Consider the following 270,499-nt stretch of genomic DNA (forward strand, 5'->3'; position numbering starts at 1 on the left):
CAAACACTCATGGTTATTTCATACCCATGTGCTCACAGTGTGGATATCTGACAAGGTGATGATCCAATACATGAGTGGGAGGTATTTTGATTTTTCTTTCTGGGATCATGTTTATTTTCTTGGCACGCTTCAAGAATTTCTGCTGTAGGGGTGTAGAGGATGAGCAGGCTGTCCCCAGGGGTGCGAGACTGGGTGCGAGTGGCCTCTGAGTGGAGATTGACTCTGCCCTTCATCGCTGCTGGGCTTTTGCCTGCCTGTCTGGGATGCTCTGGGGCTCTTGGCCTTGGGGGACCAGAGACACCATTTTGATTTCCTCAAGTTTGCTTGGCCTTGAAACAAAAAGTTAAAGGGATAGCAAGAGCTTGAGCAGGGAAATGTGCTTGGCCATATTAGAAGGAAGATTTTCAGTCTCCAGCTGGCTGTGGGATCAGGGACTGCATTAGTATTGACCTCAGGTATGGCGAGCAGCAGAAATTTCCTAACTCAGCACAAGGCCATGCTCAACTCTAAATTTCGCCTAACACTGTGCATTGATAGCACCTGCCTTGCAGGAGTGTTTAGGGGCTTGATTAATCAATGTCTGCAAAAATGCATTCATACCCAGAGATGAACGATCCTCCATCAGTATGAAGCGCTATTGTGGTTGTTAATTGTGCATCATGCACAAACATGGCATCTGTAATCATCTCGTGCAAAACAAATGTTCTGCTGAGCAGGATCCCAGCTTCTCAGCTCTGGTCTCGGGGAGGGAGCGAGAGGGCCTGCCTCTGAGCTGGGCTGGGGAAAATAAAGCTCCCCTGGCCCCTCAGCCTGGGCAGCAGGCTTTATACATGGGGAAAAGAAGCAGCAAGTGAGCACCGGTGGTTCCCTGGGGACGGGTTATTGCAGCAGCGTGGCAGGAGCACTGTGCAGGGCAGGAGAAGGGCTGGTGTGCACCAGCCCCATTGCAGAGCAGTCCTGACTGGCTCATTGCTGCTTTTCCCGGTTCTCTGCAGGTGCGAGGTCCTTACGCTGCAGCTCTGCCCCAGCACAGCAACTTGGCCCCGTGTTGGGCGTAAGTCAGAAAGAACAGGAGCCAGTTGTAAAGACTTGTGCCACTTGTGGGAATGAATTCTCCAGGAAAAATGCAGGCTCTTCCCCTCTGTGGGGTCCCAAACTGCTTCGGCTTTGATACGCTTTTTCTGCAAGTGAGCAGAGCCAAAGTGAAAATCAGCACCGTCTTCCCGCAAGGGGTTCTTTCTCTTTAGGCTTCGCTTGGTGTTATAATGATCCAATCAATCTCAGGAGGTTCCAAATACTTATTAATTAATGCAATGATTGGGTGATTTGGCCATCATTGCAGCTGTCTTTCACAGGGAGAAAGAAAAGCGTATTTCTTTCTTATTTTTTCTAATGCCTGGCTTTCTGATGGCATGCCGCTCCTCCACCGCAGAACACAATGTAAAAGCAGGGTGACTCACAGTCAAGGATTTGTATTCAATATCAGTTCAGATTACATTAGCTTTGCTTAATGCCTTAGCAATAAAGTGCCTCTTCATTGTATAGCCGCAATTTATTTCAGCTCCTGGGTTGGTACGGAACAAACATCAGTCATGCTGCAACACGTGTGCCCTGTGATGGGAGCAAGCGGTGGATGTTTGCTGGTCTCTGAGGCGGTGGAGGATGCAGCCTGTGCTGCCTCGCCTCCCGCTCCTGGCAGGAGCTCTGTGCCGGCTGCTGCCGCTGCCCAGCACGCTCTGATGGCAGACGGGCTCTTTAACAAGGGCAGTTTTTAAAGCCATCACTTGGAAGACAAGGACAGAGATGTCTGCGGAGGGGACTGGCCAGGCAGAGTCACACTGGCGATACACTGCTGGCAAGACCCCTCGTTACCCAATTGTACAGCCATAAAAGCTGTGCAGGGCTGCAGGCTGGCCTGCTATTTCAAACAGGAGGCCAGCTGAAAGCAGTGGCCCATTCCCCGGTTGAGGTGTGTCACTCCAGCTCAGCCCTGGTGCTGAGCACTTCGCTCCGGGAGCAGTTTCTTTAATCCCCTTGTAACAAGCTGCAGGTCCTGGAGCAGCATTTCAGCCCCTCGCTTCCCCGGGGCTGTGCTCCCCGCCGCGCACAGGCTGTGACTGCTGCCTTGCAGCAGTGAACAAGGGCTTTTGCTGGCGTTTGAAGCCATCTGAGTCCCCAGAACACTGCTGTCCCTCCAGCCAGTCTTGGCTGCGTGGGCTGTGCAGGAGAGCAGCAGGTCCCCGAGCCGATGGCGTTCAGGTCACTTCAATGCTGCAAATGCTGTTTTCTCCCCTCTGGCCAGCCTCTCCTCGGCTCGGGGTGCCTTTCCCACTGTGCTTCTCCCCTGTGTGCAAATACATTTGCAGAATAAAAGACATGCAGAAAAAAGCAGCAGAGACTGATGAAAGCACAGTTAATCCTGTGTTTCTGCACTGGCTGCAGATGCTTGGCAAAGGTTTCTCGTGCTGGGGCTTTGGCAGCTCAGCACCGCCGGCAGAGCCGAGAGCAAGGGCGAGGGGACAGCCAGGATTTCTTTTTTTAGTGGGGTTGCAAAGGTCCAGGAAAATGGAGCATTTTCCTTTGATGTCCTTGTGGGGCCCAACCATGATTCACATGGGCAAGTGAGTAAGAGTCTTCTCTTTATTTACTTTATGACTTCTTGATGCCACTGTGGAACACCTCTGAGGAGGAGGAGCGGGTTTACAAAGACCCTCCCGGAGCACTTCCACAAGGACCTGGCTCTGGTGAGAGGAGGGCTGAGCAAGGCATCAATGATTTATGAACCTCCCCCGTGCAGGGCAGAGGTCCCCAACCTGCCTCACGCAGCGGCACTGGTCTTGTCGAAGAAGGAAACTGGCCTCTGTCTCGCTCAAAGAAACTGCCAGAGATCTTCCTTATTGCTGAAGAAACACCTCCCCGTGCATCCTCCTGTGTTGTGGTAGGTGTTGCGTGGTCTCATCTTGTTTGTTTGTCACCCAGCCAGGAAGCAGGAGTGATGCCACTTGCACAATGCAAGTAGCAAGCCATGAGTAATCCCAGCCGAGGTCTCTGTGGGCGTCCCCTGACCTGGAAATCATCCACGGCCGCTGTCTGGTGAATACCCGCAAATGTCAAAGCCACCCACCTGAACGGGGAGCCCAGTGCTGAGCAGTTCACTGGGTGGTGACACAAAATCCCACACAATATGAGAACGGAGAGCATGACTCCAGGTCTGGGCTGGGACAGATGGCCCCAGGATGGGGTCGTTAAGGCTAGCACTAGGTGAGTGACACAGTCTCTATTAATTAGCCCATGCAGTGCTAACAATGTGGTGCTTGTGATAACAGTGTCCCTGGGGGCTGGGTCCCTGGGACGGACTGCTGGTGTCAGCAGGCAGGGAACAGAACTGTCCTGCTCGCACACTGCGCTGAGCTGGTCATGACGCTGCAGTTGACTGGAGACATCATTAGGGGTGACATAATTACTGAGAACACCTCAGGCTTGCAACCCCGTGATTGCAAGCAAGGCTGGATCAGTGCCAGCACTGGGTGCTGCTGCAGCAGCTGCCACATGCCCGGCCCGCGATGGGGGTGGTCCTCACTGGTCTGTTCTGGTTGCCACGCCAGAGCCCTGGGGGATACACTCTCACCCCCCATGCATCTCTGCCTTCCCTCCGAGAGTCTCTTGGCCACCCCTCGTCTGCCGGCGTGTGCCGGTGTGGCGGCCGTGCCGACAGCTATGGGGAGGGCCGCAAGGAGTGAGCAGGGCAGGGATTTCCCCTGGTGCTTCCCAGGCTGCCTTTGCTGACGGGGGGTGGGAGCGGGAATCCCTGAGCAGGAGCAGTGCCCTGATCTCCCTGCAAATGCAGCATTACTCCCGCTAAGAAGCTTAAGCCGTGGGACCCGATGCTAAACCCATTAGTGCTGGCAGCAGCTCCTGGGAGCCGAGCGGCTTGCTGCCTGAGGTGCAGGTGCCGAGGGCGCGTCTGTGGGATTAAGAAATGACTTGAGTTCTTGGACACGGTTGCCTTCCTGCAAGGTTTGGGTGCTGCTGGAAAGCAGCTCAAGAGCCGCATTTGCTGGCACCGCTGGCGAGCTGGTGTCCCGCGGGAGCAGGGGGATCTGGGTTACTTGGTAAATTAACTGCCATCCAAGAAAAAATACATTTTAATATAATCCGAGGTGATGTTGCAATCTAGAGACAGAAAATATAGGCCATGCTCACAAACTGGGAGGCTGCGTCCCAGAAAACATCAAATGTGAAAATAATTTAGAGGCTGTAGGAAAAAATCAACTCAACAGGCACTCTTAGGGCTGCACTTTGTGATACACTACTAATGCATGTGCTGTGCTGCTGGAGCAAACAGCCCCAGTGCCGCCATGGTGTGTGGCTGGGGGTGGGTTTGCCGTGGTCCTGCCATGCTTGCAGGACCAAGGGGAATATTCCAGGCAGGTCTGGGAGCTGCGGTTAATTAAGGAGGGGTTTGGGCAAATGGGAGGGGGTAGATAAAAAGAGGTAGGAAAATTCTTTGAGGTCTGGAAAAATGAGAGGCAAGGGGGGAGTATGGTCTGTGTGGTTTGGCAAAAGGAGGATCCAGAGGTGCCTTGAATCCACTGTGCAAAAACCTTCCCCGGGATAAAGCGGGCTCTGAAAGGGCCCTTTAATCTAACAGGGAAAGCGTAACAAGAACTAATGACTGGAAGCTGGAGCCAGACACATTTAAATTAGAACAAAGGACACATTTCTAATAGTGAGGGTAATTAACCACTGGAACAAATTATCAAGGGGAAGTGGTGCTTTCTCCATCTCTTGAAGTTTTCAGATTAAGACGGGATGTTTTTTCCGAGAAGCTTTACTCGAACACAAAAGACTGGGCTCTGTCCAGCAGTGACTGGAGGAATTTATTTGCCTGTGCTCAAAGGTCAGCCCAGACCCTGCAGAATCCCTCTGCCCTTAAAATCAGTGTAACCATGTTTTGATGAGACTGGTGGAAGCTTTAAGGCAAAACAAGGTTCAAGTCACCGCTGTGGGCTGGGGGAGAGGAGGCATTTCCCAGCACTGTCCCCATCCCCAGCAAAGCTGGGACTGCTGGTCCTGCCAGTGTCCCTGCTTTTACACTTGCCACCCATGGGGCATTTTCTTTGCCTTTTGTAAAATGGTGCCCTGTACAAAATTTGAAGTTAGAGAGCAGTCTGGATGCAGCCCCAGGGTGTCTGCTCTGTGTAATGGGGCTGCAGCTATCTGGTGCGAAACCACCTTGAAAGTGGAGCCCTGTCCAAGCTGGGGCTCTCCTTGCAGGACTCTATATATATGCGCATAGATATATAGATATATATATATATACATATATGCAACCTGATAAGTGGCTGCTCCTCGGCTACCCTGGCAGTCCTCCAGCAGTGCCAGCGGCTGGGGGTTGCAGGCAGGGGCTGGCAGGGTGCAGGAGCCCGGGGGGTCGCAGGATGCTTCCGGCAGGGGCTGTTGCAGCACAGTTGCAGAGGCCATGCCCAATGCAAAGTTGTCCCTGCATGTGTTTGGTGTCAAACAGCTTAGCCCTTCCTGTGAGCTGGGCCTGATCTGGGCAGGAAAATCAATCAGAGCCACTCCATAGAGCTATGGTCCTGTAATTACTCTGTGATTAGATAAAAACGTAATTCCTTCAACACCTCCGCACTACTGCTTTATTGCAGGAGAGCCCACACAAGGAATTAATGTTTAAATAATGGCTTTCCTCCCCAGGAGCAGACTCCAAAATAGGCAGGAATATATTAATGTTCTGTCCTGCGTACAGGAACGAGCAGCTCCTTGCGGTGGGGCTGGGGTGGGATGCCGGGGCCCGTGGGGCCTGCAGTGCAGCATTCACCCGGAGTTTCCCTGTGATCTGTTTCTCCGTGTCTTCTCTCCTTCTGGATGTGGCCGAGGGGGGTGCAGCCCTTCAAACCACTGCCCAGGCACCTCTGCATGGGGCTGTCAGCCAGTGCAAGGTGGCTTCCTTGGCATGATGCCAGCTCATGCAGGCTTGGAAACTACCCGGTAATTTTTGCAATTCAGATTTAAGTTTTATGACTAGAGGAGTGCAGAGAATTTCAGCCACTAGCTGCACTGATTTTCTAAGTTGTCCATCTTTTTATATCAGCAGATGCCAGCTGAGCGTACCTTGTGAAGAATAGTCTCTCCCTGCAAAGGGCTATGGCGTTTTTAACCTCTTTATTAAACCGAGCACAATTCTGTGCAATAGCAGAGATGAAGAAAAGCCCCCGATAAGCGGGACTAGCCATTTCCCCGAGTTTCCAATCTCCTTGGTTACAGTAACTCCACACAACATGCAATACAAATGCGGTTTCAGAGACCAGGCTGTTAGCAGCAGCTCCCCAACTAGAGAGTTTGAATCCCAGATTGAGAGATTCCCCATCTCACTGTCTCTTGCTGCCTCATACCACCATGCAGGAACCCTGGGGACTGGTGACAGTGCTGGAAGGATGCTCTGCAGAGGAGGGTATCATGCAGGTGCTCATGCTTGTTTTAGAGAGGTGGCTGAGCACCGCAGTCGGAGCAGAGCCGATGGACTCTGTGCAATCCCAATTACTGCCAGCTGCCATTGCAGGTGCTGTGTGGGGTCGGTTTTTGGTCAACCTCGGCCATGTCAGGGAAGAGGATCGCTTTGGTCAAAAGCAGCTCTCTTTGCACGTCGCTGCAGTGTCTGCTCTTCTATGGCCACAGCAGGAAAGCTGCAATGGGCTATGGGTTCAGCTCTTCACATGGGAGTGGGAGCCTCATTTTCCCCAGTGCGGGGCAGGAGCTGCACGTCTGGTAGAAGCACCGTGTCCATGTGGTGCCACTGGACACACTCCCACAGAGCCCCTGCACCCAAATGTGAGGATTTGGTTTGAATGGATCTTGTCCATCCTTGCTGCTCCTGAAGCCAGACTAGGCTTTGCCCAGAGACCACTGGCCTCCAGTGCCTCTTCGGCTGCATCCCTGTGCCATGCACAGGCTGTAGGCAGCACTCACCGAGAAGTGAGATTTAGGTATCTGTTAAGATTTCACAGAATTTGTGTGTTTAATGTCTCTTAAAAGTGATTTTGTTTATTTTTACCATTGGAAGTAGCGACAGCAAACCCCAGCTAGAGCCAAGGCCAGGAGGTAGTGTGGGAGAGGGATCCAATGAGCGTTTGAAGCCAGAGATGTCAGGAAGGGCAGTGACTGGTGCAGGACGTCTCTCAGCTGCCTCCCCAGAAAGGAGGGGAGTTTTCCCCCAGCAAAACCTGCTCTGATTTCCAGGATCCATGCACAGACCCCTTATCCCTGGGCTGGGGCAGTGAGAGGAGCTGCAGCCTCCGCCTTGGTGCACACCAAGAGGGATTTCAGTGCAGAAGCCCAAAGCTGGCAGCTCCTTTCCCGCAGCTTTACTGCTGGACGGGGATTTAGGCTAAGCCCAGCAGCAGCAGGAGCCAAAAGTTGTCCTGTAACAAGTTTTCCAAGGCCTCGAGAGCAGCAGGAGGACCTGGACCTGCAAAGTCAAAGTGGTCACCCCTGCCCAGCTGCTGCTAATGCTCCTAATCTGCCTGAAATCCCCAGGGATTTGCTCGCTGGGCCGAGAGGAACAGCCTGTGTCGTGCCCTGTGTGGGTGGGGGTACCACCACCCCTGCAAGCAGTGGGTGGGGGAGCCCCGGGGGAGAGCTGCTGGGTCCCCCCAGCAATTGCTCATCCTTATAGCGCCGTGGCACAGCAGAGCTATCACGCTGCACTGAGGGCAGGAGGCCACGGCCGCCGGGGGATTGCTCTGCATGTTTCTCTGTTAATCTCTATAAAAGTGAAAGCCAGAACTTCTCCCCGCCCTTCTATGCACTCTCTTGCGAGGGTAATTTAGCAGTATTAGCACCGGTTATGAAATCGGCTCTGGGATGCAGAAGCACAGCCTGAGCGGCTCCTGCGGCACCTGCATGGGGATCTCTCCAGAGCCGGGATCTCTCAGCTGTCCCCCCCGGGACTGTCCCCATGACTGTGCCCATCCCACAGCCCCGCCCTGGCAGGGACAAACCCTGCTCTGGGAGGCTCAGCACAGCCCAAGGAGCAGGACGGGGCATTTTCCAGATAGGAGCATTAGAGGACGCAGCAAAGTCCTGTGCAGGGTGTCCAGAGCTTCTGCAATCAGATGGTTGAAAGAAGAAGAGGAGGTTTCTGGCAGGAAACCCCCCGGTGGCATCACTGCAGGGCCGGGCAGAAGCGATTCCTCCAGCATTAATGGCCTCGTCCTTGACGTGGAGCCAGGTGCTATTAATAGGCAGCAGCGTGCACCGTGGATGCACCAGCCTGGGCCGAAGCAGAGCTCGCTGGCTCCATCCTCCCGCCCCACTCCCAGAGAACATCCCCTCCGTGCCCCACATTTCCCCTTGTTCTGCTTGCAACACTAATTATAATCACCTCATAATTCCTGAGCAACCTCCCCACTGTGCTGTATTATTCATCGGGAAGCAGACAGGCTCACGCAGCCCAGACAAGGTGCTCCAAGGTATTAAGACAAAGGATTAATTGGCTGTTGGGAGCTGCCGAACAGAGGATGCGCTGCCTGTTATACCTGGCGTGGGACTACGTGGACCAGCACAGGGCTCAATTTGCCTCACCTTCCTGTGAAGCACAGGAGGGTGCTGCTCCCAGCTCTGGTGCACGGGGAGGTGTAGGTGTCATGCTGCTATCGAGGAGACACAGCTCCAGGACTGGGCTGTGCTGATTGTCCTGGTTTCAGCCGGGATAGAGTTAATTGTCTTCCTAGTAGCTGGTACAGTGCTATGTTTTGAGTTCAGTATGTGAAGAATGTTGATAACGCTGATGTTTTCCGTTGTTGCTAAGTAGTGTTTAGTCTAAAGTCAAGGATTTTTCAGCTTCTCATGCCCAGCCAGCGAGAAAGCTGGAGGGGCACAAGAAGTTGGCACAGGACACAGCCAGGGCAGCTGACCCAAACTGGCCAACGGGGTATTCCATACCATGGGACGCCACATCTAGTGTATAAACTGGGGGGACTGGGGGCGGGAGATCGCTGCTCGGGGACTAGCTGGGTGTCAATCGGCGGCGGGTGGTGAGCAATTGCACTGCGCATCATTTGTACATTCCAATCCTTTTATTATTGCTGTTGTCATTTTATTAGTGTTATCATTATCATTATTAGTTTCTTCTTTTCTGTTCTATTAAACCGTTCTTATCTCAGCCCACGAGTTTTACTTCTTTTCCCGATTTTGTCCCCCATCCCACTGGGGTGGGGGGGAGTGAGTGAGCGGCTGCGTGGTGCTTAGTTGCTGGCTGGGGTTAAACCATGACACTGATGCTCTATAAGCAAATGTTTTCTTGGGTTCTGCATTCCCCCAAGGCTGTGCAGGGCTGGGCACAGCCTCGCTGCAGCATCCTCAATGCCCAAACTGGCAGCTCCTTGCCCCTTTCCACGTTTCCCTGGGGCAGCCACGGCAGCACCTTCCAGCTAGGAAATGAGTGCAGGTCCCGAGGCTTCCTAGCTCCTTACTAAAAACAGCCCCTATGAGAACGCAGCACCCTGGGCTGGTGTAAAATGTAAACCGAAAGGTGCTCAGAAGCCGCCTTCACCCTCCAAGCTGGCGCTGGGTGCAGGGTCCGTCCCAGGACTGCCTGGGGAGCTGCAGGGGGACAGTGGCAGGTGACCATTAGCCCCCTTCGTTCACCAGGTTTGTCACATAGCTGCCATCTCCTATGATCTGAGTGGCTTAAGTACAAGTATTTTCCGTGTTGACCCTCTATCCATAATGTGCCCACGGTGCCTCGTGCAGCTGGTGCTGGCTCGGTGGTGTCACGCAGGGCATGGCAGCCTCGTGTGCATGCAAGGGATTACTGTCATGCTGACACACGCACAGCCAACCTGTGACAGCCATTAGTAATGCGATCCACTAACTGGTCAAAGCTTTCTGTAGCTATGGTAATGAACTAACATAATTCACAATTATAATGTCAAATTTAAACCTAGGGCTTGTGCAAAAAGATAAAAATATCTCTTTGCTCATGGGATCTCAGTATTATTTGCTTAGCTATATTGGAAGCTAAATGCGCTCACTAACATCAAGCGATAGCTCTGAGATTAAACACTTTTCTTCCATTTATGTACGTTTCACCCTTTTATAGTTTTATTAAAATGCTGGCTGCACTTTCAATTAAGTGAATCCCTTTTGCAATTGTAAGCACATTTCATATGAATAAATAATTTAATTTGCGGGGTGTTTTGGGCTCAAAAGCACAACTGGCGACATCAATGCAAAGACGCTTGAAGGGTGCAGAGCTGGCAGCCCCCCGCGCGCCTCCCTTGCAGCAGGGGGGGAGCCTGGCATTGCAGCCACTGGGGCTGCCGGCCGCTGGCTCACAGCGCTTGGGGATAGCGGCCACCGGCTCGCTGCCCGGCTGCTCGATCAGCGAGCAGGAACCGCAGAGCGAAGCCCTTGAGGTCTTTTCCGGATGCACACCTTGACATACCTTAGTTGGGAGGGAGGCTCGTCGGCACAGCCCGCAGCTTCCCTTCCTGTGCACCTTCAACCCCCTGCTTTGTCATCGGCCATCTATCATGGTAATAATACTTGACACCTTTCATCTGAGGATCCCAAAGCCCTCTGCAAATATTAATTAATTATCAAAGCAGCACAGCTTGCACTCTGTGAAACTCACAGTCATCATTTCACTGAATTTCACATGAAAAAAATCTGTCTGTTTTCTGCCATTTCTTAACCTCCAAATGTTGCTTTCTTGGCACTTTCCGTAAAGCACATGTTCACGTTTTCAGCACGGAGCCCTGTTTCCCTGGATCCCTGCCCGCGCTCCCCGTGCTCAGATAAGCTGCCGCGGTCCCAATGCCAGTGGGCAGCTGTGAGCCCCAGCCCCTGCTCAGGCACCCCGACCTGCCCCAGCAGCCATGGGAGCAAACCTCGTTCTCCCTTGCCAGCACCCCTCCTCGGTGGCAGGACCCCGGGATCACCGGAGAGGCTGTCAGTCTATCCTGCACCCTGCTTTTTTGTACAGCTCTGTGCATGCGAGTTCCAGTGAAATCCCACTTTTGCTGGGAAACTTTGGCAAAGCAGAATGGTTTTATCCTGTAGGATGGCAGCTGACAAAGGTTGTGCTGTTGGAAAGTACAATGGACAGGTATGAAACTCCGTTACCTTTGTCTTAAAAAAAACAAGACTTTGAGCTATTTCTAAGACATCAGCAAAAAATGGCAGAAGTGTGATTGCCTCCTCTCACAGCCCCAGGATTACAGCCATCTCCGAGGGGCCTGTTTCCCAAGGTACAGTCATTGTGCCTTGGCCCCTCCAACAAGCAGATAAGAACATTAATATTAATTTTGAAAAGCATTTTCAGCATCAACAGTTTGCCCCAGTTTTGGATTTTGCAGTTGTTCCTGTAAGTGATGGCTGGGTGGGTTGAATTTGTATTGCCAATGCTGAAGCTCTGCAATAGGAATGCAAATGAACCTCAGACTAGTGACTTTCTTCTGCTGTTGTTTTTTTTTTTTTTCCCTTTAAACCCCCCCCCTCTACCCCAGGTCCCTTAATGCCTGGGGGTTACTATTGTAGAAACTTTTCTCCCCAGCTGTTTTGCAATGTGCTGCACGAACACAAGGACCTTTTACTGTAATTAAGCTCTCGCTGTTCTTTCAGGAATTGAATTCAAAGAAATTCATCACTTTTAACGCAGATGAGCAGCTTGACAGCAAGTCATAGAGAAGCAATGCTTTTCCCCAAGAGCCATGGCCAATGTGTTGAGGTTAGCATCCCCCGGGGCTGCCCCGGTGGGTCCCCAGGCCCCGTGCTGCCCTCGTGCCTGCACCCCACCGCCGCGCCAGTCCCAGACACCCCGGGTTGGATTATGGCGGGCAGCAAGAGGTGCCTCCCCCCAGCAAGGTGCTCTGCATCCCTCGCATCCTCCCGGCCCGCGGTCCCAGCGGTGTCCCTGCTCCCTCTCCATCACCCAGGCGAGCGGAGGAGGGACTGTCTCCTGCTCTCAGTCCTCACATGATATAAATTATTTAGCACAATAGAAACTATTAGAAATGATCGCCAGCTGTGCAGTGAAACGTAATGGTATTGTGTTCGTTTTGCAGCAATTTTGTTTAACAAGCAAGGTGGACATCAGTGAGGGTGTGGTAAAAATCATCTCTCTAGATACACATGGGAAAGTCCTGCACGGGACTACACTCAAAAAAAAGAAAACAAAAATTAATTATAACAATTCTAACAGTTCAAGCAAAAGTCCCTTTACCAAGAACTGAAAAGTAGAATGAGGATAATTATACTGTGTTTTCCTAATGCACCAGTCATTTGATGACACATCAAACTCCTTTATAATACATATATATATATATATAAAATACATAACATATATAATATATATAATGCACATTCTGGACCTTTTGAGTGAGAGACCAGGAGCCATGCAGAGACACACGAGTGTCCAGAGCGGAGACAGCCCTGCTCCTGCTTGCTGCCTACCGGAGCCTCTCGGGCAGAGCCCATGGAGGGGGGTTGCTGAAATACACCTTTTGCTCTTAATTTGTACTCTGCAGTCCTACCACAGCCTCTGCTAATTTGCTATTCAGATTTCAGCTTTAAACACAGGAGGTCCTGCGGAGGCTGCGCAGCAGATGGAGGGGCTGTGGGCAGGAGCGCCAGCCTAAGCCGAGCCCAGCACAGCCTCAGCCCAAAGACACTGACTCTTTCTCCAGGTCATTGTCCCAGCTTTAGGGAATTGCCCTCCGGATTGCTGCCCACTCAGCATGCATGAGGCAATGGCACGTGTGTGTATGGTGTAGTTAGATATTCACTAGATTAGCCAGAGCGCTCTCGGCTCTGCCGGGATTGCCGGGAGCTCGCTGGCGCACGGCATGCAACTGTCACCGGCGCGGCAGGAGGGTGCGGGCTGGCTCGTGCTGATGTAGGAAACCTAGCGGGACTTCAATAAGGATAAAATTCAGCCTGATGAAACAAATCCCCAGGTCTGACAGATGGCCTTGAATCTGCAGTTGCTCAGCCCTGAGCGCGGGAGAAAGGGGAGCAGTGGGGAGTCAGGCAGGGAGCGTGAATCCTGACACCGTCAAGGAGCCCGAGGTGATGCCTCCCGGCAGGGATTACCACTGAGGATTGCGGCGGGCAGCCGGGCAGCCTTCCTTCCCGCCAGCCCCCACACTGGGATGGGCACTGAGCAGTGGGAGGAGACGCTGGGCAGGAGTAGGGCATTGCCAGTCCCGATCCTGGCAGGGACCTGGGGCTTGGGATCACCTTTAGTGGTGCTGCACAGCACAGGGGCACCGTCCCTGCTCTCCATCCGCACAGGGAGGAGGGAGGTTGGCCAAGGTTGCACAGCTTTGGTTAGTCCAGGCAATTTTCCTTTTCCACCCAGCTCTCCCATGCCGACAGAGACTTGTCTCACCTCTTTACAGAGCAAATTCCCCAGCCCAAGCCTGTTTGAAGGTCACCAGCAAATCGCTGTAATGGAGGTGGGCTTGGCTGCTGTCAGAGCTGCCGGGGCACAAGACCAGCCACAATGGCAAACATTGAGGAGAGCAAGAGGAAGCCTCCACGCCTGTTGAACCGCCTGCAGGAAGAATAATTTCAATTATATCTCCCTTTTGGAAGGGACACATTTAAGTGGCAGAGAGGCTCCATGCATGGCAGCAATCGGGTATTAACTCCCTGCATCCAATAGGCGTGAAATTGAATCCTGTCACATGCAGGGCGGGAGCCGAATGCTGCTTGGCCCTGCCTGCGTGGGCAGAGGGGAGGCTCCGCGCTCCCCTCCCAGCTGCTGGAGCCACCAGCCCGCAGGAGAAGCCCCGGCTGCTCTGCCAGGTCCCTTCCCCAGGAGGGACGCGGTGACTGCTGTGTGCTTGCCATCCCACTGAGCAGAGTTACAAACCACAGCGGAGTGTTTCCAGATGCAGGCACCAGGAAAAACAGCTTATTTGTTTGAAAAGAGGCTTACATACCCAGTTAATAAACTTGGAAGTATAATAAATGGAGTTCCCTGACTTCCCTGAGAGCATTGGAGGGGAGGACAGAGCATCTCCCCGACACCCAGCTCCTGCAAAGGCACCGTGGTTCAGGGGGGATGATGGGGAGCCTGGGGGACCACCAGCCCCGGTACCCCCCGCAGCAGGGACCATGCATTGCCTGGCCTGGTGACATGTACCAGGCAGCACATGAGCCTGCCCGGCTCACCCGCTCCAGCGTTCGATTCTCCATCAGTTACGGATGTGACATGCCAAAGAAAGCATCTGCCAGCATGAGAACAGCCGGGTCCAGGCTCCACGAATGCTGCAGACAGCAGCAGGATGGCTTTGGACACTCAATCCTGAATGATGAGCATCTTGCAAACGAAGGAGCTTTTTACAGAGATCGTTTCTCTGATGAAGCCTCTCCGAAAGCACTTTCATTGGAAGAAAAGAGCATGCTTTAATTATGCTAATTACAAACTTGGCAGCCTTGGTTGCTTGGTGCTTCTCTGTCTGATGTGGAGACATTTCCCCTTCCTAGTGTCTGCCTTCCTTGGAGAGGGATGGAGGCAGTCAGCTACCATGGGCACACGGGTGCAGGGGTGCTGGGGGGGTTTATCCTCACAGCACCAGCCTAATCCAGGCTCTGAGGCACACTGGGGTGAAGGACACCCACTGTCTGCAGGGCTCTGGGCTGGCAGCACCCTCCCTTCTCCAAGGGTGAGATGGACATCCCCATGGGGACGCACTCTGCAAGGCACAGAGCGCGGCAGCCCCAAGCTGGGCTGGCAACATTTGCATCTCGGCAGCAGAACTCACCTCACAGGCACAGCGCCCTTCCCAAAGCCGCACTTTCCTTCCCGCGGGTGCCATCCCTCACAGCAGCAAACAACAAATCTCTTGTGCTGAAAGCGGGTAAATGCGGCTAAAATACAGGGGCGAAGAGAATAACTCTTGTCCTCCTACTCCAGGCTATAAACTGCCGCGGTCCTAAACTTGACTGACCTGGCCATCGGTTACTTGTCTCCTGTGCATTCGGGAGTGGGCAGGGAACAGGCATTTTCACACCCCACGCTGTACATGCGCAGTATTTATTGCCGGCCAGTGCTGATGGATGGCTCATTCTCGCCGCCCATGAGCATTGCTCTCCTCCTGCTCTGGCTGCTTCAAGGGCAAACGATTCTCTGGACTCAGCCTGAAAAGCTCCAGTCCAAGCATCATTTTTCCCTGGTTTGTTGTTAAAGGATGTGCAAAGCCATTTCAAGTGACAGAGCAATTTCCTTTGTGTCCTGCAAAGCAAAAGGAAAAAAAAGAAGTCAGTGTATTACACAACACTTACCTGCAGCCCCCACACCCTCGCAGGCACTGGCACGTCCCCCCAGCACTGTGTGCTGCAGAGAAGGAGCAGAGAGGTGACCGAGCTGCGATGCTGCGGGAGGAAGCCATGCTGTGATGCTCTTCCTGCTCATTCGTCTGCCTTCACCCCCGATCCATGTCCTGCTCGCTATCTTACAGCCCTGTACCCCACATTTCCCGTCCCTCCCATGGCACGAACCCACTCTGCCTCCCCTCCTGCCTGTGCTGCGGGAGCTCCCTGCCCAGGGCCACGGGATCCTGGCATTCCCACCCCACCAGTGCTGCTGCCGCACTGAAGTTTAATCAGATTATATAGGCTTGCCCAGACCGTTTGGGCTATTAACTCAAGAGTCCCACCAACGGCACACGCATATAGAAATTCTTTGCAGTGAGCAGCTCCGTGGGTGCTCTCCTCCACCCTGCGCGCCAGCCCCGTGTGCTATGTCCCCCCGCTGCAGCCCCTGCTCAGGCCACCCCCCGCACCCACCGTGGCCTCAGCTGGGAGTCCCCAGCTTTTGCCCCGACCCGTGAACATCCGGCACTGCCAGGGGGGCTGCAGGCAGCCCCCGGCTCACAGCCCCGGAGTAGGCGGGCGGTGATTTGTTCGCAGTTGCATTGCATCTTTTTTCCCAGCTGTTTTATTTCTCTGGAGGCTCCGAGAGCATCACCCGACTCCGGAGCCACTGGCCCCAGTTTCATTTATGAACCAATTGCCGTCGGGGCCAGCAGTCAGGATCAGATTCAATATGCCATCAGCGCTGGATGTAATTGCACATAAGAGCTTGTTAGAGCTGTAGCAGCGTCCAGTGATCCCAGGGGTTTCCTCCTTGTCCCGTGTCTGAAGCCAGGTCTCGCTGACAGCCCCCAGGACAGCCAGCACTAATCCTGCTGCCATCGGCTTCTCACACCGAGGCAGGAGACAGGCAGAACCTCCTGCCCAAGCAGACAATTTCCTTTCACAGCCCTTCCCCCAGTGCCTCCCCCGAGGCACTCCACCGAGCAGGGTGGTTTGTGGGAGGGCGAGGACAGGTTCAGCATCACTCAGGCTGAGAAGTTCATGGGGAAAAAGTTCCCATTCCTGCCCAGCTCTGCCAGTGCCGCTTTGTAAGATTTTTCCCTGAACTGTTTGTTCAAAATGTTATTAAAAAATTCCAGACAAGTTGGAAGAGCAGACCATGAAGATCTCTCTTCCAAACGACACAATCTGTGATTTTTTCTTTTTTTCATCTGAAAGCACAGAAGGGAGGACAGGATTTTTGTAAACTATTTTTTTCTTTGAGTTGTATACTTTATGCAGAGAGAAATGGGGACAAGATGCCTTTCACTTAATTTGTGAAATTGCAGGGACTGCAATGATGGCACAGCGCACTGCAGTTTGCCAGTTTGAAGGGGAAAAAAAAGATTTAAAAAGCCCCAAGCCCTAGACATGCTTTCTTACTGTAGTTGCACTGAGCTCTATGAACTGAATGTGCTCACAGAAAACACAGCTAACAACCAGCCCTGCAGGGACCCTGCAAACGAAAGCTGGCCCCTCACTTCCCAAAACGAAGTGCACATCTGGATAAACATCTGAAATAAGCCATCTTCATTGCACATGCAATGATACCTGCCTGCGACGGGGCAGGGAAGGTTTAGGTGAAGGACAGTCCCCACGGCTGGGCCACAGTGGGGCTTGGTGTGGGTAGTTTTTCTCGCTGTTGAGCTCTGAATCTGGCCCCAGGAGATGCCAGTCCCTGTCCAAAGGAGCATGAAACCCATCTGGGGAGCAAGACTCGCTGCTAAGGGCAAAGCATGGGATGTCCTGGCCCCACGGCGATGCACAGACTGGGGCCACCTGCCCAGCCCAGTCCTCAAGCACCACGTTATCTCCCCAGCACCAGCACCGGCACCGCGCTGCTGCGGGCACGGCCAGGGCACCCAACGGCAGCTTTGCCAGCCAGGAAGGGGCAGGATCCGACCACCCACCAAACTCATGTACCCAGCTGCGGTGAATGGCCAGGTGTGTGCTGGGTCGGTGGAGCTGAGACATGTAAGAACTACAAAATGCATTGCTTTTTTTTTCCAGAAATAGCAGAATCATTACCAAGACCAATTTTAAACTAATTAGAGGGTAATTTCTTCATTTGCTGTCTTCTGGCATGAGTCGCACATTGCAAAAGAGAGACCTGGAAGCACAGGGAATGTCACCTTGTGCAGAACTGCCTCCTGCCTGCCAGGCTGCCGGCAGCGCGGTGCTGGCTGGGAGCGAGGAATTGCTGGGAACTGCTGACAGCCTACGGGCAGCCGAGCAAACTGCTGATGTGAACCCACAACCGGAGGTTTTGCATTTGTCTGTGCCAAGGAAAATGCCTCTTGCTGCAAGGCTTTGGTTTAAATTAGAAATCAATGTGAAGAATCCAAAAGGCAAAACAAAATGCTGAAAACTGCCCAATTTGCCTTTTCAAGCCGACATTGCACTGCGGCTGCCCCAGAGGGTCCAACGAGGTTGTGCAAATTGGTGCAAATTTCCCAGTCGAGCAAATTACTAAGAAATCACTGATGGAAAGGAGAGATTTGTTCATGTACCTGTATAATTTTGCCACAAACCTCTGAAAATGAGGAAGCTTGGATTTCTTCTAGGAAAGAGAGTTGAGGCTGAAAAAAAGAGCTTTTTGTGAGTGCAGAGAGATGGGGAGGCTGAAGGGTCTTGGGTGAGAAGCCCCCAGTCATGGGGGCTGGCGGGGGACTGCTCAGCTCTGCACCGCGCCGCTTCCACAGACCTGCTCTCGCTGTGGGGAAAGAAAAGACAAGAAGAGGCTGCCGTCAAAGAAGCAAATATTTTATTGTGTAAAAACCAAGCGGACATCCGAATACAGCCTCCCATTGCCACACACACCGCAGCACTGCCTTGCATGTCAGTGAGATGTGCCCAGACGTCCCAAACAGGCAGAAGCTGTAAAAGCACGTATGGATCTGTCTTCAGTTATCTATGGAATTATAAAAGCTTCCGAGCTCCGCGGTTGCTGGGTGTCACACGGAGACCCAAAAGCACCCTTCAGCTGTTCAGCTGATTTTTGAGCAGTGCTACATGGGATGAGACATCTGGGCTGCACCTTCTGGTTTAAAAAGAAGGGGGTTTGGTGTTCCTCCAGCTCTTTACAGTATGGCCTCCCCCTGGCCAGCGTGGCATGTTATCAGGCATCTATGGCAGCCACTGGCTTTTAATTACAGCACCAACTCCTGAGTCAAATGACTGCAGGAGAATAAGAAAGTCCCTCGTCCCCATGGCTGGCCCTGAGCAAAGCTGCGGTGATGCGAAACAGGGCAGGAGCATGAAGAAACCATGGTATGTTTAAAAACAAAAAAAGGTCTCATCATCTGTAAAACCATCCCATGATTTTTGGGGAGCCACTTTCAGTCTCTGTTTAAATTACGTGTTTCCTATCAGGTGCTCTTCCAAAGAAGCGGGGAAGCAGATTGCCCGGTCGCGGCTCCTCACTCGGTGCAGCGCTGAGGCCAGTTGCTGCAGTTTATTGAAACAAAGTCTGCAGAAAGTGGGACGTTTCATTATGCAAATTGTGCTTCCTGGAAAGAAATGTTTTATTAACACGCGCTCCCTTCTTGTGTTGGCTTAGTCAATTTGGTCACAGCTTGACATCCAATAAGTTAGTCTAAAGGCAATGGTTTTACAAAATGTTTTTCTAATCTATTTTAAACACTTAATTACAGTTGTGGCGCATTCATTAGGGACTTTGCTTTCAAACCTGGATTGTAGTAATAAATCCTAATTCTTGAAGTGTCAGTTGCAATACAGAAATTGGATCCAAGTGGTTGTCAGAGGCAGTTGCTAATTGGGGGAAGCACGCCTGATCCAGGCGGGACCCCCCCTCCTCTGGAGGGGATGACCTCCAGTGTCCAGCCAAAGCGATTTGCAAATTAACTGAACAAGCATGGGCACCAGGAGGAATGCTCAGTGGGGCTCAGGAGGATGTGTCTGCCGGGTGGCCTGGTAGGAGCTGGGGGACACTATTTTTGGGAAACCAGGAGGCCAGGGAACCCCTGCAGACTCAGAGCTGGTGTTGTAGCCAGCTCTGGGGCTGTCCCCAGCACCGGCAGTGTCCCCATTGCCCCCCCCCCGCAGCTCTTAAGAGGGCAAGGAGAGGGCAAGGGGGGGGGGCCGGTGCCTGGTGCCACACACACCCCGGGGCACCCTGTCCCCACGCACTCCACGGCATCGGTGCAGGGACCGCATGGGCTGGAGGGCCAGCGGCCCGGGGCCAGCACCGCAAACCTGCCACCACTGCTCTGAGCTGGTGCCGGTCAGTGGCTCAGCATGGGGACCTTAGTCTTTTCCCAGATACTTCCTCATGATGCTGTTGACATCGTCTTCCTTCCCTTCTGCCTCTGCCCGGTGGCTTGTCCCACTGCTCTGGGTCCTGGCTTTGCCGCTGCATCCCTCCCCGTCCCCTCTCTGGGGCTGCGGCCGGCGCTTGATGCTGTCAGCGCTCCGGGAGGAGAGGAGGGAGCCAGAGGACGAGGAGGAGTCAGAGAGGTCCCCAGGGTCCTCCCGGGGGACTGGGCTGCGCTTGGCCATGCCCTTCGTCTCAGAGGATGCCGAGCTGCCCACTATGGCCTCATCCTCGAAGCGGACAGTGAGGGGCCGGTGGCCATCCTTTCTGTCCCTCCCGGGCTTGGCCAGGCTGCTGGTGGAGCGAGATTTGCGAATGGCTGGGAGGAAGTCGTCGAAGTCAACGTTGGTTCTCCTCTCATAGTTGAGGGTGGGTATTCGCCAGCTGAAGGGGTCGCTCCCCTTCCCCTCGCCCAGCCCGTCGCTGGATGGTGAGCTCAGGAGCCCCCCAGAGCCCCTTCCCACCTCCACATCTTCCACCGACGGCTCCAGGTACCTTCTCCAGGAGCTCGGCCGCAGCACGCCCAGCACCTCCATCCCTGCAGCTGAAGAGCTCGGCCAGCGGCTGGAGCCATCGAGGGTTTGCAGGAGGGAATCGTAGGAGCCAAACTTTGATGCTCTTTTCAGCACTGGAGAGCGTGCCGGCTCAGCCGGCTCCGAGGCCATGCTTCGCAGGCTGGAGGAGCGCATGAGGCTGGCGCCTGCTGCTTCACCTTCCCCTGGCTGATTCCCCTCCAGCTTCCCCAGGGAATCCTCCGCCGCCGGGAAAGCCCTGCAACGCCGCAGGGCTGCGGCACCGGTGGTGCGGTAAATAGGGAGGGGAGAGGTGTCACCCAGCACCGGGTGCCCTTGCTCCCGCTCCGCTACCCGCTGCCGCCGCAGCTCCTCCACGTACTCGGAGAGGGCAGCCGATGAGCTGGGCACCGGCCCTGCTGCCAGAGAGACCCCCCTCCTCCTCGGCACCGTTGGAGACAGCGGGCTGGGGAACCTCCGGTCCGGGGCGGGAGAGCCCCCCCGCCGCGGCACCGACGGGGACGTCTCTCCTATCCTATCCGCAGGCTTTTTTGGGCTCTCCAGCTCCTCTTCATCTGCCGGAAGTTTTCCGTATTCCCGTCTTCTAGCACCGAGCAAGGGACTTGCCATCCTCCCCAGATCCGCAGCATCGACAGACCTGGCAGCGCTCTGGGAAGAAGCCGGCCGGCTCGGTGCTGGTTCCTTCGTGTCTCTGCTCACCCTAAACAAGAGATATTGGTGTTAGTTTAAGCTGCGGGATTTCCAGTGACTGTAATGTCAGTCGGCAATGACAAGGCTGAGCAGCGAAAAGCTGGTATTGGCATGGTAGTCTCAGAATAAACTCCCGCTGCTGCATTGAACAGTTGGGCAATGCCCAAAGATTTTGTCTTAAATAACTCTAGGTCAGCCAACCCGGCTAAATCCACAGTGTAGGGTGTGTGGCGTGACCGACTTTAGCTCTGCCAAACCAACACATACCTCCAAATGTCCTTTCTTCTTGACAGATTATAGCAGTAAGTAGGATTTATTTTATTTCTGTCAAAGCCAAAGATTATTCACTAAAATTTTATGAAACCAGCTCGCAGAGCACCCCAAAAGCATCTTAACGTTATTGCCCAGGCTGCTGCTGGGGGGGGGGAAATGATTGTGAACTGCAAGAGCCAAATAACACCTGGCTGGGGGCTGCTCGTTGAAGAGTGACTGACAGAAGTGATGTGTGGGAATGGGACCTCACCCTGCAAACAAGGAACTGATGCAGAAACCGTGTGGGCTCCACCTCTGCTCACTGAAGAGGAGCCACACCGGTCACTCTCACAGCAGAACACCATCCCCAGAAAACACAGCCCTCACCCAGCAGGCTGATGGACAGTCTGCAGGGTTGGTTTAGCCAGAACATGGTGCCAGATTTGGAACGGCGTCGGCTCAGAGAGGCAGCATATTGCTCTTGCTACCAGGATTGCAGCTTGTGCTGAGTGCATATGTGGAGCAGCAGAAAGGATAATAATAATAATAATAATAATAATAATAATAATAATAATAATAATAATAATAATAATAATAATATGGCATGCCCCTCTATGTTGAGAGCAGAGCAGCACACAGCAGGTCTGTTGCTGAGACCAGCACATGGTGCCAGCCTGCCACGAGACGATGCCCAGGAGGAGCCTTGCCGGCCAGCTGGTTTTCCTGATTTAACTCCTGCTCTTCACCACAGGGCTGCAAGAGCTGCTCTGGGACTGCTGTGGTGACACCATACCCACCCCTGCAGCAGCCACTCGCTGAGCAGGACAAGGACATGGTGGCAGCATGGCAGGAGCAGGGAATGGTCCTGCCTTCCCCCAAACCCTGCCTGTCCCTCCCCAAAGCATTCGATGGCACTGAGCACCCGCTCTGCTAGGACACGAGCTTGGGAGCATCTCCTTGGGCACCGCGGGATGCTGATGCTGTGCACGTTCAGCTGCCAAAGCCCCTCTCAAGCGGATGGACCCTGGCACATGCAGGCTGCATAAAGGGCTTCTCTGCACCAAGCCTGGCCGCTTCCTTGTGCAGCTGATGCACGGAGATGGGGAGGGGCTGCAATCACCAGTGGGCTCAGTGTCACTGGTGACACTAAGCCCCCGATGTGACACTTTACCCCCCACCCCCCAAGCACCTCCATTGGTTTGAAGGCCTGAAAAACTGGATTTTCTGCCTGTCCCACTGTAGGGAAAAGCAAAGGGCCTCTTTGCCAGGACATGGCTGAAACAAAGCAGGCGCTCAGCAGAGCTGTGCCGTGTCTCTCCTCAGTACATCACTTTAGATCAATGATAGCCAGTTACTATCTATAGGCTGCTCGTGCGCAGCCGCTTGCCGGTGAGATGGGGAGCGTAGGCGCCTGCGAGCAATGCGTTTTGACAAAGGCTGCACCCAGTGCTGGCAGCTGCCAGCATCACCAGCGGATTATCCCCACTCGCAGATACCCCCGGCATTGCTCAGGCAAGGGGGACCTGGAATTGGCCTTAATGTGAAGGCTGCCAGGATGTGAATTTGTCTGAGAAAGAAAGGAGGAGGGAAAAAGAGAGCGAAGGGTAAAGCGGCAGATCCTAAATATAAATACGTCTCTGGGAGGCCAGCAGGCTTCGAGGTGTGGGAGCAGTGGTCAAGTTTTACATCACCGGTAATGAAGCATCCTGCCCCGGGAATGCTGGGGTTGCCATGGGAACAGGGTGAGAGCACATAATCCAGCCACCGCGTGGGACCCGTTCGGACCAGGCTCTGCTGACCCATGAAATAATTTACATGCCGAGATGGGCTGAAGACAAACTCCACGGCTGGCAAATGCAAGCGATTGTGGAAGTAATGGGGTAATGGAGCAGCTGTAGGTCCCCAGTGCCTGCCGGCACAGCCCAGGGCACAGGGGTGCCTGCCAGGCCCCGGCACTCGCTGCCATGCCACGTGCCCGCAGCTCATAAAACAAGCCCAAACCATTTGATTATTCGACGCAAAATGAATTAACCAGAGATTTAGTCTCCCTGAAACGCAGCAACCTCCAGGGCTACCCCGTGCTGCTGCACCTGATGTTGCTGAAGCGTCACAGCTGATTAATAGTTTGAGACATTTCGATAATGTTGGTTTTTAAGATCCTAAATTGCATCTTACCTAAATAGCTGGTGTAATCCTTCCATGAGAATTTGTACAGAAATTGCTCCAATCACTCTCTACGTTTCCAAATAATATTGTAAACTGACTGCTGCATGACCAGCTTTCATAAATTAAACAGCCAGCTTCAATATTTTTCTTTGGTTTTTAAGACTGAGATAAAAGTGAGCTGGAGAGGTAGGAAACACTAATGGACTGTGAACACGGACGGTTTACACACTGCTATTTATTGTCCTGTTCAGCATGACGGACAGTTACTATTTTTATGAAAATCTTTAGAGCCTGAAATGGAGTGAAAGCTGCAAACACGGGATTGTTCCTCTAGCTCCCATGGCTAGTACAAGTCCGGCTGCTGAGGCCCCGCAGCCCCCGGGGTCCAAGCAGGGACCTCTGTGTAATGGATCATCTCCTGCCCATGCTCTCCATGCCCTGGTTTTCAGCAGAAGATTTGAACCCAAGACCACTCCATCCATCCTTGTCCCTCCCAACAGTTCCTATTAGTTGCATTCATTAAGCAAAACCCAACCGCACACGCCAGGGAAAGGGCTGGTTCCCCAAGGGAAGCCACATCTCTCTGGACACGGCTCATCGGCCCGTGGTTGGTGAGTGCCGTGCCGGCAGGTCGGTGCCAGGGTCGTGGTGAGTTAACTCTGAGTAGCATCAGCTGCCTGGCAAGCACATGCGGGGCTTGATTGGGTTTTAAATGAAAATGCAAAAGCTCCTTGGGGATTACACTAGCAGCAAAAAGGCACCGCGCAGTGGGGAAACACTGCAGGGATTTCTCTGCTTTTGATGCTTTTCCTCTTGCTTTCCAGCATCTAAAATGCTCAGGTCCTCCCAGCAACACCCGTTACTGCTTCCCCTCCTAGAAAGCCAAAACATGCTTTGTCCACCTCTGGAGACCCTCCCACGGCGGCTCTGAGCTGTCGCCCACCCCGGCACCAGCCACCGCCATGGCGTGCCCCGGTGCACGCGAGGGCAGCAGCCCCTGCTCCCGTGCCACAGGTGCACTGAAATCACACCTCTATTTCAATTAATTACTTTCTGCAAAAGGAGCCTGAGGACCACAAGGTAATTTCTCCCATGCAACAGGTTTCTGACGGACCAAGCCCAGAGACTGGAGCTGGTGCTGCCGCATCCTGCCAGGCTGCCGTGGCTGGGGAGCCTGGGCTGCCATCCCCTGTCACCAGTCAAGCTGTGCCACTGCGGCTGCACCCCACACCGCTGCACCGGCACCCCGTCCTCATCATTTGTTCCTTTAACTGTACCTTGATGGCTACCAAAAAAACCCCACGCCAAAATCATGGCTAATCTTCTCTTGGCCATACTCAAGCCTCCTCACAAGGCAGGGCACAAGCACAAGATGGTTCCATCCCATCCTGCAACAACCTCTGCTCGTCCATAAATAGCAGGCCAAGGGCTGATATGCCGGCAATAACTCCGAGGACTTGGAATAACCCTCGAGAGCCCTGGGCAGCCCCGGTGGTGGGTGATGCTGCAGGGGACAGGACCGCGAGCATGCAACAGCCGCCGAGCAAAACTGCGCTCCTTGCCTCAGCGTCAGAGAAGATGATTTTCCCCAGCCAAAGGCAAAAGCAGGGCCTGACGCAGAACTCGGAAGGCATCTGTAGGCCAATACGGAGTTCTGCAATATGCCATTCACACCAAAGCAAATGACATACAACAATAATTAGTGAAGATTACATAGCAATTAACATGATTACAATTATGCTAGTTGAAATAATTTATACAATAAAATCCACACATGCATTGCAACACATGACCAGGGATGAAAGTGTGGCTCCGATGCTTTTCCTGGTAGCTCATAAATAAAGCCAAGACAACTCCATTTCAGGGAGAGAAAAGATACTGGCCTAATTTCTGTCAGAAGAGGATTTTCTTGTCACGCCGTCATCTACAGAAGAGCTCCCAGTTTCCCATATAATGATTTGCTTTTGACATGATAATGTTTAAAAATAAATGTGTCAGATCCCCACCAGACTTGGGACCTGGGCTCCTGATTTTGTGAACCGAAGCAGAAGGGGAAAGGATGCCAGGGTGATGCTGGGGCTGCGGATGCCGCAGTGCCATGGGATGCAGGGACCGAGAGGCAGGGTCCTCTGCTGCAGGTCCGTTCCCTGCCTGCACCTCAGGATCAGCCCCTCCATCGCAATGCAGCCCCAATCTGCCTGGCAAGGGACAGAATAAATATGTAAAGTTTTGAAATGGCTTCCTAAGAAAAAACCTGATAGTTTATTCCAGATCTGCAATGTGCTGTATTTATTGAGGCTTAGCCCTGATGGCCAACATTTTGTACCAGCATTTAAATAGCAAAGAATTAAAGGAAACGTTAATCAAATCTCTCATTCCTGTACACTACTGACGGTAACAGCCTTCTATGCTTTCCTCTGGCTTTTGGCAGCTGTTTGTTCAGCAAATATCCCATATGTAGTGCTGAGAAGCGAATGCTAGGAAGATTCATTTTTCATTACTGGGTGCTTGTGTAAGACAAAGGAATCTTAATAAGGAAGAGCTCATTTCGCTGATCTCATTTTTATTACCTTACCAGTCTCATCGTCTGTTTGTTTGCATTTCGTATAGCCTCCTCTCTAATATTTCCATCTTAGATTAGCTGAAGCCAAACACAGCTACGACACCAAGATTTGCAATTTGCCTCTTCATGACCCCCAAGACGGAGGCAGATTGTCACACTGTTTCCAGGTCTAGGTACAAATTGCCTCTCACAATGGCCACGGTCAGTCCAGCCTACATACCTGCCCTTTTATTATAAATCCAGTGAATTTCAGCTCAGAAATAGGATATTAGCCATAACTCCTGATTTGCTACCATTCATTTATCATCCGAGTTGGGTCATGTGGACCAAAGACTCCTAAGCAGTACTTAGGAATTACTTTACTGATGGGTGCTGGGGTGGGACGCGGGGTCCCAGCGAGCTCAGCCAGGCTCCCAGCCATCACATCCCTGCAGGTCCCAGCCCTGCCCCAGCTGCTCTTAAACTCTGCCTTGTATCAGCAATGGACCACTTCAAACTTCTCCGACATACCCGAGGTGTCTGCTGCCAGGGGACTTGCTCTTCAGAAAATTAATTCTGGCAATAGTTATTTTACCGTACAAAGCAGGTGAATGCAGTGGGGACAGATCTCGCCAGAATCAGAGCAGGGAGCTTAATACTAATGTCTGCAATGAAATGGCAGTCTGCAAACCCTATCAAACTCTATCGGCTCAGAGCATCTCTCTATGGACCTGCATATGAACAGGGAGCCGGTGGGTGCCGCAGCAAGCTGTGCCAAGCATCGGCCTGGCCCCCGCCCTGGTTCTGGAAGGAATGGGGGGGAAAGCTGGGAAAAGAGCGATGCATGTCCCGATACACCATCCCCGGGAAAGCAGTGCGGCGGGGAGGCCCCAAGTCAGGGGCTGCAGGCAGGGGTCCCACCAGGGCTGCAGGCAAGGCTACTGCCAGCCCTGCCCACCCTGAATTCGACTGGTCAGTCCTTCCACTCCTGTGCACTGCCGCCTGCCACCACGACCCATGGCAATCGACATTACAGATCATGCGTTATGCAAAAAAGCGTGCTTTTGTTTGTTACAAAGCTATCGTTCTGCAGATCTCTGCATGCAAAATAGAGAAACCACCTTCCCTACGTGGGAATGATGCTGTCTGGAGCCACTTCGGCCCTGCGCTGCTCCCGGCGCCAGGACCCAAAGCTCCCACCTCTGCTCCATCCCTGCTCTCCAAAGCCTCGGAGGAGACCCGACGCCCTTCCCTGTCCCCACAACCTCCCTTCTGAGATGCAGCCACCAGATCCTGATTTACAGAGCTTTTCAAAACTCAACCCATGCAATTGCTTCACACATGAAACACAAAGAACTGGTTTGTCTGTGACCCTGCGGTGCCAGGGATGGCTGGAAAACAGGGGGTTTGTCTCTGGGCTGGAGGGTCTCCTGGTGAGGCGGCTCCAATTCCGGCTGGGCGCCTGGGCACCCTCCGAGCCCCGGGCAGCCCTGCTGCTGAGCACCTTAGGGCAGCTCCACGAGAGTCGAGCTGAGGCAGTTTGGCCATGCGAGTGCTTGGGCCACTCTCCAACTCCCTCACAGCCCATTAGCATTACCGTCAAAAATTAACATATTTTATATTAGAACTGTATAAATGCATACTGTTTCCTCAGCAGCAAAAGGCGAGCATATGGCATACAAATCCGCAAATAGGCTGCATTGCCTCTTTAAATTATCTCTAGAGAATACATCAAGGGATATTATACTGCTTGAAGCATGTTTTTGATGTAGTGACTTTCATCTAGCGTTTCACTGATCCTGGCGTGGCAACGACTACTTTCCTTGATTTGACGTTTTGACCTTAACTACCACGAGTCCCCCCGAACTCCTTTCTGCACGTCCTGAAAGGAGCAGAGCTGAAGTGCCCACTGTGCCCGGGCCAGCTTCTGCAGCACCCTCCGATGAACCGCAGGGGCTTCCCTGTCCCCAAGCAGCTGCAGGCATTGCAGTGGTGCCACTGTGGTGCTCCTCGCTGTGCCGTGGGATTGGTCACCCGTAAGGGGTGACTTTATTTTTCCCATGGGAAAGTAAAAGCCAAAGAGAGCACGTGGGAGCCTGTGAGGATATGCAGCAGTTTGGGATGCTCAGCTCTACTGAGGGAGTTATGGGGTCCACCCTCCATGTTGTGTTCCCCCATTTGAGGGGCCACGAGCAGCCACAGCCCCTGGCAGCCAGCAGGCAGCGGCCAGGAGAGCAGGCAGCACCTGCCTCCAGGCTGCACTGTCTGCCCATGCAGACCCTTGTGATGGGAGAGCAGCTGCCGGGGCTGACAGCTCTGCCTGCTGTCCTTGCCACCCTGACGGGGCAGGGTGCCCGCTGCCACTTTTCTGTGCCTGAATGCTAGGAAACCAGCACTGCCTGCAGCCTACTCCTGCCTCTTGCACTTTTTTTTTTAAATAGAAATACAGGCGGGTTTTAAATACCTTTGTGATGGCTTGCTCCTGCAAGATATTTTTCTACCCTCTGTGCATCTGCAAGTTGCTGGAGCTGGCACCAAGCACCTGCTGTTTCCCTGGAGGAAAGCTGTGGCAGCTCCCCGTGCCAGGGAAGCAGCCGCACGGCTGTCACTGCCAGAGGCAGCCATGCCAGGGACGGGCTGGGGGCCCCTTACCTCGGGCCCTGGGTGCTGCGGCTGCCGACGGACTGCGCCGAGAGGCTCCCGGCCACGCTGGCACCCGCCGGGGAGGACCAGCCCGTGGACGAACCCGGCCAGGACTTGATGCTCTCTGCGGGCTCCAGACTGAGCGTGGAGCCGATGCTGGAGCAGGCGTCCCTGTAGGGAGAGGAGAGACCCCGTTAGCTCTGCAAGCGCAGGCAGGAGGGCTGGCGGCACTGGGAAGGGGTCCTGGAGCACATGTGAGGGTGAGGCTGGGCACAGACCAGGGGCTCCTTCACAGCTCCAGCAACGGCAGCTCCAGCTGGTGGGCTCTGCTCTGGCTGTTTCATGGCACCGGCACAGATTGGATAAAACAAACCTTTCCAGGCAACCTGGTCCTTGTGCCATTGCTGCTGCCATTAACTATTTCCCTCATGCTTTTGTAAGTGCCCTGTAGCCGGTGGGCAGGAAAACAGTGCCCCAGGACTGGAGCTGCAGTGACAGAGCCAGTGTGATCCCAGGTACCCCACTGTGCCCTACGCACCCCTGGGCTCCCCCAGGGCCAGAGCTACCCCTGCCACCTGCCGGGAGCCCCCAGACCAGCTGCAGTGGATGAAGTCCTCTAGGATCTCAGTTCTTCTTCAAAGCCACAGATCGGCTTCATATTCTCAAAGTGTAGCCTGGAGGAGTGAGAGCATCCCACTGATTTAACAGCCAGAGCTCAAACGGAAAGCGAGCGGCTCGATGGGCATGGGGGCACACAAAGCCAGCGCATCCGAAAGCCCATCTGCGCCCTGCCCTCGGCAGGCTGCGGGCAGCTGCTGGTCGATAAGCCATCACACAACCAGGCGCAGGTTCCTGCCCTTTGGCCGGCAGCTCCCCAGGGCTCACTCACGTCTCTCTCCTGGAGCAGAGTGACTCCTGCGCTGTCTGCACGCTGCAAGGGACAAAAAGAGAGAGTCAGCTGCGGCGCTGCCGATGGCTCGCGCAGCCTCCTCAAAGCCACCGCGCAAGAAAAAACCTTCCCAGCTAACATAACCCCTCCAATGGCCGGAGCAGAGGTGCAGCCGTGGCAGCAGTGGGGCTGTTCCCAGCACACTGCATGGCTGAAGTCCTCCTCACCTGCTCCCTGCACCAGTCAGGCCCTGGGCTGCAAAAGGGACCAGAGTACACACACCCCCATCACAGAGGTGGGTGCTGCTGCAGCGTCTGTTGCATTTACACTCGCAGAATACCTCTGGGGTGCCTGCGCTGGCAAAGGGCAGGGAGCAAAATACACCGCTTTTCCTGCACACAGCAGCTGTGGACGTCCCTGCAGGGATGCACTTCTCACCTCCCGCTAATGCGTCAATTGTATTGGAAATCACTTTTGTTTTACGAAGGAGTGAATTTCTGAGCTCATGGTTTCTATCTCACCCTGCCCTGGTTTAATCACTACTTAAAGAAAACCTCTTCTCACGGCATGGTGACAAGCACATCTCTGCTTTTTTTTTTTTTAAATGCATTTATCTATTTTGTCTCCATTTGTCACAATGCCCCTTTAGCAGTGTAGCAGAGGGGAAAATTGGAGGGCTGTAGAAATAACACCTGAAAAATTCACTGGAATTTTTTTCCCATTTTTTTCTAGTAAAATCCTCTACCCAATCCACACAGCTTTACTGGTCCCTCCAGCCCCCATGGCTGATCAAAGTGCAGGATTTTTAATCAATAAACCCAGCGCTGGGGCACCCGCTGACGCACAGCAGCACACCATGCTGCGAGGGACAGAAGCTTGCTCTGTGACTGGGGCTATTTCCACCCTTTTTGCTTACTTTAAGCTAGGCCACATAGTACGATTTTAAGGGTGACACTTTTTCATGAAACCTTCCATTAACGTGGAAGTTTCTTGTTCACAAACATGTGCTGCTGCAGCGAAAACATGCGAGGATGCAGACATGCAGCTACAGCCACCCTGGCATCATCCTTGCACAGTGCAGCATCTTTCCCCACTACAAAGCACCTGAGGCTGCCCCTCTGCAGCCCCCACAGCCCCCCGCAGCCCCCGGCGCTCCTCGCCTCACCTCTCGGCATCGCTCTCGTCGCTGGACCGCAGCTCCTCCAGGGCCACCTGCAGATCGGCGATGCGCCGGATGGAGGTCCCCAGGTCAGCCTGCAAGACCTGCCGCACCGCCGCCAGCTCCGCCAGCTGCTGCTCCTGTGTGGATGGCACCGGGTAAGCGCCTGCACCCCAACATGGCACCCCGAACTGCGGAGCAGGTGAGCGAGGCGTCTGCTAAAGCTGCCCCCACCCCAGTGCTCCCTGTGCCCTGCCAGGGCTTGCTACCTGCTGCTGCACCCTGCTGCACGTGCAATGGATTGTAAAATGCTAACTTCATCTTACACGGGAAAAGAAGGAAATGAAGCTGAACCCCTCTGGGACCGACCGATACCTCCCACAGTGGAAAAAGTCTCAGAGGAGATGAGCCAAAAATCCCAAGTACAGGGCAGCATGTAAGGAGCCACCAGCGATTACCATGCGGAAACTGAACTTAACTCCGGGGATGGGAGGGTGACCTTGGTTTTAGGCACATGGCTGCACCGGGGCATCATCAGGTTGTATAAACAGCCTTCCCAGAGATAATTAGTAGAGAGTAATATCTTCCTGAGCCAGCTGGACCAGCGTGGGGGAAGCATATATGTGGCTTAGCCTAACATAGAGAATAAAACCTGGACAAGTAATAAAACAAACTTTGAAGAGAGAAATGGGCTTGAGCTGGCTTCAACCCACACCTCCCTTCCTGACAGCTGGGGATGCCCAGCACCATGGCGGTGAGGATATGAAGACCGGGGACGGGCATCGCGCCTGTGTAGTGACTCGGGTGTATGTCACGGTTGCTGTATTGTGCCTGTGCTGTGATTTCAGTAGACTGCTGTATCGCTCTGCTAAATCAAAACCTTACGCCAATATACCAAATGAGTAAATCTGATATTAAACATTAACCACCCCCTGCCCTGTGTGGAACATGTAAAAGCACCTGGTGTGAGCGCACCATGTCCCTGCCAGGGACAGAGCAGGGCACACAGACCATGGGGATGCTCCTGGGCCTTTCGGGGCTGCTCCTCCACTCACGCCTACCATGCACCTGCTTGGAAGCAAAGCCCTTTTCAGAACCGCTGGAGCTGATGAGAAAAACCAGAAACTCAATTCATAATTTAAACTACAGGGACAAAAAGCTGGATGAGCGGCACAACCCGGATGGCTCCATGGACCCAGCATCACCCACAGACAGGCGGCCTCGCAGTGCACCGAGGATGCCGACCCGGCACTGCCCGCCCGCCGCGGTTGAGCACCACCATGCTCATCGGATTCCAAGTCCTTTCAGCTAGGAAGGAAATCATTGTGCTGTTTTCTAAACCGTCACACGGCAGAGAGAGGAGGAGAGTGAGCGTGAGCTGCAAATTCACCGTGATTGAGGCTGCCAGCTGTAAAATTGCCATCTCGGTGGTGACAAGGTGAGAGATGATTTGCAGCGCGGGCTGCGACAGGCCGCAGCGCAGGAGCCGGCAGACTGTCAGAGTAAATAATGAAAGCCCTGGGATCACCGGGTGCGCGGGCCCAAGGGGAAGAGCATTTCAGTTCATAAAAACATGCAAAGAAATATCCCAGTTCGGGCTGCACAGCATCACAGTTGCTTCTGGAAATGCGCTGGTATTGGTGAAAACCTGAATGCTGCCAAGAAGCTTTCTGAAACTCAGCGCTTAAGAGCCCTTTGCCTTCCTCCCAGCTCGGGCAAATGCAGAGGGTGGAAAGGACCTGTTTTGTTGTGGAGTGCTCCGAGTCTCATGGGGATGGCCTACTGCCCAGGCAACGGAGATGCTCCCCACACCGGGGCAGGCCCCACAAAGTGGCCGGGGCCTTAGGAAGGGGCACACAGTGAAACGCTGACCTCCGAGAGGAGAAAAGCCCAAGGGGAGCAAACCCCAAGCTTTGGCTGGCTACGTGCCTGTATTCAGCTATATACAACTGCAAGACCAGGCAGTAAAACAACTGCTAGATAAAGAGCTCAACCCTTCAAACAGCCTGATAAGAGTCTCTACTGAACCAGTTCCTCGGCTCCAGGATACGGCGCAAATTAAATATAGTTCAGCGGCTGCATTTAACTCCTTTCCTCCGTTCTGCTATTATTAACCTGACAGTGACTGGCAGGGAGGCAGCCAGGCACACAGTGATGTGCACCCCTCCTGGCACCCCGGCCCCCCTTCCTCCGGCCACTGACAAATGAACTCTCCCAGGTGCAGCTGTGAGAGCAGCAAACAGCATGTCCCAGTGCCCGGTGGGTTCCCCCCAGCTGGTGGGGTCCCCCCGCCTCGCTGCCTTCTGCATGACAGCTGCGGGTGTGCTGAAAGCAATGGGACCACCGCGGGGCTGGGCTGATGCTGCTGAGCTGGGGCTCCAGCCTGGCTCCCCCACAGGGATGCCCCAGTCCCTGGGCACCCACGGTCTGTGGCACCCACACTGTGTGGCAGGGAGGAGCTGGCGGCCTCTGGAGGGGGCTGCGCAGGGCACCGGGGTGATTTTGCGGACTGCACGGCCATGGGCTTTACGCACTGTGGGTGACCTTGGGGTCCCCTGCCCACATGCCACCCAAGCGGCAATTTGAACGTAAGCCTGAAAATACCTGTTTCTTAATGAGAGTTGACACTGCTCAAGCACAATGATGTTGTTAAAACAGGCTCCTTCTAGCAGAGGTACTATCACCACCACCATCGCCCCAGGTACCCAGGCTGATTGAAAGCAGAGGAAAGCGGCAGTCACATTCAGAGAATAATCTGTGGCTGCTCCATGCTCGCTCTCTGCCAACTGACTTGCACGAGCCTATGTGGAAAGTGAATTTTAGCTCTCGGGGCTCAGGTGTTGCTGTAAAGTGAATTCTAGCAATATAAATCTGCAGCAAGATGTGGGGAAGAGAAACGGTACCGCTCGATTTCTGTGCCCTGCCTTTCAGCTTGGGCTCAGCCCATCCACAGCTCCCAAGGATGCTGCAGCCAGCGAGGAAGAGGAGGAGGAGGAGGCCGGCAGAGCTGTGGCCGGGCCAGGGGCAGAGCAAGGGAAAAAGCTCCGAGTAAATGTGCTGCTCAGCATTTTGGGCTCAAATCAGTGCAAAATAGAAAGGCTTGTGCTTACAGAGCCACAGAGCAGCTACATCGATCAGCCCTGTGCTCACAATGACAGTGCTGCAGTGGGGAGGAGGCTGCGAACCCCATATCCCACCCATCCCAGCGCTCGATCCCGGATCTTGTGCACGGAGCCACTTTATGTTTTACTCTGTATCATGCAATCGTCTCAAGGAAGGAAATAATTCTGTCAATATAATTAAATTTCAAATGCAAAAAAACTATTTTCATAATGCGAACTGACAAGAATGGTCCCAGCATCAGGCCACTGCTATCCCAGGGAGCTATCAGACACCTTTGACACACGTTGTTTCAATCTAAATGTAAATGCAAGAAGCATTTCCCTTTTAATACAGTAACTGCTCTGAGCTTTATATCCTCACTGAGGATGAACTGCCGAGTGTTGCTGGCTTTTTGTTCCCTCTGAGCAGAAAAGGGGGGAAAAAAGGGGGAGAATGTATTTACTGAGAAAAGTCATGACCTGCCTGCTCATGTGGCTCTGCTGAAGCAGGGGCACTGCCTGGGAGAGAAACACCGCACAGAGCAGAGCGGGCGGTGGTGCACCCACAGCCGTGCCCTCTCCCTGTCCCTCTGGACCCCAGGGATGAGCCTGTCCTCCCCCACCCTGGGCAGCAGCCAGGAGCCAAGGAAAAAACCTGGCCGCAGAGGCACCAGGTGACGGCCTCATTGCACCCCACCAGCACCGCCAGTCTCGGCAGAGCTCCACCTCGCCCATGGATGAGGGGACCTGCTCTCCCCCTTCCCGGCTTCCCTGCACGTTGGGACTTGGTGGCCACGGTCGGAGCCAGCCGGCCACTGCCCTTCATCACGCGTGAGACCACACACGATGCTGAACAAGAGGCTGCTGGGGACCAGAGCGATACGGCACACTGCGGCTGGACCTGGGGGGATGAAAGGTGACTTGTATGTCATTTTTGCCTGTGTTATTCATCGTTGATGGCCCCTTATCAGAGCCCCTACGCTCCGGCTGGTGCTGCTGCTGATGGGGAACCCGGATTGCTGGGGGAGCTGCAATCAGAGGAGCCACGCTGACAAATGGGGCTTATAAGGCAACGGCTGCCAGAGGAGTCAGTCCTTTCTACCTAATCAGGGAGGGGGTGAAGGCTGGAGCAGCTGCCCTCACACTGCACAATGCCTGGGGAGTAAGGCACCAATTTTCCAACTGTTTATGAGATTTCTTCTGCTACTTTTTACCCTCCACAGGGATCTAATATGCATTGCATGTCAAACTGATGCACGGGTGGATTTCATCCCCAACCACACACGTACACCTTCGCCAGGCTTCTCTTGCCAGCCCATGGCACACCAGGAGCAGTGCCGGGGCTGCCCTGTGGGAGCCCAGTGCCTCCCCAAAAGGTGTCCTGCAGATGGGGGTGCTGCTTGCTCAGAGCAGGAACCCCACAGCCACCAGGCCAGGGGCCAGCACCAGAGCTGCTGGCCAGGCAGGGTCTGGGTGCAGGACTGCCCTGCCAAAGGGGTCCCCATCAGCCCTTGGAAGCACACTCCCTCCTTCTCCCACAGAGAAGCAAGGATCATTGCCTTCTCCCTTGCAAAGCAGTAAATACCAGACTTGCAAGAAGCCCCAGTGCTCCTGAAAGGGGCTACAGCTACTGCCACAAACCAGAGATGATGAAGCAGAACTAACGGTCCTTTGCTTCACATGTATGTTGATTTTTCATTGAAAAGCTCCACTAATTTCTCTCCTGCCTTGCAGCGGTTTGAAGCAGTCCTACCCTGTCCATCTGCCTGGCCAGCAAGGAACCTGCCCATGCAGCCGGCCATGGCATGGGGAGCCTGGGGAGAGATGGGGACGTGGCACCAGCTGTGAGCCCAGGGAAAGGTGCTCCAGCTTCCCAAACTGGGGCCGAGAGCACTTCTGCCATTAAACTCCAGTCCCCATTGGCACCGGCAGATCAGGCTCCTTCCACCAAACCAGTCAGTCACACACAGTAGAAACCAACTCAGAACCCCCAGCTGATGTATATTTTATAATCAATAAATAAAATATATGTTCTGCCTGGTTTTGCATACATTTCCAAATTAGATTCTCCCATTCACAGCATATCGGCAGACAGATCGTCCCAGAGCACAGCACTCCCAAAACCCGACGGCACCGGTCCGCTGGCAGGTCAAAAGCATTTATTTTAGAAGGCTGAGGTTAATTTCTGCTGACAGGGAGCCTGAATTAAAGGCTCTCTCAAGACAAGGGGGACGGGCGCTCGCTTGGCGACAGTCAGCATAAAGCAAATCCATGCTGAGATGCTGGTGCTCACAGCCCGGACTCCTGCCCTCGCCCGGGGGAGCTCACAGGAGGATGCTGCTGCACATCCATGCTGGAAAGACCCTGACAACATGAGTTAAACTGCAAAAAAATCAATTCCTACTGCAAGTGTCACAGCCGAGTGCTCAGCAGCAGGTCTGGCCTGCCAGCTGCTTTTCCCTGCATTTCATACGGCCCCTCAGCACCAGTCCTGCCCAAATCCCCTGCAGCCCCCAGACCACCCGCCCCTCTCATGGCACCACCCACTCTCACTGCAAGGACAGGTTGGAAATGAAGAGATTTGCTGCAAAGGGGAAATATCGCTGCAACTTCGTGGGTACCCAGACAAGAGAAAGCCAAGGGAGGGGTGGTGAGGACACAGCCCCCGGCACCCTGCTGCCAGCATGGCATGGCAGCAAGGCTGTCACCCAGCCGGCAGCCAGCACCACGAAGGAAGAGGTCAAGACAAGCGTGGGCTCTGCACAAGGCAAGGACAGCCAGCAAGGACAGGAGGAGACGTGGGCTGGCAGCTCCCTGGGGGCTCCCCACTCCTGGGCGGGGGGCTGCCCCACTCTGTCCCTGCACAGCCGGCAGGCAAGATCGCGCTGCCCACCGTCTCCCCGAGCATCGCTGGGGCTGCCTCCTGCAGTTCGCCAGCAGTCTTTTCCAACGGCCAGAAAAAGATGCTCCAGCCCTGGGCAGCCTGCCGTGCGAGGGGCACCAGCAGGCATCTGGAGATGATTCAGCCCCTGGCCAGAACCCACCTGGAAACAGGGGCAGAGGGGACATCTCCGCTGGCAGCTCCCTACCTCCTGCCCCTTCACCCCCCCATCTCTCTACATCCTGGCTTCGTTTTCATTGCTTCTCTGGAAAAGGATTTCTAAAACCTCTTTTTCTTAAGAGTTTCTTTTTCACCTAATTTTGTCTCGGAAGCATTTGAAGATAAGTTAAAAAGAGCTGAGCAAAAACAGTAGTGAAATAATTTATGGGACTCTAAAGGATGCCAAGGCAGACACCGCAGAGTATCCAGCACCACGTCCTCGTCACTGTCTTTTATTTTTGTTTGTGGTTCTGCTGTCACAACATAACCTTTGCAAGCTCCCATCCACTCGAAGTGAAGTGTAATCTAATTAGTCCAATTTGGATTGCTTCTATTTGAATAATTTAGCGTACACCTGCAGTATTCATCAATCATTATTATTTTTAATTAAGTAATTAACTCGCAGGTTTTCAGAAAGTTTGGAGTGACAAAATTTCCACGGTTGAAGTCTGGAGTGAGACGGAGCAAGCAGTTCTTTCTGTACTCGCAAACACTGGTGTTAACGATAATTGGTGTTAGCAGCCACAAGCGCTGATGATTTCCTGAAGAATTTACTTCTTTAACGGCAAACCAGAAATCACACACCTGCTGTACAACAGACCTAATTAGTGTGTACACGGTCGAGTTTTCACTCGCAGCTCCTCCATCACCCAACCTCACCTCTAAGGACTGGCTCCCTTTGATGATAATTGTCATTACACTTCGTCAAAGTCATCAGCTTTTAAAGAAAAGAGCAGTTTGGAAAGACCCGGGAGCAGGCGGTGCTGGGGCCGAGGGCTGCGGAGACATCAGAGGGTTTGGCTGGGACCCTGCTGGGAGCTGTAGGTTTGCCTGGGTGGGAGTGTGGCATTCCCGGCTGGAGGCATAAACAGCTCCCACTTCGCTTCTCAAGTTCACTGAAAGAGCCAAAAAATCTTTAAAGCTTGCAAATGAAAAAAAAAAAAAAAAAAACCACCAAAAAACAGAGATCAGGCTGTAATGTGCTACAGCATGCTGGATTGCGTGGCGATAACAGGGCTGCTGCATTACAAGGGAGATCTGCCATCATAAGAACCAGAAAAAAAGATTGTTTACACTGTGACTCTCACCTTTTTTTAAAAAAAAAATTGTGAAGAATATCTTCACACCTGTACTTCAGTTTTCAGTAAAAATAGTTAATTATTATGCTGATGAATTTCGCAGCTTCATTAAAGAAACCTGATTTTAAGATAGGGCCCGCAAGATCCCCCCGCGGCGTGCCCCAGCAGTGGGGGCTCGGGGGGGGGGGGGGGTTTAGTGGAGCTGTCTGTCAGTACAGGGTCGCTGGAGGAGATGCAGCGAGTCCGGCCGGCTCCCTGGCACCCGTCTCTGCCAGCCGGGGCTTCATCCCAGCAGGATCAGCCCCTGCTTTTCCCTGGGCACCCCAGGAAGGTGCCCCGGTGCAGCCCACCGGGTGGGAGGCACCCGGCTCTCCGGGGCAGGACGGACCCCGGGGGCTCCTGCCTGCAGCTGAGCTCCCACTACAGAGCTCTCATTCCAGCCTCCGGCAGCCACTTGATTTCTCCCGTGAAATCCAAGCTGTACAGGCAGTTCAGTCATCGGCAGCACAGCCGTAGGTACCCCCTTACAGAAACATGAGCCTTTTTAAGCTTTTTAGTTATTACTTGGCACCTACTGAAAGAATTACTGTCTAAAATGCAAATTAGTCCATCCTGGCTTGTTAGTAGCTCGCATCTTCTGCCTCTGCTGCAGCAAACCCACAGGTAAGGAGGGAGATGCTCTGCCAGAAGCTCTGTGAAAACAACCCCATAAAGGCAAGGCATGGGACAGGGTCCTCATGCAACATCCCTGCCCCTGTCCCTGCCCCTGCCCAGGGCTTTTAGTGATGGCTGTGGACACCCAAAGCAGTTGAGATGAAGCCTCTTGCAAACACACCCTTGTCTCCCTCATGCTCACGATGGACCATCTACCCATCTCCAGCATCATCTCCAGAGCACCGAAGCCAGGAGCCGTGCCCAGCACCCAGCACCATCCTGCCCTAACAGCAGCCTCAGGAGGGAAATCCCAGCCAGTGGCTGGTCCCAGCCACAGTGACGGCAGCTCATCGCCCCACACAGCCCTGCCCCGCGCCTGGTCCCAGCCCCTGCTCCATCCTTCCCTGCACCGCAGCAGGCAGCTGCACCAGGGGACTCTCATATCGGGACAAGAATGAACGCGCCTGCATACACGATGAGTGAAGAGACCAGAGCTTGTTTTTAAGCTCTCCAGGACTGACTCTAAGTTGGAAATTTATCTCTCGCTTCTCTCTATGACTCAGTTTCTGCTGTGGCCCAAGGAGACCAGGCGGCTGGGTCTAGCCTGTCAAGCTCAGGGTGTCAGCATAGCAGCTGAGAAACGAGGAGCTGTTGCAGGCTGGGATCCAGATTTTATTGGAAGAGGAGCTACAGTTCCATGGAGGAAATCCAGTACATGCAACCAGAGCAAAGACAGTGACAACCAGGGCCAAGTACTACCCCCGGCGTTAGAAAACATGCCTCCCTCGGTGCGATGGCACCAGGCTTGGAAAGTGTTCAAAACCCATTCTTCTTACAAAATTCATAAGGCAGAGCCATCTGCCTGGCAGCCAGCTCTCCAGCTCCCATCCGTGCTTCTTGCTGGATCTTCCCTGCTGCCTGTGAATGGCATGAGTCTGCCTCCCAACTGCCCAAAGCTGGGTCAAAAATGAGGGAGGGATGAAAATAGCTGTCCTGAGCCTGGCTGAAGGTGCGGGGACGGTGGGACAGGATTTTCAAGTGCCTCCACCACTGATAAATACGAGCTGTGAGAATAAAATACCTTATATACAGGCACCAGCTCTTAGGACCCTTAGGAATCAAGACGGGATTTCTAACCCAATCTGTACAACGAATTTGTCCCTTCAATGCATCGCTTAAACCCTGACAGCGCGCTGCAAGTCCACAACCTCGCAACTGTTTATTTAAATAAATATAAAAAAAAATTGTTAGGTGCAGACCATGACTTAAGTAATGTTAAGTGAATAATTCATGCAGTATTTATAATTGATGGGGGATTTAACAGGAGCAGAGCCGTAAGTGGCTTTCTATTAACTATTGATGCTCTCCACCAGCCTCTCGACAAGCACGGCTGGGCTCTGTGATCACAGCTCTCCCGCGATGTTTTATTTAAGTGCTGTTAAGAGTACACATAATCTGGGGGAATGCCTCTGCTCCCAAGGAACACCGCAGCAGTCCCTGGCTTCCAACGTGGCCATGCCACGGTGGGCTCACGGAGCCCTGGTTCCTGCGGAGCCATCACCCCAACCAGTCGCCTCATGGCGGCGGGGAGAAACCCAGGGCTGATGTGATGTGTCTGGAGGAGCTCACGCACTGCAGGGCTTGCCTGGCTCCTTCCTCCTGCCCCCGCTGCAGCAGATGCCAGATAACCCCAAATGTCTGGGTGTCCAGATAAACCCAGACCCCTCAGTATTGGCTTGTGAGTTTGTCTGTTTATTGGGTTTTGTGACTTATTCCAGGGAGGTGCCTCTAAAATCCCTGTCAGACTTTTTGCAGACTTCATTTGTGAGAACAGAAGCGTGATAAGAAGGCCAAGTATCTTGCTATACACATCATTCACATCCCCATATGAAACATTCAAAAAGCTTCTAAAAATATATGCATAAATACAAAAATACAGTTAAAAGAACCCACCCGTATCCTAACAGACAGCGCATCTGTGTTCCAAAACATCGCGTTTCTAACAAAGCTGCAATAAACACACAGTTATCATAGCAACTGAAGCCGTGTCTCGCTTGGCGCCCGCAGGGAAAGCAGCAGGATCTGGCCCCGCAGTGGGTTGCTGCAAGCCCAGCGGGCAGCCCTGCTGCCTGGGATGCTGCCCAGCATGCCCGGGGCTGTGGGCACACAGGGCGCACCCAGCAGAGCCTCTCATTTTAAAATCTCATGACTCTGAAGAGCATCGATGGCTGCACAACTCCAACCTAGAGGGGAGACTCGTTTCGTGCCCCGGGGGAGGGTGTCCCAGCAGCCAGAGCCATGTGTGAGCACGTAGGATTCAGGCTGGCAGAGCAAGGATAAAGCCTGTGCGTGGCACAGGCTGGGGTTGTGGAATAATTCACACTAAAGCACCATTCCCTTCAGAAAGGTTGGCAGCCTCAGGGCAAAATAAATGCTGAAATCTCCTTGATTGTTAAATAAAAGATTATTGATAAAATAACTGCTTCTAATGTGGCTCCACTGCCAGCAGAAATGCAATATCTTTCAATTATTGCTTGGAAGCAAGGCTTTCCTTTTGTTTACTGGAAAAAACCAACATGAAAAGAGATGCTCATAAAAGACTAAAATGAAGGTGAATCCGTTTTCGCTGTACTCCAAATCTGGTTGGGGTTTTGCACACGCAGAGCAGGTTAGCTGCTTGTTGGCACTGTCTGATGACGCCACGCCACACGGGGGTTATTTGGCAAAGCCAGGAGCACCATGAGGAGCTGGCGCTTGGGCTGAGCCCCGGCACACCGAGCCATGCGACCGGCTTTCAGCACATGGCGGGCTGGCAGGAGGACAGGGCATTTCCCCTGTGCCGGGGGAACGCGCAGCACCGCGACACGAGGAAAACCAGCACAAGGTGGTGCAGGAATGACCTGAGCAACTTCTCAGCATTTCTTAGAGCTGAGCAGGCAAAGCAATCTCCTTCCTGGAACAATCTTCCCTGGACAAAAGAGGGACTGCCCAGGCTGCCAGCCCAGCCATGGAGGAACAAAATGCGAGGTGCCTCGATAACAGCTTCGGGTCAATGGTTTGGGGCTGCAGAGGGATGCAAAAGTAATTCGCTACCTCTCCGACGCTCCCCAGCTCCGCTCGCCAAAGCTGAGCCCAACACCCCAACATTAGCAAGACCCGGGGCAGCTGTGGGGAAGCAGCCCAGGAAACACGGCTTACCTGCGTGGGGGCCAGCTAACAGCAAATTGGCCAGCTCCATCTCCAAACACAGAGCACACAAAGCACCACACAGAAAATTACTTTTCTGGGACCCTCATGCCAATCGGCAGGTTACGGAGGGGTAATCTGCAGCAGCAGCAGCAGCAGCAACCCTCCCCTCCCCATGGCCCTGGGGCCATGCAAGCTGCGGGGGCAGCACCCCCTTACCAGCTCCACACGCCGACGGCTGGACTCCAGCTCCCTCTGCACCAGCTCGTCCATGTCAGCCTTCATCTCCTCCATCCTCCTCTGGTAGTACCTGGTGCTCTCCTTCTCCCGCGCCTCCGACTCGGCCGCCTTCTCCAGCTCCTCGCCCATCTTTATGATGCTGTCTCGCAAGCGCAGAACCAGCACCTGGGGAGGAGGGTGTGAGGTGAAGCAAAGGAGATGGAGGCGAGGAGTTACGAAGCTCTCCACGAGCATCAAGCGATGTGGACAGCACTCCCTCCCCGACTCACGCCACAGAGCCAGTCACTATTATTCTAATTATCAAGCATCACCCTGAAACCTTGCAAGTGGCGGCAGCTGCCTGCAGTGGGTGCAGACCCCAGTGTCCCCAGCCCATCCCTGCACCCACCTTTGCACCCACCACAACAGGTAGCACCATCCACCAGGACCACATCGCATCCCCCGGGGCTCCCACAGAGCCGGCTGCTGCTTTGGGGGCACAAGAGCATTCTCCTTCGCCCCCAGGCTGGGTTCATTCAGGCAGCGCGACTCGTGGAAAAGCGACAGTAAAAACATATCGCGGGGTGCCAGTAGATGTGCCGATTAACGGCAACAGTGAAATATTGCCATCGAGCCTGACGTCCTGACTTCTGGATGATGCCAGAGCAGAGGGATGCCTGTCAGAAAGGTGCTGTGATGGATGTGCTGAGCAGTCAGCACACACCGTGCTCTGTGTCCAGAGACAGGGACTATATATTCCTCCAGGTGTTTATAGCACTGGGCCCACTGTTGGCTTTCATCAACCACCACAGTGAAGCAGGTATAGACAATGGCATTGGCATGAACTATATGGACTGCCCACAAGCACAGGAGAGCTGGCCAAAGACCCCCCCTGTCCCTCCCCACCCCTTCCCGGTGCTTCTTCCCCCAAAGCTGAGGGGGTGGCATCACTGCGCCCGCCTTTTCCAAGCAAGCTACATCTCCCCGGGACTCCGCATCCCCTCTGCGAGTGGTGAAAAGGTGGTACCTCAAAGCGCTTCATCTGCACAGCCTGGAAGTCCAGCTGGCTCTCCAGGTCACGGATGCAGGCTTCCTGCCGGCTGACGATGGAGCGCTCGGCTGGGCACTGCTCCAGGTGCGCCGCTCTTGCCTGCGCTGCATGCAGCTGGGAAAGGGTGGGCTGTGTTAGCACTTCTCTGGCCCCTGACCCATGCAAGCACCTCCCGGTCCCTTTCGCAGATCCCCCACCAGTCCCTCGCCTTGGTGTGACGTGCACCGAGGACCTCTCATGGCCCCTGAGGTGACAGGGCACTATGGAAAAGCATTGCCTTCGGTTTCCTGAAGGATTCCCTGCTGTTAATACCACACAATAAATGCATGACACGAACATGTATGTTTGAATGAAAAATGTGCTGGCAAGATGATAAGTGTCTGGGTCTCTTTTGCTTTTCTCTTCTCGCAGACTCCTTGAGGACAGCAGGCGTGAAAATTCACAATTTACCCCTGTGTGGAAAGCTGCCTGGACCGAGCTGTTTCTTTAGCCGTTACACTGAGATCTCCAAAGCAAACTGCCCTTTTAGTGATCCCAGTACAAGTTTGGTTCAGGTTTTGTATTTGACCTAGAACTACGGGAATTTGTCTTCTTTTATCTGGCCTATCTCTAAAGCACCACCTGCTCCACCTCGGAGGGAGCGAGTCCTGCTTCTGATTCCTGGGCAGCTTAGCTATGCTCCAGTAAAGCACTTAAGTTAATGGGATTACTCATGTGTTGAAAATTAAATCCAAGCACTCCAGGAGGGCCGGTGCAGCCGCAGATGCGAGGCAGCGGAGCACCCGCCGGCACCCACCCCAGGGTCAGCCCCACGCCGGCCACGGCACCAGCAGCTCAGGAAGGGAGGAGAGAGAAGTGGGGCTCTCCATCCTGAGACCCTTGCCAGGGAAAGCTTTCTCCAGCGCAAGGCCATTGCTGGCAGAGCCCTGCAGCCTTTCCTGGCCCCATCCTGCCCGCAGGGTCAGGGCTGTGGGCATGCAGCAGGCAGACAGTGGCTTCTGCACCATGCTGCTCTCGGGCATGCATGGCGCGTCAGGAAGAGGGGACGAACCTGACTGTTTTACAAAGGAGAAATGGCTTGGTACCACCAGCGTAGACTTGGACTAATTTCAGACAAGAACATGGCATCCATGAGTGACACCAGTGATGCACCAGGCACAGACATCAGAGGACACCCGGATGGCTCTCTCGCTTCTCAGCTCTGGGTGCTGCGGGCTGGGGAGGAATTACCTTCTCCTGAAGGCTCTGCTTTTCTTTCTTCACATCTTCCACCTGTGTCTGCAGCTCCCGGATCTGAGCGATATCCGTTGCCGACTGCGGAAAGATTAAGCGCAGCAGTGGGAGCAGACCCGAGGCCTCAGAGCAGCAGGCACATGCTGTGAAGAGCATGGTGCCAAAGGCTGGCTCATGCCTGCACCTCCTACCACCAAAACAGCGAGTCACTCCTGCACTGGACTGAAGGAGCTTAATTCTCCCGACTCAATGCAACTTTCCTCATTTTTGAAACAAATATTTGTAGATCAGGAAAGAAACCATATTGTCAAGGTCATTTCTGTCCTCAGGGTCCTTTCAGATACAGACTCCCAGCTCCGTAACACGACTGCAAGGGGCACCAGACTGTGAATTGTCAGTCTCGCCAGCCTACCCCTGCTCCACTGGGAGCCTTGGGGTCCCTCAGCTCCAAGTACAATCCTTTGGGAGAGCCGGCCTTAGTCTGGATATTGCGCAGAAAGCCCCAGGGCTGTCTGTCAGCACTTTTTAAGCTCTGCATGAGAAAACAGCAAAGGAAAGAATAGAAAAGGATCCAGATGGGGATGCTATAGGATTTCCCAACTATTGAAATAAAAGCCAAGACATCTCTTGAAAGACGACTCAAAACTACGGGTGAGAGGAGCTGGAGCCGTGAGCCATCCTCTCCTCTCATCACAGCATCTGTGTCCTGGGGTCCCTGCCTTGCTGTGCACCGATGGGGACTCCCGCTTGCTCTCAGACAGGCCGCAGGTTTTCCCAAGCACCCTCCCAGGGAGGGAGATGCTGTCCAGCCTCCACTGCCCCGCCTCCTACCTGGGCGATCAGAGCCTTGTGCTTTTCCATTAGCTCGTTCAGGTCTTCCTGGTCCTCATCGATGCGTTTCAGGAGGTCGGCTCTCTCGTGCTGCAGCTGGTACAGCTGCTCGTCCACCTGCGGGAGGACCCACAGGGCCGCTGGCTCGCACATCCCATGGGGGACCCACGGCACAGCACCGCCCGGACAGCAGCGTCCTTGGGAATGCGCTGCCGCCAGCCTCCAACCCCATGCTTGCACCGGGAGAGGCAAAGGGAGCTCCTGCGTATCTGCAGAGGGGGACTACGGCATGCTGTGCCCTTCTAGTAATTTCATCCATCCATTAAACCACCTGGGGGCTGTTGTTCCCAAAGAGGCTGGGTGATTTAGTAAATACATTCAGTGATTTAGTAAATATGTTTGGTGATTTAGTAAATATGTTGATTATTGCTGATTTAGTAAAAAAGTTGATTATTGCTATCAAACACAAGGAGGTAGGACTGCACTGTTGCCCTCCCACCTCCCCTGTCCCGGCTGCGTCTCCACGAACGCACCAGGGTCTTGTTTCTGCTGAGGGTCTCCAGCTCTGTATGCAAGTTCTCCAGCTCCAGGGCCGTGGTCTGCTGGGACTTCTGGGCCTCTGCGCACTTTGCTTCGCTCTCTTCCAACTGGGAAAAATTGGGGGAGATCATCATTAAAGGAGCAGAAACCATGTGCTGATTATGCTGTTCCCCTTGCCACACAGCCATGTCTATTTACACTTCACCCCCAGAGTATTTTCCCCTGCTAATGCACATGGAAACTCAACCTTTTAAAATCTGTGCTGCTCTTCAGCCCGTCTGCTCCTGGTTTACAGTGAAAACTTTTCCCTTCCCAGCTGGTGCAGCAGGGCGTCCTTGCCAGCTCCCGGCACACCTAACTGTGGATCCTAACACCACTGACTGTCCTGTTGAGTGCTGAAGCAAGCGCCTCGAACTGCACATCCACCCTCTGCCTTGGCACTGCCGTGGTAAGGTAGAGCCGGGATCATTAATTTGCAAAATTATGTGAATTACATGTAATTTCTGATTAGAGCAATTCATGATTCAGAGTTTACAAATGGGCTTTTCATGTGGCATAAATTGCATTTGCAAATATACATGAAATATCACATTTATAAATGCTAATTTGCTCTTGGTTTTTATAGCTCAGCCATTAAGACTACAATGATCTTAAATGGGCTGCAAACATCTGGAAGATGCAGCGTCATCCCAAAAACTCACACCGCCAGGACGGAGGAGTTTACGTAGGCTGTACCTGAACATCCAGTTCCTTCCCTTGCTCGCTTGGGTTTCTTTCTTTTCTTTATGAAAAAGAAAACTAAACCCCTCCACTTGCCGCTCAGTTCCCGTGCCCAGTCCCTGTTCTCCTGCAGAGGATGCAGAGCTCCCAGGGGCAACAGGAGCTGCTGCACACCACGGTGAGAGTTTGAGCATTTTAGGCTATTTTCTCAAGGTTTACTTGTCTTTTTTTAACTCTCTCCCTCAAAAAAGGGGGGGGATTATGAAGTACTATAACTGGAGCAATCCTCAGCTCATTTCCCTCAACCGTTTGGTGTGATTGAGACCTACTTGGAAAAGTTGAGCAGGTAATTTACTTCCTCAGTGCCTAATCTGCAGAGGAAATGGAAGGCGTTTCTCCCTTAAAGTCAATGATTCTTTTTATATACCTGGCACAGTATGATCTCTGAACGGCCGCTGCCAGCCCTGCCCAGCCACCTGCCTTCCTTGCCACCCGCCCGCCGTAAGGGAGAGCCCCGCGCTTGGGGGGGACGCAGCACACCAGCCCCCAGGGGCTGGCCACGCATGGAGGGTGACCAAACGCTGCCACTGCAGCCAGCAGCGATGGAAATCTTTTCCCCCTCCATCCCAGGGCCAGAGCACTGGCCTTTCTGGTGCACATGGAAACATCGGGGGGTTGTGATCTTCAGCCTCCACCCTCCTGCCTAAATTGCATCCCCTTCTCACTATTTTTAACTCCTTCGGTGAGAAAATCTCAGCTCCTAGGACCACTGTTTCCATCTCTGCGCCCTTCTGTCACCCCTGCCTGAACCAAGGAACAGATGGAAAGAAATAACCCCAGACATCTTTGGGTCTCCAGCTACAGTGCCCACCAGAAGCTGCTCACTGTGGGAAATATAAAGCTCTGGCACAGAGACAGTTAGCAGTTTGAATCCTGCAAAACCATTATTTAAAATGATGTGCCCGTGTCCAAACTCAGCCCGTGCTGATGGATTGTCTAGTTGGTCTATTCATACATCTGCAGAGCCACGCTCACAGCAACATGCGCTGTGTTCCCCTTTCTTCCACCAGGTGAAAAATAGCCTTTGTATTTTGCATAAAGCTCAGGCAGCCGTTACCGAAATGACCCGAGCGATAGCTGCTGGGAGGTGTTAAAGATGCCAATTGGACTCACTGCTGGTTTTATGGCCAAGGGCTTTTCCACCTGCCCAGCTTCGGGCTTCTCCAGAAGCAACCCTGTCCACAACCAGCCACTGGGACTGCCTTTCCCCTGCCACGATTACACTAAAACTCCAGATAGTTTAATCAGAGAGAAACACATCTCCAGGACCTCTCATTAAATACCAGCCTCCATTTCACTTCATGTAATGGAATTTTCCCACTTGGGAAGAATAAATTGAAACACCCCACCCCCCCCCCCAAAATGCATAATGTATGAACTTCTGAACAACATTAGATTCCTGTGCTACACCATCTGTTAAATACCTGCATAAAATGGATGCTTCAGCCTTATTAAGAAACAATGCTATACTTCTAGCCATATGGATTTTGATTAACAGAAATGTAGCATTTTAGCAAAGTTTTTATTCTTGTGGTGGTTTGTGGGCTGGTGGTAGGATGTATTGGCTTTTGAGAAAGTCGTCATGAATGCCATTAGAAATCGTTTAAATTTAAAGGACGGAATAATCATGAGGCATTTTTAATGCACGCAGAATCTCGGTGTTGGTGGCGCAGCAAAAACTCAATATTCCCAATATTAAGGCTTTCTGCTCTCCTCCAAAGTGGGCAGAGGCCACCCACTGCAGGAGCTGGGAAGGAGCAGGGGATGGACCTTATGGCACCGCAGCCACAGGCAAGAGAAAGCAACCTTCTGCACGAGCCTGCCTCGCTGCAGGGAGGGGGCTGCTTGCGGAACAAGGCGTTATTCCCCTAGCAAGATCAGGCTGGACACCACCGGGATGGCCACACTCGCCAGGCAGTGTAAGCATCCCGGCATCGCCGCTTCGTCCCTCAGATCAGCATGTGGAAGGGGTCCCTCAGCATCAGCCCACTGCAGCGAGCTCCAGTGCTGAGCGTAGTTCCCAGCCCGATTAAGAGCACTGGGGGCTGGGAAAGAGCAAGGCAGGGGCTGTGCATCATTTCCAGCCCCCAAGCAGGATTTGGGAAATACTGAGGGATTAATTGTTAAGCGTAGCATTACAGCATTAGCTCAACAATGTGTAAGAGAGAATGCACGAGTGCCAAAAGATGGCCGCTCCTGCTGCCTGCCCCGGCTATGGCCATCCTGGCCCTGGCTGTCCAGGTCAGTGGCACAGGCACAGGCAGGGACACCAGTAAGGGCATGGGCACGAGCAGGAGCACAGGTGCTCCATCGGCCACATCAGGCCGAGCTCACCTTCCCCTTCTCTGTCGGCACAGGTGGGAACAGCTGCTGCTCACAGATGTTATTTATGCAGAACTATTATCTCAATTATATATGTATGTTGTTGGAATCGCTCATGCCTCCCTATTAGTTTGTTTCCAGGGGAAACGTACAGTACAGATTAATTACTGAGCGGTTTCGGAGGACCGGCATCGTTAGCTCAGCCCCGGTGCTCGACATCGCAGGATACATGTGCACAGCCAGCCTGCGGATGGACAGCCCCGTGCCACCCCTGTCCCGTGGCAGGGCACCCCACGGACCCCGAGCTCACCCCAGGGCTGAGGCCGTCCCTGGCCACCAGCACGGTGGGCACAAGTGTGGCACCCGTCTGCAGCCGCTCGCCGGGTCGCTCAGTGCTGGCTGTGAACCGCACTTAAACTACGGCAAATCCGCTGCAATCCCTACTCCTGCCTTACAGCATCCCTATGGCAACATGTCCCGAACCCAGCGCCGCTGGAGCTCCTTATTAGAGAGATAGAAAACGCGCTGAACAGAAGGTAATTAACAGGGCTGCAGGAAAAAAAAAGGAAAAAATACTTAACCACTGTTGGCTTAATTACAGAGAAGTGCTCCTTACAAGGAGACCCTCCTCAGCACAAGAAGCACTTCTCACACTGGCCTGGGCGGCACGATGCTCGTACAGCACGGGGTCACCGCTCGGCCCACGCACAATTAAAACCAGATCTGCAAATATTTCTTGCAGCTTCCCCTCAGCCGAGGTAAAGGGTGATGGTGCTCCAAGGGGCAGGGAGATGCCCGCTCGTCCGACGGCACCTACCTGCTTGCGCAGCCGCTCCAGCTCCTGGGTGCTGGCACCGGGCTCCCCGGGGGCTGCCAGCAGCAGCTGCACGTCAGCGAGCAGGGCACGCGTCCGCCGCAGGTCCCGCCGCAGCCGCTTCTCCACGTCAAAGTCGCGGTGGCCAATCTGGGGAGGGGAGAGGGGGTGTCCTGAGCCCTGCCGCCCCGCAAAACCACTGTCAGACCTTTCTGTCCCACCCCAAGGCGTTCCCCACAAAATTTGGGAATAGGGAAATATTTTGGTAATGCTGAAGTCATGACGCAAGAAGATATGAAATATCTATGTATAAATATTACAGTTTTCCCCTTTTTATCAAATAAAAATAATTTAATAGTTAAATAAAAGGGAGAAAATAAATTATGTAAACATCAAAACTGTCAGATTACACCAAAACACCACAATTGTTCCCCACTGGAAAGCTGTTCCTCTGAAAACATTAGCCCACCCCTGGTCTCCATCAGCCACGTGCCTGCCCAGTGAGCCATCCCTGTGGCCAGAGGGACAGCCCGGCTGCACAACCTGGGGGCACAGGTGGGCACTGCGGGTCCCCAGAGCCATAGCACCCTGTCCTCGTGGCCACTGGGCACTGTCACCTGCCCCGGGACACCACCCTGGCCGAGGGGTAGGGTCAGAGAGGGGCAGACCCACAAGATGCATGTCCAGTGTCTCTGCCAAGACCTGGCACAGAAAATGCAAAAGTCATTGCGTGAATGAAAAAAAGCCAGAAAAACCCTTTTGCCCCTTTGGGGAAAAGAGTGACAAAGGCAGGAGAAAGTCAGCCCAAAGGGGAAAGGGAAAAAAATGCAAAACGCTGATGAGAAAAGCTTCATTAGGAGTTATTTACGCATCTCTAATACAAAGCATCTGGAGTCCCCGTCAGCCGCAGAGGGACGTAACCGATGCTGCCGCCTTCAGTGCGGGAGGCAACAATCTCTCGTGCACAAACCCCAGCAATGCTGGTGGAAAACAACTGCTGGGTGATTTTGGAGGCTCATCCCTGGGCAGTGTGGAGTCACCACATCACCCTGAAGCCTTTTAAAGAAGGGAAGTAGGAAACACCTTAAAAAAACCCTCTACACTCCCCCCCACCCCAAGCTAAGAGCAACCATGGTTACAGGGATAAAAGAATTAGAAAAACACCAAATAAACAGGGACATGGTTTCAGTGCTTGATTTCAGACTAATTGAAGTAAAGAGCATTTTTCATTTATTCTGTTTTCCACAGCTCTTCTTGTTTCAAATCCGTTCTCCTATTTTCTGTTCACTGGCTAAAATTAATTGTGCGGATTTGACCTTGTAACCTGGTTTAGAGCTGGCTGGCATTTGCTGGAACCAGAAATCGTTGGCATCTCCATTTCCTTAATTAGTTTTCTGGGTTGGCTTTTTTTTTCTTTTTTAATAAACTGCTCTGAAGCACACTGTCCACTGTAAATCAGACGGTATTTATAATAACCCTGCAGCGGAGCAGATTTGCTGTTATCCCTGCCGTCCCTACAGACCATATCTTGGATGCCGTTCAGCATCGTTCTCCCGTAGCTCTGGGTCTGCCCACCGCCACAGAGGATGGATTTTGTATCGTAGCTGGAAGCAGCAGGTACGGCAGCCACCGCTGCCTCCTCCCACCATTGCAGCCCAGTGCTCTTTAAGTTACAAAGCTGGGATTTCATTTAACAGCTGCTTTCAAGGCTCCGGTCATATCTCTCATACACTATAGCAATACCCAGATACACTATGCCATCTCCTCTTCCCCTCTTGGCAGGGGCCAGGGACTGCCCGGGCAGTGCCTGGGGACAGTCCCGGGAAGGAGAAGGTGCCTTTCCCTGAGAGTCCCCCCAGCTTTGCTCCATGCAGCTCCTGCTGCCTCCTCATCCATCTTAGTTCTCCTCCACCGAACAAGAGGGACATGTTGGATTGAGAGGCAGTTATAATAATACCCTGCTTTTATACAGCAAGATTTATTCTGACAGTTCCCAAAACATTTTATAAGCTGGGAGCCGGGGGGACGTTATGGATAAGCCTCGTCAGACCATTTTGTGTCTACTTGAAATATGCCCACCACTTCAGAGTTGCAAAGCTCCCAGATTCATCCTGTTTAATGAACACATGCAATCACCAAGCCTGGTGAAAGGGTGAAATCCAGCCGGCTTGTGCTAATGGCCGGAGGATGCGCTGCTTAATTACCGCAACTCCAGATAATCAGTTCCTCCTCTCCCGCACGTGCGGGGTGAGTTGCAATGCGACGGGGGCTCTGCCAGGGCGGTTGGGAGGCGTCAGCACAAACCCAGCCTGGCTGAGCTCTGGGGAGCCCTGGGGTGCAGCAGCACCGAGATGGCAACTCTGAACGCACTAGACTGATGCCATCCTTGGCCCCGGCAGCACCGTGGCCCCAGGGAAGGGCCAGGTTGTACCTCATTTGGTCACCAGAGCTCCTTCAGCAGGAGCTGGTGCATGAGACAGCCTCTGGGCCTGGCTGCTCAGCGACGCTAAGTGATGTCCAAGCCGATAAATGCTGTTCAATGAGGCTGCGTTCAGCCCCTCGCCTTCTAATTTAACAGGGAGCAGCTGTGTGTGCTTTTCCCATTACGTGCACTTCAATCACTGCCACAGACACATTGGAGAGTGAAAAAGGATTTGTTCAACAAATGTGTTTGGGATAGAATTCCTGTGCAAAGAGCAGAATCCAATAAACTGCTTTTCTGGGCAGTTGGAGCTGCTCCAACATTAGTCCTGGTTAGTTTGACTCTCATGAAAATACCAGCAAAAAGCAGATGCCTCCCCCGCTTAGATAATTCTCCTGTACAAAAGTGAACAGTTCCCCTCCATGGGTCCTTAGGGGGACTGGCTGTCTCCTATATGATGCCTGCAGTCCCGAAACCCTCCTGGCACCCAGTGCCTGCTGTGGCACATGCTGCTGCTCTGATGAGTGTTGTTTGGAAGAGGCGAGGGATGGAGGACATTGCGGCCGGCTGCACGTGCGTGAACAACCAAGCTGTTGCCCTGTCCACACACATGCATGCATTCACACTCCCTTTTTTACAGGCAGTGTTTTGAGCTGGGGCACGGCCAGCAAAGCGGTTTGGCTGGCCAGGAGGTAGCAGCAAGGAGAGTGGGGCACCATCCTCTTACCTGCTCGCACAGGGTGCCAACGAGCCCCTCCAGGTCTTGCTTCTCGTGCAGCACCATCTGCTTCTCCTCGTACTCCTGTTCCAGCTGCATCTCCAGCTGCCGGAGCTGTGTAGGGGGAGACAACCCCAGCCATGCTCAGAGCCCAGCTGCTCCCTGCCAAAGCCCCACATCCCGGCAGGGCACAGCCACTGCCGCAGCGGGGACCTGGGCAGCCGGGCAGCCCCTGGGAGAGGGTGCGTGCTGAAGCCTCCCATTACTGCAGCCGGCGCTGGGGACCAGGAATGGGTCACGTCCCCTGGAGCAACTGCTACCCCCAGGCAGCGCAACTGCTCCTGGCCAGGAGGAGCAAGGGGAAGCAGTCCAGGAGCCTGCAGGACTTTTGGGGACACGATGGGCTCTTTGAGCCACCCCACCTGCAAGGCACGCTCAGAGGTCCCCAAGGGCTGTCCCTGCAGCTCTGGAGCAGTAACACAGGGTATTCAGCCGAGCTAGAAGAGGGGCCAGCGGTAATCCCTCCAGGTTTCCTCAAGGCATCCCATGACCATGAACCAGGCAGGCAGCACGCTTCTTGCTCCAGCTCCCCACCACTGAGGAGGTGACAGTGGCCTCGCAGGGCAGAGCATGCCGTAAAGGCAGGATTTGTACTGCTCCCAGGAGCAAAGGGGGCCTGAAAGCCAGCATTGCGTGCAGGAGCCTGCATCCCTCTGCCTTTGCCTCTGCTCAAGCATCACCATCCCGCAGCACTGCAGCAACAGCAAGTGCTTTGCAGGAGGGAACCGGACCCGGGGAGGCATCGCAGAGCTCTGCTGTGCAGCTGTGAGAGGTCCAGCAAGCCCAGCTGGGAATGGTGGTGGTAGAAATGTGTTAACAAACCAAGCCAGCCCATTGCACAGCCCGCTCCTCCCCTTGCAAGCAGCTGCGTGGCCGTGCCCACAGGAGCAGATGTGCCAGGCTGCAACCCTGGCACAGTTCCCCGGGGCCCTCCCTGCCCCAGCCACCTCCTGCACCCCCAGCTGCTGCTCAGAAACAGGGTTTAAAAAGGGAATGGGAGCAGGCTGTTAAATATCAATTGCTCTCCAGAGTGTCTCTGCCATTTACTCATTTGGAAAATAATACTCAGGCCATGCAGGGTGAGGAAGAGAAAGGATGAACGACATCCTGTTGGCTGAGACCAGCGGCAAGGCACGGCATCTCCTTTAAGTGATGCTGGCAGTACCTTGCTCCCTGTACAGGGCAATTAAACAGAGAGGTGCAGAAGGGCAGGGAGGACCCTGGAAGGAGCCCTGAACAATGCATCCTCACGACCTGCCCAGAGCTTCGGCAAAAAATGGCCAGTGGAGAGGGGGAGAGAGCAGCGGTGAGCTGTTGCTGCACCATCCAGCAGAAGGGCAGCACCGCGGGAAGGCAGCACAGTGGGAAACGGCAGTGTTTGCACGGTGGCAGCCTCCCATGACACGCAGAGCCTTATGGCTTAGGGCACAACTACATGCTGACAGGAGCAGGAGGAGCAGAGATTGCCTCCTTTGCCTTCCCACTTGTCCTGCCTTCCTAAAATAGCACATGCAAAGCCCCACCGACTGCTTCATCTAGCCTCAGCAATGTTAATTCACCATCAACAGCCAGGTATGCCCCAGAGCTAATGGGAACTGGCTGCTACCACGCAGCCTCGCATCAAACACCCTGAGGATTTTGAAGAAAGTGGAATTCGTGTTTGCATGCCACTGACCTTGTGGCCTTGCTGAAACAGTATTTTCTGTTCATTATCACTAAACACGAAGCCCTGGCTGGCTGGAGCTGGTGCCTTTGGCATGGCACTGGTGTCACCGGGAGCACTGTGCCCATGTGCTGCATTGCACGTGGCTCTCGCTCACCGTCCCCGACAGCCCCTCTAGCACGCCAGGGACTCACACCTGACCCAGACCCTGATTTTGCACCCCGGGGCTGCGACCGGGGCTTATGCTGGAGTGGTGGTAGGAAAGCAGCACTAGCTCACCTGGCTGCTCCCTGGGGAGGAAGGACGCCTGGGAACGGCTCCTCCTCTGCACTGTGGACAGTGGGAGCCCTGTGGAGCACCCAGCATCATTCCCCCACCCGGCACCAACCTACCCTCCTCTGGCAGGACTGCCGCACATCCTCCAGCTCCTCGTCCTTGTCTTCCAGCTCCTTCTGGTGGATCTGCTTCATCCGCTCTATCTCCAGCTCCAGCCTCTGGTGGAGCTGAAAGACCCAAAGACAAATGCACCGGTAGTTGCACACAACCCTGGAGGGATGAGGATGGTGCTGGTGCGGGCTTGACATGCCCGCGTGGGGATGAACATCCCCAGCACACCCAGCCCGGTGGGGGCCACGCTACCTGCTCCAGGTGATCGACGGCAGCCGTTTGCCGCTCCAGCTCTTTCCGCTGCTCAGCAGCACTTGCCTCCAGGTCCCAGAGCTGCTTCTTGAGCGCGGGCATGGTGCGGGCGTCCAGGGCATTGGGGGTGCTGAGCTCCTGCACCCGGCCGGCTAGCACGGTCACCCGCTGCGCCAGGCTGGCTGCCTCCGCCTCCTTCTGCTGCTCGGCAGGGGCAGAGCAGTGGGTCAGCAGCTGAGCCCCAAACGCAGGAGAGGGGGCTTGCACTCACACCCCGCTCTTAAAACCCAGACCATTTCCAAATGCACCATCAAAATACCCTGGAGCAGCAGCAGGCAGTGGTCAGCCCCCTCCCTGTACCAGCAGCCCCATCCCCACCATGAGCCCCGAACAATCCTTTCCCCCCTCAGTTTTGCTCGCTCGCTCCTGACCTCACCTTCCTCCTGCCACAGGCTGTCCCCGACATGGGTTCCCCGCAGCCTCCGCTGCCTGGGATGACCGGCAGCAACCTTGCGGCTTCCCCCCAGCCCCAGCATGCTGTGCCCCTGCCTCTGCGGGGGGCTCGGTGGGCACCTGGTGCATCACCATCTCATGGGGGCACAGACCTGCAGTTTCTTGCAGGTGAGATAGCGGGTAGAGTTGTGAAGAAGAGCACAAGTGACTTTAATAAAAATGATGGTGGGCCTCATTAGCTAAACCATGGGATGGGTATCACTTGTAAAAAGTGATAGCATTTCTTCTGGCAGAGGGTAATGTTATTTAAATACATCAGGCACATCCTAGAACTGCGCTAAAAGAAATTGGAATCAAGTTGCTGGGTTTGTGCCTGATTGCCTCTGCTATAATTGCAAAGATAATGGCTCTGCTCTAAGAGCTGTTCCTGAAACTGGATATAATGCAGCAAAGTGGGATATTTTCCTCTTACCTCTAAGCTCTGCTGAAGTTTGCCCATCTCCCATCGGATGTTGGTGTTCTCCTGAGACACTTTTTCACGGAGGCTCTTCTCAAAGGCAGACTCCCCCAGGGCCTGGGCTAACTGTAGGTCAAACCTGGAGGGGGAAACACACGTTACCTCTCTGGAGCAGGCTGCCTCCTGGCCGGGGGAGCTGCGCCAAGGCAGGCAGGGAGGCAGCCTCAGCCAGCAGCAAGCTGCTTCTCCTGGCATTGGGCTTTCCAAGTGCTTTTGAGAGGACTTAAAAAAAAAAAAGCCTATTGTCCGCAAAGTGCTGCCATCATTTTGTGAATCCCTAATTACTCCGCACAAGTACCAGCCACGGGAAGTGGACGGCATGGCGCAGCAGTGATGTGCACACAGCCAGTCGCCAAAAGCAGAGTTCAAAAAATCGCTGCTATCAGCTGCTACAGACCCAAAACACCCCAAAATGTGCCTGTGTGCGGGCAGCAGCCCTCTGCCCCCTGCCACCGGAGGCAGCTCCGTCCCTGGGGCTGGCCGGGACTCTGCTGCACCGAGGGTTTGGTTTCAGCTCAGGAAGCATTGCCACTTTGGAGCAATAAACCTGGGAGCTTCTCAGCACCTTCATATCTCTGCGTGAGACCAAACCCCAGCCCACAGTCAGCTTCTCAGCACAGGCAAGCAGGGAACACTGGCAACACAGTGTAAATTAAAAGAAATGATAAAGAAAGAGGATGGTGAATTCCCCATGTTTTCTGTGCCTGCTTGGTCTTGGTATCCTATTTTGGGGCAGAAAATCTATTTCTTTCACAGGTACCAAACAGCAGCAGTAAAACACTCGGGATCATTTCTTAGCTACAGGGCTCCTCTCCTCCAGACCAGGAGCGCGGTTTGCCAGCAGTGCTCCCGGCATGGGCACACCCACACCAAGGGCACACCGACACCTGGGACACCCCAGCACAAGGGTGCCCCGGCACCCAGCGACACGGGAGCCCCAGGCAGCCCTCCCCGCAATGCCACCAAGCATTGCATTGCGAGTGATTTCTATTATGAAAGTGTGTTACGGTCACACAGCAACGGGATGTAAAAACAACCTCCCAGCTTGGTGCGACCTCCAGCAGTCGACGTAGATGAAACTAGCAGCCCTTCCAGGAACTCCTCACCCGAAGCCACCCTAAGCATCCCTGTCCCCTGCTCTCCCACTCCAGCAGCCCCAGCCCTCCCACACGGTCCCACCAGCCTTACTTCTTCTGCCTCTTCTCCAGCTCGTGGCTGCGGCTCTGCTGGCTTTCGGCAAGCACCCGCGCGTCCTCCAGCTCGCAGGCCAGCCGCCTGCACCGCCGCCGCAGCTGCTGGGACACCTTCTTGGCTGCCTCGCATGCTGCCTGCACTTCGCCGAGCTGCGGGCAGAGGTGGCTGTGAGCGGCCGAGGGACCCTACGGCACCCGAGCTCCACAGCCGCTCCCCAACGGGGGTTCAGCCCCGTTCCGGCACCAGGGGATGGTTCACCCAGAGATCTTTCACCAAACAAGGACAGATTTAGGTGCCCTGACCCCTCACGCTCCGGGTACCCTCTTGTGTGCCTGCAGCATCCCAGTCCTCCTGCTGAGTCAGCAAAGCTGCCCCAGGGGCAGATGCCTGATCCCATTTCTCTGCAAAAAGCAGCGCCTGGACCAAATGAGCTGGATCCCCCATGGAGTCGCGTCGTGTGTGGGACAGACACACAGACAGGACTGGTGGAGCTCTCGCCAGTCATTAAGGAATGACTTTAAATAAGCAAAATCTTGCACTAATGAAGCCTGTAATTTCAAACTATCTGAAAGCAAATGGGCTGTTTTGCTTTACCCAAGCTCCTAAGACTGGGCTGCTTTTCTTATTGCTTTTTAGTGTAGCATGAATAATATTAGTTTCTTTATTTTATCCTTATGGGAAGTGACCTGACTCCCAGGCACATTTGCTTTTTCCCTTCTCACGGCAAAGCTCGAGAACTGCCAGCTCTTTACATTAGCAGCTCTTTACATTAGCAGCTCTTTGCGGGACAGATGGTGTGAACACAACGCCGTCCAGTATCCAAAAGCCAGATCAACACCAAGACCCACCACTGAGCCCCTCCCCACCCTGCAGCTTCCCACCCTGTGCTCACACTCACGCCTGACCAAGGTTGAGTTTTGCCATGTTCTGGTGCAAAAGTGACTTTTTAAACTTGAAGGAAGTTTCAGGGTATTTATTCTCAAACTAGCAGAAAACAGCTGGTTTCCGCTGGTCAGTGAGAGCATCAGCAGCAAGCGGCTGCATTTCTGAGCCTCAGCCCTGTGAAGCTTTGCCCGCTCCAGGAGCAGGGAGAGGACAACCAGGTCCAGCAGCAGCCCCGCTCCACAGCGTGACCCTGGGGAGTCCCTGTCCCCTCCCGTGCCCAGGGCCAGCAGCACTTGCCTTTTGCTCAAGCCCCGTCCTGGCGCCCAGCTCAGACTCCAGCCGCTCCTCCAGCTGCACCAGCCGCTTCCGCAGGAAGGTGATCTCCGTCTGCGCACAGTCAAAGCGCACTTGCCACTCGTCCTCTGTGAACGGAGAGAAACCCGGAGGTGCTGGGTGGGTGGGTGCTCAGGCCTAAGCAGCCCCCAGCAGCCATGTCGGGGTCGGACAGGCAAATACGCAATGGCACCGTGGCTGCTGTATGGCATGAATGCCAGCACCGAGCTCGTAGGGCGCAGCTCTGCTTTGTGCACCCAGGGCTTCCCCAGCTTGCACAGCACATGTACCCCTGCCTTAGGCAAAGCATGCACGCTCATCCCATCCCACTTGTGTTTTAGCAGCCTCCTCACCGCTCCAAAACATGCTTCAAACACACTTTGAGCTGCCGGGAATGCTGGGCAGCACCAGCAAGCGCCAGCAGTGCCCTTAGGCAGAATCCCTGCCTGCATCCCCAGCCCCAAGAGCCAGAGCTGTGTGCGACTGAGCTGTCACTGCCAGCTCTGGCTGGAAAAGCAATGCAGAATGACAAAATGCCAAAAACACACTGGGGTGGCCAGGGGCTGGGGGACCAGCACCGCGTTGGAGGGGGACCAAACCTCTGCCCATTGCAAGAGGCTTTGCTGCACCGCTGGGGCGGCCACACTGGCCCCACAGGTCGGGCTGGATGCTTAGAGTATGCATGGCCCCTGAAGGGACTCCCCTACCTCCTCCAGAGCCGCTTATCTTCATCTCACGCAGCTGAACCAGCTGCTGGGCCTCTTCCAGCTGCTTTTCCACCAACTCCAGTTTCTTCTGCACTTGGTCGTGTTTGCTCTGGGGAAACCCGGGAAAGGAAGGGAGCAGCTCTACCCGGCTCCACGGCACTTGCGTCCAGCAAGGCCGTGCCGAGAGTGCGGCGTCGCCACCGGCATGGCCCAATGGTCGCCTACCTGCAGCTCCTGCAGCTCGCGGGCACCCCGCAGCCTCTCTGCCCGCTCCCCATCCAGGACCTGGCAGGCAACGTCACCCTTGTACCGCTCGTCCGACAGCTCCGTCGTCAGGTCGATGATCTGGGGGGCGCAACGGGGAGTCTGTCTGGGCATCACCGTGCGTGCCGGCTTGGGGGGGGCCAGCCACCCCACATTGACCCAAGCATCCTGACTGCTCTCACTTGGCAGCTGCCTATGCTTAGGGGACATGGTAAGTGCCCAGCATCACCGACCAGTGTCACCAGTGGGAAACCAGGCTCCCATTGGCAGTGCCTAGCAAAGAGCAACCGCTGCTGGAGCCCGTGGCTGCACCCCTTGCATGGCTGCCTGTGGCAAGGCAGCTGCCCGCTACGGCTGCAAGCAGCACGCTGCCTGCACTGTGCTGCCTGCAGTGCGCCGCAGGCAGGGCTCATCAAATTTCTGCACCATTCTAGTTGATTAACATTAAATTTCATTTGCAACAACAAGCAGATGAATGAAGGAGAGAATTATTAATCCAGAGGATTAATTCCACTTTCTGCAAAGCAGAGGTGAACACAGTCCGTCCTGCTCAGCCAGCCAAGCAAGGGGCTGCAGAGGCAGCAGGACCAGCAGGAACATGCAGGCATCCCATGTTCCTTTCCTCCATCTGATAGCATTTTAAGGCACTTCACATTTTGTAGGCATGCTACACAAGCTCCTTAGGGCGTCCAACAAGTTTAACTCCATAAGTTAACTCCGTAAGTTTTCTTTCCCTGGGGAGCTGGCATTTTTCTAGGTCTGTCCTGAGGTGTTAGCATCACTCAGCAGTCCCAGCCTCGTGGCTGTGATTTCATTTTTAACAGAGAGCTTAAGCTAAATCATCTTTAGCTGTTTCCCATTGAGAAGGGGGTCCCTGGCCCTTGGGGCTGTTGGCACCATTAACCAGAGCTGCAGCATTACATCTAGACCACAGCTTGGCCATCCTTTGCAAGGGGTGAGCACCGTGGGCCAGCAAGCTGGGTAAACCCAGGGTATTTAGGGCAAACTTGGGAGCAACTTCTCCTCCCGGTGCTTAATGAAACCCCAGCTGCAATCACGCAGGAGCCCGTGCATCTGAGGGGGGACTCCACACAGGACCAGCAACCGGCTGGGGACACACGCGGTCCCCAACATGCCTCCATGTCCCTTCTGACACGCACAACGGGGCAGCTGAGCGGCTGCCCTGGCAGCTGCCACCCCCTGAGTGCCACACACGGTGGGGTCATGCTCAGAGTCAGGGGACAGGCAGGACACTTCTGCGCGCCGTCTCCACGGTATTAGCATTCGTCCCATTAAACTAAGTCACTTCTGGTGTCTGCAGAGGTTGGCGAGCCTGCAGTCCTGAGAGCGTAATGAGAACATGATCTGTGTGTAATTTCCCATTCTAATTATACCCTTCTGTCAGCAGAAGGGATGACATTCGCACTGCTGCTTTTCAGCCTCGTACACCACATCAGTGGCAGCACGAGGTGACATCTGTCCTTGCTGGAGGGCACATGAGGCTTTCCCTGGGGACACCCCCGGGAACGGCCCATTCTCAGGGTGTCTGGGCTGCCCTCCGGGTGCAGACCCTGGGGGAACCCGTTGCTCTGGCAGGCAGGATCCCACCCAGCAGGGACCCTGCAGCGATGCTGGCCCTGGGTGCCGCAGTAAGGCACCGCTGCCCGTCAGGGTCCCGCACAGAGAACCACCTCTGGCTGTGGTCACTCTGCCAGCAGTTTGGCAGCTGCCCCCTGCCCAACCCACTGCCAATCACCGCTCCTCCTGCGGTCATGTAACTGGTGGTCATATTAATCCCGATATGCCTTAATTTCCAACTCGACCAAGCGGGGCTGCAGCAGAGGCTTTTTTCGGGCTCTACCTTGCTCTCCAGCTTCTCTGTGGTCTGCCTGAGCTCGCTGCATGCCTGCTCGGATTTGTCCAGCTTCCTTTTCAGCACCGTCAGCTCCTCCTAGGGAAGATTGCAAAAAAAAACCACATGGAGAGCTCCAGCATCCTCAGTTTATTTATGAAAATCTCGTTTTCTGTTAAAAGTAAGTGGGAGAGACATAGCTGCCTTATTAATAAAATCTACCAGGCAACTTTGAAGGCTGCTCACTGCAAATTGCCGGGACTACACCTCCTGACATGAATTTCATCGGAGGGAATGTCAGCTTCGGTGTGCGTACAGACCACATTTTATGAGAAAGAAGCAAACCTCAAAAGCCTGGGATGAACAGCCAAATGTCTGAGTTTTGCTCATGGAGCATTCCTGGGGCCCTGGCAGGCTATCACAGAGCGGCTGCAAAGGCACATTGTTTTCTGTGATTCTTTTTCAGGCAGCCTGACTGTAACAGCAGAAAGAGCTGCTCAGTGCAGCCTTGTCCTGCTTTGATGTCCAACACTGAGCAGAAGCAGAACGTGCAGAGTTGTGATAAAAAAACAGAGGTTAACGGGTGATGGGGCCTGATGGATCCCAGGCGGGTTTGGAGAGAGAAACAGATGAGGCTTAGGCAGCTTTTATTTTGTCAGAACCAGCCCGAAAACATCTTGTTAAAACCTCACTAAGGTAAGAGGAGAAGGATGCCAGGGAAGACGGACTAAGAATTTAGCACAGGTCTCAGATGGTACACAGGCGCAAAAGGTGCCTTTCCCGGGTCAGCAAATGCCCATTAATGTCTCCCATCACCAGTGGAGACAGGTGGAAGCCAGCACAGCTCTGGTGACAGCACAGAGCAGAGTCCCCTGCATCAAGGATGCGTTTAGCTGCTTATCATCTGTTGTCCCACAGACTGACATGGAGCACCCGTCCCCGAGGGGCTCAGCCTACCAGCCCCAGCCCCAGGGAGCTCGCGGGGGCACGAGGAGGGCAGCGGGGCAGCCGCGGCCCTGGGATGGGGCTTCGGTTGTGGGGACATGGTGCATTTGCTACTGTCCCTCTAAGGAAGAAGGAGAGTTATTTCTCCTTCCACAGCTCTGCAAAACACATTATTCAGGGCAAAAAATGCAGTGCTAAGAACAGATGATGACTTTTGGATGGTCAGAAAATCATCTCTGCCCTGGCAGAAGTGACTTCCAATTTGACCGACACACCAGCCAAAGCCCCTAAAGCATCTCTCCCATCCCGTCCCATCCCATCACTTGGTGCATACTTCTTTTGCACGGAGCTGCTCCTCCACGAGGTTTACGCTGAGCAAGGGCCGCACGCGGCTCAGGAGCTGCCACCAGGGCCAGTGCCTGACTGCCTGGAAGACCACCAGGTTCTTCTGGATGCAGCGGACGGCAAGGCGCTGGATCTGCGGGGAGACACAGCTGCCAGTGTCCCTCACCCAGCCATGACCAAGCCCGCCGGGAAGGACCAGGCTGGGGCACTGGGCTGGAGAGGGATGAAGTGGCAGAGGAGCTCCGCACCACGGGGGATGGCAGCATGGCATCTCATGGCTGCCCACAGGGCAGGGAAAAGTGGGTACCCTTCAAAGAGCAGCCTGCTCTGCTCAAAAGAGCTGTAATTTGGATGCTCTGGGCCATATCTGCAGCAGCCAGAGCCCGCGCTGTGGTGGGCGCAGGGGATCCATGACCTGTGGGATGGGTACCTTCAACCTCTTGAACTTCTGACGGCTGAGGAAGCCCTTGCAAGCAGCCTGGAGCAGGAGCATCTTCTGGGCTATCAGCTTGTCACGTTGCTTCTCCAGTCTGGAGATGACCCCTGGCTTCAGGAAAACCTGACACCAAGCAAGAGAGGTTACACACCCCCAGGACAGGGTCTGAAACCTGCCCACAGCCAGCAGGATGTGTTTCAGGCTAACAACCGGCAGCCTCCCCCGAGACCTGCGGGAGACCGAAGGTCCTTGGACTGGCCGGGACCAGTGAGTGCGACCACTGCACCAGCCCGAAACACTGGGCTGGAAGGGAACTCCAGCCCTACCTGTCCAAACCCACAACATGCCTGGCTGCCCCATACTGTGAAGGCACCCAAGGCAGCCCTGGCACCAGCCTCTCTGGGGATACTCATGGGACAGGAAGAGGGACCTGCGTCCCGTCTCCGTCCTGTCCCCGAGCCCAGCAGCAGGATGGCTGCATATCCCGGAGAGCACCTTCCACCTGCCCCTCCATCTCCTGCTCCTGGGCATCGCTGAAACAGGGTGTATGGGGTTGCCCCGGTCCCACTGATTGCCCAGGGACTGGATTGCCCTTCAGGATCTGGCCCTCGCCCTGTGCTCATGCTGGCATTTGCTCTCTGTCCCTGTCTCCTCTCACTCCTCCTTTTTGACATAGGCACCAACCATCACAAGAAGCTGCAAGTCCTCAAAACTCTGCCCTTGGGCCACTGCCCATTTCCCACCTGCTGCAAGGACAGCAGGGTTACGTCTGCTGGCAACGGCATTTCTGACAGCGTACACACAAGGTACACACAGATAACAGCAAAGATGCCAGCTTACAATAGGAAAAACGAAATTAACCACATCATTTTCTTTAACTGAACTTGTCAGAAACACCTCATAAACGATATAGATTTGCTGATGCCACCAAATTTAGCCTGGTATTGATCTCTCAGAGTGTAAGGTATCTCTCGGTCATTGCCTGGCAAAGCTCTTGGGATATGAGACCAATCGCGCCTGACTATTGTGCACCATTTGCATAATACAGCTTTAATAAAAACTGAATTACACTTGTGAAGCCGGTGGCATACTTAAAGAGCTGCGTTTTAAAGATGCCAAATTGAATCAAAGAACAATTCCAAGGAAACTCACTTTCTTGAGATAATGCTATGATTGCTCCACCACCTATTTGATTGTCTCATTAATGTCTGTATTAACTTCACAAGCCAGCAAGTTTTAGAAGCTAGTACAAAATCAATGCTCAAAGCGATGGCAAAACTAACTCCTCTATAACAAGATGTGACTGGAGCTGCTATCGCGCTATTGATTAAGTACAAGGGTTTCATAGAAGAGATAATTGCAAACTGCACTGTGCAGGATAAAAGAAAGTTATTTTGCTCCACAGAACCGTTTCATGAATTCTTTCTTTATAGACTCCAAGAGCTGAAGGCAAGCACGCATGCAAAATTAATTTTTCTTCGAGATTATCATATTTAAGTTCAAATGTTGTTGCTGCGACAACTCTTGCACCTGCAGGTGCCTGGCTCAGCAGAGTGTTAACCCCAGCCCACCAAAACGATGAGCTGCTCAAGCCCCATTTACTCCCGTGAGACATCAAAGGTAATTAGGAATTTAAATGCCACAAGGGGCTGGATTCCAATAATTAGGTACATGGTTTACCCAGGTTAATGTTTTCAAATGTGAATTAGGAGCCTTCTGCTTTGATTTTTGGTGAGGCTTGGTTTCCCAGCCCACCTGGGTGCCATAGGGAGCAGCGGAGGAGAGGCTTTCTCTCCAGTTTGGGAAGCTTTGGGTAGCTGGCAGCACCTGGTACGGGGCTGGCTGTGCCCATATGCACTGAGAGCAACTGGGAAGCAGAGACCGGAGCTGTCGTACCTGGCTGCGTCCTATGGCGACGCTCTTCTTCTCCAGGTCCAGCGCCTGGAAGAGCTCCTCTATAGCCTGCGGAGAAGGAGCAGATCATGGAATTGCTCAGAAAACATTTACAGCCTGGTATGAGCCTGCTGAAATGGGGCGCAGAGGCGCCCGGTCCTTATGGGCACCCAGTAAGGGTGCACCCAGCTGTGCTCTTGTTTCTTCCCACGCCCAGCCCAAGAACAGCCTCTGAAACTGCTGCCCCAGCCCCGGAGTCCTGGTGAGAAAAGAGCTTTCTGCCCCAGAGGCTTTCGGTAGGATGGGGAGCGGAGATCTGCGGCTGCGTGCAAGATTTTCCCCCTTTTGCTGCCATCCCAGGTCTGGAAGGACCCCGATGCACGGGCAGCCGTGGAAGGAGGCTACTCAGGGGAAGGCAAGACCCCATCCCAGCACTGCCCAGCCAGGGTCCAACTGTGCTGTGCAGCCACGAGCCCTCCGTGCTCCCCTCCTGCCTGGCTCGCCAACAGCTCAGCCCGTGGAGCCAAAAGCAGGAGGGGGAAAGCACCAAGTTCCCCCACGAACCCACGGCGCAGAGCTGAGCCCCTGCGGGGAGGCAAGCAGGAGATTAGTCCCGAGCTGTAGGAGAAGCCTGAACTCAATTACTCTGAGCTTTGGACCAACATGCGAACGTAACAGCCAGCAATACCATACATTTCCCCAGGGCAGCAAACACTATCTGGATGAACGGATGATTTGAAAACCCCAGAGCTACAGAAATTGTAACAGAAATCCTCCGCTAACACTTCACTCCATACAACATCCTCTGGCAGCCTCGCACACCTCCTCCACAAAGGACAAACCCACGTGAGAAATATTTCGCCCTGGTCCCCGAGCACCTTGCTGCAGCAGAACTGCACCCCTCGCCCTCCATGCACGTACCAGGGCGAGGCGGGGATGGAGCATGCGAGTGCATGGGGGGATGGACCACCACAGTGCATGAAACTGTGCGCCGGAGGCAAGGAAGCACCAGCGCTGCGGCTGTGCCCCACTCCTGCAGCAGTGCTGGGACTGGGGCCAGGCGCAGGGCTGTGCGGGACAATCCCATCCCCTTCACAACAGCGAGGCTGGTGCAAGCACAGGGTAGGTTATTGCTGCACTGTCACCCACGCTACAGAGAAGCATCTCGTGCTCCAGCGGCCGAGTTAATGCAGCTTACTGGGAAGCAGTCTCCAGCTAACAAAACTGTGTGGCAGGGAGGATAGGATTTTTCAAATCCTCTGCTTACACGCTGCTGACGAGGCACCCTCTGCCTCCTTACAGCATTTAATAACAATATTGACCTTTTCCGACTGTCAAACTTGTCTTATTAAATCCCGAGGTCTTAACTGAATTTGCACACGCTGGCTGGCAGTTTGCACAACAGAGCACGTGTCCATGTTTAATTCATCTCTTCTCGGTTCTTCCCAGCTCTCAGTGCTTCTCGGCTCACTCATAGCCTGTTCCGGCGACAGGGGCAGTTCTCCCCAGTTTTTGCTACAAATTTATTATGAAACAAATAAAACTGGCAAATCTCCACCTTCATTCCTGAGCTCCTTTGGCTTTCAGGCTTCATGGGATGAGGTGAGGGGCCACCCTGGGATGCTGCTTTCCAGGTGTCTGAAAGCAAGTAATGCCCGGTCCCTGGGGAACCTCCATGTGCTCCCTGCTCTGTTGGGTCCCTGGGAATGCTGCCTGGCTTGTCCTCAGCCAGCTGGTTTTTGAGAGAGCTGGGGTGAAGGATGGGGCAATGCACGGATCCTGCCCTCTGCGTATGCCTCCAGTCCCACAGGTTGTGCCCTGCCCTGCAAAACGAGACCTACCAGGCACACAGCCAGAGCACCGGAGGACTGAGGCACAGCCCTCAGCAAGCAGGATTTTCAAAGCCATTTCCTCTTGAGCATTAAAAAGTAGCAATAAGAGGCTTCATTTCCAGGCTGATTTCTCCAAGTCCTCTCCATGGTGCAATAACGTTGGCAAATGCAGCCCACGCCAGGCATGTTTACTGCCTTTGCAGAAACAGTCCTCAGGGGGAGAAACTCCAGGATGAAGAGCCGAGCTTGGCTGCTTTGCCAGGTTGCTGGAGGACCTGCGTCCCTCCGTGCTCAGGCACACATGGGAAGGGTAAGGAGGAGCAGGATACAAAGCCACCCCCTGCAACCCAGCGCCGCATGAGGCTGCACTCATGCAGGACGCAGGACCGCCGCCAGATCACTCCTGATGATTGCTAGGGAGCTCCGACCGCCCAGAGCCCAGAGCTATGGGCTGACCCTGCAGACTCCCAAACCCACTTGCCATTTCTCAGCAGCACTGCGAATGCTGGGGTGCTACCCTGAGCCTTGCTGAATGTGGTTTTTCTCCTTCATTCCTAGTTCCTGAAGACAGCCTCATGTTTAAGAAACCCCCGGACCTGCACTGACAACCTTGCTACCAAAGCTTCTCAACAGCTGTCCAGATGTGTGCTCCCAGCTGTAGCGGGTCCTGCAGCAACAGAGCAAAGGAGCATCGCCCACAGCCGTCGGGAGATGCTGGAGCTTGGCAGCCCACAGACCTGCGGCTATTGACCCTACAGCAGCCAAAGGAATAATACCAGCAACACCGAATGCCTGAGTGAGGCAGGGACTGGGAAGCAGCTCCTGTCCCAGGGCAGGGGGATGCTGGTATGACCCAGTTCGTTTGGAGAGAGGGCAGCTGGGCTCACGCAGTGTACAGGCAATGCCAGTGCAGGGGCTGCCTGCAGGGAGCTCCAGGAATTGCTCCTTGTTGCAAAGAAAGCCCTGACCACATTGGGGAGGGCTGGAAGAGCTCTGGCACCACATGGGGCTCTCAGCCCCTGCTCCCCAGGCCAGCCCAGCACGCACCTTGCTCTCATCCGGCACCTCGTAGGCAGAGGTGTATTTCTTCATGACGTCCGGAGTCAGGACCTGGAAGCGCCGTCGGAACTGGGTCAGGACCAGGCGATCCGCATACCCTGGGGACAGACAGACATTGCTGGGGGCCACGCCAGCCCAGGGGCACATGGCCTGCACCGAAACACCGGGGAGGGAACCAGTCGGGAGGGGGCTGCTGCAAAGGGTGGCACGTCCTGTGCACAGCAAAAGGCATTGCAGGTGGTGGGGACCAGGGGACCTGCCCTTAGCGGAGAGAAATCCCTGCAACGAGGGCAGGGTGAAGGGAGCAGAGAAGCAGTGGAGAGGTGCTTGAGGTGGTCAGACGCCATTCCAGCACCTCGTGTCATGCAGGAGATGCCCTTGGGCCTCCTGCACGGGTCCCTCTCCCCCTGGCATGGACTGTGACCGCAGTTGGTGCAGGTCCAGCCTGATGCACAGATGATCCAAGGGGAGCACAGGGGAACCCCACTGGAGCTGCAGCCGTCGTGCTCGCGCTGTGCCACCCGGCAGCACAGCAGGCTGGGGGCAGGAGAGGCGTTGGGAACCCCTGCAAAAAGGAGCAATAAAAACTCGGGGACTTTCTGAAAGTGGGGCTGGTGAGAGGCAGATGATGAGCAAAGCATGGAAGGCTGAGCCGCCGGCAGGGCAGCACCGGCAGGTGGGACCGGCACAGCACACGGCAGTGGTGGAGGGCTGGGGCGTACCGATGCGGTGGAGGCGCAGGGCATCCAGGAGCTGAGTCCCCTCCAGCTGGGCTCGCAGGGTCGGCACGTCCAGCCGCAGGGCTGCATCGGGCAGCGCGGGGGGCCGAGGGACTGGCCCCTCCGACCCCCCTCCCGGGAGAAGGCAGTGGACGAAGTGCAGCTGGGACCGTCGGAGAAGGTTCATGAGCGCGTCCTGCCAGGCAAGCAGAGGTCAGCAGGGATGGAGCGGGGCAAAGGGGCAGCACGTGGTAGCGGTGGGAAACGCTCCCCGTGCACCCTCCGCCAGGTGTCTGGGCAGGTAAAGGAGCCATCCTCAGAGTCCTCAAAGCTCAGCTGCGTGTTAGGAACAACAGCTTCGGTCAGAGAGGTGAGCCCGAGGTGCAGGACACAGAAGCTGAGCGGGACCCTTCCTCCTAACATCCCATGTTTTTGGTTGATGGGCTACAAAAAGTTACCGGGGTTGAGGGTTGCTGGGCGGGGGTTTGCCAGGGACGGCCAGGACTGCAAACCGGGCTGGCCGAGGAGCCTACACAGACAGAGCCTCATCTCCTCGAGAGACTTTAGGCACCTAATTATGGCTGAGATCAGCAGGAGCTTGGCATGTGCCCAGCACAGAGGGCTAGTCTACTCCTCTGAGAGCTTAAGAGGATTAGGCAGTGGCACAGCAAGGTGCGTGTGTAATCTGCTTTATGATTTGTTTGCCTGGGATGCTTTCCCTGAGGGACAGCAATGCTCAGGAGGCTTGTGGCCACCCGCAGCCAGAGCAGCATCCCGGGTCAAGAGCCCTGCGGGACACAGAACCGCAATGGTGACTCCCAGCCCCACGGCGCAGGAGGTGCCTGCTGGGGGCGGGGGATGTGGGGCTCCCCGCTAAGGAGCAGTGTGTCTAAGGCAGGATCTCAGTGCGGGGTCAGGCTACACAGTGCTGCAAACACCCTGACCTGCAGCCACGAGGGTCCCGGTGCCCGCACTCACCGCCTGCAGTTTGAGCTGAGCACACACCGACCTCTTCTTCACGGCTGCGAAGCTGCTGGCGAAGGTCTTCCTCACGCAGCCGTTGCGGTGCAAGACTGCCTGAGAGCGTCCCTCCAGCCCTGCCACAGCGCGGCAGGCCAGCGGCACCCGTGAGCGCGGCAACACCAGCTCCTTCACGGCGTCTCTGTCAGAGCAAGCAATGAGATAGGGTGGTGGGGCCGCAGCAGTGCCAGCACCGGGGAACCTCTGCTTCCCAGCCCCTCCAATGGGGATGTGATGCCCAGCACCCCAAATTTGGCATTGGTGCTGCTGCAGGGCACCCAGCCCTGGAGCAGAGCAGGGTGCTGGGATGGCCCCCCCCCCTGCCCTGTTCCTCTCTGGTTCGGGCACTGAGCTGTTCACTGCTGTTAAAACTTTCCTGAATTGAAGCCCCGAACAAAATGAGCTGGGAGTGGTTAAGCAGAAGGTTAAAATCATCCCGTGTACGGAGACATCTGCAGCAGCTCAATTACATTTCAATTCCAATTTAGTTTATAAGGTTCCTCAAAGCGGTGGGGAAAACCTGTGTGGTTGCTGCATGGGGAGCTGCCCTTGGCCGGTGACATCTCGCAGCCCTGACCCACGCCGGACACCCAACCCTGCGGCACTGCGGAGCCAAGGACGTAGCAGGGTCCCCTCGGTGCCCCCCGCCCCCCCCACTACCCACACCTGCTGGAGGGGACCCCCACTGAAACGTCAATGGCACGGATCTGCTGACTCAAAGAACCCAGACAGCTTTGATGGAAGGCTGTTCACCGCGGCATTATTCACCAGCTTGCTCTGTAGCGTCTACTGCGATCACAACACGTACATCTGGCTGTCAGTCAGCCCGGGGGCTTGATGGCTGTAAGTCAAATCACTTGACATCTGCTCCCCCCACCTTAACTAAACTCTCAGGATTCCCACAAAGCTGGGTTGAAAGCTGTGGGGTTTTCTGGCTTTCTTGCAGTTTTTCCCCTGGGTAGAGCTGGACTCGGGCAATGCAATGCCAGTGTCAGCTGGTGCCTGGGACTGCCCCGCAGTCATGATCCACTCGAGATCCCATCCTCTCCTTGCCCACCCGAGGCCAGATCAGCTCCATCCCCTGGGCTGTGCATTGGGCAGGAGGTGGGGGGACAGGCAGGGACCCCTTACAGCCAGCACCAAGGCCATTGCCCGCCCTGGCTGCCTGCAGCTCCTCTGACCTCAGCGAGGCTGCGAGTGCTCTCCTCTCTGTTGGGATAGCTCACACAACCCTCTGCCTTCCCCTCCATGAAGGTCTTCTCGGAGCTGGGGCAGGTTTGCAATCTCCAGCCCCAGCTGGAGCAACTCAGCTCATGGCAGCATCATCCCCAACCCACTCCCACGGGCACAGGGATGACCGCCGGTGCCGGGGCACCTCCCTTATACTTACACCTTGGACCGCTGCAGCACCTGGATGGCGTTTTGTGCTGAGAGGTTGAGCTTGGCTTTGCTGACCCAGCCCGTGAGGTCGTAGCGCACAGGGTCAGTGCCCAGCTGGTGGGAGATCTCGAAGTGCAGCGCCTGCTCACACCTGCGTACGTAGCCATCCCCTGCAATAGCGACGGCACCCCAGAATCGCCCGAGAAGAAAAGCCCAGTGAGTTGTTTAATTTGCGACACGGTTTCTTAGATTTCCAAAGCTAAATGGCAATGCCACAGGGTGAGCAGCAAAGCTGAGCCGAACTTACCCTCCTGGTCAGGTCCCTTCGTGGCAAAGTAGGAGCACAGGCGGTCGAAGGCAGTGCTGTCCCCAGAGCCTGGGATCAGCACCTCTTCGTCCAGGATCCACAGCAAACCCTTGCGATCGGCCCCCGGGCTGCCGGGCAGCACCTGCGACTGCCAAAGGGAGATGGCCCTCCTCAGTGATGGGGAAGGGGCAGGAGGGCTGTGGGTAGCCAGCTCCAGCCACAGCCGTGCCAGCCTGCTCCCCCCGCACTCCCATCACCTCTGCCCAACTGTGTCCCCTGCCCCAGACCAGCCAGACCAGGGTCGGGAAACCCTCCTGGCCTGATCCAGCTCTGGACATCACCCTTGAGACCTCCCCAGTCACACGGTGTCCCAGAGGGCTGGGAGGGATGCCTGGGGTGCAGGGCTTTACCAAGAAGAGTGCTTGTGTTTTAAAAAGCCCTAAAGGTCCTGGTTGATGCTGTGCGCTCCCCTGCAACACCCTGGGCTGCTCTGGGCAAAACGAACTGCGAGGTCCCACTCTGCCTCTGAAATCCTTACTCCTCTGAGCAGGAGGATGCTTCAAGCATGGCCAGAGCAACCAAATCCCACCATGGCAGGGGGACAGGTTACCTGTGAGGAGCTCAGGTCGATGATGGACAGCGTGGCCAGTGGAGAGCGCTCTGGAAGATCAAAAGACACCTCAACATTTTCCTGGAAAACATTATTTAAAAGCTTGCTTCAGTCATGGTCTGGCATCTGAAAGCCAAGAGGAGATAGGTTTGCATGGAGGGGGAGGAAGGTGGTGTGGGCCCTGCTCCCGCTCGGCTTTGCAGAGATCCGGCACTGGGGAAGCGGAGCAGCCACGGGAGACACCTCCGCTGTGACGCGGAGGCACAGCCCCATCTGCCCCCGCCGGCAGGGCTGTCGGGACCACCGCACCCAACGGGCTTCTGCAGCGCTTTGCGGATGTCAGACAAGCTGCATAAATCATGGATATGATAATAACTGAAGACTTAACAAGAAAGCACCAAGAAAACAATCAATTATTTAATTTGCAGCTTGCAGGCATTGTTGCCCTTTCTCAACAGAGGGCTTCAGGCTGTAAGCCCCCGGCTGCAGGGCTCACCCACCACCCGCAGCTCCAGCACCCCCTCCTGACACCCCCCGTGCCATGCCCTGGAGCGTGGGGAGCCCCCCGGGAGCAGCAGGGTAAGCACAGCTTGCTCTTGTACATGTGTGAACTGGGGATGTTCAGCGAGAGCCGTAGCTTTAATGTCTCTCCATGGTAACATGGTGAGATTTTGCTCAGGAATTCAGGTTTGCAGCCTGAGCACGCAGGTGAAGCAGAAAGCAGCAGTGGGGCCCAAGTTTTTTCCTACCAAGGGCACGTGCCACCACCCCCCACCATGTGTGATCCAGCTCTGGCAGTAAATGGGTCACTGGGGCTCTGGCTCACAGTCGCAGTCCCATGGCTCACAGGGAAAAGTCTTGCACCAGGGCAGCCGTCCTCAGCCAGCAGCAAAGCCAAGGCAAGGCGAGCCTGCTGAGCCCCCTGCCATTTCAAGCTCGGCCAGTAACTACGTATTCATCACTAGTGAAGGGCATGTACATACATACCTGGCGCAAGTGATGTGTGAATATTAAGCCATGGGAATTCAACTATTTTCCCAGGGCTAGAGGTATTAAAGTAACTTCTGCAAGCCTAGTAAGTTCATCTCTGCTTGTAGATTTTTCAGCAGCTTATTTCTGCAACAATTTATCATTTTCCTTTCTATTCTCTATTATTCATCACCTGAGGAAAAATTCAGTGGCCCCAACAGAAGGGCACAAAGCCTCCTGAGCTGGAACAAACGTGCCCAAAGAGATGTCAAGACAGCCTGGCATCTCTGGCACAGACAGAAATACCCAAGAAGATTTGTGACTGGGGCAGCAGGGGGAAGAGAGACCTGGCTCAAGGCTACTGTTCCCTACAGACCCCTCGTTTCTGCAACACCACTCCCGTTAAAGCTGCTGAGTGTGTTATTTGGTCACACCATGGCAGGGCACAGGGACCCGCTGGGTCGAAGGCAGTCCCATCCCCAGGTGCTGGGAAGCTGCCCCCCAGGACGCTGCTCCCAGCCCTCGCTCCTCACCTCTCTGTACCTCTCCATTTCCACAACAAAGGTTTTCTCGTAGAAGAGAGCCTGCAGCCGCTCGTGCACATAGTTGTGGCAGAGCTCTTCAAAAGTCGCCGCTCGCTCGCCCCGATGGTGCCGTGGGTTGTGAAAGCCAGGAGTGTCCACCACCGTGATGGAGGCCATGGAAAGGTGCTGGGAGGAGAAAGACCTGGGGAAAGAGCCGCACACAACACCGGGTTTTACCCACAGACGCGCCTCAGCTCTCCCTTCAGAGGTGACACTGCCTCCTCCCCCCGACGTGCACATCCCTGGGTGGGCACCATCCCACGTAGCAGTGGCCAGCCCAGCGCTCCCCGTCTCCCCCTCTCCCAGTGTCTCCTGTCAGGGAGCACCCGCACCTCCTGGCACGGTTCCTTTGCTTGTCCCTTTCGCTTCACCCACCTCTTCTTTGATCTGCTCAAGCCGAGCATCTCCTCCCAGCCTGGATGGAGACACATGGCACGGACTGCTCCTGACCTGGCCTGGGAGACACTTAACAGTGGGGTGGGATGAGATGCCGCCCTTCCCGTGTTTGGCCCCTTCCTGGCACTCTAGTTATTGACAGTACTACATCTTCATCCAAATGTATGAAGTTTGATGGACCAGTTGATTTGAAAAGCGGCTAAACTGGCACATGATGCCAACACCGAGGACAACAGGAGTGTCCAAAGCCCCGGCTGCTGTGCTGCACCATGCCGTCTGCAGCGTTTCTCCAGGGGAAGCTGCTGATGTTCAGCTCCCGAGGAAATCGCTAACAGCAATCACAGCCCTTAACACGTGTGGTCTGAGAAGCAGACATCAAGGGGCTTCTTGGGAGAAAAAGAGATGTTGTTTACTTCTTCAGATGTTGCTTGCAGTCATTTCCAGCATTTCAGATAAGGACAGCAGGGGAATCTGACCCTGGGAAACCTCTAAGATTGTTTTTAGTGTGCATTTCTGAAACTGCCATTGTGCTGTGCTGCTTCGCCAGCTGCAGTGCTGCCCCTTCCCCAGCAGCCCCGCTGGCAGGGCAGCCCGCTGCTGCTTCAGCGAGATTAAAGGAGATGCATTTCTCCTTGATAGAATTCCCACCAAGCATGCCAGCACCTCAACGAAAGCACAGGGTTGAACGAAGCAACAAAAGTATATTTATGAATTGCTTGCAGAATTTCATAGCAGCACCCTCCTGCAGCCGGAGTCGAAAAGAGTCATGTTCACCATCAACTCACTGAGGAAACAGCATTTTCATGGCTGCACTGAAACATGCCTCTTCACCTGGATCATTGTTACAATGGTTTAATAGGCTTTGGCGGGCTGGTGTGGAAAATAAAGTCGGGCAAAACAAAGCTACCTTTAAAGGGAAGAAGGGACCTGGGACACATCCTGAGCTAATGCTGTTATTCAGGAGAATCAGCAACATTTTGCTCTTCTGTCAGCCCTTTGAGTACCATCAGCAATTTCCCTTTAGAGTGCAGTTGCTAGGAATTACAATAAAAATATTCTGCAGGTTAAGTAACCGCAGGTTAAAATAAACCTGCAGCAACAACCCAGAGTATTTTGGGCACTGGCTTTTATGTGGATGCTGACTTCAACAAACTCAGTCGCACATCAGAACTGAGAAAATGGAACAGTTTGGGGACCTGATCCTTACCCTGGTGCTAAATTATTCCATTTATCCAAATAGATAATTTTGGATTTACACCGCCTGAAGAAAGAGATACGTCAGGCCACAGAGGATGTCCTTCCCATCCTGGTTCTCCAGATGGAAATAAGCAGAGTGAGGACAAGGCCCCGGGGCAGAGGAAGGTGCTGCCTGCTCGGCTGCACCAGCACCCGGCAGCAGGACACAGCTGCAGCCTCCCAGGGCACCTCGGCAGCTACTCTGGTGCCAGACCCTCTCACTCCTGACTCCTCGATCCTTTCCTGTGATCAAGCTTTTACCACGAAGGGACTCCTACCATGCATCTGCAGGGCTCGCTGTGGGATTCCCTGACTGGTTTATTGTTCTGCCCATACTGGTAACCTTGATTTTAGTCCGCAAAGTCACATCTATTATTAATAGGAAGCCGGGCTGCTCCTCTCAGCGCCGCGATGCCCTGCTCTCCGCTGCTTGGTAGGTCTGCTCGTGGTGCTGCCTCCCGGCAGGCAGCTTACCAGCTGCAGCAGAAGCGGTGCCAGCTGGGCACTGCTGGTGCCAGGTCTCTGTGCCAGGCCACCCATACTGGCAGGAGGGGCAGGACACGTGCCGTCCCATGCGACACCCAGATGCGCAGAGACTGCTGCTCCGTGGGGCCCTTCGTCCCCAGTGCCGGACAGCCCGCAGAAGGTCCCGAGAGCCAGTGTGCTCACCCAGATGGAGATTTTCAGATAACTTTCTTTTTTCAGCAGGCAGCAGTTGCCTGCTCCATGCCTCTCTCTGGAGAGCCCCCAGCAAGGTTCCTCTTCAGCAGCCCCAGCAGAAGGAGCCATCGCCCACAGACACCCCCAGTGTGGTGCCCGGCAGCTCCATACCTGTTGATCAGTGAGACGACCGCGGCAAAGAGCTCTTCATAGAGACCCGACGCCATCCCCTCCACGCACTCCACACCCGTCATCTTTGGCCCTGGCACAGGCAGAGAGGAGAGCAGGCAAAGCCACATCATTTATTTCCAGCTGAGTTCAGCCCACATGGAGCCGAGCCGGTAGCAGGGATTCCCTTGCTCGCTGGGCAGGATAACCCACACGGCTCCCAGCCTCTGCCCGCCAGGGATGGCATCGCTCCGGTTACACAAACAGTGCGGATCCACCCGCCTGCCTTCAGCTCCTCTAGTGACTCCTGCCTACCATATATTTAAGAAATAAAACTATTGCCAAGTTAAATGCCAGTTCTGCTAGTTCTTGCTTTTATCAGAATAACTTGCAGGGCCCCAGCTGTAATTCTGCCACCGAGGATGAGTCGGGCATGAAAAGGCTGACCTTAAAGCCAGGCGGTATCTCACACCCTCCCCTGCCACGTGCATGCTGGATCTGCCTCTGTGAATTATATCCATATTTTAATTTGAGGTTTATAGTGGCTCAGCAGCAGTTTGTCCAGCAGGAGCACAACCCCCATCCATGTCTAGGTCTCCTTCCAGGACACGGGTGCACACAGCGCAACACCAGCATGGCTTCATTTGTGGGCACGGGGGAAGGATGCCCACCCTGCTGCCTTTCTGGTTTGGGGTTTCTTCCCCCCAGTTTATAGGGAGAGCTCTCACAGCATTTAAGCCACATCACTTATCTGCCAGGGGCATTATCTGAATTCACCTGCTCTTCATGTGTCCCTAAGGAGTGACCGGCAGGGTCAGCTGTAGAGCTGAGGGCAGCTACATGACAGAGGACAGTTAATGATTTAATTAATATGAACTTACTTAAATGGACCTCACTGCCTGAAAAGAAAAGGGCATATTGCCTCTCCCTGCAGCACGCCCTCCATCTTCTCCCCACGCAGGGTCCGGAGCAGTGCAGAGCACAGCATTTCCCTATCACCCATCAATAAAGGAAAAAGGGATGCAGCATCCCGGTACCTGCCGGGCTGTCCTCTGCGGGGGGCAGCCGGTGGCCCCGTGCCGTCACCTGCGCCAGGATCTGCTTCAGGTGGTGTTTGAAGACAGCGGTGGTGAGCTCCTCCACGTCGCAGCCCAGCACCTCTGCAGCATTGTTCGCACACTCGAACTTCATGAACTGCTTCCTGCCAACTGGGGAGGGGGACATGGGGGGCACGAAAGCCTCAGGCAGAGCCAGCTCGAGTGGAGCCAGGTGCAGGCTCGGCATCTCTGGCAAACATCCCTGCCTGCTCCCACGTGCAAACCCCACAAAATCGAAATCAAAATAAAATAAACCCCAGAAGGACTGCTGTTTGCAGCGTGGGATGGGAAGGTGCATGTGTGTGTGGGTGCTCTACCAGTCCACCCCAGTTTCCTTCCATCCCCCCAAGACTGCTGGATCAGCCCTTCCCTCACATCCCTAAGGGGCAGTTTCAGACCCCGCACTGCCCTTGCCGACCCGCTCAGACCAACCACCCTGCAGACCACAGCCTGGAAATGCCCTTTGGGCAAAGAGCTAGCTTGGGCAAAGCAGGCAGGAGCTGTGCCGGTGGGCAGGGAGGGGGCCTCTGCCCCCCCCCCAGCAGCGCTTGGAAGCTTGGCTGAGATGAGGATGCAAAACAGCTGTAAATCAACCCACATCAAAAGACGGTTTCCACCTTGAAGGCATGGCTGCCAAAAAGAGTTTTAGCATTACCTCACCGCCCATTTGCGTAACATCACTAACTGAACTGAAAAGCTTTTTCCTCCTTAGAGTCCGTCTGCCGCCTCCCGCAATCCCTTCTCCTTCAGGGATGAGTCCCGCATCTCTCTCGAGGCACTGGACCCGGTCTCAGTGGCGTGCTCGGCTCCCACTCCCACAGTGTGCAGTACATGGGGCTGTCCTCCCTACGCACATGCTTCCGCTAACAACAGCTGTAAGGATTTTCTCAGCTTTGCATGATACTTATCATATTAAAGGCTGGCTGACTCGAGAAAGTTTGACAGATTTGTCCCTTGAGCAATCATTTAGCATAAGAGGACCTTTTTGTTTCGGTCAGAAGATAGTTCAAAACTTTAAGGATCTCAAACCAATGCTTTTGAACCTATTCTCCCTGCTATAGTGCTCCTCAGGTGCTCAGAGCATCCCACCTGCCCAGCAAGACCAGGCAGAGGAGACCTGCTCCAAGGAGGTGGTTTGAGGCAATTCAGAGCAAGTCAGGAACGAGGTGGACCATGCGACCGACCCAGGCTGCTGCTGCCAGCACGGCATCAATAATGTTGTGCATTTTAAGAGCTTCAGTGGAGCAAACTAGCAGATGTGTTGATGGAAGCTGATGGAATTACGAACCAATCCCTCAAAATCCCAGATCACCTTCCCCAGCCCCAGCAATGTTTGCTGTCCCTGTCAGCCCGAGAGCAGCACTCCTCCCAGTGCTGTCAGCAAACAGAGCTGGCACAAAGTATTTACATCCAGCAAGAGCAATTCCAGCTTAATGATTAAAATCAATAGGGAGGCAATCTGCAGGATAAATCCTTTTACAAATCCAGGAAGGAAAGGTGCTGCGGAGGCAGCCGGCCAGCGCACACTCGGAAACGCGGGGGGACAAGCAGAAACAGGAGCAAATGAACAAAGTCACCCAGAGACTTCAGAGTAGCGCTTTTAGGTGGTGATGGATGAGGAGCCAGCCCAGGGGCTCATGGCTAAGATGAGCCCTTAAAATACAGCAGGCGGCTGGTGGCAGGGTAGAGGGTTTGGGATGGAGAGGGGGAGATGGTCACATCCTGGCCAGCCCCATGGGGGACCAGGGTCCCCCACTCCCGGCCGAGGTAGTGCATAAAGGCCACGTTCCCCAGGGCCGGGGGGCTGCTTCACAGCATACCCATGAGAGTCATCCCCCCCTTTCCCTTCCCCTTTGATCTTTTCCCATTATTTTTTTATTCTGACTGAAGGACTCCAACATCAAGGGCTGTGCTGGAGCAGACAGAGGAATTGCCTCAACAATCCGGGCTTTGATTTATTTTGTTTTCACTTTTTTTCATCTGAGCTGGCTGGACAGAGGCTGATCCCCGTCAGACAGAAGATCTCTGCTCGCTGCTGCATGCCGAGGAGCGGAGGGGAGGGGCTGCGGGGCCAGGGCTGCACAGACTTGCCCTGTTGGCTGGGCTCCCACGCACCGCATCCCGTGCTGCCCACTCCAGCATCCCACACCAGTCACTCCAGCATCCCATGCTGGCTGCTCCAGCAGCCCCGAGATGAGCAAGGGGCTCCGCTCAGCCCAGCTGGCCGCAGTGCAACTCTTCCCGATGGAGCAGTTGCAAGTGGGGAAACCAGTGGCCCCCACCACGCTGCTCCAGCATGGCAGACATCCTGCCACGCCAAGCAGAGGGAAGCAGCTCCGTGTTTCACACCTCCACAAAACCAAGCAATCGCTGACTGACCGGCACATGGTGTTGGAGACTGACATGATGCTGCCCAGCGTGTCGGTACCCCCAGACATGCTCCTTACCCCTTCGGTGCTCCCCATATTGCACCCTTGCTGTAAGCAGCTGGCGTGCACTGAGTCAGCAAGTCTGGGGGCACACGGCCACTTCTGCAAAGCCTGCTGTGCCTGTGGCTTGCCAGCGGATCTGCCCACCCCGCAGCTGCCGGCCCCCCGGCAGCCTGTCCTGGGAGACGCTGGGCACCATTTCACACTTCATAAAATATAAACAGCAGTAGCGGCATGCAGCCCTCCTGGGTGTAATGTGACCATTGTAAAACACACCAGCTTTAACACCTAAAAGGTAATTACTTCGGCCCATTTAATATTTAAGAGAAGCAGTAGGAAAATACAGAGTCAGCACCAGCTTCGTCTCACTTGCGCGCCCATGCATGCTGCCCGGGCAGCAGCTGGGTTTCTATTTTTTATTTCAATTCAGGAAGCATGGGGAGCAGCAGGGAAGCCCAGAGGGGCTGGACCCCATCCCCCCGTCCCCATCCCTGCTGCTGCCTGGGCTGGTACCTGTGAGCCGACAGTAGCGGTGTCCAGGATCAGAGGGGAGCTGCACCGTGGGCTTGATGCTGGGACGGGGCAGCTCAGCCTCATCGCCATCCCCCTTCCCGTGCAAGGCGTGCAGGTCGGCAGCCCTGTTCACCTGCCTTCCCAAGCTCCCCCTCCAGCTGCATGGGGCACGCTTTGTCAGCCTGCCCTTTTTCTTCCACTTATTTTGTCATTAAAACAATTGCACTATTAATGGGACAAATAAAAAAGCCCATTTGTTTCTCTTTGTTACCCTGGAAGGGGACAGGGAGAGAGAGGAGGCTCCTCCTGGCTTGAATGGTTAATTTATTTGTCCTGCACTAAATTCTCCAGTCTATTCTCTGTTGACCCATTACCTGATGTATGACATATTAAAGTCTATATATAACAAAGGGAAGAGCTGTGTAATAGCATGATTAAAGAAATCTGCCATTCTGGCTGCATTTCCCCAACTGTTTGTAATAAAGATGTCAGAGCGCGAAACAGATAGTGCCATAACTCGGTGTGCAGGGAGACAGCCCACCAGGACCAGGGGCCATGGTGGTGATCGTAAAAACCTCCACGATGGAGAGGCAATGTCAACAGATACCAGCCCCCCAACAAGCCGGCAGCAGCAGCCAGGCTCCAGCTAGGACTCTGGCTATTCCAGGCTTTTTCTGTTCCTGCTCTCCTGGCTCTGAACCCCGGACCACAGCCAGGACATGGAAGAAAACCAGCTCCTGCACTGAGTAGGGATGTGCTGGGGTGCAGACCCCCTGACACCCCACTGCCCGCAGGGCTGAATCTCCTCCCCACTCCCTGCACAGGACTTGTACTGCTCAAAACACCATTTCCAGCAAACGTCCTCATTTTGCAGACCCAGGCAGCAGACCATGAAGCTCTGCCCAATTCATGTTCCAAACTGGGGTCTCCCTGCCCCAGGGTGGGGATGCATCATTCTGCCTAAATCCTCTTGCCTAGGGAAAAGAAATCCTAAGGACATCCTCCAGTGTACAGAGGCTTGTGGTGGGATGGTCACTGCATTATGATCCAGCCCCTGGAGACCACGTCACCTTGGTTTAGGTCTTTCCCATGAAGCCATCAGGCTTCACCAGGACAAAACTGTTGCTCCTGAGGGTTGCAACTCAAGAAGCACAGAGAGGCACCATCCTATTGAAAACAAAACATGCAAAATCAGCTGCGCTTCCCTCTACGGCAAGAAAACCCAGGTGTCAAAGAGCAAAAGCTTTAACAGAGAAAGAGAAAAAAATTGGCAAGATCGAGAGGCCAGCCCTAATGCAATCCTTTCCAAGAATCATTTTGATGAACGATGCAGGAAAGCAGAAGAGTCCTTCCCGGCAGGAGTAAGCTGGCCTTTTGCTCACCCACAGCAGAGAGCTATGGCAAAGCCAGTGATTTAACTACACCCAAGGCCACAGATAGGCACCAGCCCCGGGACAGCTGCTCTGCAAAAGAAAAGCTAAGCTAAAGCAGGGGCAGAGGCTCCCCGTGCCAGGTCCTGCTCTCTCCTCTTCACCTCCGATGCCAGCAAGGCCGCTGCAGCCAGCGCCTGACGACATGCAAGTGGCACCAAAGCCACAAGCAACGATGCCTGAGTTTTCCTTGCAAACCCATGTCCTCTGCACTTGCAGGAACCCCAGGGAAAGGAGGGGCTGCAGCGGGCTCCCCCCGCACAGAGCAAACTGCAAAGGCTTACGCTCTGCAGGCAGGTATCCGAGAGCATTGCAAGGTGGAGTTGCCGGAAGAGGAATGATCAGCACACGGCTTCGTGATGTTGCTTTATGCAATTTAGTACCCAGCCCCCTCTGTGCTCCTCTCCCGAAGGCAGCCCACGCGATACCGGAGCACCGGGCTTGGGCTGCGCCGGCAGCAGTACCGCAGCTCCATCCCCCCCCACGCTGGAGCCACTGGTGCATCTTTCCCTCTGCAACAGTCACCACCCCAGGGACAGATATATTTGTCACAAAAGGGAAACTCTGGCGCAATGCTAATTACAGATACGCTGTTCCTCCTCTTTTTAGCAACAGGCAGCAATAAAAAGTTTGGGTAAATCTGGGCATTGAGCTTGGGTGGAACTAAGAACAAACTGTCATTTTCTCATCAATTAAGGAAAGGTCACTACATCTCAGAGGCTGTAAAACAGCAGCAATAATGCAGGTTTAAGGCTTTTTCTCAGCTCTGGTGAGAAAGCAGTAAGTCACCTGACTCCATTCCTGATTGACATCTACGCTCAGGAAACTGCATAATTAATGCCAGTTGGATCCTGCCAGGTCCTCTCCCTCTTACATTTTGATGGACGTCCCCGTTACTGTACTTGGCTAAATGGCTTCCAGCCCTTCTGGAAACTTTCCACTTCACAAAGCTAAAAGGGTGTTCAAGGGGGTTTCATCCCTGCTGCTCCTCCCAGCCCCATCTGCAGACCCTGGAGAGACATGGCAGAGCACTGCACACCAGCACCGGCCCGGGACCCCGGGCTCAGCCCCTCCTTCTGCTCCAGCCCTGCATGACCCAGGCCCATCTCACAAACCGCTCGATGCCTCTGTTTTTCCTGGGTTTGAAATGGGGATGTTCCTTCTCCTGCCGCCCAAGGGTGTGGTGCTGCAGCGGTGGGGCTGTGCAGGACACAGCCCGGGCCATGGCAGCCCACAGCTGCCAGCAGCTCGGGCACCAACCCCATGCTACTTGCTGGCCCCCATCCCTCTGCCATTGGAGCCGCTGCTGCGCAGAACCAGCCCAGACGACGCAGCGATGCGGGAGGGCAGCAGAGGCAGGATGCTGCCCTGGCACTGCCAACCTCACAGGGTTTGTGGGGGCTCGGAGCCTCCCCTGCCTGAGCAGCGGCTCCAGCCCCCCCTCCTGCACTTCTGCCCTTATGGGTTTCCTCCATCCAAGGGGTTCAGGCCACCGGTTTTGCAGCAGCCTCTGCTGTGCTGGTGCACGGGGAGCGGGGTTGGGGGTAGCCACGCTCGGCTCCCGGCCACGGTGCACACCCGCCTGCGGCACCCAGTCGCCTCTATTAAAGACGCGCGGTGGGAAGCCCGTAGAAAGCAGGGAGCCGCGATGCTTTATTTTTATAACAGTCAGCAAAATGGACAGCTTGAGAGCAAGCTGAATGCCGACCCCCAGCTGTGCCCGAAACCTCCTTCCCAGTTAAAGAGGCAATGAATAAATGAAAATATGTAATATTCTGCAGCCCACAAAGGGGACTGGAAGCACTTAGGTGAATGGGTACCTAGGATGCCCTGCTGGCCTCTGCCTTTCAGGCTGCTTTCTCACAAAAAGAGCCGTGCTAACATGTTTCAAAGGTAATGGGAAACGCTGACACCGGGACGGAGCAGGCTTTTGAAATTCAACCTTTTCTTCTCGGTGTTTTTCTAGCTGCAAACGTATTTTCCACTCTCAGCCAGAGAGAGGTGGTGCTATTCCCTCCTGTTTCATTCCTGGGCAAACTGAATTTGTGACAAGATGATAGCCATCAGTGGAAGGAAGAAAAAGTTGTATTTAACCTGTGTTGGGGCCCAGCAGCTGGAGCACAGCACATGCCGGGACCGCAGTGGCAGGGATGGTGGTGGCAGAGGCTGCAATGGCAGCTGCAGTGCCTGGCTGCGCTCCTGAATGCCAGTGAAAAATCAGTGATGAGGCTCCCCTTGGTGAGATTTCAAGGCGAGGATTTTGAATATACAACTTCAAAGTGCATGAAAGGGGAAGGGAAGAGATGGCTATCAGGAGACAGGTTTAACCACATTAAAAGAGTCATCGCCCCCACTGAGACTTTTGCTCCATCCAGCTTTGATCCATTTTTTATCCATATTTCCTTTCATTTCTCCCCTTTTGTTGACGCACGATGGGGGAATCAATACCAGAGCGAGTGATGCTGAGACATGCTCTGATTGTTAATCCTGTACCCAAGTCTGCTCTGAAGCCACAGCCCTGCCTGGGCTCGCTATTAACATTCCTATTTGTGCTGAAATAATTGTGACAAGATTTCTTGAATATAGCACTCGATGCACTTCTAGACTGACTTACAGGGTGCTTGGGACAGAACAGTCAGTAAGTTTGAGTAAACCAGCTCAGCTCACCCAGCAAAGCCTCTGTGGCCAGCACAGTAACTGTCCCTCCATCTGCCTTTCAGCTGGTCACTCTTAAAATGAGACACGTCTCCAAAATCTGCTCTCCTGAAAACTCTCATGGCAGAAGGACTTTCTTTTTTTTTTTTTTTTTGCCAAGAGCCTTATCACACACTTCAGCCTGAGACAGCAGGGTCATTTTTTAAAAGTTGGAAGGGCATTAGGGGAGATGGAGATGGGGAAAGAGAACACCAGAGAGAAGGAGGAAGAGAACTCACTGTAAGTGATGACAGCATTCATCCTTTTAAAATAATTAATAAATGATTAATGGCATAAATTACCATAAGATGTGTTATGACATGTTGCAGAGACTTTTATAAATGTCTATGGCTTAGTTTATAGCAGCCTTTGTGCAGCCCTCATAAATTGAAGTGTGTAAATCAATGTGGCTGTCTCTAAAACGGGTTAGAGCACATCTTAAAATAATTTATAAGGGATAAGGCAATTTCTATATGCCTGTATTAACAAAGTCTTTATAAATACAATCTTCATCCAGACTCATCCTATTATAATTCAGTTACTGTATTAGGCACTCAAGAGATGATAAAATTATTGCTACCTGAAGCTGTCCCTCCGCAGTGTCACTGGGGACAATGTGCCAACAAACAAGTTACCTACCCCTGTCCTTCCCAAAGAGCTGGCACAAGGTGACGACTTGCAGCCCCCATCCTGTCTGCACATGACCGGGGAATGGACCCTCTCCAGAAGCCCCCACGGGGCAGGATGCCAGCACGCAGCACCGCCCAGCTCAAGGCAGCTCCTCCACAGGCAACGAAGAGCTCAGAGCCACGGGCTGTGCAACAGCCTCCAGGCGAGCATCACTCCCGCACGCCTCCCCGTGTGCAACGCGCCCAAGCACCGCGCACGGCTGGGACGTGCTTCCTCACCCTCCTCTAACCCCCAGCACCAAGATGAGGTATAAGGAAAGGAGAGGCAGGACCCCCCTTTACCTTTACAGGCGCCGGCGGCTCCCAGGTGGTAGATGCCGGCTAAGACGCGCCAGATGGCTGCCTGCTCCTCTGCCGTGATGCCCAGCGTGCCCATGGCAGCCCGGAGCTGGGCAAATGCCACCGAGGCTTTCTGCTTCTCCTCAGGCTGCAGGTGGAAAGAGATGGGAAGGGAGACGTCACTGCCTCTGCCGGAGCATCCTAGGCACTGGGGACAGGGGGATACAGGGATACACAGGGGGGGAGAATGCAAAAGGCATACAAAAACCATGTGGCCAGCAAGGAAAAGGCAATAAGGGACCCTAGGAACAGTTTGGACAGCAGCGGGAGAAGCCCCCGCCAGGTTCCTCGAGAGCCTGGTGCTAGGAGCAAGCCTGGGTACATCTTCTCCTTGTACAACACTACATAATTCCCACTTGAGGAGTGTCTACAGATGCTTACTACATTAAGTGGCAGCTGGAGATAGACATTTTATGTCTTCTCACTAAATACACCCACCCACAGGTGAGCTGGGGCCAGCTGAACACCCTCCAGCCACCAGCAGGACCTCAGCTGCCCACCTCCAACCACGGCAGCCCTGTCCACAAGTCCTGCAATTTTTTTTGGCAAACGCAGCCCCGCAGCGAGATCAGGGCTTTCTCCACCTGAACTGAGGCTGTTTTGTGCAGACACGTGCAGCCCCAGGGCCAGACACTGCACGCGGGCTCCAGCGGGCAGCACCCCCATCCTGGCAAGGACCAGCCTGCCTCGACTAAAGGATTCCAGCTCCTGCAGAGGCCTACGGGGCGGCTACTAATGAAAAAACAGAGCTGAGGTCTGCGATTTCTCCAGACTCAAACAAATACCCAAAATACTTGTGACACCGGTGTCCCCGCAGGGGTTATCCATCCCCACCGGCTGTGGGGATGAAGGCTGGGATGCCGCCAATTAGATCTTCAGTCTCAGCATCCAGAGCACCATTCAGAAAGGAAAATCTGACAAATTTCCCCAAACTCCAACTGAACCCAGACACAGCACGCCACCGCTCTGGCTTTCCTTCTGGGCTGGTTCCAGAGCAGGTGAACAAAGTACTACCAACGTCCCTGTTCAGCCAGGCCAGGCTCTGGTGCAGGATTTCATCCCCTGGGGAGCTTTTGGGCCATTCATCCTTCCACATCCCCATCCCCAGCATCCTGGGTGCTCCTCGGACAGCCCCGCTGTGCCGCGCTGAACCAAACGACCAAGCCCAGCTTTCCAGGGACATGCATGCACTGCGGGGAACGTTGCTGGGAAGGAGAAGCGGTGGCGGGGACAGTGCTCATCTTGTCCCCTTTGCAGAGCTCACACTCCCTGGACTGAAGAGATGCTGCTCAGAGCCAGTGCTGCCTGGCTCCCGCTGACCCTCTGCATCCCAGAGGGAAACCCCTCCGTGCTGGGATGGGGAACCCACAGGAAACAGGGGCTGTGAAAGGAGGGTAAAACCCCATCTCTGAACCCAAATCTGCTGCTGCATGAGCACGGCAAGGACCCACGGTACCTCGCTGTGCCCTCCATGAGAGCCGCTGCTCTCTCTGGACCAGAGCAGGTCCTCCCGAATGAACAATGAATATTGAATTCATCAATGGATGATGTAACTGCAAATTGCTGCTACTCATGCCAGTGCTTTGGCTCATAAGCGATCTGCCTGGTCTTTGCAAACAGCTCACACTAATAAGGAGCTGGTGCTGGAAATCAACTGCAGTACCTTTAGCCCCTAAAAATTGCATTCTGGGCCCTCCAAAGGATGCACTTGCCCCCCAGGAGCTGCTGCCACAGGGAAAAACCATCAGGTGTTGTTGGCCACAGAGCAGCAGGTTCCGTCCCTGGGGTGGACTGGGGGTGTCCAAAACCTGAGTGCAAACACCAGGCAGCGGCAGCCCTGGTCCTGGCATCTCCCCTGCTCCCACCAGGCTGTCAGAGGGGTGCTGGAGGCTGTTTGGGCAGACCCTTCCTCACACCCCAACATTTGCTCTCTCCCTTCATGCACCCAGTATGGCAGCACCATCCCAAGTCGCGCAGCAGCCGAGGACCCCAACCTGTCCTCTAACCAGGGGTGACAAAGTAGGTGGGCTGCAGCATCCCACTGCAGGTGGCCGTGCAGCGCTGGCACTTCTCCCTACCTTCACAAACGGCTTGATCCCAAAGGAGTTGCTTTCAGCCACCTGGTGCAAGTGCAGCACCGTCCTGGAAGTAGGTACAGAAAATAAGACTCAAGCTCCCTCCTCGCCTGCCCCCAGCACCCCCCAAGCCTCCTGCCCTCTCCTCAGGGAGCACCTCCAACACCCACAGAGCCCCTTTACGGCAATGTCTGAGGGACGTTGATGGGAAAGGCTGCTGTGGCTCTGCCCCATGTAGAGGGATGGAGCCGGCAGCAGATGCGCCAGGACCCTTCGCCTGGGGTAGCCCAGGGACGCACAGCTTATGGGGAAAGCCAGAAGTGAGCAGGGAGAGAGACCTCTACCTCATTTGATCAGCCCAATTTCAGTTTTAGTGAGGGGGCAAAAAAAGCACCAGAAAATGCCCATTTCCTGGAAAATCTCTAATATATAGGTGTATAAATATCCCTGCAGCATCGCTAATGTGATCACTCTCACAATCTCTTTCTTATCAGAGAGGTCTCTTATACCCAAGAGCAAACTTGGGTATAAATCACAGGGGACCCCCTCGGCAATGGGAGTACCCATCAGCTGAGTAGCCAGGTGAGGAGCAGAGCTGACCAGTCCTGCAGGAGCCGTACACCCACCTGTGTGCCACATCCAGCCCTGCCAGCATCAGGGGGAAGATGTTGAAGCTGCTCTCTCCGTTGGGCTGCTGGGCGACACGGCTCCTCTCCAGCAGCATTGTCTGGGAAGGGAGCAGAGGCAGGCGTGAGCGGCAGCCCCCAGCGTGCAGGCAGGGACAGCCCCTCGGTGCGGGTAGGGTGGCCAGTGTGCCAGGGCATCCAGGCACACAGGGAAGAGAGGGGACAGTGGCACCCGGAGACAGGGAGATGCTACTGGGAGCTGTCAAGGAGGGGCTGGATTTCTCTTTGCAGGGCCACGGCTAGCTTCGGAGGCTGCTCCTCCAGCCCGGGGCTGTGTGCTGCAGGGCATGCAAGCAAGAGCCAAATTGTGCCCCAGGCATGCACCAAGGGGCAATGTTTCAGCACATGGGTGCAACACCCATGGTCCCTCTCTGCCTCCAGAGGTCTGGACAACCTGATGGCCCCAGCAAAGATGCTACAGTGTTCGGATCAGCCATTGCCTGGGCTTGGGACAAGCCTAGATGAGCCTCCAGCCTCATCGAGGCTGTTCTGTGCCAGCACTGACACCAGGAACAAGTGCCTGCACGGCTGGGACCCCCCCACCCCAACTGTCCCATCGTCTCATGAGCATCCCAGGATGGTACTAATGATCCAGAAAGTGAATGCTCCCGGGACCACATTCCTGCTCCCACACAAGGATGGCCACGCCGGCCATCAGCTCCCTGCTGGTGCCCGGGGCAGCCATGGGAAGCCCTGGTGTTCCCCCCAGCAGACAGTGGCTCAAGCCCTCTCCTCCATCAGACGAGCCCTGGGGGCACAGACAGCTCTGATTAAAGTGCCTTTGCATAACAGCCCTGAAGGTGATAAAAGCCCTCAGAGGCTTCTGCTCAAGGCTGACATGTAAGGTGCTGCTAATGAAATGCTAAATTATACATTTCCTCATAAACATTTCATTCCAGTGCTGTTCTGCACTCCCTGCCAGGGGAGGGGGCAATGGCCTGTGGGGGACCCTGCCACACTCCTGACAGAGTTCCTGCTCAGCTGTGATTTGGGGTACCTTTGGTCCAGGAGGAGAAGCAGAGCAGAGCATCACTCCTCTTGCCCTCAGCCTGGCCAGGAAGCGGCACAGGGGCTGTTCACCCCCATCTTGAGGACCCCCGGTTTCAGCCACAGCCCTCCCGTCTCACCCAGGCGACAGGGCCCATGGGGTACCTGGAGGTGAGCAGCGGTTATACGGCCAGTGGCACTGAAATCCAGTGACAGGACCATGGAGAAGCGCGTGGAGCTGCTGCTGTGGCTGGTGGTCACTGACCCAAAGGCTCCCAGGACTGTGAACATCGCCTGGATCTTCTCCACTGCAAAACCAGCACCAGCAGCCCCCTGAGCCACCCTGAGATGGCTGCAGCCCTGCATCGCTCTGGTGCTTGCTGGGAGAAAGCCAGACTCTACCACCGCTGCACCAGTGCAGTCTCAGGGCTGCAAACAGGCACCGGAGGAAGCTTCTCCTCCTGGCTGCACCTCTGCATGCTCCTCCCGGGGCCCTGTCCCAGTGCACAGGGACCCAGGGCACCAGCTGGGCATGGGGTTATTAGCATCCTGCTCCACAAGGGCACATGTGCGCTGGCCAGGAGGGACATGCCACCCTGCTCCAGGCCATTCATCAGCCCTTTTCAAGAGCATGGTGTGCCCGGAGCTCGCCCAGACCTCCGAAATCCAAACCTGCCCTCTAAAGCTACTGATTGCTTAACAGCGCTTCCTCTCACGTCACCAGTAACTTGATCAGATGGGAAAAGTGCTGCCCCAAGCATGCGAGTAATTCCCTTGTGGTGCTTACTCGGGTGTTTATCAAAATAGCAGATCTGTTGGGTCTGGGGCGGTAAGCGACAGTGGCACTCACAGCCCCACCACTCGCCTGCCTCTGGGCTGCAGCCCTGTGCCCCGCTGGCCTGTGCTGCACTTGCACAGCCGCACCGAGCCACCCCAATGAGGCACAAATCAGAGCGGGAACGGGTCAAATGAAGGCCACTGGAGAGAAGCAGAATCACCTTTGCATTAGCACGCACTCCCCAGCCTGCACGGACACTTTCCGTGCGCTGACTGCCCAGTGCCAAGCACCCCGCAGTCCCGCTGCCAGTACTTGGTGCATTGCTGCCGGGGCTCGCTGCCTCGCTGCTGGGGCTCTGAGCTTGCAGTGGCTGCCCGGCCCCGTACCTGAGACCGTGCCGTTCACACTGCCAGCTGTGCCCACCAGATACTCCAGGGCGCTCTGGCAGCACGTGGTCTTGCCAGCCCCGCTGCGCCCCAGGGGCACGATGGCCTGATCCTGCCGCTGCATCAGCAGGTTCCTGTAGGCTCTCTGTGCCACTGAGCAGATGTGTGGGGGCATGTTGTCTCGCTTCCCCTTGAACGCCTGTGGGCAGGAAGAGAGTGGGAGAGCACATCCCAAAACAGGCTTCTTGTATAGAAAATCCTGAAGGCATGTCACACTCAGGGTGATGGTTTCTTCCCAAGGTGCAGAACCCCCCCGAGATTCCCAGGGGAAGGGGAAACGCTGCCCAGCCCTGCAAGCCTAGCCTCACCGCACCGGCGCCACAGAGAGGTTTGGGGACCGACCCAGGGAACCCACAGTAGGACCTGTTTCGGCTTGCCTGTGAGCAAAAGCCCTGCCAAGGCAGAGCCCTGGGCCCGTTCCCTCCCCAGCCCCGCCCCAGACTGCTTGGGGGGTGCAGTCACAGCAACGCAGTGATTTTCTGCTGGAAGCCAGGAAAACTTCTGTGCTGGGAGCGGTGCCCAGCTGCAAACATCCCTGACCCCGAATGATCCCAGCCCTGAGTAACCTCAGAGCATCCCAGGCCCCGAGCGTCCCCGGCCCCGAGCATCCCCGGCCCCTATCCCCCCTGGCCCCGAGCACCCCTGGTCCCGAGCGTCCTCAGCGCATCCCCCGCCCCGAGCACCCCCCGCGTGTCCCGGCCGCGCGCTGTGACGGTCGCACGGTGCCATCTGCCGGCACGGCAGCGCCCGGCGCCCTCCGCCGCTATCCCCACGGGGGTCCGTGACCGCTTCCCATGGGAGATCCCGGCCCCCCCCCCCCCCCCCCCCCCCCCCCAGGTCTCCCCGCTCACCTTCCCCGAGGTGCTGCTGGCAGCAAAGCTGGGCCTGATGGCCACCAGGCTGGGCCCGGCGTGGGTGTAGGGCAGCCGGGCCTGGTAGCGCTGCTGCAGCGTGTTCATGGCGCTGCACTCGTTAAGGTTGACGAGCGCGGCCAGGTCCTCGGCGTAATCCAGGCTGGGGGGGTTGGTCTGCAGGAAGAGAGCCAGAGCCCCCGCTCCAGCTCTGCCATCGCGGCACGGGTCGTGCTGGACCCCACCGGCACCCCGGACTCATCCAGTCCGGGACGACGGCTGGAGCGCTGGGGTTGCCTGGGTCTAATCTGCCTGGGCACTGCCATGCACCAGGCGGTGAGGGCAGGGCTCCCAACCCCGCACCAGCCAAAACCGAGGAGGGGGCTCACCCGCTGCACGCTGTCCTCATCCACCACGGTGACGCTGCCATCCGCCTCCCGGCGCACCCTCACCCTCCCTGCCGGCAGCTCGGGCGTCCCCACATCTGGCTTCAGCTGCGTGGCTGCAACGAGAGGCCGATGAGTCCCTCCAGTGTGGTACGGCCGAGGAAGCTCAGGGCAGAGCCGGCTGCGGCATGAGAAGCTGCCAATGGGCCGTCTCCAACCGTGGCCCCGCTGAGGTATGGCCGCGGCACAGTGCTGGCACATCACCCGGCGCCCACCCTGCTCCTGACACACAGCTAGGCTGGAGACACCTCTTATCTTCAGTGCTGGAAAGTGAGGGCAGAGGAAGGCAAGTTACCGAGCGTGAATCCATCCTGCTGGATGAGCCAGACCTTCTCCGCTTCGTACCAAACATCCCTCGGAGCCTGTGGAGAGGAGAGAGGGGAATCGTGCAGGAGCCAGCGGAAAACTGAGCTGGACAAACTGCATTTGTCCCATGGACAGAACACTTCAAGCCAGAACCCCTACCCCTCCTCTGCCCCTCCTGGGCAGCCCCGGGGGGAACCTTGCCCCGGCCCCCAGCTGAGCCTACGTGAACGGGAAGAGCTGCATGAAACCAGAAAAATAGCATCAGTGGCCCAAGACACGGGGTAACAGCCTGGCAGGTCTGCGGACACGTTACCTGCTCCTTGTCCGTGCTCTCGCCTGTCTCTTTGCTCTCTCCCGGTGTCTCTTTACCCTCTCCTGGCTCTTCCTTCACCTTCCCCACCTCCTTTGCCACATCTTCTGACTTTTCTTGGATTCCTCCTGGCTCCCCCTTGAGCCCTTCTGACTTGGTTGCAGTTTTTCCAGGCTTTTTGATTTCCCTTGGCTCCTTCTTGCCACCTTCAACATCTTTCTTCATCTTCTCTGGCTCCTTCCTGGCCAGCCCCGGCTCCCTCTTGGCTCTCTCCTTGGCTGGGGGCTCCTCGTGGCTCGGGGGTGCCCCCTTCTCCTTGGTGCTCTCAGGGCCCGTCCCCTTGGGTGCGTCCCCCTCCTTTGCTGGGATTTTGCTGCAGCGCTGGGGGCCCTTGCTGGGTGCTGGGGCTGGAGCTGGGGGGCTGCCCCTTGGGTGGGGGTCCTTGGGACTCTTCTCAGGGCACGACGGCTTCGCTGCCTTGGGAGCCTCCGGGCGAGGGGTCTCCGCTGGTTTGGGGACAGCCGCTACCGGGCCAGGCACAGGGGATAGGGCTTTGCTGGGGACGGCCCCCGGTGCAGCCCTCCTGGGCTGCAACTCCTTGCGTGGGGGGGCCAGGACCCCCTCGCCCCCCTGCCCCTCCACGTGCAGCCCGTTCTGCAGCGGCTGCCCCTCGCTGACCACCTTGCCTCCGGCAGCTGGGCCGTCCCCGGCTTGGGCCTCGCCGTCCTCTCCTGTGGGCTGCCAAGCAAAGGAGAGGACCTGGGTCCGAGGGGGACAGGGTAAAAGACCTGACTCCGGCCCCAGGAGCCGCAGCCCAGTGCGGGATGCCCGTGCTGAGCACAGCCTGGCAGGACACGCAGCTCCAGCCCTGACCCACTCGCTCTGGGCATGGCTGATAGCTGCAGGTGGCTGCCCAGACCTGGCTGCACAGTTGCAGTTGGTGGCGGCATCCTCCTCCTCCTCCTCCTCCTCTTCCTCCTCCTCCCTCCTGCTTGGCCACATCCCGTCCCTCCACCCACCATGTCCTGGGTCACCACTCGGTTCTGTGCCCAGGGACGCCCCGCACACTCCCCTTCCTGCGCTCAGTGAGCTGAACCGGAGAGCCTCATGCTCTGCTTAATTACTCGCCTTCCAATTAAGCAAGTCAGGAATGGCAAGCTGCATTAATGAAGTCTCCAGCATTAATTGGTCAAGGCTGGCGGCTGGCCTGTGGCTGACAGCACGCTGCGAGCCCCAGCCTCGCCATCCAACCCCACTCTTGCAAAAAAAAGCCTCAGGCTCCCGGCTGGGGCCGGTGTCGTGGGGCCCCGCAGCCCCCCGGCCCCCAAGGAACTGCTCTGGGCTGGGGACAGCCAGCACCAAGGCAGGACACTCCAGCACTGCATGGGGTTCAGCACCACTCACCTCCTCTTTCACGCTCACCTTGGTTTCCTTCTTCAGTTTTGCCGCCTTCGCCTCCTTCTCGGTCTCCCGCACGAGCTGCTTGATGAACCCCCCGGGGATGACCGACAGGAGCAGGGGGGGGGCAGATGGGGGTGGCACCCGGTCCTCGTCCCGTATCTGTTTGCAGGAGCAGAGGCTGGGTTACGGGGCATGGCATAGGGACGGGAGCCCCGGCAAAGCCAGCCCCATGGGGACGTTAGCGGCACACGCAGCGGAGCATCAGCACCCCGCTCCGCTGGTGGGGCCGGCCACAGGCATCTTGCAGGTTGCCGGTGAGGCCACGGGCCACCCGTGAGCACCAGACTGGTTCAGGGGTGCTGTGGCGAGCAGGAGGAAAAGCGTAAAGAAAAGCCCCGCAGAGAAGCTCCGAAGTTTCCACACACTGCCAAGGGCCGGGTGCTGCCGGGAGCCCACGTGTGCTGCCGGCTCTGCCCGACACCCAGCAGCTCCAGCATGGCCACGGGAGGAACCGTCCCAGCTGGAGCGAGTCAAGAAGTGCTTCCCGGCATCACCACGGCCACATGCAGACCTGCAGGTCCCTCCATGCCAGGCCCCAAGCTGAAACCCAGCCCCACTTCCCACAGTTCCCACAGCAAAAGGTTTTCCCAGCCACACCACCGCACAGCAGCACCAGCACCAAGCCCTGCAGACTCCCATGAGTCTCGGCCCTGCAGGGAACTGCACGCCCTGAACAGCAGCAAAATCGCTCAAACTAGAACATTCAGCCTGCAAAGGTGCCCGGAGCCGGCAGGGCTGGACACAGCATGAGCAACGTGCGCGGGGAGCTGAGGGGACGCCGACCCCAGAGGCGTGCGGCAGGCTGGCTGCGGTGGCGTCCCCCCACCCGGCACCGAGCCCCCGGGCAGCCTGTGAACATCCAGCCCCGACACACCGCTGGTGCCATCCCGGACCGAGACTTTCCTTCTGCTCCCAGAGCGCCAGGCGCGAGGAGATGGCCATGCCGGCAGGGAGGTGGGACGGTGCTGTATGGAGAGCCGCGGGGCCGCACCGGGTGCACGAGGTAGAGAGAGAGGAGAGAGTTAGCCAGGGGCTCCCGCTGGCCCTGGGGCCATGCCAGAGGCTGTGCCGGGGCCGGCAGACCATGACCTTGCCGGGCATAGTCCCAGTCTGAGCTTGCAGCACCAGGTGTGGCACGGCAGCCATGGCACGGAGGGGACAGGTCGTTTGGCAGTCGTTTGGAGGGGAGGTGGTGGTACTGGGTGTCGGTGGCACCAGGGTGGTGCTGGGACCCCCCTGCCCTGGCCTGAGTGGCACAAGGTGGCCGCGGGAGCCCGCCCGTGCCCCATTTCGGGCTGCTCCCAGCTTCACCTGTCAAGATCATTCACGCACCGAGCGGGTCAGGGCTCATCTGGCCCTGCCGCTCGCGCCGGCAGCCACATCTCCTTGTACAGTAAAGGGCAGGAGCGCCGGGAGCGGCCAGGAGCCGGCTGAGGAATGTCACTTGCCTTCTCGGGCGGCAGCCCCAGGCGCCACGTGCCCTCGCTCCCGTCGGGGACCGGCACTGCCCCCACACTGTCCCCCCAGCCAGGGCTCTGAGGCCGCAAGGGAGAGCCAGCCCCGAACGGCACAGCCGGAGCCCTGAGCCCGGAGGGTCCCTGCGGCAGGGCACCCTGCACCCACCAGCTGGAGCTGGATCCTCAGTCCTGCTCTGCACAAGGGGAAACTGAGGCACAGAAGGGGACATGCCTCGCCCTGGCACACAGCATGGCATGAACAAGGGCCAGGGATTGCCATCACCACCACTCCGGCTCCCCTCACCCAGGGAGCAGGATGCAGCACCGTTTGGGTCTGGTCCCCACGCAGAAGCTGGCCGGGGACTCGCTCCTGCTGCCACCCAGGACCCGCTGCCATCCTGGTGGGCACCAAGAGCCGAGGCCACCGAGTAACCCCCAATCGCCCTCCTGCACAGGGCAGGGAGCACTGTCCCCATCCCCGTCCCCGCTCCCATCGCAGCCCTCCCAGGCACCTCTTCCCGGCACACACTGGTGGCTGGAAGCCGCTCCCAGAGCCGGGGCTGCCACTATCGCCATCCATTCCCATCTAAAAATAGCCCTTCCTGCCGAGGGGCCCATGGTTTGGCTTCCAGCACACCCAAAAAGCTCCGTTCGGACCCCGATCCCGGTCCCCCACCCCAAAGTCCCCCCCAGAGCGCCCGTACCTGGGTGGGGGGGCTGCGGACACGGGGGGGCTGACAGCCCACGCTGGCACCGGGCTCTGCCGCCGGTGCGGGACCCCCAGGGAGCCGGAGAGCGAAGGCGGCGTGCGGGCGAGCGGCGGCAGCGGGGCAGCGTGTGCTTCCCCCCACCGCCCCCCTGCCACAGCGGCAGCTGAGGTGACACATGTCACTGCTAAAAATACCCACGCCGGTGGCACCGGGGCCTCGGCTGGGGAGAGGCGATGGCATCGCGGGGCCCTCCCGTTCCCTGGCCTCTCTGCACCGCCCGGCACATGCGTGTGTCACCCATGCCCTCCCCGGCACGCGTGTTTGCGCCCTCCTGAGTGCACACGTTTGCACCCCGCAGAAGCGGGGAAACCGCTGTAGATTGACGTGAGCCAGCCCGGGGTGCTCTGCTGCTGCAGGAGGGGACGCCAAGCTGTCCCGCCGGACAGCGGGTCGGAGCTTCAGCACGGGGCTCCCCGGAGCACCCCGGCTCCCCCCCTGCCAGCCCCAGCCCTGAGATGGGGGAGGCCGAGCTGGGGAGGGACCCAAGAGCAGCGCTCAAAATAACCTCCCGTTGGTGGAAAGAAGAAGTCACCGCGGTGCTAACGCCAACGCGGTCGGCAGCCCGGCCGGGGCAGGTGGGGAGGCAGCGGGCAGCCCTGCCTGCCCGTGGCAGGGGGGCCCTGCCTGCCCCGGGGTGGGGGGGTTGCCTGGCACCGCCATCCCCAGCCTCACCTCCCTGCAGAGCTCTGCCAGGGACGGAGCACGCAGAGGGGCCATCGGGTGACCACGCGGGGCAGAGGGTGACCCTCCGGGGGGGGGGGGGGGGGGGGACGGACCGGCAGGACCTGCGTCCCACCCGCCCCAGCGCAGCCACCACCAGCATTCAACACCCAGCCGGGGGTGCAGCAAGCGGGATCAAGCCAAGGCCAGCTGCAAAGATGTAACCCACCCTCCTCTGCTCTGCATCTCTCCCGAAGAGCTCCAGGGACGTGCCCAGGGCATCAGCACCGACAGCTGGAAAAACTCTGTTAATAAAAAAGGAAATAGGATTGTTAGTCTGTAGTTGCCTGGCAGGAGACCGAGGTTTGCCCCAGGCATCTCACCAAACCCCATTTCCACGTGGGAATGGCACAAGGACATGCAGTTTTGGATGATCCTTCACGTGGTCCCCGATGGCACCACAGCCATGGGGAGCCTGGCTGTGCGCAGGGGGGGTCGCTGCCGGGGTGCCCCTCGGCACCGAGCATCAGGGTCCCTCCCGCGCCTTCAGAAAGCCACTGTTCGTCACCCGTAACACACCTCACAGTCCCTGCCAGGGCCATTTTTTGTGCTGCTCCAGCACAGCGGGATGAGGATCACCTCCAGGGCCCTCCTCGCCACAGCAGGCACCATCCCATTGGCAGGAAACAGCTGGCGCATCCCCCAGCAGCCACCCGTGGAAAAAGCACGAACAAACACCGTGGACGTGAACGGTGGCTCCTCCAGCCAGCAAAAGACCTACCTCTGTGCGGGGCAGCCAGGGGCAACGGGGCGCAGGGGTTCATCCAGCAGTGCCCCGCAGGCAGCTGCCTGCCCCGGCAGGCAGCCCGGCACAGCCTCGCCGGCTGCGCGGGAAGGGGCAGGCGAGACCGAAAGAACCAGGCGGCAGCACACACGCAAAGGACGGTTTTTATTGGGGTTCTCGTCGTATGAGAGCAGTTGTACTGACCAACACACAGAAGCAGCTTAGCTGTGCCAAAATAATCCTTTAAAAAAATAATGGCGGAATTAACTAAGTGTGGCACATCAGTCACAAATCGCTGAGGACTGTAAACTCTGAAGATAGTCTCTGTGAGAAGTACTACTGGAACGTGCAGCAGCATACACCGGCACGGGGCACACCCTCCTCCGCACAATAAATATGAAAAGAGCCAAGTACATAAAACAAAGAATGATTCTCATAGATACAATATCTAAAGTTATTTACAGATACTGGCTTTTCTCATTAAATTACACATTGAAAACAGGTTCTCTTTCAATATATTTCTTTAAATCACTAGTAGCTATTCATGTGAATCTGCTCCTTTTTTCAAGGACCAAATGTAGTCACTGAAACAGTGCTCATAAAAATACCTCTCCTAGGATGCTCTCGCTTTATTCTGTTTTTCAGACTCATTGTTATTTGCCATCTTACCTGCTTTCTGATCCCTCCCTTTCCTTAAGGAAAAGATGCCTGCTACAGCCAGGAAAGCCTCCTCCTAGCCCCACATCCAGGCAAGCCCCTATCTACACCCAGTCTGTCTCCTTTTCCCACCTGGCAGTACAGCGAGTTACGCAAACCCAGATAAATCCTGACCCTGGACGAACAACCAGGTTTCTGATCCCGTCCCCAGGTTTTCTAACGAATCCCTGTTTGGGCACGTGTCAGGTTTGCAGCACTGGGCTCAGCACTATCCCAATCACAGCACGTTTCTGGTGGGTTACGCCAAAAAACCACGATCCCACCGGCACCGGCGCAGTTTCACACCCGCCGCTGGCCTCTCCCTCCCTCTGGGTGCTCTTGGGCAGAGCGGCTCAACGCTACAGCTCACTCTTCAGCCGCAGAAACAAAACATGACCAGGCGGGCATGAGAAGGGGAAAATGGAAAACAAGGCAAGAGCTACTATGGGGGAAAAGCAGCTGTCCCCTCCCTGCTTCGGACAGCATCTCAACAAGAAGAGGTGGCTTTGGTGGCACAGCCGGCAAAAGCCAAATTTCACCCTCGAGATGTCATTCAGTTAAGCCCTGAAGAGCACGTACTTCAAGCTCCACCACAGCGGAAATTCAAAGCGCATGCTTTAATACCTTGAGTGTTCCTCAAACTGCAGAGGCCATGATTGCAACTGGAATTATTTTTAGCAAATGAGTTATCTGACAAATTTCATGCTATTTTTGTGCCTTGCTCGGGAAGGAGGTGCCTGCTTTGGTTATCTACAGATGTGCCCAGCGGTTGCAGCGCTCCAGCAAATGCTTCTGGCAGGCAGACCGAGCCCGTCGGCTCTCTAGCTCAGCGGGCCGATGCCGCAGAGGACAGCAGCACGGCTGAGCCCTGCTCCCCGCCTGGCCAAGCCTGCCCCGCGGTTGCTGGCAGCGAGGGGCCGGCTCGTGAGGTTCGCCTTCCTGACACCCCCGGGGGGACCGTCCCTGCCAGGGTCCCAGGGGTCCCCGCTCCCCTCCTCGGCCGCGGCACGGAGGTGACGAGCACGGTCCTGCGCCAAGGCCAGGCATGGGCCCTGGCCGCCCAGCTCCCCCACACTCCACAGGACACCTTTCCTGTCTTCACGGGCTCTAGCCTATTTTTAAAGACCAAGTAATCACCCTGAAACAGCAAAAATCGTTTCCAGTAAAAAGGTTTTTGCAACCATTGATGCCGGTTAGCCCATCTCTGCCCTACCCCAGAACAAGCCCGACGTAAGCCAGCGCTCTGAGCAGACCTGCATCAGCGCCCAAACTCTGCAGCCTCTCTCAGCTCTCCTGTCCACTCGCTCATTAACCTTGGAATTAAAGAGCTTTGCAAATATCTGAGCTGATGTCTGAGCTTTTTCAAATATCAAGCTGATTCCTTGCCCCAGTTTAAGGCCATTAATTCTCATTAAGCCAGCACAGACTCATGTGAATAAAAGCTTGCTCTCTGGAATGCTGAGGAATAAAGGGGAAATCTAGAAACATCCAACTGAGGGTTTTATTTGCAAGGGTTTTTCAGATGTTTCTGCATTCACGAGCCACTGCACTCCGAGATGGTCCTGACAGTGCCTGGAAGTCACTATGCTCATAACAGAAGGGTAAGCTGGACAGACTGATGGAAACTATTTCGACTTTATTATGAAAAACAGAATAAAGCTGACTGATCCTGCTTGAAAGGAACTGCCATTTCTACACATATACGGAGCAGAAATTCTGTGGAATGTCAGAAGTTGGAGAAACATGTATTTAATAAATAATATAAAATGCTTTTTTGTTAAAATAGAATTCTTGGTTTTATACCTACATAGCATAGCAACCTTTACATAAACAAAATAAAGCTGAGTCTGTGGTGATTAGTTTAACACAAAATAAAAATACAATTTAACAATAGTATTAAAACAGCCAATGTTCAATCCACACAATATGTACACCATGGAATAGAAATCAACAGAAAACAAACGTAGATTATCTTGAAATTCCTCAGACATTTGGATATACATATGTTCTCTGTATACTTTAGATATTTTCCTTTTTTTACAATATTAAAATTAATACTATGCTTTTTCAAAATACACTTTTCAGATTTCTTCTTTAATTTGTAGAATTGACTCATATTAATCCACACAACTAGTATTATTTACTTTCTACTGTACACTTCAAAATAGTCCTTCCTCCATATATATTTAGAGTGTGAGCATTTCAGAGTTAAAGTAACTGTATCATTGCCACCTGCTGTGTAGGGAACAGTGAAACCAGTGTGCGATTGCGAACGTCTGCAGTACATAGATATGTACGTGATATTAAAGAACAATCCAGTCCTAAAACTGATCAGCTGCCAGGAAAACAGCAACACACAGAGCTCCAGGTATTTCACTTTTCATGAGCTAATTTACTGTAAACCTACAAAACATTAACACACAAGTCATCACTCGCATCGGGGCCTTGACCCCTCATGGTGGCAATGCTGCCGTGCAAAATCAAGACCTCAAGCAGTTCTACTGGACATCAACAGCAGCCACTTGTACAGGATCGCAACTTGGATAAACAGGTTTGGTTTTAGCACCAAATACACAAAGTCTCCTATTATCTATGCACTGGAATGCAAACACTTGCATTTATAGTAAAACCAAAACCAACCCGATGATCCTATTTCCTTTTTTTCTCCCTTGACAGAAAAAGTGGGAGAAGAAAAACTTCTGCTGCGGAGAGTTGTTGAAATTAAGGAAAATTCAAATGCGACTAAGCTAACGTGGATCTCCTGGAGCTGTGTGCCGTCACCCTTGCACCGCAAGCGCAGCGCTGTCCCTACCTGCCAGGTTTCCCATCCTCACATCCAACTATCAATCATGAGCGTGCTCAGAGTCTGTTTTTGAAGCCTAACGGGGGGCAACATACCGGGAATGTCAATGCAAGTTGGATCAGCTCCGACATTTACACCAGCAAGGCTTATCTCCCAGGAGTGGTTTGAGAAGTAACTTGTGAGACTGCAGCCGTAGACTTTGCTAGACCAGTGACAAGACATAAAGCTCAAACGTGACTAGTACGAAGAAGCTTTTATACTTCAAAAACCAGATAGCCTACACTTAGATGAAGGATTAAAAAAAAATAAAATTAGCAAATGTTCCTTTAACAGTTTCATGAATTTGCCAAATAATTACCAAATAAATTTGAATAATAAAAACTCCCTAATTTATACCCACAATGACGGGACGCCTCAGCTGACACGGCGTCCATGGAACACTTTACAGCACCAGCCAAGCTCGTGACCAGCTCCAAACGGTTCCTCAGTTACACTCTGCTTGCAGCAGGAATAACTGGTGCTTTGCTTCTCCTGCACTTAAATTTCAATTCACAGAAGTCTGATTTTGACTAGAATTTGCTGTATCCCTATTCTTGAAGTGAGACATTAATGTACAGCAATTCCCACATATCAAGAATGTCACCCTTCCTCAGAGTAGAGGGAACAGCAAAGGGAAAGGAAAAGCAGAATAGAGCTGCAGCCCTCCTAAAAGTCAGTGACCCCGCCCCGAGCTCAGCTCCTGCAGAAATTACCATTTCTACCATCACGTCACTCACGCACTTGCTTTCCAGGATCTAGTCTTACTGCATTTGTCAGCTTGTACGTCAGAGACAAAGAATAATTAGAAAATAATCCCTGCAGCACTGAAGGCATGTGGATGTGTCAGGGGAGCGTTTAATATGGCTCTATCTGGCATGTAATTTTCTATTTTGAAATATAAGAAACAATTCCCGTATATGCTTAAATCTTCAGTACTGCTGATTTTTTTTTTTTAACGGACTTACAGATAATTTGTTTAAAAGTCTGTGTTTAATCATTCACTCAGCTCTGTTGACGCCCAAAGCTCTAATTTCTTTTATCTTTACTTCCCTGCGCATTAAAAAAAAAACCCCAACAAAAAATACCCCGGTCCTACAAATGTGGTCAAAATGCGTAAAAGGCAACGCCATGCCTTATGTTCTCTGCGTTCAACAAGATTTTCTACACATATAGCTAAAGACCCTCATGTAAAATAACACCACCAAGAATCTCTGTCCAAGAAAAAAACTTCAGAGAATCTGGTACCTAAACCAGGAACAATCAGTTCAGAGCAGTATCTGAAATTTTGCTTTGAAGGGCAGAATTCCAGCTTTCCCTCCACACCAGCAGATCCAGTCCCTTCCACACAGAACTCCACTTGTTACTGGGATTCCAACTTCCTCCACGCATATGCAAGTTTTTCGCTACGGTAATCTCTCCTTCTGTCCTAACAGCACAGTCATATGTGAGTCGCAAATATTAAGCTTTTATAAATTGTCGATAAATCAGTTGACTAAGAAAAACAAATCTTTTACTATTCTGCTCCCATCTGACATTGGCAAGCGGTGCTGACCGATGGCACAGCTCAGCTGCCGTGTACCCGGATGAGGCAATTAAGGACCGTGCTAACGAGCGTGGTTCTAGGCCTATCCCAATTCTGTTACACTTCAAAATATGCATATTTCCCTAAGTCAATACATAGCCTTCATTTCATATAAAATCTATCGTTTTGAGGCACAATTTCCCAACTGCAGATCTGTCCCTCCCTTTCTCATAGACACCAGCGTCCAGAATCTATGGTATGTTGCATCAGAAACTGCAAACTCTGCCAACAAGGATGTAGCGTAAAAAGCAACCATGGAAAACAACTAAAAGAGAAAAATGGAACTGGTCATGAACTAAGAAAGTACGAACAAGTTACATGAGAACGAAGAGCGGTTTTTATCACAATCTGAGCTTTTTTCCAAATCAAGAAGAAAAATAAGAGCATTGCATGGTATTGTAGGAAAAGCTTAACAACATCCAGTGCACAGTCAGCACCAGACATTTTCTATTCCAAACCTCGGTAAATAACCACACTACTCTTTACAGAGGATGCTGAGATGCTAAACATCACTTACCAGTAAGAATGACAGAGAAGCTGGTACTCTTTATACAGAATAATTTGAAAAATAAATGGGGAAAAAATCATTAAAAGATATCACCTGACTCACAGGGGGTATTTTCCAAAATGCATTTTTTCTTTAATGCTGCACCAGATGACAAGACAGAGTTCGTGCAGTCATGAAAGCACGTGCTATGCAGAGTTAAGCCACTCCCGCTTCTAGAAGCAAATACATCCAATTTTATTACAAGCGTGTTCAGGATAAACAAACACTTTCAAAATAATTCTGGTTTTGCCCATTTGTACTTTTCTACAAGGAAACAGGTCTAGAACTCTGTGGTTATCTGTTAGCAACACAAGCTAGACAAACTGTGCGCACCAGGTAGACAGAATAAGCTGTTGGTGCAACCTCTGCTCCCATTTACGGAGATGCAATTCCCATCGTCTTTAGGAACCATGAGAGCTGTACCACCGTACTTAGGCAGAAAATGTTTTTTAAGGTGTTTACTGAATCAGAAAAAAGCTTAAATTAAACCCTGACCTATCTCTTGCAAAACATCACAATAACCAGGGAAAGGCTGACTTCACATGCTTAAAGTTGTCTAACAGTTAAGAGATTATATCTTTACTTTAGCAAGAGTTTCCACATGACATGACTGATGTCTCAAGTAGAATTAATATGTCTGGCATTTGATCAGCTTGTTTTGTCAGTTCCATCCTCAGTATTCTCAGACTGTTTTCAATGTGGACAGTTCGAACTCTCTAGAAAAGAAAATTAAAAATCCTTTTGCAAGCCAAGCCATGTGATGTGTGCACGAACCTCCTGAGCTGAGCTACAGTGGAAGTCTGGGATATCTACGCTATGAGAACACACTTGCTTCATGTTTTTGTGTACAACAGAGAAGGATCCACAAGTCCCATAACTGAAGAGTGATCCAGAATACGTACCGAGGTACCCAGACATTTTAACCCAGTACATGCACTAGAATGCATTGGATTTGAATAATTCCTTTTTAATTTTTAAAAAGTGCAGTTGACCTGAAATGGAAAAGAACTGTCTTTATGTTCACTGTAAACTTGTCAAAAGGAATCTGCTCTTTAAAAACTGTGCTGAAATAGTCAATTTATACAACAGAGCACTAGATGAAGCTACCATAAATTCCTCTTCACCAATTATTACTCTATTGCGTCAGTTATAGTACTGCATATATGTAGAAGAAGCAAAACGGTGGTAGCTACTATTAGTGAGTACAACAAACCAAGTGAATAATTTGAGTTCAATGTTTCCATGAAGTAGCAATAACATTTAAACCACAGGACAGTAAGAATTCAGTACTTTGAAGTGCATAAGAGTCACACTGTTGATCATCAGCAGTATGGAGAAAGGTTATTATAAAGTCAGCAGTAATGGTCGGAAAGAACATGGCAACACGACAGATTAAAGGTTATCCAACATGGCAAGTCTGCAGCTCCTTCCACAGCTGAGGGGTTTGTCGGTATCACACACACAAGTGTAATCCTAGCCAGCAGTAACCATTTCAGTCTCCAGGCCTGGTACGCACCAAACAAGGGTATTGCAGAGAAAACAGTATCTTCCTTCCATCAGTAGTTCTAGGGTAACGGACCACGTTTTAGACACCGCCAGGGTGCAGGAATGCATGGGAGCAATATGCAGCCTCTACGCTTGGTCATTTCCACCACTGCCAGGAGCATGAATTCACTTGCCATTGTTCCAGTCTTCACAACCTCCACAGACAGAGTTCTGACATTATCCCATGCTGTAAACATCTAATTCTTCCTCTTCTAAGCACATCCCGCGTCCAGGATTGCACAAAGTAATTCATAAGGATTCTGTGAAACTCAGCCTGTCCACGAAGTAGCTTGCCCTAAGTGAACTTTGTTCTCTGTTTCTCCTACAGACCATTGCTATTCCTGTGGCTGAGCGGTGGTTTTGAAAGCTCTACAACTGTTGAACGAGATTTATTGAGAAACTTTGGAGCCCGACGCAGCAACCTCTGTGCCTCAGTAAAAGCTTCTGTCAGCTCTTTTTTCCACTGAACAAATTCTGGGTCACTCTGAAAGAGATACAGAAGTAGTTTGGCACTTCATAGTAAACTGCCAATAGTGTCTTCTCTCTTAGATAGCACTTTAAGCAACTAATTTTAATTTTCCGAAGGAATGAGTAACTTTGGATATTGAAAATGTGCAGCCCTTTGCTTCTCCATCACCCTGCCAAAGCCAGGCAAGGCAGCAGCAACTACGGCTGGTCAAAACGTTTTGAGGACTTGTGTACTTCCTCCCTCACAAACATATTAGCTACCATCAACTAACTGCAGCGAGACACGAGCCAACAAGGCCTTTAAAGCCCATGTAGGTTGAGAAGTTTTGAAATTTTTAGCTATTTATTAAACTGAACACATTTTGGCCCAAATACCATTGAAATCCATGACAGAAACTGGCACAGCTGCAGGTTTCCTGCTTTCAAAATTCAAGCGTGATAAAAGCTCCCTGGTTTTGCTGAGGTTCAGCTTTGCTTCTTAAAGTACCCTTAGTTAATACGTAACGGAGGACCTAAAAAACTTTTCAATTGTTTTATCGTATGCAAACCAATCTGATTAACAGTTATTGAAAAACAAGCGCCTCACCTCACACTGTAGGACAAACTGTTTTCCTCCTTTAATTCTCAGTAAGATGCATTTCTTATCTTTAATCTGTGTTTCTTCAACAGATACTATTTGTTCCATTGTCAGTAGGTTTTGCTGTAGCATTTGCAAAAAAGCAGAGACATGATTCGAAAAAAACCTGTTGCCCTTCAAATAAAGCCACTATCTAATTTTTCTGGACTACCCACATAAATTAAGTTATGAACATTAGCAGTCATTACACAAACATTTCTTTATTTCTGAGGACTGGATCATGAACTAAAGATAGATTATAAGGTAAGAGATTTAGCAAGAGGCTTGGTTGCTTCAACAGAGACAATGAAATATAAGCTGAGAAAAGCCAGTAATGACAGCATGAAATAAGAATCTACAAAAAGGTGTGTCTACAAACAAAATATTCACTATTTTCCCTCAAGAGAATTGCATATAATTTTATGTATTTTCCAAGTATTACTGCTATTAAAAGGACAATCTTACTGTTTCAAAGAGCTGAAAGGGAATATTTAAGCACTATATACTTACAAAGAAGCAAACATACACAACAGTTTGCAGAAAACCTTCCCCTATAGACTGTAAGAGGACAACAATGTTTTGAAATTCCAAAACCTTACTTAACTAAATATACAAATGATCTGCCTAGCACATCATCACAGCTGGACTAAACTAAAGTTACTATAGCATTTTCTTTGAAATAAAATGCTATAGCATTTATGACCTTACCAGTTTATGTTTTTTTGTATAAATAGTCCAGAGGTCCTAAATGAAAAACAGCACCATGAACTACCAAATTCCTTTAAAAACATAACAAAACAAAGTAAACAGGTTTCTCAAGTCAACTTTATGTTTCCTCAGTGCAGTATAGCTACCCATTAACTAAAGCGATACTTAAGATAAGTTACTCAAATCCACTGGTCATTTACTTGGACAAAACTCTACTTTCATGGGAGGTATGCCTGAGTATGAGTTCTCAGATTTGCCTCAACATCCACCTGCCTTCCATGCCCTTGGATGCTGCTGCTCTCTAGAGTAACCTCACTTACCCGCGACTCTCCTTCTCCTCGCCATTCAAGTCGGTTTGGGAAGAGATAAAAGTAACGACGTTGCCACTGAGTCAAAAATGGGTTCCCCAATTTCAGCATGTATCCATGCATAATACAATCCTTCCCAAGTGCATAATCTGGAACAAGAGGAAACATTAGTATGTAAAACAAGGTACTGCCTAAAAGCATTCTGCAAATGTGCTATGTTGAGAAAGGACACAGTCCCAAACACAATGTGACCCAATGTGGCTTCACCAGGCTTGCAACAGTGCTTCTACGTGCACAGGCACACACACAGCCAATTCTGCCTTAATTACATGAGCTGATGTGGCTGCAGTGGAGTAACCAAGAACAGAATTTGGCTCTTAAAAATGTATCTTCTTATACTGTTAAAAGAACTGTATATTGCTATCCAAAGTTCAGAGTTTGTGATGCAACATCCTCGTGCAAACAAGTGAAGTTTGCTGTAAAGGACCTTCTGTATTCTTTCTTGGCTCCTTTGTCATAAAATTAAATCCCACATACTCTTTTCTGAGCACAGACCACAAATGGTGAAAGGCTGTATATGATAATCTTTAAAAGAGAGTACAAAAGATTTTCCAAAACATTATGTCATCATACAGCATTTCAAAACATTAAGAAACGTCTTAAGAAACATGATACTGACTAAACGAATTCTAACAATTACTGGTGAATGACAGTAATGTGAGAGTCTGTTGTGTGAAACTTCAAACACATGAATTACTATCTAGCAGCAAAAGATGGAGAGAAGTGTATTTGACAGATTACCTTCCTCGTGGCCAAGCTGCTTATTTTTAGCCCTTTTTCTGGCCTCAATTTTATCTGTGTCTGCATTTACTGCATCATAAACAGTTTCTGCTACTTCTTGCTGCCAACGCTCCGATATTACCAGAGGGAAGTTCTTATATAATTCCTGGTCACTATCAAGCAACTTGCAAGAGAAAAACAACATAAAAACCCAACATTTTAATAACTTTTACTATTCTTATCTCCAATAGTTAAGTTACCCATATAACAGTATTATTTTAAAAGATGTATTGAACTCTAACCTTACCAGAACAAACAGGTGCAAACAAGAGAAGACACAGATACTAATTTAAGCAAAGATACTCATTTATATACAGAGAACAGGCCACCTGTTCGAAAACTTGTTTGGTTTGATAGCTCTAAAAATCTTAATCAACACTGTCCCATAACGTGCTCTTGACTTTATATTTAAATAATTACTTAAATATAAGCAGCGGTATTCTTAACTTCGTTGCATAATTAGTGTTAACAAAATGTCTAATTGTGTTAAGAAATTTCTCAGCACAAAACTTCCATGAATAAGTGAAAAGATATCTTTTACACAACAATGCCTTCCATGCTTCCACACTTAATTTTACATTCTTAATAATTAACCTTCAAAATTCAGCAATGCATGCTGCAGACCTTAATTTGCTTGTTATATAGATTCTTTTCTCCCCTAATCCTTAACTACAGTACTTGAACTGAATTACACTGAAGGAAACTAAAATTACTGGATCTTCAGGAAGGACCATTTGTTGCTTGACACAGCCGTAGTCTGGGTTTAGCCACAAGGCACTTTGATGCAGTACAAAAAGCGATCAATGTTTTCCCTGTGACTTTATTAAAGGTTTTCATCTGGGGATGAGTTTAAAACTCTCTACAGCCACTCCTCCGTTGCTTCAGTTTCTGTCAATCAGTAGAGAAACTAGACTTTTTTTTCAGAGAGCAAGACCAAGAGGCATCCTTTGCCGTGTTAAGGCAGCAGTAAGCCCACTAAACTGCACTATATGACAGCGGGCAGGGCTGGGTCTGCTCCTCACTGCAGCAGAGTGGCAGGGGAAGGCAGATCCTGACCCAAGGGCACGCAGGCACGCTGCTGCTCAGAGCAAACCCAGCGACTCCAGCCGCTGCTGCCGCAAGCAGCAGTTGCAGGAGCAGGACATGAAAGCCTTGCTCAATTCTCCTTCTGCAGCCAGGCCAGACATTCCCAGGAGAGACAGACTCCTCCTTTTCAGAGATCCGTAGCCGTATCACAGCATGAAAATACACATTGGATCTGAAGGCAGAAGACTTCTCTGCAATTCTGTGTAAGTGGCTTACAGGGACTCCTTACGGCATCCAAGTAAGAGGGGAAAGCCATGGCCATCCACCGGTGGCTTTCCAGTTTGTAACCTCAAAGAACACGTGTTCTTCTCGGTGTCACAGGACACTCTGCAGTGTAAATATAATCCTCAGGGGCAAGAGAGGAGAGCAAGACACTCAAAACTGGCGTCCTCAGGGGCAGAGACAGCTCCTGACACCTTAATGGAAGCTCTGACTGCAGCTGACTCAGAGGCACGAATTATTCACTCCCTTCTAAGAGACTGTGACATCCCAGTAAAAGTGCAGAGCAAAAAAGCTGTACATGATATCCCTCACTGACTCATGACTAAGAATAAATTTATCTTATAGGCAGCCTGAACAAAGATTACATGGAAGTGATCTGGCTATACGATTTACAGGCCTTTCTGAGAATATCTGATACCCTCAATAAATAAAAAGAACACTTGGTTTTTCTTTGCAAAATGTTCCTCCGAATTATGGTATTCCAGAATTGCAGGAAACTGGAATCTTGTTAGACTATCATTGATGCTGAAGATGTGGCGTTTTCTGGGATAAAGAACATCTTGGGTTCTCTGCATTTCTCTTCAAACACGTAAAATCTTTTCTGTGCCAACTTCTGTAATTACAGCAGGTGACACTGACACAAAAGTTCCTTTTTAGGCACAGTGAGTACTTAGCATGTTTTTTTGCTTATAAAGTTTAGAGCAATTAGTTTCTCTCCTGACTCACTTCTGTAATAACAAGAATAAAGTTTCCTCTACTGAAGAAGTGTATGATAAAAATAACAAACGGGACAAGACCCAAGACAAGCACTGATTCACCTACTGTCTCAAAGTACTAGGAAAGCTTCAGAAGAGGGGAGGAATATGCAGGGTACCTCACACCACCTCCATGCAAGTCAGAAATGGGCCAGCAGCTTTAACTTCTCATTTTTTCCTTTATGTTGTTTTCATTAGGTTTTGGATAATATCAGAACCTGAAAGTTTCTTTTATCACTCTTCTAACTTACAAAGTTGCTACCATTAATATACAGTTTGTCATTTTTAAGAGTTTTCCACTGCACTCTCTGACCATGAGGTAACATTATTAAAGTAAGGTTTAGTTCAATTTATCCAAGCAACCAGAAACAAATTACAATTTTCAAAACTACAAACCATTAAGTATTCTTGAAAATCTGAGGATTTCCCAGAGGTTGTCTGACCATTTGAAATATTTGCTTTATCATATAAAACTTTTGATAGAAAGGTAGATTTCAGTCAATCTAAAAAAATAAAACATAAGGACTTGGCAAGCAACAACAAACCAGCCAACCAGCCCAAGCCACATCTTTCCTAACAGCCTGGATTAAGTTTCCAAACTTGAAAGCAATTCCTTGCACATTCAGTAGCCCCTGAAGCAAAGGAATGGCACGCACACATGAAAAGTTAAGCACAGAAGTCACAGTGCATTTTCCACCTATCATTTAAAGTTGTATACCTTAATGCCTTTAGTGTCCTCTTCATCAAATGACCCGATATCAAAAGCATCTGCTGCATTTACTTCTCCCCGGGGAGGAATCAATGGTGGAGGATACTAGAAATTGAAAGCAGCACAATTAAAGACAAATTAACGGACAGTACTTAAATCCGTCCTGTAGCTATATAGAGCCTTTTTATTTTTTGGACAAATTACACATGACTCTGCAAAAGTACATGCCTTGAAATTAAACTTCAGTGCAAAGTTGTTCTCCACTCCTTTAATAAATGCTCCTCCAAAAATTTGGGGAAAAAAACCTACAGTTTAGAGCAGAAGAAACCACGCAGTCATTTGACCCTGAAAAAGCAATTAATTCAGTACTACTGATCAGGAAGACTTGTAGTAATGAATATACAGCAGTTTTCATCAACAATCCTCCACATATTTGTGCAAGTGAGTACATGTGCTGGAGGCTGGAACCCTGAAGTTTTCTGTCCATTACCTGGGTAGGCTTATTTTCCTTCTACTACTTTACCAAGTAAGCTAAGGTTACTATCTTAATCCTTTACCTTTTGTAAATAGACTTGCTGCCAATCAATGCCTTTGAAGAAAGGATGTTCTTTTACTTCTTGTGCACTGTAAAAATAAAAGTAACTGAAGTCAACAAAATGAAGGGGCTTTTCAAATGTATTTGAGAAAAATAAAGCCGTCAAAGGTCACATTTCTATCACTTGAAAACATCGGCAAAATGCTCTTTTTTTCAGAAAACAAAACAAAAAAAAGAAGTCTTCCTAAGTACACACCAGAAGAGAAGACTTTCATGTGGAAATGCTGGAAATAGTGCTGCAGGTCTGACAAGCAATCACTCTTGTTTTGCTATGGTACTCCATCATTTCAAACAACAAACAATACTCGTCTGTTGTCAGATCCCATACACTAATTCTAATATTTTATGGCAAAATAAGCAACTATTCTTGACAGGCCCAAGGCTGAAAAGCAGTCTCAGGTCATTACCATAGAGGGCTGCATGACAAAAGCCCCTCTGAGTATCTCACTGGAATTACAGCCAGTTCCAGTCTCAGGTGTGACTATCAATTAACTGTTATCGCACATTGCTGATGGTTTCTCAACAGTTATTAACTCCTCTCATAGTTTTATCTCCTAGTCTCACAGGAGGCACACACTGGCTTTTTAAATAGGTGATAACAACAATTTCAGTTAACAGCTATAAGCAAGGTAAGCTTGGCAGGAGCAAGGATTGGTTTGTATTCAATGAACAAAAACATGCCCTTTTCCTTAGAATCATGAAATGAAATAGGTACATCTGGAAATAGAGGTAACCCAAAATGAAGCACATATTCACAGCTTTCTGTGCTTGGTAGTTTTGGGATTGGGATTTTTTGTGTGTAATACGCTCACATCATTATAGATACAGTATATGCAATAAATTTTAGCTATCAGTATGTCTGAGTCAAGTACTATGACTTCATGCCAAAACAGATCAAGCAAAAACATAAAAACAACACAGGGATGAAAAGTATGAACACCACCCAATGTAAGCATGACTGCAGAGAACTCGGGGGAAGTCTTTAATGACTGAAATTGTCCAAAAATTTGTCCAAACCAAAGGAAGCTGAAATGTAATTCCACTCAACAGCACTTTTTAATGTTCTCTTTCCAAAATTATAATCACCACAACAGGAAGCAGTTTTTTACTTGAAATTAATTCATTCATTTACAGAGAAGTGGAAATTTTTAGAGGCTGTGGTCCAAGGAGAAGACTACACCTACCTTCTTCCTTGGCATCCAAGTCTCTTGCTAACATCCCGTTGTAGGAGCCCTTCCAAAAGGGACTTCAGTTCAGGAGAAAATGAATCTGGTAGCTCCACATTCTATGAAAAAAAAGAAGTACAAAAAGAGACATTTAATTATAGAAGTAGTGTGATCTGCTCTCCCCATATAGGAGAGTAGCTTTTCTTTGATAGTGTTTGTAAAGAACTCTTGCACGTATAAATACAGCTTTCTCAGAAAGCAGGCTATGTAAGTTCCAGTTTTTAGAGGAAATGGGGAGTTTACTAAACAAGAGGAATGTAACCACAACTGTCACCAGGATCCTTACCACGGTCAGCGTCATCCGGTCGATCTCATGCTTATCTTTGGTTTTGTGCTGTCTGAAAGGACTGTGACTGTAGAAATAAGAAAATGCACTAATAAATATAAAGCCATAACATATCAGGTTATTTCAGCTGTGGCAACCCCAGGAAAGAGTGTAGCATCCTGTTAGTCCCATTCTTCCACCTCATCAATCCTGTCCTGCAGAACAATAGAACAAGTAGTAAAACATTTAGCATTTACAACGAAAAATGAGACTTTACACACTAGCATGGTGTAGCTACTAGCTACCTCAAAAATATCAATGTTTGATCTCTTACAACTTGGGGGGGGGGGGGGCGGTTCTTACTACAAAGAGCCCCACCACTTTGCAAGAAAGTTTATCCTTTCTGTTTTCAGTACAATTGCACGTGGCGGACATCAAAATCAAATTCAGAGAAAAGCAAACATTCAACATTTCTTTAAAGACTACACACAGACATCCCTGAGGATTACCAAACTCAGGGAAATCTGATCTAGTTACTCCATATAAAAGTACAGAGAAGGTTAGTTTATTCTTAAATGCAGTGATCCCTCCTTAAAGACGGTGTTTCAAATGCCTTACCGATTACATCTATGTCTCCCAAAAACCAGAACAGTTCCATCTAAAAAGAACACCCTGAACAGCTATCACAACACAGATATTTAAAAACATTGAGCTATATACAGACACTAAGTATGACTTACAGAACTTACCATTCATCTATATGGGAAGAATGAAGCAAGAACTTAAAGTAAGTAGATGAAACAGAAGGTAATCACAGATACCACAGCATTAGTGACTGGGAAGATATTTGATGATATCTGGTAAATTATCAGCTTTATCCCTTTCCAGCTATAAAATTCTGGTTTGAGTTTGAATTTTTCCTTTTAGCTATAGAAGACCTTAGAATATTACAAATTTACCATGCAGTACTTAACAGCATGAAAGAAAGCAGAAACATTTTAGTATGAGATTTTTTTAAATTAGATTTAGGATATATTCCCTGTTTCTTAGTTTTCTTCAAAACCTTGAAGGAATGATATTTTTCAAAATGAAAATGTTATCAATACATTAATTAGCTATTATAAAGCATTTTGTCTTGCCACATGGCAGCATGTACTAGCTTGTTTCAACTGGGGACCTGCTTCTCAAGACTTATTTCCCTTTTATCCTCAAAAACATTTCTGATGAACGGATCTGATGAACAGACTAGGACTTCCATTTTTCCGTTTTTAACCATGACAGGTAAGAAGGGAAGAGTAAATCACTAAAATACAGCCTCACATACTTTGACAACGAGGCTCTGAGTAGATCAGGGAAGCAAATGGTTCACTGGGGACTTACGGGCAGATTTTATGGCAGACTAAATTTACTAAACACCAAGAAATGGCACCATGTGCCCAACCCTTGTTTTGGGATGTGAGTTGTTTAATTGGCTTCAGAACAGATGAGGAAGGATAGTTCACAATGAATAATGCTTTGGCTTCTGGCCGACCACCAACAGCACCCCCCACATCTCCATCAGGAAGAATCACAGCCCACAAAGACTGAGATCTCCCTGCCCTGCAAGTCCGAGTTTCTGTGGTAAATGACTGGATTTGCCCCCAGATGCTAGTTCTTTCATCACACAACTTCAATCCTCTGAAGGAGGAACCATGCCAGAGTCAGTCAGATGCCCTAATCCTCTGTGCCCAAGTGACTCAAACGGAAAAGGTCTCAAAAGAAAAGACGAGGCGTCCACAGTGGTCCTGTGTGTGAAAGACGCTCTCCTCTCTCCTCCCAGCAAACCCAAACCGCTCCATGTCTTGCTACCTACAGAATTCTTCAATGAGTGATTACAGAGACAGAGTACTGTTCCCAGCTGCACGATGCTGTCTGTACTTAGAAACACTTTTTTTGGGCAATTTAAACTCCGTTTCTTTCTTTATTTGCACACTTACATTCAGCCTATTTTGTGAACAATTAATGTTAATTGATACAGCTCTATAGTTCAATTCAGAAGCCACATGCTTACCTTCCTTTGTAGTGTCTGGGATAGAGGTAAGAGCTTATAATTAATTATGTGTGAGGACACAGGATGATCTAACTAATGATCAATCTTTACAGAGAAGCACTCTGAAAAGCTTTAAAGATTTTTTTTCTGTTTTGCCATTAACACTGAGGATGCTATTTTCAACAAACACTTGCCAATCAGTGTTTTTTGACTGTTCAGATAAATCCTGCAATCTTAGTAACTTCTACATAGCCACATAAGTTTACTGAGAAGGTGATAGTTGACAAAGCTGTAATTTTCATATACTTTTGCACACCAACATGGTAACAGGCCAGATTCAGCAAATGGAAGCATCCACACATTGTAACTTACCCAAACACTACAGAAGGGAAGACTGAGTATCATGTAAAAAGGGAACAGTGCAGCAAAGAATTTCACCACAACAGCAGGTTTTAAGCATAAAATGAAGCCCATAATTTAACAGGGCTGCTAGTGTATTTAAGCAATGAATAACATCATACTATTTAAAACACTAACAATTGCCAAGAGATGAATAAATTGCCTATCAGTAGAAATCAAAAGAGTGGATAGAGCTTCTGCCTTCCACACTGCCTGCCTCACACCTGTAGCTACTAAAGGAAGCAGGGCTTGTGTTTTGTTTGTTTTGGAAGCAAAAAAAGCCTGGTTTAGTCTTATGCGCAGACATGGTCTAAGTTGCAGAGATGGCAGTAAGATATCATTTTAGATAATATGTAATACATTACATATTAGTATTTCAAGGGACAGACAATGACGATGCCCAGGCTAAAAAAAAAGCACAGGGGACATGAAACTTCACTCACCCTCTTAGAAGCTTGAAAAGCATGCAGCCTAACGAGAACCAGTCTGCGCTGCTATCGTACGCTGTTCCCTTCTGGAGCACCTCAGGAGCCATGTATCCGTGGGTACCTCTGAGAAGCAGAAAGGGACAAAATCTTGAGTACAACCAAAACTATAATTGAAAAAAATAAGTAATAATTAAAAATCAGTGTTTTCTCAATAAGATAGTCTAATTTAAACAGAATTAATTTTAAACATGATTTTATTTTGCTTTTTCTTTGGCTATACAAACATATGCATGTTTTGTTTGTGTATATCTACAGAGGAAATACTTAGAACATAAACAACAGACCAACAGAAATGATTAGGGAAACTGAAGCAGCTACAGTGAGATTTAGCAGCAGCAGTACAGGGGTCAGTAAGTAGCCTTCTGTCTAAGAGTGGAACACAAAAGAGAGGTGGAAAGGTTGCGTATTCTGTCCACTTAGTTTACAGGAAAGACAGATATCAGGACATAGTCAGGGCTGCTGATATTTCAGGCCAGATCACTCCAGCCCTGTGCCCTGCAAGACCAAGATCTGCTCTTACCCACAACCCCACAAACAGGGCGAGCAGAGCTGGCTTCTGCTCTCTCAATGGGTTTCATGTGTCTCCTTGTGGCTAACACCCATGTGCTAGATTTAACAACAGGACACCTCCTCCAGAAGTCATCGCTGGTCACCACTACAAAGCAGTCACCATGTATTGGTTTTACCCTTGATGTAATTGGAACATATGAACTTTTTCAAGAAGCTACTGAATTGCAAATCTTTTAAGATATGACAGGATGAAGCTTTCCTTTTTGCATAAATTCTGAGACTAAATCAGGGCAAATGAGAACCTAAGAACAAAACATGCCAGCTAAGATGTGGAAACCACACACAACCCAAGAAATTCAGATCCCAGTTACGACCTGATGCCAAGAGGCAGAAAGGAACATAATTTGCCTCCAGTTCTATAAAGATCCAGAAGGAGAAAGACACAAGAAATCCTGTTTTTTAGTCAGTTTTGGAATATTTAATTATCAAATTAGGACAATTAAAACAATCTGGTACTTTAACTCAGTCAGGTTCTTGTCTTCTCTAACAGTGAATCACCTCGAAATAATGTGTCATCTTCCAGCCATGCCTACACATCAGCTGCTACAACTGTGCAGGAAAACAGAAATAGGAGACTGAAAAACCTTATTAGAGTATCCAGCTTAGCTGTGCTATAAAGCAAGCCTGTGCCCCACAAGTGTTATTTTTTTCCTTTAGGCAAAGTTAAATTATAAAGGCACATAAAGGACTTATTTGGCAATAATTGTATGTGCAGCAAAGCTCCCATACGTAATACTTACACACTAGCATGTGGCTTCTTTTTGGAAAAATCACAAGCCAGCCCAAGGTCTGATATCCTCACGTGCCCATGTTCATCCAACAGGATATTTGCAGGCTAGAAATCCATGGACACAGAAAGGTTACTGCTTGGTATTTTTCAGCTGACAGAACTAGAAATTCTCAGAACACAGTAACTCGTCCTCAAACATCAACACTCTCTGATAAAACAGACACTTTCTAGACAAAATCTACATTCTAATGGAACACTACCATCAACTCCACAGATTATGAAATACTGAAGAATAACAGAAGAGAAAAAACAGGCAAGGTTTGAAACAAAGCACATGGAAGAATAAACCTGTTTTGGCCTCAAGTCCACACTGCTTCTGGTTCTTTCACAGAAGGCTGTGTGTAGCTCTTACATCCTTTATTTGCAATCTAAACTCTGAGCTCTCTGTGCAGACTTCTTTCCTGCTTTTGTTGTCACTTGGCTCACGGACACCCATCTCAGAGCAGTCCTCAACTGCCCAATTGTCAGTGAAACATCCCCAAGCAACTGTCTTCCTATTAGTCTCCCATCACACACACTCCTCTTTCAGGGCTCTCAGAAATATAGAACAATCACAGAAATATAGCACACTCTCTAAATTAATAGCATCACTGAGATGAGTAACACTGCACAGGATTTATTCTGACCCCAAGGAAGCATGTCCCAGGCCGGTTAAGCTGGATTAGAACTATTACAGGTTAGAACTATTTTGAAAAATTATTAGAAAAATCAGCCAAAGATAAACAAATAATCTGCATTCTTCCCAAGAAAAGGTTTCAGGTAAGATAATTCATTTAACTTATCAGTACGTCTGGATTATTTGCCGCTATCTAACAACCACCTGTGTGAATGCAGTCACTGTGTTCACGATTACCTTTAGGTCTCTGTACACAACAAAGCGATTGTGCATGTGTTCTAAACCCAGGATGATTTCAGTAGCATAAAACCTCATTTCTTTTTCAGAAAACACTCCATGCTGGGAGAGGTGGTAGTGCAAATCTCCTCCTAAAGTTAGAAGAATTGAGATGCAATTAAAAGAACAGTAAAATCTTGCCTCACAGGCAGACAGCATGAAGTTGTGGGGGAACAGCACAGCATTTGTAGGTTCTTACAACCTGTGGAGCACACAGAGACCCAGACCTATACTCTGCAAGTACATATGGGGACAAAATACCTGAGAAAGTTAATAAAGAAATTTGATCCATCTGAAACTCCATTTTAAAAATATGTTTACTTCATATACATTTGCATCTAGCAACTAATCCAGCAACTGAGTCTTAATGTAAAGCATATTTCCACAGCAAGTAAAATGCAGTCACATACACAGGTTTCTGGAGAACTGGATAAATTAGCACATAGAACAGCCCATGTTGGGAGGGACCTTGAAAGGTCATTTGGGCCAAAATATTCAAATATTCATGCTGGGGACGTTTTCACACTTTCCTAAACAAAGAACAGACACGATACAAAGTCACTCTGCAAGCTAAACCACACCATCAATACATCAAACTGTGAATACTAAAACAGCAAAGCCAGTCTCTATTACTCACATGATATGAGCTCTATTTCTCAATTACATTTCTGGCTTTCCAACACAGTATATGTAGATGCGTCCAACATCTTTAGGTGCCTACTGCAGGACCACAGTCAGAGTTCAAGTCTAAGTCCCGCAAGTGCTCAGCATCCTCAGCAAATAAGGGCACGGCAGTACCTTCTCTCTCTTAACTTTGCCAACTTCTCTCTCTCTGTGTTCTCACAAGAGTTATGCTAAGGCTTCTAGGTATAATTTCTTTCCTTTGAGGAATGCTTCCCCCCATCAATTTTCTTTGCAGAGCTCTTTATAGTAGCCCTTTCATTTTTATTCTGAAAGCTGTGTCCCTGATCTCCTCATACATTTCTCCATATGACCATCATTTCCTTAAGCTTCCAGCCTAGTATCTTTGATATCTTTATTTAAATGCATTAATGTTATAAGGTAACAGAGATTTTCCAGTCTGTTCTATACATTCCCTGGTTTAGATCAGTGTACCCCTCCTTCTCGCAGGCCGATGCTTCACACTGCAGATTATTTTTCCCTCATTCTCCTCATGATCTCAGCAAGTCCTCCTGCCAATATTTCTGTAATATTATCATCATCTGCATGAGCCTTGCTTACCATTCATCAGGTCCAGAATGAAACAGAGTTTGTCAGGGGTGTGGAAGGCATAGGTCATACACACTATAAAAGGACAGTCCTAGAAAGAAAGGAGCAAAGAGTTCATCTCAGGCAATAAGCAAAGTACTACTTAGAGAAGCTAAAAATACATGTGATATTTTTCCTATGATATTGGCCAATATTTGTAATAATTTTCTAAAGCAATTTGTGTACTAATCTACATATTCTGATGTTTCACTTACAGTACAGAGATCTTAGATTTTGCTATCTCGTTTCAATACAAAAAAAAAAAGAAAGCTATGAGGAGCCAAAGGCTTAAAATATGCAGGTAGCATCACTATCTTCTAAAGATTTGCAACTACAGCAGTTAGAAATATTCTAAAAATATTTACCCCAAGTTTGCACTGGACTTACATGAAAGATACATTAAAGCTAACAAGCTTTAGGCCAGCTCAGAAAAAATAGAGCTGTTCTCATCAAGTGTAAAGGATACGAATGTTCAGCTGTCAGAACACTGACTGAGAATCTGAGCCACATCACATACAAAATCTCAAAGGAAAGAAGGTTTTATTCTCGCCTATACATTAAACGCAACTACACTGGTAACACCCTGTCCACGCCACTGAACTCGCCCTGCAGAGCTGCACAGAGGTGACAGCGAGGCGTTCTGCCACCCGCTGCTGCCCTTCAGCTCTCCAGCAGCATTTGCAACAGATGATTAAAAGGAACATAAATACACTAGGAAGGAAGTCACGACTCTGATGTGTATGCAATGCACGGGAAGCAAGAAGAGCAAGGTCTGGATTATGCAAAGTCCAGAAAACAAGTATGATGGGTGCAGGTTTAAGAACGCCACTGCAGAGCAGCCACGCGCAGGGATGGGTTACATTTCCACCTCTTGATGCGCTTTAACCTTCACTCACACACATAAAGACAAGCAGCCATAAAAAAATACAGCTGGAAGAACACCTCTTTACTGCCAAAGATCTGTTCAGTGTGCTGGTACCTCTATAACGCAGGCGCTTGAAAGACGCCATGGCGGGAAGTCGGCAGACCTCCCTCTCTTCATTAGGCCTATATTGGATGCAAGTGACTAATTAATAGGGGGCGGCCATTACCTCGTTGACCCCTTCTCCAAAGCCATATGAACCCAGGGCCATTCAGTTAGTCTACAACGAGAACGGAAGGCACGGCTGTGCTGCCAAAAGAGACGGGACTGCACCGTAACACCGACAGACGACGGCCTGACCCCAAAGCGCGGAGGCTGACAGGAAGACGAGCTAAGGCGAGCTTAACTGCTGACGAGCCAGGACACCACGCAGGAAGCACGAATGTGACCTAACGTGACTTAAACAATGTGCTAATTATTGCAGTATTGATAGTGAAAGCTCTGGGAATCTCTAACAGGAACTCGTTTCCTTCCCAATTTAGAAGCAGCAAAACACAGTGGCCTTGGGCAGAGCGGGGGTCGTGGCACCCGGCTCGGGGTGCCGCCTCGCTGGCCTGCCGAGCCGGAAAGGGAGGGAATGGTGACACCATCCTCACCGGCTGGCCGGGACAGTTCAAGTCAGTTCATCCTTCCATAAAACCATGTAAGGTTGATATATAAAGCTTTATATACCTGACTGTAATCCCCAGTGATTCCCACACCACGTGGGCTGATCCTGCTGTAACGTTCAAACCTAACTGTATTTTAGTGTTCCCTGTGCAAATACTAATTCCAAATGCAACCCTGCAGAAGATGGGCACGCATTTGAAACACCCTCCAGAAACATGCATGAAAAACGCCTAATTGCTAAGTGGTCCTAGAAATAAGGAGACTATAGGCAAGGCAGTACGGCATCTAACAAAAGATACTACCTCTTGTTTTAAACTTTGCATTGCTTGTAACTGCAGACTATTGTAGTTACCGCTTAACTTCAGAGCAAAAGCTTTAGTAGAATTAACTTAATTTTCTGAATCAATTGGATAATTCAGAAGTGTCCCCAAGCAGGCTTCCTAAAACCTTAGAGCTGTCTAATTGCCCAGAAGGATTTAGTGTTAGCATTTAAACACCACACATAGAAAAAGAAAAGAGTGTTTCTATACCAGAACATAGTATGCCGTATTTTTATGGATCTCATTTTTTAAAAGAAAAGAAATCTCCAAATGTAAATGTGATGCATAACCCGGTTTTGTGTAAGCCTTCCTACTTTAATCACTACCTTCTCACTGTTTAACAGAGAGAAGAAATTGTAGTACTGCAATATTTTTCTGACACAAAAACCACTGCAAAAGAGTATTTTTCAGCATAAAAATAAAAAAAAAAACCTATAGGTTATTTTTTTAAAATGAAACATAAAGCAATAAAGCAGACTTCCCAAGAGAGACAACAATGTGTGAATTAAGAATAGTTTGGAAACAGTTCCTTACATCCAAACAATCCTGGACTAAGTCAAAAAAATTGTAGAAGATAAATTTCTGGTAATAAATCATGGGGAAGGAAAAAAAAATTAGAGTAACTATAAAAAATTGTAGGAATGTAATATTTTAAAGACATTAGCACACTAACAATTGCTTCAGAAGGAAAACTTTGCTTCTGACTTTTTCCTGTAACCCAAGCACCTGGCTTTAGAGCATGGCTGTAGAAATGACAGCAAACAGGTAAAAAACATGTTCATAGTGTAGAGAAGCTGCATTGCATTTTTAACTAAAGAGTAGCTCTGTCCTGACAGGTCTTGCTCAGAAAGATGTGCAAGTCAATGCTTGAAACATCGAGCTATTATCTGCCATTCCAACAGATGTTCCTTTAAGTGACGATCAAGACTGGGGAACAGATGCCATTTTTTGAGCAAAATCGAGACTCCTACAAATCTCATTACACATGAAAACAAAGTACCTGTTCTTCTCAAAAAAACCCCAACTTGATTATTGATCTCAGATGTTTTATTATTCAGCCTGTCCACTTTTGCTGTACCTTATATTTATCATCCCTTGGGGGAATCTTGAATCCAGTATTTAGTCAAATTATCTCAAAAAGAGCGGAGTACAACAGCTTAACTGCCTAGTTTTTTTCAGAACAGGAGAACTAGAAGACACAGTAGAATGGAGCCACAGCCGCGCAAGACCCCTGGTCTTGCACCAGTCTGCCAGAATGACCAACTCCTACCCGCCGGGAAAAGATTTATTAAATAAGCACTTCCTTCCACAAACAGCACCTTTTGGCAGACTGTTTTTATACAGTCCATCAGCAGCGATGGTCTCGGTGATTTCAATGTTCCAGTTTTTGAATGTTAGGCAAATATGGCTATTACAGAAAATAAATATTTTTTTTTCTTGTAACGGAAAGTAAAATATTTTCCCTACTATGCTATCTTCTAAGAATTTCAAAATGCATTTCCAGCCTCCAGAATGAACATCTCTGTGGGAGAGGAAGTCAGGACGTGTATCTTGCAGAAGAGGAAACAGAAACCTCAGCAACAGTTTGTCCATGGTACACCAACAGTCAGTGACAAAGCAAATACACCAATGGAGAAGCTGAGCAATGCAAAGCCTGCGTTTTGTATTATTAGGCCAATCCAGGCAGTTCCTTGTGCTCTGTAGAGGTGACTGTCATAGTTCTGAGCTGTGCTGATTCGAAATGTTACCATGAAAAGCTATTCTCACAACGCGGCCATGATGTACTCAATTTTGGGAGCTCCCTATTCAAGAAGTAGTTGTGAATGCCAAAATTTTAGGTGGATTAACAAAAATGATTACACAAACATATGTGTAATCTGCACAGCTGTTATTATGCATTTTGCAGAAACATCTGGATTCCCAGTTAAATGACTAATGGTACTATGATGAACTTCCCAGTTCCATTTTGTTCCGGGCAGCACATAAATCCTGTCATTGGAGAAGGCATGTGCCATTCAAACCTAAAAGCTTATATTCAGGAATGAAATGAATTACCTTATTCTACCACTTTCAAACCTATTTAATTCTGCATATTCAAAATGCTCCAGCATCTCTTGCAACAGCAGGTGTATCTAACCTGAATGGATAGCATTTTGTACAAAATCTCTCTTTTCAAATTCTCTCTCAAATCTGTGAGAATCTAAAGAAGTTACACTCTAATGAGCTGATAATCCTTAATAAAAAACCCCAAATGGTTTGCCTTGCTTTTCTGTTGCTAAATGACTAGCTATGCGCTGTCATGTAAGAAAACTAGCTCCACCATTAGCAGCCTTGTGAACAATTTTCTTTTCGAATCGTTAAGACATGAAAATTCACATTCAGTAATGGAGCAAGAAATCACAAATTAAAGTTAACAGGACAACTATTACTAAGTTGCCTAGATTTCTTGTCTAGTCTCCACTACAGAACTTCACCCCACTGGCTCTCGAGACTCCTGACGCTTCTGCACATGCCACAACTTACCTTTGGTGAAAACAGTTAACTTGATTAAAAAGTCTAATTGATAAATCCCAATTGTTAATTTCCCAGATAAAAGAACAAAGAAATACTTTCCAGTCCTTTGTCTATCTTTATATTTAAGCCAAATGTGAATGCAATTCTGTGTTAAAAGCAATTCCCTAACTACTAATTTCAGTGCATGCCTGCCCTTCTCCAGAGAAAGACTGTGGCAGGGGAGGAGTTTCCAATGAAAGGCACAAGAAGAAATACCTCGTACTTCCTTTGGAGCTTTGCAATGAGAAGAAGTTCAACCTTATGATGACATTTTGATTCGTAGCTTCCCTAGTTGCTGGATTAGGATTTGCCTTACCAGGATATTTCTAACAGCAGAGGGAAATGATCTGATAGGTAGGAAGAAAAGTTCAAAAGCTAATCTTCTAGGGCCAAAATTGCAATCAGCTTTCCTGTTCCGTCAATCTGCACAAGAGAACACCTCATGCCTTTGGTGAGGCTGAAAAGTACCAAGTGTTGTCTGATTCACAATGTTTCCACTTGACAATAAAAGGCCACTGTTTAGCAATTATAATTCTGTATTTATATGTAAGCCCTAAAAAACACATCTCCATTTTTAAAGCCAAGTTTGCAGAAGACAAGAGCCACCAGAGCAAGGGCAGTTCTCTGGCAGCTGCACCTAAGGGCAATGCAGTGCAAAGTCCCAGACTACCTGCTGGGCAGAAGACAGCCCATCTTGAAGCCCTATCAGACTGATGGGTTCCCTGAACAACAGAAGACAGGAAGGATGCTGCATATGCACTTAAAGGACATAGCGATGCTAAATGCACCACAAGTGAGATTTTTTAAAAAAGAAATCACCTGGGTAATGCAGAACCAAACCCAGGATTTACCTAAACTCTGCAAGATATAGATCTTGTCTCTGAGAATACAGCACAGTATTTGCTCTCTGACGTTTTGTAAGCCAAAGCAGTAATCCTCCTGCACGGCAGATATGCTGCTATTTGCACACCTGTTGTACAAGCCTAGAACAAAATCACACACAATTCCTTCTCATGCTTTAACTGCGCTGGGAAAAGGGGATGAGTTTACACTGAGCTGCAAACTGAATGTTTAATTCATACACCACAATAGTCATAAGGAAAATTAGCCTTTTTACCAGCATCACCTGTAACCATGGTGATATGAGCCGATTTCAAGTTTTGTTTAATGAGGCCAGTGTACTCAGAAGGCTCTGGCACTTCACAGCCTGCTCTGAAGCTGTCTGAGCGCAACATACTGCAGCCACTGCCAAACTTCTCTTCCACAGGTAACAAGACACAGTCTGGAGAAAACAACGCCAGTTGGGTTGCTTTTTATGCACGTTAGTGATACTCCTACTTTTAAATAGTCTTGTTTGCTAGATGGCAGACTTACTTGGTACACCTTGATAGGTGCACAGCTAAAGTACATAAAAAAAAAAATATGGAGAAATTGGATAAGCTAGTATCAGAGTCACAGGAAAGGGAGGACAAACAGGTAACTGAAGTTTTTCTCTGAAATAGCACCTTAAATTCTACGAAAGTACTACATAACTATAGCAGAAAAGGAATCTTTTTTTACAAGACAGAATAATGTTTTGGAAAAGTTTCAAATATAAGTACCTGAAAAAGGAATATTTTAAAAATCTGAAGCGGGGCGTAGTCAGGGAGAGAACGAATTACCTAAGAAATAGGAACCTCCTCAAGCCTCTTTAGCTGAGATGCTCATTTCTGTAAGCACCCAAACTGAAAAGCCAGCTTGCTTTTCCATTCTTATTTCAGACACATTGCTAGAATCAGGGGGAAGGTTCCAGGGGGGTTTAACTTTTGCATGTCACCAATTGAATTGAAGGAATATGTATTATATGTAACAGCTTTTTTATTATAGGGGGAAAAAAAAAAAGAATAACAAATCAATGATACTTACTCCTGTACTGACAAGGGACAGCATAATTCTTTCATTTAAGGCTAATGTTTCTCCTTGCTTCATCTTGATTCTCTTCTTATCTAAACATTTCATTGCATACCTGAAAATATTAACCATTCAGAAAAAGCACCAGAAAAAATTTCCTCCTATACTCAGTATTATTCACTAGCAGTTATGCCATGCATATTTACAGTATCCTGTAAGCAAGCTCTCTGAAGACTTAAACCTGGTACTAAAAACATCATTACATGACTAAACAAGAAAACCTCCAAAATCTCACAGAATTAAACATTTTCAACAGAAGCCTCCTAACAGAGAAATGTGCTTTAACAAATAATTCTGTGTCCAAACAACCACAGTGATATAAGAATTACATATCATACATCCATTTTTCAGTATCTGCAAGCAAGGATTTGCAGTGAATTAAATAACAGAGACCCTGTTATAGTTCCATTTAATTCTAATAGTTTCAACTCTACCAGGAAAGTAATATCTTGAACACAGGCTGTTTTATATATGGGGTTTTTTTAAGTTTTCTTTCTCCTCAAAAAAGGGTCAGCTATACACAAGAAAGCTTTTTTTAATCTTCTACCATCTGTATTACACAAATTAATAAAATTTTGCTCAAAAAAAGAATGTTACCCTACCAAGCATCAAACAAGAGTAGGATATAATGTAGTCTGGATATTTTTTCAAGACGTTAGGTGAGCCTGCTATTAGACAACAGCTGAGAAGGACATGTGTGTTCCTCCATAGAACATTTCTAGACATGGGCAGCCATGGATTTTTAGGCCACTGGTTTTAAAATATGCTCAGGAAAACACCATGTTACAGCACTGCATCAATGCTAATCAACTGCCTACACTGTGACAGCTCTGTACAGAAACAGGGCCTCGTATCACCTTCGCTTTACACTCCCTAAAAAAGCCACGTCATTCCTTGCCATGCATGTGTTGTGAGTGGGGGAAGAGTGAGCATGAACATACTGGAATTTTAAGTTTCCAAAACAAGGAATATATTCACAGCACGTGCTCTTGCTGAGGAGTCTGTAAATGATGACTATAAATAACATTTCACATGCTACTCTTTATTTATGCTCTGACATCACTGATCAAAGTGAATGACTGGGGCCGTTTAAGGCTGATCGAAATCACATCTCTCATTCTTATATCGAGTTGCATGCTCAAAAAGCACTGCTATCCCTCCCCCTTTGGACTGCTTTCTGCATTGTACTTCTGGCCCCTATTTAGATGTCCTTGAAGGAGGTGATGTGAAAGAAGCCTCAGGTGTATCTTTGTGGGTTAGTGAAACACCGATGGCATTTACCTTGGAGGGGTGGCTTCCCAAGCTCCTTGCAGGCAGTAAGTGCAGCAGAGGCAGCCATCTAGAGTGGACGGGATCTGGATTAAGGATGGGTAAACAGGTTTGGATTAAGAAAGAACTAAACCAAACCTCTACCCAGAAACTGAACCTAATCTAAAGTTTTATTTCGAATTTGAAAAAGGTTGGTTTTCCCACATTTCACTTCCCTTTATTTATATCTGATAAAAACTGTCCTTTGCTTCACTTGCTAGTCTCAAGGTTTATCCACCTCCTGCCAGAGCAAAACTCAGACATGAAAATGACTGGGAATCTGAGAACTACCTCTTCAGGGTTGATGCCTACTTAGTGTGGCTCAAGCTAAATAAATTGTTTATTTTTGTACATGGACAAATTAACGAATTGTACATGGACAAAAATGTACCAAAGCAAGAATAAAGACAGTACTGTTAGTAATAGTATTAATATAAATACTTGAAGTCACTGCAAAAATACCGAGCATGTTAGCAACATTAAGATGTATTCCACTTGTTAATAGCTCAGAAGTTTATTATTATCAAGGATGCCAAGCACACACAATTGCCAGTGAAGCCAGCTGTAACCGCAGAGACTTGGCACTTCAAACATGCCATGCTTACTTAGAAGAGAAATGTTTAAGGATGGTCCCTGGACTAAAACTGTTAGGAGAAAAGCAAGATGAAAGGGGCAGGGTGGGGTGTAAATAAATAAATATTGAGAACAATTTGTTAAATCAACGCCCAGATATTCAAAACAGAACATAATCGGAGAATTATGCCTAGAAATTGAAATCTGATGATCAGGAGAAGTGCGTGAATGGTTAAGACCAGAAAAAGGAAAAAACCACACAGCGTTGACCTTGGAGTTGCCACCAAGAGCCCTGTTAAACAGAAGTTCAACACTGGAACTGTATACTTCCAAATGTAAGCAAGGATCACTGCTTTCACCAGTGAAACGTGCTCATCAGGGCAGAAACGTATGCAGTTACACAGATCTGGAATACCATATTCCGAATCCGCCCAGGCACAACCCTACAGATTGAACAGCACTAAGGTCATATTCCTATGTCATCCTTCAAACCTATGTCAGCACCAGCTACGTGATGTGCTTTGTTGCGAGAACAGCAACCTTCAGCAGATGAGAGGTAACACCTCACACAATCAACACGGTTTCCACAAGAACATTGTTCAGCACTGTCAGGCTCTGATCCAGGAAATCGTTTAAGCACAAACTTAATTTTAAACACATGTGCAGTTTCCATTAATTTTGACAAGACCATCTAAATGAAGGATGTGCTTAAGAGCTCTGCTAGACTGAAGCCCCACTGCATGGCACGTAACAGGATCAAATATCAAACTAAGCTTAAAGATGATCCAGAAATCAGAACCTCTTGGGATAAAATTTAATTACAAAGAACTACACAGTAATGTGATGCTGCTTTCCAGTGATTTTGTAAGAAATGACTGGAAGGATTTCCCTACTGGTTCAGAGTTTACAGTTACCTCTAAAATACAGTGGGTATATACTCACATTTTTCCAGTGTCTGCTTTTCTGCAACCATACACTTCACCAAATCCCCCTCTTCCTATTATTCTATGTACACTAAAATCATTCATGGTCAGCTGTAAATGTAAAAAAAACAAAACAAAACCATACTTCATTTTCAGCATTAAAAAACTTACTGTAAAAACATCTAAGTAATCTATTAATGTGTTAAGATACTTAACTACTGTAAATCTATATAGCATTTATTGTTTTGGAAAAAGGAGCCCCTTACTGTTTGTATTTCAACGTACTTGCAAGCACTACAGTCTGAAGTACAAACAAGACGAATGAGACTGTTGTTGCCAAAGACTGACAGTCTCATTCATAATGCAGTCGGCAGAGAGGAGGGCTATTTTTACAGACAAAATTGTAACAGAGCAGTGCAGAGGGACAAGAGCAGAGGCCGAGGTAAGGGGTGCTGGGGACAACGTCAGAACTGTAGTGGGAAAAAAAAAAAGAGACAGACGGTGTCTGGGGCTGTTAAAGAGCAGCAAATCTGGCAGTTCAGCTTCTTTCAGCTATTACAAAAATCAAAAAGCTATTAACTCAAGATGGACAGAAGAGACATCCAGAAAGGAATCACTAGGACTGTATGTCTAAGAAGAGCAGATCAGTAACATTCACCGTACTCTTTAATAAGGCCTTTTCAGAAGCAGCATTCAAAACTGAACATTTTCTTTCCTGTATCAGCCTTTGACAAGATAAATACACTTGTAAGTACTTACATGAATATTTAGTTCTACGTTTTTCCATTGACAAAATCTAGTAAACTTGTCACTGTAGAAAAAAAGTTTAAAAGTTGTCTGAGACTTCTGTGTAAAGTATTATAGGAAATGTCAAGACTCTGATATTTAAAATAAAGTTTGCGCTAGGGCGTGTTGTGATATTTAGTAAATGATAGCCTTCCTTTCAAACAACTGTAATCTTACCCCCGCCAAGAAAAACAATTACTAGGCAGTGCACACTTAATATTTTACATCCTTACAAGAGAAAGATATCAGATAACCTTATCCCTGTAATTGTAAGTGCTCAGTATGTCCTCACATCTCTCTTTCAGATGGTTTTTCATTTTTAAAAACAACTAACTAAGTTTGGAACTAACAAACATTTAAATTACATAAAGAGAAAGATAATTATGAGAGAACAGAGGCAGCCTGGTTTATGCTAATGAACCTCCATATACTCCAAGGAACATTTTAAATTCATTTTATCTTAAAATAGGAAAAACATCAATAATACCACAAGCTGTTGCCAAAAAAAAAAAAGTTTCTCATTAAGTGTTTATTTTCAGAGTAAGAAATGATAGTTCTATGGAGGCATTTTTACAACTATTTCAGTGTGACTGCAGAACACCACCATACCATTTTACACAGTATATTTGGCTGTCATTGGATGAGAGCCATACTTCACAGACCCTACACGTAAGAGCAGCTGCACTAAGGTTAAGAGGGCTGCTCAGCTGAACTAGCTATGAATAGGTCTATGCCTTGTATTCTTTACTAGACCTTTTCTGCTTAACTGCAAGGTGTCCAGATACAAACCAGAATGACTGCGTCTTTCAGTCACACACAAGAGATGGTTACTCATGAGAACATCCCACAAGAACATAGTTCTGCGTTTTTAAACTTTTAAGATCAAACTGCAATCTGTTACTACTGCTACACGGAGCAACAGAAAAATCCATCACCTTTACAACTCTTCCACTCATACATCCTGACATTAATCATGATATACAACAAAGCTAGTCATTTGCAGAAGCTTGCTGACAATACACTATTAATTAAACAAATCTTACTAAACATTTTCAGCCTTATTTTACAGCAATACTTAAGAGACCTGGCTTCCTGCTACATTAGGTAGAAAGTTCAGATAATATGTCATGTTCATACCTTTCCATAAATTTTTGAAATATTTTCCCTCGGAGACTATCACAAATTTCTTCTATATATGGCTAAAAAGGGTTAAGAAACACAATTAGTATTTAAGCATACAATAAACTGATTATCCAATACTACTGATTACATATAACTCACGTTGGCCCTATATAATAACAGCATTTACTGTGTTTTCCTTGAAGAATGCTCAATGAAACATTTAAGCTTCATTTAGGTTTCGGAACCTGAGCAGGTGCCCTGAAGACAAACATAAAATATTTTCATAAGCTAGAAAACCTTAAATGTTTCCCTTGGGGGGGCTATACAAAACCTGTGTAAAGCACCTGTCTATGGACAGCAAGTTTGGCAAAACAATCACAGTACAGTTCTTTTTTCAAATATATTTAAACAGAATAAATGGTCACTCCTGTGGAGCCTGTACTTCCCAGAGCTGCTGCCACGCTTCATCTTTTTGGTGCTTCTCTCCCCTCTGTCCTTAGTAAGAAAACAGCACCTTCAATTCACCAGTGACTTTTTCTAGAGAAATACTTTCTCTTGATGTGTGATGGCACGCAGCGATCTCAAATCCCAAGCCAATTAGTGGTGAGATATAACTCAAGCAATGTGGTTATCAGTTTGTCAGTTCACCTAATTGCAACATTAAAAACAGTTCACTGAGCAGTAAGAAAAATCAAGCAGGGGCAATCTTCACATTTTTGCAATATATAAAAATACATAAGATTTACATCAAAGAAATTTAAGCATACAAACACTCCCATGATTGATGAGGTTCATTATGTGCAAAACCAGACTGGTTTAATGCACCTAGCTATAAAAGTTACAATAGATCTGAATTTCTTGTCTTGTATCAACGTATATTAGAGCTGTAACAATACAATAAATATTTCACTTCTCATCTCTTTATTTTCTAAAGTAAATAACAACACAAAAGATGTACCATTGTGCAAATGAGCCAGGATACCATTTATTTTTATATTCAAATGGAGGATAGGCAAATCCTATACTTTCTTTTAATAATTCAGAATTTTAGAAGGTTTAAAAAAAGCACCACTATTTTAATGGTGCAGAAACTCCTGTTTGGACAGGTAACTTTTAATTGGATTTTGTCTTGTGGAGAGACACAAAAATATGTGAAATGGTACAAATGCTTAATTCCACACCATCAACAACTAGGAATTAATATATGTTAAAATTAAAGAAAAAGGAAACATGTTTTCGAAGATTTCACATTATTGAAACATCAAGGCAATTTCCCCACTATGCAATCTGGTTTATCCTGACAGGATGTGTATCTTCCTGATGTACAGTGATTTACTCTAAATCATTTCATGGCTTAAAATTACATAAATTTAAAAACTATTCTGTTCATATACCATGGTATAGTTTGCTTTCATAAATATGCTTTAAAACATTTTAAATAAGAATACTAATTTGTAATTGTTATTTGACTTAGAAGAGCATTCTAGTATCACTATTACAGTGGAGAATATGTACCAGTACCATTTTATTCTGTCTCCTTAAATAATATGTACAAAGTCACTTACTGTCAAATAAGTGAAGAAAACTTGAACATTCAGACTGTCTTAACCTCACCTGAAAAAGGCTGGCTGGTACTTGTTTCTTGGCTAAATGTGTTTGTACATGATCTACAGCTTGTTTTGAGAAAGGCTTTTGAAAAAAAAAAAGAAAAAGATTTCAAACAGTTGGAAATGTAAGAACTTTCATTTAAGGTCTACAGCACTGTTGTTCATTTAACCATATGAAAAATACACATACCTCAGAATGAATGCAATATGGCTTCCCCTAAAGTGTATTACTGTGAAACATCCAGAATGATACAGTAAAACAATTATTCTGAAGCGGGAAGGCAGAGAGGGGAAGATGAGGAGGAGAAAGGTGAAGATAAAAGGGCTAGATGATGCTCCTTTAACAAATTCATGAAAAATCCCACATACAGGGACAGCTCCAGAGAAGTAGACATGGACTTCTTACCACTACAGAGCCAATAATGCATGCTTAACAAAAAATTGCTTAAACCCTTCATCCAAAGAACCACACCACTAGGGTAAGACACACTGCAAATTCTTCTTTAAAATAAGAGCAAATGAAACTGTTAAATACAGATCAATGGGCCAAAACTTCACGCCTTTAACTTAACATACTGCAGCTAAAAAGTGTATTGTCTCTAGTACAGTGTGAAAGACTGCTTTACAACCAAACAAATAATAATAATTAAAAAATTCTTGTGTGATCAGTTTTAGAAAAAATCTCAATCTTTACTCTGAGCTTTCAGAGACACCAAAGTTCAACATCCAAATTATCCCACAGAGCCCCTGGCAGCTCACATTTCTTTGAGTTTTTGGGGGCAGGGTTGTTGCTGGGTTGGGGGGGCTGGTTAATGTAGGTATATGTGTGCATGTATATATGCACACAAACTGCACTCATGCTGAATTCAGCCAAACCCGCTCCCATGGACTTCAAACCACAGCACTACAAGTATTTGTAGTAACAATTCCTTCAGCAATAGTCTTAATTGTTCTCTGAATGAAATAGCAGTTATTTTGAATTATCACTGCTGTCAAGCTACTCAAGTTAAGGTAAAGAGCAGCATAGAATTTGGATGATACACACATGTGAACAGGACAGGAGCTCCTTCATTATGTACGTGTCATAAATCTGCCGACTTCGGGTCAGACGCTCATCCTCAGAATCTAGTTTCTCGTATTCTTTTATCTGCAATGCAAGAGAGAAGGATCCATTAGATGAGCACATTTCTAAAGATTTTTCACTCATTTGGTAAAAACAAGACTTTGGCTGAAGTTTTATTTTACTTTATTATTTTCTTAATTAAGACTTAAAGAAAAAACACCTGCAAGACCACAGTTACAGCTGACCTTAGATTTCCCTCCTGTCTTAGAATTTTTATGCAAGGAAACCGATTTCCTTAAAATTGCTACAAAGCTTTGTTTTCTAAAGTCTGAAAAGGACTAAGCTGAAGCAGCATGTTTTCCAGCTACCATTTGCCAGAGCATGAACCTGTGCAGGGGCAGGCAGAAGCTAACTGTGTGAGAGGACAGGACCATTGCAAAGAGAGCGAGATGAGCAAACGTGCACAGCGACGTTTCTGAAGGTTTTCTTCCCCTCTGCTCAGCTCACAGATGGAGAGCACTGACCTCGCTCCTCTAACACTCAAGAGCATTGACCTCTTCTCAGATTATTTCACTCGATGCTCTGGACTATCCACAGCACACCGACACATGCCCTTTTCCAAGCTCCCGGGGCTAGCAGAAGAGTTGTAATATTATACAGGCAGCACAAGCATCACCGAGTGCCAGCCCTCGGCTGCCAGCACAGCGCCCAAGCCTTCTGCGCCAGGGCGATTACAGCACATAAGTACAGACGTCCAAGCAAGAATGTAAAGCACATTTCAAAATGTTCACATGGTTCAGCTAAATGTTGAATTTGAACAGTTTCACAAAATATATCAAATTTCTTCAGGTGTGATATAGGAGGTCAGCGTGTTCCAGGTGAAGCAACAGCAATCCCATACCGTTTATTTATGGAACAAAACCAGAAAATCAGTTCCAGAAAAAAAAAAAAACCTCACCAAGTCCAAGGGTCCTTTGGAGTGTATTTAGAGAAAGAGTTCTTCCAGGACGGACAGAATGTAAAATACCCATACAAGATCTTTAGGGAGAAGACTCAGCTCTGACTTGCTGGACGTTTCCAGCATCAGCCTGTGAGGTCCCAGGATCTAAATAAATGTCAGTGTGCTGACTTGCTCCAGACCCCTACACTGACTCAAGAAAACCAAAGCAGAATAAGACCCACCTGCATTTCACTTGGTGCCTGCTTGAGAAGGAACAGGCCATCTCAGGGCTGTCTGTACTTTCAGCCTACAGAATAAACCCTGCACAAACGATGTACCAGAGCATCTCCTTCTGAGGCAGGAGAACACACTGGCTGGGACCCCAGGGACAAAAAGCAGGGCTCCACTGTTCCTGCCAGCCACGCTTTCACAGCAAGAGCAGCACTGGGGCTAACAGAAAGCACATTCTTGAGGACTTTTAAAAGCAAAGGTTTTAAAAACATGTGTTTTGCCTCTATTCCACAATATAATTTTTTTTTTTCTTCATTCAGAGGCTGCTCCTTTTACAGGATGAGCTGTACTTCCCAGCTCTTCAGCAGGTCTCCACATGACAAACCCAGACCAATCTATCTTTGAAGGTGGAACACCGTAATTAAACTCGGTGTTTTTCTAGCTGTAGTCCTCTTGTTTGCTGACTATGATAAGGCAACAGTTCCACCACAATTTGCCATCTGTGACTACTTCCCCCTTGGTACCAATTTATAATTAAAATGATTCAAAACATCTTTGCCAAAGAAACATTTTTTAATTAATGCAATGCCACAAAATAATTAGAAGTACAGGAGAAAGCCTGTTGCATATCATATTGCCTTACTTGAATGCAACCTCCTGCCCTTCAGTATTTGTTTTTTTAAACCACCTAACTCCACACTCAGAGCCGAGGGGTGTCTTGGAACAGCCCCCCCCCAGCCACGCTGGCACCAGGTCAGCGTCCCTCCCACCTGCCTCTACAGTGGGCTCTTTAACCAAAGTACTTTCGTTTTGTAAAGGTTTGGAGAAAAGGACAGCAGGTGACAAAAGTCCCCATTGGCGATATATTCCGGGGGGGCTCAGCCTGCTCCCCCCCCCACAGCAGGAGAACACCCTCCCGAACACGCTGCCTGACGCCTCTCATCACACAGGTGATGTGCTGAGACATCTCTACTATGATCACATTTAACATGCATGCTTGACAGACTCACAAGCTAATTTTACGTGTTTATTAAATAGAACTTTACTGTACCAAGCCAAAAAAATACAGCGATAAGCAGAGCTAAGAGTGTCACCATTTATAAACATTACCCATCTCTGCTAGCAGCAGTTTCCGCAGTATTGCTCGTGACCCAGAGATAACGGACTATGTCATCACGTATTTCAACGCTTGCCTGGCAAAATTCAGCTCACCTCAAGAAAAGTGTCTGACAAAGTATCTTTTCAAAGATTGAAATCAGAATGCATTAGTTTTCAAGCACCTAGAAGTTCTTTTTCTTTTTTTTTTCTTTTTTTTTTTTTTTTTGAAACTGATCTGGATGAATCACTCATCCAGTTAAATGCTTGATCGTGACTTAAGCTGCAGTAATATGAAATCCCTGGAGTATGGAGCCCTTCTACATCAAGCGACTTTTAATGTAGCAATGTACTCAAATTATTCTACATGTAATAAATGCAGTAAGTAAATCAAATACATAAAAAAAAGAAAAGCTTCTGAATCCGGTATGTCACAGAAGAAAACACAAAGAACCTCTCTTTAAATATCTTTAATGGGATTTTTCAAAAAGTACATGACAAAGCATTTAAATTTTTTTTAGGCAACACTTTGCTAATAACCTAAAAATACAATTTCGAATTGTTTCAGAGATAAAGAGGCAGCTAAAAATATCTTCCTAAACAATCTGTTACAGCATGCCTTTTTGATTACTTACGACAGTGATGTCTTCAGTATATAAGAAGATGGAAATGATAGAAAAAGATTCTTCTTTATTGACAGTGAGTATCTAATTTGGGTGGGGGAACTGTATATGGCTAAGGATTTATCTCCAAAGTGATAACCAGCTTAGCCTATTTTGTGCTGTTAGCCCACTAGCAAGAAAAATTTTAAATCAGCAGCTTAAGAGTAACCCAGACAAAAGGTTATCTCAGGCTGCATTTCTAATTAATACTGAGCAATACAGGCTGCATTTTAAAAGCACGTGTGCATGTTTTAACTGAAGCCAGCACCTATGATAGGATTAACTACAGTTTTATATTTAGAGTGTCACAAATATAACAAGGAATGAATGGAGCAATAAGACTCATCGAGTTTCCTGAGCGGTCCTTGCAGAAGTGCTGACAAAGGAGGGCTGTGGAAGGACACGGTGTGCTCCATCCACGCTCTTCTGAAATACTCATCCTTCTGGATGCATGCCTGCCTTGGGCACGATGTCCTTTACTTTCTTTGTTGATTACCTCATGACAATGGAGTACAGCTGATGTTATTGATCTAAAGCCACCTCTCGCATCCCTCTCCAGAGGATCCTCTTACCCAGCGGCAGCACGCGACAGGGCTTTTCTGCAACCCTGCCACAGTGACTCCCAAGAAATCCCCGAGGCTAGCACCAGCCTCCGCTGTCCTTACATCCCTCGGGCAGTGCCACAGACAGCTGTACTCTGTTGTCTCTTCTCCAGGTAAAAGGATGTTAGAGAAAGGCACGAAGCATTTGAGAGTGTGATCCAAAGACCGGTAACTTCAGTTGCACCTCCTTTTCTACAAGCCCAGGCAGCTGCTCAAAATCAGCTACAGACAACACGGCATCGTTCTCTGCCTGAGTGGGTGTACAGAGCAGGAGGTGCCCAGGACTGAAGGTGCAGTGTTTGGGCATCTCACTGAAGCACGGAGGGCACAGGGAAAGCTTCAGGGAGGGAGGCGAGGGATGCAGAGGACCAGAGATGCCGCCTTCTCCAGTGGGTGACATGGAGCCGAGCCAGAGCTGGCTGTGAGTCCCACAGCACCAGCTGCCAGCCATGCCCGGGACAAACAAGCAAGCTGCATCAGAGAACCACGCTCGGTTTTCTGCTTTTGCTTTTTGGGACACTATAAGACAAACTGGCTTATTTTAGCCCTTCTGCCTTTAAGGAAAATCTTCGCTACGGGCAATAGATATGAATCCATGTCCCACGTCAGCTATAATAATAATAAAGCACTGGTTTTGCTTTCAGGTCTTTTTGAAAGAAGGAATCCACTGTTGTAGTTCCACTGAGAGCAGGCAAATGTTACTTCTTTAACTTCATCTCTATTTTGTAGCAGAACTAAGATTTATCATCATCTTCACAAGTGAAGATCAAAAGCTTATCCCATTTCTCAAGAATATACCTGGTTTAACTTCAGGAATCAGAGGTATTTAACAAGTAGACACTGAGATGAACCTAATTCCAGCTCATTTCATATGAGTATTTCAAATGAACCATAGTCAAAGAGTGTGCCTTATGATAGAAAATATTAATAAACCTAAATCTATTTTCATCTCTATTAGTATTCTTCCCCTTTCCATCATTCTCTCAGTATTTTCCACATGAATACGGTGAATGAACATTTGGTTAAAAGTGGCTGCTCAGGTAACTTTCTGCCATTGCTTTGTTTTCAACACATTATGCCTTAAAACTAAACATACTTAACTCTTGAAGGACAAAAACTGTAACAGTAGCTTTTAAAATACTTTGTTACCTTATGTTTAATAAAAAGACACAGTTTTAGTATATGCAAATAAAACCACTGTTAGAAGTTGAGCTAAGTAGGTTTTTCCTGCAAATATTCCATTTTCTAAATCTGAAGTATTTGCTCAGTAAGAGGGCAAAAAAATCACCTATTCTACTCTCATAAAATATGCTATGAGAGCACTGTACCAAATTACCAACTTGATTAAAGAGTTACATTGCTATTTTTAAAAGTCTTTTGAACTTGTTTAAAACTATAGTATTGTCCCTTTGAGATGCAATCGTTACTATATAAAATATTGTCTCTTATGAACCAACCATTCCACTACGAAGTTGTAATGACTCAGAACAACATGCACCCTTGCACACCTTTCCTTCCCTCTTAGCATCCCCTGCCTGAGAACTAGAGGGACAGCCTTCCTCAGCCTCACTCCCCCACACAGTCCCTAAACTCCATCAATGGCTGCTTACCTCTTCATAAAACTTCAGTTGAGGGACAGCTTCATCAATCTCATTCATGCAATAGTCTTTAAAAAGCAAAAATCCTGGAAAGTAAAAAAAAAAAAAAAAAAAATCAGAAAAAAAGTATCATTACTATGATAAAAAGGGATACAAAACCACTTGGGTAACATCATGGATTGCACATACCTGTGTAAGTATCCCTAATTGCCAAGGCTTAGCAATACTCATTATCAAGTGGCTCTACAGCATTCTGAACAGAAAAGGATCATAAACCTCACTCACCTCCCATAGGTATATTAAGCATATTCCAATTTCTACCTGCTGAGAATTTTATGAGATGTTTACATAACACACCGAAATATCCCATTCCTCTTCACGGATCAGATTTTGTTTCTTTTTTCAGAGTAAAAACTAGATACTATTCACACATTTTGCTTTCTTGAAATAGATTTACCTACTTCTTGTCGATAAAAAGCAACCTCTTCTGCATTCCAATTTTAGATATACTGTTTAATGTTACCTCCAAGAAGTTTTATAGCACAGTAAATTACATCAGGATCTTTACAGTTCCTTTACAAGTAATTTAAGGCATGACCTCTGCAGCCTGCTGAGGAGTATTTTCCATTATAAGCGTTTTAACACATCGTTACAAGCTTCATCTCATGGAAGTACTGTCTTTAAATCCACCTGAGCTGGTACCTGCTACCCTTGTACTTTACATGGGTATCTGTTGTCCCAGCTGATTGTCTGGGTTACCTGCAAGCCCCTTAGAGCTGTAAATGAACCTGATTTCAGTTCCTTGCAGCAGGCAATACCTTTCCTTATTTAGAGTTACTGCATACTTACTGAAATCCCACCCAACTTTTGGAGGTAAGACCACAAAAGTGTAAACCAAAATAACAAAGCCAGCAAGAGAAGGCAGAGCAGCTAACCCGAGGGCTGGCGCTGCCTGGGTCCCACTCCATCCTGCTCCCCTGCTCGACTCCTCTCCCAACAGGGCAGCACATCAAGATATAAACCACCCCTTTTCAACTTAAAAAAAAAATATATATATACATATATATAAAAGACCTCTTTTTTTTAACTTTAACTAAAATGTAGTTGTAATTTGAACTTACAGCAAAATTATACTACCAAAAAAAGTAGCACATCACTGTGTGCTCAACTAAGAAATAATACAACCACCTACGACATCTCACGTTTTCCAGAGTATACTATCTTTAAAAAAAAGATGCAAAACCCACTTCATGTGCCGCATAGTAATTTCTTTGTAGTGTGTACAGGAGAGCATTTAACTGTCAGTTATGAACATGTCCTTTCAACTCACTATCATCTAATTTTATCAAAGACCTAAATAAGGAAAAAAACCCCACCAACTATTCAGAAGCAAAACCATTAGTCGCAGTGGACAAAGCAATGCTAATTAGGCAAACAAAAGCTTTAATTTCTATATAATGAAAACACTTATCAGCTTCTTGGTAGCCCCCCTAGCTCTATCTGGATTCCAAGCTAAAATTCCTATTGGAAGAGCTTGTTTTCCTGGGGTGCCCTGGATTTATTTGCTCACAGTCAGAATACCAGAAAAGAGATTGACCACACAACTCCTATACTTTGCTTGACTCATTTAGCTGATTAGGATGATATTTTGAAGATTACAGAAACTGGGTTTTGTTTGCTAAATAAGGACAGAAATCTAATTTCTAATTTTCTAATTTCTAATTATTCTCAACAAAAAGAATCATTCTTGAAATATTTTATAAACAAATGTGCTTTTTTGAAAACAAACAAAGAAACCAACCCCAAGTTTTCTATTCCTTAAAAGCAATCTGCAATTAGAGTGCTTTTTGTCTTTCTCTTTTTTTTAAGGGCTTGTCTTAGTTCCTATTTTACTGGAAATATTCTTAATAAGTTGTCCTCCCTTATTGCAGAGGAGACAGGAGCAAAGCACCGGAGCAGCTCCTGTGATCCCCATGCCACATACGAAGGACAGAGTTCCCAGCCAGCCATCGAACCAAGAGTCACCCTGTCACAGCAAGGGACACGAGTGCTCTCTCCAAGCAGGCACCCCAAGCAAGTCACAAACTGTCCCCACTGCTGCCAAAACCCAGCCAAAACCACCCAAAGTCGCTGACAAACTGCACCTCTGGAGAGCACACGTTCTCTTGTATTTACTGCCTGAGCAGTAAACGTGGCACAAACCCAGTTTTGAGAACAAAATCTGCCACTTATGGACCTGAACCTAATTCATTAACTCTTATTTTACACATGATTGAAAAAGCAGCACCACCGAGCAAAATAATGCTGAATTGACTGAACTTTTATTTGGACAATGAACCAAAGGAGATTACAGTCATGTAATTAAGAGACTGAAGAGTGGCACAAACAGCAATGAATGCAGTGAAAGAAAAATCCCTGGCGTGGTCCCAGCTACTGGCTCTTTACCAAAAAAATCCACAAACAACAACAAAAAAAAACCCCACCACAAAGACAACTGTGGGAGGAGTGTGAAAATATACCAACACAAATTTTCAACAATGCCATGCCAAACATTTTAGCCCTGTTTAATATTTTCCAAACTTTTTAATTTAATTATCGCAGAGAAAGAAAAGGTTCACAAGACCAGAGAACAAGGAACAATAGCAGGCTTATGCTGCCTGCGTTATACAGCCCACTTCTCACCAAGTCTCTCTTTTAAACTGCATCGCTATGCAAAAAACTAGAGACATCCAAAACAAGAAGTCAGAAACTTTTAGAGATGGTTAATATAGTCATAATAAGTTACAGCCATATGAACTAATACTGAGGAAATGCTGTTAGTCAGGTTCCAGTGAAGATGAGTAGAATTATTACAGTAGCATTTTAAAGTGTACGATAAAAAAAAAAAACAACTATTAAAAAAGACTGCAGTAAAATAAATTACAGCACGAAATGTCTCTTCTCCATGAAGTTACCAACGTTGTAATTATTCACTAGTGGGACACCCAAGATATCTGCAAGCCTGTTGTAGACAAAACCGTACGGTGGTTCTTCCAGCTCTGCAGCACCCTGAAGCGCGGCAGGGTGGTGGGGAGAGGATGGTGGGAGACGGGGCATCCCCTCAGCCCCAGCGGGTGGGCAGTGGGCACCAGAGCTGGTCCCGCTCCTCGCCCTAGGCATGGCCGTCTTTGTTACAGCAGGAGGTTACATGGAAATTCTCTCGTAGCCAGAAAAATGGTTAAGAACTCTTTTTTGTTGTAATTTTTACAAGTTGCAAGAGGGGAAAAAAATACACTTGAAAAGGTTCAGTAGCATCCAAGAAGAATATTATTCTAACACTTGGGGTCTGTTTAACACATAAATTAAAGCATCAGCTTTCATCAACTGTTCACCTTTGTCTTTTCAGAAGAAAAAAAATACATTCCCTGTTAAGAAACGCTGTTTGATACCAGTTACGTTGAAATAAAAATAGGTATTTCAACTTCCCTTTGAAGAACCTATGGACTGGGAGCATTTACGTACATATATTAAGATATACTGCATACACACATGCAGCTTATATAGTCATCAAAAAACCCAGGATTTCACATGGACCAACTTCCCTTGACAGAAAGGGTTCTAGTATTATTTTTTAAAAGATATGCTCTAACCAAACCATAAGAAGGATTATGTACCATACGCTTTCCAAGCAACAGTTCAGAACGCTAGACACATTGCACTGCTCTGCAAATAAGTACTGGGCTATTTCATCCTACAAGTTTTCCATGTGACTGTTAGTATAGATCCATACCTTACAAGCAGAACCTATGTATTTTGAATACCTTCAGGAATACATTTGTAACCACTATGGGACAGTGCCTGCACCGGTCACTGAAATACTGTCTGGTGGCTTCAGCACTGGAAAAATACTCTAGAACTGAAAGTGAATAGCCAGCTGTAGAATTCATTACTGCTTCTGCGGTGGCAATGAACAAAGCAATTGCTCGTCCTGCACGGGAGCTGGGCCAGCAGCCTCCAGTGAAGGGGTCCAGGTACTGTCGCACTCTCCCTGCGTCCAGGAGATGAACTTCCTCCTGACTATGACATTTTACAAGTGAGTGACAAGAATCAGATTCTGTCAGAGTTTTTAAGTACGTCCTAATGCTTGGCTAGCATCTGGCAACCCGGAGTGCTGCTCTTAAAATTAGCAACACAGACATCAGAGAAAAATTTGTGGGTGTCCGCACAACCTTTTTCTTCAGCAGGCTGTATCTGGGGAAGGATAAGCTGAGTGATGGAGTTCTTTTTAATTAATTGATAATCTCACGATTAATGAGGGTCTTTCTTTTCACCTGTCTCATGAAAACAGGGAGAAAGGGTGCCAACTCAGGCATTTTCTCTGTCAAAAGGACAGTAATGTCAGACAGGCAGCAAAATGCATCCCTCCTCGCCCTGCCTGGACAGAGAGCTGGTCCTCTGCGCAGGTTCGATGTCGGCTGGCTGAAGATCGGCTGTGTCCCACAGCTGCGCTGGGAAGCGGCTGGAGGAGGTGAATAGTTGCCACCATGCCAGGAAGAGGGGAGGCCTGCAGGAAAGCTTTATTTCCAGGGATGATCGATTAGAGGCTGATGGTTAGGGACAAAGAGTGAAGAAGGATCTGGGGACTGTAACAGACTCTGGCAGAGCCTGGAGGACAGAGATGTTACGGAAAAATCTTTGGGGAAGCCAAGAAACAAAAACAGATTGCCAAGTGATGAGAGTGGGTTTTAGCGACTTGTAATTACTTCACTAAAGATTTACAGTGGAGGAAAACAGAATCAGAAGCTCTACTACCCAGTCAAGAGTATTGCTCGAAAGGATCTAAAACTCCTAAGTATCAAGAAAAATTCAAAAGATTTTGTGGGTAAATTCTTCATTTAAGAAGTCCTATTCCCTGATTTTTATCTTTTTTTTTTTTTTTGAATGATTGGCCTTAAACCATTAGCTCTTTTACAGCACAACTGCAAATGTAAACATACTACCCCTCCCTCATCTTGCATTTGTAGCTTGCCTGACCATGCAATCCACGTCCCCAGGTATCAGCCCACTTGAAATCTTTCCACTGTCCTGAATTCAAACGAATCCAATTAGAGCTTAATGTTCTCCATACTGGAAGTGTTTCTGTTTCGACCTCCCATTGTATCAATGGATTCTGCACTTCCACTGCAGCATAAAGGAAATCTCCCCTTTTACTGATGTTCTTAGAGTGAAAAATTATTAGCCAGACACTGTAGCTCTCAGATAACAGCAAAACTAACTGACAGATGCAGCATTGAATAAGTGACAGTAGTCTCAAGAAGTTCAAGGAGAACTGACGAAAAGCACAATAAGCAGTTAACTACATACCGAAAAATAAGACCAAGGACAGAAAGCAGGAATTAAAAAAATGATAGCGTTAAGTAACAGATAAAAGGAACCAGCAATTATTTATGAAATAAAGATGCTGACAGCTTTTGCTTTAAAGATTTCTTCTTCTATACTATGTAATTTCTGCAACAATCAGATCACTAGTTGTTAAGGGAAAAGAAAAATATTTTTTAAAAGCTTTTTCTGGTAACACCAAAGTGACGGATGGTGTCAATACACATATGTGAGTGCAAGATAGCACCTAACTCCAAGCCTCTTCCTTCCCAGTCTCTAGACAATCATTTTTTCCCATTATCTTTTTATGGACAATTCTGTACAGCTAATTTTGCCAAATGCCATTAATTGCACTAACTCTAATTACCAAGACAAAATGTCTTTCAAGGAGGGATAAAGAAGACCCTTGAGGTTTGCAGCTCAGTCTTAACTGGATACTCACAACGAGGTATGGATGGGGAGATGCGGAGAGCAGCCGAGTACCAGGGGTCTCGGGCGAGAAAGCCTGCACCTGCTCGAGTAATCCAGCCATTCCCAGAGCTCATCCCCAACCAGACAAGGTCCGTTTCACAAGCTTGGAGGGGACAAGGAGAGGAATTAAGCTAACCCATCTCTTTTAAAACAGAACGTAATTTTTACTTCAATATTTATTTCAAATAATTACATTTTTCTAATATGATTTCAGAAATTTTGCACGAAATCCTGACTCTTAAGTCAACGGCAACCCCTCACCCCACCCCTGAATTAATAAGGCCTGCTTTTTGTTTCCTGAATTCAGCACTTCTTACGGCCAGGCTCAGGCAGAGAACAGAAACGCAGCTGGTGACCAGCCTACACACTTCTGCCAAACCTGCCCTGGCCACTGCCACCGTGTTTCAAGCTGATTATGGAGTATACTATTTTATTACTCCAAAGCAAGCCTTCCACACCACTTCTCACTTCCACACAAGGTTTCCATGCTGCCCACACCACCCTTCTCCCACCAAATGGCTGGCGGGTACCCATGGCTAGGTGCCTCTCCCCCACGAGCCTGCAGCTCTTCCCAGGCTATCCCAGCTGGCACGTTCATCCATTTAACACACTCCATCTATGAAATTCTGAATTCACATCTCTCCAGTTGCCTTGGTTTGATGCAAGCCCAGCGCTTCTTAGCAACCACCCTGGGCTCTGCAGCAAGAGCAATGCCCTTGGGCTGTACCCACCCTGGCACAAGCAAGGGTCCACCTGAAGCCCCCCCAAAACAGGATTGCACCGCGCTATTGAACCGGGCACTGCTTTGCCAAGACACAGCATATTTAAAAGCCACCTGCTTGTTAGCAGAGTCTTTTTAAAAAAAGAAATAAAACCTGCAGTGTCGAACCCTTCTCTTACAGTTTTAATAAAGAAATGTTGCCCTCTCCACTTGCAGGGATTGAAGCTGCCTTCTCATTTTACAGTTAGTTACTTGTAATCTTCCTGCCCTGCTACTAGTGTTACTAAAGCAGGATGCATTGCCCCAACAGCGGGTTCGGCAGGCGTTGAGCCACACTCGGCTGGGACGGCTCTGCCAATGCTCACCAGAGCCACGCTGCCAGCCAGCCAGAGGGGCGAGTGTTGGCCTTCTGCCTTCTCCTGCCGTCTAAAGGTCACTTCTGCATTCGCAGGGCTGTATCCTGATCTTCACGAGAATGTCAATTAACTGAGAGCACGGAATAATAATAATAAAAAAATTAATGAGTAACTTTGTAATAAAACAAACCTTGGAGAAAACTACTTATCTAATTCTAACTAGAATTTTATTAGTATCTGACTCAAATACCCTTTTAACAGGAGTAAATAAAAATCTTATTAAAACAAACAGAAGTGACTAGGTAAGACAGCAGAGCTAAAAATAGACACATTTAACCCTGATATAAGTATTCACAATGTCACTGATTGAAAGGAAGCTGCATCTATTTACAGCACGACCTGAATGTGGTCCAAAATGCTGATGTAGACTCTTTCTAGTAGGCAAAATAGCAAATTAGAAAACAAAAATATCAAGCTGTTTCCAAATCCTGACTAAACGCGCTGTGTATAAATACGGAATAATGACAAACAAATAAGTAGCGACATCTGCACCAGAATCAGTACAGGCTCGTTTCCCGTTGGCTGCGGCTAACAGCTCCGACTCCCAGGCAGACAAAGCTTCAGCACAACCTTCCCCGTATCAGGCTGCTGGGGAACGTGTGCTGGCACTCTGCTCTGCAAAGCCTGCGACACAAGGATTTTTCCTCATTTAGGGCGCTTCCAGGTCTCTGTCCTAAGTCCCTCCAAGACCTCTCCTATCTTTCTTATTTGGCTGAATTCGGACAACAGCATAAAGAAGTCAGCAGAGCATAACCAGAGGGACATCCGTACAGGGTGTTATCACAGACACCTGATCCCAAAAAAAGCCTCTTGTGCAGAACTGGCAAGGAAACCGTGGGACAGCACGCCCTAACAGCACACACCGCAGTGAAATTATTGTGTGTTTCTGTTTAAACCCAGTTGTTGGTTGTTTTAACCATATGAAACGGCTCTCACCTGGAGGCAAGGCTTTGCTACCCCTCAATGAGACGGTGCAGATCCACTGTGCGATACCCACGAGCCCTTCTCCAGCGTGGTCCATAGCCTCCATACAACAGGGAGCCAGGACCATAAACAGAGGATCACGCTTGGCTTTTCTGCTGGAAAACTACCATTCTTCCCCATGTGCCATTTCGTGTTTTATTCCATTTTATTTTATTTGTCTCAAGGAATGTAATGAGCCCACCATTGGTACGAATAACAGATCTGGGTCTTAGACATAAAAAGTTAGGGGTAGAGGTCTATTATTAAACCATACAAAAATTGTAATTTGAACCAGTGTGCAGGTGTTACAGAATATCCAGTCAAGTTCAAAATCTTGTTCTGTATGGTACACACACTCAGTTGCCATAGCACAGGATAATTAAGACCACCTAAAAGCTCCACAATTGAGACAACCACAGATTTCCTTGTTCAGGAACAAAGAGACTTGCTACTACCAGGGAAAACTCATCTGCGTAGGAATCACAGCTTTGGCTAAGTACAAAGCCACAAAAATCCTCACAGCCCAGAAGGCACCACAGATTTCACTACTTTTCTTTCCAATTATGAGCTATTTGTCCTTATCCTATTTTCCCTAATAGAGCCTAATGTACATTCACTTTTCATTAAAAATAATACATCATAACAAATTAAAACATATCTCTGTGCATAAAAATCAGGGTAAAAGAACAAATTATATTTCACAAGACAGGACTTGCATACAATGGTGAGGAGCGCAGACCAATTTCCCTAGAACAGAATCAAACTGAGCTCAAAATTAGTCTGTAAGTTGCCAGGTAGCTTGTTTAATGACGTCTATAAATCATTATATAAAAATAAACTTTGGCTAAAAGATTTCAAGTGTCTTCAAAGAAAATCTTTATTTCCAGGCATATTTTCCATTAGCTTTTCACACAGTGAAATCACTAACACTTGTTAAAACTTAGTCAGCCATCTTCCCAAATGCTAGACCTATGCATGCCTTGAACTCCTGCAACAACAGGAGCAGAAGAGCTGTACTGCTCCTCCAGCACACACGTTTCAGACACGATGGAGGAGTATTCACAGATTCTGTGTCAAACCTCAATATAGGCTTACAAGGTAAAAGATCCTAAGCAGCTAATATACTGACTTACTGAGAGCATTCAATTATTATTCTGCTTCAAGACCAGAAGAGCAGGTTGGAGCAAAATACTCGATGTGGATTACAGAGTCTGCATTTCAAACAAGAAGGCACATGGTAAACACCCTTCCACGTCCTCTGACAGCAGCCAGGAGTTCAGCACTTTCAAAGGGTAGGACCAGCAGCTGTCAAGATGTCAAGTGGTGGCACACCAATTCAAATGATAAAAGGATTTCTAAGGAAAAGAAGAACGTGCCCTATTTTTAACACGCAGCTGTAAATCATTTTAAAAAAATGTGATGTCTGTGCTTCACCCACTGCAATTGCCACTGGATCTTTGCCTCAAAAAAAGCCCCACCACATATCACCTTAATATCCTCATGAAATACACCTCTGAATATTGAATATGCAATAAATCATATTTTAAAGCCACGAAAAGAAAAGAATGGGGAAAACTTGCATCTGAACCACACTTAGCACGTATCTTTCATACTCTGGTCTCCCTTAACATGCAGAATTCCAGTCAACTAAAGTTGAGTATCAAAGGTATTCAACATAACAAAGATGAAAGAAAAAACGGGGTTGTACGTGAGAAAAAGTACCTCTAAAAGATGAAGGACTAATATCACTAAACAAAGATATGTAAAAACATTGGTTTTTAAAAGGACAACTAAACATAGAATTGAAGCATTTCATTTCAATCAGTTATTGCAAAGAACACGATTAAATTCCTTCGCTAAAGTTCATCAAGAAATACACAGCACAAGAGGTTTTGTTCTTTTTTCACTTGTAAGTAGAAGAAACTCCCACTGCTTTTGCAAGTGGTATTAGCAGCTACTAGCAAGCTATTAGCAAGCTAACAAGTATTAGCAGCTTAAAAATGTCATGATGGTTGGTTGTTATTTGTTGTATCGCCCCATGTCACAAATATTCAGTCCCTGTGAAGGGCATGACAGTTGTCATTTTCCATCATACAACTTTTTAAAATTACTTACATAATGCAGGCCAATGTCCCTTTATTATTGAAAAGCACAGTATTTCTTTTGAGATGCTCTAAGCTATGAACCGTTCACTGTTATGAATTATTTAACACACAAAGTACACTGGGAGGTTTATTTCTACTTCTTAAAAAGGGACTAGATATATGTGAGTTTCTTCTTGGGGGACAGCGAGGTGACAGGATCCTTTAATGAAGACATGGAATAATTTCACAACAGAAGGGCATTCTCAAGTCTCTGATGCCAGTATTCACCTTAGCAAGTACTGTTCAGTATCTTCACCACTGAAAAGAACCAAACTGTTCTGCAGTAGCATCTGGGAAGACTGTTGCACTGTGGTTAAAATCAAAACACAGAAACAGTAGTATTCAGTAAGTAAATACATACAGCACTTAGTTAAAGAGGAACAAAACCACTAAAACAACAGCGATTCTCCTACATGAATTTTAAAGCCTTCCTCTGGTTCATTCTGCGCACTCTAAGAAAGCTGCTGAGAGCTGGAGGTTCAGAAACAAATAGTTCTGCTTCTCTTCAGACTCCTTCCCCTTTTAAGCAACGAAATTAACAGAAGTATCTAGAAACATTAAGAAACTGGTTTGCATATTTCTGAATCTACCTATCCAACCACCGCAGACATGCACACATTTGAGAGCAGAATATTATAGAGGCACTGGCTGGACACAATGCTGTCAGTTGAAAGAGGCCAGGAAAGAGAGAAGCAACTACCCTATAAGGTTATTGCTCTGTTCCCCTACAGAGTTTGAAGATTTGGAGGTCTGATGGTGTACATTACTCACCTCCTGACAGTGCACCAAGTGACGTTCTGCAGCAAGAACCTCACAAATCTGGACCAATTCCCTGGGGGGGTTTGCAAGTTGTATTATGCATCATTCTTTTATGGGACAAACATTGGTATAGAACAATAAAAGCATCTGAAAGGCTTATAGTAAATATCCATGTCTGTTCTCTGCTCTACAAATGAATTCATGAGATAATTGATAGCCAGAGCTCTCCACCTTCTCTGCTCTGTGATTTTCTAACTGCTCTGTCTCTTAAAAGCACTGCTAAAAGTTAGAAGACTTAACAGCTTCAGTAATTTAGATTCTACTTACTCTTCTCCTGGTTTCTGAGTTTTTCTCTTGTTACTAATGAGTTATCCCACTGAGATAAATGAGTAGAACTGGCAGGACCAGAGAATCTGCTTTATTAGTAGTACAGAGCTATGCAGGTAAATCTCATTAAAGTTTTTATTATGCCACGTTACAGACATGGAAAACTAATATTTACCTATTTCACAGTGGTGTTCGGATGCTTAATTGGTCTGTGAATTGTTTCAAGACGCATTGATAAAGACTCCATGGGAGTGCAACTGTTTTGGATTGACTGAGAAATTGATGGGGGGGGAATCAAGGTTGCACACCATCACTGTTTATACCCAAGTATAAACATCAGAAATGGGCTAAGAAAGCTCAAGTGAGTACGAGCAGATAGAAGACGCTACCTTTGGTATGGAAGTCACTCTGTACTCAATAAGGATGGGTTTATAACATTTTAGGTCAAAGCTTTCCAAACTGGTCTTTGCAACCCCTCCTTGGTAGCTGGTAGTAGACCTGGCAAGCCACAAAGGCTAACAAACAGCTCACCTAGCAGTAGGACCTAACTCTAGAGCCCAGCTGTCCTCTGCCCCACGTGCAGGACCTGCACAAAGACCTTTTGGAAGCCACCGCAGCACCAGCGGCATGCTGGTAATGGCTGTCCCTCGACAGTCCCCAGGCAGAAAGCCTGAGGCTGGCTGCCCTGTCCTCCTCCTCAGCTCCCCTCACCACACCTGCACGCAGCCAGCTGCCATCTTCCCTGCACGCCAGCAAAGCTGCTGCAGACAGAGCTGGAAGGAAAGGCCGGAGACTTGCCGCTGCAGGGGACCGCTGCTGAAGCCTCAGGTGTGCAGCTGCAGGATGACTGAACAAATCACTGAGGGCCCATCTTGTCTGAAAGGAATGAGTTTACTTACGTACTTCCTTGGGAAAAACAAACGAACCTATGAAATGTACACAACAAAGTCACTGCCGGCTGTGTATGACCAGCTTGGGGTTTACTGTCTGGTATGTATGTTTGCTGAAAACTTAAACATGGAAACATCCCAGTAAAATTTCATTCAAATAATTTATAATTTGTTATCTCTCTATATATATATTATCCATTATCTATCTTGCTCATTTTCTCTCCTACAGTACTAATTCTGGAGTTCAAAATTTCCAGTCTGCCTGGAATTCCTGACAATCTAACCCAAAAACTGTATAATTACACTGCTCTGCTGAGATAAAGACTATTTTTCCCTGTGACTTAAATCTTCCAAGAACTATACTGTATATACCTGCTAATATATATCAGCATGTGTACCTTATCCATTATGTGAAGTTCCAGATGATAGGATATATATTTTTCCTATCTTAAAGCTCAGACTTAATCTGCAACTCCACTGGGAAATCACACAACCAAGTATCTTCAACCCCTCCACAAAGACAGGCATGGGAGCATATCAGGCTGCATCCCAACAAAGAAATGCTCAATTATTTATGATCAGAAAAAAACCCAAAATGAATACATGCATTTTTTTATAGTGACTTTGGATACCATTTGTCCCTGACACACAAGACAGACACCTCCTTAAAACTGCTTGCAGGTAAAACACGCTTAAAATCTACAGCAGGAAGCTTTGTTAACATCCCTCTAAATGATCTTCAATGTAATTCATGCAAGTAACACATTTATTTTACCACAAAATAGAAGTGCGTTGAAAGAAATGCAGCTTCCAGTAACAGTTAAATTATGACATAAAAAGTAGATCTTAAACCTAAGACTAATTTGATAAAAAAAATTGCATATAGCAAACCAGACTGAGTTTTATAAGAAGGCTCTGAGTGCATATTTTCTCTCTTTCTCTGTCCACACCCCAGTTTGATACAAGTGGAGCTCCACTTTGAAATGTCTTACATCAGTAGTTTCTGTTTCGGTTTACAATCACACGGTTTCCGACATCTACTTGTGGTTTGGGTTTTGTGTTGTTTTTAACTGATCATACGAACCGTGCAAGGAAAGCATGGGTTCAACAGATTCATGAAGGACTCCTGCAGACTATCCACAATCCAAGCTTTAGTCTAAACTTGAATTGAAAATAAGAAGTAACATGAGAAAGAAGAAGATCAGTCTTCTAACAGTCTTTTAAATATAATTCTTTTTTCGTATAGTTACTTCCTAATTTTGTTGGTGTCTACTTCTGCATGGTGGCTGTCTTCCCCAGGTCAGAAAAGGAACCCCAGAATAAAACCACTTGAACAAACAACCTGCCCTCTTGCTTTTACAGAAAACCTGCCCAGCAAGTAACTATTTTCCCTATCATATGGCTGCACATTATTTAACATCAACATACCAGAACAGAGTAAAATTATCGCAGTGCTACAAGTCTCATGAATGCTCTTAAGAAAGGAGTCCAAGGCTGTGACACTTTCAATCATTAAAGTCTTAGATCAGTAGCTAATGTATGCCCCTAGGTGACTTTGGCTCTAAAAATACTCTCAGTTTTCAAAGACACTTAACATGGGTTTTTGTGCAGCCCCTCCTACTCGCCACTGTCCTCCTCTGGAGCACGGGGAGGGGGATGTGCCGCTGGCATGACCCCCCCCTCCGCTCACACGTCCTTCCCTGATGGTGCAGGCAAGCCTGCAGCTCCAGAGTCGTCACGAGCGGCTAGAAAGGACTAGAAGCAAGATCTACTAATTTTGTCATCCCCTGCTCATTTAATAGCCAAAACCCCAGGTGCTTTTCTTTACTCCCAACCAAATTTTATTGCTTTCATTGTTATTTCCTCAGAGGACTATTTAATTAGTTCAGAATGCCAACAGCACATAGATCTTATGCTTAAATTAAACAATAGCTTAAATAATGCTCTAGGGAGGTACTTTTCCCAGCCCGTTATTTTTAGGTATCTCGGGGAGTGCAGTGCTACCACACTGGCAACAGAAAGAGGAAGAGCAAGAATGTTTTTCTCAACCGATTTTAACTCAAGATCCATCTAATGATTAGCATCAAAATTCTGAAATAATGAAAAATGATGGGTCCATAACGAGAGAAACAAGCAACAGAAAGCATGATTCATTGCCCTAAAAAAAACTCTTTAGCTGTTCTCACCCTAGATTTGGGGTTGGTTTTTTTTCAACAGAAAGTTGTCCCTGACAAAGCTGGAGGAAACAGCAGCCAGAACAGTCAGGAGCACGTTTCCCTCTAACTGCAGAGGGCAGGCAGAAAAGTCCCTCCCCACAGTTGTAGGTTGTCTGTGCAGAAGGAACTACAAAATAGACCAAACGCTCATTTGCTCTGGAAACTCAGCTAAAAAGCTACCAGAAAAGAAGCAAGAGAGCCCCTCGCAAGACATGCATGTGTAGGAAGAAGCACTGATACAGATGGCAAAATGCTCACCCTGGCTGGGAAGACCTCCAACTTGGAGCCTGCTGATTTAAGAGGATATAAAAGACAGTTAAATAAATCACCCCAGAAAGATTGTTCCTCACTATACAAAAGTGGATGGTAAACAGGAAAAAAAAAAATGTTTGTAACTCATTACATCAACTACAAGTTTTTTTAATTGGTTCTTTTTACAAGTGTTACATTTCAAGAAAATAAAACAGAAATTAGATCCAGTGTCAGGGGAAAAAAAATGCAAGTTACTTACTAGGCAAGGTGAAAAGCTTATATTGCATTATGACCAGCTGCTGAAACAGCTAAAATATGTTCTGTTCTCATCTTTCCCAAAGACCCAAACCCAACAGGTCTGTGTAACAGAAGAGAAACTGAGAAGGGTATAGACAAACTGCCATGTTCCACCAGCTTGCAAGCAGTCACCAGAGAACCCAAGGCCGAACCTAAGCCAGGACCTGAAGTTGCAGGATGCTTTACCGTCACATTCCAGAATTTCTAAGCCAACTTTATTCACTGCCTACCAGGTAGATGCAATTTGTCAGAAAGTCCAGTGTCAGACATAAGAGTCACTGAACTATAACTGGCAACAAGTTTGCTCCAAAGCATTTAACTTTAATAACCACGATAATCCTGTTCTAAAGTAATATTATGACCTAATTCACTCCCTTTAACACTTGGCAGTTATACTTGCTGCAGCAGACCCCAATCGGCCCAGCAGCGACGCACATTACAACTCATTTCAAAACTGCCCTCTGAAAGCAGCGTTTTTACAAGCGTGCCCACCCTGCAGCGCAAGGGAGCACAAGAAGAACTCCAGGTGCAATCCTAACACAGTTGTGAAGCAGAGTGGATTCCATGTGTAAATTATAGATATTGGGATACCAGAAAATGTCTCTTTTTCTAAAGCAAACACATAATCTGGTGTTGTAGCAAACAGGATGTGGTAAAAAGAAAACTAGCTAAAGGTGGTTACGCACTCCGCTTCGAGACATGCTGTACTTCCCCATGAAGCTTCTGCTGTGGAGGAAGCAGCTTCTGTAGGAACAGCCGGCTGCTGGGCTATTAAGCGCTGCCAGAGCATTTTTCTGGGTGGCTCTATTATCTTCACGTCCTCTGACTCATTAGGTGATTCTTAGAGAGTTCAAGATCATTCTGGAGCATCACTCCTGCAGACAGACGTGCCATCTTCAAGAGATGAGAGCAACCTGTTTGCCTTCACAAAGAAAAAGATGTAAATAGAGGACAGACACTTGTTTATGCAACTCTTATGAAGCCTCCAGGCCATTTTCATCCCCAGACAGGCCACTGCCACGCTGCTCGCTGATGGACTTTCCTGCTCTTATTCCTAAAGGGCAGAGCAAAGGTTTTGGTTTCCGAGCCCAAGCTGCCCCTGCAATTCCCTGCAGCTGCACACCTGGGGGAGGTGGCAGGGAGGGAATTTGAGCCAATCTTTTACAGTGGTATGTGGAAAGCACTGATCCTAAAAGGATTTAAGGCCTCATTAAGGATAAATACTTCCAGCTGATAAGACCAGCACCATAATTAGACATACTCATAGGAAAACATCCAACAGGAACAACTCCATATACAACATTGGAAAGACTTGTATCAGACAACTGATCAAAGCCCTGGTTTTTACATTTGAAAGAAGGATACTGAAAAACAGAAAAAAACAATGACCTGGAGTTGTAAGAAAGAACTGTGGTCTGGGGAAAAAAAAAAAAAAAACGAACAAACCTTAACAGTCCTCATCTACATCACTTGCCAAAGGAACAAATAGGTAGCTTGATCCAGTTGTATAGTTAGTATATAAGGATAAAGCACTGTATACTAGACAGCTCTTTAACTGAGAATAAAGGCACAGGAAGAGCCAGCAGCAAGGGGATGAACCAGCAGAATTACAGCTCATCATCAGAGACTCATTTGACTCGGGTTGATTTAAACTCCTGCAAGTAGGAGCTGTGTCCCATGGGGCATCCGCCCCAGACCTGCACGCACAGGTCCAGCCTTAGCTGCAGTCTCTCCACACCCCTGCCATACAAAGAGATAACAACAGGAGCAAAGAGGTGATTAGACTTTTAACTACCTCACCATATTTAGTTTCACAGCCTTTTGCATAATGCTTGCCTAAAATTGAAGGTACTTTACCACAAGCAATTATGCTGATGTCTGGAAACAGAACTAATTTAATGGCAAAGAACAAGCTAGAAAACGCAATAAAATTTAAACGAACAACCACAGTAAGGCAATACAATATTTTCCAGTGCAATGCAAAGTCTTCTGTTAAAAACAGTCATGTTTTATCTTTAATCTTTTTTTTTCTTCCATTCTAAATCCTACTTCAGAAGAAACCAGCTTCAGAAGTAACTGAAACTCCAGCAAAGTGGTCACGGAAGACCTCATTTCCGGGTAACAGAGGGCAAGTACTGCTATGACTGTACCAAGGCGAGAGGAGGATAAAACCTCGCCGCACATCTGTGAACTACGCATCTCAAGATCTGGGCAAGAAACTAATAGGTTAGTGAAACTCTGGGTCTAAAATTCCAGATCTGATGGCTACCAACATGGGGGGAAAAAAGAAAGATATAATCCTTCCAAGGTTACAGTTACCTAATTATAGTTGCTATAACTTACCAAAATAACTGCAACATTCTTCACTGTTCTTTGGAATCAACTATTAATGAAAAGTATTCAATTACATAAATACAAATATCCATTATATATAAGCTGTTCTGTTTGACTTTTTTTTTTTAAAGGGGGGTGGAGGGGAGGACTTCTTTATTTCATTGCCACCAAACAGAATCAAACAGTTAAAGTTGGCTTGTGTTTGGTTGCTTAAAATTCTACTTATTTTGCAACTACCATGCTATAGCAAAATATTAATGATTCAACACAGACATCTAAACTGAAGCACATACTGAAAGATGTCAGCACAAGAGGTACCTATGCATTTACAGTGTAGTATTTTTGGCCAGAATAAAAAGCCACAGTTTTTATGCACAAAGATACAGACTACATCTCAATTACTGTAATACAAGGGAGAGGTCCATGAGACTTCTACGAACACGTACTTTAGACTGGCGTTTCCACAACCCTCTTTGTAAAAAGCTATGAAATCCATTAATGACAATCTGTGATACTCTTACAAGTATACTATTTATTTTAATCTGGCAATACTTAAAACTCCTACTCCAGAATATTCTCATACCTACTGAGCTGCACATTTCCAGGCAACCAGGAAGGCTGGACATTTCTGCTTCAGCCAGGAAGGGAGACCAGCTAAAGCTCAACCAGCCCAAAGATGCTCCTATTGGACCACCTTCCCTGGGAAACAAGGCGCAGCGGCACTTTGTTCTTGGGCATTTGCTTCCACTGTTAATTACAGTCTCAGTGTATTTCAGACAGGAATAGAGCCATTGATCTCCTCAAGTCTTCCCAGCCCATTTTATGGTTTTGTCCCCATTTTGCAAGACAAGAGCAGCTAGCTGTACTATCTTAGCAGACGTATGCCAACCCACTCCTCAAATCTACTGGACAAATATTTCACAAGCCCCTCATGAAATCCATTCCCCTGCTTTACTACCCATCCTACTACTAAAATGTTTGTATTCATATCCAGATTTTTTTTAATTGACATGTTAAGCCTGTGGAAAACTGACTAACCTCATCAATTTCTGCAACAACTTTTCTGGTTTTGAAGACTGTTCAACCTCACTTCTCTCTTTCATAGCCTACATAACACCCTATTTCAGTACTTCCTTGTAGGTCACATTTAGCAGACCGCTACGTAAGGTCTGCTCATTCCCACTGCTCTTTCCTGGGCTCTTTCCAGCAGGTTCATGTATATTTTGTAGTCCAGTGCCAGGATAGACACAGTATTCTGCCAAAAGAGGATTACCTCACATGCCTCACTGGCTACAATCCTGATTTTGTATTTAGTCATGTGATCTAGCTGAGACAATACAACCTACAGCTCACTATAACAGCCAAGTCAATTAAAAATGTCTACCTGATCAGTGGTTCTCCACACTGTATTTGTGTAATTACTCCAGCACAGGTGTAGAGGACACTACTTGTTTTGACTGAGAAGCACTGCATTTTTTCCCCTCCTCCAGTTTATGAAGAACTTTTTTAATTCTGTCCTTATCCTTGGTGTGGTTACAGTCTTTCTCAGCACGCAAGCAGAATACAGAGGTTCTTCATCCCAGCATTCACACTGTTAACTAAAACGCTGCATAGTAACTGATCTCTGACGCTCTTGTGTAAACTCCCTGGATACATCCTTCCATGTTCATACAGAAGCACTGATTAACTGTTCCTCAAGTCAATTTTCCCAACAGTTTCACCCCCTGCACACAGCAGTTTCACCCAGGCCACATCTCCCTGTGTTGCTAGCCAAGAACATGATGTCAGACAGTCAAAACAATACATATGGTTATCTTTTCTACTACGGCTCCCTTATCAACAAGGCTTATTACCCCTGCAGAGAAAAAAAAAGTTTAACTGATGCGACACATTATATTGTTGACAAGCCCATACCAAGTAATATAATTTTCTCTTCAATGTTTCCAAATAACTTAATTATTTTCCCAGTAGTTTTCCAGAACATGAAGTTGACAGGTTGCCTTGCTTCATCTTCTTCCCTTTCGCAACATTTCATTTTATTGAAGATCTTTGTTTTACTAAGTCCTGTCCATATTCCAGTGTTCTTCAGACCATCTACAACTCTGATTTTTCATCAGTCATTACAGAGAAGGGGCAGGCAAGCCAATCTTAAAAATATTTACATGAGTAACATTTTATTGAAATATGACTTACCAATTTTCTGATGAAAGATCTTGTCAAAGGTTAATTCACCCCTTTCCTCAAGGTATTTCTGCATAACACTGCGGATACTGAAAGAAAAAAAAGAAAAAAAAAAGAAAAAAAAAAAGAAGAGTTACTTGAAACTGCTTATTTTAAACCAGACCTTTAGGATACTTTGCAGAAAAGGATCACTAAAATGAAACATCAACGTAAAAGACTCATGCAAAATGAGATACCACTGCCCATCTATTGCATCAACTCACAGCACGACAGGCAGTCTGCTGCTCTATCTAAAGACCATGGGAGTTCAAAGGACTACAGCCACTAACAGCAACTGGCCTGTAGTCAAGTCACAAACACAGAGAGATCGCTGAATTCACAAAATTCAACATTGCAAATTATTTTATGAAAATTCAGTCTTCACCTATAAATACCTTTCCAGACATCACCTTACTAGCCTGAAATTAGCCTTGCAGACTCAATACTGTGATTTTTTTTAAAGGGTTTTTTTTTTTTACAGGTTCTTAGAGCTTGAGATACACAAGAAACATCACTTTTCCCCCACTGTAAATATTAATACTACCCCGTGTAGAATATTAGCACTGTTAGTACTTATTCAGTGTAGAAGAGAGAACTTTCACACTTCAAGCTTAACATGGTTCTGTTTAATATCTTTATCAATGATCTGGACGAGGGGATCGATTGCATCCTCAGTACGTTTGCAGATGACACCAAGTTGGGCAGGAGTGTTGATCTGCTGGAGGGTAGGAAGGTTCTATGGAGGGATCTGGACAGGCTGGATTGATGGGCCCAGGGCAGCTGTACTGCAGTTCAACAAGGCCAAGTGCCGGGTCCTGCACTTGGGTCACAGCAACCCCATGCAGCGCTACGGGCTTGGGGAAGAATGGCTGGAAAGCTCCCCGGCAGAGAAAGACCTGGGGGTGCTGGCTGACAGCCAGCTGAATATGAGCCAGCAGTGTGCCCAGGTGGCCAAGAAGGCCAACGGCATCCTGGCCTGTATCAGAAATAGCGTGGCCAGCAGGAGCAGGGAGGTGATTGTTCCCCTGTACTCGGCACTGGGGAGGCCGCACCTCGAGTACTGTGTGCAGTTTTGGGCCCCTCACTACGAGAAAGACATTGGACCATGTCCAGAGAAGGGCAACCAAGTTGGTGAGGGGCCTCCAGCATAAGTCTTATGAGGAGCAGCTGAGGTAGCTGGGGCTGTTTAGTCTGGAGAAGAGGAGGCTGAGGGGAGACCTTACCACTCTCTACAACTACCTAAAGGGGGGTTGTAGTGAGGTGTGTGCTGGTCTCTTCTGTCAGGTGGCTGGAGACAGGACAAGAGGAAATGGCCTCAAATTGCAGCAAGGGAGATTTAGGTTGGATATTAGGAAAAATTTCTTCACCAAAAGAGTCATCAAGCATTGGAACAGGCTGCCCAGGGAAGTGGTTGAGGCACTATTCCTGGAGGTATTTAAAAGACGTGTGGATGTGGCACTTAGGGACACGGTTTAGTGGTGGACTTGCCAGTGTTAGGTTTATGGTTGGACTCGATGATCTTAAAGGTCTCTTCCAACCTAAACAGTTCTATGATTCTCTATCAATAGCCTACACCACACAGCATGATGTTGCTAGAATTCCCCTTCAAGAATCCATACTTATCTATTAAGGTTTGAAAATGCCACAACTGAGCATGAATTGGAAAAAAAAGCCACCAGTGAGCGCACATAGTTCCCTTTGCTGTATGCCACTACAGAAGCAAGAGCACAACAGTTTCAAGGAGAGCTCCCAGGCTTTCCCTGTGTTTGCTCAGGGCGGGGTTATCCCATTTAGATATCTGCGGGTTGAATGGAAGGGTAGCACAGGGCTGCCACCAGGAGCTGGAGCACCAAAGGCTGTGTGTTTTTCCTCAAAAACAGAGACCGCAGGCAGAAGTACACAGGCAATATCAGGTGGAGCCCTGGACTGGCCTTGCCTCCAGCGAGCTGAACCCTGGGGTCACAGCACTTCCCAGGGGACATTCTGGTCATTGCTTTGTTTCTTTACTCTTGCATCAGGTTCTAGCTTGCACCATGTGAAATAAATGTACAAGTCAATCAAAGCTACATCAGGCTGTTAACACTGCAATTGCCATATATCATTTAGAAAATGAGCCAATATAAGCTCCATTAGGCCCCTAGCTTGGCTGCAGTGCACTTAACATCTACTTTGCCTAATTTATAATGTCACAATCACTCATTTAAACCACATTAACAAAGATTTCCTTTATTTGTCAAGTAACCTCAATATTCATTTTAATATAATGCCTATAAAAATTTCATACGGGCAACAATACAAGTACATAAATTTTAAAATCAATGTAGCCCAGCACTACTGTGCCCTGGTAAAACAACTATATTGTCACAGGATTAAGTCAAGATTCCACTAGACTTTTTCCGTTTCCAATTTTTAAATTGATATTTTCATAGGTATTATTTATTTTTATAAAAATAACCACAAATACCCTGTACAAAGTACTCATGCCCTAAACAAGATGGTTAAATATCACTCACGTCTCTGCAGAAGTAAGACTGAGCACCTAATCCTTGTAAAATGTGGACTCTGAACTACTTCACATCAGGAGAAAAATGAACAAGTACTTGTGCAGTTTTGGGTCACCATCAGCAGCAGAGCCCTGCCCAAAAAAGCTGCAGACCTCACAGTCAGTCCTGCAAAGGGCTGAGACCATCCACTCTCATGTGCTTACAAGGACCCCATCACCAGAGCTTCTGAAAAACCTCACAAATATTAACAAATATCTCTTCCATCCTCTTTGAGGGAGGAAAGTATTTGCGCTCCTCCTCCTCAGATGAGGACCTGAGGCATGAAGTCTGAATGATCTGACCAGAAAAAAGTCTGTAATGAAAGCCAAGAAATTAGCTTGAAGGCCCTAAACCCCAATCTAGGAGATTATTCTATTAATAGTTTTTATGTGTGTCTCAAAGCCTCACATGGAACACAGATCTATGAACACTGTGATCCAAAGCGAGAACTCCAGAGGCTAACCACCACATCAAGTTAAACAAGAATTGGGAGGGCTAAATGTTGTTAATCAGGTTTGAGGTTATAAATTATTCAGTGAAGAACTTGCTAGTCTTTTTATTTGTTCATTAAAAACTAGGTCTACTCTCTGTGTATTTTAACAACCTAAATAAAATACTGATTTCAAACGAAGAGGAAGCAGTAAATAGAGATCATGTTCTGTACTTGGGAAAAGCAAGGTACTAAAATAAAATTTATCACATAATTGACAGAATTGCCAAGTTTGGCTGCCTGTTCTATGGGTAGATTTTTAAAAATATACATCCTAGCTTAACATGTTTAAAATGGTGACCATAAAACTTAATTCTTCTCTTAAATCCATAAAATGTTAGCACATTGATGGCGAAACACCACCGGTTGTACTGATGCCAGCACGTACTGGTGAACACGGGCAGCAAAAGCCGTGCAGCTTCCCCCGGCAGCACTCGGCCATGGAGCAGAGCGGTCGGACTGGAGGGATGGCCAGAGGCACGCGACAACCATCAGCCCAGGAAGGTTTAGGAGAGCCCTGCAGCTCCACCCGCCCATGGGCTCCTTCCCTCTGCATCCCTCTTCTCCCAACCAGACCTTCCCCCTTGTCTCCATGCTTACAGGAGGACCACTTACAAATGAACATGGTATGCATCACCAGAGACCACAAACTTCCTTCTCTGCGGCCTCCTGGTTGACCCGAGGCCACCAGTGCTGCCCATCACAGCGCCTGCCCTTGGAGCACTCATCGGCAACGTCCCGTTCCCACTGACCGCTAGACCATTAGTAACATAATAAGCCTTTTTAATAATAATGACATCAAGAAAGCTTTCCTCTGCTCTAACAAGTGCACTGCAAGAAATTACATAAACATATCTTAGTCTAGACAATGGGAGAAGATAATGAAAAATTTAACGTATGACTGAAGTGTCCAGGAAAACACTCTGATTGTGTAACGCACAAATCACTCCAGCGCTTCTCCTCCTCTCCCTTGACATCCAGTACTTCTGGTCTGATGGATAACATGTCAAAAGAACAAAATGTTTTTGCAGCTACAGAATCTGAACAAATCTGTAAAATGATCACAGGCTACAGGAGTCCACACTGCATTCCAGCTTCTAAACAACAGACTTCTACCCCTTCAAAATCATGTCTCTCTATCCATACAAATAAATAAGAACAAATTACATGGAGTGGATTATGACTACCCAGAATAATCAACTTCTAATGCTCACATGAAAGTTAAAGGTAAAAATCCTGCTGAGTTCAAAAGAAACGGAGCAGAATCCATACATCCTTCAGAAGGATGGAAAATTTTAAAATGCAGCCTAGCACATTCCACAAACAGGAAGGAGGTCTCCTTCTCTGCCTTTGTATATTGAATAATTAGTTGCCCTACACATAAGCAATCTGGGATTAAAAGATGCATTTCACAGAAAAGTAGCCATTTCTAAAAAGCTTTTCATATCCAAATATGCTTTCAGCGCAAACAATGCACTAATGCGAGAAGTGGACTTTTTGCATAAGTTCATCTCAGTTCACAGCATGATCTACCTTAATAGCAACACTCAAAATAAGCAGAAACAAAAGCTGGCTAAAAATGAAATCCAGGGAGACTTCAGAAACAAAAGCATATCCAACTGTACTATAGCAAAACCTTCTGTCCATATATTTTTTATTTCAGAGAGGAAGAAAATAGCAAACAACAAAAATTTCAGAAACTCTCAGTTTGCTGTCCACATACCAGAAGTCAACTGAAGTAACATGACAAGTGTATTTAGGGGAAATCAAAAGTCAGGCTTAAAATTTCGTGAGAAATATAGTTTGGACTCTGGATACCTCTTTGCTGGTTTAACCAGGACCAAATTTAAGCAGGTACCTGGGAGAACAGTGCAGCCCCTTGCCCCATGACCAGGGGCACAGCAGCACCGGCGCCGAGGTCAGGCAGAGAGAGCTAACGTAGCAGTGACACAGTGAAGAAGTTTTGGGAGAGTTTTTTCTTGCAAATAAAATGAGCATCTCAGTCCCTGGCAACACAAACAGTACCAGCCCATGCTGATGCTGAGGGCTGTGGGCAGCAGGGTGCTGCAGCACGGCCACGGGCGCTCAGCGGGCTCATCTCTTGCAGCCCCACAGGAGAAGCTGCCCTTAAAGAAAGAGTTGAACAAAAACACGAGGCTTGTGAAGCAGCTCAGAGCGCACTGCCTGCCCAGCAGCAGGCAGAAAGATGACTATCTATCTGCATCGTCATCAAACTATAAACTTTGTGAACAGCGCAGGTTGCTCTAACCTGGTTGGCTCTTCCAGGTCCCCAGAAAAGGGGTTTATTACAAGCATGAGCTGAAGAATCTGCTAAAAGGAGCTTTACGCTGCATCTTGAAGCTCTAGTTACTCTAGCCAGCATCCTGGTCTTTCCAACTTGATCAAAGAAATCCACTGAAAAGAAACCTGCAAGGTTAAAATACATTCTGTAACTAAAAAGCTCCACTGTCTACAAGCATGCATGTAGTCTGACAGGACGCAGACAACAGTTGCAGTGCCAAGGTCAGTACAGGCAGAAAATGTCTACTTGAAAACATGCCTTCTGAAAAACTAAGAAGAGAACACATTATGTTCTTCTTAACACAGAAAAGGACGTGTGTATGGCAAGAACACCACTCATCTGCAATCCTCCCTCTCCAGCAAGTGACCCCAGAAGCAGCAACCCAGGAGGTCCCTAAGAGAGGGAGCTCACCCCAGAGCCAGGATCTGTCCAGCCAGAACCACACACCACTGCCGACAGCAATAGCTACTCCTGCTGCTTCGCCCCCATAACAGATCAGTAATATTCTGTGACTCCAAGGATAAGCAAACCTATCAGAAGAAATTAAACTTCTGCTGGGTATATGACTGGATCTGCAACCGCACAGCCTGTAGGACAGCCACCGGAGCCCAAGGGACAGTCAGTCCATTAGGCAGCCCAAGTCAGTACAGGCAGCCGGGAGCACAACCGCAACAGATGCGGGCGTATGCAGAAACTAGAAGTTATGGAGGAGAATAAAATAAACAGCATTCATTTTGACATTTCCTAGAAGTTCTGCTATTCATTTCTAAGATGCATGGATTTTGTCCCCGCAGGTTTGTTATACTAAATTATGCAGGAGTTCTTTTGAAAGCATCTTGCACCTAGGAAATGGAAAAGGTAAAGAAAGACACAATGGTATGTATACGTATACATACTCTTACTGTTGGAACTAGATCAAGAAGCTACTTCCCACTGGCCTTCTTACTACTGTCTCTTAAAGGAGCTTTTAATTATTTATCATGAAAGCACATTATTTTTTCTTATAAATCAATAAGAGCTCAGATTTGTGGGATATTATCTATTGTACAGATGCACACATGCACACCACAGCTTGAAGAAAAAAAAAAAAACGTTTGGCCTTATTGCAAGCATTGAAGAATCATCCCTACATTAAGAATGCACAGTTACACTCACTAATATATTCACCTATAAGCTGAAACAGGAAAAGGAGAACAGAAAAACAAAACAAGAATGAAATGGCAGCTTTACAGAGACTGGCCTGAGGAGAGCAGAGTTCAGTATTTAACTCTGCCAACACTTCCTGTATCATCCTGGGCAAGTCATAAACATTATCTGCCTCAGATCCCCAGTCTGTAAAATAAAGCTGTATTCCTTTTTTTCCTCCTCTTTGTTGTCAGGGCAGGCATCATCCTTCTGCCATGTGTGTATCCTGCACCCAGCACACTAAGCTCCTGATGGCTCCTGGCACGTCCAAAAACTATTCAAATGCTAATAATTATTTCAAGAAAATGCTAGATAGTCAGCAAGTAAATTACCACTGCCTTTGCCAACCTTCTGCACTGACCCTCACTGCCTTCCTGCTCTCTGCACTTCGAGCATCCCGTTTCCACACTGGACAGTCAGCTTCCATTTATTCTTGTTGGCTTTCTCCTCTTCCTTCTTGTTATCATTCCCTATTTCCCCTTTTCAAATCCCTCTCTCAGCCTGTTCTCACCTTGCTTTCTGCACCTTATTTATCATGTCCCCTCATCCCATCCAGCTTTCATTTCTACCTTCTTCTTTGCCTTCTCAATCTGCACAAATGCACCAGCCCGCACACACAGGGAAGCCTCACAAAGCCAACAAAGACCTGAGCTTGCTGCAGTCAGTAAATAACTAAGCCCCCTTAGACCCATTTTCAAATGCAAAGGAAATCTGAAAGTCCAACATATAATAGTACCACTGCATCATTAGTAATACAGTTTCTCCTTACAAGTATTTTTATTGAGGTTTTGCAGAGTAGGAAAGAAAACCAGTCACCTAACACAAGGTGTCAGGGAGAAGGAAACACCTCAACATAAAGCATAAATCTGTGTGACTGATTACCAATGATGCTATTATTTTCTTGTAACATGTTCATCACTGGCATGAAGTACCTTTCCAGCTGAACAGAAAACTCCCCTTGAATGAGATTTGTAAACTGCAATGAGTCACTGGATCACAGCCCCCAGGTCAGCTTAATGCTCCACTTTGGGGGTGAAAGCGACGGGCAGACATTTGCTGCAACCAATAAAAAAGAATTAGTTTCCCTCCTATACAAGAGGTAAAAAATAGTGAACACATCACAAACCATTCAATCCATTTCATTTTGCTTCCTCTCAGACTTGTACCCAGTTCAAAGTTCAGCAGAAGTTAATACTTCTCCAAATGAGTTTGTTCTCAGATGCTGTAAAAGGTATTTTACACACAGCAACTTTTGTTAGAGCAATTAATGGGGCAAAGTAAATTCCCAGCATATAAAGCCAGAAAGGACCATTAGACCATCTAATCTATCTATTACTTGTAAAATTCCATATCTGAAGGGGAAACAAATCATTAGAAGACTGTGAAAAAACATTTTTGGACAACAACAAAATAACATGGGAAAAAAATGTTCCTTTTTTCTTTTAATTTTGAGCATCCTCTAATATTACTAGAATACCCAACAGCAATGCAACATCCAATTGACTTCATTATTTAATAGAGAACTAAAAGTGATCACTGGTGCTACACTAATTAGTGCACATGCTCATTCTACTCTTAGTCTCATCAGCTGACAAATAAAGTAGCAATGAGTGCAACCTAACTTTCAGCTCTCTCCATAAGCACAGCACATCCCCATGCATGCTCCCACAGCCCCAGCTGGGTGCATACCTGCACACACAGCAACAGTGCCCACAGAATGGATCCCAGTTACTCTTGCACTGGTGCCACACAGGACAAGAACAGGGCTTTGCCATTTTCTATCCCAAGTTCACCCATTTCTATCCCATTTTCTGCCTTTGCACACCCTCTAAAGTTTACACTAAGCCCACTGCCAAGTCATTTCACTGCAGCAAACTAACGCTATTATAATTGTCAAGGATGATTAATAGCATATTCCACCCAAGAACCCTGCTTGTGATGGAAGGGATTAAAGCTCAGCAACACTTTCCCACAACCCCCCTCCGGTGCATGCATCTCATCCAGAAGACGAAGCAGCTTCACTTATGCAAATTATATTAATGGAGAAAAGTTTACAACAAGGGAGCCAAAAGCAATAGCTATGTAGCTACGATTTCAAAATACGCACTATCCTCACATTCCTTGAGGATCATTTGCATTATCATTGCTGAAATCTGAAACTAATATAAAAGCTTCTAAGTACATGAATTTTTCAGGAATAATTACACTGAATTGTAATGTCAAGGACTTGCCCTTCCACCAGAATGCCGCTACTGAGAAATTACAAGAAAGAGAAATCACAGCAAAATCACATCTCCTCGCTCCTACTGCAATTAAGTAATTCATCAATCATATATTTTTTTTAAAACAAATACAAAATTACTGAAGACATGCCAATTTTTTTTAATCTTTCCATATCTATAAAATGTTTAGAACTTTCTTTAAAAGTAGTGTGCAACATTAACTAAGTTACCAAGAACTACAGCCAACATTGACTGAAACACACTACATTTGCCTGTGATTTATTTATTCATTTATAGTCTCAGGATGCAATCTTAAAGAGACTTACACGTTTATTTGCACTATCCAAATCCATCATAAAGTTGCTAAAATTGGACCAAAGATCCTGCCCCAAAGCCTTTGAACTGAAAGCGTGACAGGGTCAACAAGTACAATTCAAAGCAATGGCAGAATGGCACACAGCCATTACAGCCACAACGTTTTTTTTCTTCTTTATTAAAGTGCATTTAAAAGGTTTAGCAATGCAAGATTGATCAAAAGTGAAAACAGTTAAGAAATATTTGGCCTAAGAATCAGATCTTCTCAGAACTCTTTTAAACAACAAGTTAAAACTACAGAAAAGTTCCCGTTATTTTTTTCTCCCCCAGAGGAACAAGCCCCTTTGAATAGACAAGCATCCCTCCAGAGCCTTGCATCCCAAACACCGCAGCAGTGACTCTCCTAAAGCAAAACAAAAAAAGAAGTGTAAAATTGTCATCTTTGATCTTTTTGCTTCTCATCGTGCGTTTTAACCTGGCAGTTATTTTAAGGTCCCAGAAGTAAGTGAGATGTGAACAAAGTAACCATAATCATTAGAACAATTTGGGGAGAAGATTGACAAAACTAGGGTAAAAAAAAATAAAAATAAATAAATAAATAAATCAGAGGACTGATGCACAGAGACACAGAATCACTTAAATGTGAAAATGAACAGAATGTGATGGGGAAGACACAGGGAAGCCAGGCTGGAGACTTAAGAAAAACAGTGAATGATGAGAAGGCTCAGAAAGGAAAGTCACTCCAGAGGCACTACCTTGGCTATCCTTATAACCCACCGAGGGCGGGGAATCGAAGCCAGGGAAGCCAAAATGCTAAAGCGTAGCCAGCAAACCACAGCCACCCGAACCAAACTCCTTCCTGACTGGTTCTGCCCACGGCACAGCCAGGCTTATTTTACCAGACACTTACGGCCTCAAGAGTAAAACGCCTACCTACGTTTTGTCGTCTTTTCATTTAAAGTTCAGTTTAACCGAGACTGGTATTTCACCAAGCTTGCTTTCCCTTCTGAAATTAAGACAGAAACATAATAAACAGAATAGCAGCCAAGAAGCACCCATAGAGCTGTCAAGTGGAGGCTGCATTCTGCACTCAGCCCCTTGGCAGAGGGGTGTCTTCCTCTAAGGTTGGGAGCATTGAGTATTTTATTAGGTCCCCAGTGCTTTTTAGTTTTCTAGGAGGATGTGGAAGCTACTAGGAGCTCTTTTCTCACCTGTACCTTAAGCAGAGGTAGCAACTCCTCGTGGGTGACGAGCACCCATCCGTTCCCAGCTCTGCACAGAGCTTCTGCAACGTGCATCCCCACGGAGTCCCCCAAGGCTGCAGCAAAGCACGGGGATGTCGGAGCACAGCTGGTACTTGTCTGGTTCGGTGTATCGCAAACAGGCTGCATCAGCTGGACTGAATTTCTGTCGGCGTTTAATGAAGGCTTTGATTTGCACAGCTCTACCAGATCCTGAAAAATCTGCCCTTTCCCCAGTTCCTTTCTCAATAGGACATGACATATGCTGACGGGACAAATTCCTGGCACACTGGAAGGAGACTGGGGGGTTTCTATATGGAAGCGGTTTCTCCTGACACTCTCAGAAATTTTTATTTATTTATGCAAGGCATATTTAGATAGGTGTTTATTCAGTATTGGAATGATTTTCTTGGAGAAACCAGTAAGCATGGGGTGAAGCTCTTTCCGTGGAAAACAGCTGTATTTTCTAAAGCTAGAAAGTGCTGCTTTTACGTCAATTTAGTTCAATTAAATTATGTTCTTCGGCTTATGCACCTGGACCTGACGGCTCCTGATAGGCTTTTTTCTAATTTTATTAATTACCAAAAAAAAAAAAAAAAAAAGAAAAAAAAAGCTATTATTGACAAGAAGATTAAACCAGGCCATTCCACATGATTTCACCAGAACAGAAACGAAGAGCTGCATACGTTCATTTCCTGATGTTATAGTTGCAGCGTTTTGCTGAAAACATTTCACATGAGAAGGTCCAGGCATTGAAAAGCCATCATACCTATAAAAGGAGTAACAGCTATAAAGTTTATTACTTTTGCTGAAAAGACAAATCTGCCTGTACACATCTCCCACCAGAAACACCAAGCGTGCTCTGTGTGCCGCAGCTCAGCTGAACTCTCTCCTGTCAATGCACCCAGCCCTGGCCGCTGCTCCAGGCAGGTCCCACTAGCACCCACAGCCCGTCCGCACTGGGCACCGGCTCCCCAGCTCCGCACAGGATCGCACAGATGCATTACACCTATAATGCAACATCACATTACAGAAGCTTTCCCCAAAACAGCCCTAGAAACATCCCTCTGTTTTTAGCACAGTAACAGAAGACTGCTTGCTGATCTCTTCCCAGATCACCCTCATTTACCTTTTTTCTTAATTAAGGTAATGACGCCCAAGGGAAGGTCTATGTTTCAAAACATAAGCTTCAGCCTTATAGCATCCCCACAGGAGAACTAATTGGAACATCTCTCTGAAGGCCAGATCTCTCTTTCCTAGGCCCAGAGATGCTCCGAGTACTCTATGCTCAGGAGCTGAGGCAGTCTGGGGCCTCCACTGCTTGTCTGAAGCTCAGAATATCTAACTTCAACTCCTGCCTCTGCCAAACATCCTATGTGTCAGCAAAGGTACATAATTTATTTTCTAATTGGCTTGGCTTCTGATCTGTACAATACAGGTAACAACAGTGCCCTTCTTCCAGACTCTCATTTCTTGCCTATGAAAGCTGCAAGATCTTTGCAACAGGCCCTTCATCTTCCCATGCACTTCTGTACAGGCCTGTCCTTTATTAAGGTGTCAGACACTGCAGTTACAACAAATAACGACCTGAATTCCCAAGGGAGAGAACACCCAACTGGTGCGGAGAGCAGCATCCGCAGCAAGCGGGAGCCCTCCTATACAGGCTCCTACACTGACAGTCCATCCCTAAAGCATGCATTTTTCCTAAGAAAGTACTGTAGTACAAAGCTAACTTGAGATAAAAGGCAAGTACACTTTGTTAGCAGCCCTAGCATTCTGTATGTATACTAAACTATTTTGAGAAAGCCATCTTTTTACTACCTTCTCAACCACACACTGCTACTGACAGCAAAGTTAGGAGGCTGAATTTCTAAACAAAACTGAGTTTTTAACTGCTCTGTCATCCTTGCTCACCCTGAGCAGGACCAAGCTATTCCACAATAAACACACAAATGTTCAGTCTTTCTCATAATGCTAGTTCAGCAAAAACCACGTTTATTTCCCCTCCTCAAACAGTTACCATATGAGTATTCAAGCATGCCTTTTCACCCAAGCAACCTGATATATAAGATAAGCTTCAGTCTACATATTTCATCAATCCTGAACAGGTAAACTAACCTTTGAAACATATACATTACTATGAATTGCACTAAACTAAATAAACGATGGCTTTCTTCACCATAATCAGCAATAATAATTTAATACGTAAGTAAGGAAATAAAAAATAAGAGGGATAGTCTAGGACACAGGACAAGCATGATGGGCAAGCGCAGTGCACTCACACTGCTCTCTGGATATGCCGCTGGACGGCTTAGGGGGCAGGGGGAAAAACAGCATGCTCAAGTGCATGCTCTCAAAAGCACTTCTCGCAGGTATTTTTAGCACTGGAAAAATGGGCATATGCTCTGCTGTCTCACTTGAAATGAGAAGACATCCACCATCTCAGAAATATTAGTTGCACCTACTAGATGGCAATGCTTTAGGAAGTACAGTAACGTGGAATGCATCCGTTCAAGTCGTTTACTACCTGCTTCAAGAAAGTGCCCAGTGAACTATAACAAGCTCTGTTTAACAGGGACACTCTGACCTTGAAAAGTACAAATCCATACTGCTTGCCTCCAATACACAGGTACTTCAGGTTCACCTACAGCACTTATCCTACTTCTCAGAATACATGTCTGGTGTATGCCACATATTCAGCCATCTTTAGCTCTCCCAAGGTTTACTTCCTTTATTCTTTGCTTAAACATTCAACTCAAACTGCAAGATATGGTTTAGATGCAAAATGATAAATTAGTTTATAAAACCATTTCATTTAGAATCCTTTTTCCTACTGTAGCTTCACAAATTACATGTCAATGAAACCATTTTGAACAGTTTGAGTGTCCTGCATGCTGGTTTTCATTTCTTATTGAAATTTTTCAATTCAATTTTTACTAAGTCCTGGAAATGGTATAAAAATACCAAGAAACAACCTCGCTTCACACTAAAAAAATTTTAAATGTCAAACAAAAGCCTAAACTGTTTTGCAATTTTAGACAGCCAAGCTTAAGAAGTTCTACTAAAACAATGTACAGTCATTATTGCTACAAGCAGATGGAGCAAGCTACCACCACCTTACAGAGCTAAAGTTACCTTGACACAAATTCATCCGAATTAACCATTAGATCCTTAATCCTCCATATCATCTCCTATTTAATTTTGCCCTCATTGGCACCGTTTCTGTGCAAAACCCAGTAAACAGACAAGCCTTTGCAAAATCTGGGCCCATTTTTTTTCTGAAAACAGGAAAACAGTACTTTTTGACGATTTCTACCATTTGCATTCAGACAGCAAGGAAGAAGCATAATACAGCACAAGGCTTCCTGAAGCCACTACATTCTCTAAACAACCTGCATATACAGTAGGGGTTTTGGTATTAACATCACCGATGAGACCCTGTTAGACCCTGCTCTGCTGTGCCGCGGACCAACACCACAAAAAGGCGTTCCAGGTCCCACGCTTGCTATCAGAGACAAACGAATGCAAACGGATAGAGGGAGACAGACAGGAAACACCATCAGTAAACATGACAAACACTGCATCAATACACCAAGCACTGGCAGATAAATCACAGTCTAACTCCATAAGCTTCACAACAAAAGAGTGTTTTAACGAGGGATGCAGGGGAGGAGTTCTATAGACCTGACAGCAACGCACAGCACAGACCAAAGCAGGTAGTGCCTCTCAACTCACATAGGGGAGTGACGGAAGCCGGCAGCACCAGCCAGCTGCAGTGGTTTTCAATACCGTGACACTGAGCAAGAGATGTTCAGTGAGGTAAGTGCCACCTGCAGAAGCCCAGAACTGAACAGTATGCATGAAGCACCAGAGACAAAGAAGCACCTAGAAAGATGCAAAGGGATTACGTGAGCGTAATAGCAACAAAGATGAAAATTACATAAACAATTGTCAGGAAAATTTTCTTAGAGACAGCACTCTAAATGAATAAGCACAACAAGAAGGCGTTAAACAAAGCCAGAGAAAGTACTGTCAAAGTAGCCGCAATGGACAGCAGAGAGACAGAGGAGTTTTAACCTGTAACTTAGAGACGTTACAGAAGTTTCAAGAGGTACAAGAACACACTGAAAGGCACTTCAAAGAAACTACTGAAATTCAGAGAAAGAGTATAGTAATGCCAAGAGAACAAAACTGAAAAAACAGAACCAATAGAGGATAGAGTAATAATGCTTAAGTCCTAGTAGGAGATGCCGTTTGGGTTTCGCCAATATTCAGCACTGTAACAGGAAGAAAGCAAATCACAAACAGCTCAGGATGGAACTGGAAAAGAAAAACCAACCTCTGTGCATTCAATGCACCTCAATTAGAGTTTTAAACAAGTTAGTTTGAATACTAGGTAAGAAAGCAAACAGCGCATCACAGACTAACATGCCCCGGCGAGAAGCAGCTGGGGTACCAGTGCATTAGTCTTCACCTCTAGAGGTAAAGTGAAGGTGGGACAGTAACTGAGGAAAAATGTCATGTTAAAAGTGTGATTTTTTAAGAAAGAAAAGTGACTGAAACATGCCTTTTCTCCCTGCAGAGGGGAAGGATTCAGAGAAAGGTAGGAGACCAAAGAAAAAGGTTGTGAGAAAAATAAGAATCAGCTTGAAAGAGAGGTAATTACTGAAATAAGCAGGTTAGAAAAAGAAAGATGAGAGGAGAAACATCTACAACTGCAGCAAGAGAAGCGCGAGAGAAGCCTGGAGAGATGCATGCTATGTTTTGTTACCATGCTCTTGGTATTTGTACACCAAAAGCACTCTAAGCTTACATGATGTTTACAGTAAGGAAGCTTTAATGTTAACTTTCCCGGCGAGGATGGCTGCAGCCAGTGTGAGGAGAGCAGTGCTGTATGCAAGCCCTCTGCAAGCCCTGCACCCTCTGTGATTCCAGTTACCTGATTTCCTGGGCTACTTTTCTCAACTTCACATGATGCAAATCCTTTACTCAAAACAGAAGGAGCTGTTGGTATATAGTGTTCTTCCACTCCCTTTGACCAAAAGAAGGGAAATCTAAAATTTACACGGAAAAGCGAAAAACTTCAGAAGTCTGCTGAATAACCTAAAAAATTAAGAGTGCAGTTAATTTACTCCTTTCCCCCCAGACTCAAAATACTTGACAGTAATTCTGTAGAAGAAGATTCAGGTTTCATATTTGCTCATATTTCAACATATATGTCTTGTTTCTGATTTTAGGTCCTATTTCTGCAGGTCATTCTGCCTTTGACAGCCCTTCTGTCCACCCATGCAAATCTACCCACAAAACAGGCTTTTAAGAAACAACGTAAAATTAAAAGATATCGTAGCTTTCCCAATTCTTGGCAAGGCTCTTGGGAATGAAAGGAGGAAATGCAGAAGGGAAGGAAAAGCAGATGACAGAGGATGGAAGAAGGGTTGTTTTAGTGTTTTAAAAAAACAAAAACACACTAAGCTTCTTCCTCAGGCACTCGTCTCATTAGCGTTTTCTGTCCTCTTTCTTCCTAAACTGTGATATTTAACAATTTCGGTACAAAAACAGTCTGAGGATGCTTCGTATAAACTCAGCAATAATCAGCCCCACGGCCAATAAACTCTTCACCCTCCTAGTTTATTTGCTGCTAAGCCTTGGCCTGCAGCCTTGGAATTTATTCTGCCTGCACTACAGCTATTTCCTTGTAAACAGGAAGCCCCCTCAAATTTGCATTACAGTAAACTCATTTACTTCATTTAGTGTCAGTTTTATCTCAGAAAGATAAAAAGGTGCCAACAGGTGTACTAGGCTCCAGCAAAGAGACAAACTGTAATAGGGGGGTAAAACCTTTGTAATATTTCTTGAGGAGATAATGTCAGCAGCACAGGACGCTGTGGCTGGGCAGCGGTTGCCCGCCGGAGATAAACTGACATCGAACGCATTCCTGCGAGGAGAGCTGCAATAAGGCAGAGACATTTATTTTCAAGCGTCGATGTGATATTCCAGTGACCTTCCTGCTATCTGTCCCAGTGACAGCCAGGAGCCGAACACAAGGATGGCTGCTCACAGCCCGGCTTTACAAAGCTGTGCTCATGATCCTCCGAGGAGCTGCTCTCACACACACGCAGAGAAATAAAAAAAAAAATATTTGGAAAAATTGTTTGATTTCAAACTCATGTAAGAGGGGACTTTGTGTGTTGTATTTCTTTTTTACTGTTACTATATCAACCTGCACTTAACTAGCCGATTTATATAATTTTAAATGAATCACTTTGCCAGTGATACAGAATATTTAAGTATACCCAACACACAATGCCTGTTTTAATGAGAGGGATCAAAAAAACCCAACCAGAAACCAGCACGAAGACATCTGACACCAGAATAACGGTCACAATTTCCTACTGTATGAGGAAATCCCTGGTTTCAGTTAGAAGCTGAGAGGTTCAGTCATTTCAAGCAATCTAGAGCCGTTTGTGGTCCCAGGCTTAGGTAAGTCTCTGTTCTCATTTATGTCCACGCTTCCTCTCATTCATTTGCTGAGCTGTCTTACAGGTCCCCAGCCCCATGGCACCCTGGCACCACTTACAGCTGCAAACTTCTCCCTCGCTTAAGGCTTCTCACCTTCTTCAGAGCACAACAGTCCGGGGGGGATGGCAAACAATCTTTTTCCTTTAATATTTCACGCAATCTGCAAACAGGTTCTTCCACATGCAACCCTAGGAGCGAGGCATTTCAGCCACCTAACCCTTCACCTTTCCTCCTACTCTGCGAAACTTCCTCTTGCACCTGGCTGCCATCTCCCACCCTGCGGAGCCAAAGGCTGGTGAACCATCTCCCCGAGCTCACGGAAACTACCAAAACACCGACAAAACGCCAATCCCAGCGAAGGACAGCAGTACACCGCAGGTTCTTCAGGCCTCGTGCTGTGCTGCGAGGCTTGCGCCGCACTGTGCAAAAGGGGATGTGGGTCTGGGCGGCAGCTTTCAAGCCTCCCCACAAGCACCAAGGGTGCTGTTATTTCTCAAGGCATTGGAAGGAGTCCTCCCCTGCACATCCTCCGCGCTCCCACCTTTCACCTCCCCAGAGGGGTCACGTCCCTGTTGCAAACAGGGAGCACCACTGCACGTCACTGATGCCGAGGATGGGAACAGACATAACCGATAAATGTAAAGCTACCAGCACTCCCAGTAAAGCACACATTACCTCAGGTTAACAGCGTAGGCTAAATTTTATGGATATTATTTTTATAAGCATTTACACATACCAGGAGAAAAACAGGCACCTTCATCTGTCCAGCAAGCCATCCTCCACCAGACCTTAAAAACGACTGCCTAACTTCTTTATCTGAGGTTTCACTGCCTCTGCAAGGGGGATTAACGTGGGCTGCACACCCCCATGCCCCTCGCCTTCCCCTGCTCTGCAGCCTCCCTGCGCTACCCAGAATTCAAGCATAAAGGCAGAAAAATGAGTGAAGCAGCGAGAAGAGGGCTTCAGTGATCTCTCCTTCACAGCAGACAGCTAGGCTAGGCCACCAGTAGGCTTGCAAACTGCCTACACGTTTTGCAGTAAATTTTGGGTTAGATTTTTGTCTGTTGCAGTATGTTGTTTGTTGGCTAAATCTTCATTTTAAATATATATAGACAGAGCCATAAAAGAGAGGAAAAGCTCACTTTTAATTTCAGCAATAAATCAGTAAGCGATGCTCAGGTGATTTTATAACACATGCATAACCAGGGGCCGTCGTTCAGAAGAAGAGCTGCTTTTACCACTAAATCCCAAGAAAACGACCTCAGCTATGCTGAGGCACCCGTCTCCTCACCCAGCAAGACCCGTGGAAGCCCACAGCGACGGAGCCAGCCGCGAGACCGAGACCTGCACTAGTTCATTGCTGTACACCTCTAGAACACCTCTCTCCCAAGTCTGTCCTCCCTTCCCGCATCTCCCCGCTCTGTTGTCAAACCTCGTGAAGCATCACCAAAAAAAAAAAAAAAAAAAAAAACCAGCTCTGCAGAATAAAACAGTGAGAATGATTCAGTTTGGGTTTACCGCTTTATTTAGCTCAAAACTTAAAGAATTCCTCACCCGCTGGATGAAGCATCAAGTGCAGGATCAAATAAACACCCGAACCGCGGGGTTTGGGGTTTTTGACCCCCACCCCGGGAGAAGCGGGCTTCTACGCATCTCTCACCTACCGAGAAACGCCTGCAGAAGTTGTTCCGAACCAACGCGTCCCACTCGACCCCCGCTACTTGCTCCGGCCGCAACCCCCGGGCGCTGCGCCGCCCGCTCCCGCCGGAGGCCGCGGGGTGCCCGGGCAGGGCGGGAGGGCCGGCCGCTACCAGACCGTTATGTTCAGCACCGCGGTGCCGGCGCTGGAGGAGGACGGGCGGAGGGGGGGAACACGGACACACCGGGAGCGGGGAAGCCGCCGGGCAGGGGCCGGGACTCCCGGGCCGGGCCGTACCTGGGCTCGGGCAGGGTGATCTTCTTGCTGGCCCTGGCCGCCGGGGTGCTCTTGCTCTTCTCCATCGCCATCAGGTAGCTGACATCGGCCAGCACCGCCTCCAGGTCCGCCATGTTCCCGCTCCCGCCGCCGGGCTGCAGATGGAGGCTCCGCCGGGGGCAGCCGCCCCCGAGGCGGGCGGGGGGGGGGGGGGAACTGGCGGCGGGAGGGCGGGCGGCGGCGGCGGCAGCAGCTCCCCCTCCGCCGGTGCCGCCGAGCGCCTCCCGGGTGCGCGTGTGCGTGTGGGGGGGGGGGGGGGGGGGCAGCGGCCGCCTCCCCGCCCTGCGCGCCCGGGGTTCGCCGCCGGCCCTGCGCGCCCTCAGCACCGCAGCCGCCGCGGCGGGCGGGCGGGCGGGCGGGAAACCCCCCCCGCTCCCCTGCCCTCCCCCTCCGCGGCCGTGCGCCGCCCCCCGCCGGGCCGGGCCGGGCCGCAGCGCCCCCCGCCCGCGCGGCCCCTCAGCGCCCGCCCGCCCCCGCCGGGCCCATGGCGGCGGTAAGGACAGCCTACGCGGCCCCCGCAGCGCGGGGCGGGCAGGTCCGAGTACACCCGCGGGGCTCGGCGGCCACGGGCGGGCGGTGCGGCCGCAGGGGCTGCCCGGTGGCGTTAGGGGCTGCGGCGCGGCGGCGCCTGCAAAAATCCGGACCTGGATTCGGCGGCGGCGGGGCCGGGGCGGGGGGAGCCGCCGGGGACGCCCGCGGAGATCCCGGGGAGGGGGCGGCAGCCGCCGGGGTCCGCCCGGCCCCGAGGGGCTTCCGCGTCCCCCCCCCCGCATCAACCCCCCATCCCGCCGCAGGGGAGGGAGGGCGAGAGGGCGGCAGGCCGCCGGCCCCGGGGAGGCGGGGAGGCCGGGGCCGGCTCCCGATGCTGCTGCCGGGGCGGGGGGAGGCAGAGAGCAAAGCCCCTGACGCTGCGAGTTTATGTATCTTAAGCGAGCAAGGAGGCGAGCGCAGGGGCCACGTTGTTTGTTTATGCCAGGCGTGGTTTGGGGAATGCGGGTGCTCCCCCGGGACCCCCACGCCTCGGCCCCGCTGGCATCGGGGGGGGGGGGGGAAGGCCAAAGCCATCGCCGGCCCCAGACAGCACGGGCCTGGGGTGCTGCCAGCTGAGGAGCGCGATGGCCTGCCCACTGCGGAGCGTCGGCGCCCGTCTTTAAAATTAATTTCCTCGCAGTTTATCGAAACGCGATGTGCGTAAGGAGAACGGGCTATGAATAAATGCCTGTGTGTGACACTCCGTTACTGCTCGTTGGAATTCTTTTGCTGGCAAATACCGGTGGAAAACAAGGCTGCGCGATGAAACCCGAGGGCTGGCTGTGCCAGTCTGCCGTCTGGGTGCTACTGCGTGCCCTCGGGCACCGAGGGGCTCCCAGCAGAGCTCCTCGGTCGTATTCCTTGTTAAAAATGTAGTAGTAGCTCTACTGCAGCCAAGCACTTATGCAGATTTCAAGTTCTTTCTTTTCTGAATTTCGTCAAATATGTCATAAATAATTGGCTCAATGAAAGGCTAAATCAATGACAAGTCTGAAGTTTAAAACTCAGCTTGTTTTGAGCTCTTTTCAAGTGCCGCCACTCCTCCTTCCTACATCTTTATGAAAGTTAATGATCTGATTAAAGCTAGGTAGAGTATACAGCTGGGAGGATTTCACCGTGCGGCTCATTATGAACTGTCTGAGAACCCGCTTTTTGTTGAAAATGTTAATTTAAACCAACACTTTTCACCGGAACAGATCCATTGGGGAAGGTTTCTCCTCTGCTGGTGAAGTTCCTGATCGCGCCAGAGCAGTGCTGAGGCTCGGGGTGTTCAGGCGAGAGGTGGAAGGGAGCAGAGGAGGACCGGGGGCACCTTCTTCTTGGAAGCTCAGTGTAAAGTTTCCCACCAGCCCTGTTTAAAGTTTTCACCGAGCCGAGCTACGAGATGGAAAGGGGTATTTTTATTTTCATAGATCTGCCGGGCTGGCAGCGAACGCTGGGTCTGGCTTGTGGGCCGGGCTTATTTCAGCGCCTCTGCATGGGCTCTGCTTTTGCCAGGGTGGCGACGGGAGCATCATCGCACCCAGGTGCGATGACTGTGGATGCTTTCGGTGGTACCTCTCCCCCAGCCTGGCAGAGCGTTCTTCCTCAATCCTCCGCACGGGAGGGGTCCCGTTGCTGTCCGTGAAGCCATCCAGGCACATACAGCTGTGCACCCTCATCAACGCTTGCAGCATTATTGTCTAATTAGTTGTAAATACATGAGCATACATGATGCCCTGTGCCGTAGCGCACTCATCTACCACCTAAGGCAAAACCCATGGTCTGTGCCTCACCTGTGGAATCATTTTAGAATTCTAAAATGTTTTGAGTTTTGATGAGAAAGGCTGGCATTGTCTAATGATGGGTCCAAAACTGTTTGGTTCCACTATTATAAGGAATATTCTAATTTGTTTAACCAGGAGTAAACATTTGTCACTCTTACCACGTCCTTAGCCTGGTTACAGGAGCAGACACGTGCATTTTGCTGGCTTTTCCAAGGTGACAGCTAAGTTGCAGCTCCTGCAGCCCCTCTGTCCTTCACCACTCAGATATTTCCATGGAGAGAACGGGTTTTCCTTTCCTGAAATGTGAACGTGCAGAAGAAGCAATGGCACTGCAGGGAGGTTGTCAGCACTGACCTGATAGTGTTGCTAAACACCACCATCACAATGCAACTGCACCGAGGGGAGGAGAAAGCAAACAGAAACCCATTACTGCCCGCCTGGTGCTGCCTCGCCAAAGAAGGCCCTTTTGTTTTCTAAAACATTGAAATGACTTTACAGTGATGATGATAGCTATAATGGCCACAAAAATGCCACTTAGGATTCATAATGCTCTCCTTTTTATTCCTGTGCCACGTTTTCACCATTATTGTCTGGATATTATTGTAATGTACACTTCGAAGGCATTCTTGGTGACAATTTCTAGGAAGTCATGTTTGGTGATGGCAAATACAGAAACCCAGTTAAGAAACTTGTTCTTTCTGCTGTCGTGTTTCCATTGGTGCTAGCTGGCGTGGCAGCAGCACCTGGAACCAAACTAGTGGTGGCATATAAGAAAAAGCATTCTCTTCACCGCTTGTTTAAAAAGTGTATTTGCAATGCAGTCAGCGGTGGTGGCGTGACCCCGCAGCCACCCCTGAGCACTAGCTGGTGAGGTAGGCACGCTGCTGGCTAGCAGAGTTCAAACTTCCCTTCTTAGACCCAGCGGGAGCTGTGCTGCACCAGCATGGGGGCAGGGAGGGTCTGTTTATTAATTGTTACCTCTAGCAGCGTGTAAAACTCGTGCATTTTGCAGTTTTATATTCAGAGGTTTTGAAGGTCAGTTGGATGGGCATTTTTTTAATTACGGAGTGGAAGCAAACCTGATTTTTTTTCCTGAAGCTGAAGCAAGCAGAACAGGTAGTGCTAGCAGCTGCTGCAGGGAAGTTCAATTCCCCAAGTGCAAGTACTGCAGCTTTTCTTAGCATTTGTTTGTATCCCCGGTTTAGTGTTTGTCTGTATTGTGTGTGGGGGGGTGTGCTTTTTTTGTGTGTGGTGTTTTATGCATTGTGTGTTGGTTTCAGTGTTTGTATGTAGTAATTGTGTGTGTTTATAAACAGTGCTCTGTGCGTGTGTGTATTCCCTTAGGTAAAGGAAACCGTCAGTTAATCAATGCTAGGGTTAGCAGAGGTCAGAATATGATACACTCACGCAGGCTCTGAATGCATTTAAGTATCTCCTGACATTTCTGTGAATGCTGACTGATACTGTTCAATCAATTTAAGCGTGTCTCGAGGCCTGTCTGGGCTTGAGCACAGGGCTTTGCATGCATCCATTGCAGAGCCAAGAAACCCTGCCTCCTCTCTGGTGTTCCTTCCTTCCAAGGAGTGAGTTTCTCCTACCATCTGTATAAGATCTAAATGTTTAATTTTGCACTGCTCTGCTTCACAGGATGACAGATGATACTACAGAGAGTAAAGAGTCGAAAGTAGGTTTATTAGTGCATCCTATACTAATACCATCCCATCAAGATAATGGTGCAAAATGGCACGCCAGGATGGAGGCAGATTCGTCCTGCTGCCCTCGAACATGTGGCAAAACTGATAACAAATAAGATCTCTGCTGCCATGCATGGCTAATGCTAGCAATATACCTCTTGAGGGGAATGTTCACATAGAAGATTATTAAATGCTATTTTTTAAATATTTCTAATACATTAACAGGAATGCACATAGTTTGAGATTAAGAGCATTAAGCAGTGTTTAGCTCAGTTCCCTCCATGGGATGCTGCTGTCTACAGAGAGAGCAAGCCAACGGCCAGAAACCCGCTGCATTCCTTGCTCCTCCTCAGCAGCACTGGTAGAGGATAATATATTTATTGGTGATGGATCCCGACGGGATCTGATCTCCGTGGCTTGTTTGTCTAATAGCCAAGCAGAGAGTTTGCATTTTGCTGCTTCCTCTACTTCTGGCAGTATTACCAGGGGGGCAACTGTGTGCTTGGCTGGAAGGGAGAGGGCAGAAATCCCTGCCCCACACTGACCTCCACCGAGCTCCTCTCCCTAAAGCGCAGGGTTACCCAAGGGTAAAGCACAGGAGCAGCAGTTCCTACTTAATGAGGTTGCATGAGGATTCATTAGTAAGCAACGGTAAAGTGCCCAGAGGACAGTAAGAGAGAAATAAATGCAAACTATTCTTAGTAAAATTTAGGCAGCGTAAACCCTCCTCACTGCTGCATTTTCCCGATCTTGCCCTAGAGCAGAGACAAGAAGGTGCAGAGAGTCACCGCTCCCACACTCGGCTGTGCGGGACATGGCGGCGAGGGATGTTTTTAGCCTGACGTCCCAAGGAAACAGCCTCACACTATCCCCTTTGCCTGGTGGGCTTCTCCGATCTGCTGGGCTCCAGGGTGGCTTTGGCCCCTCTCCCCACACACACGGTGCGGAGCCGGGCAGGAGGCACAGCCCGGTCAAGCACACGGGCATTCCTCTGCAGCATCCGCACCGAGACTGACATCACATCCCATCTCCTTAATGGTATGCTAATAAGCAGTGAGAGGCAATATGGAAAACAAATAGAGTAATTAATGGCCATTTCTGCTGCTGCTTTTATTCACTGACTATTCCAGAAGGAGCAATTTTACAGAAGACAGCCTCTGCCTTCGCAGTGCCATTGCATTAGGCACCCTGAATCTCAGGAGGGAAATGAGCGCTGCAGCTCTGCTCTCTTGGAGAAACGTGATGGCTCCTCTGCATGTCTAGAAATTCCTCCAGCTTTCTCCTGAATACTCTTAATGAAGGTACTTCAACTTCCTCTGATAGGTAAAGCACTCAATGTAGTTTATCATCATCACGTTCCTTTTTGTAACTAGCTGACATGGTGATGAGGCTAAGTTTTAATTAGGAAACAAATGGCAATTAAATTCTCAAAAATATTATTCACCATCAAACATTTGTACTTGAATAGTCTGACTAGTAATAATAATGTCCTCTGGGGATAGAGGTAAGAACAGAGTTGAAAGTCATGCAATGTCTTAAGTTTTGCATGAGAAAACACAGCCACAAGAGGTATGGGTCCTTCAGTTTGCAATTGCATTACACTATTTGTCTCACCACTATAATAAAAATATCTTTCAGACATTTTCCTGGGCACATTTTCTTAAACTGACACGCCACATAGAAATGTCCTGTTGCTGTCTCCTTCCTCAGTCCGCGCCTTGCCAGGCTGCCACCTCCTTATCCGAGCCTGCTATTTTCTCCATGGCTGCCCGAGAGCTGGGCAGATGTGTCCCAGGTGTGCTCACAGAGTCTCCTGTGATTTTTTTAAACTTATAAATGGTCCCACGGGGACAATTTAGAAGAGTCTCATAGTCTATCACAGGGACAGCAGGTCGGGGAGGCTGCGCTGAGGACAGCAGGAAATCTCGTCCTCTCTGCTCTGTGCAGTGGCAGCGCCTGGCTGGACTCCTGGCTTGGCTTAATCCTCCAGGAGGAAATATGTGTTCCTTCAAAATTGACTGAAATTATTTTAGGAGTATTTTTTATCAAAATAAATTGTGAAGAAATAGCGAATCTAATTCAGATGATGGCAACATCAGAATGCATTCTTCTGGCTAATTTGATTGCCAGCCACACAGGATATTCTCTAGTACAGATCATCTCATAAAAACTGGGGCCCGAATCCTGGGCAGATGTTGATTTATGTGGCTACATTGGCTTTGGTGGGCCTATATTGATGGCACCAAAGACATCTGGCCCTCCTGCCGCTCTGGTTTAACCGCACTGGCTCCCCAAAGGCGAACAGCACTGTGGTGCAGGAGCTGATGGCTTATGATGGATTTACTGTGGGCTTGATCCAACTCAGCTCAACATCTGTGGGAGCCTCCAGCCTGACTTTCATGGGCTTGCCAAACAGCCCATGTATGTTCAATGAGCAACGCAGGGACCCATCCTGCCCACACTCCACCCCAGAGGGCTTTCAGTTCTTGCAGGTGGCTTCTGTGCAACACTGGACTGGAAAGACAAACACATTGTGCTTGCCCAAATTATGAAGTGAGGCTGCAGGAAGAAAAAAATATCTTCCAAAACCCCAGTGCCTGTCTCTGGTGCTGCGAAGCAGACCGCAGCCCTCCAAGCATCCAGCACAGCACGTATCCTGCTGGGCGTTCGGGAGTGCCCTTACGCCAAGGCACAGCTGGACACCAGCGAAAACCACTCTGATGTGTTGTTCTGCCCATTCAGTGGGGAATATAATGAAGCCAGAAAGGATCCTCTGCAAATTCCTTTTTTTCTCCCCCAAAGAATGGTCCACGTACATCAGCACTAATTCCAGTAATAATCCTCTTCTGTAACAGGCTAACAGCTACTAATGTCATGTACTGTCTGGGCTGCAAGACAATATTCTATTCTGTATCTGTCATAAGTGGAGATCCTGGCTTTTGAACGGGAGTAGGACAACTCTGTGAAATGCTGCAATTCAGATCCTGCTGGCGTGCAACCCAACACAACCCCAGACACTTTTTTCCTAGTAGTTCATTTGTAGCACATTTGTGTCCTGTATTCCCAGCCTGCACAGTCTCAGTGAGCTGGTCCCTTTAGCCACCGGCTGGGCTGACACTTTGGCAGTATGGCTCTCTTTATTAGGCATTAATGGTCATTAATAGCAATAGTAAACATCTATTTTGTGACTGAGTCCAAACGCCCCATTGCAGATGAGCTGCTGCACTGATGGTTTATGTACCAGCATGTATCACAAGCTGGGGGGGGCTCATCACGTACCTGGAACCCTACAAATCCTTTAACATACTATGGATGTCAGGTAAAGTCGTAAGGCAACCTAAAAAAAAAGAGGCATCCCAGTCGGTTCCACCCTCTTTCCGGTCTCTCCCAGTTTGACAGAAGCCAGCTGAAATCCTGCCTGCTCTTCAGGTGAGCTACCAGGAGCTGACAGGCTCTGAGGGACACCTTTCCTGTTGGTTTTGGGATTGCTGTCCAAAGGAAGAATTTTACTTTGGGGGTTACTCACAGAAACAGTGTTTTCAGGTCTGCTCATAGAGACGACATTTCTCTTCTGGATTATTGCGCGTTGAGCCCTTCGTCTGGACATTTGGCTAACCAGACAATCAGACCAAATCACCTAAACCTCACAGCTCAAGCGTTAACTTTTGAAACCTTGAACAACTAATTTCACAAAGCTAATCTGCAGGTCCAAAGTTATGTACACAAGTGATTTTGTCATTTTGGATAATAAAAATATTCCAGTCCCAGCATCAGCTAGTGGGCAACTCAGGGCCAGCAAGAGGTAAGAGACACGAGCTGAGTTTTCAGCCATCTTTTCCTCTACACAGTGATTTAAAAATGAACTTTCTATAAAGCATAAACAAATTGTCATGTGCAGAAATTCCTGCCTTATTAAGATATTTTGGAAAATGGCTGAATACAAAGTGGTCAAATTTAAGCAGTCCAAACTCACAAAGAGACTTTTTTTTTAAAAAAAAAAAAGAAGGGCACTCTCTTTCTCTCTTTAAATAAGCACACTGTTCCCTCCCCTGGAATGACTCTAGATTTTTAAGATGGTCTCTACTATTTATGTCCCTTCACTTCTTTTCAGTGAAGCACAGATGAAAACACTGAATGTTGTGAAGAAAATACAGAGTTTTAAAAGACAAATTAAAATTGATAGTAGGTGCCTGTTCACAGACACCGAAGTTTCCTGCAGGAGAACACTGGCCAGACAGGAAGGGTTTCTCGGGCTTGGGTGCAAATCGATAGTGAAATTGCACAGAGAGAAATGGAGCTTTGGTTCCCTGCCTGTCTTGGTTCAGCTCCCTCTTCTGCAGCTCCGACCAGGAGCTGGGGTGCGATTTCCCACCGGTCCCACAGGTATCTCCATTGCTGAGCAATGAAATCAGCGCTTCCCCTCCCCAACAAATAATAGGGACCAGCTCCAACAAGACAGAGAGAAAAGCCAAAACAGAAGGCACACCTGAGCAGCTACTAACATGCCATGGATCCCTCCTGGGTTGTTTTGTTTTGTGAATAACTTCATTGGTTTTGGTTTTGTCCTCCAGCTGAATGGGAAAAACCCAGCCTAAGGGATGGGAAAGCCAGCTCTTGCTCATCTCCAAAGATGCAGGGCGATGCGATGCTGGTGGTGAGACAGGTTGGCATAAACCTGTCATGGAAAGGGTGTGCTATGATCGGGACCGAGGACCTGAGGGGTCCCCAGGGACTGGTGGCCTGACCGAAATCACAGCGCTCCCTGTGCTGGATTCTCCACAGCAGGAGAGCCCACTTGTTAGCTTTTATCGAGAACCAGAAGTCATTTGAGTGGCTTCCCAGCAGAGGGTTCAAATCCAAGCCTTATGGGCTGAGCCAAATCATTGACTAGGAAGAATGGTTATTAAAGACAATTTGTTTATTTACTTATACCAGAGCTGTAAATGGAGAGTTAACAGGGACATTTGTGTGCTGAAAGATGCCCTCACTTGAGGCCACCCACAGAGGTCAAATGTAAAAACGATCTTAGCACCTGAATGACCACTGCTAGCTCCACAGGCATGGAAAAAAAATAAAGCTTTTCCTTGAAAACATGAGTGCCAGAAAACCTCTCCCTCCCAGCTGTGACATGCACCCTCTGCTGCACAAAGCCATCTGTCCCTTCCAGGGGCTGTATTTTTGCTGTCCCTACAGCCCGCAGCCCGATGCTCTCACACTGCCGCCAGAGCTGGCTGTGGCCTCTTCGCAGTACACGCAGGGATGTTACTAAAACTGAGTATGGTGATAAAACAGCTTTCTTCCCCACCATGCACACATCTAAAAAAAGAAGCATGCCTCTGACCTGGCCAGCGCAAGAGTAAAAAGCACAGGAGCAGCATCCCTAGTGCAGAGCAGCTGCTGGACGAGCCGGGGCTGCAGAGCTGGCATCACCACGCCAAAACCAGACCAGCCGGGGTAACCAGCAGAGGCACAGGAACGACACTGATGGTACTAAAACACCCACTGTTACTGCTGCAGGAGAAAGGCAGACCTGGGGACCTAGACTAATCCCCAGCCCTGATTCTGCTCCTTACGCAGCATCACCTGGTGCCACTTGCACTCACCCTGTGTTCCTCTGCAAGCGGGGCTGCCCTGCACGAATTGTCACGGGGCAGGAGGGGACCAAGGAGAAGTTCGAGCCATTTTTACACCTAAATTTCCACCCTCGATTGTCCTTACAGCTCAACAACAATATGGACATAACATCTCACTCAGACCTTGCTGGAGAGGCTTGTTGCAGCCCTGTCCATGGGGTTAGAGGTTCCTGACGAGATCCAGGAGTGGTAGGCAGAGACCCTCACAGATCCCCCTCCTGGCGTCACAGAGGACCTTCCCTGTGTCCTTCTGCCCATGCCTGCCTTTGCCCAGCTCAGAACTGACCCGTCTTCAAGAACTCCCTGATTTAAAAACAACAGAGTATGTTGTTAGAGTTTAAAGCAAATAAACCCAATGAGGACTGTAACAGCAAATGTCTTATAGCCTTAAAAAAAAGAGTCCCCCTTCAGTACTATATGGGAGAGCTAATATCAGCTGGCATTAAAGAAGCATTTTCGTTGTACAGACAGATTAGACAAACAGTTGTCAAGAGGGAACCATTGAGCATCACTGTACCACGGTCTGGCTTGAATGTAACTTGATAAAGGAAAAAAAAAAATCAATAATTGACTAATTTAGCTGTAAATTTTGAGGGATAGAAGGAGAAAAACCGACAACTGTGCAGATATTGAAATGGCACAAGCTAATTCAGATTCTGTCACAACATCTTATGGAAGGTAAATCACATAGTGCTGAAAATAAAAGCCCTCATCTCCAGGGTGGTTTTGCTGGCTGTTGCAGGAGTATATTAGAAGGACACAATTAACTCTGGCAGGCAGTGGGAGGGTGCGGGGCTCGCTCCAGACGGTGGCACCCCGGGGCGATGCCGAATGCACCAGGCGCGGTGGGAGCAGATTGGCAGCCGGAGGGTGCGGGGCTCCAGTGCCGCTGCACTGAAATTCCCCCAGAGCGCCAGCAAGGCTGCCTGCAACGAGCCAGCCAAGCCAGCCTGCTAGAAAACCTTTCAAATATGCTCCCTGGAAACAATTCTAGTTATGTGCGAAATGCTTTCTAGTTATTTCTCTTCCCTGGCTTTTTGTACTCCAAGTCTATTTGCACACAAATTGGCATTTGCTGCCCCGGCTGATCATTCACCCAAATCCAATATTACTTGTCTGGTCTCCGAGCTGGCCCTGGGCGCCTGATGTCACCGCAGACAACAGCAGCGTCAGTAGGAAGGTGCATGGTGGCAGAAGACAAAGTCATGGTCCCCCACGGCCGAGCCACCCCTGAGCCGGCGCATCCCCGGTGCCGGGCGAGCGCGGGGACGACTCTGCCACGCTCTGACACCAGAACCTATGCGGCACCGAGAGCCGGGTGTCAACGTCTCGCCCAGGACTGGGGTGTGGAGCTCCCGTGCCAGCAGATGTGCCCGCAGCAGCACTGCAGTCAGGATGTCCCCTTTCCTCCAGCCTGGCAGCTCGGGCTTGCTCTGGGCAGAGCGGAGGCGAGGCGTGCGGCTCAGCATCCCGCCGGCGCACACAGCCCCAGGTGCTGCTGGCTTGGCCTCGCTGCTCATCCACTGACATCTTGCTGGAGGCAGGAGCCTTCTGGCCAGCAGGAAGGGATGCCTTCTGCCTGCAGCACCGGCCATCACACCCACAAATAAAGAGGGGTGGAAGGCGGCTCATCTCCGTCGGCTGAGGATGGAGAAAGCAAGGCACAGGGGAAAGCCAGGCTGCCCCAGCCTCCTGCTCCTCACTGCCTGTGTCCCAGCCCTCCTTCCCCTTACCTGGGTGTTGTGTTTAAAATCTACGTGGGAAAAGTCCTCCCTCCGAGGCTGCTCAGGAAATCAGAAGGGAAATCATGCCGTTCTGCCTAAGCCAGTCATTACACTGTTCATTTTTCTACTTGGCTGCATCACTCTCTATATCAGTGGGAGAAAACAATTCTCTCTGCAAAACAGAACCAACCTGGTGCTTTCCATGTCCCATGACAGTGCTGTGGTGCCGCAGGCTGCTCCTCCACCTCGACTGCCCTGCTCCGGGGCACCCCAGGTGCTGCGGATCCAAGCCCTCGCGCAGGCAAACCCCGCCAGAAACACAGGGTGAAGAGGCAGGAATGGATTGCCAGCTTGGGAACAAAATGGCATGGAGTTTATTTGTACTTCCATCACATCAAAGGGGCCCTTGTTTGAATTCTTCTCCCTTTAGCCTGGAGGAGAAGGGGAAAGATTTGTTCCTATTAATAGCAACGCATCCCACAAGATCCAAGCCTTGCGAGAAGCCATGAAGGACTGCAGCATCTGATTCTCTAAATAAATGAGGTAATTTTGGAAGAAGTGTGTGCTCAGCAGCCTTAATTACTGCCTTCTCCAGTTCAGTAGGAGATGACAGCGATCACTTTGTTGTCAGTAGTGCCCAGGTCCCAGAGGAGCTGCACAGTGCTGCTGTGCCAGAGAGCCACCAGCACGGGCAAGCGTGCTGCCTTCCCCCAAAACTTCCTGATTTTGCAGCAAACATCCCCAGGACTGGCACGGAGCGAGGGGAAGGAGTACCCCAGCAAGCTGATGAGCTGGCAAAGCGGGGGGCCCAGCTCACTGCAGGGACACCAAGGGACTGGTGCTGGCGGCAGGGCAAGGGGATGCTCGGGAAATCATTCGTACCAGGGAAGGAGCCAGCAGGGAGCAAGACCGTGCAGTGTGGTTCTGGTCCTGCACCCCCCCAAGGGACTAACGAGGCAAAGGGCCGGGGACCTCCCTGCTGCAGGGAAGGGCCAGGGGCTGTGGGTGGGCTGGCCATTTTGGGGACATCTGCTGTCCATCTGCGGGCACCTGACGTCTTCCCATACAAGGATTTTTCTCTCGTCGGCTGTAGGATGGTGCAAAGGGGCATCCCGCTGTTATCAGCTGTGGGTAAAGCCCATGGGTGCACCGTCCATCAGCACCTGCCTCGGATTAGCAGGAGAGCAGGGAGGGATCTGCTTCCGCTCTGCAGCCCATGCCCTGAGAACACACAAAATTATGTCAGCTTTCTCTTAAGCAGATTTTCAGGCTCTAGGTGCCAGGTTTAATCCAGACATCAAAGGTATGTGTGGCAGCGGGTGCCTCCGGCAGGCAGCGACGGCTGCGTCATTGCCCCATGCATGGATGCTGGAGATCAGGTTGCCCTTTGCATGCCAGGCGTGAGGCCACCAGAGCCACCAGCCATGCCGTCCCCGGAATGCTGGTTCCGCTCTCATGCCGGACACCCAAGTCCGTGGCCCCCTTGTCAGGAGTGATGCCACAGGAAAGGTCCACGGAGTAAAGGAGCCCACAATCGCCACAGAGGAAAGCTGTGCTCCTGCTGCACTGTGCACAGCAATGAAGCAGAGGATTTGCAGGATCATAACCCATCCTATCTGCAGTGCCCATATGCCAAACAATTAATCTACCCTCTTGCTGCCCTTGTAAAGTAAACCAGTAAATTATCTTCATTTCACAGCTGAGGCAACACGGTTCCAATGAGGCCGCCCTGCCCAGGGGCGCAGGGGAGCCAGCAGCAGGACTATCCATGGATGGGGTCCATGGGCGCATCTGGGCAGATAGCTGCAGCATCCTGAAGACAGCCTGCATGGGGAGGAAAGGGACAACTCACAGAGAGATTTGCATGTCAAAAAAGCACAGTGAATAAACTGTCAGTGACCTCAAAAGCATCTTTCTGCTAAAATGCATTCACATGGATTTAGCATCTTTAGCTCGGCTTGACAGGTGGCATTGGTGAAAAGCACCTCTCCTCCAGGACAATTTAGTTTGTCCTCTAAAAGAAGCAGTCATTACCCTGCACTGCACTAAGAGCAAATCAAACCCAGATGGCATGCAGAAAAGATACTTCTTTCAATTAAACACTAAAAGCAACGAGCTCCTTTCTGCTTGGGTAGGGCAGAGGAGGACTAAATGCCTCTAAACCACACACAGGAAAATGCAAGATATTAATTACTGTTGTGTAGGCGCATGCATCACAAACTCAGCAAATAACACCTTTCAAGTTGCTTTCGCTGTGTGAGACCTACAGCATGGCAGGCACATTGCACACAACAGGTGTACAGAGTGCTTAAACCAAGTGCTGCAATCACATATGCTCACATTTCTCACACAACTAGGCTGTTATAAGAGAATCGGGGCTCATTTGGGTACCAAAATGCCATTACAGTGGCAAGGGAAAGGCAGCACGTGGACCTGCTGTGGTTCCCATGCCAGCATCCTTGCAGCGGCCACCATCTCTGTGGGAGGAGAGCTGCTGTCCTTCAGATACCAGATCGGTGTCGAAAGGGACTTTAACAGTTAAAGCATCCTACTTCCCCATTCAGCACAGCCTCTTCCTTCGGACCTCATCTTGGCAGATAATGGACTTTGCCTTCTGACTTAATCTTCTGTAAATCTCTCTCCCTTAATTGCTTATCATCAGAAACCTTGGAGTAAGCCAGGACAGACACTCCCACTTCATGTGATACGGCCGTCCTCTCCCTCCCTGCCACCATCCTCCTGTCAGCCTGCACCCAGAGCACCCAGCACAGCCCTGTACCCGCTCGCCACCACGCATGGCACGTCGCAGCCAAAATCTGCCGTGGCATGAGCGGCACCAGCAGAGAGCAGGGGATGGTTTCCAATCTGCTTCTCTGAAGATGCTTTTCATGAACAAAATGCCAGGAGGGTTTTATAGCTGCGCTTCTCATAACCGATGCTGCTGCATTTGCCATCAGCCGTTGCAGCGCTCAGCAGCTCTCGGTGGGAACTGAAATCACAGCTCTCCCTCTCAGTCTCAAAACGAAAGGGCTCTGTTCCCCCCTCCCTGCTGTGCCCCAGCTTCTTTCCACCCATAGAAGAGCAGAGGAAGCCATCAGGAAGGCAGCACATGAATGTGCTGGTGTAAGTCAGAGCTAGCAGGACCCAACCCACCCCTCGTAGCACAAAGGCTGCCAGGGGTCTAACTCGGGGCACAAGCCCGAATCAAGAGTTTGATGTTAATGGGAGCTGGTGTGTCTCAATTAAAAATGCCTCTTATGGCAGCTGCGAGCAGCGTTTTGTTCTCCTGACTGTTGAAGGAGCAATCCCGTCCTGCAGAGGGAAGACGTCATGCAATGGGAAGGTTGCTAAGCGAGCGGTTCCCTCCTTATGATGCACGACTACATTGCTCGGCTCCCTAAATGGATGTTACATATAAATGACATTTGCCTCAGAGCGTTTGAGCATCCCAAAATAGTGTGCACGTTTCTGTGTTATTTGTATGGTTTTCTGAAGAATGTCCCTATTGTCTGCTGTGTTTGCAGTGTCTGATGGCTGGAAATCGCTGTTTGATGCTGTGCAAAACCCTTTCGTGGTGGGTCGGCTGCGGTGCAGGAGCCCTGAACCAGCCGAGCCACACTCGGGGTCCCAGCAGCGGGGGACCCCCATGTGCAGGATGGGGCAGGGGAGCTGACTGCTGCGAGCTGGGGGGCATGGCATACAATGTTGGTTTCTCTCTTGCTCTGATCATCTTTCTCTCCCTACCTTGAATTTCTTCTTTCCTAATGCTTTGCTCAGTGTTTTTCTACCCGCGAAATGTTACAAGTGGGGGATACAGCCCGAGGGGAAGAGCTTCTCGCCACTTCAGCCCAGAGATGCTCACAGACATGGCCCTGCTCCTGCATGAGCCTCCCACCACTGCTGGACCCCTGCCTCTTGCATGCAAGGCACTGCTCAACCCCAGGGACCGAATCCTGCTCACGCAGCACCTTCCAGCCCCGCCAGTGGGAGCAGAGGCTGCACAGAGGTGGCAGAGGGGACAGCCACCATTTCATACCCCCAGGCACCCGGGTAAAGCCAATTCTGACAGGCTGCAGCCTCCCACCATGCAGCCATGGCCACGCAGGCAGTGCCCGGGGACCAGGAGGGACCAGCTGCTCACGTGGCCATTTCATCTAAAATTGCTTAAACTCAGCTCAGCGCAGGCTGTCTTTTTAGATGAACTGAACCGTACAGAGAAAAGGTATGGCACCAGTTCCTGCACATTATGTAAGATACAAATTAAGAAATTAAAAAGGAAAAAAAAGGTTATGTCCATCCTGAAGAGAGAAATTTGTTTTTCATTTTTTCCCTGATTTCGTAAGAACATCCACAGCAGCTGATCTTTGCAGCACTAACATAATCCGGTGATATATTTTAATCCCATTATGTTGCCATGTGCCTGCTCGTAGTCTGCCTGGACTATGAGGAACAGATGTTTCCTAATTGGCACTTCTGCTGCCCAGGAGTTCACATCACTGCAAACAGTTTCTTTGCCTTTCGTGTTGACATTGAAAGCGAGACCCCGCCACTGGTTTTTACAGCCTCAAATTATATAATGGTGTTGGCTGCTCATATTCCAATTACCCACCTCGAGCTGCTGTTTTCTGTACAAAGGCGGCCGTGCTGATGGCAGGTTGGAGTCCGGGGGTACAATGGATGGGTCACGCCACGTTTGTTGGCAATCACTGGGTTTAATTGCTGGCTGCGGTGGGACGAGGAAGCAATTGGGGCTGCCCTGGCTGCTCGCCCGGAGGGAAAGACAACATTTTCTTTTTTCAGATGTGTTTGGGTAAAGCTGTTCAATGCAAAGCCCCGTCCCGCAGCAGAGTATGGCACAAGGGCGGCTGCAGCCCCCGCGCTAGGGGGGACGGGGGCTGAGTGCTCCAGCTGTGCGCAGGAGCCTCCTCACCCTCGGCTGCAGCCAACTCATTATTTCCCAGCACATACATTTAGCTTTTCATATTATTAAAGTGTTTGGGTTTTGTCCTGAGCGTTTCATAATCAAGCGTTGGGAAAAACGCACCGAGCAACTGACTGTAGTGCATGGGGCAGGAGCAGTGTCGCTGAGTCCTCACTGCTGCTATAATCCCCTGATACATTTTAATCCCATTATGTCTCCGTGTGGCTATTTCCAATTCTGGCCTTTGAAGAAGTGATGTTTCTTAATTAGCATTTCAACTGGACAGGAGTTTTACTTGCTGCAAGAATCCTAGGAAGCTGTAAAGCTTTCTTTCATTCCTTTTTCTCCCTCTTTGCATTAATGTTAGGAACAAAAACAAGCAAATGGGAGCCTGGCATTCTGGACAAGAGCATCCATCAGCTCCGGTCATCTGCTCCCAGTGCAGCACAGAGCCCCAGGTACCACGAGGTGACCAAGGTGCATTTGTCTTACCAGTTGCTGGACAGGACCTGGTATTACCTCTGCCTATAAATACAAGAAATCTCCTCCGCTGACCCACAGGGCCCCCTGTAAGGCGGGAGAAGCCGTACTCGGGGCTGGCACCAGTCCAGCGATGCTAACGGGTCCAGCATCCAGCAGCCATCAGTCCCAGCTTAGTTCCTTTCCACTTCTAATCCTGTGTTTGGCTGCAGCATTCAGAGCCTGAAATGGAAAAATTACTTGAACACCCACCCCCCCTTCATACATGAGTATGAAAAACTGGTCACTATAAACAGAGGTGATTTTAAAAAGGAAGGCCAAGCCAGAGTGTTCTGCTCGCCACACAGCACGGTGCCAGCACCCGGCGTGCCCCCTGGCCCCTCCATCCTCCCCCAGCTCCCAGCAGGGACCTGCCTCACAGCAGGTCCCCTCACTCGCAGCAGCTGCTTTTTCTCCCCAGATGTTTTCTCTAATCAGAAGAGGAGGAAAACAAGGCGGCAGCAGCCGTTGGGAGCTCAGCATCCAGCCCGGCTGCTCCCCATCGCCCAAGGGACAGCAGGAACCCGGCGTCCCTCGCTGAAGTGGGGAGAGGCTCCTCTCTCGGCTGGGGAGCTAATGCTGGGTTATTTCACTCTCGTCCCAGCTTTTGCATTAATCAGAGTTGAGATTACTTTCCTGCTCCAAATGCCAAAGCTGAGCTTGATAAATCACAAATCTGCCCTGAAAACCACAAGACTTGAATAATATATGCCGGGTTCCTGCTTGTTGTTCCTTCCTTTCTTAAGCCTTTAGTATTTGTGGCTAGAGTCTGTGCATGTATGCACAAACATGAGGCTAGAGGCTCAATTTAATTTAAAGAAATAAAAAAAAGTCAAAGCTTAAAATCTCATATAACTGCATGGCTCCAGAAGCCAGAGAATTAAACATAACAATAACAATAATTTTCAAAGGACAAAAAATCTGTGAAACCCGCAGTAAACCCCTAACAGTTGGCAAGGCGCATGCAATACCCAAAGTATCCAGGCTGCAGATAAGATAGAACTCACACCACTAAAACTACGAATAAACATTTCATATTTTTCAAGACTATTCCTTTTCAGCCGGTGATTTCCCTGACCTTGGCGTGTCTCTCAGGGCCTCGGCACCTTGCGCAAGAAGGGGGATTCACCCAGCTGCCGCCACTGGGCTTGGCGGGCACGGCAGGAAGGCAAAGGAAAGTCAGTGCGAGCACACGGGCGCTTTCACATCTCTTTTCATTGCATTTGCTTCCTCCCCGCCAGCCAGCTCATCCCTCATCGGACACGGTCCCCCATGAAGGCACGTTCCAAGGACGGACAATGGCCGATGCTCGAGCTGAAAAACAAAATAGGAAGGAAAAGGCACCTAAATCTCAGATACAATTTAGCCAGGGGTTTGCATTAGTTTTATTCTGGCATGAATTACTCTGTGGCAAATTGCTGCTGCCCTTTCCCCCGCAGGCAGGACCCGTTCCTGCCTCCAGCCTGCGGCACAGCCCGGGCTCCCGGTGCCTGGTGGCGGGGGATTAACCTGCAGAGGGTCCCAGGGGACCCCCACCGCCCAATGGCACCTGCAGCTCCCGCAAGCACCGAACGTGCCCCGGCCACCACAGGTGCTGAAGGGCCACCTGAGGGGGCTGAAGCCCAGCGTGGCTGGTGGCAATGGGGTTTGACCCCACCCCTCAACCGTCCCCAGTATTTGCTGGGTGAAAAAAAAAGACTTTGCAGTCTGGAGAACAGCTTTAGCTCTCGCATCTATTGGCATGACAGCAGAACCACCCACCTGCCGGCAGAGCCGTGGGACCGCTGAAATATCACCAGCTACTGCCGGTGGCAGCGCCCGCTGTTCCCCCCCGCAGCCCCGCCAGCAGCGAGGCTTGGTGGGCAGCGGCAAGGGAGACGGTCCAAGAGCCACAGCTTGGGCTGCCCCGGGGCACCCAGCCGCTGCGGCGGGCGGCCGTGCCAGGGGCGGGGGCAGGCGGTGAGCGGCAGGATAGCGGCATGCCAGATGGCATCTCCGCAGCTCACGTGGGACGGAGGCGATCTTGTGCTTTTGAATAATTTTTTTAAAAAAACTAAATAAAAAAATAAAATTTCCCAGCACATTTCTCTCTGAGCCAGAGATGGCGTTTGCTCAGCCACGCCAAGGAGCTGTGCCTTTTGGGTGACCATGTCTCCCAAAACTCTCGGTTTGGCAGTGGTGTTTCCAATGGTAGCGAATCCCCCCAAAGCCAAGGGTGCTTCTTGCACAGATTAACTGCCTGCACCCTCAAACGCAGCCCTCGCTCCTCAGCTTGGTTTGTTTGGCTTCAAGCGCGGATCAGTGGCTCTTGCTCTTTGGCTGTCTGCTGAGCTAAACAGCCTCTGAGTCTTGACGTTCTGCTCCCCCTCCAGGTCCTACCATTTCTACAGTTTCTCCAAAAGGAGAAGGGAAAAAGCTGAGCTGGAAGGAGGAAACATCCCAGAGAGGGACACAGAGCGGGAGCGAGCAGCCCACGCTGCCTTCTCCAGCCCCACGCTCCTGGGTGCTGGATCCAAACCTCAGGGAAAGCCATAAGCGGCTGAAAAGCAATCCCTGTGAGAGGAGCACCAGGAGGGCTCTGCAGCTCACAGCGGTACCTGCAGCATTGCTCCCCCGAGAGCCGAACCCCGGCTTTCCCTGCTCCCGCAGCCAGGGTGGGTGCCATGGCCCGGGGTGGCAGCCAGAGCCCCATCAGGTCCTGACCCACGCACCAGCATCCCACAACTCCCGCCTTGGCCTTTGGCACAGGGTGACGTGAGACCAGAGTCCCGGCTCTGCCCTGGTGGCACTGGGTGACACCATGCGGTAAGTCTCTGCTCGCCTTCCCCGGACCAGACCCGGCTCTTTGCCTCTGTCAGCCGAGACCACCCTCTGGGAAGACTGGGAGATCTGCCTACCCTGCCAGGGCTGCCTGTATTACCAGGCAGATGGCTTCACATTTGTTATCTGTGTCCACTTAAAAATGCAACCAGATGGGGAAGTGGCTCTCTCCAGAGTTCTCCCTGCCCGTAGCAGTTGGGAACAGCAGTGATGCTGGGAGGCTGACCAGGGAATAACGCTGCTCCCACCTGAGAGGAGAGCTGGGGACCTGCCAGCAGCAAGTCCACGCTCAGTCCCAGCCGGCAGCTGCGGTGCCGCGTGGCACGGGGAACAACGGAGCCGCGTGGCCATCCAGCTGCCGTCCTTGCAGCTCAGGGTCCCTCTGCGGGCAGCGGGGGCAAGGTGGGCAGCAGGGAACGTGGTGCTCTGTCCCGGCACCTCTCCAGCCGGTCAAGGACAGCTGTGTGCGGAGGCGCGGGCTGTGCCGGGGATGACATCTGGCAGCACCGTTCGCAGGCCGGGATGTGACTTCCTTCGGCAAGGGCAGGTTTTGGGGCTGGGGCGACTGATGAGCAACTGTGAGTCAGAGCAGGAGGAGCTGCCACATAACAGAAGCCCTTGCTCGGTCAGGCAAACATGTCTCCCCTATGTGAGCCCCTGCAGAAACTGCCCGCTCCAGCGCGCTGCCGTTGCCCTGCAGCAAGCGGGGTGCAGCCCACCCACCAGTACAAAGCCCCCAGCTGGGGGTCAGGTCCTGCTCGTGCTGTGGCTGCTGCATTTCCTCCCACCTCTGGCTCAGGCCACAAAAACCTTGGGCCAGCAACCAGGAGTGCCATCCTGGGGAGGTGATGCCGCCAGGCAGGATCCCGGGGGGGGATCGGGCCACTGCCGAGTGCCCTTGCCTGGGCACCTGGGGCAGCGCGGTGGCTTCTGATGCCCCAGGGAGCAGCCTGGGGTAAGAGAGTGGAAAAACCCACCTCAGCAGAACTAAAGCTGCATCGAGGTGACCTGAGGGCACCCACCTGAGTGCACCCAGCCACCAGAAGAGGAAATTCCCCCGACAGGTCCCAGATGAGCCGCCCCCGGGCTCAATCACATTTTCCTTTTCTGCTTTTGGTGCTTTTCACCCCCTCAGAGCCTCCCTACTGCTCGCAGCCGGGCTCCGCAGTTGCCGTGGGGGCTGCCCTGGTCCCCAGCTGCGGGGACTGCGTGTCTCTGCTCTCCGCCTCATCGCTGATTTTGCACCACAGAAGATGCCATTTCCCACCAATGATTCACAGGCAAATGCCCAGACGAGGCAGAGCTCACCCATCAGCAGCACAGCAGGGTGTGTGTCACTGCTTCCTTTAAAACCCCATTTTTCACGAGAAATTTTCAGGTCTGGGATCATTCTGAATTTTCCCCGTTGAGGGAAACGCGCAGATTTTCGCAGGGAAGCGGCTCGGTCGAGGCGACGCAGCAGCACGCTGCCAAAGCATGACTCGCCGAGGAGCTGACATTTCACAGCAACATTTGGCAAATGATTAATTCAGATTATCGCCCCGTGAAGCTGGGCCGTGCCAAACCGGTGATTTATACCGGGCTCAGTCATCCTGAGCACAGCGGAAAAGGCTCTGAAACGCAGAGGATTCAGGGGGCAAAACACCGTCCACCGGGGCGGTGCGCGTGGAAGCCGACGAAGGCGGGGGCCGTGCATCCCCATCTCCCTGTGATTCCATGTTTTGCTGGTGTTCATGCCAAAACACCACAGCCAAGCAGCTGCACGCAGGTCCCAGCTCCCCGGGAGCTGCGGCAAGAGCCGGCGCGGGGATGGCCGGGGTGTCCCATCACCTGGCACTCATGCAGACCCCCGGCCCCCGCACGCCCACAGCTCCCCCTCACCCGCAAAGCTGTGGTGACACACGGCAGCTGCCGTCACCGCGGCCGCATCCTGCTGGTGGCAGGGACCGGGCTGGCCCAGCAGCCTCCACTGCCATCTCCACTGCTGCCCCGTGCCCCAGGCCACGCCGGGTGAGTCTGCGGTTCCTCTGCGGGAGCTGGTGTTCCACAGCTTCCCTTGCTCGACTTACGATGCAAATAATTCAAGCATTCATTAGCATTATTAATGCTAAATTAAAGCATTATTGCTAATGAAAGCTTACAATGCCTAATAACTAAAGCAATTATTTGGCTCGGAGGAGTCCTGACTGAGATGGCAAACCCCCCAGCCATCATTGCATCCGCCCTGGCACCACGGTGCTTCAGGGACACTTTTGCCAGCCACAGCGGGACGCATGGCTGCAGAGGAGACCCGTGCACCCCAGGACAGGGCTGAGCCACGCAGCCATGGTAGTCGGGTCGGCCACCCAGGGGTGCTGGCTGTGGAGGAGATGAGCAGCTCCCGTCCCTCCTGCTGAGCCCCCAGCTCACCTCCCTGTGGGCGGTCTGGTGGTCTACCAGCGCCGGCCGGTGAACACGGCGATGCCGCTGGCGGTGAAGGGGAGGCGGGCGGCACTGAGAGCATTGGGGGTGCGGCAGTGGGCTCCCCCTCCCCACCCAGGAGCACGCGGTCAGTATGGGCATACCGCTGGTGGGGTCTCTCTGCAACCCCCCCACCCCAGGAACGAAGGGGCCAGAGCCAGGACTTTGAAACTCCAAGCTTTATTCAGTTGCTTTGGCAGCGGTGTGCATCACACGGAGGGAGGCGGGAGGCGAGGCTGTGGGGGGACAGCGGTGGCCGGGGGAAAGCTTGCTCTGCTCCCCGCGCCCCGGCACGGGCCGGGGGCTCTAGTTGGTGGGGTGGTAGGCGCCACGCTGGTGCCACTGCATGTCCCGGATGCGCCTAACCGACTGGATCTGGGGGTGCTGAGCGCCGAAATCTGAGCTGTCCTTGTAGTCCCCCTTTTCAAACAGGTACTGGTAGCCCCTGTAGCCAGGGTACTGGTATCCCACCCACCTGCCAAGGCAAGCACGCGGGTCACGCACCGCACCATCGCCCGTATCACGGCACAGCTGAGGCTCCTCAGCCGTGCGATGCTCCAGCATCACCCAAGTCCCGCTGTGCCCGGTACTCACGTGCCACTCTGCACCCGCACAGATGAGACTTTCTCCTGGTAGCCGTGCGCATGGAAGCTGGGCACATCGTCGTCTATGATTTCGATCTTCTTGCCGGTGAAGCTGGGGTTTTCGTACAGCACGATCTTGTGCTCCTGGCTGTCCTGCAGTGGGGAGAGCAGAAATGGGGCGTCAGTGGCCACCGGCACCCAGGGCTGGGCGGGGCGGGGGGCAAAGCCCAGGGCTGTGGGGAAACCGAGGCGAGGGACCGGCACCGCGTGCCACCACTCCCACCGATGCCAGGGGTGCTCTGCATCCCCCCATCCAGCTCAGAGAGCCGGCGCCTGCGTAGGCACTGCCAGACTTACCAGCAGACGTCCTTCGCTCTTGGGGTCACCTACCACTGCCCCCGTCCCCGCGCTCCCTCCGACCCCCCCACCGGCTCCCTGGGCCCCGAGGGCTGGGGCGAGGGTGCGCAGGAGGGGGTGCCCCTCCGCCCGCGGGGCTGGGGAGGGCGGGGGAAGGCTGGGGAAGACTTCTGGCTGCAGACCTTGGTCTGGCGGGTGGGTAGTGGCTGTCTGGGTGCTCTCACCACTTTGATGGGTCTCAGGGAAGTGATGCTGTCGCTTCTCCGGCTGTTGGTCCAGGAGTCCCAGCGGGGGTACTCCCCCTTCTCAAACACAAACTGCTCCCCTTTGCAGCTTGCCTGCTCGTAGCCCACCCAGCTGGAAGAGAGCAGGGGACGAGCTTCAGACGGGGCAGCGGCACAGGGACCGGCACTCCAGCACCGACCCCGGCAAACGCCCTCGGGCTGAGCCCCCAGCCGTGCCCCCCCAGCAGGGCACAGGCCCCTCTGCTCCCTGTTGGAAAATGGAAATGAGCACCACGGTGCCTGGTGAGGCGCCGGCAGCAGTGCCAGGGTGGGAGCGGGCAGCCCTGCCTGCGGAGCAATGCCTCCGTCCCACGCACAGGGCCCGGCACAGTCAGTCCCAGCTCTCCGCTGGCAACGGCACCGCAGGACTTGCCGGTGTGGATGCTTCGACGTGGTGGCCACCCGTCCTTGGTCCCTGGGAACCCGCAGAAGCACGGGATCACCCATGCAGCCCCCGTGGGGCTGTGCTCCTGCCAGGGCACTCCACAGCTGCCCCGTTGGTTCTGGGTGCAGCGCCCTGCCGGCCGTGGGGTGCAGGCAGGCAACCCACCCCGGCGCTTCCCCAGGCACTTTTCAGGGGGTCCCCATTGCCCAGAGCCCCCAGCCTGGGGAGCAGAGCCCCTCTCCAAGAGCGCGCGCAGGGCTCAGCAGGTGGATGGGGAGAGAAGCTGCCGCCGGCAGCACCACGCACTGCAGAGGGGCTGCCATCCCTGCCTATCCCTGCTCCCAAAAGGAAGGAAACCAAACTGGGGGGGACGTTGCGATCTGTGCTAGCTCCCCTCTCACCGAGCAGGGTTGGGGGATCCCAGCCTGCCCAGGGGACCCAGTCACCCCCTGTTTGCCCACTGGCACTGGGCACCCACTGGGGCGAGGTGGGGAAGCAGCGCAGCAGCGTTGGCCACATAAAATCCAGGGTGCGGTGCACGTGCTGGCAATGGGGGGATCCCCTCCACATCCCAGCCCCTGCCTCCCTCCCGCGCACCACCGTGGCCTCCCAGCCCCCCCCCGGCACATACGGTCCGGAGTGCACGAGGATGGAGCCCACTTTGTCCACGCCGGCTTCCTTCAGGTTGGGGCAGGCACCGCTGAGCTCATGGCAGCGGCCCTGGAAGTTCTCCTGCTCGAAGATGGCAATCTGAAAGAGAGCAGGGGCCTCAGAGTGGGGCACGCCACCCCCGGCACCACAACGTGGCGGGGCACACGCTGTCCCCAACCACTGGCTCAGCCCAGCCCCACGTCTGCTGCAGCCCAGACCTCGCGCTGCCCCCCAAAACCTGCATGTCAGTGGCTTTTAAACCAGCCTGCAAGCACGAACCAACTTTTCCATCCCTCTGAGCACACAGCTCTCACTCCTGGATGCCTGCGAGTCCCTGCCAGCGCCGGCCCAGCGCCCTGGTGCTGCTCGCAGGGGGATGCCTGCGCTCACACCAGACTTCAAACCGCTGAGCTACCCAGGCTCTGCCTCGAGCATCACGGCTGCCGGCGGGACACAGCGAGCAGGGCACCCAGCACACACGGGGGAGGCACTGGGGCAGCCCGGGGGGCCGAGAGCCGCCAGCTCAGCACAGATTTCATGGGTCAGTGGGGCGGCGGGGGCAGATCTGCTGTGTCTGCAGAGGTGGCGGGAGATTAGGAGTTGATCCGTTCCCACCCGCTCTGCCTGTACTGGGGCCATGGGATGCCAGCAAAATCCTATGCATCTCCCACCCTCCTCCCCATCCCCTCGTCCCTCTGCGAACGGCTCGGCACCGCAGCCGGCAACGGTCAGCACCTGCCGGTAACACTGCGGGGTGCCGGTGAGGGGCTGCATGGTGGCAGCTCAGCTACTCCTAACCTGGCTGGAGTCCCGGGATGTCCCGGGGGGATAATTTGGGTGCTCGGTGAGGCTGAGAATGCACAGGCCCTGCTACAGAGCAGAGAAGCCACACACTGACCTTGGAGCTGGCTTGCTGCTGCTTGGAGGCTGGCATTTGGTGCTCGGAAGCCATTATAAGCTGGGTTGTCCGCTGCCTTGGGAGGAAAACTCAGAAGGTTAAAAGCTGCAACCGAGGATGCACTCGGGACTGTGCTCACAGCCCCTTGTCCGTGCCCCACGTCTGTGCTCCACAGCCTGCCCGGCGCTCGGCTGCTGGCTGCTGCTTGCTGCCGAGTAGCCCAGAAAGGGGAGAGGGGTGCCGGGGCTGGGGCTCGCAGTAGGGCGGGCGCAGGCTGGGTTCTCTAGGCCCAGTCCTTGCTCCGGGCTGCTCAGCACCACAAACCTCCCCAGGCTCATGGAGGAGCCCAGGCAATAGTCCTAGGGCAGCATCACCCATGGTGGAACCTGCAAAGGGTCTCCAGCCGGGAGCAAGGGGACCCATGAGCCCAGGGCATTCCCAAGTCATTCCCGGGGGAGCCCAGCCCCTGCAGCCAAGGCTTTTCCTACTGTCCCTGCCCAGCAAGTGACAGCTGAGGAGTCCTTGTCCCGCAAGTGCCTGAATGGGGTGATGGGGAGAAGCACCGGGGCTCCCACCGCCAGCCCCGGCCATGCACGGGCATGTGCATGTACTTGTGCAGGGTCGCCAGTGCCGAGCCCTCCCGGCTCCGCCTGGCACAGCCGCCCCTACGAAGGACCCTCGTTCTCAAGCCCCGTGGGACCCCCTGTATCTGAGCAGGCTCCAAAGCAGGCGAAAACGGCTCATTCCCAATAAAACAAAAACCGAGCCACAGCCAGACGGCAACACTCCTGAGCTGGCCACCTGGTTTGGGCTGCAGGGACAGGACCGTCCCTGCAGCTCACCCCCCGGCCAGCATGCCCGCATCCCACTGCCACCTCCGCACCTCTGCCCGGCGTTGCGGAAGGGAGCTCCGGCACCGGGGGTCGGGAGGAGGCAATGACAAAAAAGAGCACAATAAATAGAAAAGTCTTACCAGTTATACCAGTACCCGCTTGAGCCAGTGAAGGGCTGGGGCCGAGAGGTGGAATTTATACCGAGCCGCAGAAGAATGGTGCCAAAACTATTTACAAAATAGTTAAAGCATGATTCAAAGCGAGAATGCTGGATTAAAACCCAATGAAAACCAAGGTCAGCTGATCAGCTGCAGCCTTTGTCTCCCCAAACACCAAGTCGGGGAGTTATTTCATTAGCTTTCACATTCGAGTCACCCGCTTTGTTGGGTTTGTTGGCAAGGAGATTTGGAGTTTGCATGCATCAGCCGAATGCATGCCAAGACCCAGACCGGCCCTTGCAAACAAAGCGCCCGCCAGCCCTGCTTCAGGAGTTTTGGAGCCAGAGACTTTATCCCTCCAACAAACCAGCGAGCCGCCCCGCCGCTGGAACTGCTGAAAACTGCTGAAGTTGGCTCTTTCCATGCGCGATAAAACGAGCCTTCAAATAACTGGTAAACGTCTGGCTTTGCCCGTCTGCATCCCCAGCAAGGGAGCGCCCGCACCCCGCTGCCGATGCCAGTGTCGATGCTGGTGCTGCCGCAGAGGGACCCTGCAAGGCTCCCGGGCCTGGGGGCACAACGAGACCCCCTTCCCGCTGCCGTCTCCCGTGGCCGACCCGGCGCTTCGGGGATGGCCAGGGGCAGGATCTGGTCCTGGCAGCACGATGCAGTGGGTCAGCACCGGGCAGCATCCTCAGCCTGAGCATGGGGGCACCTGGGTGCCAGGTGTTGGGATCCTTCTCCATTATCCCCCCACCCGTCTGAGGTCCCTGAGAAGCATCCCAGCCCCACAGGGCAGCAGGAACAGCAGCACGGAGGTCCCTCCATCACACCAGGACAAAGCTGAGGTCAGCGGCGGGAGCTCGCAGCCTGGGACGTGTCCCCATAGACGGCCTGTGCCCAGCACGGGCAGCACCCGCCCAGGGACGAGCTGGGGGTTAAGGGCAGCAGCAAAACCCCTTCGCTGGCATCTTGCTGCCGGCTGACCTGGGAGGACACGTCAGGACCGTGGGCTGATTTTAGCTGCAGCAAAGTGAGTTTTGCAGTGGGGTGGGATGACAAAAAAGCTATCAGACTCCCTGGGTGCTGTGCAGCACCCACAGCCCCCTCTCAGCCCCTGCAGAAGTGGGATCCCCCTTGTCACCCCAGCAAGTGTCACACAGCATTAACGTGGCCCAGACCAGCTCTCTCCTGCACGCAACATTTCATGAGGGTCCCGCAGCAGATGTGCCACCAGCCATGTCCATGCCAGCATGCTACAGCCCCCCCAACGGCACTTCTGGCCACCCCCCAGCCCCAGCACCCAGGACGGCCGCACGCAGGGTCACGTCTGCCGTATTGCGACCAGAGCCTCCCCTGGCAGTGACACGGAGAGGGGTCGGTCCCCATGGTCTGTAGGTGTCCCGGCTGTGGGCGATGGGGCCTCATGGGGCTGCGGGGGCCACAGGCGACCACGTGGCTCTGCAAGAAATCACGCCATGCCACGGACAGGTTTTGGCAGGTCGGGTTTGCGAGCAAGTGCCTACAAGGCTCCCCGTCTTGCCACCATCCTTCATTCCCTGTGCCTCCAGCTGCAGCACCACAGAGGGATCCAGCCACTGCCCTCCCCATCCCCCTGGGCTAATTCATAGGGGTGCCTGGGCCAGGACCCCCATGGACCTGCCCCAGGTCCCAGCGCAGGGCACGTGCATCCCTGCGGCTTCCGTCCAGCACATCCTGGCCCCTCGCGCACCCCAGCGAGCGGCAGACACGGTGCTCGGCATGGCTCCCGCCGGGCTGCGATTCCCTCCCCTTAGCTCTGCCGGGCCAGTTTTCACTCATCTCAGCCATGGGCAGCGACGATGCCGCGGGCAGCCACAGGCAGCCGCGGCCACCCCGGACCCCGGCAGCCCCGGGGACTGTGCTGGAAGCAGCTTTGGCCGCTCAGGGCCACGGAATCTCCTTTAATAGCTGCAAACCCAGGCCCAGAAAGAAAAGCTCTGGAGCGGCTGTTTGGTGCCCGTCACAAAGTGCTCGGGCAGCCTTGAGCACGTCTCCTAGCTCTGCCACCAGCCTTGGGTGGTCCCCAAACACAGCCGCTGTGCCCCCGCGGCAGGGCTCTGCCTGCACTCCTCACCTCTGCCTGCACAGCTGAGGTTGCTCAATGCTGGGATGCCCAGCTCCCCGCTGGCACCCTCAGTGTACGTGGCCCAGAGGAGCCTCTAACCGCTGCCTTTGCAACCAGAACGGCTGCCCCACATGTCAGAGATCATCCCCAGGGAGCAACAGCCCTGGGTGCTGGTGGGAAGCTTGCTCGGGGCTGGGTTGGGGGCCCTGCAGGGTGCTGGGGCCGGGCACAGCCCTCACCCTGCGGGGTGAGTCGCCCTTTGGGGTGCACAAGGCCTGGCACCACCCAGGGACGACCGTTTTGCCCATCCCCACTACTCCTGGGGCCACCCCGGCCCCATGGGCCCTGAGGCTGCCCGTGTACCCCAGGACCCCCTAGCCACCACCATGCCTTTTGGGCTGGATGCCGTTCCGCAGCAGAGCAGGCAGGGCTTAGGAAAGTAGGGAAGGAGCCACAGGCAGAGCTCCCCGGGCCCAGGGAGATGCTTTGAGAAGGGACACAATCAGGGGAAAAACCCTTGGCAAATGCCCTGAGACCACCCCCCAGGGCTGAGCTGCCCCCGGGCTCGCCTCCGCCTCCGCATGCTGACCGTGCCAGCACCGTGCCACGGTACCACGGGGAGTTATTTTTTGAAAGCTGCAACCTTTACATAACACTGCAAATACTCGCTCTTTCCCCATTTCTGCTCAGCACAGGAGATGCTGGGGGCACTGCCATGGCACCCATCCACGTCCCACCGTCCCCAGACCACAGCTCCACTCACTGCAACCCCCACACAAGCACGACCCCAGCCCAGGACCGGGCAGGCCCCCAGCAGCCTCCAGCTCAGAGCTTTATTAAGGTTTTTGCACAAAAAAACACCAACGTCACGGCATCAGCCAGCGGCATCACGTCAGGCGGTCCCCAGCACGGGCGGCAGCGGGGGCAGTGGGGGGCCGGGGCATCCCTCAGCTGTTCTCGAAGCAGCCCCGCTGGTGCCACTGCTGGTCCCGCACACGGCGCACGGACTGGATGAGGGGCTGGTTGGCGTCCCACTCGTTCCAGTGGCGGTACTCGCCTTTCTCGAAGACGTGCTGGCGGCCCCGGTACCCCGGGTACTCGTAGCCCACCCACCTGCAGGGGACGGAGGCAGCGCTCAGCAGTGCCCCGGGGTCAGCTCCAGCTGCCTGGCTGCAGCCCCCCAGCCCCAGTAGGCACGTCTCCCCTTGCCCAGAGCGGGAGGGCAGCATCCCCATACCACCCCAGAGGCTGTGCCGGTGCCTCTGCCCACCGCAGCCATGCGATGCTCTGCAGAGCTGCCCGGGGCCGCTGCTCCATCAGCACCAAGTGCCACTGCAATGAGGCTGCAGCTGCAGAGCCCGAGTGGGAAATGCCATCGTGCCAGGAGGGGTCGGAGAGCCCAGGGCACAGAAGGGGCCACGGCTCCACCGCTCCTGCAGCGGTGCCCAGCAGAGCCCTGGGTCAGGGCGAGGAGCTGTCACACAGCACGAGTGACACCGCCTTGGTCCCCTTCACTCCCTGCGGGCCAGGGAAATGGTGGCAGTGGGGAGGGAGCAAGGGACATGATGGGCACGAGCAGCATCATGGGCACAGCTGCCCTGTCCCTGCTGCAGGGGCTGTGCCAGGCATCTCTGCCATCACCCCGGGGGGGACCAACCACAGTGCCACGGGATGGGACCTCATTGGGATGCCCCTACATGTCCCCGGTGCCACCGTCCTTACGTTCCATTCAGGGCCCTGACGCTGGCCACGCGGTCCTGGAAGCCGTGGGCCCAGAGGCTGGGGACGTCATCATCCACGATCTCCATCTTCCGCCCGGTGTAGCCCGCGTTCTCAAAGAGGTGGATCTTGTGGTCAGGGCTGTCCTGGGGGAAAGCATGGGTCAGGGGCTGCCCTGCCCTGCATGCCCCCTGCCCCACTGAGACCCTCCCAGCCTGGCAGCCCCCATTGCTGTGGCCGTGCTGCTTGTCCCTGGAGGCAGAGACACCCCAACACAGCGGCTACTCACGATCTGGAGGGGACGGATGGACATCAGGCTGTCGCTGTTGTGGCTGTTGGACCAGGAGTCCCAGCGTGGGTAGTCCCCCTTCTCCAGCACAAACTGCTCGCCGGCAAAGGCTTGTCGCTCGAAGCCCAGCCACCTGCGGGACCAGAGGGTTGGGGACGGCACAGCCACCCGCGCACGGGGGGAGCACCCCAGCACGAGGCAGCACTGCTGTTGCCCGTGAGCAGGAGGTGGGGGATGCTTTCCCTGCCCCCTACCCCCTCACCCCAGGGCTTGTCCATCCTCCGCACCCTGGACTTACGGGCCAGACTCCACCTGGATGGAGCCCACCTTCTCCAGCTCTTTCTCGGTGATGTTAGGGAGCTCCTCCGTCAGCTCACACTTCTTCCCCTGGAAATTCTCCAGCTCGTAGATCGTGATCTAAAGTGGGGAGAGATGCCGTCGGCTGCTGCTGCTGCTGCAGCCACGTTGGGGGGAAGCGCCCTGCACTTGGTGCAGGAGCCCCCCCTTGGCAAATACAAGCAGCAGCAGAGCGAAGTGCTCCAGCCGTGTGCCCTCCATTCCCGCTGCCCCGACGTCGCTCCTCTCCTGCGGCAGGGCTGGATCCTGCCACGTGCCTCTGCCCCGACAGAGAGCTCCCAGGCTTTGCTCCACAGCCAAAGACATTTGCTCAGTAAAACGTGGGCTGGTATTTCATCCATGACAGGCTGAAAACACAGCAGTGAAAACGCAGAGGGTTTGTGCTAAGAGACCTCCGGGGCAGTGGGCTGTGGTCTCCTGACCCCAGCCTGGTCACGGCCCGTCCTTTCCTTCTTACTGCTCCCTCCAGATCCATTCATTCCCCTGGCTTCACCTCATTCACCTCATGGAACAAGCTCATTTTTCGGTGTTTTTCTCTAAGCCCTGCCAGGTGCAGAGACTACAACACCTCCCCAGGACCCCCTGCTCTCAGCAGAGCTTCGAGGTTGAGCTGCAGGACAAGTTCAAGCCAGTACCAGTGGCCGGAGCATGGCGGGGAGCAGGGCCCAGGGTGCCTGGCACAACTCGGGGACCAGGAGGGTCAGCACGGCAGCCAGGCACCCCCCAGCCCCTGCCCTAAAGGGGTCCCAGCTGAAACCCCTGCGCCCGGGACAAGGACAGAGCCTCCTACAGACACCACGTGATGGGGGGTGTCAAGGGATGGAGGTGACACCCTTGGTCCTCAGGAATTTCTTTCCATCCCAAAGCAATAAGCAGCCCGAGCTCCCAGCACCTCTTTACCCCATTTGCAGGATCTGCTCCCACCTCCAGCCTTCCCTGGCCAGGAGCCAGCTTCCCAAGCTGCAGGATGATCTGCAGCCATTGCAACACCCACAGCTGATTTACCTCTAACCAACCTATGAGCATAAGAATTATAACCTAAAAAAACACCCAGGGAGTTTCACTGCTCAAACCAACAGGCGATCCCCACCGTAACAGGATACTTTCATCTCCTGAATTAAAATGCTGCGCAGCTGCACACCAGACCGGCAGGCAAATGTACTTGGCAGCCACAAACGCAGCGAGCAGCGTCTCCTCCTGCCAGGCAGCAGCAAATCCCCTGGACGAAGCCTCCCTCCCCGGCCCGCAGCCCTGCACAGCTCAGCTCGGTGGGCGAGGAGCAGATTTATCAGAGCAGTGACACTAACGTGCCGCTGCATTAGGAGAGCCGGAGGCCGTCTGCTTCCCCAGTGCAACCTGCAGCACTTTGACATCGGTACCAGCCTCGCACGCTGCAACGCACAGTGACCTACAGCACTGCATCACCCAAAGTCCGTCTGTAACCAGTTGCCCCCAGTATACCTTGTAATTGCCACCTCGCTCGCCAGCACCCTCCCCAGTCGCCATCTGCTCAGGGGGACTTTGCTGCTCAGTCATTGTGCCTGGAAAACCCAAATTGTAAGAGGTTAAAACAGCATCACTTTTATGTGAGGTATCAGCCTTTAAATTATGAAGTGCTTAATAAAATAGAAAAGATGAAGCTGGTATGGGAACAGGTAGCAAAAGTTAACACAGTTCCACCCGAACGCAGCAGCTGTAAATCCCCAGGGATGTCCAGGCTAAAAGGAAGCGCTCCATTATCCATCGTCCTCTCCCTCCTGCACGTGGGCCCTGCATCCTCACCCGGGCATCACCGTGGGGCCAGAGAGCCCATGACGGAACCAAGCCATCTTCCAAGTGACACAGGATCCCTCTCTGACCCTGGCCAGTTCCCCCAGTTGCTCATTAAATTTGTGTCTAAAAGCCTGTCCTTTGTTTCCAGCAGGAATTTGCCAGGTTTCAGCTTCCAGCTGCTGACATCTTTCCCCACTAATGTAAATCTGGCGGCTCCCCCTTTCTCCCACAGCCCAGCGTCCCAGGGGGGCATCAGACCCCCAGGCAGTTGGCTGGTAGGACAGCAGCAAGAGCCCCCTCCTCACTCTCCAGGAACATCTCACAAAGTTCCTATTCGAATAGGAAACCCTGGCCGAACACGCCTCCCCCGCCTGGTCTCGCCATGCTAACGCAAGGGGTTGTCGAGCGGTTAATAGGAAACGAAAAAAAGAAACCGAGTTTGACCAGTGTCCTTAATCAAAACCCTGCAGCATCACTTCTCGCCAAGCATTAGCAAAACATTCGCCATAGCGAGACCTCGACTCAGACATGCTAATTCTTTTTTAAAGCCCCTTCCAGTCCAAGCAGTGCCGCCGCTACCTCTCCCGGCGTGGTTCCGCTCTGCCGGCCGGCGCAGGCGGCCCTGCTATTTATGGGTTGCTTCTGAACAGAACAGCACATTATTTGGACGCTGATACAGCAGCTGCGTCTACTGAATTCCATCCATGAGATTTCATCTCAATAGCGCGGGCTCGCAGCGTGCTATGGAAACGTTATTCAGATTTCTCCCGGCCATCCCTTAAAAATGTGCCACTCGATTTACAGAAGATTAACGTCGAAATTCACATCAGCACGTTCACGCTGCTTCTTGCCAGCTTCTCTGGAAAACTCTCCCATCAGCAGTTAACAGGAGGGTTTAGCCTAGAAACCAAGCCCAGCGCAAAGCAAAAAAAAACCGTGCAAAATATTTACAGCTTGTTTGGGCTCGAATGCAAGACGAGACGCGGGGTCAGTGTCAGCTCCTGGGAGCTCTGCTGGAAGCACGGCAGGGAAGCTGGGGACAGCTGGTACCAGAGAGCAGGGCTGGCACTCAAGATTTGGGTTATTCCTTCAGGTTTAACCTTCCTGGTGGGGGTCATCTGCATCCAGTCCCTTTTCCTTCTTTTCACCCCAGTCCATCTGCCCACCCTGCACATTTGCCAGGAGCACGCCTGCATGCACGCTGCCCTGGGGCGTGTAACAGGGTCTTTTGGGAGCCGCGTGCCTCGTACATGGGTTCATCCACCTTTGCAGGTAAAGCAGGATCTAACGGGGGGAAAGTGCAGCCTTTCCACACCAGATGCCAAGCTGAGAGTGTTTTACTTTGCTGGTAGTGGGCCCAATTCCCTCTTCTTCAGGGAACACTAAGCTACGTTCAACTGCACACATCTCCATTTACTGCTGCTCTTGCAGGGTTTTCTACCTGCTCTGAGCGTGTCTGTCATGGTTTAACCCCAGCCAGCAACCGAGCACCACGCAGCCGCTCGCTCACTACCCCCCCACCCAGTGGGAGAGAATTGGAAGGAAAAAGATAAAACTCACGGGTTGAGACAAGAACGGGCCAACAGAACAGAAAGGAAGAAACCAGTAACAATAGCAACAACAATCATAAAATGGCAATAATAATAAAAGGACTGGAACACACAAAACAAGTGATGCACAATGCAATTGCTCACCACTTGCCGACAGATGCCCAGTTAGCTCCCAAGCAGCGATCCCCGCCCCAGGCCAACTCCCCCCAGTTTATATACTGGGCATGATGTCACATGGTATGGAATAGCCCTTTGGCCAGTTTGGGTCAGCTGTCCCGGCTGTGTCCCCTCCCAGCTTCTTGTCCCCCTCCAGCCTTCTTGCTGGCTGGGCATGAGAAGCTGAAAAATCCTTGACTTGGTCTAAACACTACTTAGCAACCACTGAAAACATCAGTGCGTTATCAACATTCTTCTCATACTGAACCCAAGACATAACACCGTACCAGCTACTAGGAAGAAAATTAACTCTATCCCAGCCGAAACCAGGACAGCATCTCATCTTGAAACTAAGAACCACACATGAAATGTTTACCAAAATTGCCAAAAAGCTACTCCACTTGGCCAGGCTAGACAAACCTGAAGTTTGCCTAATTGGCAGATGGCCGGAAAATCGTCCCGTCCATGACAGCGCCCAGATGGAGCTCTCTGCTGCAGTTTGCTGTATCATACCACACATTAGAGCTGTTTATGGCAAGGGTCTTCATCCCCACCCCATCACCTATGTACGGCCACGCGGGTGGCTTTCCTGGGGAGGCTCGGCCCCCGGGGGGGGATGCACCAAGCCTGGTACAACAGAGACGATCCACACAGGCTCTGGCGTAGCACTGCGCTCCAACAGACTCTTTTTCACTGCTGCCCGCTGCTGCCATTTCTGATGAGACAAATCACCCCCAAAGGAGATTTGCCTTCCCCGTGGGAGCCCGCCTGCAGGATGCTGCACAGCTCCGACAAGCATGAGTCGAGGGGGGTGGGATAAGGGTCTTAGCAATGCAACGCTAAACATGAAGTGCAACTGGCAGTGCAGTGCGGCTCAGTAGTAGCATTTGTTGTCACTAGTCAAAAAACACTTGGTACCTACAAAGACCCCGGCATGGAAAGCGGTTTGATATAGTCCGTTTTTATTGCAGTTCCTTTTCGCATTTGCATCTTTTCTTTGAATATGAAACTGCTTGGCTGTGAAATAGATAATCACTTCTGTACAGAAGGGGGACTCAAAGGAGAGCATGGAATGGATTAATTTGTCTCTTTTGCCAAACGCGATAGCATCTGTTTTCAACAGATGAGAAATACACCATTTTTCTTACCAGCCCGTTCCTTGCCAGCATCCCCATTCCACTTAGCTCTGTAGTCGCTGCAGTGCCTGTGAATGTTCCTTTCCCAAACTCACACAGCTTGCGCATTGATAAGGCAATTGCAAAAACATGACAGAAGGGGCACTAGATCTCATTGATTTGTCTTCCTAACAGAACTCAATTTCCTTTTGCTGTCAGCCTCTTAAATCCCTTTGAGAAATGCTTACAGTATAGTGTTAGAAAATAGGGTTTTTTCTTAGTATCTGGTAAAGCTAAACTTGAATGGGAATTGTACAGTACAATTCACAACAGCCAGAATATCTTTATTACTTAGGAAACTACGTAGTGCAAAATATTTTCCGTAGCACAATATATTTATTGTGTGACCCATATTTACATATTCCATAAGGCTATGTGGGATGACATAAAATTTTAATCTATACAATAAGTCCTTTAAAAACAGGCTTGCATCATGATTAATATGGAAAAAGAAAAACCCATAAGCCATTAGACCTTTTTCTCTCCTTCTCCAAATCCCACCAGAGGAACCAAAAGTTATTTCAGATGTATTTTTGCAAGAACACGTTGAGCCAAGAGATTGGCCACAGGAGGGGGAGAGGGGAGATGGGCGGCCAAGCATGCTGAGGAACAGTGCTTGCCGCGACCCGCTCCATCTAACACCCCCTCAGAAAGGATGCCCACCATTCACCCTCCACGCATACCAGTGCAGGCAAAACTAGGCTGGACCAGAGGTTCCTGGACACTGCTGCGGCCCCAGCTGACAGGCCTCAGAATACCGTATCCCCAAATCCACGGTAAAGCTCCACGGAGGGCTAGTTTCTGCCCCAAAAGCCCTGTCCTCCCAAAAAGCCCACCTTTGTTCCTCTAATTCACATGAAGATCTAGGAAAAACAACAACCGATAGCTCTCATGAGTGCAGACCTCAAGTTAATGAGAAAACAAACATGCTTTTCCATCACAACATTTCTATTTGAGGACCGCAAGACCTCCTCCTCTGGCACTCACCCCAGAGGCAGCGGCTGGGGCAACTTATCCAACGCACCCTTCACACCTTGGGACCCGGCATGGGCTGCAGGCTGCTTTGCTGTGTCTACACGACGGGCTTGCACAAGTGTCCTTCAGGAAGGAGAAGATGGCGATCTCTGGACAACAGCATCTTCTTCATGCGAGCACAGTTACGGCAACAACACTATGCTTTTACTGGAACAGTTTGTTTCATTCGCCGTGGCTGGCTTGACAACCGCAGTAACAGGGCTGAAAACACGGCTCCAGGAGCTTCTGTACCTGGATGCACCTTCTGTGGAAGAGCCACACTGCATGGCAGCATGCTGAAACACCCACCCCATCTCCCAGCACAACAAACCAGCCCAGGAGAAAGCGTGGTTTTACTGTTCAAATTTGGGTATCTGCAGTAAGGGATCAGCAAACCCCTTCCACCACACCACGTGTGCAACTTGCTGCCATCTCCCAAAATACCACATTCAGCTGACTTTACAATTTTTCACAAACCAGACACAGCCTACTCCCTGCTGGCAATCCTGCTTTCCTCCGTGGATTCACTCTGACCGCATTCCGGGTACCACACACACAGAGCACATGTGGGCTGGGACCACAGGAGTTCTGGATATGCAGTTCCTCTGGCTCCCGAGGATCCAGTTAAATGTCTGCCAAAGTTCTCTCGATTCCTACATGCAGGAACACTAAGGGCAATAATAGTGTAGTATCAGCACCAGATTTTTTTCATAGTAAGGGGAAAAAGGCGTTAGAGGTGGAAGTGCCTTTTACTGAAGCACAGACTTTTAAAGCATTGTACTTAAACTATTCATATGATATTTGTCTTAGAACTGCCCTGATCCCCACTAAGCTGTTTTGGTGTATCAGCTCTCCATCTAACACCTTAATATCAAACCACATCAGTTTAATACCTAGGACAGGAGGCATATTTCAGTGTGTTTGCACATGTATTAAAGGTTATAAACTAACTGATGCTGGTGTGCCAGACAAAACGGCCAATTAACACTTTGCGTTTATAAACGTGACGCAGGGTGCATTTAATAGTTTGCCAATAATTGTTTGCAAACAAGTAACAGAGTGAAACAAACCTTTTTGCAAGCAAAAAGGTGTGTGGGGGTGAATTCCTACAGGGCCACTTTTTATAAAGGTTCCAGACTTCAAAGGCTGAAGAACAGAAATGTTGCCTCTTTCTCTACAGGAAGTAAAACCAAAGTAGCAAGACTCTGAACACCTAAGGACTCAAATTTAAGCTACACAGATCTTAAAAAGGTGAATTTGCAAACAGAAAAATAAGAAGGAAGAAATCCACAACTGGGGATTCCAATAAAAAGAAACAGAATGGCTGTGTAAATCCCCAATTGACAAACTAAAATGGAGGGAGGATTCCTGGTAATAACGGGAGAAGTGCAATCAGAAAAGAATTATTTCTAAATTCCACAAACCATGTACTTCCACTTTTAAAAAAAACAAACTACTCTACTGATGCAGCTTTTTAAGCAAGGAAAAAAAGCTGAGAAGCTGTAATGGAAGGGACGAGGGCTCTGCACTCCATGGGGAGTGCCAGCATCTCCATCACGTTTGTTATTACTCAGACACTGTTAGGACAAGAGTTGAAACGTGCTCCAAGGCAGGTTCCAGTATTTAATGAAAAAGCATACCTGAAGAAAGTGCTGAAGCTAAGAGCTCACTCCCATCTCGTATTAACAGCAAAAAATAAGTATGTGGCAACAAAAGTAAAAGCTTAAGAAATTCAAGCAGCATTATTTGGAATTAAAATATAGAATTATATAAAGTGTATTACAGTATGGTCTATCATTTAAGAAGTAATAACATATTTATGTATCTTTTATTACATAGCAGTAACCTGAAGAGAAGGAAGTAGATATTTAATCCATGTACAATATAAAGAAACGATAGAGCAGAAAAAACACTTTCCCATTCAACAACATTCTAAAGATGCTTTTTAATTAGACATTTAAGCATTAAACATTTCTCAGTAGTAGGTTAAACTACTAAATACAGTAAGTTTCAGTGCATTGTCCAAGCAGATGTGGAAATGCATACACATTCAAAGGGCTTTGTGGAAACCTAGTATTAATCCCCTCAGTTTCCTCCAACACAGAGCAAACACTGCAGTTAAGAATTTCTGGCCTTCATTTGTTAGACCAAAAACCAGTATATCCTCCAACTATTGGTAATGCAACACTGTCAACCTGCTGAATTAAAAAATCATGCCTGTGTAAATATTCTTGTAAGCAGGGGGAATTTACCCGATTTCTAGATACTGTTTAAGGTAAGCCCCACTTCATCTGAGTAACAGTAAGAAAAGCAATCGTCATTCTTCTCTCACACCTGCAAACACTGCTGCTCAGGGCTGGCTGAAGTGTGTGTCTCACACATGGTGTACAACTGATGGTACGCTTGAGTGCTGCCATAAAAAAAAAAAAAAATAATCCCAAAAGACACATATGCAAAGCTTATCTTAAAGAGTCACCTTTTCCACCATCATCTAAAGAAAAGGGAAGAAGAAAATATGTGCAACATTTTCAAATTAGCTAAGAGGAGCTCTTTAACAGTCTGGTCAACTGCATTCAAGTGGAAGTCCATCTCCCATTGCCCAGGGTTAAAAGCCACACAGAATGACATGCGTGGCAAAGATCTTGGGTGATCATTTCTTGATTGGTAGCAGAAGAGGCTGGAAAACTGTAACGTCAGCAACAGCTCTGATGTGAAATAGGGCAAAGCAGCAAGTAAAGATTTTTCACATAAGAGAAAAGTATTCGTTGCATCTCCATTAAGCACAGGGAGCTGCTATCGGAACTAAATCTGGGAGAGAGATGCGCATATGGGACTTGTCTCCTGACATACTGCTGTTATTTCCTATGAGCAGACTGGGACTAAAAATCACCTCATCTGTGACTCCTCCATGAGAAGAATTGGCACATGGTTTTGGCAGCTACAAGCTTGATAGACAGCAGACCAGGCATGCCACTCTGGCTAGCAGATGCACCATTGTGGTAACCCCACGTAAATCAAGCTTTCCGAAACGCTGATCGTTAAAAAAAAAAAAAAAAAAAAAGAAAAAAAAAAAAAGAGTTCAAGTGCTGGTGCTTTAATATCGAGAGAAGCCCATCAGCAGGACATGGGAAGTGCAATGCAAGGAGCAGCATCTGCTCCTGCTCCAGCCCCACGGCTGCCACGCCGACCCACCCGGTGCGAGGGCTGCTGGCGCTTCCACCGTGGCAGGCTCTGCCCAGCCCCATACTACAGGAGGGCACCAGGGGAGGAGAACGCTCCCGTCTCGCTTCGTTTTCCCACATTGCTGCTTTCTTAGTCAAGTCATGAGGCATACTGACATGGCAGAATAACCCCCCTCATTGGGCTACATTTTTAAAGGTTTACTGAAAAGAGCACTTATTTGGGGAAAGAATAAAGTATGTCTTAAATGGACATCTTGGTTGATATTTCAGAATCTGTATTCAAAGATATTAACATATTTGAGATATTAGTGATATTCATCACACCCGTGTTATGAGATAACTATACCACTATTATAACATTGGTCTTACCAAAAGAAGAAAAGTAAATCATCCGAGAAACTGAAGATCACATTTAGGTTATCCCACAAAATCGGCATAAAAATAAAAACTTAAACCTGGTATTTACAGATTAACAAATAAAAATATGAAGTGGGACTATCCAAACTGCTATTAAAGTGACATTCAACAATTAACTGGAACCCTGATATGAGTGTAACATCCTCCCTCTTCCCTTCCTTTTTTGTTATAAAAACAGTATTTACATTTTTTTTTTTTTTTTTTTTTTTTTAAAGAGAACTGGTTGACATTATTGCTTGATCCTTTTTAGGAAAGACATTCCAATGAAGCAATTATTCCACATGCTGACAAAACACAGAATATACCATTTCAAGAGTGACAAAAGTTAACATTTTGTTCATCTAAAAATTATATTTATCTGCTAGGTCAGCAGATCATGTGTAAATATAAGCCAATCAAAAATACATTTTACAAAAAATAATCAAGTTTCCTTTTTCAATATGGCAGTAAACATAATTTGTTCTTTCACTCTCACCTTCCACAAACTTCATTCTAAATAGGAGCTTACTATTTTTTCACAAAAAAAGATAAATTTGATTAAAATTGTTATTTTCATAAACAAACACAAAGCCCAGCCTTACACCTGACATGCCTACCAAAAGTCATACTTTTGAGTTGCTGAACACCTACATAGAAATGTAGTCTTTGTTCAACAGTGAGGGGACTTTTCTGGTGCACAGCACTCCTAGATCAAATATTACAATCTTTCAAGACTTTCTGAAGTGCTAACTATGAACCACCGGTTCTTCTTCCAGGCAGGTCTGAAGTGACCCTCCTCCCATATCTGAAAAGATACAGCTTTGTATTTGAATATGAATATTAAGCAGCTTTCTCCACAAAACAGGAAGGCACCATGCACATAGCAGTTGAGGCAGGAAGCAAACAGCAGCAACATGACAAGTGAATTTTAGGTTCAGATGAGTTAAGGCTTCTGTTAAACTTCTTTATCTTCTTCTAGTTAGAATCACTATCTGGAAAGAAAAAACAGAAGCAATTGAAGTAATGGTATGACATGGTCAAGAAAGCAGTCAGACCCCTCTCAACGTCTGTAACAGGAAACCCCCCACAAATGCATATTACTGTTGTAGCGTCATCTTGGTCTCGTCCTATTTAATGCACTAAATGCTCGAGAGCTGCCTAGAATACTGCTGAAACAACACACCCCGAGGTTTTCAAAATGTGTGCAAGCCTCAGTTATTCAGTGACAGACTCATTCTTGCTTGATGGAAACACTATGAAATCGCAGCACAAACAGACCGAGTGTTGTTAAAATAAAATTATGTGCAGAGAATCAGTGAAACTATCACCTGTGGATGAAAACTTCACTTCTACGAAAACTGCTCTGCCTCAACACAGAGTCACTTTACATTCCTGGGTGCATGCTTCACGGTAAGTCTGCTTCAATGTTTATGCTCACAGAGTTGTTATACTGACTCATTAAGGAAACATTTTCCGTGTGTGTTTTTATCACTGCATACTTTCACTTAGAAAAGCCCCTCTTTCTGTCGGAAGGTACCTTTTCAAACCTGATTCTCATAATGGCTCTGTCTCTTCTTTGATTTCAGCTCCTTCAGCCACTGAGGAGACTTTTCTTCTGACCTAAGATATAAAAAAAGTACTCTTTAGTCTTTAATTTTGAAAACTCATTACAAAACCAAAAAAAGGAAATATACAATTTCCCCCTACAGCCTTGGGAAGCCTACTTGCATTATTTTTTTCTCCCACCAAAATGAGTATTAGCATCTTTCTGACACTGGTGGAAGTCTCTCACCTGTCCTCCTTCTCTACACTGGAGGGCAGCAGTCTGCTACCAGGAGTTCCAAGCGGCAGTTGCGGTTTAGGGGATTTGAACAGCTGAGCAGAATTTATTTCACCAGGACTCTCAGACTCTTGTCTTTTCCGCAGTTGAGCCTAAATATAAAAATAAAGAAAAGGGCTCCTTTTTAAGCCAGAATTCAGACTTTTCTTGGAATGCAAAACAAATCACTCAAGATTTATAAAAACTAAAAAATCCACACCTGAAATTAGTGAAGGGATTCCTTATTAAACCTATGCAGTTTTGAAAGCATGTTTGCTATAGCGAAGCTAATTATTTTCCAAATCACTTAATAGTTCTAGCCAACAGTTAAAAGTGAGAAAGATAACTGCATGGTTTTTCGACACATCACACACCCCACCCCACCTCCAAACAACACTGTCATCTTCAGCAAAATTTCCTAACTCTCTTCCTAGAGAGCATCTGCAGCTACTGAACCAGTTTAACTCTCATCTCGTGGGTTCTGCCTATGTTCACCTTGAGAACAGAGTGGTCCATTCCTGGAAATACAGGAAGTCTCTGAGCTTGTACAGAAGACGATCTCGCAGTATGCTGTATCTTGTCTTCCTCATCAGAATCTTCCTGTTGCATAGTTTTCTTCTCTTCTAATTGTTTAAAAAAAAAAAAAAAAAGGCAGAGGGGGGAAAACCCATTAGTCAGCATGCTTTTCATCTATACCTTGTTCTAGATCTCTCCTTCCATTCAAAAATGTATTAAGAGTGGTATTAACACACCACAGGACTGAATTCAGTGCTTCAATAGAGAAAGTACTCAGCAATAGAAAGATTTCTTGCTGACAGAGATGAGGGAGCAGAAGGTACTCCTAATTTAATGAATGTTGCTGCTTCTAAACATCTCAGTTGATCACAGAACGTGAGATTAATTTAGATTGGAAGAGACATCTGAAAGTTATCTGGTCCACCCCCTGCTCAAAGCAGGGCTTTGATACAAAGAGGCTGAGTAGCAGAAGTCTACATACTACAGGGAAAGATGCAATGGTGTGGTCACCTTTACATGCACTGGATCCTTAGTTGATAATTACACTCCGGCTTCCAGTACAGCATTTCTTATCAAGGTAAGCCTTCAAAATATTTTAGGTCTGTTAGACCTGCACCAAAGCAACCACCACACAGATAACAGTCTTTCCACTGATTGGGAGGCTACAGAAGAGATCAGTTTGATCACACATTCTCCTGTGGGAGGGACCCCACGCCAGAGCAGGGGAAGAGTGAGGAGTCCTCCCCCTGAGGAGGAAGGAGTGGCAGGGACAAGGTGTGACAAACTGACCGCAACTCCCATTCCCTGTCCCCCTGCACCGCTGGAGGGGAGGAGGTGGAGAATTAGAGAGTGAAGTTGTGCCCAGGAAGGAGGCGGGGGGGGGGGGGGCTGTGTTTTAAGATTTTGGTTTATTTCTCATTACCCTACTCTGATTGCATTGGTAATAAATAAAACTAATTTCTCCAAGTCGAGTCTGTTTTGCCCGTGACAGTAATTGGTGAGTGATCTCTCCCTGTCCTTATCTCAACCCACAAGCCTTTTGTTGTATTTTCTCTCCCTTGTCCAGCTAAGGAGGGGAGTGATAGAGCAGCTTTGGTGGGCACCTGGCATCCAGCCAGGGTCAACCCACCATAGCTGATTATGACTAATTATTTCAGATAGTTGAGGGATACCTGTGGAATCTTTAAACATCCAGGTATTATCTGGTTCTTCTGTCAAAGAAAATCTATTTTCAAACTCCAGCCCTCTGCTTCTTCTAAGAGAGTGTGAAATAGGAGCCCGACGGCGTCTCTTTTTGCTGAGCTGTACACGAGTTTTCAGTGCACTGGAGTCCAGAATAGTGGTTTGCTATAAAAAGAAACAAAGCCTTTACTTTCAACCAGCCTGAAAATAAAAGTCATCCCCTCCATAACGATTTCTCAACCTTGTTTAATGCATTAACCCATTCAGTTTAATTAAACTATATGTATTTGCCTGATTATTATTCTTGTAGTTACTTAAAACTATATTAAAAAGAATTTACGATAAGGATATGCTACACTGTGGCTAACTGGGTGCAATGCTGGTTCTTTGATCTCTCTTGGCTGTGGATGTCTGATCTACATGAATTATTTTCACTAAATTAATAAAGAAATAACTGCAATAAATAGGATTTTGGTGCCTAGAGTGTTTTAAGAATACAGGCCTTGCTAGCTGGTAACAGCTGAAGGCCAATAAGAAGACTACAATGAGCAACTACAGAGAATTCTCCTGTAGTAGAGTGCTGCAATTTCATTGTTCTGACAGGTTGCCATCCCCAGAAATTTCAAGCCACTCACCAGCAACCAGGAGACTGCAGTTAAGTGTCACGGCATTCAGAAAGTTTCTGTGATCAGTCATTTCAAATACAACCATCTCTGTGCATGACGGTTAGGCAATAACATTTACAGAGCAAAAGAAGGTGGTGTAATTTATTTATTTATTTATTCAAAGCAATTTGTTGTTAGAGACTTGCCTGTAATCAGAAAACATCACTGAGCCTCCTGTTGTCCTTCGGAAGATGTGTTTTTATGTCTTTTCAAGAGATTTCAGGTCAGGAATAAACTGCTCATTAAAACAGCATATTGTCAGCTGTACTTGAAGCTATTAATGTTTTAGAGAGACACCTTTAGCTGTCCAGGGAACGGCACAATACAGGACCATCTCCACTACCTGCAGAACCACTGACAGACAAAGTGCTGTCTGCCCTGCTCTGGGCTACTAACACTTCCTTTACAGAGCAAAAAATGCACTTGGGATATCCTGCCAAAGGATTATTAACTGATACTATGGCCAAGGCACATACAGTTAGGGATCTCAAAGCAACAGACCACCAAACATGGCCTCTGCTTCAGAGCTGGAGTGGGCTGGAAAATGAGACCAGCACCCACTTTGGCAAAACACAGGTTTCTGCAGTTCCTTATAGACGGCAACACCAGAGGAGAACGGAGCTGGCTGGAGGCACTTTCAAACAGCCTACGCAGGAAGCAGCTGTGATTTTAACAGTCAATTCTGGTGCACCAGACCAAACTGCCTCCGCCACAAACCTGGTTGGATCCTTCCTACATTTTGCAGAGCAGTCTACTCCTCAATTCAGAAGGCGTTATGGCACTTCGACAGGCAAGGCGGTATATCTGAGACCTTCCTAGCAGCTGCATGATCCATTTAAGTTGGGAATTTTACCAAGATATCTGCCATTAGATATAATTAAAAAAAGGCACACCAACTCTACTAAAGAAAAAGTAGTACTTCCTAGATGCTATAGTGAAAAACTACAGTTGTGTTAGTGCTTTCAAAGAACACTAAACTTCATCTAACTGTGTATGGCCAGAAATCACTGTTCTTACACTAGCTGCAAGATTCTTAAGTATGAAAAAAATCCTTAAAAATGCAATTGCAAGCTCCTACAGAAAGAGACCAATTGTAAATAAGAAAAATATTAGTAAATGTCTCTTTAGCCTTAAATCTGCATGGCTTATAGCACAACAGTCACTAGCTATTTATGTTATTTAATTATGTTTCCAAAGTTCACAGAGCCATCTAACTCTTCTGTTACAGCTCACTGAGGAGCAGAAAGAGAAACAGCAACTTTATTAAGCCACTGGCAGACATTATCCAAGGCCAATAGCTTTTTGGAATCTCTCAGAACCTAAGCATTACAGGAACTAGAAGAACTTTGTAGCTTTGATCTTAAACTTTTCAGGCAGGAAATCAGCTGGGAAAATTCAATGTGATAAAGAAAACGCAGAAGAAGATCAAGTGCAAAGTGTCCAGAAGATACCACTTTGCAGTAATTAACGCGGGTAACAATATAGTTAACATAGAAGGAGAACTTCTTTTTCTCATTATGGTAACTTACATCAATGAAAGAGAAATCAGTGGTCTTTTCATCAGGGTAGGTGTCTGCCGGAGGAGGTAAGTCAGTCCCATCAGTAGAGTCCATGTCAGTGCTGGAACGGTCCAAACTTGTGCTCCTTTGGTCTTTTGAGAAGTCATGGTGATCAACCAGGGAGGCAGGTTCTGTTTGAGAGGACAGTGAAGATGGGTGGCTATTTGGAGGTTGCTTTCTCGTCGAAATGACATCGTTTTCCGAGGAAGGAGATTCAGGCACAAAGCTGCAAATTAAAATGAAATATATGAGACTTCAGGGTAAACAAATGCATGCTAGCATTGCTTGGATCACACATATTCAGCAGATGATAAATAAAGGTAGAACTGAAACTGCAGCTAGAAGTAACAAAGGCATCTTTGGAGGCAGCAGGTACCAGCCGCAAGGGTGTGAATCACTTGTGTTATCACATCTTTTTACCTACTTGGATTTACAGTGTATTGAATAATGCAAGTATGCAGATAAATGGTAATAATTTGATTGTAACATGGTTTTATTGCTTGGGGTTTCTTTTCCCCAGCACAAAGGCCCCTTCAAATATATACAGGCAAATGTGATGAGGGAAATAGTGAACTGCTTAAAATCTGCTTAAATTTGTCCATTTGATATATAACAGCAGCAGACCTTACACTTTGGCACTGTATACATTTTAAAACATTGTGAAGAGTAATACCCTGTTTACAGGCCTCAGGCAAAGAGCAACTGTTAAAAGATTCTTCTTGTTCAACCAAAACTATCTTAAATACATATAAATGCTTATAAATACAAAACAATAAATACTTTTTTACTGCAAGGGGATTCCTGCAGGACACTACAAAATACTTGCAGCCCTTTCAAGAACACACCTTACAAGCACATCCGTTGTTCATGTTCCCATCTTTTCCCTAGGAGGGCACTGGTTTTTTTATATATATAGGTATCTCAAAAGTATATTTATATTTATTTTAATTTAATTCATATTCATCTATTATTAATATAGTATTATATAATTATATATATCTACCATAGATATATAAGCTGTATGCACACTTTCTGAAATCACTAGAAGGCTGTGTATACATGTCTGGACCTGAAGAAAATGTGAGTGTACTGGGAATGGCCTCAGCCACCATGGCAGCTCCTACAACACAGCTTGTGCTCCATGCACACCCAGCAGCAGGTGTAAGTCATTTCCATTTCACATGACTCCAAGGAAACTGAAGCATCTTTAGCAGCACAGAGGACTTAAACATTTTTGGGATGCAATTTTTACATGCTAATAGATATTGGATTTTAAAAAATTGCATCCCTTATGTTCTGACAGAAAGAAGGGTCCCTTGGTGCTATCCTGAGATAACAGCTCCTCCACTTGAGCTGTATTAGATTTTGTTTCTCTTATTGCCTCTAGTTTTGGTCTGTAAGAGACAAGGAACACAAGCAACAGTAACCCCGTGAACCCTAATTGCCAAGATGTGAAAGAGGAGAGAGGACATTGCTAGTTTAGGTGGATTGGATCCTACTGGGAAGTTTAGCAGTTTTTAAGCAACAACGTGATCACACAGAAGTGCTACAGGCTCATCGATTCACTCCTGCCAGGCAGGAGGTCTGCTGGCTTCAGAGTGGGTGACGTTATAACATGCAAAGAGTGAACTGGCAGGGAAGGGGACTGGAAAGGGGCAAGAAGAGGGCTGGAAATCACTCCAGAAAGTTCTGCAGGGGAGAGGCTAAGCCAGTGCCTCTGGACTGGGGACGGCAGTAGGGACAAACGTCCTATGCTCCTCCACTATGCACATTCGTAGCATGGAAACTAACCTGTGAGATGCCCACCCAACTGCGGAACTGGTTCTCTGAACCAACCATTCTCCTAAAGAGCTTCTCTCTTATTTCAGGATATATTTCCGAGAGAGCTGCCCATCCAGCCAGCCAGAGGTTTTTCTCTTCCATGGATGCTAGAGAGCGCTGAAGGGAGCGGTGGGCAGCAGGTGGCACCCTCAGGCAGGGCTCTACAAGCAGAGGTTTTTGAGGTGCCATGGGGAGTGCACCGAGGGCGGCAGGACCTGCACCCCAGCGGTGTGATCCTCCCAGTGTATTCCTAGAAATCTTCCCTTTGCCTAGACTAACAGAAATGAGTTGTAGCGTCAGGCCTGAAAGCTGTATACAGTTACGTGTCTCCCTTTGTCACATAGGTTGGAGTACTCCTTCAAGCAGCAGGAGCTTGTAAGAAACACACTAATACTTTACTGTCAGTAAAAATACAGCTGTCTTGCTTGTAATTTTAGGAGTTTCTAGTTTAAAAAACAAAACCTGAAGTATTTAAGGAGTTCAGGTTTTCTTCCTTTGCTTAACAAGAGTCTTTTGTCACTAAGCACCTTTTCTTGAGCAAGCATCTAGCTCAACCAAAAAAAATCTGAACACATGTGTATGAATATATGCTCGTCTTTTAAACAATAGACCTAAGTATTTGGTAAAGTCTACAGTGATAGCCATCTTGGGAGGAAAACACTCAGGAGTCTAGTGTTGAATAACAACTTGCTATCAAGCAGCAGTACGTGATATAATTTCCAGTCTGGCAGAGTGAACACTGCACAGAGGATTTCCAGCACACGAGCAGAGTGAATGCTTCTTCCCTCCTTCAGCAGTGGGCCCCAGGATAATTAAGAAATGGTACTAATGAGCTCCAGGGGGAAGTTTTTGTCTAGTATTTTTGCTTCAAATGATATTTGGTATCTGCAGCGTTAGGCTTTAGATCCACTAGAATATGGAAAAACGTGGAGACGGAAGACAATCTGCAGACTTACCACCTTTCATGGAAATTAAAGTGTATATTAAAAGGATCCTGTCTGATTCGCACATCTCCAGAAAGCCTCTCCCCTTCTACCTCCTAGGGCTTCAGCTAATACAACTTAGTGCAGTTTTTCAAACTGAAATATTTGAGAGTAAGCAATGGTGGAAACACAGATAAATTTACACTGATCGGTGGTTTCTAATCCACAAACCTTTCTAATGGATTCTCCTTCAGAGTTCTTGCACAATTATAGCATCCTTACACAATAAACACTGTGGCACAGCTAATCACCAAACGCGGCAAGGATGACTTGAGTACAAACACTCTTATGCGCAGTGGATTCTTTCCATCTGAGCTGCAAACTAGGGGGAAAATTCCCTTCAGAATAATGGTCAAATATTGAAATTTAAAATGTTTTCAGTTCTCATTACTGAGATGCATTATGCATCTTTTTCTATTACTTCATTAAGATTTCAAGTTTTACGAGCATATCCGTAAGCTACCAATGATGTTCAACAGGTGCCATTTACAGAGACTTGCTTCTCTGAAAAATTATCCTTCGTGTAGTGCACACAAATATCAGCAGAATGGTTATCACAAACATGCAATAAACTAAGATCAATCTTCACTTCCAATTGCAATTAAATTTAATTAGTTTTAGCAAGACAGTGCTAAGAGGCCATAAAGAATGTGTTGATTCATCATGTGAAATTAGGAGTCAAAAAGTAAAGGAATCCTGCACTGCTGAAGAGTTAGAATCAAAAGGCAGCTCTGACTATTTGCCTAGGGCATCAAGAAGAAATGATGTCCGTTTCAAAATGCCCTTTTATATTCTTTAACTGCAGATTCCCATCTATTACAGGTAGCTGATACCTTGTAGTGAGTTTTCTTTTCTCAAACTTCGTTGTAGCCTAGCTTCAAAGATTTGAAGAAACAAATAGCTAAAATCTTATGAAGTCAGAGCTGTATAGATCCATCACCTAAAAACATGGTTCCTTTTCTGTAAAACGGAATAATTTTTCCTTATGAAGACTGTTCTAATCTAAAAGTAGGATTTTTCTATGATGCCAACCTGGAAAAGATTACTAAAGCATTTGAGAAAAAATAAAAATAAAATCTTTTAGATAAGCTAAGAAAAATCCAGTAACACTTCCAAATTAAACCATCTCCTTCCATTCTAAGAAGTTATTTGCCAAAGCCCATTGCAACCAGTCAAGAGCAGCCCCTTACGCTTATTCCAGCAGTGACTAAGTTCTAGTTGAAAATGATCCTTCCTCCACCTTCCTGAAAGCTTATCTAGTCAAAGGACCATGTTTATCCTGTTGCCATGTAGTCAGGGCTTTTTATTTTAAATTCCCTTCCCCTCTCAGAGAAAATTAGTTCATTCACAGATGCATTAATGAAACACTCCTGAAGGGGCTAAAATAATCACTCCACAACTCAAATACTGGAAAATGCCAGAAACTGGAAGTTCCTCCAACACAGCAGCAGCAGATGGGTGATGTTTTTTTGTCCCTGCTGTTGCGGTGTTCCCTGTTTGCTCCCCGGATGCTCTCCCAGGACTCAGGTCACAGTACCCATTCCCCCGGTGCTCTCTCAGCTGTGGGTTTGGCTTATGGCCGAATGCCAGCCGGGAGAGCATATCAGGGTGCGTGAGGAATGCAACACCACAGGCCATACAGCTGGCAAGATATAAAGTCTAAGGGAAGTGAGCCAGGCAAAACAGGAAAGCTGAATTATCAAAGTCCCCTGTAAGTTCCTGCCTCTGGGCCAAGCAGAGGAGGAGATGACAAGGCAAGGGCTGAATGCAGAGACGTGCTCCAGTCACCAATGGCAAGAGGAGGAGAACGTTTGCACTTGTCCTGGCAGAGGCCTTCTACTTCATAAAAAATAAACTGCAAACAAAATGCAGTTTCAGTATATTCCAGGAAGTTTTCCATTATTAATGTAATATTTAAAAGTACATTGCTCTCATTCCTCTCCAAGTGCTTGAATTAATACACCAGTAATACTCCCACAATGAACCAATCATAAGTCAAGCTAAAGCAGAGCAAGGGCGTGGCAAAATGCTGAAAAGTCACTACAGAGTCATCATTACCCTGTAAAAAAAGAAAAAACTAAACATTTCTTACAGTGGAAACAAAATTCCAGGACATGGGGATTGAGTTCAATACTTCAATAAACCAGGATTTTTAGGTGGAGCTTTTCTCATCAGTAGAACCCTCCAGGTTTGAAATAACATTCAGATGCTGTCTGTTTTGGAGCCAAGACAAGCACCTTTATTAAGAAACTGATTTCAGAAAATGTGTATAACATACTGAAATCAAAGTTAATTTTACCGAAGACTTGGATGTCACCGTTGACATGTCGCTTAGCTCACTGAACCTCAAGCTGAAAGCTACCCTGATTTCATAAGCAATAAAATATTTATAACACACAGTTCTCAAGTGTAGAACACACCAAATATAATAGACATTAATGTCTACTACAAGGTCTCAACAAGTATAGCATTAAAAAGAACCAGACAAAATGCTCTTTTCATACTACACTGAGCAGATAGGATATTGGCTCAAACAGTGTAGATCAAGCTATAATTTACACAACAGGTGTAAATTATAAAAAACATCACACTTTAATGCTCTAGGTTTATTTCATCAAATCATTTTAATAACAGAAAAGCAGCAGTAATACCAGCTTTCATTCAACTGATATTCCATTTCATCCTCCACCTCACTAAAATGCTTCAGAGTTAGTGAGATGTGGAGATTGTACCCCAAGGTTTATCAGGGCACATTAAGAGGTGCACCGCACATCATCCTGCTGTCGGAGCAGGTGCCTGGTGTTCAGAGCACCAGTTTCAAATGGATTTTGCCGTTCAGCCTACCTGGTAGCACAGCTTTTAAGGCAATGGTAATTGGTATGGGACAGACCAAATTTACAAAAGAAATAAAACAAACCCCAAAACTGTTAGTGTACCCTGTCTAACCGTAATCAGATACTTCCTTACCTACCTGAGAGGGAGGAAATCACACACTTTTAGCGAAATCTTCCCAGAACCCTAGTTCTACCCATCAGGGGCACGTATCACACAAGCAGGTAATCAGTTTCTAAATGTGAAAATGTACATTTCTAATTATAATTAGAAATACATAAATACAAAGCATAAAAGAAGTTTTACTACCTACATTAATCTAGTCAAAGCCATTTGGTGTATTTATTGAGAAAAACTGTTTTTCCCATATCTTCTTTCTACCATTTTAGCACTAAAAAATAACATCTAACTTGTGTTTCACTCACTACCAGACTTGTTAAATCTATTCCAGTCCAAGCGGGTTTTGTCATTGCTTATAAAAGTGGCGATACTGCATTCTCACTGGAGGATGGGGTTTAAATTTCAAACCTTACTGCAATTTGCAGATGTTAAAGAAATATTTCTTCACCTATAGACTAAAGAAACCGTATAGTCACTGAAACTGAGCATGCAACTTCAGAAAAATCATACATGTACACACATGTGCACATATACACACCCAAACCAATGGTTTTTTCTCTTACTCAGCTAAGGAAAAGCTTGCACACATGGTAGAGGGAACCTTGGTCACCCTTACCTGTCCCCACTGTGCCTCTGCTCATTCCAGGTGCCGTACTGGCTGTCGGGCTCCTGCACGAGCGTGTCTGTGTCCTTTGCTCCCGGGGGCTGTCTGGAGAAGCACTGCTTCAGCTGATCCTGCAATGAAACAATTGAAACATTTCAGCATTCCATTAGCCCTTGGCCAAATGATTAACAGATTTTATCTGCAATAGCGTTTTGGAATCTACCAACTCAATTTGGTCAACACAAAACTGGGAATAAATTTAAACATAGAAAACAGCTATGAACTCGTAACAATGATTCTCTATAAAATAATCACTGTTTTTCTGGGCAAATAACAGGTTCTAGGGGCCAGAACTGACTCCATGATTTTAGTAACATCATATTGCTTTAACATTATTCTTATCTCAGGTTGCACAAAATTTTTAGAAGCAGCTATACAAACACAAAGAATTCTGCTGCAGACTGCATTTAATCTCCCCAAGCGTACAACGGAAACATCAACTCTACTGCTCTTTTCCTGGGTTTAATATAAGGACCTTTTTTTTTTTTTTTCTTTTTTTCAGCTCTTTCTTTGGAAGACATTCAAAATAAAATGCATAAATAAATAAATAAATAAGCATAATGCCAGACACTAGAAAGCCTTTGACAAATTGATGTGTGTTAATGTGAAGTTCAAACACAATGTACAACGTAGAAGGACAGACCACGGTGTTTTTGATGTGTTCTACTCTGACCTCCCATTTCCTCAGTATTTTTATTTCATAGATCTGCTACTTTCATAAGAGGGAAAAAGTGCATCTAAGGGCCCTTCCCTTTCAGGGGAGAGAAGTGGGTCAACTGCTGCTGCTGGCACCCTAGATTTGCAGCAGACCAACGTTAATACGCTTCAGAATATAGCACTGTGGCACCTTTTGTTTTGCAGTGGTATTGAGTTACACACTGAAGTTAGGTAGTTACTGAAATTAATACATTGTGCATAGACAATTAAATGTTGGCCCCTTTCGCATTCGTTATCCTGAACAAATGCAAGCATGGCTTTCAGCGCCACGTCAACTTTGCTTATGAAGATCTCATCTGACAGCAGATTACATTGTTTTCCACCTGTCCTAAGCTTTTTCTCTCTTTAAAAAAAAAGAAACAACACCCACCCACCCTCTCAAACCCACCTAGCAGAACACGCTGGTGGAAACTACCAACACATCTATTTCACTTTAGGCAGCACGCACAAAGTAACAACCGTATTCGATGAAATGGGGTTTCTTAATATTATCAGAAAAGCAGAGGTTGCATGTTTTCTTGTGTCCTTAATTTTGTAAACATAAAGAATGCTGCCTTAAGACTATAAAAATATTGACGTTAAGGGTAATTCAGCAGTACTGATACTTGGCTACTGAAGATGCTTGCATCTTTTGTAAACAAGTTGCTTATTTCCCCAAATGTACTATTGGCCATTGCCGTTCTCTAGTTCTATCATATTCTTTGCTGCTGACAAAGTGATCTGTTTTAATGCTGAGTGAAATAAAACTAAAAAAGGCTCCATCATTTATTCCAACTATTACAATGCACCATTACTACACAAAGTAAAATTCTCAGTTCATAATACTCAAGTAAAACAGGGGCTCAGTTTGTGAGTTACAAGAAACAGAAGTTTCCTGCTTTTCATCTTCCAGATGATCCCACAGCCTAATAATTCACTGGTAGTAATTCTTACACTTTATATATAGACATATACATGTACTCCCAGAAGCAAGCTGAGTTCTTATATCTTTCAGTCCATTCCAGGTACAAGCTTTCAACCGTGAGTAAGGCATACACTTCTTCTAACAGCTAGGTGAGTGGCAGGGGACGTAGGCTTGTATTTCTCAGAAACCACAGGGCATTTCCTCCCACTTGGCTTGGGCATATGTTCTGCTTTCCACAGATTCCCTCTGTAGCTTCACGATTTCATGTTATGCACCGGGGGCTAAGCTAACACTCCTGGGCTCTGCCTTCTGCTGTCACTTGGTGGCCACAAAACCTTTGGCAAGTTGATTCACTTCTAGGAAAGGCACTAACAAATGCAAATCATTATTCTCGCTTTCCTCCCTACTGTGCATGCTAGTTCAGGGTTTTTTCCAACTTGATGCTCGTTAAGAATTTTTTCCAATCTCAATCTCACATTACAAGTTACCGCATTTTTGTAATCAATATGTACAGAGTATTTATCAGCATTTGCCACCTCCTGCATAGAAAAAGTTGATCCGAATTAAGCACTGTAACTGCAGCATCTGGCAGTCTTAGTGGCAGCACACTCACCTCCACAGCCCTTGCCTGATACCCCAGGGTAACGCTTGCTGCCACAAACAGAAGATGACCAGACACAAGCACGTTACCTTTTTTTTTGGAAGCCAGTATTTTCCAGCAGCTACAACTAAAGCACATTATCTCTACGCATGGTATAGACTGTACTACTTGCAATTACTCACATTGCTTCTAGCTAGAAACGTAGTCTAAAAAGCTTAGAAACAGGAATGGGAGCAGCAGAAAAGCAACTTCGTTTTATTGCATGTAGGAGACATTGTTTATAAAAAGTGTTGTGTTATCACGAATGTGATAGTTTTAAGGAGAAAGCATGCACAACCCAGATAATACCATTTTGGCAGTGATGGCAAAGAAATTTAGATGCAAATATATCGCTCATCTGAAGGCTCAGTAATTCTTAATAAAATTTTACACTGCTGACAAACTGATCAGCTCATATTCCTCAGTTTTGGGCAACATTTTACTTGATGTTATATATATTTGAACTTTGAGATGCAGTTTTATAACCAAAACGACACAATTAACACTCAGATAGCAATTCTCTATGCTAAAACCAAAACAAGCCGGAAAGAGAAGTAACATTACTACTTCTGTAGGCATTGTGAACTTAAATTCAATAAAACAAACTGAAAAGTCTAAATGTAAGGAATAAAACACTCCTAATTATAAGAGATTACTTTGTTATATTGAGTAATGTTATTGCATTTTGCTTCTTTCTGGAGGAAGCTACTTATTTCTGAAGAAGACTGTACATCTTTCCATGATGATTCCTTTCAACTGATACTTTTTGATAGGCCAAATTATTAAGTTGGAAAAAATAAACATTCTTTCAAGCTTACAATTCACTCCTTAGGCCTAATCTATTTAAAGGCTCTGGCTTCTACCAGCTGAGAAGAACCACAGAGAATTTATTGAGGTACAATAACCTGGCCAGCTAGCTGAGAGAAAAAAGGTACCAGCTATGGCCAAAATATGGACAGGTAAGAGGAGCCAATCCTCTCCCCAGCTTGTGGAGGACATGTCAGCTGGGGGGACCAAGGGTGATGCAGAAAAGCAATTTATAGCCCGTGCAGCTTGGAGGAGATGGCGTGTGTTGAAGAAGGAAGCGACAACAAACCATAAAGATTATTCTTTCTAGTACGTGACTATTGGCAAGCACAAGAATGATGAGTTTTAGCCATTCTTTTGAAGATCTCTTTTGCATCATCTTCACCGCACTCCAGAAAGACTCAAGGCAATCTGGTAATACAGAAGCACTGGGCATCGGGACCTTGGAGGTGCCTGGAAAAATTCATTCCCTTTGTTTTCAAAATGTTTACTCTCAGTAACTGTAAGCTTATTTTTAAAAAACAGTAGAAGCTAGTTTAAAAAAAAAAAAAAAAAACAAAACACACAAAAAAGGATAATTTTCTCTACTTGCATCCTCTTTCAGCCTTCATGCTCTCTGGATAGCACTTAGTAGTTGCTATTAAAAACTTTTGGGTTTTTAAATATCAGTCAAAATAACACAAATTCTGAGAACTATACATATATAACATTAAGTTTTATGGCTGAGATCCTTTTAGACACCAGCAACTCAAATTAGATCATACAGATACATTCACATTTTCTGGCACTAACATTTTACTTGGAACAACTTGGTGTTACAGACAAAGAGCATGAATGAAGAACAAACCGGGATTACAAATCAAAAGCTTTGAAAAATAAGACACATTGGGAAAATAATATAAGACTCACTGAATGTACTAGAGTGACAATTTTCAGGTCTGTCACAAGCCCATTATATCACACATCCCCCAGTGCCCTATATCACGTTAATTTACATAAAACCATAGCAGACAGATCGAAGCACCCTACATATTGCCTAGCAGTGCTTGCAACACATCCAGTGGCACAATAAGGTGCACTAAAGCCAGTTTTTACCCAGTAATGGGAGGAGAAAGAAGGAACTACTTTGTGACGTACTGCTCCCAAACATGACCAGTTTCTGCTTCATACTTTGTTCCCTAGCCTAAATCCTGATTTAAAGCTTATTTCTTCAGATGGATGACAATATTTTCTTTTCTTTTTTTTTTTTTTTAATGTGTAAGCTCCACAGAACAAGAGATCCTGCAAGATAAAGAACTGACGCATCTGACTTTGACTTTTGTCGCTCTTAAGAACAGATCTGCTCTGAACAGAAACCTTTTTTTCTGTAAGAGACAACTACACATTATTAACTCAAAAAACTTGTGCTGATATGTGTGATCCATTCTCTCTATTCATTCCTTGGAAGAAGAAACCAAAGTTGAAGGAGGTGGCAGACAACATGTGAGGCTAGGCCAGATACAGCCATTTCCTCGATAAACAGAATATTCACGATACAGTAAAAACACATTTCAAAGGAAAAGTCAATCAAAGAGGAGTCTGGTGTCTTCTTAGTGCACAAGATAAGAAAATTCCTAATTTGGGTTTATTTATAATCACAGAAAAATCTCCCCAATCAAATAAATACTACTCTTGATGCAGTAGTCAAATGCCATAATTCTCCATGCTTTGATCTTTCACTTCATAATTCTTACACCCGTAGCCAGGAAAAAATCAACTTAATTTTCACATGAAATAAAACAGCCGAGTTGTATAGTGATTTGCCTCTAGTTCTTCTAAAATGAGACATTATGATTATGCCTCTTTCAGTACTCCCTTGGAATTAAGCTGTGTTTGGCAATAGTCCAGGGCTGATTACTCCTGCAATTTCCAGTTCCTGAAAATGATGCACACACAATATTGGTCCTACCAGCACAAAAATTAACCGTAACTAAGAATGAATGCATACATTTATGTGAAAAACTCTTTTGCACTGATGTGAAATAAAGACGTGGCATATGAGGAATACCAGTTGAAAGAGACCTCATGAGTCAGAATCTGCACAGACAGTTTCAAAAATATCTTTGTTTCCAAAAGAGACCAAGACATCAGACAGCCAAAATGACACCCCACAGCTTGAAGTGCAAAAAATTAGAAGTTAAAATCTACTGGCATAAATTGAATATGAATAGGCAATTGCACAATGGAATGAAATTTTGACCACCTGCCTTGTTAGTACAAAACTCAAAGAGAAAATTTTTTGCTAATTTCTTGAAAAGCTTTTTTTTTTTTTTTTCTTTTTCTCTCTCCTTTTTTTAATTAAAAGAAGTCAGAAGTTTGGTCAAGTTGCCCATATTCAGAACTCTCCTGCCCCTTAAGTGTGACACCGCACTTAAGGAGAGTTTACAAGTCCTTAAAAATCCAGAAAACTGTCCCAATTGTTCCCCTGCAATACACCAGGAAGACGGCAATACACATTATTCTATTAAAATTTTATTCTATTATTTTATAGTTGACTCGGCTTTGAACAGGATACTGGACTAGATGACCTCCAGAGGTCCTTTCTAACCTGAATTATTCTCCAGTTATTCTAATGATTCTAAGGGTTATTACTAAAAGGTAAAGTATATATTTTGGACCACTAACAGAATTATCAAGAACATAACACCATATCAAAACCAACCAACCAAAACAAAACAAACAAAAAATCCCCCACCATAATAAGAGGACCTTAGAAACTACACAACATCTCACAACCCACATATTTTTTTCTTTGTAAGTATCCAAATGCCAATACAGCAAGTGGAAAGTCTAACTTTGTGGAATCACCATCCTAGGATTTCCATATATACTTACTATCCGGCGAATTAGTGCTGCCCACAAGGAGTAAGTCATGGTTCAAGACCAATGCTCCAGTTAGGTCCTAGCAATCAGGCGAGAAGATTTACCAACTCAGCGTTTAAATACATTGTTGAAAGGAGTAACTGCCCTAGTATAATGTCCCAGGCAGAAGGCAGCACCTTCTGCCTCCCACCCCACCCTCCATGCTGCAGTGACAGATAAACAGTTCCAGGAATTACACATTTTCTTTCTGACCTCACTGATGAGGAAAGTTAAGAGACCTCCAGTGCAGGCTCCACCCACAGGCATCAATATAGGAGGACAACTTCCTCAGCCCTCTCAAATACTGTATTCAGCACAGTATCTTCAAACCAAGGAAGCACTTTACAAACGCTGGAGCCCAAGCCTAAGAGCAGTGACAAAACTAATTGAATTAATCAATCTCTTAAACCTCAAGGTCTTTACATTATTATATAGGTCATCCTCACTGCTGCCCACACAGGTAAGGAGACTGCAGTGAGCAGCCTTGGTGCCTGCTCACGAGGAACATCCCGCCGGCCCCAGCGACCTCCTGGGCTGGAGAGGTTTAACGTGGCAGACCGCAGCCGCTGCTGCTGCAGGGGTGCATGAGCACACACGCGGGGAGACACAAGTGTGCTCCAACTGCCCCAGCCTGTGTCTGAAAGCACTCACACAACATATTTAGCACTGTTACATCCTAAGGATCCACGCCGCTCTACTCAAAATCCCTTTCAGTTGTAAAATATTTAATATTTCCAAGTGCAGTGGAGTCCCACGGTATAAAACGTTCTCATAAATGATATCAGCCATTACCTCCTCATTGTTGCTATGCAACCCAGGGCTGTCTCAGCCATATGTGTTTTCTCTACCTCTTCCACTGGGATATGACAAGCAACAACCAGTTATATCTCTAATGTTAAAAGCTGACAGCATTTACCTTACGAAACACAGGTTGTTTTTGGGGGGTGACTGGTTTAATTCTCCACCTTTTCATAGCTTCCCAGCTTGATGCACAGGCCTGAATCCCAACCCCTTCTCCCTGGAAAGGCACAGCACGTATTGCAAAAAAGCAGACCTATGTCTGCAGAAATAAGGGGAAGGGCAGTCGACCCTTCCAGCCCCTAACCCAAGGGAGCAAATGCTAAGAGTAAGTTGTGAACAGCTGGTACCTGAGAGTAACTGGGTGGAGAGGGCAGAGAACATCGCGAGCTGCTATAGCCCATGTACACTGTTAGCACAGCTGCTCTCCCTTAAAAAGCTTTATACTACACCCACAACAGTTCTCACCACTAGTCCTACGGCCTTGCTGATAGGAAAGCCACCCTTAATCTTAGAAGCAAAACTCTTTGCTTCAGTACTGTATTTGAGTTGAATTGAAACAAAACTAAATCCATTGTATTTAATGTATATCCCTTTGAAACATGTATTTTTACCATAGCCTCATGCTACAGTAAAAATATTTCCACCTTAATCAAAACACCCAAACTGTGCAACAGACCTAAACACTACAAATTATTTGAAAAGCGACTTAGCACAGAGCTGACAGGGATCCTCCTCGCCACACCAGCACAAAAACATTCTCTGCACACAGTGACAAAGGAGCCAGAGGAAATCACAGCCAGCAAGATTTACTCGAGTTCAAAAAGCATGTTCCCAGCAACACGTTTTCAGCCTAAACTTGGAACTCCCAAGCGGCTGAATACCATCACAGCTCCCCAAACCCCTGCATTTTCCACACCTTTTAGACATAGAAAATGACTTCCCCTGCTTGCCGGTCTTTAGCTAATCACTTCTCCTCTGTTAATGGATCTTTCACTCATAAGCCCCAGCTCTGCCGTGCCTCCCGGGAGCCAGGTCCAGCTGAGGGACTCGCAATTTGAAAGGCAGCAGCACCAAAGAGAGACCCAGAGTCTACCCGGAGCTGACTCTGGCCACAACAGAGAATGTGGCCAAATTAATCCAGATGAAGTTCATTTTGCCAGGAATCTAACTACCATTGTGCAACGAAATCTACTCACTGCTTTTGCAGTGACTCTCAGTGAAGTTAACCTCCTCGGTCCATTGAGGATTCAAAGACATTTTAGAGTGTGTCATTTTTTATACCCTGAAAATAGAGCTGCTATAACTTGCGTGAACACTCACCACGCACATATCATGTGGTTTCAGCACAAGGCTGAAGACAGAGCAGAGGTTGACTTGATGTGCAAAAAGCAGACAAGAACCAAATTCTAAATATATACCTTGCTAGGGCTGAGTGAGCCATGACAGTGCTTCCTCTGAGAAGTGGGAAAGTAGAAAACCAAAGCAGACTTAGGGGAGATAGTTGGAAACATCTTTAAAAACCCTCCTATATCAACGTATTAAATTTTCTTTTCAGCCTTAGGCAGTCAAGCTAAAAAGAAATTAAACCCCAAGAAACCAAACAAAGTAGGATCAGAGCCAGAGGCACGCCAGCCTGTCCATCAGGACCATTTTGAGCAGCATAGTGCTGTCCTACCTCAGAGACTGAGGAATTCACTCTCTCCCAGAGGGCATATGCAGCTCTCATCAGCATTAATGAAAGTTGGCACTAAGAGTTGAACAGGATCCCTCATCTTCAACATTGCAAAAGACACAAGCCAGAACAAGACAATTTTATTCTGTTATGCTAGGAAGTGAATATATTTGCTTTTTTTGAAAAGCTATATACTTGAAATCAACACCTCCTACTTGAAATACTTTATTTCACAGCTCTTCTGCCCAGTTAATGTTTTTCCACATAAGACACAAGTTAAACTTCAAACAAACATTCCTGGGGAAAAGTGCTCTTTAGTTTGAAGTCTAGATTTAAAGATTTATAGAAAGTGATAGGATTTCTTGACAACAAGTGAATAACAAACACACAGACTTTGGAAACTGTGCACTGCTCGTTTAAACAAAAATCTCAGACAACTTAGAAGATGTTTTAGAAGAGAGCGGTCAAAATACACACACACACACAAACTAATGAAACACCACTAGTATTTCCTGAAACTATCACAATGTTACAAAATTTCAATAAAATGGATTACCACTGTTAAGAGTTGTGTTCAGTGAAGGTTTTGTTTAAACATAATTTATTTCCCTCTGAAAACTCCTATCACTTAGTGCTTTAAAAAACAAACAAACAAAAAAAACCAAACACACAAAAAAACAAGCAAGCAAGGTGAATGAGCACAAAGTGACCAGATCTAAATATATTTGTTCTTTTCTTCTGCTTTAAGAACATGGTAAAAATCAACTCCTTGCAGCCAGCCTAAGTAAAATCACAGAGTAAAGTCATCTAAGTGATTATTCCTGTCAAAATAACAAGGGAACAACAAAGGCAGTCTACTAAATACCCATTACTAGAGTTTCATGGCCCAGATTTATGCTGGCAGCTATGTTCATGGCCTGTTAAACCAAAGAGAAGTTATTAAGAATGAAAAAGCATGAACTGTTTCAGCATTGGCCCTTGTATCTTCGTTAATTAAACTGAACAGCTTTACTCCTCTCCCCCACCCTGAAACAAGACAAACAACCCATTTTTAAAAGCGTGCTTTCTGCAAACATGCTTCACGCCACCATAACTGCTCTCTGGAAATTTAAAGATAAAATTCCATTCACTGATGGTACAAAACAAATATTTTTGAGAGCAATTCATTGTGCTTTTGGTGAATATTAGGGCAAAATAGTTCAGCAACTATTTGTTGTAGGTTCTGTATCAAAATAGCCAAGCTCAGAATAAAACTGCCAACTTGTATTAATTTCTTTCTACAGTTTGTTGAAGGATGCTCACCATCAAGGACAAATATTTGCAGACAGACCTTGGGTAAAATCAAAACAGATTGTACTGATCAATGCTCTTTTAAAAGCAGAGATACAATCCCAGGCAATGTGCAGGTGAATGGCACATGTATAATTCAAACCAGGTTTTAACAGCACTCCTCTTGATCCCTCACCTGCTCTTCAGCGCCAGAGACAGATCCTACTCAAATGGAAAAAGTCATAGCCCACCAACTTTTCCAAGAAACAAGCTGACTGCCCAGGTTTATATTGGCTTAAAAAGAAACATCTGTGAAGATTAAAAAAAAAAAAAAAAAAACAAGAAGGGAATTTCAACCTCTAGCAAAGAGGATGATAGTCAAAGGGCTGCAAGATGCAACAAAAACCCTCTGAAGGACTAAGCACCCTCCCAGCACATCTGGGACTCGTGCAGTCAAACAAAACACTCAATTTCCATCTTTATTTTGGAACTAAATTAAAACTGAATCCAAACAAAGTAACTGATGCTGTCAGATCAAGCTTGAATGAAAAAGACCATTTTCATCAACTGACCAGTACAGCAGAAAGCAAAACACAATTAAACGCAGCCACAGAATTAATCATTTCTGGTTTATTTCAAAATCTTCTCCCAAAGAATCTGAAACACCTCTGAGGTTTTCCACAGCTTTGTTATTCATGCTAGCAGTCTGGAGGTAGTTAAACGTCTTGCAAAGAAACAAAATGCCACACTTTTTTAGCGGTGTAAGGGGATAGCTAAGGGTATTAAACACCCACCCTGTTTTTATTGTATGGCGAGAAACTTAGAGATCTAGAACTAATGGCATTGCCCATGAAACCAGATATCATACCTATAATAGAAACAGGACTGATATTACCATGATTAAAACAGAGGCAATGTTTAATGAAAGTATGTCTGCTCCTATTACAACAAAGACACTAAGCTGATGATGCAAGATGAAAAATGGAAAAAAGCCTCAAATAAAAATGTCTGGGAGAAAAATCAGCTTCCATTTAAAAGGTTTCACTGTAAAGTAATAACTTCTGCAAGCTCAACTACAGATTCCCAGATCTGATATTAATATGCCAGAATAATGATGCAATTAAAATTGGTCCTGTGTCATTATGTGCAGACAGTTTTCAGTACACGTGACCTGCAATAGCAAGGCCCAGACATCCTTGGGTACAGCAGCCAGTAAGTTTCTTCAGCCCATGGTGACACCTTTTTTCCTTAAATTAAATATGAGAACACTGTATTACATCTATTTGTAGAAAATAATCTCAGACCAGTTGCACTCAGTTTCAGTGGAAACAAAAAGGACAGATAACTAGCTTTGAAGATAGGGCTATATGAACAGACTATGACAAGGCGAAAGAGAGGAAGGAAAAGCTTGCTGGGAAACAGCAATCGATGAGAAAAACAGTGTGCTCGGGGGTTTGTGCTATGAACGAACGCAGGACAATTGACAGATTATTCCGTTTCAACGAAGAAATTAATAGGAGTACTACAGGAAAAATTAATAATTAAAAAGAAAAAAAACTTTTTCCAAACAGTTGCTGTTAAATATACCAGAAAAGCTATTTAAAACAAAAATTCTTCCTGCACTCTTGTTTATGATTTGCAGATTTGCATATATTAAATCCTGACTGATCAGCTGCTGGTTTGAGAACCACAAGATAAATTAGTTTTAGCTCTCAGGCTCATTTTATCCCTTGATTGTCCTAGCTTTTAAGCAATTCCTAAAAACATGGCTGTACTTTCTCTAGATTCAGAATCAGATTGCCCTGTGTTGGACATTTATTTATCTAGGTGTAATTTAAGGCATATGGATTTAAATTTAAAAAAAAAAAAAAAAAGTGGAAGATAGAAGAGATTTTATAAGGCACAAATTAAATTCACAATGTCCTGTGTATAAAGTCTGGTTCCCATATAAAAGCTAGAGGATTACATTTTAAAAAAGGTATATCCACCCAGCCTCCCTTCCTGAAGAATCTGCTGCAGAACCTCCTCTCTGCGGCGCTAGAGAGAAACACCGAGCATCAGAGACCGAGTTGGGTCAGGAAGTCAGCCCTACCAGACATCGAATAGGAAAATATGACAAGGTATGAACAGAACAACAAAGCAAATACGCAATCCTTGAGCTGTTAAAGAGAAGTGTTTGAAAAGAAAATTATTTCCTCTCTCTTGCAGCCTGATTCCTACTTTTATGACCTCCAGCAAGGAAGTAACCAGTTACGTCAAATCCCTTTCACTCCAATCCTAAAGCTCCTCTGTAGTGGACAAAAATCTCTCTTACAGCCCCTAAAAAAATGCAATATCCATGAGCCCTTTCCCAGCTACATAGCTTGCAGTAGTTCCCAGCTAAGATATGTTACTAATAAGGTGCCAACCTGCCAGGTTTCCCCACATTTAAAAAAATTGAGAACTGCACCTATGTCAGACCTGTGGAACAGCCCCGAGTTTTCCCACTGTGGGATCCAGCAGACAGCATGCACAGCATCAGCCCTTTGCCATAAAAGCTGCTACAAACATAGGATTGCAATTTAATTAGGACAATTTGTGAGCCTAAGCATTTTTTTTTAAAGCCACAGATATCCAAATAAATGGATGAATACTTTAAATACAATACTCTTAATTCCTCTAGAAGATACCTGAAGCAGTGACAGGAGATCCATACAAACTGTAACCTATTATTTCCCTTGGTTATTTAATCTGAAAGTCCGCCAAAGTCATGAGAGGGGACAAACAGACAGCTACATCGATGCAGCGGAATGCACTCTCACACCTCCACTATCTTCAAGCTCAGCAGCAAGTTTACGCACGCTATTTTGAATTGACTTGAGTTTTGACAAGTTTCTTGGTCTTGTCCAATGCTAAGTTCTCAGCCAGCAGCCACCAGCAACAGCAGAGATGGGAGCTGAATGCCGCCAGCCCTTGCTGTGTCAGGCACACGGCAGCAGCTGGCTCACAAGCCAGCGAACCTGGCTGCTCCTTGTTTAAAAACTGCATCGCTGAACTATCAGCACCGAGTGACTACTCTACAGTACATCCCTAAAACAATAAAGAAGTCAGTTTGTTATGAATTATGTGCTTTATGCTAATTCCATAGTTGTTCTGTAGAAAAATGTCAGTAGCTCCAAGGACTAAGTAAAACCCGGACCCTGTTCCAGCCAGATAAAAAAATAATAGCTCAAGGTCCGTGTTCACAAGCTGGTCTGTGGAAGACGCAATGGCGCAAACTACGAACTTTCACAAGTGCCAAGACCTGAAGTTTGAGCACAGGAGTTGGGCACAAGTTAAACCGAATTCATGCATAAAGCCAAGCACATGCAAAATTACTGCTGAAACAGAGGAACAGCAGCTCCAGTGGCTGTCACCAGTGAATTAAGTGACAAGGTCATCCCATGTCTCACAATTTCTGCTCTGTAAGCAGTGTAGTGTAAGGAAAGTAGTACAGCTGTCCTCTGCAGGTTCCACATTTCCATTTTCCAGTCTTCACTTCTTTTAAACAAGTTTTTTATTCAGATTATTCTAATAAATCTAAATATCAGCTTAAAAAAGAAACCAACAGAACTTCACCATGCTAACACTGTAACAGTGGTTACCAAATATTTTCCTCTTCATTCTTTTGTGCTCACTTGACAATATTTTCTTTTCCAGTACAGCCAAACAGGAGATGAATAGCAAGCTAGGACAAAAATGCTATAACCATAACTGATAAAAAGTACTGGAAATAGCCCGTACACAAACACCACAGCTGCCCAAGGAATGCAACTTTACCTTCAATCCTTCAGTGAACAAACCTCTGAGGCCACCTCAGAACTTTATGTATTTATACTTTACAACGAATAACTATTTTATTAAAAAAAACAAAAAAAAACAAACCAACCAACCAACCCAAAAAACAAAACCCCCAACATTTTAGCCACTTCAGAGAGCAAGCTGTTCAGGATTTACCCACATACTGGTTAAGGCTTTGGTCCCGATTCCATGCAAGTCAACCATAGTACACCTACTTCCCATAGTTCAAATGTCAGTCTTAAATTATCAGCTTCAGGTACAACTCAAATCACCAGTTCAGGTTCCTCTCCATGAAACAGAATAGAAGAAACTGGATTCATTTACCTTTCAACACACTATAACTGAAAAACATTGTTGCTGTGCAGTATTTGTTGGAACTAGAAACAGGGGGTGTCGAATAATGGCTGCAAGGAGCATGTCAGACCTGGCCCAGCTGCAAATGCCTGCACCCCTTCCACCCTGGAAGGGGCTCCTCTCTACACAACCGGCACTTCCTCCACCGCTTTGCCATGCCATTTAATGCAGACCATCCTTCCTGAAAATAACCCAGAGACTAGGAAAGGTATTTGATGGAAAAGGGAGGGGTAGGGGGCTCTGCATGGCACCCAGTGTGGTGAACTGAGGGCTCTTCACCCTTCCTTCACTCCCATGAAATTACACCCTGCCTCCACCCCACTACAACCCTCACAAGTCATGCTGGTCATGTAACTTCTATTTCATGACAAAGTAGCAATTATACTGGGAAAAAACTCCTCTTTTTCAATAAAAGAAGAGAATAATGATCATTTACCATTGACTGCAGAGTGACAGCGCTTAACTATTTTTACAAATTTAGCTTCAGGCATTTTTTACTGAAAAATTACCAATATTGATGTACATTCAAAGTCATGCTGACCTGTGGTGTTGAAATGACCAACACAAGTGCAGTTTCAGACTAACTTTTTTTTCTAATTTTAGACAAATATTTGTCCTACCTTACTGTGTTGCTTTAAAAAAGATCAACAACATTTTTCCCCACTTCCAAACCTTGATTAACTGTGTTCCCTGGCAAATGAAAATATCTACCCGCACTGGAGAAAGAAACCAGCTAGGAGCAGACAGACAGACACCACTACCAGGAAGTGTTTTGGGGGCTATTTTTACATTGAAAAGCAGACATGATAGAGGTTTCATCATTGGATAAAATGCTGCAACAAAACCAAGTTTTTTGCATTGCATTATCTACCTCAAGAGTCTCAAAAAGGTGTATAGCTTACAAGCTCAGGTGGCTCTGAACTCGTCTGCCTCTTCCTCAAAGAGGAAAACCTCTGCTGACTCCGCACTGAAAACCTTCGGAAGGACTCTCTGCTCCGGGATGCAAAGTGCCTGAAGGAGGAAGTTCGCTTGAAGGGAGTCCTGCTTCCACCTTCTCCGCTAGTCCGCTCATGAGCAACCGCAGTAGTGACTAAATTTAGTGCTTCCTGTAAGGATCTCCGCACTGTACCCATCCACTGGGTCATGTGAGTTTGTGCCACTGTCAGCTTGTCTCCAAGGTAATCCATTTTTCCAGCAGAAATGAGAAATCAATATTCAGTAGCAATTACTGTATAATATATTCAACTTAACCCTGATTTTATTTTGCAAAAAAGATTCCACTTATAAATTATTTTCAGCTAAGGTAAAGAGCACTACACTATATCAGCATATTTCTGTACTTAAAAGACACGTGAGGTTGGAGGCTGGTATTTGTCAAGTAGGAAAAAATAAAAGACTTTTCCTACTTACAATCAGATTTCCAGAGTTCCATCAAAATATGTTTAATTCAGCCATGTTAAAGAGCGAAATCAAGGTTTAAATCCTAAAAGTCATTTGAAATTAGTCCATTTACAAGCACAGAATTAGTCTCTTACTGTCTCATTTCAGAGCCAGAAAAGCAACTCCCTTTTTAAGCCAAGTTTTTGTTTTGCTGTAAATATCAGAAGGATAAAAAAAATCGTATTCTTCTGGCTCGGCAGCTTTTCAGGTAACAGTACATTAAACAAAGTTCTGATGCTCCTATACAATCCATTTAGAAGCAAAACGATTAGATCTTCTGAACAATAAATCCAGATTATTTTCTTCCCAGAAAACTCTGCAGGAAGGTATCAGCATCGGCAGAATCCCCTCCTCACCGGTCTTCCCGTCTTCAGAACCATCCTCAAGATTTTCCCTTCCAGAAACGCAGCTCACAAGCTTATGAGGCACAGTGAAACTGAAGGGGAACCGTGTCAAGCCTGCTGCCTTCAAGACCAGACTTGCTGGCTGCTCAGAGCCTGCCAAAAGATCTTCTGAATGACATCAGCTCCCCTGCTTCAAGGGGGGCTTCATAACAGAGGAATGTAGCTGGGAATGGTAAAACGCTGTACCAGTAGCCAGCAGAGACTTTCCCCCTGCCTATTAAAGCCGCTGCACACGCCAGCTCCTCTCCTTATACAATCTGGAGACGCACTCTGAAGAAGCTGCTGGCCATCACAGCGGCTCGCAAGCCTGTCTCAGTCTCACAAGCAAGGTCTGCTGTGCTCCGAGCGCTCCCTGAATAAGGCGCAAGAGGTTACAGGCAGGCGAAAGCTGCCTCTAGTATCTCCTTCCCTCCTCTCTGTCCCTGCCTTGCCTCTGCTCCGGGGAGGAAACAATGAGCTAGGTGCAACAGCCGCAGAGGTCTGCCTAAGGAAGGATCTGGGCTGGGCTTTATTATAGTACAGGCAGGGTTGCCACGGCAACCAAGGGAACAGCATCTGCTTGCTGCCTAAGCAGGCAGGAGTTGCACAGATCTATTGGAATGATTCATAGTTTGCATATGTCACGTGTACTTACTGATTTTAACCCTTCCTTGGGAAAACAAGAGCAACATCTCTGCCAGAGAATGTTTTACACAGACACCAAAAGGCTTCCTATTCGGTCGGGGCAGGTTAGGACAAACCCTGCACCCCATGCCTGTTCTTTGATGGGTACTCGGGCAGCACCATCGCATATAACTGTTTCATTAGGCGATCTACAAACTCAAACAAGGTACTTTCAAGTCAGTGACTATGGTATCAGTGCAAGCTAATGATTAAGCCAGAAGCTCAAAACAAAGCTGAACAGGTCTGACCATTTGAAGCAGGTTTTTTTTTTCCACTTTCATACACTGATAACTTTTGTAAGCAAGAGCTCACTGTCATTCCCCAGCTCTGCTCCCTCCCCAGCAGCTGGGAGACCACAGGGTCGGTACCGCCACTGCAAAGCCTGAAATGGGTGGGGGGTAACAGATAAACGCAGGTACCACTGAGCAGTCCCATGTCACCGGCAATGCAATTTCTGGAAACAGCCCATTTGGGAGGACAACAGAAATAAAAGCTAAGGTTCTAAATCAACAAACATAAGTAGGTATCCAACGTCAAGACGTGACTAGTTCAGAACTGAGAGGAAAAAGATATACAGGTATGAAGGTAAGAAAGGCATGTTGAAAGCTGCTCGCTTTCTTGTTTATTCAAGGGGGGGGGTTGTTGCTGTTGCTTAATTTGCCATACAAAGTACCGTGGTCTTGCATCATCCTCTCCTCTTCTAAACCATTCAGGAAGAGATTTAATGGAATGAATAATTTCTAGATAATTTTATGAAATGGTTCTCACGTAAAGTTTTATTATATCAGAAATGTTACTTACAAACACCCACACAGGCATAAGATGCTCTGAAGAAATGGGGTGTCTTGCCTTTTAAGCACTGTTTTTAAGAGTTGAACTCCACCAACCTGTAACTTATCTCCAAGAAAAACTTTGGTGACAAAAAGTAGCGTTCCGTATCCTATTCTTCATTTCTGAATACATTATATTTGTTTTGAACATTCCCAAATTAGCAGTCTAATAAAAATCCTCAGGGTTAAAAGGGAATCCAACCAACAGAGAAAAACCTTTTTTCCTCACACAGTTTTTTTTGTACAGAAATGGAAAGAGATACTTTCATTAGATGCCCCAAGAGCTGGGTGTTTCTTAAACTTTTAAAGAAATAGAAAAAAAAATTCAATTTATTCTGACACAGTTATGGATAATGCTTCATGAACGATGGAGATCCTGCATCCAAGGTTGAAATTTAAGACTTACTACACATTTTTATGCTGTGTAATCTAAGCTCTATATTTCAAACATCCATGCATTTACAAGTGCAGCTCTGTGCTTGCTCATTCTTCACAAGGCACTTTGCTATTTTAGATGGTTTCAGGCTCTGTCTGATTCAGTAGCCCCTCGAAACAGCAATCAAAGAGCTCTGGACTGTAGCTGCCATGCAAGTTAGTCCGCCGTCCCTTCACCTAAACAGGATGGGCAGAGCAGAACTCAAATTTAACCAACCTTCTGGTATATCGCCTGTCACAAAACGGGAGGAGATGCACAACCACATTCAACCCAAGATCCACAGAAGGCGGCTTTCTTACAGCTTGCTGTGAGAACTTCTCACACATGTATGTGACTTGAAGGATCTGAAAATTCACTAGAGAATATATTCCACTTTTTTATTAGACCTCCCCTGAAAAGAGTGAGATGTTATGCCCAATTTACCATTTTCATCCTTAGAAGATTGTAAAACTGCTGATTTGAATCTTTCTGCAATACTAAATTTAGTATCTTCTGGCTACCACATGAACATACTGCTAGGTATTTAAGTATACTCAGCATCTAAACTGTTCCTTAGATTTACACTTCGATTAACATCATGGCAAAACATTTTAGAAGATAATCAGATGCACTTTCACCGTCAAATTCAAAGGGTTGAAGATTTTTCCACCCTTTCAGCTGAAATGCAGTAAGTGACTACATGTTCTCCTGCTTGAGCTCCATACCAAAACTGGCCAAGTTCAGCAGCAGCTGCCAGGAGTCTTGACAGACTATGCAGTCAAACTTAGTCTCCTTAGAAAATCCCTAAAAATAACTGAAAATTTGTAGGAATACTGCTTTATTAAAATGCATCTGCATAGCAATTACATAGAAGAAACATCTTCAGAAATACCCCTCACTGGACACTCCAAGGACTGAATACATTAGTTCACATTTTTTTCATTTTCACCCCTCCCCATCAAAAGCATAATATGCTGACCTCTGCCTTGGTCTGTGCAGAGTGTGTGTGTGAGGAGGGTTATTATCCTACTTTATTAAAATGGACTGCTTCTCTCTCTTCTATTCTAGTAAGTAAAATAATCCACCAAAACCTCAGAGGACCCTGTTACATCAGCCAACCAAAGCTGGAAAACACTTGAAAAGTCTTTCTTTTAGAGTTTTCAAAAGCTGTAAGAAACTGAGTAGCAAATCATGTTTTGGGGCTTTTCTGATTCAAGTGAGATTTCACCTGTATGAAAAACATAAGCCACTATTAAAAATAATTTTAAAAGACATAAATGAACTTCACAATACATTAAGGACTACACTAGCTATAGAAGAGTACCGATTTCAAAGACCATGCTGCCACAGACAAGATCTGCCTGTGGGCGTGCACACAACGGACTAAGAAAGCCTGGGCTCCCCAGGGAGCACACCAACTTGTTCTCTGTATTTCTTTTCTAAGGCTCCCCAGAATATCATGCTCTGTAGCACTCCACACAAACTTTCCAGCTGGCAAAAGCTCACAACTGTATTTTAATTAAATAACAGCATGTGGGTTACACATGGGCTCTATTTACTTCTTTTCTAGTGAATCCACATATCTTTTTATAACCATCAGCCTACAGAACATAGCTCAAACCATACAGATGTTCTATAATTGTCTCCCAGCCACGTCAGTCCACCAGTCTTTCTGGCTGACTAAGGGTTTGTTTCTGAACAAGAACAGCACAAGATGATCTTCTGCCCTTGAAAAATACTAGTGATTATCTCACGCTGCAGCCACCCTGGATCTGTCAAGGGTCTGCAGTTTTAGAAAACAGAGAACACACATTGCTAACCAGTACTGCATGACTAATTACCACAGTAGCAAATGGGACCTCGTTATTCAAACATTGCGGGATACTTTTATTGTTAACATCTACTCCACCTACAACTCAAAAATACAATCCTGCACAAAGAAGTAACAATTCCTATTTTTTCCCCTTATTCAGTAGAAAACAAAATTTTATGGTTACATTATACTTTCCAAAAGCTTCTTTCAGCTCATTTTGAGCTTTACCTGTTCTCAAATACATATAATTATGCTAATGACTATATAGGATTGGAAAGTCAAATTAAAAGCAGGCCTGCATGTAGCACAGCACATAATACACACACCATGAGAGGCAAGTGAAACTTGCAGCACAGCCTCATAATGAGTGTGAGCCATTCAAGTCCACAGGGTCTTTAGCAATGGCTGAGTCCCACCACCACCACCTCCCTTCTGGCAGCACTAGCGTGCATGGAACTGGGAAGTCAATCCAGCTGAAGACCTATCAAAAGGATATTGGGGATTAGTTTTCACCTAGACTGGATCCCTGAATGATCCTTCATCAGCAAAGCAGATGTGACAGAGAGGGATGGGCAACATTAGTTTAAACTAACTGCAAAAACAAAGTCTCTGCTTTTCCCTTGTGGGACGCCCAGTCAGAAACCCCTTCTCCTGATGCTTACCTGCCTCACACCCCATCGCTCCACTTGTTAGCAATTATTAATAATACATGCATTTCTTAAGTGTGTTCTGCAAGTCATCATCCCACATACAAACAAATATCATGACCAAGTACTTGCAAAGATCACAACAGTTTCAATTCCATCTCGGACATCTTAGTCTGTCCATCTCAATTACGCTCAGCCTTCAGCAACCATCAAGGAGCAAAGCCTGCCCTTGTAAGGCTGTTCTGGTCTTGCATTCCACACCAACTCTCTTTCTGTTTCATTAGTAAGAGAACTTAATTTAACCTGTTGTGTTTGACATTATGGACTATTTAAAGACGCAGCACTGTGCTGAGCTTAGTTGCACAGCTCCACACTCAATTACTCCTTGGGTTCCTCAGACACTACAAAACAACTTTTTTTTTTTTATATGCTCCTTATTTTTGCCTCTGTATTCTCTATTTTGCCACCTGAATTGTCATGTTCAAAGAGGGACTAGCAAGCATTCCTAACTACAGGCTGAATTTCTTACATGTAACATCCCATAATAAAAGCTTTTACTACATCACCTTCAAATTCTCATTTAAAGTAATAAAGAAACGCTTTAGCACTCAGTCATCTGAAATGCCAAGTAATATTATCTGAAATGCCAAGTAATATTCTCAAGGCTTCCCAGTGACCTGCCAGTTCACAACAGTCCTGCTCCCCCTACAAACCGTTGCCTAGTCACTCCATCACCCTGGCCCATCAGCAGGGCCCTGGCTGCACATCTGGCAGAGACACAAAAGCCTAACAGCTGGAACAAAGGGTTTTGGTTTTTTTTCTTTCATTCCAAACCAAGACCAACTGAACTGCTTTAAAACAGTCTTGGGAAAACACATAAGTTGGTAAGAGCCTGGGCAGATATAGTATGTTTTGCTTTCCACATACAAAAACCAAAACTGTGTATCAAGCTGGTTTCTTTAAAATGCTCCTATCTACTTGCCAGTTCTCACGTCCCCCTTTATCTTCAAAATGATTTGCTATTACACAGAGAAAAAAGACAGATCCCCTGGGTACATTTTGCAGAATATCTGGATTTGGGGAAATCTGAAAAATAGGCAAGTTTCAATCAGGTTATCAGATTTATGGGTAAAAACTGTCTAAGTTTGTCTGCCAGGTTAAATCTCACTTCACTGGCAATAAGTCAGACTTACAGAATTAAAGGCACTTCCTCTGTTACTGTCAGTGAGTTGTCACAACTGTTCATAGAGCAGTCTTACTGCACAAAGTCTTTAATTTTGATCTTTATTCATAGCACATAGCAATCTTCTTCATTTAAGCTAAAAAAAAAATGAAAATAAAATTAACACAGAACTTAAGTTAAACAAAAGATTTACATTTAGTTCCATGAACAAACGACTGGAATTGCTCAGGCTCCTGTATCTGTTTACACTTGACAGAGTTCAAAACCTACCATAATTTCAAAACCATAACAAGCTGCTTGGTGCATGCGTGCAGAAGATTGCTGTGACACGCATCATCTAGGAGAAATAGAAATAAATCCCTTGGTCCAATCAAGGTCAGTTCTGAGAGAGGAGAAAGAGGTAACACGATTCACACCACAGCATCCATCTCTATCTCAAAGCCAGCAGCCCAGACAACAATTTGCAGCAGGCTAGGCACCTTGTCTACAGCTTAACATCCTTCTGACTCACACCTTCCCCATATGTTTCCAACACACTGGGCATCATCAGCTGTGACGCAGGTACCTAGTATGCCCATACTGGAACAAATTTATGACGCGGGCCCCAACAAAACCAAACACTGCTGCACAGGTACTCTGAACACAACAAAAACCTCACTTCCCCTCCAATTTTTACACAGTATCACAGATACCCTCACAAAGTAACAACTGACATGACATGGACTCATCATTAAGCCAATCATTAAGGTAAGTTTGCTACTTATTCCATCCTTTTTCCCATTTGCAGTACCTAGCTTTCCCATTCCTCAAATCCAGGATTCCCCATGAAACTTAACACAGCCAAAGATGAAAGGGCTTCGTGGTTTTATCTGGTTTGTTTGGTTTTCTTTTTCATGGCAGTACGACAAATACAATTCATTCAGATGCCTAGACTGTTTCACCTGCCACAATACTATAAGCAGTCTATGGTCAGAAGAAAGAAGGAAAAAAAAAAAAAAAAAAAAAAAGGAGAAACAGTAGTTGAACAGATAGAGTGTCTCAGCACAAGGACTTTGTACAGTGTCTATATAGAGTGAAATCTCTTTTGTCACCTGAAACACTGGATATCTCAATATTTACACTACATATTTGTTTTCTACTCCTACTTTTGTTTCCTACTGAAACTGAGCAAATTAAGCTCACGTATACAGTTTTAATTTATGCTTATTCAGAATTTAAGTTGCATAGAACTTGACATTAAAGGCATTCACCTCATATGCATAGCCAACTACAAAAGAGACTGAAGTTCCATTTTCAGACTTTTTTTCTTATATTAGTTTATTTTAAAAGCTCACAGAGGCCTCACAAACTAGTGGGCAAGAAAGACTGCAGTAGCAACAGGTTCTGGATCAATGTTTGGAAAGTTTACACAAGCACACATTAACACAGGAGATTTTTAAAGAAAGGTGCTAAAGTACTTCATAAAGTATCTCATCAATGTAGCCCATGGCTATTTTTAAAATCTTTATTTTAAACAGAGGTGGTAATAACCTCAGAGTAATACTAATTTCTTAAAGTAATGCATTTCAATCGTGGCAAAACAATTACATTTTGAAATTCAGTGCCAGTGGCTTTGCAGACAAATACTTTAATTTATTCCTCCAGATTGAAGAGCAAAATGAAATTTCTTGATACTTATGCACCATAACTGCAAAAAGGCCTATGTAATAAAACTGTCTCTGCAATTTGCCTCTGAAATCTGAGTCTCAACTGATCTGTAACAGGACACAAGAATTCTTTATTTATCATCCAGTCAAATTTGCTTCAGGACAACTTCTGCTAAGAAACTAATTTGTGTTCCTTTGAAGACATCACATTCCCTAGTACACAAGTGTCCTCACAGTCCATGTCATGTTAGGACAAATACTCATCATGGTCTCATCTCCTACCCCGCAGTGTAACAGAACGGTGGCAGTGCAAGTTCTAGAAGACTGAATCACTTTGACAGCCGTCCGTTGCAAACAGAAACGATAGCACCCACATGCTGCACATCCTTATTCCACAACTACATCATTCTTGAAGTTCACCTGCGGTATTATACTTTTATTTGGTAAATAACAGAGCTGAACTCACTTGACAGCCATCATGCTATCCTGCCTACTCCAGCTGAAAGGTCCAGGGTGAGGAGAAAACAATGATCCAGAACAGCCCAACTCCAGGCACAGGAGGTAGAGGAAGGCTTTATTCTCTGCCTTGCTGTGTGCTAACCTGACAATCCTCTCAAAGCACAAAACAGCATTATAAAAATAATCATGTTTTACAGCAAGCCCAAGAGAGTCCCCTCACGCTGAGGCAGAAAAGCAATAACATTCCCTGCCACAGAGAGTGACTTCAGGGAGGAAACTAGCAACCTCCCTGCAGACCTAGGGCACAGGTTTTGCCACTTCTCCGATATAAATGAATATACTCTGCCAAGGTTTCATGAACAACCAAATAGCTCATGGTCACTGCATATATATTCTTGAATATCAGCTAAGAGAGGACAATAAAAAGGAACAAGGAAAGACAAAACAAGAAAAATATATCCTTTCTCCAGGCCTCGCACAGGAAGAGACTTGGTTAGACTACAGGGAGGACAAAATGGCATTGAATTTAAAAAAAAAAAAAAAGTGTAAGAAGAAACAAAAAACCCACACTCCCCACGTACAACTGTCACCTTGCAGCATCAGTGGAACATTCCTTGCAGGCGAAGGAACAGGTATGAACTGTTCCCAGAGCAATGTACACAGGGAAAGCAGACACATTGTTCCTCAGGCTTGGCACGGGTTGAGCACTGCTGCCAAGAGGATCTAACGCTCAGGGTTGATAAAAATGGAGCTTACATTGGACAGGGCCTCCCTTCCTTGCCTGCAGTCCAACTCCTCTCTCCCCTCTCCCCCACTGCAGAATGTGAGGTTTGTTTCCAAAGATCTCTGCAAGTAGCGTATCGCCTGTCTGGGGAGCAGAAAGAAAAATTTTTTCACCCTATTTTGTATCATTTGTCTTGATTGTTGGTATTCCAACCTTCTCACTCTGTATACATTCATCTGCGGTAAGAGTGACTTGGAGTCAGAAGCATGAAAACAAGCAGAAAAACGCATCTGGTGCTCAGGAAGTAAAGGTTAAAATGGCCAGCTCTAAAGAGAATTAGAGGACTTGGAAGCAAGTATGAGGGACGTCCTTGACATTCTATAACCCCAACAAGGTGGCAGGAACATTAAAGGGGTAAACATCTCATACCTACCTAGTGGTAATTTATTAAAGCTGAAGCTTATGCCTGAACATGGATTCCCATCTCACCCACATCTTCTGACAAATAAAACATTCTCTGCAGCACACAATGAGAATTGTCCAACATAACACTGTGAAAACAGCAAAAAGCTGTTGAAGTGTTACGTGTGCAGCTGATTAAACTTCCGTGTGCAAGGTTCCAAACCATTTTTACATACAAAGAGCTACCACTTCTAACATCTTTTCTTCTTCAATCTTTTTGAAAAAATAGAGTGACCCAGTCTGATCAATTAATTTGAAACACATAGTTAGACATCCACACACTTCAAACAAGACAAGAAAAAGATTAGAAATTTTGCTGGGACATCATCTTTTTCCCTCTCACGCAAGAAACATGTTAGCACATATGAAATGAAGCTTTTTATCACAGAGAAACATTTTGCAATGTTTGCTAAAGAAGGTCAGATACCAAACGCATCTAATCCGCCTGCAAGTCCACCCCATAGCCTGACTCTTCTCACTAGGAACACTTGGTCCCCAGCTGCCATGCACTCTCTACCCACTTTCATAAGCTCTCATCCACATCCCCCGCCTCTGCTACCACCACCTTTCCCAACATGTTTCATCATATCATGTGGCTTACATCCATTCTTCAGATTATGAATCTTTGAGGGTACATTTGTCTTACTGTTTCTGTAAAAGGTATGTAACACTCATGTACATTGTAACAACAACAAAACAAAAAAAAATTCACAGCACTATCACCTCAGTAAGATAAAATTCTGTACCTTACGTTCTCATTTAAGAAAAATCACATTTAAGTACAATACTTCTTACAGATTTGAATCAAAAAATGATAACAGAAGGGGCAAGAACAGGGGGAAGCAGAGGCACAGAGTGAGTCTTATTAAGTTCCAAATGCTCTTGAAAGCTGTGCTTTCCTCCAAATTAACCAATATTAGAGAAACCAGGTAAGAAGGGGAAAAAAAAAAAAATTTGCATTCCTTGTTTTCCTTCCAGAACTACACTTGTGATAGAAGAAAACACATAAATAATTTTCATGACTGAACACTCCAGATACTTCTTTGTACCTGCCAAAAAAATTTTACCATCCTACTACCATGGTCATCCTTGATGGGATCAGTGAAAAACTGCAGTTTCCCATTTCATTTGTAATCAAAGTAGAAAGCCAGTCATCCTTTCCTCTGTACAAAATTCTGCGCACTTTTACAGTAGCATGTAATTATTCCAAGATTAATAAAAATCTGTAAATAAGGGTAATTGTGAAATAGAACTTTTAATCTAAGTTTTGAAACAATTTAAGTTTAAATACAATTACTAGTAATAATTGCAACAACTAGAGTGCCAAAACAGTTTTTCGGAAAATGTTAATTCTTTTGTCCCCCAAACTATGTTCCTCTTGAACTTGAGAAAGGCCCAGTTAAACATCCTGAATATGCATAGTTTTTGTACCTTGAATTGTTTCAGTATAAAACAAAGCTATCAACGTTAAAGCTGAGGGAACAAGCTAAAAATATACTGTGTTGTTTGAAAGCCCACGTACATAATCATTCAGCACTTCCCTTCCATCTCAATGGAGGAGGAAAAACTGAAAAACAAAACAGAAACAGGAAATTTCTACAGCACAAATATTCTGGAAAGTTCTAAAAACATTTTCTTTACATTTGTTTACATCAAAAGGATCAAGCCAAGCAAAAGATGGATAGTTACAGTTTTTTCCATTTATACAAATAAAAATCCAGATGATAAAAGTTTTTTGTTGATAAACATTACCATTCAGACACTGGACATTCCCTCCAATGTGGGCTGAAAACTACAAACAAATTAGCTACAAGCTTAGCAATAAGCTAAGCATTAGCTTTTGTATCACCCAAGAATGATGCTATGGAAAACCAGGAGCTATCTTATAGTAGGGGAGATACCTAATGGCAACAAGAAACACAATGTGAAACTTATCCGTAAGAAAAGGAAGCTATTTGCACAGTGAAATGAAAATATGAGCATGTAAACAGATACAAAGTAGGCTGAACACCACATGCTCCCTGCAAATGTGCCCAAGCGTTCTCAGGAGCAGTTCTGTTCTTTTGATCAAATACACGATCTCAACACGCGACTGATTCATTTTTCCCCAAGGTCCCAATCTTTAGTTAGGGAATCTCCCCAGCATGCCAGGCAGCCACATGACAAAAGCCTCAGCCTGCAAAGGTTCTCCTTGCACCAGGGAGGCAAAACAAAGCTGTACCATAGCCAGGGCTCTCATATTAAGTCCAACATAGGAATGGTTATTTCTCCATCACTTGACCCAATGGACACTCACACGTTAAGCACAGGTAAATGCCAAACACCTTTAACAGAGACTTCCTGAGGTCAGAATGTGGCCTAAAATACCTCTAACTATTAAACTTTTCTCGCAGGGCAAAGAAGGTAAGTGAAGTGGAAGAAAACAAGCATGGGAACATGCTACTTCTGCTCAAAATGGTAACGGGAAGAAAGGTTGGGAAATCTCTTGTTCCCATAAGAGTGAGTCAAATTATGTGCAAATGAGAAAGGACAATCCGATATGAAGAGACATTCAAAGTGTTTTCTTCTCTTTGATATAAAGTTTTACCATCAGTTCAGACCTGCATATGAGCAGTCATCCAAACCCCTCCTCACCAACACCCTTCTACAAAGGCATCAAAATCCGACTTCAGGGATAATGCCAGATTCACCAATTTCATTCCAACTCTTTAAAATTTCACCACAAAATTCTGATTCATCTCACTAAATGCTGTCTGAGCAGTTTTGCAGCATTACAGCTCAGCCAGCACCTCACTTTTCAGAGGCAGTCAGCCCTGGTACGTAGGCAGGATGGGGTTTGTCGTCCCCACCCTGTAACAGCAGGAATCCCCTTATGCAAGAAGAGTTCTTTTCTTGTGCACAGCAGAGCTTTTGAGGAAGCGGGATTTGGCCCACACACATCACATTTATTAAGCAGGGTCTAGCAGTCAGAAAATGTCTCCTCAAATCTCACAATTTTTAGGTGTTGCTTGGTAACACTATACCTAAAGTCAGGGTCCGTTTCAGTGTGCTCCCGAGCGTCAGGGAGCATGGGCAATTCACAACACAGCAAACACAGGCAAGCCAATTTCAAGAAGTGACAGACAGACAGACTGCGTGCTATACTGGGGAATGATATGTTCTCTGAACAGATTTCATAGAATCATAGAATCATTTAGGTTGGAAAGGACCTTTAAGATCATCAGGTCCAACCACCAACCATGCCCACTAAACCATGTCCTGAAGTGCCTTGTCTATGCACTTTTTGAATACCTCCAGGGATGGTGACTCAACCACTTCCCTGGGCAGCCTATTCCAATGCCTGACAACCCTTTCAGTAACGAAATTCTTCCTAATATCCAATCTAAATTTGGTCCAAAACGCACTACTCTCTTAAATCAGTCAGTAAATGCCAAGTTTACTATTTCTTAAATAGTGCATTTCTGTCATCCTTTTCAAAGAGATAAAATACAGAACTTTTCATTACCATCTGGCTGCAGAAATTTGGTAGTATTTCTCTTTCTCACAGGGGGTGCTCAGGTAATCTCCAGCTACTGAAGGTTCAAATCTGACTTTCAGAATTCAGAGAGTACTCCAAAGGAAGAGCATGCTTTTTTGTGCAAGGGATTTCCTTCTTCAAAGAGTAGTAAGAAGAAGCTGGAAGGTAAAACTGCATCTTAAATCATTTCAGCTGTTCTCAGCTTAATCACATACCGCCTAACAACTGTCTAAACCACCTTCCCACTGCACAGCTGGGAAGCACTGAGTGCCTGATTGTTCTTTCCATTTTCTCCCTACAAAACACTATTCCATGCATCTTTCGTTTACATTAGCCACTTCTTGATCGCAGTAAGTAGAACAAATAGCAGGTATAAGTTTATACAATATGTCCTTCATCCATTTTATCTTGCAACATGGCATTTTTATTTTTATTTGCCATTGCTGTGTAACACTGCATGCATACATGATTCCATTATTTCTTGGACTCTTTGCTCTTACTGCCTCCTCCTCCTCCCATGCACAGCACGTCAGCCCCACGTCACCTGACAGGAGGGTGGCTGCACAGCCCAGCCACACAACAGCCCGATGCTCCCGTGTTCCCCAGGACGCGGTCAGTGCACTGGTGGGGGACCACAAGCCAGCCGACCCCATGTTTGCACCAAGCTACAGCCAGCGAAGATGCTTTTCTGGAGCCCAGAGCAGTGGCTTGGTACAAGAACACTCCCGGGACACTGCAGAAGACTACATCTTAAATTGCTTATCAGGGTCATTGTTACAGGCGTGGCCTTCATTTACATTTTTTAGATTAAGTGTGTTATTTCCTGCTAGGTCTGGATCTTTGTGGAGTTAAAACAATGATTTGCTAAAATTCCTTCTGCATTCTCAACTAGATTTGGTGTATTTCCTGCCCTGAACTGTGAAATACTGCTGAATTATGGAACAAATCCAGAAGTAAATCCAGTCTCATCCAACATCTGCAATCTCCAACCCCAGCAATCAAAACTTGCCAAATATGCACTGTGGTTAGCAAATAATCTATACTGCCTTCCTTAATGTGGCAGGTATTTATTAGCCTCAACCGTGAATCACTAAACCAAATAGTACATTTTTTCCAAGCTTCATTCAGGCTTAAGATTTACCTTAAGTTACTTGTAAAGAGCAGCTTTGCACTGCAGTACAGAGTCCTGTCATATCTTGAGGAAAGTCCACTACAAAGGACTACTTTCACCATGCTCAAGTTGCTCTCTAAAATGCCATTTCCTTTCAGTACAGTAAACATGCACTGGCTGTATGAACAACTCACAACTGCTGAAAGAACAGGAACAATAGTGGGAACTTGGCTGTCTCCCAGCATTAGCGACATGGACAACAGCATGGGAAAGCAGGAACTGAGTCAAAACAACTTTAGATCAAAATATTAGTAGGGAGGCAGTGAAGTTACCTCTGCTTTGTATGTATAAATGAGGTTTAACAATCCACTTCAGCCTTGTACCAGAAGCATACTCCCTACTTCAGACTCAAATTAAAGGCGAGGGGGACAGGGGCAGACAGTCCCCCAGCTCCAGCTGCTCTGAGCCCGGAATGACACAGTCATTACAAAAAAAATTACCAGGTCTACAAATGGTTACATCTTACTGAATGCAAACCTTATTGCACTGAGTTAACCTAGAATGCACTATTTCATAAAAGCATTTTATGGTAAATTAAACTTAATACCACACCTACTTAAAACAAACTGTCTTGGATTCTGCACTGTTTCCTTGTGTGAGCTCTGAAGCTGCGCAAGGACGAGTGGCCTCCGGCCAGCACGCCGGCCTCCCACAGCTGAACAGCACTCTCTCGCGTTCCTGCGGGGAACGGGCTTCCTTGGCCGGGTTTATTTTGTCTGCTTGCTCTTAGCAATGACACAAAAGTTAGAATTCCTCTTCTACAGCAGCATTCAGGAATTAGGAAAATGCCCTGCAACAGGGCTTCATGTACTCAGATTATTTGAAAGGAAGATTTAGCTGCTGACATCAGCACAGCAGATACACCTCAGACACTACCTGGGTGTGAGGGATTTTTAAGTCTTTGGAAAAAATGTATGCCTGAAATGTGATTGCCCCATCATCAAAAGTAAACGCCATAACAGAATAGCAGCACTGTCGACAGGAAATCCCCAGGCAGCACACACAAAGGGAAGCCACACAACACCAACACAGAATGCCTTCCCTCCCTTAAATCAGTGATAACCATTACCCGTGGCACACAGACCGATGATTAAGGTTTCCTTCCATCCCCATCAAAATACTATTGCAGTGACATGCCACGACAGCATGGTTATTAACGAGCTGCCACTTCCTTTGGAGTCACCTGATAAAGAGGTATCAAAACCACTTTTAAAAGGTAGCAACTAAAATCTTGTCAAAACAAACTTTAGATCTTACTTCTTACTTAAATACATCAATTTTCTTTTGATTTTGTAATTATTGTTTAATGACTGTTGATAAAGAATAAGGTCTTTTTAAACCATCACAGTGCTGCAGGGTAACACTTTATTTAAAATATGCCATTTTCTTTTGGATGCTTTCAGGATGTAGCATTTGTTTGCTATTTGAACAAAGACAAGTGCCAGACTGAGAAGAAACAGCTCATCAAGAATGGTACCTAGCATGCTCCAGAGACTCACCATCATCATCCACACCAGAAGGCCAAAACTGAGCAATGAATCTGGAACCCATTTGCATTTCAACTGTGTATCACAGTATTACGTATGTATAACACAGCTACAAGATTTATGAGAGATTCTCTGCTCCTAATAGGACACTGGGCTCCCACAGGCTTTTCGGACCTTCATTTTGTTAAAGTGGAGCCAAGACCCCTCTTAGACCATACCTATAATGTTTTCATGTTTTCAAGGCATCTTCAGCCACTCACCTGCCCCAGATGCTTCTCCTGTCACACTGAGTTGAAACTAATGAAACTATCCATTTTATGAGGCATCAGGATTTGTGCATCTACCACATGCACTGTGGGGGGATCCAGACCAAGCCAACATCTGGCTGTCAAGAGAAAGACCACATCTTCACTAGAGATCACAGTGCTCTCTCATACAAGGGGGTGCCGTGGTGGCTGCTCTCAGCTTTTCCAGCTGTCTTCTCTCATCTACTGACTTTATCTGTCTTACCTGCATTGAACAGCAATCACATAGCTCTCCATCAAGCCCCAGGATTTTGACTGTTGATTGTCTCCGATACCACAGCAGCACAGGTGGAGGCCCAGCCAGCACTCTGAGCAGGGTCCCTCACTAACCATCAAACCAGCCAGGACCATTCTGAAGGTGGCTCAGCAGAAGCAACCACCAAAGTCGCAGCTAGTTCCTGACCAAGGTACTAAAAATTGCACAGTTCACATCCTGACACCAACCCTTCTCTCCCCACAAGCACTGCAGCGCCTGTTCAGAATCAGCCAGAGCTCCTATTCTTTTCCTTCAGCACCTATTCTGGAATAGATCCAGAGCTTTCCTATCTCTTGCCAGCTCTGCCCCCACTGCAAGAATTCTGGCCTCCACTCACCAAGCTGGCTTATGTTACCTGGTCGCATTTGTGACACAGATCATTGTTTATCAGGGTGCTCCTACAGTAGCCTCGGATACATCAAAAAAGAGATTACATCATCAAAATTGCAGCATCCCACAAAATGCCCTGGGGCAGAGCAACAATTGCTCACAACTTTGAGATGGCTAAGGACAGGAACAGAACCGAGAGCACTCCACCAGTAGCTGTGACCACAAGCAAGCCAAAAAAGCTGGTTTTTGGACAAAGGGCATTACAAAGTAACAGGAAACCTCTACTGTGGCTGCATACCTGGCATGCTGACCAGCTTGACAGTGTGACTGATGCAAGCAGCTGGACAACAAGACTATTGAGCTGCGCTTAAATGACTTCTTATGCAAGTCAGACCTAAAGATGTCTTGTATCAGCTGCAGCGAAGCTCCTCACCAGCTGGAAAAGGAATGATGAATACCCCGTGTTCCCTGGAAAATACTCAAAGATAATAAATATAGCACATGGTCACTGAAAGACTGGCACTTGAATACAAAATTACAAAAATTAACCAATTAAAGATGATGAAAAGATCACAGGAAGATCACCCTCCTAGGAGGAAGGTACATGGCAGGGCAGAGAAGGAAGTGATGATGCAGAATACAGAGAGCAATGATTCAGTCTCTGAATTTCAGCCGCTCAACTACAGATGACCACAACGCATTTGGCGATTAGTGCGCAGTGCTCTGCTTTATGCTTATCTGAGAGTTTGACTGAAGGGGACCAAATAACAAATACAGTTTGTAACTGAAAATATGACTGAAAGCAACTCAGTAAGTTTGGATTCCAGGTTGATGGAAAAGGCAGCAAGAGGAATCAGTGCTGACATCAGCTGGATGGTGAAGAGCCAGCCCTGAAAACGCCAGGAAGAGGAGCACCACCAGCAGCCTACTGGAAAACACAGGCTAAGGCAGGAAAACCACAGGCAGTCCTAGCAAGAGCTGCAGACAGACCTAAAAGGCAACCTGGACCCTTTTTCCCCTACCACCAGCAAAAGCTCAGTTGTATGCCATACAGGTTATCTCACACCACCTATAATCTGAATGGTTAGAATCAAAGGACCGATATATTGCTGGAGTCACAAAACCACAAGCTTCTGAGAAATTTCTCCCAACAACGCGCACATGTATAGTACAAAGAGACAATTTACGGAGAGTGAACCAAACACAGAGAGGTGTTTAAGAGTCCTGCTCTTCCCCCAACAAAGAAACATCAACTAATTTGACCAAAACCAGACTGTGTTATCACACCAGCTAGGAACTTCTGGATTCTTGAACAACCATCCAAAAGACTCATAAAAGCCTTATGTAGCCATCTGCAAGGCTCAATCAGCCCTCTTGGCTTTCCTCTTTTATTTTTCTTTTCTTTTTTACTGGTTGGTACAGTTGCAGCAATAGCTCTCAGTAGCTCTCATTAGTCCATCTTCTGTCATGAGAAAGTTCAATGCTCAGTCTTCCCTAGGAACCTGCTGCTCAGTAATCCCTGTTTCAGTGCTATGCATCACACTAAAGAAAACACCAACCAAGAGCAAGCTGCAGTATTTCAGAGTCCTGCGGCATGCCTCATTAAGAGTGCAAATGATCCAGGTTTGATAAACTTGCTCTTCTCATTATTACAACTCAAATTGAAAAGGGAGCTCATGGTTGCATTACTAGACAGAACTCTGCCTGCATCTAATACAACCTACTGAACAAAACATTTTGCCAGACACAAAGACCACTTTTCAGAAACTTAGAGCTGTCACTCAACACCCATGACCACAGGACACAGACTTCTTGGTGGCCAGCTATCATTTCACACTTATTCAGGCAGACCACAAACTATGCTGTGCTCAGAAAATACTATGAGGATTTCTTTTGACAACTTTCCTACACATCACAATAATACATATCCTATTCGGAGATCAGAAGAGGAATCAGCAAGTAATTAGCAGATAGCTGGCACTGAGTGGGTCCACTGATGTCAAACTCCACCACTGCATAGGAGTAAAACAAATACACAGCAGAAGAGATACAACCTATCAATAACTCAAAATAGTAGCTTTAAAAATGGATTTTCATTATAATATTTTTTAATTAAGAGTTACAGCTTCTTCAGGTATGTCTACTTAATGAATTAAGTATCTTAGCTCCCCAAGACAGATTAAATAACACAAAGCTTGACAACTAAACCCAACATCTCTGGTTACTCCTGATTATAAATAGAGAGAACTGATAAATATCTCCTTAGTAGCCTTCAGCTGTAACATCAACACGGAAAGTGTCAAAAGGCACAGCTGTGCTTTTCCCTTAAAATTTCTTCTTTATATATATACTTAATATGAATATCACAATTGTCCTTCCAATATTTTCTTGCAACACAGCAGGAGAGCGTACACTAATGAAAATGCCTAAGAAATACTTCAAGGCCTCTAAAAGAACATATACACACAGAAAATATAACATACCTGTTCTGTTACAGACTAAACTGCAAATTGTAGATACCATCCCAGTGATCTTCTGGACTGATCAAAAAGTTTGTTTTGTTTTAGAGTTTTTTTTCCTTGCCTTATGGAAAATCACCAGATAGATGTGAAAGCAAAAGCATTCAGAGACCTCTTTCACACTTCTCTTTACATGAAGAACATTCGCACCCTCATCATACTAAAATCTGATATATTGTGCTAATTTTTTAATGTACAATTTAAAGAAAGCTTGCCTCTTAAAAATCTAGCTAATCAAACTAAAAAAAAAAATAAAAAATTAAGAAATGTCCAGAGACTTCCATGTTTTACAATACTAGTCTCTAACAGGAAAAGATTTTTAAGAAAATGCCCAGTTCTTCAAGTACTATTTTCTCTCCCTGCTGCAAAAAATTTACAGTAGGCAATCTCATCTCACTACTGATTAAAGCACATACAAGGCAAGGATTGTACAATTAAATGTTAAATGAGGGAAGCCAACTCTTTGCTATGGTTTCAAAATGTGCCTAGCAAACAGCTAACATTAAAAGGTTTAAAGTGTCACTGCTGATTACATGCTGAATTTACAGCTGAAAAAATTGCTAGATTCATGCAGACAATACCACAAACAAATGAAAACTGATACTTGATTAGTACAGAAGACATTAAAACATTAAGTAATTAGGTTCAAAGTAATACAGCATCTATTCATAAAGGCTTTAAAAATCAAATTCATCTTTTATAAATGTGAAAATATCAGACAAATACCAATCACTGTGCAAAAGTAACCCTTCAAAGCTGGCAGACTAGCACAGTAAAGGAAGACTGTTAAAAAGAGCTTTTCACTGAAGAGGGCCCTAAGGATTGTTCGAAGAGAAAGTGCTCACCGAGACAAGTGAAACCTATTAACAGAGTCAAATTAAAAATAAGTAAGGAATTGTAAAAATACACACTTCTAAAGCCATTAGTACTGGCCATTTTACTTAAATAGCAGGCAGCAGCTCTAGCTAGCAGCAGGAGAAGGAGTACTTCTGGAAGCAGCAGTCTCCAGAGTTCAAGGATAGCTTTTAAACAAATGGGGAAGAATATTTCTAATATGCAGTATGCAAAACTACAACTCCTATGGTTAGACATAAAAAAGGAAGAAATTCCAATTAATAAGAGGGTTTTCTGAGGCACATTCAGGTAATCTGAAGTCTCCTCATTTTAAATGAGGATTAAAGATAAAATAGCCTCTCTCACCCTAAATAAATCCCAAGTTTAATGTTACTATTCAGCAAGATCAGAAAGAAACTGCAAAGTAAAACCATCGCTACACATGAACATTCTCAGGATTTCTGAAAACAGTTAAAAACATCCAACTTGGTAAGCGCAATTACATTAAAGAGTACACTTACCCACAAATATTGCAGCAACTTCAGCAAACGTGGACAGTAATAATACTCCATTTTCCAAAGCACAAAGTTAACACAAAACCATCTTCGTTAGAGTCAGCCTCCCCACTCTTCCCCGCCTCCAGCAGAAGTTAAAAGCAGACCGGAGCAATTAAAAGCAACATGAATAATGTACAGTGTCTGTTTACACAGCCCCACGTCACCACGCTGAGCTCTGTGCCTTTAACAGATGCTGTGGCTACTTATAAGCAGTAGCTGAGCTACCAGCACCATGTGACTTAACCACTTGTTATTTAGCATCTAACTGCTCAGACTTCTCCCATCTCGGTAATCCGTAACGTGTTAGTCTAGAATTAATAATAGTACTTGGGGTTTCGCACTAAAAAGCCCTTCATCTGGAAGGAAAGAGAAGCTTCTAAACCCACTCGGTTTTGCAGGCTGGATTATGAAACGCTATTAATGCCACCAGAGTTGTCAGGGTTGCTAGCTGACCTTATTTTTTGGTAACGTACAAGAAAAATTAAAAAAGCCACACACGACAGAAAAGCTCCTGCTTTTAATATAAAAACATCTTTTGTGAACGAGAAGAAATAGACACAACAAAGTGTCTTTTTATATACCACTGGAATGTTCCCAGCAAACAAATACTACCAAAAAAGGAAAGAAAGCCTGGGCAAACCGAGTTATTAACCAACACTGGGTCATCCTCCTCTGGGCTGTTAGAAATAGGAAGCAGAGCTAAACGACCAAACAGTGGTAGGTATTTTGTGAAGAGCAAAAACTGGAATTGTAACATTTCTATCTGTTCCTTCTTTTTTGACCTATGTCCTTTTTTTGATGGGAAAAGGAAAGACAAGTGACAGGAGCCAGTCAAGGGAGGACCCTGACTGCCTTTCCCCCTGATGCAGCACTCAGGCTCTCACCTTTCCTGGGCAGGGACAACACAGAGGTGACACAAAACAGCTTCCAGGACTCCACAATTCCTTTGCTTGCAATTTTGCTTCTGGATCTTTAAGAAAAATACCCCCACTTTTCTAATGGTTACCTATAAGATCTTGTAGAGCTCACAAATTCTTTTGATTTTCTTCCAGGCAGATTCAGTTTTTAGGCTAACAGAACAATTCACACATGATGGTTTTTTTTAGTACATCTGTTTCCATCTGGGAAGGAGTGAAGCTGCAATATTAGAGGCTTTACACAATCAGAAGATGAGAAGGCTTACTTTTCAATGGGCAGGAGAGAGACCTGTGATGGGCAGAACTGCAAACACTGGTGAACTGTGACATGCCAAACTATAAATTCATCTGCACATGTTTATAAAATATTTATCCTCTCTCCCCTGCAGTTCATTTCCAAAATATTTTTAAGAGACAGCTTATGATTTTCTTAAACAAATCCTTCTCCACCCACACATCACAGTCTCAAATAAGTGCATCTTTATATGGACAGCATTATGGATACCAGATTTTCCTTGCCAAAGGACAAACCCCCAAAGTTTAATATAAAATAATAAAATGTATAACCAGAGGCTTCAAAATAATTCATGCCTACACCAGTTCTAGTACCAGAGTGCTCCATTTTAACTACACAAAGCAGCAATTTTGGTTATAAACCATAGTTGCATTAAAGCTGCTCTGTTTCCAAATGAAGGCGCAATCCCTTCAGCCCGACAGAGCAAGTGCAGTTACTTCTATTTGGGGGACGAGCTGCATCACACATTCCACAGTTTTTAATTCATAAGACTCCTATCACTCCCGATGACTTAATCGGGAATTGAGGTTTGTGACTGAACGTCAGAGAATTAAAGACTTGTGTCAGCTGTGATGGAATCATTACAATTTATGAAAGACAATACTTGAAAACATCTTCTGAAATTCAAGTGGTTTACTATAGCATGCTGCAGTTATAGTGCCTTCTAAGGGAGCACAGGGTGCATAATAACCTGAAGTCTCACAACAAGCTACAAAACCAGGGAAAAGACCCCTACAACAGTCTAAGGCACTAACCCATGCAGATGAGCTCTCTGCCTGCTAGAGAGTCCAGGAGATTTGCAGCTAATTCTGTGAGCTATAATCCCAGTTGTCCAGAGCAAACATAAGAACAACTTTATTTTTATACCTACACTATGAGGCAGGCAGGGCTAAACCACAACAGACAGAGTATTTTACTTAATGAAGGAGTAAATATTTTTAAATGGGCAGGGAAAAGTTTTGTCTTCTCAATACTGTTAGCTCTAGCAAAGCAAACAGGAAGTTATTTATTCACATAAATTCTATTCTTTTCCTTAATTCTCTGTTAGGTGAATGCCTTTAAATCTGAAACTATTTCCTTCTTTACTAGAATCAGGCTACATCAAAGAGAGAAAAGGGAAAGGAAAAAAATCTTATGTTGGAATAGAACCTTTAAGCACTAAGCTACAATTAGCAGTAATATTTGTAACACAGTCAGTCACTTGTTAAAAAAATACTAACAAATAACAAAGTTTACAATCATAAACTTATTCTAACCTCCAAGAATCAGAAAGAAAGGCCAAAATATTCACACAGAAATCATAAATTAGAAGCATTTGCCTTAGAGGTGAATTTGTGTCTTTGTCACTCATGCACCCCAGAAAGCAGAAGTCCATCTCCCATCCTAACACCAAAGACACAGCTATCTGGCTGACTCCTGCTGCGCAAGTCACTTTCTGAACATCTCAAAAAAAGGCAGCCAAGAGAATACTGAAACATCTAACTACAAAGTAGCAGGAATAGTTTTACAGATCATAACTTGTTCTCCAGTACACAAGATGTATAGTGCTACTGACCTCAGAGAAAAATATATTCCAAGAAATCTGTCAGTCTTCAAAGATCTTCTCAGTTTGAAGGTTCTAAAGCATGACACCTCCACAGTCTCAAGGACCATCACATTAAAATCCAGACTTCATTATCCTCTATTCTGGAACAGCCCATATAAATAAGGGGGCAGTTCCAAACTGTGGTATTTCTATTATTCATGGGGAGAGAAACCATCTTTTCAGGTTGTAGAACACATTATTATTTTTTTTAAAGTACACAGAGACGTTGTAGCCCAATTCTTCCTCAAACTCCAGCATATAAACCACAGATAGTATGATATGTTCACAGTCATTAATTCACCACAGTCCGACACATTCACAGTCATTAATTCACCACAGTCTACGAAGGTGGTGAAGTATGGAAGCTGCTGCTGTAAGTACAGAACACCTTTCCTTTCCACCAGGAACAACACCTCTTTGAATGCTGTGATGCTTTACCAGCCTTGTAATACTTAAAGCACTGAAGATTTTCTTTGTAAAAGACAAAGTACCACCCATAGTAAAAACACAGACAATGATAGCCTACCAACAACACTGGAATCTTTATAAAAAGTCTTACTCTGTTTTTAAGCAATACAAACTCAAAATAGCTAAAAAATGCAGTCTAGATGAGTGTGAAATCTCAAGAGTATCACCCTTCACAATTTCAACCACCAATCCCATATCATCAATTGTATATTGTAATGGCTTGATTTCAAAAAAGTCCTAAATAATGTTTTGAAAAATAACATCATTGGAAGTAGATTCCCTAGAATATAATCACAAAGAAATTACTTCTCCAGAAGTAAAATTATACTATTGCACCTTGCATCCATTTACAATTGTGTTCATCCCTAAGAATCTAGTTCATTAGCTGTCCTGGAAAATTTCATTCAAGTAGTTGTTTATTATCATAGGCAGATGGGAAATAATGCAACAAATGCATATTAATTTAAGTTGGTTTGTTAAATATCAAAATAATACAGGACAGCTCATTACACTACTTTAGTAGTGAATGTGAATGAAAGTGTATCTTTTATTCTACATTAAAATTCGCAACTTATCACTTTGAGCACTACAGTCTTATTAGAAAGGTAACAATATCTTGAGTGACCAGCAATATGCACTGTAGCATATTTTTTTGTCACTATGCCACAAGAAAAAGCAAATAACTTCACAACTAAACAGACAGACTAGACAGCAGCAGTTTTGGTTTTTTCTAATCCTCTCTTAAAGGTGTACTAAGCAAAACACAGACTGCATTCAAATTCAGAGGAAATATGTCACTTAACTGTGATTCTCCTGTGGATCTCTCTTGACCTCTCGCATCCCTTGAACTCAACTACAATGCGTCTCTCCACCAGAGGGAAGTATTGAAACGTACTGATGAGAACAGCGACTGCACAGCAAAAGTCTTTGTATTTTCTCCAAATGAAAACAAAGGTATTAACCTTGGTGCCAGAAGAAATGGTTCAGTTTTACATAATCTTCTGCAATATCTATGTGGGGCTTTGGAAAACGTGAGAGTATGGCGAGTTTTCCACCTCCCAAAAGCACATAAAAATCACTTCTCTGCACCTGCTCACTCACAATTTATATGCACGAAGGCCAGACTGCCCTTTTTGCTACCATGGCACTGCAGAACAACAAATGCACCACGATTTAGCTTTTCAAAGCAATACAAAGGACTAAAGCACTCAGATCCTACTGAATTCCAGTGGATGCTGGACATGCAAGTTTTCTCTCTTAGTGGGGTTGACAGCCTTCCTTTCCTGTCTCAGGCTACACTTGATGAAGTCAAAGGTTTATTCTGAGTAACCTCACACTTAACAAGCAAGTTGGAGAATAACAGTCGTATTTATCTGAGTACGCGACCTGAATAGTTCAATTATCCCAGCACTATTTCTGAAAGCACTTTTCTCCCACATATTCTACCTTGTCAATGACACCTTTACATATTTGCACTGTAAACTGATGGCATAAACCAACTTCTAGGGATGGAATGATAACTGCCAATTCTGTAAATAACCCAAACTTCCCCTAAGATGAGCATTCAACCTGAAGTCCATGCTACAAATGGGAAAGACAAGGGGATATCAGCCCTTGGATACCTTCCATGAAGTTTTAAGACTAGAATTGGAACAACGTGAGCCTGTTTCCAAAACTCCTATTAGGAAACTTGTTTACAAAATCCTTATAGCTTTGGCTGTTTTCTTTTTCTTCACTAGAAGAGAAAAAAAGAAGTCAGTTCCTTTTCTTTTTTTGTCTATTCTCTATTAAAGGGCTGTAAATAGCAGTATGAGCAATTACAAAAACAGGATGTCTGCAGAGGGCAGTACATTCAGTCACCACATGAGTGTGCTAGCAGACTACGAGGACAGATGAGATTTGCCCTTGGGACAGTTAGTATGGCAACATCTTTCAGTCACCCCTTTTCCACACAAGTGGAAGAGTTTTGAAAAGATGTGGGACATCCAGATTTTCAAAAACTTCAAATATGTATGCATAGAGTTATAAAAGAGCGCACTCTGATGTGACTACAGTATTATTCCAGTGTTTCCACGCACAAGGTTAAATAAAAAAAAAAAAAAACCAAACAAAAAAAGCCAAAACAAAAAAAACAACCCACAGAACAAAACACAAAAACCACAGCACTTGCAGTGGTTCAAAACAAGTTCTTCCAGTAAGGAAGCATTTGAGTGGCAGCAGCAATGTCTCTTAGAAGTGTAGAGCTCTGTGCTGTTGGTGTGGTTTTCAAATCCTTTACTTTCCACAGAAACTTCTGATATTTCATTTATTATATACCTTTGGGAAGATCCAGATCTTTGCTTTGTATTTCAGAACAGCATCTGGACACAGGATGCTACTTCCCAACATAAAATTCATCTGTGGGCTAAAGTCAGGACAGCCTTCTGCAACTTAGGAGAACATCACCCAACAATTTTAAGTGGGAATTTACCCCAAAAGTATGCATATTAGAGACAAATCAGACTACCAAAAATGTCAGCTGTGATTCTTCACATAAATAGTTCTCTGTGTGTTCCCTACAGAAAGAAAATTAAAGTCATTCTTCAGGCTATGATACAGTTCTATTTGTCTGCACAATTTTCCATAAAAGATTTTCTGGAATCTAACCAATTTTCATTACCTAAGCTGAGAAAAAAAAACCCAAAAAGCATAATGATGTAGACCCATCTTAAGAGTTCAGGATGAAAATTCTTTGCTTAGAAAGAAAAATGAACACGCTGCATGGCTACAAATTTGGCATAGATGAGTGTGGTAGAATCCCAGGGAGAAGAGTTCTCTGGCAGTTAAACTCCACAGAAAGTGCATCTGCTCCTTCTGCTAGGCACACCCCCCCCTTTCTTTCACAGCTATTTGCAAAAACGAAAACAGTGCTGAATGGAGTAAGCCAAACTGCATCTCCCATATCTCTCCCCAGCCCCTGCCCCAGAACCTCCTCCAAAATAACATACCATCCCGTTATCTGTCCTTCTGTCCTTATAAAAACTGTGGCGGCTTCTCTGAGTAGAAACCAATGAGAAGTCTGTTCCGTCTGCTTTGTCTGAACTCTGCTTGGTCCACTCTTTCCTAGAAGCCTGTTAAAATAAAGTTATGTATGTTGTTACATATATATGCATACATATACATATGTATATAAAATGCCCTTTTGAAAAAAAAACAGAGGGAGTCCAAAGCTGAATACGCAAAATGGAAAAACATTATAGCCATCAATGTCCAACTGGCTATGCATTAATGCATTAACTGTCATGGTGTTAAGGGAAATCACCTGCATTTCACCAAAGTCACTACCAGCAGTGAAGTTTCACATACAAATGAGGGCCATTCACCCAGTGAAAAAAAAAAAAAATTTGCTTCCTTCAGAAAAAAAAAACCAACAAAAAAACCCCAAACTCCAAAAACAGTACTGTTGACGACTCATAAAATAAACCCAAACTACTTCTTTTCAAATAATTATAAAATTGCAGAGTTAACAATTTTAACATCCTAGGTTCATAGTATTAATAAAAGAACATGCCCACATTTTAAAGCTTTTTCAAGCTCTCCACGGAAACATCAATAAATATTTATACACTTTAAACAAAAATCTAGTCAGCTAGTACAATACAAATTCCTTGAGAAAATACAACCCAAAAGGAAATGAACTCTATTCAAAAGTATGTATCTGCTCACTTGCTGCAAAGTCACAGCTATCACTGAAAAGCGGTAGAGAGACATAATAAAAGCTTCTGTTCATTTTCGATTTTAGTTACAGGAAACACTTAGATACCATTTGGTAATACCTTTTTATCCTCATGGAAGAATGATTCTGACTGAGATGACATCTTGTGTTTCCACCCATTATCCACACTTTCCAACAGGAAGCTTTGCCTGGATCGGTATGGATCCTTTCTTCCCCTTACTTCTTGCATAAGTGGTAGATCGTCTTTTCCTTGGTGGCTCTTTTCTGAATAGGATCGTCTTAAATCTGGGGGTGCGCTTCCTAAACCAGATGTATAGGTCTTCCAATCAGTTTTACTTTTCACATTGGAAGAGTCATTCTCGCATGTCATCTTATCTGCATTGTCTTTGTTCCTTGTTATACAGCTCCTTGCTACATTTTTGCTCCA

General features: G+C 48.0%; 5 protein-coding genes across 16 annotated transcripts; all 5 read right to left on the minus strand.

Annotated features, from left to right (window-relative positions):
• Nucleotides 1-18,134: 18,134 nt before the first annotated feature.
• MYO18B (myosin XVIIIB) lies at nucleotides 18,135-95,729 on the minus strand. 5 transcript variants are annotated; one of them, XM_030025067.1, is made up of 43 exons: nucleotides 95,469-95,729; nucleotides 93,251-93,406; nucleotides 91,850-92,584; nucleotides 91,526-91,592; nucleotides 91,174-91,286; nucleotides 90,785-90,961; nucleotides 89,874-90,072; nucleotides 88,875-89,017; nucleotides 87,663-87,763; nucleotides 87,040-87,103; nucleotides 84,905-85,049; nucleotides 76,808-76,978; nucleotides 75,774-75,864; nucleotides 73,260-73,452; nucleotides 71,758-71,838; nucleotides 71,148-71,295; nucleotides 70,851-71,010; nucleotides 69,419-69,602; nucleotides 68,444-68,636; nucleotides 67,710-67,819; nucleotides 64,834-64,899; nucleotides 62,932-63,060; nucleotides 62,491-62,634; nucleotides 61,221-61,310; nucleotides 59,321-59,440; nucleotides 59,096-59,204; nucleotides 58,353-58,477; nucleotides 57,165-57,319; nucleotides 55,932-56,055; nucleotides 55,007-55,207; nucleotides 54,760-54,870; nucleotides 52,654-52,758; nucleotides 49,508-49,654; nucleotides 45,582-45,695; nucleotides 45,049-45,165; nucleotides 44,215-44,298; nucleotides 42,961-43,098; nucleotides 41,934-42,119; nucleotides 30,601-30,734; nucleotides 29,436-29,477; nucleotides 28,556-28,717; nucleotides 19,653-20,953; nucleotides 18,135-18,896 (listed from the first exon to the last, which is right to left on the minus strand). In XM_030025067.1, the coding sequence occupies exons 1-42, from the start codon at nucleotides 95,712-95,714 to the stop codon at nucleotides 19,654-19,656; spliced, it is 7,380 nt and encodes a 2,459-aa protein (XP_029880927.1). In that variant the 5' UTR covers nucleotides 95,715-95,729; the 3' UTR covers nucleotides 18,135-18,896; nucleotide 19,653. The 5 variants fall into 5 exon arrangements, with proteins under 5 accessions (XP_029880927.1, XP_029880930.1, XP_029880928.1 ...); XM_030025070.1 differs by adding an exon at nucleotides 94,211-94,272 and having other exon boundaries at nucleotides 18,135-20,953; nucleotides 95,469-95,571; XM_030025068.1 differs by having other exon boundaries at nucleotides 18,135-20,953; nucleotides 93,269-93,406.
• A 1,395-nt stretch (nucleotides 95,730-97,124) lies between these two features.
• GRK3 (G protein-coupled receptor kinase 3) lies at nucleotides 97,125-175,790 on the minus strand. Of its 3 annotated transcripts, none has more exons than XM_030025095.2 (22): nucleotides 175,411-175,790; nucleotides 156,631-156,707; nucleotides 137,302-137,375; nucleotides 132,144-132,245; nucleotides 131,106-131,180; nucleotides 129,507-129,568; nucleotides 128,343-128,394; nucleotides 127,603-127,694; nucleotides 124,735-124,834; nucleotides 118,399-118,477; nucleotides 117,118-117,248; nucleotides 116,215-116,309; nucleotides 114,860-114,967; nucleotides 112,010-112,076; nucleotides 111,682-111,782; nucleotides 110,460-110,526; nucleotides 109,912-110,007; nucleotides 107,092-107,254; nucleotides 106,303-106,439; nucleotides 105,983-106,018; nucleotides 105,245-105,358; nucleotides 97,125-104,674 (listed from the first exon to the last, which is right to left on the minus strand). In XM_030025095.2, the coding sequence occupies exons 1-22, from the start codon at nucleotides 175,521-175,523 to the stop codon at nucleotides 104,513-104,515; spliced, it is 2,103 nt and encodes a 700-aa protein (XP_029880955.1). In that variant the 5' UTR covers nucleotides 175,524-175,790; the 3' UTR covers nucleotides 97,125-104,512. The 3 variants fall into 3 exon arrangements, with proteins under 3 accessions (XP_029880955.1, XP_040982001.1, XP_029880958.1); XM_041126067.1 differs by lacking the exon at nucleotides 175,411-175,790 and adding an exon at nucleotides 171,895-171,980; XM_030025098.2 differs by lacking the exon at nucleotides 105,983-106,018.
• Nucleotides 175,791-197,681: 21,891 nt separating this feature from the next.
• CRYBB2 (crystallin beta B2) lies at nucleotides 197,682-201,837 on the minus strand. Of its 2 annotated transcripts, none has more exons than XM_030025126.2 (6): nucleotides 201,650-201,837; nucleotides 200,677-200,752; nucleotides 199,759-199,877; nucleotides 198,641-198,815; nucleotides 198,112-198,254; nucleotides 197,682-197,992 (listed from the first exon to the last, which is right to left on the minus strand). In XM_030025126.2, the coding sequence occupies exons 2-6, from the start codon at nucleotides 200,728-200,730 to the stop codon at nucleotides 197,824-197,826; spliced, it is 660 nt and encodes a 219-aa protein (XP_029880986.1). In that variant the 5' UTR covers nucleotides 200,731-200,752; nucleotides 201,650-201,837; the 3' UTR covers nucleotides 197,682-197,823. The 2 variants fall into 2 exon arrangements, with proteins under 2 accessions (XP_029880986.1, XP_029880987.1); XM_030025127.2 differs by having other exon boundaries at nucleotides 198,683-198,815; nucleotides 201,650-201,834.
• A 2,713-nt stretch (nucleotides 201,838-204,550) lies between these two features.
• On the minus strand, nucleotides 204,551-213,548 carry CRYBB3 (crystallin beta B3). Of its 2 annotated transcripts, none has more exons than XM_030025128.2 (6): nucleotides 211,781-213,548; nucleotides 207,601-207,680; nucleotides 206,081-206,199; nucleotides 205,783-205,915; nucleotides 205,497-205,639; nucleotides 204,551-204,887 (listed from the first exon to the last, which is right to left on the minus strand). In XM_030025128.2, the coding sequence occupies exons 2-6, from the start codon at nucleotides 207,673-207,675 to the stop codon at nucleotides 204,722-204,724; spliced, it is 636 nt and encodes a 211-aa protein (XP_029880988.1). In that variant the 5' UTR covers nucleotides 207,676-207,680; nucleotides 211,781-213,548; the 3' UTR covers nucleotides 204,551-204,721. The 2 variants fall into 2 exon arrangements, with proteins under 2 accessions (XP_029880988.1, XP_029880989.1); XM_030025129.1 differs by lacking the exon at nucleotides 211,781-213,548 and adding an exon at nucleotides 208,492-208,495.
• Nucleotides 213,549-215,619: 2,071 nt separating this feature from the next.
• KIAA1671 (KIAA1671 ortholog) lies at nucleotides 215,620-263,230 on the minus strand. Of its 4 annotated transcripts, XM_030025112.2 has the most exons (9): nucleotides 233,489-233,676; nucleotides 230,904-231,067; nucleotides 227,499-227,617; nucleotides 221,097-221,352; nucleotides 218,893-219,067; nucleotides 217,700-217,827; nucleotides 217,178-217,317; nucleotides 216,923-217,005; nucleotides 215,620-216,377 (listed from the first exon to the last, which is right to left on the minus strand). In XM_030025112.2, exons 2-8 carry the CDS (start codon nucleotides 231,048-231,050, stop codon nucleotides 216,927-216,929), a joined length of 1,044 nt encoding a protein of 347 aa, XP_029880972.1. In that variant the 5' UTR covers nucleotides 231,051-231,067; nucleotides 233,489-233,676; the 3' UTR covers nucleotides 215,620-216,377; nucleotides 216,923-216,926. The 4 variants fall into 4 exon arrangements, with proteins under 4 accessions (XP_029880972.1, XP_029880973.1, XP_029880970.1 ...); XM_030025113.2 differs by lacking the exons at nucleotides 230,904-231,067; nucleotides 233,489-233,676 and adding an exon at nucleotides 263,057-263,230; XM_030025110.2 differs by lacking the exons at nucleotides 230,904-231,067; nucleotides 233,489-233,676 and adding an exon at nucleotides 242,333-243,276.
• Between the last annotated feature and the right edge of the window lie 7,269 nt (nucleotides 263,231-270,499).

Source organism: Aquila chrysaetos, chromosome 9 (assembly GCF_900496995.4).
Source record: "Aquila chrysaetos chrysaetos chromosome 9, bAquChr1.4, whole genome shotgun sequence".
Lineage (NCBI taxonomy): Eukaryota > Metazoa > Chordata > Aves > Accipitriformes > Accipitridae > Aquila > Aquila chrysaetos.

Bases quoted from the DNA above. Each gene is read 5' to 3' on its own strand.
- KIAA1671 (XM_030025110.2), bottom strand. From the start codon at position 242,617: ATGGATTACCTTGGAGACAAGCTGACAGTGGCACAAACTCACATGACC. The intron at 227,618-242,332 runs GTAAGCTATACA...GTTTCATTGCAG, and splicing joins GTTCAGAGCCACCTGAGCTT to GATCAGCTGAAGCAGTGCTT. The intron at 217,006-217,177 runs GTGAGAGACTTC...TTTATATCTTAG, and splicing joins AGTGTAGAGAAGGAGGACAG to GTCAGAAGAAAAGTCTCCTC.
- MYO18B (XM_030025067.1), bottom strand. From the start codon at position 95,714: ATGCCATCGCCTCTCCCCAGCCGAGGCCCCGGTGCCACCGGCGTGGGT. The intron at 68,637-69,418 runs GTGAGTGCGGGC...CTTGCCTGGCAG, and splicing joins CTCAGCTCAAACTGCAGGCG to GACGCGCTCATGAACCTTCT. The intron at 45,696-49,507 runs GTAGGTGCCGTC...AATTTTTCCCAG, and splicing joins TGGAGCGGCTGCGCAAGCAG to TTGGAAGAGAGCGAAGCAAA.
- CRYBB2 (XM_030025126.2), bottom strand. From the start codon at position 200,730: ATGGCTTCCGAGCACCAAATGCCAGCCTCCAAGCAGCAGCAAGCCAGC. The intron at 199,878-200,676 runs GTCAGTGTGTGG...GCTCTCTTTCAG, and splicing joins AGCAGCAAGCCAGCTCCAAG to ATTGCCATCTTCGAGCAGGA. The intron at 197,993-198,111 runs GTGAGTACCGGG...TTGCCTTGGCAG, and splicing joins GTGCGGGTGCAGAGTGGCAC to GTGGGTGGGATACCAGTACC.
- GRK3 (XM_030025095.2), bottom strand. From the start codon at position 175,523: ATGGCGGACCTGGAGGCGGTGCTGGCCGATGTCAGCTACCTGATGGCG. The intron at 127,695-128,342 runs GTAAGTACTTAC...TTACATTTACAG, and splicing joins ACGTAGAACTAAATATTCAT to CTGACCATGAATGATTTTAG. The intron at 111,783-112,009 runs GTAAGGATCCTG...TTTTTTTCATAG, and splicing joins ACCGGATGACGCTGACCGTG to AATGTGGAGCTACCAGATTC.
- CRYBB3 (XM_030025128.2), bottom strand. From the start codon at position 207,675: ATGACTGAGCAGCAAAGTCCCCCTGAGCAGATGGCGACTGGGGAGGGT. The intron at 206,200-207,600 runs GTATACTGGGGG...TCCCCACTTTAG, and splicing joins AGCGAGGTGGCAATTACAAG to ATCACGATCTACGAGCTGGA. The intron at 205,640-205,782 runs GTGAGTAGCCGC...GCTTTCCCCCAG, and splicing joins CCATCCGTCCCCTCCAGATC to GACAGCCCTGACCACAAGAT.